Consider the following 282,018-nt stretch of genomic DNA (forward strand, 5'->3'; position numbering starts at 1 on the left):
CTCACTAGACCAGGAACTCCAAAAGGTAAAGTCTCTGTTTTGTTCACCACGGTATCTCTAGGATTTAGCACAGGCCTGGCCCATAATTGGATCTCAGTACATTTTAAAATTATCTGGACTTTCCTAGTGGTACAGTGGATAAGAATTTGCCTGCCAATACACAGGACAGGAGTCTGATCTCTGGACTGGGAGGATTCCACATGCCACGAAAGAACTACAAATCCCATGGGCCACAGCTACTGAGCCTGCGCTCTAGGGCCCATGAGCTGCAACTACTGAGTCCACGTGCTGAAACTACTGAAGTCCGGGTGCCCAGAACCTGTGCTCTGCCAAGAGAGGCCACTGAAATAAGAAGCCCAGGCACCGCAACTAGAGAGTAGCCCTGCTTGCCACAACTAGAGAAAGCCCATGCACGGCAACAAAGACCCAGCACAGCCAAGAAATAATAAATAAAATAAAGTAAAACTATTTAACTTACATTTAATAGGTGAAATTTTCTACCAGCACACCTGGTAGAAAACCCCAAAGGTGCAAAGGGATGTACAGTAAAAAATAAATCTCTTTTCACCCTGATTATCCAATCATCACTGTATCTATTTTCTTAAGGGTCCTTCCAAGATATTCTGTGCAAATCCAAGCATATATGTACATATACTGCAGGTGCGGTAGCATATTATATACAGTATTCTACACCTGGCTATTTTCCTTTCTTTCTTTCTTTTCTTTCGGCTACACTGTGTAGCTTTCAAGATCTTACTTCCCAGACCAGGCCACAGCAGTAAAAGCACTAGGTCCTAACCGCTGGACCACCAGGGAATTCCCTGTATTTTTTTCTTAACAATGTATCTTAAAAGAGATTCATTTTCAGCCTGTATAACTTTAAAAAATAATCTGCATGTTCCTTTGTAAAGATGTATCTTAAATTATCGAAGCAGTCCCCAGCCGCTAGGTATTCGTTTTCCATCTGTTGCTATTATAAACAAAGTTACCCTGAAGATCTTTGAACATATCACTCCACAGATAACTGAATCCATACCTTTCTCGAACTTAAAATGTGGTGATGTCCCTAGAAACCCAACATAAGTTGAAAATATTGTAAGTCAAAAGTGCCTTCACGGCTTCCCTGGTGGCTCAGTGGTAAAGAATCTGCCTGCCAACGCAGGAGACATGGGTTTGATCCCAGATCCTGGAAGACCCCACATGCGGAGAAGCAACTAAGCCCATGGGCCACAACTGCTGAACCCGCGTGCAGCTACTATGGAAACCTGTGTGCTTAGAGCCCCTGCTCTGCAGCGAGAGAAGCCACTGCAACGAGAAGCCTGCACGCTGCAACCACAGCGTGACCCCCACTTGCTGCAACTGCAGAAGGCCAAATGCAGCAACAAAGACCCAGCACAGCCATAAATAAGATAAATGAAATAAATACATCTTTACAAAAAATGCATTTAATACTCCTTACCTAAAGCACATCAAGCTTAGCCAAGCCAACCTTAAACATGCTCAGAACACTTACATTAGCCTTCAGCTGGGCAAAACTATCCAACACAAAGCCTATTTAATAACAGAGTGTTGACTATCTTATGTCATTTTTTGAATACGGTACTGAAAGTGAAAAAGAGAATGACTGGGTTCAGAATGTTTGTAGGCATATCGGTTGTTTACCCTGGTGATCACGTGGCTGGCTGGGAGCTCTGGCTGCTGCCCTGACCAGTATCCTGGGAGAATTTTCTCCCAAATACCGCTAGCCTGGGAAAAGATCCACATTCAAAGTTTGAAGCATGCTTTCTACTGAATGAATGTTGCTTTCACACCATCCTAAGGTTGAACCATCAGAAGTTGGGGACTGTCTGTATGTCATAGGATAAATTCCTAGAAAGGAAATGGCTGGAGTCAAACCACACCTGCATTCCACAGTGTGTCAGATGTGCCAAACTAGTCTAGAAGTTTGCTAGTTTACACGCCCGTGTGCAATGTACTGCTATATATCCTTCACATGCTTGTCAGCACAATATTACCAGACTCCTTGATCTCTGGCTAATCTGGTAATAGCAAAAAGAATGCCGTCATAGTTTTGTCATCTCTTTTTATAACTGAGGGTGAGCATCCCATTTGCAAAGTTAAAAGACAAATGACAACGTGGGAGATTACAAATCATCAGTCAAATAAAGACAAACAAACTGACAGGAAATTGAACGAAAACTTGAACTGGGGACTTCCCTGATGCTCTAGTGGTTAGGATTCCCACGCTTCTACTGTAGGGCATGGGTTCGTTCCCTGGTGGGGGAACTAGATCCCATATGCTGTGCAGAACAGCAAAAAAAAAAAAAAAGTGTAAAAAATAAACAAAACTTGAACTGGCACTTCATAAAAGAAGATATACAAATGGGCATTAAGGGAAATATGAATTAAAATCATACCAAGACTGCACTGTATACTCACCCGAGTAGCTCAAATTAAGAAGTCTGACAATACCAAATGTTCCCGATGATGTGGAGAATAGGAACGCTCATAGACTTCTGGCAGGAGTGTAAATTGATAAACTGCTCAGAAAAACTGAAGATATGAACGCTTTATATCCCAGAAATTCTACTCTCGGCATCTATGGTCCTTGAGAAAGTCTTGCCCATGTGTACCAGCTAAGTTATATAAAGGAATTTCAGGGCAAAACTGTTTCTACTAGAAAAAAAATGTAAAACCTTAACCATCCATTCTAGTAAAGTGGAAAATAAGTTGTTTACTCATTTTTATAATTCTTATAAAAATACTTTAATGTTTAATAATTAAAAATAAAATATATAATATTTTAGAAAAAATAAACTTCCACAACAATGGAAAACCATACAGTAACAGAATGAAGAAATCACAGCTTCATGCATCCACATAGCTGTGTTGCATAAAAATGCAAGCTAAATAAGTCACAAAAGAAGAACATGACTCACCTGATATAAAGGTCAAAAGCAGGTGGAGCTAAACTTCTGTACAGTGTCTGAGGATGCAAACACAGGAGGAAAAGCTACACTGAAAAGATAAAGAAGGGCTTCCACGGTTGCTCGGGAGTAGAGTCCACCTGCCAATACAGGAGACGTGGGTTGCATCCCTGATCTGGGAAGATCCCACATGCCACAAAGCAACGAAGCCGGTGAGCCACAACTACTGAGCCTGTGCTCCAGAGACCAAGTGCCACAGCTACTGAGTCCTCAGGCTCTAGAGACCGTGCTTTGCAGTAAGAGACGCCACTGCAACGAGAAGCCCAAGCACCATGACTAGAGCGTAGCCCCCACTCACCGCAAACAGAGAAAAGCCCTGCTAAGATGCTGGCTTTATTTTATTTCACTGTGTGGATGATGGCTCCGCAAGTGCTGGCTATGTCTTTAAAATGTACGTGTATGTTTCATACACTCCTCTGCTGGAATGATAAAAAAAAAAAAAAAAGTTCAGAATGACGTGTATAATACTACTTAAATAAAAAGAAAAAAGTTTTAAAAATATACAGAAATAGACATTTATTTCCTCATCTATGCACTGATCAGCTCTGGGAGCTTATGGAAGAAACTGGTAACAAAGATCATCACTGGAATGAGGCAATGGGTCACTGAAGGGCAAGAACAGAAAGAAAAAGACACTTTGGGGGACTTCCCTGGTGGTCCAGTGGCTAAGACCCCATGGTCCCAATGCAGGGGGCCCAGGTTTGATCCCTGATCAGGGAACTAGAACCCACATGCTTGAACTAAGACCCAGTACAGTCAAATAAATAAATATATTTTTTAAAAAAAGAAGAAGAAAAAGATACCTTTCACAGTGTTAAACCATGTTAATATACTACTCACTTAAAAATACATTTGCATCAAAGAAAACAAGTTCTGTTGATATTTTCTTTCTTGATCTATTGCTACATAACAAGTAGCAAATTTAGTGGCTCTATTATCTCACAGTTTAGGTGGGTCCATCATAAAGGAGATCAATCCTGAGTGTTCATTGGAAGGACTGATGTTGAAGCTGAAACTCCAATACTTTGGCCACCTGATGCAAAGAGCTGACTCATTTGAAAAGACCCTGATGCTGGGAAAGATCGAAGACAGGAGGAGAAGGGGACGACAGAGGATGAGATGGTTGGATGGCATCACTGACTCAGTGGACATGAGTTTGAGTAAACTCTGGGAGCTGGTGATGGACAGGGAGGCCTGGCGCGCTGCAGTCTGTGGGGTCGCAAAGAGTCGGACGTGACTGAGCGACTGAACTGAACTGAACTTAGGGGGGTCAGGAGTGCAGGCATAGCTTAGCTGAGTCCTTGACTCAGGGTCTCCCAGGGCTGCATAAGGACTGGGCAGTATTTTCATTGGGAGGCTCACATGGGGAAGAATCTATTTCCAAGCTCATTCAGATGGTTGGCAGAATTCATTTCTTAGTAGCTGTATGACTGAGGGCCCCAGATTTTTGTCCCAATTCCTTGAGACCACTTTGCCAGGTGGGCTTCCCAGCGGGGCTGCTCTAAATGCAGTCATAGGTAACACAGCATGTTTTGGGAGCGTCCTCCCATTATCTTTGCTGTATTCTACTGGTTACAAGTGAGTCACACATTCTGCCCACACTTAAGGGGAGGGAGTTACACCGAGGCATGGACACCAACCGGGAGGTGGGAATTACTGGGAGTCACCTTAGCGCTTGTCAGCCACAACTGTTTATTGTTTGGGAAGATTTTTTTCCCCCAATATTTTTCTATTTTATTTTTTTCCTTTATCTATTTGCAAGAGACCTGTGGATAAGTTAACCCTTTGTTTGCCGCATGAAGTGCCAATTGAAATAATTTCTGATAAATTAATAAATGACTTCATGAATCTTCTATTTAGCTGGTAAAGAATATGCCTGCAACATGGGAGACCTGGATTTGACTCCTGGGTTGGGACGATCCCCTGGAAAAGGGAAAGGCTACCCACTCCAGTATTCTGGCCTGGAGAATTCCATGGGGTCCCAAAGAAACGGAGAGGACTGAGCAACTTTCACTTTCACACACTTTTAGCTACAGCAACAGTGACTTCACTGGGCCTTTGTAGAGTCTGTTTCCCTTACCTGGAAAGCGGAACTGGGTCAAAGCACAGAAGTTAATTAAAATTCAAGGACAGGTGAGAAGATTGATTTGGACCTGACTTAAAGTTTCTCTGACTTTGATTTATGTGGAGATGAACCAAAGAAATAGTGCCAAGAGGAACTATCCTGGTGGTCCAGTGGCTAAGACTCTGTGCTCCAAAAGCAGGGGGCCTTGGTTCAATCCCTGGTCAGGGAATAAGATCCCCCACACTGCAGCTAAAGATCCCTTATGCCACAACTAAGACCCAGCATAGCCATAAATAAATACATTTTTAAAAAGAAAGGAGGTAAGGAGATACCCCTCGTCCAAGGTAAGGAGCAGCAGCTGTGCTTTGCTGGAGCAGCCGTGAAGAGATACTCCATGCCCAAGGTAAGAGAAACCCAAGTAAGATGGTAGGTGTTGCAAGAGGGCATCAGAGGGCAGACACACTGAAACCATACTCACAGAAAACTAGTCAATCTAATCACACTAGGACCACAGCCTTGTCTAACTCAATGAAACCAAGCCATGCCTGCAGGGCAACCCAAGATGGGAGGGTCGTGGTGGAGAGGTCTGACAGAATGTGGTCCACTGGAGAAGGGAATGGCAAGCCACTTCAGTATTCTTGCCTTGAGAACCCCATGAACAGTATGAAAAGGCAAAATAATAGGATACTGAAAGAGGAACTCCCCAGGTCATTAGGTGCCAAATATGCTACTGGAGATCAGTGGAGAAATAACTCCAGAAAGAATGAAGGGATGGAGCCAAAGCAAAAACAATACCCAGCTGTGGTTGTGACTGGTGACAGAAGCAAGATCTGATGCTGTAAAGAGCAATATTGCATAGAAACGTGGAATGTCAGGTCCATGAATCAAGGCAAATTGGAAGTGGTCAAACAAGAGATGGCAAGGGTGAACGTCGACATTCTAGGAATCAGCAAACTAGGTAGGAAGACACTAGGAAGACAAGGAGGGTATTCCGCCTGAGTCTTGTGGAATGAGATGTCTGTAGGTTGGCAGAGTGGGGAAAACAACAGGATTGCGATCTTATCCGTTTCTAATGTCCTCAGCACCTCAAAGCACTTTATGTCACCAGGTGGCATACATTCAGCTCCCCTGTAAGTTACTTTACCAGTGGGCCATTGTCCCGGCTTGAGCTTTATAATGTGTGCTGTGCCAGTTCTGGGCACTCTTCCCTTACCTGTGCCTGGACTACAGAGCCAAAAAGGAGTTGTTCAACTCTTTCACAAAGGCCTCTTCCTTTTTAAAAAACAAAAACAAGGATAACCACTCTGAATCATTCCAGATTTAGCTCCTAGGCTGTCTCCTAGAGGGACATCACAACTTCCAGGCCAGGGTGGTCATACCATCAACTTTGTGAACCTCTGTGTTAGCCTTCACTGCAGAGACTTGTAATCAGTCTATTATTAATATATTCACATTTCTGTTTCTTTCATTCCATAGCAAGACCCTCCAAGGCAAGGATGGAATTTGATTTTCCTCCAGCCCTGTATGTCCAGCTGTCCACTGGAGATCTCCATACAGGTGTCCCACAAGCAGATCACCCTGTCCAAAGCTGAACTCACTTGATGCACCCTACCCCCCAAGTGTCCAGATAGCACCCAAGCCTCTTTCATTGCATCTTTTTTCAAAATTTTTATGTATTTATTTTTGAATGCTCTGGGTCTTCGTTGCTGCTCGAGGGCTTTCTCTAGTTGCAGCGAGTGGAGGCCACTCTTCATGGTGGTGCCCAGGTTGCTCATGCGGTGATGTCTCTTGCTGCAGAGCATAGGCTCTAGGTGCTCGGGGTTCAGTAGTTGCAGGACAAAGGCTCAGTAGTTGCAACTTGGTGGCTCTAGGTGCTCGGGGTTCAGTAGTTGCAGGACAAAGGCTCAGTAGTTGCAACTTGGTGGCTCTAGGTGCTCGGGGTTCAGTAGTTGCAGCACAAAGGCTCAGTAGTTGCAACTTGGTGGCTCTATGGTGCACGGGCTTCAGTAGTTGCAGTACAAGGGCTCAGTAGTTGCAACTTGGTGGCTCTAGGTGCTCGGGGTTCAGTAGTTGCAGGACAAAGGCTCAGTAATTGCAACTTGGTGGCTCTATGGTGCACGGGCTTCAGTAGTTGCAGCACAAAGGCTCAGTAGTTGCAACTTGGTGGCTCTAGGGGCTCAGCCTTCGGTAGTTGTGGCTCCCTGGCTCTAGAGCTCAGGCTCAGTAGTTGTGGTGCATGGGCTTAGTTCCTCCATGGCACGTGGAATCTTCTCAGACCAAGGATCGAACCCGTGTCCCCTGCCTTGGCAGACAGATTCTTATCCACTGTACCACCAGGGAAGTCCTCTCATTGCATTTTGCATGTAGGTTGTAGTTTTCTGTTTACAAAACTATCTCTCCCATTAGATAGTGAGAAACTGGGGGCAGGAACCATATGAATTTTATTTATCTTTGTATCCCTGGAGCCCAGTCCAGCCCTCCAATGTAGGAGCTATTGAATAAATGGCCACTGAACTGAACTGGGTGTCTATATCTTCAGGCCCAGGTACCATACGGGTACCTGGGAAATGCTCAGGACACGTTTGTTCCATTAGATTCGAGGAAAGATGCTTCTTCCAGAGTCTTCTGCCCGCCCTCCTTCTCTAGCAGGCTTGGATTAACACTGAGAGCCAATAGTTTGTCACATAGCAACAATAGTAAAGAATGAGCTACTGCCGCAGAGAGCAGAAGCTTGCCTGCCGCAGAGAGCAGAGCTATTTTGAGATCCTTTAGGTAAAGTCACAGTCTGATAGGCCCACGCGTTGTGGCAAGTTACCCTCAGCTTAGAGGTACAAGGCACTGAAAACATCTTATTTGCATATCTGTCTCTTTTGCCATCCTCTGGAGCACCCTTTTAGAATATGAAGTACCACATTTTAGGTCATGGTTTTTCTTATTGTGCAGTCAATGAGCTTTTCATCTGCAATACTACTAACATATTTTAAAATTCCACTGAATTACTGTACAGATGTGCTAATTTAGAGATCAAATGGCCACAAAACCCAAACAAAAAAGCAGGACTTAGGTCTCAGCCCAAACTTCCCGGCATGACACATGGGCCCTTTGTGGCCTGGCCAGGCCCACTTTTTCGGGATCTTCTCCTCCTTGGCTGTTCTCATTAGCATATGTTCCAGCCTTGGTGAGCAGCATCGAGGCATCAATGTGACAAACGCTTTCGCTCATGAATTATCCATCTTTGTTTGCCTTGAGAGAGCCTCTATTGCTCTGTCCAGGAACTATTTACCTCCATGAGTTTCTTTCCAAATAGTGTGCCCAGAGGACAGGAAGAGCGGTTTTTGCCTTGTTGAAATCTCCAGTATCCAGCAAAGCACTGGGCACAGAGAAGATGCTCAGGAAAGGTTGGTTCAGGTATAAAGAATGCAAGTTCCTCAGGAACCCTTCAGGCTCTGCTAGTCCACTTCAGTCCTGGTGATGGGACACCATGCCTAATGATATGGACAATTATTACACAATCTATGGTTGTTTTTGTGGCCTTGGCAGTCTGTGTTCTTATTTTATAGAAAAGACGTTGTGACTGTGTGTTTATGTATACAACTGTCTTCTTCCTTTATTCATTCATTAATTCAACAAACACGCATTGGCACTGAATTCTGTGGCAGTTCCTAGAAGTGGTGCTTCCCGCTCCAAAGGTTCAGTGGTGAGAAGCCTGTATGTGGGGTTGGAAGACCTACAGTCAAGAAAGCCTTGCCTTTGCCTCAGTTTGGGGTCCTGCACAGGACATTTCACTTGCCTCAGAGTCCTAGTTTCCTAGATCATCAATGAATACAAACACTTATTCTTCTTCTGTCGTAATTGTAAATAATTTGGGTCAAGATATTCAAGATGCCAGGAGAGAGGAAAGTAGACTGGCATCTTGATGGACAGGAAAAAAGAAAGGAAAAAAGACCAAGTCCTTCTCAGCACCAGAAAGTCCTCCTTGCTGCATTAGAACAGATGAGGGTGGGAAGGGAGACCCGCCCACCCAGACCAGATTCACAAGCCAGTGATATCCGTTCATTTGTTCAAGAAATTAGAGTTGAGTTCTTGCTTTCCCTTTAGCTCAGTTGGTAAAAAAGTCTGCCTGCAATGCAGGAGACCCAGGTTCGATTTCTGGATCAGGAAGATCCCCTGGAGAAGGAAATGGCAACTCACTCCAGTATTCTGGCCTGGAGAATCCCATGGACAGAGGAGACTGGCAGGCTACAGTCCCTGGGGCCGCAAAAGTCGGACACGACTTAGCGACTAAACCATCACTTGAGTTAGGAGCTGGGGAGAGAGAAATGGACCATATGGTCACCCTTCTCACTATCACAGAGAAACACCAACAAGGACTGTAAGAGCGTGTAACGTGGGGCAATTCAGAAGTATAGGATGCTGGCCGTGGAGGCCCTGGGAGGAATCACTAACCTGGACTCAGGGACTGGGGAGGACTTTAGTGGAAACGGGCGTGTAAGCTGAGATCTGAAGGGTGAATTGGCAATTAGGTGGGGAAAAGGGCTGAGGGTGGTGAGTGTTTCAGACAGAAAGAATATTTGTATGACTGTCCCAGGCACAGAGAAACCACGGCATGAACAGAACAGAAATAATTCCATTTGGCTGCAAGGAGGGAAGTTGAAAGGAATAAGACAGGTGGGCAAGAGCCATTTCTTGAACATGAAACTTTGCCCTCACGATAAAGAGGAACTATTGAAGGGTTTTGAAAAAACACTTTGGGGCTCTGATGTCACACACCACAGAAATTCATATTGCAGAATGAAAGCTCTCTCTCCGACACTGGTAACAGTTGGGTGCATATTCACTCCCATTATTATCATTAATAACATTTGTAAACATAGAGCCATTCTTTACCTGCTGTCTTATCATTTTCTCCCTGTCCTTAGTAATACAGATATCTTTCTATGGTAGTACATATCTACCTACTAGTTTTTAAATGACCACATAATATCCCATCATTGTAAGGCTGTTTGATTGCTTTGTACTGTGGTTAAAAAAAAAAGTATATTCCCTGGTAGCTCAGTTGGTAAAGAATCTGCCTGCAATGCAGGAGACCCAGTTTGATTCCTGGGTCAGAAAAATCTGCTGGAGAAAGGATAGGCTACCCACTGCAGTATTCTTGGGCTTCACTTGTGGCTCAGCTGGTAAAGAATCCACCTGCAATGCAGGAGACCTGGGTTCAATCCCTGGGTTGGGAAGATCCCCTGGAGAAGGGAAGGGCTACCCACTCCAGTATTCTGGCCTGGAGAATTCCATGGACTGTATAGACCATGGGGTCGCAAAGAGCCGGACACAACTGAGTGATTTTCTCTTTTACTTTCCCCATCCCTCCTCCCCCCAACCCCTGGCAATCTCCATTCTGCTTTCTGTCTTTATGCATTTGACTGCTCCAGGTATTTTATATAAGTGGAAACATATCCATAGTGTTTTGTTTTGCTTTTTAAATCATTCACATAGAGATAGGCAATTGGTTTGTTTTCCCTTTTGGGTGAGGGACATTCTCATCTCTGTGTACTTGTATAATAGATCCTAGAGATACAGGAATTTTCAAAGTCTGTAAACATTTGGTATGAATCTAAATGTTTGTATCATGCTCTATCCCCACTAACGGTGTAAAAAAGCCACAATTCTCCATATCCTTGCCAATTGTTGTTATTTAGTTGTTAACTTGTTTCCGACTCTGTGACCCCCGTGGACTGTAGCCCACCAGGCTCCTCTGAAATTTCCCAGACAAGAATATAGAGTGGGTTGCCAGTTCCTCCTCCAGAGGAGCCTCCTGACCTAGGGATCAAACCGGCGTGTTCTGCGTCTCTTGCATTGCAGGCAGATTCTTTACCTCTGAGACAGGGAAGCCCATCCTTGCCAAAATCCGCTATCACTAAATTTAAGAACAGATCTTATTAAATGAGTGATATAAAAAATGTGTTCTTGCAAATGTGGACAACATTTTACATATAGCATATCAATCAATAATTCCTTGTAATGAGTGTACAGTCACTTTCACCTCCCCGTGCATGTTCACATTTGCATGAGCAACACAAGTTTGTGAACTGTTTTTCCCTTGATGACAAGTGCTTTGGAAAAAATTCTGTTGAGGCCACACCTGTAAGAGTTCGCTTTAATTTTTGTGAATAGGTGATACTTGCACGTGGTTCAACATCCTCAATTTGGAAGATAATTCAAGAAGTAGTATTCATAGGGCTTGATGACTTGGTGTGAGGAAGAAGGAACAGGGAAGAAGACTACGTGGATACATGGATGGTGCCCAGGTATCCATCCACAAATAGAGGGATAGTGGGGTTATTCGTAGGAATAAGAAACACAAAACAAAAGGTATAGATCCTGGGGGAAGGGGGCAGGGGTGAACTAAGCTCAGTGCCAGTGGGTCATAGGGGTAGCATCTTGACCAGATGCAACTGATGGATACACCCTGCGGCAATATCTATCTCCTCCTATTCTTGTGCCCGTTATCTAGTTTGTGCTCAGTCATGTCCAACTCTTTGCAACCCCACGGACCGTAGCCCACCAGGCTCCTCTGTCCATGGAATTCTCCAGGCAAGGATACTGGAGTGGGTTGCCATTTCCTCTTCAAGAAGATCTTCCCAACCCAAGGATTGAACCCTTGTCTCCTGAATCTCCTGCATTGGCAGGTGGATTCTTTGCCACTGAGCCACCTGGGAATCCCCAATATCTAGACATCTCTTTTGGCAATCAGGGCATCTGGAAAGCTGAATTAGTGATCGGAGGGTTTCAAGGTGAACCGAGAATGTCTTAAAAGAAGTTGGATGGCCCTGTGAGACATTTCCTTCTGACTATGGAGAAGTGAGGGTGGTGGCTCAGGAGCAACAGCCAGGCCTGACATGCAGGCCTCATCACCTCACATGCAGTGATCTCATTTGCATTCTCCCAGCAACTCTCTGAATTAGGTAAGACCTCTTCCCTTTCAGAAGGAATGACCAGAAACAACTAAGGTGTACTGAGTACTTGCTGTATGCCAGGCACTGTGTAAACATTATTCATAAGTTATCATGTTTCGTCTGCGAAACAGTAAAGTAAGTCTAATCAAGAAGTCCACTTTACCAACGAGGAACCAAGTCACACACCTGCCAAGTGACAGAGTCAGGATTTAAAGCCCGTCCTGACTGACATCTTACCTGCCCGTCTCTACTGTCTAGCGTGTGTCCCCCACTTTCCCACCACCCAGCTATCAGCAGGCAATTTCTTCTTTATGAATGTACTTCTCATTTACACGTGACACTCCACATTTGGTTAAATTTTCATTTGATTAGGCTACATATAATCCAAGCTGAAGATTCAATTCCGTGTTTTTGAAACCATGTGAAGTTTTCACCCTGATCACCTTTTGTGTGATAAAATTTCTTCAGTCACTCGCAACATGGCTGACTTCAGTGTCAGATTCAGGGTGAAGACCCAGAGGAGTCAATTGCCTGGAGAGAAGGGCGTCGAATCAGAATTCCTGGTTTACAGCAGAGCCTTCCCTTTGCCAGGTCCATGGCCCCTGACTACTCTCTGCAGAATTTTCCCATGAGATGTTTCACAAGATCTTCTCCATTAGGCGTTCCATACCTAGTCCCACGGTATTTGGGCTAGGTGGGCCAGGGATGTTTGAATGCTGTTTAGCCTCAGGCTGCACCGTCTGCAAACAAGGCAAATCTTTCCCCAAAAGTCATGAACTCTTCAAAAAAAAAAATCAGATGAGAAACCTCTCAGGAGGAAATGAAGGGCAAAATTTTCAGGTGTTGTGCATATTTTTTCCCTCTGTCCTCTTTACCGTGAACGCAGATATAAATCACTAAAGAGAACTGAATTATTCCTGAAGGCCAGTTCTGACTTTAGCCCAACAAGGTGAATCCATCCTATAACAACTTTAAGGTAAGTCGGTACTGCCCTTTTCAATTTGCCTGCCTTTCTACTGCAGTTTGGGGTAAATTAGGCCTGAAGTCACAGGACAGAATTCATCCCTGTTGGCAACCTGAGTTGCTTAAGATTTTCACTTCTAGGTTCTTATTTATCCTCCTAGTCATTCATTTAAAAGGCAATAGACAACATCTACAAAAATCAAAGTAAACTTGACAGTAAGGAAACATCAACTAAGAAGCATGAGATCTGAAACATGTGTAAAAGTTTTTAACTATCTCCATAGAAACTGGTTTAGGGGTTTCTTTGGGGAGACCTTGCCATCAATTTACCCAAGGCCAAACACAGAGAAATCCTGTAACATGTAGGTACCCGAAAGAATGCTGGTGAGGCCTTCCTCTGCAAAATTGATGTAATAAACACATTTTATTTATATTCAAGCATTTTCCTCCATCATTTTCCCCATAACTACATTATCTTTAAAGCACTGCCTAAACATGGCCTTTTTTTTTTTTTAAGCTGTTTTATCGAGAGCGGATTAAAAGAAACACCCTAAAATGTCATCAGGTTGAAAAAAAATTCAATGCTCCTTTGCTGAGAGTGCCGCCTGGTAGGGGCATGTGTACACGTGGTGGGCAAGAAACGAGTTTAGTAGATCTGGTCTTAAAACATCTTCCCACTGCTGTGATTTTTGTTTCCTGATTATCAAAATAAAATATGTTCACTGTCAAAAAAAACCCTAACATTAAAAGAAAAAGGAAACAACCCGTAGTTGGTGTGATTTTTGGATGGGAGCCCTGGGAAGGCGACCGAGAGGAACGCACGATCTGTGGCCTGGAATACTGGCCGGCGGGGTACCCCTGCCTAATAAATTAACAGTGCCATCCCCAGGGCGCTCCTCTTCGGCCACCTGTGTGGCGACTTGTCGCCTTCCCTGAGTAGCTGCGCGGCCCCGTCACCCCGCCACCCAGTTCCCACCGATCTCCTACGCAAAGACCCAACCCAGGCACCTTCCCCCGTAAATGTCCACCGACTGAAAATAGATCCCAAGCCCGCCCCTGACACCCCCCCCCCCCCAATCCTCCCCTTTAAAGGGAGCCACCGGGTGACGCCGGGGGAGTTTGCGGAAGCGCCAACCGCGTTGGGGCCTTGGGCGGATCCCGTGATTGACCCGGCCCCGCCCCCCGGCTCCTCTTCCCCCATTGTGTGAGCGGCTTGGGCCCAGGCCCCGCCCCCTGCCACCTCCCTCCGGAGGCCCAACCCCTCCCCTTTTTTTCACCCCCCCCCTTGGCTCATTTCCGGCCGCCGCTGCTACCGCTAGCCTGTAAGGAGGATTCGGCAGAGGGAAGAAACAACAGCCGCCATCTTGTTTGTGTGCTAGGCTGGGGGGGAGAGAGGGCGAGAGGGAGCGGGAGAGAGTGGGCAAGCGGGACGCCGGGCTGAGTGCGAACTGCGGGAGTGAGAGTGCGGAGGAGAGCTGGGCCGGAGAGAGGCGGCAGGGGGCCGAGACAGTGGCAGGGGGCCCGGGGCGCACGGGCTGAGGCGACCCCCAGCCCCCTCCCGCCCGCACACACCCCCACCGCGGCCCCGGAGCCGGGCCGGCGTCGACGCCTAAGGGGGGACCATTACATAACCCCGCGCCCCGCGGCGCCTTCGCCCGCCGTCGAGGGCGGCCCCGAGCGGAGCCCCGGGGGGCGGGCGCTCCAGGCACCTGGCCGCCGAGGGTGGGGGCCGTAGCGGCGGCCGTATTTATTTATTTTCCGCGGGAGGGGAGGGCGAAGGAGGAGAGAGCGCGGCTCGAGAGGAAGCCGCCTGCGCCGCTCGCCAGAAGCGGGGCCTCCTCGGTGGGCTCGGCGTCGGCGCGGGCAGGCGGCGCTGCTCAGCCCGGCCCCCCTCGGCCCTCTGGGCCGGCGAGCTCCGCGCCCGGCGTCCTCGCCGTGCCTCCGCCGCGCGATGTGAAGCGGCGGCGCCAGCCTGGCTCTCAGCTCGGGCGAGCTCTCTGCGGCCATTAGGGGCCGGTGCGGCGGCGGCGGCGCGGAGCGCGGCGGCAGGAGGAGGAGGAGGGTTCGGAGGGTGGGGGCTCAGGTCCGGGAGGGGGCACCGGGAGGAGGTGAGTGTCTCTTGTCGCCTCCTCCTCTCCCCGCTTTTCGCCCCCGCCTCCTTGTGGCGATGAGAAGGAGGAGGACAGCGCCGAGGAGGAAGAAGCTGATGGCGGCGGAGCTCCGAGAGACCTCGGCTGGGCAGGGGCCGGCCGTGGCGGGCCGGGGACTGCGCCTCTAGAGTCGCGAGTTCTCGGGGATTCGCCGCAGCGGACGCGCTCGGCGCATTTGTGTGCCTGTGCCCTCCTCCGGGCCTGGGCCCAGGCCCGGCCCCTCGCACTTGCCCCTACCTTTTCTATCGAGTCCACATCCCTCTTCAGCCACCGCGATCCGGCGGAGAGAAAAAGGAACTTCCCCCCACCCCCTTCGGGGGCCGGCGGAGCCCCCTAAGCCCACCCCCGGGATCCGGGCGGGGACCCCGGGCTGAAGAAGAGATTTCCCGAGGATTCTCCTTTTCCTCGCCCGTATCTCCGAAAGAATTAAAAATGGCCGAGAATGTCGTGGAACCGGGGCCGCCTTCAGCCAAGCGGCCTAAACTCTCATCTCCGGCCCTCTCGGCGTCCGCCAGCGATGGCACAGGTTAGTCTCGGGAGCCCTGGCCTTCCACCTCCTTCTCAATCTTTTCTGCTCGCAGCGCCTTTATTCGTCCATATTTTCTTTTCTCTTCCTAGTTCTCTGCCTCTTGATTGATTTTAAAGGTGTTTGAATGAGCTGATCGAAGGCGTCCAGTAGTCGAACCATTTTCTTTGCTTCCTAAACATTCGTTGCCACACTATGTCATATCGATGTGTGTTCTGGAATTAGGGCTCTTGAGTGGTGCTGTAAAAATGGGCTTTATTGTCGTTATCATGCAGTTTAATTTTGGAAATGCATTTGAGTGTAAGGGCTTTTTTTTTTTTTTTTTTGCACTTTTAGTTGTAATTTGTGGTTAAGTGAGGAATTGTGAATTCTTTCTTCCTGGTCGTTACTTGTTCTGTTTTCTCTACTTTCTACTACTCTTCAAGAATTCCTTTTTGCATAAGATTTTTTGTTGAGGATGAAGGTGTAAAAATTCTTGGTTTTACTTGTTTGTGTGTGTGTGAGATCCAGGATTTCAGGGTTGATGTGAAGTTAAACGTCAAACCTGAAATTTGGTATGAATTATTTTACTAACCATTCCTAGCTCCCTCCGCCCCCTTATTTGCTTTTTTTTTTTTCCCCCTTATTTGCTTTTAAAATCAATATGGAGCGCAGTTCATTTTATCTCTCTCATTTCTTTGGTGCCAGACCAAAATGTCTGAATTTCTGGGGTTTTAGGTTGGGAGAGAGCAGAGGCATTTTCTTTGCAATTTGTAGTTACTTTCTCTTTGGGATGAGTTGGGGGGTTAACTGATTCTGTGGAGTTATGTACTTGGAAATCAAGACTAGAAATTGAGAGAGTCCCAATCAAGAACTGCCCACATAAACTGATCATACAAGAATTTAAAATGTGTGTTAAGTTTTGCATTTGTAGGTTTTGTCATTTAAAACTTTAAACAATGTATGGGGATCCAGATTGCAGTTTAAAAAAACTTCAAATTTTTTACTTCACTCAGTTGTGGACCAGCCTTTTGTCAAGAGAAATGAGACTTGTATCATTACCTTGTCACAGTGAGTTTGGTGCTATCCTGATGGGCACCGACCTTCTCTTTGGCTGTCATAGTTGTTTGAGGTGCCAGGATAATGAAGACGAAGAATGGCTGGCCATCTGACAGTCTACAAGATGTTCCCCTTTACTACGGAGCATCTCTTTAACACCCTGAGAAAACAAGCTCAACGTCATCCCTCCATCTGCCAGTGATAGTGCATAATGGAGTTAAATGTACCCTTTGAGTTTGTAGAGAACTTCTAAAGCATGGTTCTAAGTAGGTTTCCTTTCAGTGGGTGAAAATGTAAGGATATGGCAATATGCTTTGGATTTTTTGCTTTTAAAAGATGTATCCTGAGTTTAAGATAACCTGCAAAGATTGAGGATTTTTGCAGAGTTCCTCTGCTTCAGGCTTGTAATGTTGACAGCACATGAACTTTGATCTGTCCTCATTACTTGAAGTTTCTGTAGTCTTAAGGGGTATTTTTTTTAACCTGTTTTTTCCCTCAGAATTCATACACGTATTGAGTGTGGTATTCCTTTGCGCTTATTAAAATGTCGCCCGGGAGGACTTTCAAATTACCTTTAGACTCCTTTTCCACCTGTGGATTTTAGTGTTGTGTCTTTAGTTTTTGTGTACTGTGGTAGTTTTTGCTGTTTAGTTTTTGTGTAATATGGTAATAGATTTGAGTTAGCCAGTGACTTGGGGATATTGTAAAGAAAACTTTTTACCTGTACTATTTTGCCAATTCCTCATTTAAGCAGTTTAGTCTTGGGGAGTACTGCAAAGCCTGAAAGGGAGACTGTGCTCTGTTGTTCAGATAGTTCTGTTCAGGTTGATCTGTGTACTTGGTAACTTTAACTTATTTTGGTAGTTTCCCCTGACTTATACACAGAAACTCTTTTGCTACTTGAAATACCTGTGAATAATTGTAAGAGTACTAAATGTATCAAGTAGGTTTTTATATTTAAAAAATTCCTCAACATTGAGATTTAACTCAGTCTTAGTGTTAAGAGTTTATGTTAGTTACTTTTCTCCAAATTTTGTAGTGAAGATTGTTTTTTGTACCCCCGCCCCGCCCCGCATAAGATTCTAATCCAGGAATTGGTTGGTGTCTAATTTTTAATCCTCACCAGTCTGGATTTTTTGATTGGGGCTGGAGGAAGGAGAATGAGCATTAAGAATATACTGTCCCCCTGTGAACTTCACATTGGGCATCATTGTATTTTGATCGATAGACTGTTTTTACATCCAGCATGATGTAGTTTTAAGTTTGCAGGTAACTTTAATAGAAACACTTCACTCTTTAAAACTTCACATTTTAAACTTGTAACTTTTGCATTTTTAGAGTTGCCACCCTAGGTAGTTTATAAATGTGAATGTAAATTATGCCTCCGTACTTACTGATTGATTTTATATAGAACCGTTCAAAATGATCCCCAAATTCTAGACTCCAGAAACTTTTTTTGAATGATTGAGGCTTGCAGTTTTAATAGTGTACGTGTACCTGCCAAGAGTGTTTGCGTGTGCCAGTTTTATAGGGAAGAAAGTTGGAACCCAATTGGGTTGACATGCTAAAACATTACAAAACAAAATTAGTGCTTGAATCTCCAAATTTGAACTTCTAAGGTTATCCACTGATGCAGAATGAAAATGACTTATTTAATTCTCAGAGATTCTTCTAAAAAATTTTCCAGGTTTATTGTAGTAGCTTAAATTAAGTTCAAGTTTTACATGTCAAAATGAGGAGAAAGAGAATTACAGTTTTTGCATCTTTATGTTGTCTCAATATTCGCACATGATCCGTTGAAATTTTTATGTAACTTGGTATGGTTAGATCAGAATTATTTGAGAAATCGAATGACTTTCTGTCCTACCACGTCTGTTACCGCCCTGCATCATAAAAGCATTTATTTTAAAAAAATTGTTTTGGTAAAATTATTGACCAGGATAGTTACTATGTAAGTCCTGCAAATATTTCTTGAAGCTGTTTGTCGTGATGCCTTGAGTGACGGGAAAGATGGGGATGATGCGTTGCCTTCATTGCTCACTGGACATGTTCTAGCACTGCTTTGTATACACTTGATGCTGTATGGACAGTCTGAAAAGAGGCATGACAGCATGATCTGGTATATTTAGTAGGCTCTTTCTGGTCTTGATACAGTTTTGTGGCTCTACAGTGTCCTCTGTGTCAGAATTAGCTTGGATTTTATGCCTGTTTTCATTTTGAAGGCAAAGGACAGCTATAGCTGCATTTGAACACTAGATTATGGTATGCAATGGATTTTTTGTGTGTATGGCAAGGATTTTTTAAATGTCTGTTTCTTTCTCAGGACACCATTGTGTCTTAGTGGTTTATCATCAAAGGAAATATTTTTGATTGGAGACTATTTCCTTCTTAGCTCTTACACCGGTGATATTATGTTTTAATTTTATTTGGGGGGCATGAAGGTTTGCTTGAGAGTTCTGGTTCTGAAGTTTTTCCAGCAAAGTATTGCTGACCTTGTGTTAAGTTAAATTACAAAACATTTTAAGTGCCTTAAACTCTGGCAATTGCTTATTCTTAAGACTTTGTAAGTTCACTTATAGTGCTCCCAGAAAGTTGTCTGTGGTTGATAGTAAGATAAGATGACGTTTGTTAAGTTGTAAATCTTGTGTGTGTCACAGTAGGGCTCCCTTTTCCAGCTAGAGTTCATATTATTTTGCAGAGGTAAGAAATGCATTGCCATGTCCAGCGATTGCATGAAGGGGAGGGAGGAAAGGGTTTCTGCCTTGGTTGCCTTTTGGCATTGTTTTCTGTTTTACTTTGCTTTTGAACCTTCTCCTTAGTCTGTTCTATAAAACGGAGGGGAATTAAAAGAAAAAGTTGAGTATTAGTGCATAGTGGGTTTGTAAGAACAGTAAGCGGTAAATAGGAAAGAAAAAAAGAGTAGGAAGAATGTTGCAGATGCAAGTGGGAGTGTAAAAAGCTTCTTCCTGGTATATTTACAAAAACAATTCAAGAGTTATTCTGCCAGTTCTTACACCCAACAATTAATGGAAAAATAAGACATCTTGTTTGGTGTGATTTAAATTTTAAGGTTTCCTCCTTTGAGAATTTCTGAAGTTGATTCCCCCCCCCCCAACTATGGCAGGCATTAAGAGAAATTAATGGGCAAGCTGAAATTTAAATTATGCCATGTGTAAAATATTTAAAACATTGGCTATTGTAGATGATTTTTTTAAATTAGGTGGATAGTAGTTTTCTTCTAAAATTTTAATGGGAAAATTTTTTATTACTGCCTCAGTTCTTGAAAAAGATTTAAGAGAATAAATATTGAGGTTTTAAGGCCTATTCTGAACAATTTGGATATCATTTGTTTTTGAATGTACATCTTTTAAAATAAATGCCCCCCAAGTCAATTAGGAGTAGTTTAGTTGAGAGTGTAAAATTTAAACTACTGGAAAAAAAGTAAAATGTACACTACTGGGAAAGTGAGTGGCTGAGAGAATGGGTTTTAGAGTCCAACTAGCAGAGTTCGAATCCCAGGCCTGCCTTTGTTAACTGTGAGCCTTAGGCTAGTTACTTAATCTTTCTGTCTCAGCTTCCTCACCTGTAGTGCCCAAAGTGTAGGATTGTGGTGAGGAATAAATGAGAGTTCTCCTTATTAAATGCTTAGAATAGAGACTTCCCTGGTGGGCCACTGGCTAAGACTGTGGTCCCAATGCAGGCAGCCTGGGTTCGATCCCTGGTTGGGGAACTAGATCCTACATGCTGCAACTGAGACCAGGCACAGCCAAATAACTAAATGAAATAAGTAAATATTAAAAATGCTTAGGATGGTGCTTGCTGTAACATAGTATGAGCTTTTTAAGTGTTAAGTGTTTTTAACCTTAGTGCTAAATATACCGCACAAAGCAGTGCTAGGTATATTTTTTAATGGATATACAGATAGGTTGGCTAAAGATAATGAGAGAGTAGTCTTAAAAGTAAGGCTTATGGTGCAGAGTTAGCCTATACATCAACTCAAATGTGAAGTTTTTTGAGAATATAAGAATATGGCAGCAGAGATCAAGAGTGTGTGTGTGTGTGTGTGTGTGTGTGTGTGTGTGTGTGTATACTGTCACATATTGAAGGCAATTAAGAAAGATTGTTCTTATTGGAGATGCTCAAGGTAAGAATGTCTTTTTTTCTAAAGAATCTTGTGGTTGAGCATTATTTTTTATTTATCTGGATCTTAAAACCTTCTTAAAGGAGGAGGAAGAAAAGTAGGAGGAGCAGGGTACAGCTTTTCAGTATTTTTGGCCACACCCAATAAGAACTACATTTTACATGGAGAACCAGAGACCCTGTCTCAGCAAGTGAACAATCAGTACTTATCCTGTTTACCCTTACTTCTTGTGATCTACTCTGATATTTTCTGTTGCATTTTATTTTTTCAAAAAGTGGTGGTTGTGGCCCACTACATTGATTTCATGAGCCACTATGGCTTGTGGCTCATGACTAGTATTTGAAAAATACTAGTTTAAAAGAGTTGACAGGCTGCCAGTTAGTTTTCCTGTGTTGGACCAACATTTTCTGTGTGCTAGGCATTTATGCTCAGAATGAGGAATATTGTGGTAATCCAGAAAGTCATGGACCCTTCCTTCCTGGGGTTTGCAGATAAGGAGAGGAGAACAACATTCAAGTCTGATGGTGCCAGTATTATATTTGGGAAGTACAGTGTACAGTGGGAGAAATGGGGATACCTAACCTGTAGCTACTGTTGCTCTAGTGGCTGTCTTTGAAGAAACTGGAATCTGATCTTGGGATTTGAAGGATAGACAGGGTTGCTAAGAGTGAGCCCAGGTTAAGGAGAAGAGTCTGGTCTGTCAGGGAATCTTTACATTTCATCTAGTTGTGAGACAGCAAGAAATATAACTGCATAGGTTAGTAAGGGGCCAGTCATACAGGACTTATTGGCGTTACTGCTTCCTAGAGTTTAGACTTTCCATTTTAGCTTTTTTAAATGTATAGACAGAATTGTACCTTAGAGTCTAAGGCTTAGATGATCGACAAATGAGGAATGGTTTGGAAAGGAAAAGGAGCAAATAGGGAGACCAACGAGATAACTGTTTCACAATTTGAGCTGTGATGAGAGAGGCCTGGATTAGTAGATGAAGTGAGGTTTGAGGGGGCATGGGTGGTCAGCCGAGCTTGGTGATTAATTACATGTCAGGATATTGCCAGAGAGGGAAATTCCCAGATTTCAAGTTTGGGCAGCAGGATTGATGAGGATGTCATTTACTGAGACAGCAAGCATAGGAAGAGATGTGTGTGGGTATGGATGGGGGAGGGGTTTTGATGAGTTAAGTTTTGCACATTTTGAAGTTGTGCAATTCTCCTGAATTGAGTAGTCACTGTTTTCATTTGGAAAACTTTTCATTTCAGCTAACAAACATTGACTACCTACCAAGTTATAAGTGTTCACACATAAAGATGAAGCAAGGTGCAGTCTCTGGTCTCAAAGCCTTTAGAATCTGCTGGAATTGGTATACATATCTACACAGTTTTTCCATAAGTTATACTCTGATACAAGTTGTTAAAATGGGTTAGATGAAGGCAGAGGATAGGGATTCTTTCTTTCTTGACATGTACAGCTGCTATATTTATTTATTTGTTTTTGGCCACGCTGGGTCTCTGTTGCTGCAGGAAGGCTTTCTCTCATTGCAGGGAGCGGGGGCTTCTCTGTCGGTGCACAGGCCTCTCTTGTTGGGAAACACAGGCTCTAGGTGCACGGGCTCAGTAGTCGGCTACTTGCTGGCTCTAGGTTGAGTGGGCTTCAGTAGTTGTGGCTCACAGGCTCAGTAATTGTGGCACGTGGGCTTAGTTGCTCCGAGGCACGTGGAATGTTCCTGGACCAGGGATTGAACTTGTGTCCCCTGCATTGGCAGGTGGATTCTTATCCACTGTGCCACCAGGTAAGTCCAGGGATTATTTTTGACAGAATGGGTTTGAAGTATTAGGGAAAAACTTCATAGAGGAAATGTATATTTGAATAAGGGTAGGAGAGCATGACCTGCCTTTTCTTAGAAGTAGGAAAAGTTGGGAATTTCCTAGCAGTCCAGTGGTCAGGACTCCCGCACTTCCACTGCCAAGGGCCTGGGTTCAGTCTTTTAGCAGGGAACTAAGATCCTGCAAACCTCATGGGGCAGTTTAAAAACAAAAAACAAGAAGTAGGGAAAGTTGGCATGGTATTTCAGGTGGAACAAACGTAAGTGATTTATATGTGACTGGAACACATAGGACTATATGGTGGAATGTTTTCGTAGGAGACAGATGGAAAAGGATATTAGGGTCCTATTTTGAAAAAGACAGAAATATGCTAAGGAATTTGACATTTATCTCACCATCAGAATAAACATTTTATGAGAATAGTGGCATGGTCAGGGGAAGAGTAGTTCCAGAAGCCTTGCACGGAATTGGTAACAGCGACAGAACCTAATGGCTGGAAGACTTAGGGTTTATTTATCTCTTGGACATGCCACATATCTTTTGTCTTTGAGGGCTTTGGTAAGTTGTCATTTTCAAAGTGAATTGTTTATTTTCTTAAGATCCAAGTTTTGTTACTAGCTGTTTGTCATACATGTAGAAAATAAGCCTATTAAAAAAAGTCATGCTCCTCTTTTTCTTTACAGATGTAGTTTCTAGGAGGCTTTTTTTTTTTTTTTTTTTTTAAAGAAAAGGGTATGATAGCTTCCCTAGGAGCCCCCTAGGCATTCCCTTGGAACAAACTCCAATTAGGCAAACAAATCCAGCCCTCAGAGCAAAGCTTCTCACAAGATGTTACTGTACTCAAAATCAAGAAATGATCAGTGGTAGTTAAGTTAGCATGCCGTTTAGGCTTAATATAAACATGTAATTGAGTTGATTGGTAAAGTGGGTATTTATTAAAATGAAAATAATAGTGTCTTCATCTTTTTAATTTCACACCAAGAAATATCATAAATGTGTTAGGGTAAAGAATAAAACTTTCAGTCAGCCGCTTCCCCAAGTATAGGTACACCTTTTGCTGTCATGGTTGCAAGACTGTTAAGAATGCATATTTTGAAAATTAATACGTGCTTTTGCCTGTTGGCTTTTGAAATACAGCACCAGCCAACATGCATACCTGTGTGATCCTATAAAACTTGATATTGATTATAAAACTTATATTGATCATTGTCTTTGATCAAACTTGTATAACTTAGAGATGTTTCGTAAAGTATTAGAAGTCTTACCTGTCTCTCCAGCGTGGATTTTTTTTAAAATATAATATACTTTTTGGCTGTGCTGGGTCTTTGTTGCTGCAGAGGCTTTTCTCCAGTTTCAGTGTGCGGGCTTCTCATTGCAGCGCCTTTTCTTACTGCAGTGTGCAGTCTCTGGGGCGCACACGCTGGGCTTCCGTAGTGGTGGCTCTTGGGCCCTTATGGCACAGGCTCAGTAGGTGCAGTGCCCGGGCTTAGTTCCCAGATCAGGGATTGAACCCCTGTCTCCTGTATTGGCAGGCAGGCTTTTTACCACTGAGCCCCCACGGAGCCCCCACTGTGGATATTTCATTACATTTTTTAGTGTTCCTTTAAGCTCAGTATTATAGTTTTGAATGTCTGTGATCTTTTCCTTGACAGGTGGGTTTTTATGGTTAGATTAATTCTGCTTCATCTACAGAGTATTAAAATACTTCTGAATTACAGTACTGAGTAGAAGTTATTTATCATGAAGTTTACAAAATTGCCTTGATTTTAAAGGCCAACATTGTGCTTTTTTAAGCACCCAAAACAGCTGAGTTAATTTAAGAATAGAAGTGCCCCAAACCATTAAGGAGAGGTCTTTGTGAGATTGATAGTTTCATATCTAGCCAAACCGTTTTCAGAATTATTAAAGTTCTGTAGATTTGACTTTCATCTCCAATCCTTATTTTTTTAAAACCTCAGATCTCTGCCCTGTCACTCACCTGGCTCCCCTTCAGTTTGCTTGACTCAGTTCCTCTCCACTCTTGTCCCATTCCTGCTCGTCCTCTTGCCCCACCACAGGGATTAAAGAAAGGTTTTGAGATCTGGATTGTACATTCATTTAAAGGCACTTTTAATATCACCAGGGAAGGCCTTTAATATCACAGAGAAAGCTAGCTTAAAGGAGTGGATGGATAGATTCTGTCTTTTAAGCAGATACTTGCAAATTGACTAGTTTTAGAATAATTTTTACAGGTATTTTGCTTAATGTACACAGTTACATTAAGAGAACTGAGTTTTTATTTGAATTCAGCTTACCTGAAGTACAAAAAGTAAGCCTGTTTATTCAGAAAATAAAGTTTGAACTTTATAAATGGGGAAAAAGTTAGTGCAAGAGATTCTCTTATGCAGTAGAATTAGATTTTGAGCCAAAATTATTTCAGTTTTGCATCCTAGTTTGTAGCTTTAAACTTTTCTTTATACTCAGACAATCCACTGTTTGGGGTTATATTGTTAGTAATCCTAATTTTGAAAGTTATACTTCAGTTATATATTTCACAGTAGTGAACGTTTGCCCAATTTCTCAGCTAAGTATTTCTTGTACAAGAGATGATACAGCTAAATCTGCCATGAGGACCACAGAAATATAGAAGACACCAAGGGTAACCTACAGAATCAGAATGTAAGAATGAAAGGGTGTTTTGACTCAACACTAGTTTCCTACATGTTCAGTCCAAGTTCATTTTTGTTTAAATAGTCACATTTCTTATCCACAGTCCATTGGATAAACCTAATGTATTATGCTGAACTTTTCAAACCAGATTAAAATCTGTCCTGGTAGCCTCATTTTGTGCCACCATGTTTGGACTGAATGTATACTCAGGTGAAGAAACATCATTTTTGACCACATCGCCTGGCATTTGGGATCTTACTTCCCCAACCCAGGGTTGAAGCGAGCCCGCTGCAATGGAAGTGTGGGGTCTGAACCGTGGACCTCCAGGGAAGTCCTGAAGAAGCATTTTAGTCAAAGTCCTTTTGTATTTGAGCATCTGAGAACTGTATATGGAAACCTGTCAATAAACTATTTGATAGAAGTAGCCTGCTGTTGATGTTGATCGGTTGATACTTTGGAAAGTAAGCAGAAAGGTCTTACTGCATAGTGTGAGTTCATTCGTTTCAGGTTGTTCGTGATACCGTTCTACGGTGTTTGTCATGGGATACTTTAAAGGTAATGGGATAAATTTCAGATTTGTACATTTCTAATCAAAGAGAAAGGGGAGTCAGCAAATTAAACATGTTAGAAGCTCACCTTAGTATCCAGAAAAAGTTCTCTCTGTCATTTACTATCTTAACCTCCTATTTCTCAGTCCACTGCAGTCTGGCTTATGTGCTTCACTGCTCTTAACTTAGACCGCCGACTATCTCCTGTTACCTATATTCAGTGAATTCTCTATCAAGCATGGAACACCACGAGCATTGCCTTCTTGGAACCTGGTTTCCAGGACAGTATTCCTGGTAGATGGGCTGCAGGAGGGTGTTGAATTTTAGCATTCTTTGCTGGTAAGATCATTGTCCCTTAAATATGGGCATGTCCAGGTTATCCAAGCCAGTAACTTCAGAGTCATCCCTCTTTTTCTCTCTGTAACCCCCAACCGTAGTTAGAGAGTTCTTCTGATAGACCTCTTTGATGCCCCTTTAGCAGCAGCCTCCTCACCAGTCTGCCTTACTCTAGACTTGTCTGTCGATTTATTCTTCATCTTCTTTGTCTGAGTGGGCTAGAGCATGCAGATTCATTCATATCCTGAAAAGTGAAAGTCGCTCAGTCTTCTCTGACTCTTTGCGACCCCATGGACTATATTAAGTCCATGAAATTCTTCAGGCCAGAATATTGGAGTGGGTAGCCGTTCCCTTCTCCAGGGATCTTCCGCACCCAGGGATCGAACCAAGGTCTCCCACATTGCAGGCAGATTCTTTAACAGCTGAGCCATCAGGAAAGCCCAAGAATACTGGAGTCGGTAGCCTATCCCTTCTCCAGTGGATCTTCCCAACCCAGAAATTGAACCAGGGTCTCCTGCATTGCAGGTGGATTCTTTACCAGCTGAGCTACCAGGGAAGCCCTTTGTTCATGTCATATTTTGCTTAAAACTCTTCAGTTGGGAAATTTTTCTCTTTGCAATAAAAATCGCAAGGTATTAACGTTAAGGGTCCTCTAGATTGTTGCTGTTATTTGCTGAACAGTAAATTTTATTCAGCTGATCTGAACTAATCCCTGTGAAGGGCAAGTTGAAATGGGGGCCTGGGAAGGTGATTTATTTAAACCTTTATATTTTTCCTTTCCTTGAAGGCAAAGGAAGAAGCTGAGGAGCTTAGTAAGAGTCATGGATTGAGGCTGGTCAGTATTGAAACACACTGTTCAGTGTTCGTTTAAATCCTGGCATTTAATTTTTTAATTATTTTTCCCTTGCATCTTCATACATAATACTTTTTGTTTGGGATTTGCTTTTCTACTAGTTTTAGACCATTGGGTTTTATTTCTGTTTATGACAAACTGGTTAAAGACATAATCTCTCATTTTTAGTAATCTTTTTCCTATATGCTGCTCATGAACTCACAACCAGGTTTTTTTCTTGGAAGCCCCTTGCAGAAGAACCTAATCGGGAAAGATTGGAAGTTTGATTGTTAAAATAAAACCCTCATGTTACATTTATTGAGCTTTAGTACTCTTAACCCTTTGGGGTTTCCCTGTTGGCTCAGCGGGTAAGCCTGCAATGTAGGAGAGACAGGTTTGATCCTTGGGTTGGGAGGATCCCTTGGAGAAGGAAATGGCAACCCACTCCAGTACTCTTACCTGAAAAATCCCATGGACAGAGGAGCCTGGCAGGCTGTAGTACAGAGGGTCTCGAAGAGACAGATGCGACTGAGCACACCTCTTAACTCTACCAACATAGAACTGATACAGTTTGGGTAATTTTTCTTAGTCTGTTAAGTATTTAAGTTTTGTTTAAAAATGTTTTCGCAGTTTAAAAATGTTCAGAAAAGTTATGCTTCTCATAAGATTCCCTACTACTCTAAAATAACTGCTAAAAATGAAGTCTATTTGCTTACTTACATAGAACATTCAGCTGGGATCCAGGGACTTTAACAGAGTCCCTATTCAGTAACAAAATAGTACAATCTCAGGGAAGCCAGTGATGGATCACCAACTGCACCTATAAAATGAGAGAATCAGTCATTTCTAATCTTGGGCTCTCCTTGGGAGGGGCAGTGTTCTCTCAGAGGCCTGAGGAAAATGCATCTTGGCTCTCCCGATTCCTCCCCACCTGGTGTGTGTTGGGCGCTCAGGCTCTTCATTTGTGTCTGACTCTGCGACCCCGTGGACTGTAGCTCACCAGGCTCCTCTGTCCATGGGCTTCTCCAGACAAGAACACTGGAGTGGGTTGCCATGCCCTCCTCCAGGGGATCTTCCCCACCCAGGGATTGAACCGTGTCTCTTGAGTCTCCTGCATTGGCAGGTGGGTTCTTTACCACTGGTGCCACCTGGGAAGCCCAATATGGTTCTGGTTTTATATTTTGTCTGTTTGCAAGTAAACACTACTAGGTGATCCTGAGGATCCTTTGCTCAGTCCTGCCTGGTATATAGCTTTAAAAAGAGGATTAATGAATTGGCACATTTTTTAATAGACACATACATTTATATACTTTGGAATTTTTCTCTGTTTTTAATATGTAAGGACCATCTTGTTCGTTCTTTTAAAAAAACTCCATTCATTCATGGGGGTAGAATAAGTAGCCTTTTGATAGAAGAGGTAACATGAGCTCAGTTGGAAAGTAATTGGTAAATTAAGTCAGCTTAAGAATTAGCTTTTAAACTCCAGATATTTGGACCCCTTGAACTGTGCTAAGTTAGGTACCAGTGATGGCTGATGGCATTGGGGAATCCTAAATGTGCAGAACTCTGAGGCACAATCAGACTAGCTCAGAACAGTCAGTGGTAATCAAATGAAATAGTAAGATCTGTTTAGTCATGGGTCACAGTAGATGCGACTCTTGAGTCTTCTTTGCTCTGCAGGCTTTTCTCTGACTGCGGTGAGCGGGGCTGTTCTCGCAGTGCGCAGGCTTCTCACTGCGATGGCTGCTCTTGTTGGGGAGCACGGGCTGTAGGTGCGTGGGCTTCCTTAGTTGTGGCCTAGGGGCTTAGTTACCCTGTAGCATGTGGGATCTTCCAGATTCAGGGATCAAACCTGTGTCTCCTGGATTGGCAGGCAGATTCTTTACCGCTGAGCCACCAGGGAAGCCTATGACACTCTGGCATAGTCTTCCAAATTTAATTTAATCATTGAAAATAACAAGTTTTAAGGAAAGGTTAAGAGAACTTTTATAAATTTGTAAATTACCCAATCAGATATAAATATAGTGTGCAGTTGCAGAATTGCTGGAACTGTTTATTATCATGTTCATTTATTGAGTATATGTGAGGTACTATGGGAAATGTAAATGTTAAATGAGACCCTTACCTTTCAATACTTAAAATTTGGTAAAGAAGATGTACACAAATATTTAGCTATAACAACAAGTAGAATAGGGAGTACACAATTGAGGTTGTAACAGTGAACCATCTTAGAAAATAGGAGTACTTGAATCAGACTTTGAGTTGAAACCTGAGTGGATCTTTTGTAGTGATCACTAAATTAGGTCTGTTGAAAATACAGGATTGCCATTAAAAGAACAACCCTATAACCATTGTCAAGGTCTACCAGTGTTAGCTTTCCTATCTGTTTCACAGTGGAGCCTAACTTTGTAATGAGATGTTGAATATTTTGAAACAGTAACCGAGTGCAGCAGATTTGGCTGTAGTACAGGTGAAGTTAAATCCTCAAGATGAGGGCCTAGAGTAAGGCTTCTGCATTACTGAAGTTGATTTCTCCTCAATGAACTCTCTATATGTGGCTTTTAACTACTTCTGAGATTCTTGGAGGATTAATGAGAATAATGTGTTTATTGAGGAAACACAATATGACACATTGGAAGTGCCTTATAAAAATTTGTTTTCGTTATTATAAGCTAGTCTTACCTCCTAACAGAGTGAGGATTCTATTGAATAATAATAGGTAACATTTTCATAGTTCTTAATATGTGCCAAGCACTGCTCTAAATACTTATATTAACTTGTCGAATTCTCACAAATAACCCATGAAGTGAGTACTTCTCCTGTTGTGGAAACTAGGTTCTTCTGTGTATACTTTAAAATAGTCTTGTCTGGTGGTTTGAAAAACTGTTAGGTTTTTTTTTGTGGGGGGTGGTATTGCTTGGCATTTGGGATCTTTAAAATAGTCTTGTCTGGTGGTTTGAAAAACTGTTAGGTTTTTTTTTTTGTGGGGGGTGGTATTGCTTGGCATTTGGGATCTTAGTTCCCCAATCAGGGGTGGAACCAGTGCCCCCCTGCAGTGGAAGCATAGTCTTAACCACTGGACTGCCAGGGAAGTCCCGTGTTAGGATTTTGATTGGCATTGCATTGAATCTATAGGTCTATATTGGGGAAGAATTGATGTCTTTATGTAATATTGAGGATTTCTACCCATATGTTTTGTGATGTTATTCTGTTTATTTAGATGGTCTTTAGTTTCATTGTTCATGTATATCTTCTAATACTAGAAGATTCCCCCCCATTTCTTAAAATTATGTCTTTATGTAATATTGAGGATTTGTACCCATATGTTTTGTGATGTTACTCTGTTTATTTAGATGGTCTTTAGTTTCATAGTTCACGTATATTTTCTAATACTAGAAGATCCCCCCCATTTCTTAAAATTATTTCTCATCATTTTTTGCTGATATGCAGAAATGCAATTTAATTTGCTAACCTCTTACTATTTCCACTTCTTGGCTTTGGAATTTCACTGTTGACAGGTGTATTGTTTGCATACAGTAAGTTACGTGTCTTCTTTTTCAGTTTTGACTCATGAATATTTCTTGTATTATTGCTTTGACTAGAGACTCCAGTTCAGCACTGAATAGAAATGGTTGTTTTGGATATCTTTGTCTTGTTCTGATGCTGAAGAGGCTGTTTTTAATGTTGGTGCATTATCCATAATCGCTGTCAGTTTTTAGGTTTTGGAAGACCCCTTTTTATCAATTTAAGGAAGTTCTTACCAGTTGTGTGTGTGTGTGTTTTATTGGAGTGTTACTGATTTACACAGGCTTCCCTGGTGACTAAAGAGTCACCTGCCAGCGCATGAGATGTGGGTTCAATACTTGGATGGGGAAGATAACACTGGAGAAGGAAATGGCAACCCACTCCAGTATTCTTGCCTGGAAAATCCCACAGAGGATCCTGGCAGGCTACAGCCGATGGGGTCGCAAAAAGTCAGACGCGACTGCAGATGAGAGCATAGTTGATCTACACTTGTGTTAGTTTCAAGTCTACAGCAAAGTGATTCAGTTATACGCATATCTTTTCTGTTTCCCATCAGGTTTTGGTTGCTGTAGTTTTGTTTTTAAAGTCGTGATTGGGTATTGACTTTTATCCAGTGCCTTTATTCCAGTCATTGAACCTAATGTTTTCTTTCTTCTCTGTTACTATGGTGAATATGCAAACCTCTCTTTCTTGGATTCCTGAGATGATCCCAACTTGGTCATGATAGTACACTTTTAAGACACTGATAAATTTGGTTTGCTCTTTTTGAAGGATTCTTGCTTCTGTGTTAATGATTTTCTTTTCTTGTACTGGCCATGTGTGGTTTTTAGAGTATTTCTGTTTTCTAGAAGTATTTGTGTGAGGTTGAATTGTCTTTTCCTTGAAAGTTCAGTAGGACATGCCTGCAAAAATACTTATATTTGGTCTTTATGGGAAAATTAAGCAATTGTTCTTTGATAGTAATAGGAATATTCAGGCTTTCTCTGTTTCCTTTTAAACTTTTTAAATGGAAGAATTCAATTTAATAGAAAAAAAGAATTCCCATGTGCCTGTTACTTCAGGTTACTAATAATTTTGTCCCCTCCTCCCCTCTTTTTTCTGCTGGAGTTTTTAAAAGTAAATCCAAGGCTTGTTTCACTAGAAATGCTTAAATATGTATCTCTTAGGCTTTATTTTAATAACTATTCTGTTGTCGTACCCCACAAAATTAATGATTTTCTTAATATTATCCATTAATCAGTATTTGTGTTATCTTGATTCTCTTCTTAAAATGTATTTCCACAGTTGGGTTTGAATCAGGTATTCAAACGAGGTATTGTTGAATCTCCTGAGAACGTCTATCATTGACTTGTTGGAGATGCAGGGATACGTATAATTGCCTTTTGATTGAGGTTTATTGAGTGCTTAACAGGAATTTATTAATTTTGTCTCTTTTCTGTTTTTTTTTTTTGGTATAAAATCGATTAGTAATGCCACTTTCTCTTTTTATTGTCTTTTCTCCTTAAGTTTCTCAGAAGTTTATCTTTTATTACTCTCATCGAAGAACCAACTTACGGTTTTGTTAGTAACCTCTCCATTTTTCTTTTTTATTGCATTGCTTTTGTATTTGATCATGTTTTTCTTTTTTTTTTCAAATATCTTAGATATTTGTTGATTTCTAGCTTTATTTCCTTTAAGTTTTGAAACGTATTCTTAATCGTTACTCAACCAGGGATTGAACCCAAGCAGTGAAAACCTGGAGTCCTAACCACTGGACTGCCAGGGAATTCCCCAAGTGTATATTTTAAATTTCTAAATAGGTAGAGATTATTTTTTCTTAAACACTAAAAATATGCTGATGTGGAATGTTTCCTTGTGTATTCCAGGGGGACAGTAGAATGGAAACTGCTTAAAAGTTTGTATGATTCCAGTGTTGTGAATTATGTAAATAGAAGGAAATGAAGGAAATATGTAATTATATTAAGCAGTTGTCTTGAGTAGTGATGTCAGGTAAATTTTATTTGAAACCTTATTTATATTCCAAAACTAATCATGAGATACTTTATTTTTATGATGGAGGGGCACATGATTTTTCAGAAGGAAAGAGAATAATTCTGTACTCTAAATCACGTCCTGAGATCCTGAGGTACAATTCAGTTCAACTAAAATATCACCCTTTGAGGAGTTGGTATGTAAATAAGTAACTCATGTCATTCCCAGAGCCACAGTCTGGGTGCATAGGTGGGGTGAGGGGTGGTGGAGGGGAAAAGATGGCAGGAGAGGAGGAAGAGAGACACATACGGAATTTCAGTGCCATGACAGAATGCAAAAGAACAGGAAGTTCACATAAAAGAATTGTACTTACGAACTGAGGGTAATTAGACTAAGAAGATAATTATTAAAGTGGTATCTTGTCTTTGGATGAATTATCTTTAATAGGATTATCAGTTGTAGATTCAACTATATTTACTTTTTAAATACCCAGTAGGGCCTTTTTTGTTTAAAATTAACTATTTTTGGCTGCACTGGTGTTTCTTTGCTGCGTGCAGTCTTTCTCTGGCTGTGGTGCTGGAGCTTCTCAGTGCAGTGGCCTCTCTCGCTGCCGAGCACAGGCTCTGGGACACGTGGGGTCACTGGCTGTGGCACTTGGGCTCGGAGTCGCAGCTCACAGGTTTACATGCCCCCGTGCCCAGTCGGGTGGAACTACCCTGCACTGACCGGCAGATTCTTAACCGCTGGACCACCGAGGAAGTTCAGCAGTGCCCTTTTAATGTTAAAACTACTTGGAGAATTAAAACTCGGAACACCTCAGTCCTTCTATTTACATAACACTGGATGGAGGAGCCTGGTGGGCTGCAGTCCATGGGGTTGCAAGGGTCGGACATGACTGAGCGCCTTCACTTTCACTTTTCACTTTCATCCATTGGAGAAGGAAATGGCATCCCACTCCAGTGTTCTTGACTGGAGAATCCCAGGGATGGGGGAGCCTGGTGGGCTGCCGTCTGTGGGGTCGCACAGAGTCGGACACGACTGAAGCGACTTAGCAGCAGCAATCATGTATACTTTTAAGCAGCTTTCATTCTACTGTCCCCCTGGAGTACACAAGGAAACATTCCACCATCAGCATATAATGAGTTAATACTGTCAACAACCAGGGACAGTTTTGCACTTCCAAGGCACATTTGGTGATATCTGGAGACATTTTTGATTGTCACAAATTGGTAGAGGTACTACTAGCATTAACAAGAGAGACCAGGGATTTGCTGAGCATAGTGCACGGGACAATTTTTCCTTCCTCCCAAGCAGAATTATCTAGCCTAGAATGTTCAATAGTGCCAAGGACAAGGAAACCTAGGTTAATCTATAATTTTCACATCTTCTTTTTGGCACAGGGGTAGGGCAGAGATGGAGTGGTAATGGTTTGTAGGTTGGTGAATAAACTAGACTCATGGTTTCGTATCTTAGTCAGCTAGATTTTGGTTAAGGAACACTAATCTGTGGTTTGAAGTCAGGTGAACACAACTTCATTCAGCTTTGTGGCAGGTGCTGTGTGATAGCAGTTAGAGGTAAGCAGCCCCCGTCTTCCCGGAGCTTACCCTGAGTGGTCTACAAAGAACAGATCTTTTCCTTTTTATCAGTTGTCTTTTTTATAACTATATATATATATATTTTTATTCTGAATTAAGTCTGTGTATAGATTCTGGATTTAGTCTGTGTACAGATTAGTTATTTTAACCTCTTGTAAGAAATTCTGGGTATCACACTAATATGTATTCTTTGGTTTTATTTTAGGTACAGTTTATAAATGTTTAAACTTGTTGGCATGATAGTACTCTTTTATGTATATTTTATTTGTACACACACACAAACGTGTAAGATAAAACTTTAGTGTAACATGAAAAACTAATACAAGCAGATAGTATTCCATGGGGTGAGGGTTAGAAATGACACTTAATGCTTATCAAGAGCAAGTGTAGAGAAATTTGTAATTTTGACTGTCATAGTTTAACCTTTATCTTCCCTCTTTGTTTTTAGATTTTGGCTCTCTGTTTGACTTGGAGCACGACTTACCAGATGAATTAATCAACTCTACAGAATTGGGACTAACCAATGGTGGTGATATTAGTCAGCTTCAGACAAGTCTTGGCATAGTACAAGATGCAGCCTCTAAACATAAACAACTGTCAGAATTGCTACGGTCTGGTAGTTCCCCTAACCTCAATATGGGGGTTGGTGGCCCAGGCCAAGGCATGGCCAGCCAAGCCCAACAGAACAGTCCTGGATTAGGTTTGATAAATAGCATGGTCAAAAGCCCAATGGCCCAGGCAGGCTTGACTTCTCCCAACATGGGGATGGGCACTAGTGGACCAAATCAGGGTCCCACGCCGTCTGCAACAGGTATGATGAGCAGTCCAGTCAATCAGCCTGCCATGGGAATGAACACGGGGATGAATGCTGGCATGAATCCTGGAATGTTGACTGCCGGCAGTGGCCAAGGGATGATGCCTAATCAAGTCATGAACGGTTCAATTGGAGCAGGCCGGGGGCGACCTAATATGCAGTACCCAAACCCAGGCATGGGAAATGCTGGCAACTTAATGACTGAGCCGCTGCAGCAAGGCTCTCCCCAGATGGGAGGACAGACGGGACTGAGAGGCCCCCAGCCTCTTAAGGTGAGTGCAGTTTCCGTTTGTGTGCCCTGTCTCTGTGTTTCTGAGTGTTCAGGGGTGGAGGAGGAGGGCCTGAGGTCAGTTACTCATGTATTCTTTACTGTTTATGTTTAATCTTCTTATATTATGTAGCATTTCCTACATATTCTATGCCAGGGATCTATTGTCACAAATTTTATAATGCTCTTACATTAAATGTTAAGTGATACATTTATTTTAACAGCTGTGAAGGTACCTTTACAGTTTGTTTCAAATTGATTGCCAGCTAATTCCTGTTCTCTGTGACACAAATATTAGAATATTTTCATCTCATTTTAGCCTTCATAGCCTCCCTTAAAACACAGTTTTGAGAGAGCTGGCATACTATCTTCAGATAGACTTCATTTGTTCCCATTGCTTGGAATGTCCCTGGTTTTTAACAGATGTGTTATTTTTTTTCCTTATTGGTTGATGGATATTAAGATGCGTTTTTGTTTAGTCACTTAAGTTGTGTCCAACTCTTGTGACCCATGGACTCCAACCTGCCAGGCTCCTCTGTGGATGGGATTTTCTAGGCAAGAATATGGGACTTGGTTGCCATTTCCTTCTCCAGGGGATCTTTGCAACCCAGGGATCTAACCCACGTCTCTTGTGTTGGCAGGCAGGTTCTTTAATCCTGAGCCACCTGGGAAACCCTAAGATGCGTTAGTTTGCCATTAGGCCCCAACCAACATTCCAGGTGTTCTAATTAACCTGATCTTGGCTGTTATTTGAAAGACTTTTCTTTTTAAAAAAGCCTACTTTCTTAGCCTTATCAAGTAGAGAATGTTAAATACATTTTAAAATACATTTAAATATGTTCTCTGTATAATTAAAATTTTATCAGCATACATTTGATGTTTATTCCTCCATATTCTTCCTACACATTTTATTTCTTTTTCTTGAAATGACATCACACTATAGTTGCCAGTCTCTGACATGTAATTATTCCTAAGTTCTTGTTGAATGAAAGAGATGGCTTCACTTGTAAGGTGATATTAGAGGTGGGAGAGATTTTTCACTTGGAGTTAGGAGCAAGCGTGCTCTGTAAGAATAATTTGAGCAACATTAGGACTTGTGTATTCCTGAGAATCATGATGGTGAGAGTTCTAGAATGAAAGTAAAACGTGGATGAATTGGGAGTGGGAACCCTGAGGTCACATAGATAAATGAAAGCCCTTAAATATGTGTGGTGTGTGTGTGTATATATATATTTTATAGCTACAGGGTGAAAAATATAGACAACTTAGGAAAAGATTCTGTTTGGTGTCAGCTACCTACTCTGTAGGTTCTCCCTTTCTGGCACTTTCATGTTGCTGTGTTGATGTTTACTTAAAATATTTGGACTGAGAAAGAAACAGGAAGGTAGGGTATTTATTAAGTACCTCTTCTAGATTCTAGGGATATGCCTATTAAGAGTCCCTGCCCTCCTGATGTTTATATGGGGGCAGGGATGACAAACATTACACCTTCACTGATTGAGCAAATATTTACTGAGTCGTAGCTTTGATGCTGAAGCTGGAGCAGTGAATAAGCTCACTTCATGGAACTTACTTTCTAGGGTACACATAAGATGTAAATTAATAGTATTCCAGGTAGTGCTGTGAAGAAAAATAAGAAAAGGCTCATTAGGAGAATGCCTAGGTTGAGAGTGGGTCACTGTTCTATTTATAATCTGAATCGCACATTTCTACATCAGCATTGTTTCAGGTTGGATATATAGCAGTAAATTAATCAGACAAAAAAATCCTTGGCTCTGTGGAGCCTATATTTTCATGGGGAGGCATAATTCAAATATAAAGACTTTATTACCTATATGAGTACTGAACCCATAAAGTTTAAAAGTAAGAGTATTAAGTATAAGGCAGAGAGGAAGAATCGATCCTGAGAGAGAAAAAGACAAGTCATTATGCCAAATCCTGATGGATTTTAAAGGAGACTCTTACTCCCAAATTTGCAGTCTTGATGGGTGTGGTTTTAGATGTGCTGTATCAGTTTGAATTAAGTCAGTAGTGTAAGAGTCAGGAATGAGTATGGAAAATGTTTAGGATTAGGTGTCTTCACTTCTGAAAGATGCCTCGTCGTCTTTGCTTATCGTTGTACATATCCCCCTGCCACCTCCTCTCCCACCCGCCACCAGTTCACACAGTGCCTGGGGAATGACTGGATATAGATGTGTTTATCAAATCCATTAGGTAGACCAGGTCAGGATGTAGTTTAATTTTGTTTTTATTATTTGGGGATTCATGGAGTCACATTTCCACGTTTCAGGTTTACTACTGGTGTGCATTACTGTTGATACATGCAAGTCTTACTAAGGGGATTCTGTCTCTTAGATATTCCTGGACTGTTCACACTGTTGTGTTTTGGGCACTGGTTTTTGTTTGTCAGTGTTTGTTACCATCGTGTGTCTTATGTGTTCCTGTGTTCCCTAAGTTTATGCATCGGACGGTAAGAAACAACCTGTAGAGTCAGACTTATTTTTAAAGAAAGATAAAATACTCCCCTGCAGCTCCTCTGGTTTTACTTGCCTAGAACTAACTGTGGCTTCCTGGTCCTCTGCCTTTCCAGTTGAGGTGGAGATGTGTATCGCTCTGGTCCAGGTAGGTGGCAGGTAGCTGGACACCTGGATCACATTAGCTGTAGAGAAGGGAACAAGATGGGATCACTAACTACAGTGTAGCAGAAGTTAAGTACAGTATATTCCCTTCCTATTATACTTAGAGAGTAGAGGGGGTTGAGTAGGTAGAAACGGTAAGGGTGAGGGGTTGATTGTGTTTATTTTCTAACACAGGCAGCAAAACTCTGAGGGAGATGGCACACACAAAGCCTGAGGGTCTTTGTTGGTCACAGTGACCAGAAGCGTTAGGAATGAATTACTGCCGTCTGATCAGCAGTTAGTGCAGTCTGTGTATTTGAGACCAGGGTCTGCTAGAGGGAACTTGGAGTTTCCAGGCTATGCATTGTGATTGAGGGAAGAAGCAGTGTCAGGAATTGTTGAAACTTGTTGTAGGCAGTCAAGGTGATGTCTATGTGAACAAATGTTTGAAGGACCAAACTCTACTAGGAGGTACTTGATAAAGACATTATGCGTCTTAACAAGAGACATGAAGGCATCTTACTAATTCCAATGTTTTATTTATATAAATTGTGGACTCTTAAATGGCTTTCGTTTTACATCTACCGTGAATTTCCATGCTAATAAGAAACACAAGTGAAATCCAACTCCCCCAAGTGTAGGTGATCACACTGTTGCAACTGTGTTAGTGTAAATATCAGTACTTTAAAAGCAGTATGGAGCAGCAGTGCTCCCAGCCCCATTTGGAACTACCAGAAGAAACTGGAACTTCACGTAAGCCTGTTTTTGTATTTGAGTATCCCTACATTTTCACTGGTCAGATTCACATAGGAAGTTCCAGTTATCGGAGACCAGATAAGTTTTTACTCTGGCTGCGTCCCACTGAGGCTGCCTTTTTTTTTTATGCTTTCACCAGAACGATGCCACTTCCCTTGGTCTCATTCCCTATCATCATCCCTGCCTCTTTGTGAATTTAGTGTTTTATTTCCTTTACAGGTTAGCATTCAGGAGCCAAAAAATAGGGAAGGAAGGTGTGCCACTCACTGCCTAGTTATAGGGAAAGGGAAAAGCTGAAGCAAATGTTGGAGATTCAAGAAACATGATGCTCAGGTTTGCAAGTAAATGAGTAAGGGAGATAAGTAGTACTTCTGCCATGGAGAAGTAGTCAAGTTCTCATGAAGATAATGAAAGGTCTGGTATACCATCGTTTTTTTCCCCCTTATGAGTAGAAAAAAGTGAGGACAGATGGCAAGAAAACCTGTTAGATGCAGTCTACGAAAGCTGTGATCAGGGACTTGAATTAAGACAGTGATAGTGGGCATGGATACATGGGACTCGGTGGCTAGAGATAGAATTTGAAGGACCCTTTGATAGGATTGGATCTGTCTGAGAAAGGTGAGAAATCTGGCGTGACTCGTTTAGCATCCTTAGTTTCTATCCTGAGTGCTTGCAAGTAGGCAGTAATTGACTTACACAGGGCTCTTAACGTGGAAGAATAGAGTTGTGAGTTGCATCATTGTTATCATTAAAACATTTGGCTTTTGAATAATTGATGCTGTGTTCTTTAAGCTACAGTATGATGGTTCCACATGGATTTAAATAAAGACAGGGAAATACTTTTTTTAAGCCATGCTCTGCGGCATATGGGATCTTAGTTCTTCGACCAGGGATCCAACCTGTGTCCCCTGCACTGGAGGTGCAGATTCCTAACCACTGGACTGCCAGGGAACTCCCCAAACTTCCTTTTTAAAGTACATAGGGATTGCAAATACACTCAGATTGCTTTATGAGCCAAGGAGGCAATTTAATAAAGCAGCTAGGTGTAAGATACCAAGAAATGCAGGCTTTAAAGTTTACACGCTGTATCTAGATAATTCAGATTCAAAAAAATTTTAAATCACTGTTCTGCTGTGTCCCTGAATTTAAAAAAAGACATATCCCACAAACTACCAGTTTTCTACCTTGTTTTGGTATTTGTTTGTTTTTTTAACCCAGCTGCTCCACACAGCATTTGGGATCGTAGTTCCCTGACTTCAAACCCAGGCCCCCTACACTGGAAGCAGAGTCTTAACCACTGGACAATAAGGGAAGTCCCCTCCCTTTTTTTTTTATTTTAATGCTGGAATAAGCATTCAAATGCTTTGATATATCAAGTTCTCTAATATATTTAAGGATTAGATAGTTTATTGAGTTGAATTGAATTTAAATGAAAATGATTTAGTACATTGAAAGTGGAGATGAATGGCAGAACCTGCTTAGTAGGTGTAGCTAAATGAAGACAAATTTTTAGTAACATCTCATATTTACAGGAAATACCTCTAAATTTACTGTACCTCAGGCCCCTAGTCTTTTTATATATGGAGAATTTCTTTTTAAACTGTCTTTGTAAATTAGGAAGCGGAAAAGGAAAGGAAATAGTATGTCCTGTTAGTGTGGGGAATAAGATGTGATTTCTTTTCTGTTTCTTCTTCTCAGATGGGAATGATGAACAACCCTAATCCTTACGGTTCACCATACACTCAGAATTCTGGACAGCAGATAGGAGCCAGTGGCCTTGGTCTCCAGATTCCGACAAAGTCTGTACTACCAAATAGCTTATCTCCATTTGCAATGGACAAAAAGGCAGTTCCTGGTGGAGGAATGCCCAATATGGTGGGTAGTAATCTATCTGCAGATTTGTTTTCCATCTGACACTTGAGCAAAAGAAATGTGTTTGGGACTTCCCTGGTGGTCCCGTGGTTAAGACTCTGTGCCTCCGATGCAGGGGGCGTGGGTTCCATCCCTGGCTGGGGAACTAAGATTCCACATGCCATGCATGCTTTGTGCAGCCAAAAGATTTTTTTTTTTTTTAAGAATTCTGTTAAACTTTTATGTTTTCTATTCTGCTGTAAAGCAGAACAGGGTTGTAATGGGATGGTCCCTGTGATCAAGGAAGCTTATGCCTGCCTTCCATTTCACATGGTGTTTTTTTACTTGGGTAAAAAAACTAACACCAGTAAGGGTGTTAGTCCAAACAAGTAAATGGGGCTGCCACAATGAAAGTTTTGGGGTCCTGCCATATTCAACTCCTTGTATACGCAATTCTTTCTATAGGATAAGAAAGTGGAACCATTTTCCTCTTCGGTCAGTCATCTGGATATCTATTGATTTATATCTGGTACTGTTAGAAGTAACTTCCCTCCCTCCCAAAGTTACACATTATTTTTAACAGTGACTGTTGTTATGGAAAAATCTCCAACTCTTCTAACAGTGTTGTTTTTCTAAAGTAAAACTATCTCTAGTTGTAAATGTGTCAAATAGTCCATGTTCATCTTCAAAAACTGTACTATAGAAATTTTATTTCCTTTTCAGATATTTTAGGTTTTTTGCTTTATGTCCCATAGTCACTGAATGCCTGTATTTCAGATGCTCTGCTAAGTACTGGAGACAAAAGATTAACACGTTTCTTAGTCTCCAGAAATGTCTACTTTTCTATAGGAAAAAACGAATTTTGTCCAGAGTTTACAAAAACTAGTTTTTCACCCACCTGAAAGGCCCCTGCCAGGTCTCCTGAGAAGCTCTTCACTACTTCAAGACCTAACTTGAACATGCCCTTCACAACAAATTCCTTTATTTACCCCCTTGCATTGGACTTTACCATGTCCTTCTCTTTCTTTTACTCTCTGTATGTTACACATCCTTGGATTATATTACTTGTTAATACAGTAATAGTAATTTATTTTCTTGTTAAATTAAGCTTCTTGATGGCAAAAGCCATCATTTATTTATCTTAGAATCCCCTGTGTTAAAAAATTGGGTCTGGCACCTGGTAGATGACATGTCGTTAAAGGTTTTCATTGAAAATCTCCAGGTCCGTATTTATTCAGTAGGTAGCACCCAGTGACACCTAACGTTGAATGTGTCTTTACTGTTGTATCCCTTAGGGCCAGCAGCAGGCCCCACAGGTCCAGCAGCCAGGCCTGGTGGCTCCGGTGGCCCAGGGGATGGGTTCTGGGGCACATACGGCTGATCCGGAGAAGCGCAAGCTCATCCAGCAGCAGCTTGTCCTCCTCCTGCACGCTCACAAGTGCCAGCGCAGGGAGCAGGCCAACGGGGAGGTGAGGCAGTGCAACCTTCCCCACTGTCGAACCATGAAGAACGTCCTTAACCACATGACACACTGCCAGTCGGGCAAGTCCTGCCAAGGTGAGTGGGCTCAGAGGTTTTTATGCTTCGCAGTCAATATTTATTTATAGTTAGAGCTGATCACATTTTCTCTCTCCTGAGATTCCTTACTGATAATACCTTACTCTATGTTATGATAAAATTCAGTATCATTTGGTGAGTGAGTATCTAGAGATATGGTAATAGAGGAAGTTTTAGAGACTTCTCTTTTGCAAGGAACTTTTATTTGCCCCAGCATAGCTTTAAATATTGAGAGTTTGCTGTCATGTAGGCAAACACTAAAAAGAATATTACCCATCTTAATATAATTATAGAGCCATTAGGAATCTGTATTTTTTATTGGAGCATAGTTGCTTTACGATGTGTGTCTGTTTCTGCTGTACAGCAAAGTGAATATTATACATATTAATATATCCACTCTCTATTCTTTTCACATGTAAGTCAAGTATTGAGTAAAGTTTCCTGTGCTAGATAGTAGATTCTTACTAGTTATCTGTTTTATAGAGTATAGTAGTATATATATGTCCTTCCCAATCTCCCAATTTTTCCACCTCCCCTGCCCAGTAACTAGAAGTTTTTTTTACACCTCTGATTCTGTTTCTGTTTTGTAAATAAGTTCGTTTGTACCCTTTTTTGTGGGGAAGGCTGCCCTGGCTCTTCATTGCTGCATGCAGGCCGCGGGGGCTCCTCCTGGTGGCGGCTTCTCTTGTTGCAGAGCACAGGCTCCAGGAGCTCAGGCTTCACCAGTTGCAGCTCTCGGGGCCTCGAGCTCGAGGGCTCAGAAGTTGTGGCCCACAGGCTTAGTTGCTCTGTGGCGTGTGGAGTCTTCCTGGACCAGGGTACCCTTGCATTGGCAGGCAGATTCCTATCCACTGAGCCGCCAGGGAAGCCCTGTACCCTTTTATTTTTTAAAGAGAAATCTATTTTTTAAATCTGTTTTTCTCACACAGTGTTGTGGTCAAAAATAGAGGCTCTGGAAATCAGACTGCTTGAGTTTGAATCCCACTTTGGGTGCTGTGTGACTTCGTTCAAATTACTTAACCAATTTTTGCCTATTTTCTCAACTATAAAATACAAGGATTAATAACTACCCTTTAGGGGGTGTTAGGAAGATGCATTAATAACATTTGTAGCACTCATTATATGGTTGATAAGTTAGCTAATACTAATGTAAAAAATCACTTTTCTTATTAGTGGCACACTGTGCATCTTCTCGACAAATCATTTCACACTGGAAGAATTGTACAAGGCATGATTGTCCTGTGTGTCTACCCCTTAAAAATGCTGGAGATAAGAGAAATCAACAGTGTAAGTGATGAAATCTTTGGAAACTTATATCAAAGTATTCTTAGACTCTTCACCAGTGCAGTTAGGTGAGATTTAATGTGCTTCTTGATTGTATGAAGTTGCTGTGACTGCCAGTGCTGCCATCCTAGATTATTTCCACTTATCACAGACTTCATGATGATAGGTTAGAACTGAAGTATTTATTACTTAAAATAAGATCCAGAAAGATCATTGCTTTGACATTGGGCAGATTCTTCTTCTTCTCTACCTGTGATCCTAATATTTAGATAATTTGAAATTAATGTTAAAGAAAAGTTTGAGGTTATTTTTAGAAGCCTGGGAGTGATGAGCTTTTCTTAGAGAAAAAAAAGTATCAAAAGTAGAAAGTGCAGCCACCACGTCTCATTTAGGATTTAAAAATTTAAATCCTGAATTTAGGATTTAGGATTGAAAGGTAGCATTTAGGATTGAAAGATAAATTTGGAACTGCATATAGCATATTTTTAAAAGGAATGCAATTCCATAAATTAGTAAATAAATCATAGATATCCTAGTAGAGAATTAGGACTAGGAAATAGTTCACTAGAAGGAGGAAATACCCAAAAGTTCCCTATTAAATTAAGTAATAAAATACCATTTCTTTCCTGTCAGGCTGTTGTGTATTCTTGGTGGGAACATTGATACAGCTTGTGGGGAGGCTTTTGGGTATTTTGGATCAAAAGTTTTTCATGCCAGTGATGCCCTTTGACCAATCAGTTCTATGCTTAGAAATTTAAGGAAATAATGGGAAACAAGGTGCATGTATTTGATAATCACACAACAGTATTTTTGTGTTTAAAACTCAGACATGATAGTATTTCCTGTCTCAGCATCTTTAATGTTGTAATACTCTCTCTTCTGTTTTCCCTAGCAATTTTGACTGGAGCACCAGTTGGACTTGGCAATACTAGCTCTCTAGGGGTGGGTCAGCAGTCCACTCCCAGCCTAAGCACTGTCAGTCAGATTGATCCCAGCTCTATAGAAAGAGCCTATGCAGCCCTTGGACTGCCCTATCAAGTAAATCAGATGCCGACCCAGCCCCAGGTGCAAGCGAAGAATCCGCAGAACCAGCAGTCTGGGCAGTCTCCCCAAGGGATGCGGCCCATGAGCAACATGAGTAAGTCTGTGTCCTCCTCGTCATGACAGAGGTGACACCAGCTGTGTGTGTGATTGCCGTGTAACGTGCAAGGGTAGCTCCTTGGTTCATTTTAGTCTACGTGTATGCGTATGTCTCTTTTACTCCGTCTCTGTTTGCTCCCCCATCTCCCCATCTTTTTTGTTGTTATGTGAATAAGTTTTTGAATTAACTTTTAAAAGATTATAGTGTAAAAATCACCTTGTAATCCATATACCAGAGACAACAGCTATTGATGTATATCCTTCTTAATCTTGTTGTACATATATTAGTTTCTGTTTCTAGGAATGGGATCCCATGAGTTTTAACAGACTGTTTCTTAGTACAGTGTGAACATCTTTCTGTTTCTGTACCTAATGTATCCTTTTTGATGTTTCTATAGTATTTTGTTGTATAGAACAGTCTTGTTACAGGTGGACATTTAAGTTTCCAAGTTTTTTGATATTTTAAAGTATAGAAAGAAATGGTTGTGTTTGGGCTGGAAGTTTTCTTTTGGTTTGAGGTGTTTGATTATGTTTATATAGATTGCAGTGTATCTGGTAGCTGGAGTGATTTGCCTTCAAAATAGTTTATCAGATACACTTGTTTGCCTAACCTCTCTCTATTATAGAACAGAGGGAAGGGAAGAGCGAGCTGTGTTCTTATACCCTAATTTGAGGGTGGTTTTTATTCTGTAATTATATGGGGAAAGAGATCGGCCCTAAGACTCTCTTTACTGTCAAGCAGTTAAACATCTATAAAGCAGTTTTGGTAAACCCATGCCTTAATACTTTGCTTCTTACTCTAAAACCGTTCTTGGTGATGAAGTTCTCTGTAACTAGACAGCAGTCTGATTTGAAGTAATCTACCATGCTTTTTTCTGTGAAACTCATTTTTGCTGTTCTATTGATAGGTGCAATAGGCTTTAGTTTTTGCACATTGTTGTTTGATTCTAAATGAGAAAGCAGAGTTGGGCACACTACTCATAAAAATATAAATCTTGTTGATTTTTATTTTAACTTAAGAAAGTATACACTCTCTTATAGCAAGGAATGCTAACCTGTTAAAGAGTTATTGAGAGAGGAGTTTAATTTATTTGCAATTGGATTTCTTTTACCTTTCTGAGTCTTTTTTTTAAATTTTGATCTCTTCTACTGTTTTGGGGGTGGGGGCGTTGCACTCAGTCTTCATTGCTGTATGTAGATTTCCTTTAGTTGCAGCAAGTAGGGGCTACTCTTCGTTGTGGTGGGCGGGCTTCTTGCAGTGACTTCTCTTTGTCACAAAGCACAGGCTTGCAAGCTCAGTAGTTGTGGCGCAGGGGCTCAGTAATTGGTTGTCCCTACTTTTGAGACATCTCTAGTGTGGATGAGCAGGTAAGTGAACAAATAGACAAAACAGCAGGATCTCTACTGCATATTTCAGGTAATACAAATTCTGTAGCAGAGAGGGCCAGGAGGGAGCCACTCCTGGAACTCTGCATTAGAACTTTTTACTGTAAGGCCCCCATGACCCTGTTTAACCACATTCTTAATCTTCTGATTACTGTTGGATTCACTTAATGTATAAAGATTTTGTCGGGGCTTAGAAAAAAATGTAGGTTCTCTCCTAAGGCTTAAGATTCTCCCTAGGGCTTAAAATATTACGTGTTTTCTTCTTGTTATTAGGTGCTTTGAATTTTTCTTTTGTTCATTTTTTTTTCTTTCTGACTTACTCTGTCAGTGCCAGTCGTGTTTTTATTCCTACATTTTTGTATCTCAAGTGAATGCTCACTCTTAGGGTCTTAAATACAAATCTGTGTAAAGGTGTCTTTCTCAAGTTAGATTGAGCCATTACTTGCAATCAGTGCCAAAGATTAAATGAACCTGGATACTTTGGAGGGATTGTCGATATCTTTTTTTATATGCCATCAGAAGGCAGTAAAATAAGCAAATTGGTAATAGTATAATCACTTTTTTCTTTACCTTCATTACTGTTGCCACCAGTGAAACAAATCTGTGTTAAGGATGTGTAATTCTCTTAAAAATGAATATTTCATAGTGACAGATAAGCCACTACCAGCAACAGCATTTCAGAGCCTGCCTTGATGCTGTTAGGAGAGTTCTGCCTAACCATTTGGGAAGTGTGGTGAAAGAAGGCAGTAGGATTTTTATTAGACACTGTTGAGAAATCCAGTCAATTATTTGCATTTTAGGGAGGAGTTTTGTTTTCTTATTTTTAACTAAATATCTTGAAGGATATATTAATAAAATGGTTAATCAAAAAATTTTAACCACATGAAAATCTGGTTTAGTATAAATACTGCCATTGATGGTTTTCTTTGTTTTAAAGAAGTAATATTCATTAAATCATTAATTAAACAAGTAATAGGAATACATAGAGCTATCCAAGCCAGTTTGAAGGAGTAGTCCATTTAAAATGTGTAATGCAAATACTGTCTTTCGTTCCCCTCCCTGGGGATCATCATCTTTAGGTTGCCTATGTTCTTATATAGATGGTGCTTATGAAAGTATGTGCATGTTTTAAGTTCGGTTCCCTAAACAATTGAAGTTCTAGTTTTTTGCTCCTTTTGACACCATCACTCTTATCTTTTTTTTTCTTTTTTTAAAATTTTTATTTTTACTTTATTTTACTTTACTGTATTGGTTTTGCCATACATTGACATGAATCCATCACAGGTGTACATGCGTTCCCAAACATGAACCCCCCTCCCACCTCCCTCCCCATGACATCTCTCTGGGTCATCACCGTGCACCAGCCCCAAGCATGCTGTATCCTGCGTCGGACATAGACTGGCGATTCGGTTCTTACATGATAGTATACACGTTACAATACCATTCTCCCAAATCATCCCACCCTCTCCCTCTCCCTCTTGAGTCCAAAAGTTCGTTATACACATCTTTGTCTTTTTTGCTGTCTTACAGGGTCGTCATTGCCATCTTTCTAAATTCCATATATATGTGTTAGTATACTGTATTGGTGTTTTTCTTTCTGGCTTACTTCACCCTGTATAATCGGCTCCAGTTTCATCCATCTCATCAGAACTGATTCAAATGTATTCTTTTTAACAGCTGAGTAATACTCCGTTGTATCACTCTTATCTTTATCCATACATATGTGAGTATAGCTGTAAGATGGAATAGCAAGTGGAAATCTAAGTTGGTAAAAATGTGTGTACATTTTTTTTTTCATTTGTTTAACAGTTACCAGATAGCTTTCCCAAGAGTGGATCAGTTTACACACCTATGAAGTTTCATAGTAAATGCTTCTTTTCCCAAACTTTTCTCAACATTTTATATTGTCAAACTTTAAGGGAATTCATAGGAATTCCCTGATGGTATAGTGATTAGGACTCCATGCTTCAGCTGCAGGAGGCACAGGTTCAACCCCTGGTTCAGGGAACTAAGGTCCCCAACAAGCCACTAAAATTCCACAAGCCCAGTGGCCCCCCCCAAAAAAAGTTTTTGGAATTTCATACATGAAAAAAAAATTGTTTTTCATGTATGTTTTTTAAGCTATTGTATTTCTTTTTTAATGTAAATTTTTTCCTCTTGTTCATGTTTTTCTTATTATGCTATAAAGGTACTTTGTGTAGTAGCCTTTATATATGTGTTGCTGATTATATTGCAAGTAATTATCATATATTATCATCTTCCCCCCCAGATTTGTCATCTGTCTCTTGACTTGGTTTATGGTGATTATTTTACTTATTACTAATTACTTTTACATTTCTAAATATCCTTAAAACTTCTGTTTTGGGTCTTTTGAAAGGACAAAAAATTCTTGTAATGTTTTATTCTAGTATTTTCATAGTTTTCCCTCTTCCTTTCTTTTTATCCTTAATTTTTGTTTTTGTTATCATTTTTTGGTATTTAAAATACCGTCTCTTGCTTTTTGTTTTGACGTAGGTGCTAGTCCTATGGGAGTAAATGGAGGTGTAGGGGTTCAACCGTCGAATCTTCTTTCTGACTCGATGTTGCATTCAGCCATAAATTCTCAAAAGTAAGTTTTAATCTTGGCTTGTGCCCTTTGTCAGATTTCAGATACTTGTTAGAGCTCCGTATTTGAGGTTTTTAAGTTTACTTGATTTCATAATATCCTTGATGAATGATAACAAATGTTGTGTTTTCTTTAGGCTCTGTATAACCTCTTTAGAAATTATGTCAATTATTTGGAGTAATTGACACCTTTACAAATACAATAGGAAGTTAACAAATGCAGCTACTTAAAAAGCAAGTTTGCTTTATCCCAATGCTAGCAATTAGTCCATTGCCCAGTGGATTCCTGGGTAAGCTGTGTCAAAATGATGGCTTAATCTTCTAACACAAGATATCTTGTGTCTTTTAAACATAAGATATCAGCCACCCCTCCACACAGTGAAATGTTGCGTGTTTTGTTTCCCCTCACAAATACAAATACATACATACCATTTCCCCCAGATTTATGTGTAAATAGACCTGTCATAGTGTATTGGCCCTATTGCAGTCATCACTGTTAGCTCTACTTAAATGAGAGCCTCTTTCTCCTACCCTTCTTTGCTAAAACCGTTTCACTCCTCTTTAAAGCCCAATGATGAGTGACAATGGCAGTGTGGCCTCTCTGGGTCCTATGCCAACAGCAGCTCAACCATCCAGTACTGGAATTCGGAAGCAATGGCATGAAGATATTACTCAGGATCTTCGAAATCATCTTGTCCACAAACTGTAAGCTTGTTGGCATGTCTTATTCATAAGGAGTTACAAGGTCAATCTGCCAGGCACTTAAACACGAGAAATTACTGATTTTTCTATAGCCTGGTTGCTGCTGATACTTCTCCTGTGGCTTTCCTGCTTCCTGTTCTCTGCTTCTCAACTTTTTCTCCATCATTTCTTAGGTGTCTTTTAGCTTTTAACCATGTGTGAGGATTCTGTCTAGTGACAATAATCAATATATATTAAAGATTATTCATTTTAATAATCATTTCCTTTATAAAGCTCATATTTTAAAAGAAAAACTAGGTTTTAACTTAGATCATTAGAATAGTAGTGGCAACACAGCCTTCTGTTATCCTTGGTAAAATTTTTATTATCTTGACAAATTGAATCTGTTTGGGTGGCCTCTGTGGTCTTCTGGTCTTCTAATGTGTACATAGCAATTACTTGTGAAATACCTGTGCACTGTTTTTTTGTGAAGTTAATGTATGCCAGGCACACTGCCTCACAAACACTGTCTTGTTGGTTGAAAGAGGCGTAAGGCATATAGAATGGTAAAATGTAATATACCCAATACCCTAAAAATAGAGCAGAGGGATCTCCACTTCATCCAGTTTTTTTTTTATTACCTTGAAACCAGGTAGTCTGTCTTAGCTTCTTAGTTTATTTTTATGTTACATTAGCTCATCAGTTATACTTGAGGTTCATTTAGGAATTCTCAAATGATAGCACCAGAAATGGAATTTGACACAAAGAGAAAACTGAGATTATTTTTAATACAATGAATTAATAAGGAATAACCAAAACAAACTTACCTTGTGATCAAATTGTTTAGAAACTTAATAGAAACAATAGGGTATTTGGGATTGATTATCTGACTTGATGTTAATAATATATGCTTGAGAACTTTTTACTAACTCGGATTTCCATTTATTTCTTCTCCACCTGGTTCCTTCAGGTGTAACACACAGCTGACCATGAGTTGTCCAGGTGATAAAATTCGTAGCTGAAATCACATTTGTCAGCCTTCAGGAAAGTTAGTGCCAAGCATTTTGGGAAATTGCTAGAGAGTAAAAGACATTGAATTTAGCAGAATTTTCTTTGCATTTTTGCTCCCTTCACTTCAAGTTTTTGATCTTTTAAGATTTTGTAGAGATTATTAGGTTTTATTTTACTAAGCTGAGTATGAGAGTAGAAGAATCTTAAGGCTTTTGCTACATGATGCTATAGGAGAGGTCAGGTTTTCTCACTTCCCTTTATGCAGATAGCACAGGTGTGGTTTTTTCCCCTACATTAGGGTAATAGGGACCAGAGAGTATTTCTATGGAGTTATTTCTTATATTCTGATCAGGAAAACCCTTTGATTTGATTAATACAGATACTTCTCTTGGTCGGTAATTTATATTTGAACACATCTCAAGCCTTATTTTAAAATTTTACCCCCCCCCAAAAAAAAAATAAAATAAAATTTTACCCAAAGTATTCATTGTATAAAAATGAGAAAATACTAACCAGGAAAATATTTAAAATACTGTGTGTTTCTATGATGAGAAAAAAAAAGCTGACGTGATATAATAGTGGTAGGATTTTATATTCCTAGTGTTCAAGCCATATTTCCCACTCCGGATCCTGCTGCTTTAAAAGACCGACGGATGGAAAACCTAGTTGCATATGCCCGGAAAGTGGAAGGGGACATGTATGAATCGGCAAACAATCGAGTGAGCATCTGTTTTTTCTATTTAAAGCAAAAGTGGACGTCTTCTGGTTGTTTATTTTTGTTCCTCTGTTGCACGTACACAGAACACTATACCTCAGAAGACACCCTTTAGCCTTTCTGTCCTGTAATGCACTGTGGAGTTGCGATAACAAAACACTTTTCTTAAAGTGTATGTCAAGAATCTTACATTTTTCCTCTTAATACAGCGCACTCATGTGGCACTTTATCTGGGTTGTCCTTCTGGCAGCTAAACAGTGGTTGAGCTGTTACCCTGCTCTGTGCTATTTTCATTGGAATATGGTGGTGAATCAGCTGCTTACTATCTTCATCTCAAGTAGTATTTTTGTATCAGTTGAACTTTCTTTAAATTCGCACTTCTTTAAGAAGTAGCATATTCTTTGCACATGTTGGGAATTGTACTTTGAGAAGTCATGCCTTACTATGTGGATCATTATATAGCAATTTTTTACTGATCATTTCAAATGTGAGCTCATATTTGGAATGATCTAAGAAAGTAGATTAGAATGCTTCCTTTCCCTTTTCATTTCTGCCTTTTTTAAATGAAGCGAATATTTGCTCTTAGTTCATTTTTTCTGTTACCTGATGGTAGTTCATCATTTTTCCTCATCTCTACTTAACAAAATTCAAAAAGGCGGAATACTACCACCTGCTAGCTGAGAAGATCTATAAGATTCAGAAGGAACTAGAAGAAAAGCGAAGGACTAGACTGCAGAAACAGAACATGCTACCAAGTGCTGCGAGCATGGTGCCAGTTATGAACACAGGGCCCAACATGGGGCAGCCACAACCAGGAATGACTTCTAGTAAGTGCTTTTTATGTATTTTTAGGAGAAGCTGAAATAAAATGGTTTCTAACCAAATTCACTAATTTGCATTAGCTTATGTTACTATTCTAGAGCTTTCAAATGACTATTGCCTTTTCAAAGAACTTGGTTCGTTCTCTAGTAAAAACAGTAAACAGTATATTGAAGATTCCTAGACTTGCTACTTGTCTTAACAATATGGCTTCATTTTTAGTGCCACATAGTGACACCTAGGAGCTGATAGCCCATGGGTTTTTACTGACTTGCATGTGGTAGGCAGCCAATTGATGTAGACTCAGCAGGCAAGCACCTCACTGGCTTCGATACATCCTAAACAGTATCAGATTACTTACCTTGTCACACTTTCTTCTTGACCCGGTATGTTCATAGGCTAAGAACTGTTTAAATGATGTGTGAACGGCTATGATGGGGAAAACCGGTATTTTTTGAGTCAGGAAAAGCTGGCTACCTATAAGTAGTGCCAACTGAGCCAGCAGGTACCAACTCTTAGGCCATTGGTGGATGGTGAATGGGCTGAGAAATTCATACCCCACAGGTCTTGAAGGAGTCAGGTGGAGAGCTTTCAGCAGCCTCATGTGTTAACTGTGGTGTGCTGGATGCATTTTCTCATTGGACCATGATGGTGAAAAGAATTGAGAACAGCATTTCTGTCAGAGAGAGCAACGTGCACTGAGGCCCCACTAGCAAGGGAAAATTGCAGGTGTGTGGGTTTGGGTGTTTTTTTTTTTTTCCTGAGTAGATAGGTAAAACGATTGTTCAGAAACAAAGTCAAGACTAGAGTTGAGGACGCTGCTTCAGTGCTGATAGTTTGAATTAGAGCAGTAACTACAACATAGAGACAAGTGGCTAAGTTTGAGATATTTGAATGTGGTACGATTTACTTGACTTCTTTAGAAATTTGAGCCAAGTTTAAAGCTTGTCAGGTATTAAATTGTGGTCTTTATTTTAAAATACAAACAATGGTTCTAGTGTGCTGCTGCTAAGTCGTTTCAGTTGTGTCCAACTCTGTGTGACCCCATAGACGGCAGCCCCACCAGGCTCCCCTGTCCCTAGGATTCTCCAGGCAAGAATACTGGAGTGGGTTGCCATTTCCTCCTCCAATGCATGAAAGTGAAAAGTGAAAGTGAAGTCGCTCAGTCGTGTGCGACTCTTAGCGACCTCATGGACTGCAGCCTACCAGGCTCCTGGGATTTTCCAGGCAGGAGTACTGGAGTGGGGTGCCATTGCCTTCTCCAGGTTCTAGTGTAGGCAGGAACAAATATTAGTGGAACTGAGTAGCCCTAAGTGCGTGTTTATAGAATGAAATCCCTCTCTTATCCCATACACAGAAATCAATTGTAGAAGAATCCAAAAATTTTTTTTAACCATAAACATAACTAGTGAGCAAACCAGGGAAACGAAGCAAACCACCTTTCATAAAAAGTGATTTTAGACTATATAGATTTTAATCATTCTTAATTATTTCTATTTTTGTATTTAAGAGGTACATGATATATAGTGCAATATAATATGTATATTATTTAAAGTCAGTGTTCACAGTGGACATGTATACATCAAAACACATTATCGGGGGGTACACAATCAAAATTGGTCACTGGACAAAATCCGTGGCTCTTGTCTATAGAGATATTCTTTTTACCAGTGAAATAATCAAGCTTAATCAAATGACAGCATATTAAATACTGCTGCTGCTAAGTTGCTTCAGTTGTATCCGACTCTGTGCAACCCCATAGACAGCAGCCCACCAGGCTCCTCCGTCCCTGGGATTCTCCAGGCAAGAACAATGGAGTGGGTTGCCATTTCCCTCTCCAATGCATGGAAATGAAAAGTGAAAGTGAAGTCGCTCAGTCGTTTCCGACTCTTGGCAACCCCATGGACTGCAGCCCACCAGGCCCTCTGTCCATGGGATTCTTCCAGGCAAGAGTACTGGAGTGGGGTGCCATTGCCTTCTCCGATGTTAGTCTTTTTGAATATAAGATCTTACATTATTTCCTATCAACACCAAAAGCACCCTGATTCATAAAGAAATGGACTAAAATCATTTCGAGATATTTTCTTGTATTGCAGAAAAGCATTTTCTTCAGATTCCTCTCTAGTTCAAACCTTTATTCTTTTGATAGACTGAATTCTGTAAGTTGCTACTCTTACTTAAACGGGAACAGCTGGCTGAAAGGTGCGTTTCTAACCATTTCTCTGTTCTGCTTTAGATGGCCCCCTCCCTGATCCATCTATGATCCGTGGCAATGTGCCAAACCAGATGATGCCTCGGGTAACTCCACAGCCTGGTAAGGTTTTTGTTTTTTAGCAGAATTCCTAGTGTATTACAAGGTTAAAATTGTCACCTTGATTCCTGCTGCCACTCAGCAGCAGGTATTACGATTATCTACTTGAGAAATCAGAAAGCCTTTGAGACTAGGAGCCCAGGGAGGGAGGAAGGGTGAAGAGCAGATTGGCTGGCAGGTCTAGGAGCAAAAGATACAAACGATCAAGCATTCATTTAAAAACAACTAGCCAAGATGAGATTTATTCCATCCAAATTTGGTTGAGACCATACATTAATTAACAGTGCCTTTCTGTAGCTGTTTGGAATGAAACAGAGATTCTTTCACAGTTGGAAGCAGGTTCCTTTAGTTGTCCTGATAAAATGACATAGAATTGTAAAGAGCTCTCTTATTCTCCAGTCACATGGTGTTCAGATTTAGTATTTTGTACTGATTACAGGTTTGAATCAATTTGGCCAGATGAATATGCCTCAGCCCCCTATCGGACCCCGGCAAACCTCTCCTCTTCAGCACCATGTACAGTTAACTCAAACTGGAACACTTAACCCGGTAAGTCTGACTTCTGGGTCATCTTTTTGGCCTTTACTTGACCTTTTTAAAGTTCCTTTTCTCTGAGACAACAAATTCTAACACTTGCTTAAACAGCTAACTATATGCAGTTAGTTCTTAATGCTTTTGTTTTTTGGTTTTTTTGTTTTGCGTAGAATTTTGTTGTATTTAGCCCTTAACACAGATCTGATTAAATGATTAAAACTAAACCATATACCACAATTAGGCAGTGAATACTAAAGTCCTTAATTTTCACTTACCTCTTTTTACCTATATTTGTTGTTTTTAGAAATTTATCCTATAGAAATAATTCCTGAGATACTGAAAGGATATAATTTGAAGAAAATTCATATTAAGGGTGGTATATTATATAATGTGTTTTAGAAAATGGCCATAGCCTGAATGTACATTAAGGGATTCATTATGGTTAAATTATGGTACATCTGTAAATTGGAATGCTTCATAAGTGGTAATTTCAGAACTTATATGATAGCATGAAAGCTGTTTACAGCTTTAATTGGGAAAAGCATGTGTCTAAAGTATATAGGATCCTGTACAGTTAAGAACTTTCTGGATTATAATTTATATAAAATAAACACTAAAAGAAAGATTTGCTTCCAAATACTGTTCATATCTAGTCACAGTACTAGAAAGCTTGTAACAGCACCCAGCCAGCACTGCCTAGAGTCTCACTCAGTGTTGAGTAGTCTGCACACTTTGGCAGAGTCCTCTCTTTTCCGTAATGCCTATCTTCCCCAAACACAGAGCCTGCCCAGGGAGGAAGCTGTCAAGGGTGGTGGAGGGGCAGTTGTCTGGTTCTCAAGTGGAGAAGAGGGACTCTGAGCATCTCATTGCTCCTTACGCAGATTCTAAACCTGTCATCCACCTTTCCATGTTGGCCCCCAGCCCTTAGCCTACCTCCCAGAGTTAGTACTGTCAGTCATTGGGCCTTTTTGGAGTTGTCTCGCCTCTGAGCTGCTGTGTTTAATGAGGGGTTTTATTTTTCATTTTAATCTATGAGACAAATGCCTTTCTTAGATTATGAAGTTTTGGGCCTTTGGTATCCATAATTACTCACTATGGAGTCTTACAGCTTGTGCTTTAATAATACCTACATAAGCAAAAACCTCATGAAACTGATTTGCTCTTCTCACTTATAAAACAGGCAGTGTATAAAGACTGTTACCTCTGTACCCCGGTCTAGATGTGTGTGTGTAAATTCCTTAGAGTGGGCTTTAGGTTAAGTAGTGAGGCTGTTCTCTGTTACCTTGGCATGAGTGTCTGCTGATCTCATGCCACTTTCTTCTTTTTCTTCTCCACCATCCCATAGCAGGGCCAGAGCAATTAATTGGTGGTTCCAGCTTTAGCAGAATAACTAAAATGAAGCAACTTGGTGCTCTGTGTTTTGTTTTGTTTTGTGTGTGTGTGTACAGCCTATGGGCTACGGGCCTCGCATGCAGCAGCCTTCCAGCCAGAGCCAGTTTCTTCCTCAGACTCAATTCTCAACACAGGGAATGAATGTAACAAATATGCCTTTGGCTCCGTCTGGCGGTCAAGCACCAGTGTCTCAAGTATGTCTCACAGATGGTTGTTCTAAATTTGTGCAATTCTTAAAGCTTCTCTTGATGTAGGTTTTTACAGAAAAGGGCAGCAAAATTAAGCTTTTAATTAAAATAGTTATAGACATAGTATTCTGAACATGAAGTGATGACTGTGTGATGCAGCAGTGGCATTCCTTGTTAATAAGTAAGAAAAAAGTGATTGTGGTTTATTTGCTCAGTTGTGTCCAATTCTTTGTGACCCCATAGACTATATCCCACCAGGTTTCTCTGTCTGGGATTTTCCAGCCAAGAATACTGGAGTGGGTTGCCATCACCTTATCCAGGGAATCTTTCCCACCCAGGGACTGAACCTGGGTCTCCTGGATTGCAGGTGGATTCTTTACCAGCTGAGCCACCAGGGAAGCCCAAGTAAGAAAGAGATTAGATTTTAAAGAAACCATTTTAGCCAGTTTTTAAAACAGTGAACTCTTTAAAAATGGTATCTTACTGAGCGCTATGAAGCACAAGAGAGAACTTTGGCTGAAGAGAGCATTGGACGGCTAGAAAACAAATAGGTTCACCTGTCCTGTGCCCCCACAGCCCGAGACATCCACTTAACTGAGTACTCTACTGGTTGGATTTCCCAAAGACAGGCCCCCAGTAATAGGGTTTTTGACACATTTTGAAATGGAGGCATTCATTGTTGATTTTTGTTAAATGTATATAGCCTGCCTATGTAAATACTTCTTTGATTCTGTTCTGAATTGCATCTTGTTATGTTTTTCCTTTTAACAGGCACAGATGTCCAGTTCTTCCTGTCCTGTGAACTCTCCTATAATGCCTCCCGGGTCTCAAGGGAGCCACATTCACTGTCCCCCTCTCCCTCAACCAGCTCTGCATCAGAACTCACCCTCACCCGTACCTAGTCGCACCCCCACCCCTCACCACACTCCCCCTAGCATAGGGGCTCAGCAGCCACCAGCAACAGCAATCCCAGCCCCTGTTCCTACGCCTCCAGCCATGCCACCTGGCCCACAGTCCCAGGTTCTCCATCCGCCTCCAAGACAGACGCCTACGCCGCCGCCAACGCAGCTTCCTCCCCAAGTGCAGCCTTCGCTTCCTGCTGCTCCCTCAGTCGACCAGGCGCAGCAGCAGCCTCTGTCCCAGCAAAGCACAGCAGCCTCTGTGCCCACCCCGACCGCACCCCTGCTGCCTCCGCAGCCGGCAACTCCAGTAAGCAGAGTCTGGGCTTTCGGCAGAACCATGTCAGCTGTACTGTAGTTTTACACGACTTCAGTGTGGTTTTTTTTTTGTTTCGTGGGAGGTGGGTAGGGGTGGTGAGCTTGCAGGACCTTAGTTCCCTGAGCAGGCGTCCACCCTGGCCCCATGGCAGTGAGAGTGCCGAGTCCCTATCTCTGGACCTCGGGGGAGCGTCCCTGTGCCATGCCTGTTCTCTGCCATTCTTCTCTCACTGTCGCCTCCTCAGACTGGAACCTCTTGTGTTCACGGACTTTTGCTGTCACACCTCACATAGAAGGACCTCAAAGATTTTCTTTAGATCTTACGTTGACCGCGGTCACGTTGTATTCAGAGGCTTGAAAGCATGTAAGGGGAGAAGAGCGACCAGACGTTTAATACTACACATGAATTTTACAGATACTTAAAGAATCTTTTCAAACAGCCTGAACTGCTGTTCTCAAGAGCAGATGAACAAAATCATTGATTTATGAATGTCTACGGTACTAGCCAAAGTTAGAAAATTCATGAGAAGGTGTTTCATAAGGGCCTGAAACACTCCTTGCGAAAGATTTGTTACCTGTGTAGCAGAGATCCAGATGTCCACCAGTTACATCCTTATTAACAGAACTCTGCGTGCCACTGTTGAAACTTCCTACATGATCACTGATAGTTCTCTGTCCTATTGGCAAACTGAGAAGTGCTGGGAGTCATCGCTACTTCTTAATACATTGTTCATGTGTGACTGGTTCATCTTAGCCTCTGATATGTAAGAAAAGGCAGGATGCAAAAAGGCATCTGTATTATACATAGGATAGATTCTGAAAATACTAACTTCCCATTAAGAAGTATGTTATTGGAAGACTTAGGAAGAATAGAGGTTGTTAGTTATCCATTAGAATGTGATGACTCAAAAGAGCTGCTCATTGTGGGAATTTATTATATTCTCCCAACTTGTACATATGAAACTTTTCCTAAGCAGAAGTTAAAACTAAAAGATTGCCCATCAGTCCTTATTTTCTTTCCATTTTTCTATAAACATGAGCTCCTCTGAGGCAGCCCTTTCTGAAGCCTCCCTCCCAGGTGCTGTCCCAGAATGTTACTGGAGAAACAGTGGCTGACTCTTGTGTCTACAACAAGCCAGCCAATATTTGTTAGTCCTCAGTCTCCTTTTCTTAAGCAAAATTTACTTTGGGGGGCCAACTAGGCAGAGTGAGTGAAAGCACCATGCGTGAACATGCGTGCTAGATCACTGCAGCCGTGTCTGACTCTCTGCGACCCTATGGACAGTAGCCTACCAGGCTCCCCTGTCCACGGGGATTCTCCAGGCGAGAATACTGGAGTGGGTTGCTATGCGCTCCTCCTCTAGGGCATCTTCCCGACCCAGGGATCGAATATGTTTCCTGCATCTCCTGCATTGCAGGCGAGTTTTTTACTAGCCCCAAAACACCATAAATGGGTGTAGTGACACTAGCTTAGAAATAGGTGGTTATTCTGCCATCTTGTCATATAGCCTAAATTCTGGTTTTGTAATAGACGGACTTTTTTTTTTCTTTGCCCTGCCCTTTTCTACCCAGCTTTCCCAGCCAGCTGTCAGCATCGAAGGGCAGGTATCAAACCCTCCGTCTACTAGTAGCACGGAAGTGAATTCTCAGACCATTCCTGAGAAGCAGCCTTCACAGGAAGTAAAAATAGAGCCTAAAATGGAAGTGGAGGCACCAGAACCAGCAGATACTCAGCCGGAGGATATTCCAGAGGTGAGAGGAGCGCAGTTACTGCCTTTTGGGGTTAGGAACATGTTACAGGAAAGGACTCTGATAATTAGGTCTCATTTTACTGATTTCCATATGAGAAAGGGTCTTGAGCTCCATCCACAGGGGAGAGTAAATAAGATAATGATGGTACTGCTACTGAGTTACATGTCTTTGGAATACCAAAAATTGCTACCATGCCTTCTAGCCTAAAGCAGAAGACTGTAAAGTAGAACCTACAGAAAGCGAAGAGCGAGGCACTGAATTAAAAACTGAGACGAAAGAGGAAGAAGACCAGCCAAGTACTTCAGCAACCCAGTCATCTCCAGCCCCGGGACAGTCAAAGAAGAAGAGTAAGTTTCTTAGGCTCTGGGTTCGTGGAGGCAGAGGGAAAACTAAAGACTTCAGTAGAGTGAGATTGGGCTTCTTGGGCCTTGGAATTGAACTTTCATGTGATTTCATTAAGCCTGGTGCCCTGGGCCTGGTCTTCATTATTACTAATGTTGGAGAAGGAGTTTTCTTTCCTTTAAGTGTATTTGTTTCCAGCAGTCACTGGGTGGCAAACAACTTCTCAGAATTCTTTCAGAGACAAAAATTATTAAATAATACTCTGGATCAAAATGCAGGAAATAACAGTAGTAATAATATTCTTTGTTTTCTTTGTTAACTGCTATGCACCAGGCACTGTACCACAAGCTGCCTTGTCTCATCTGAGAACCTCACAGCCCCTCTGTGAGGTCCCTGACCCCTGTTTCACAGGCGGGAAAACTGAGGCTCAGCAAGGTCCAGTAACTTAACCCAGCTCACTTAGTCCAGGCAGGCTGAACCATGCTACTGAATGGTAGTGAGGCAAGCAAGCATGCTTAAGCAGAGAGTGTTTAACAGGTCCCACGGAAGTTAATTTAATAGCTAGTTTAGGACTAGAACTTCTTATGGCTCTAGTGACCCCTTCAGTGTCACAGGTAGTAGGACCTACCTTAGAGGGGATCTGCTAGCTCCTGAGATGATATCTATGAAAGTGTTCCATGAATACAATGTACCTTAAAATGATGGGGCTAAAAAGTTACTTGAAAATAAGGTTGTTGGGACTTCTTGGTGGTCTACTGTCAGGACCCCATACTTCTACTGCAGGAGAGGTGGGGTTCGATCCCTTGTGGGGAACTAAGATCCTGCTAAAAAATAAATAAAAATAAAGTTTTATATATGGAGATGTGATTTTGATGTAGGCTGCAACACACCCAGTCTTACTATTAGGAATTTATATTTAAAACAGCTAATCTCACAAATTCGCTCAAATTCTGTTTATTTTGAACGCAGCAAAATATTAATATGAGACAGGCTTCTCCCATCTATTTGTTTGAATTTTTCATGGCAGCCCCCACCATGTGGTGAAAAAAATACTCAAGGTACTGACAGATATACCATCTTGAAGATGAAATTAATTTGTAAATAGAAGAAATAAGCCTCTGCTCAGAGTGATGGACCCTGAATGGCCAGCTTCTTAAACGGAGTGTAATTCCATTTGGCACACACCAGCAAATCTTCCTGACTTTTGGGAAACATACTGAGAACACATTTGAGCATAATTTGATAACTGAGTATATCGTTCTGGTGATAACAATTTAGTTTTGGTTTTTTTTTAGAATTAAAACTAACATTTGCCATTGAAACAGTAAATATGTCTACTGCTGAAGCTCTAAAACATCAAACATTTTAACGAAGGACTCTTGGCCTTCAGTGGTTCTGATTCCATTGGTGATAAGACAATACCAGGTCTAATTTCTGACTTGTTATACGCTGATATTGTGAAGAGGGGGCTGCTTTCTCTTCTTGCTTGACAGCATCCCCTGCCCATCGTATCGTTTGGAACATGCTGACAAAAGTCTTTTCATAAATTTTTGGAGCACTTAGGATTCTCTTGCTACTCGGTCAAGACTAAGTGGGTTTCTAAGAAATTTAACTAAATCATGAAGGGTATTTAAAGATGCCTAGACAGGGTGTTTTAAAGGATCTGTCTGAACCAGAAAATAGAAACACCCATAGTGATCTTTCATGGGGACCACATAAGGAATTTAGTGTTTTCTGGCTCTTGAGATATATAGTTTCGACTTGAACTTTTTCCCCTCTTTCTCTTAATTGGTAACTAATTTCTAATATACTCTTCTTCAGTTTTCAAACCTGAAGAGTTACGGCAGGCACTAATGCCAACATTGGAGGCACTTTACCGACAGGATCCGGAATCCCTTCCCTTTCGTCAGCCTGTGGACCCTCAGCTTCTAGGAATCCCTGTAAGTATGTGGGTGGTACTTCTTATTTCTCTTACAATTTGTTAACAGCTTTTTAAAGATAGAATTCACATATTATACAAACCACCCATTTAAGTGTACAATTTAATGGCTTTTTGTATTAACAGAATTGTGCGACTATCACCACAGTCAGTTTTGGATCATTTTGCATCATCCCAAAAAAGAAACTGTCCATAAGCAGTCACTTCCATTTCTGCCCACAGCCCCCCTACTCCCAACCAGCTGTTGGTCTGCCTTCAGTCTGTTCTGGACGTTTCATCAAATGGAGTCTTGTAGTATGTGGTTCTTTGTGACAGGGTTCTTTTCATTTAACGTAATGTTTTCAGAATTTGTCCATATTGTAGCACGAATCAGTACTTCATTCTTTCTTATGACCCACCGTTATTTGTATGGATATACATACATTCTCTTTACCCACTCATTAGTCAGTAGTTATTTGGGTTTTTTATACTTTTTGGCTGTTGAAGATAGCATGCCTATAAATGTTTATGTACAAATTTGTGTGTGTGTCTTTTTATTTCTCTTGGGTATATATCTAAAAATGGGGTTGCTGGCTCATATGCTTTATTTTTATCAGTTGAGCAGCAGTAGTTTCATGATAGAAAAGATAGACCCAAATTAGCTTCATCTGCTTTTAAAGTTGCCTTTATACACCAAACTACTGGCAAGTTTCATTTGAGGATTTTAAGTGGTGTTGGATAAGGCATTGGAGTGCTTCAAGGGGTAAAGATCTGTTGGAATCCTTTGTTTTTTTTCCCCTCTGTTTTTATAGATGGTCTTCGTTTCATCTGTAGGCCCCATCTAGTACTAAAATGCTAAGGGTCTTTGACTTCTTGGTCTTTAAGTTGATCACACACATACGATAATAAAGTGTCTGAAATCGCTCCCATAGACCATTAGCTTGCTACTAGAAAGTTTGGGACTGAAGGCAAAAGGAGAACAGGGCGACTGAAGATGGGATGGTTAGATAGCATCACTGACTCAATGGATATGAGTTTGAGCAAACTCCAGGAGATAGTGAAGGACAGAAGAGCCTGGCATGCTGCAATCCATGGGGTCGCAAAGAGTCAGATACAACCAAGCAGCTGAACAACAACCAGAAAGTCAGGAATAGTTGTTCTCTCTGTCCCTGTGTGCTTAATATGTCTATAGACTGATGATTTAAGGAAGTGTTGGGGGACTTCCCTGGTGGTCCAGTGACTTAAGAATCAACCTTGAGTGCAGGGGATTTGGGTTCAGTCCCTGGTTGGGGAACTAAAATCCCACATGCTGTGGCACAACCAGGCCTGAGTGCTCCAGAGCCCACACAATACAACTCGGGAGCCTGTGTGCCACGAGGACAGCTCCCGCATGCCACAGCTAAGACCCGATGCAGCCAAATAGACAAACATATACTTTAAATAATAAAGATGTGATGGGCATCAGTCATTTATTTGGACATTCAGACACATCAAAGATTCAGCATTACCTAGAAAATTTTAAATGGTTATGCTGTGGACCTTGAATATACTGAGACTTTTGGTAATGTTGTTTGGTGTCACTTGTCCTTCTAGGATTACTTTGATATTGTGAAGAGCCCTATGGATCTTTCTACCATCAAGAGGAAGTTAGACACTGGACAGTATCAGGAGCCCTGGCAGTATGTGGATGACATTTGGCTCATGTTCAACAATGCTTGGTTATATAATCGGAAAACATCACGGGTGTACAAATACTGCTCCAAGCTGTCTGAGGTCTTTGAACAAGAAATTGACCCTGTCATGCAAAGCCTTGGATACTGTTGTGGCAGAAAGGTAGGAAATTTTTGCACAGATAAGAATTACAGTGAAAACTTGACCAGTTTGAATCTTTGGATCATCAGGTTTTTAAGTTCATCTTGAATTAGGAACTTGGTCGTATTTGCCTGTGGGGCACTGTGCCTGGCATGTGCTAGTTTCCCTGTGCGTGCCAATTCACACTGCCCTCTTCAGTTCTTTGGCAACTGGTGGAGAAGTAACAACTATTAAGCTTACCTCAGAGTGGTGGAATAATAACAGCAGTAAACTAGTGTAGTTTTAGTTTGGTGAACTGTCTTGGAAACTGAAATTGCCCATCGTGAGAGACATAATGAGGACTAAGGCTTAAGTTCTCTTTCTGATTTGCCAGTGTAAATATTTTAGCTTGCCCTTCAAACCATATTCATTGAATGGTTTCTCTTGCAGTTGGAGTTCTCTCCACAGACACTCTGTTGCTATGGCAAACAGTTATGCACAATCCCTCGTGATGCCACTTACTACAGTTATCAGAACAGGTAAGCTCGACCTGTGTGGACCAAGGTCACAGTGTCCGCGTGTCCAGAGAGTGCATGCGGATGGACCAGCACACATACAGTCATGGTTCGTGTGTGGCTTGCTTGAAAACAGCTGTACAGCACAAGTCCTGGTCTTAGCATTCTGCCTTTGCGAAATTGCATGATTTTCTAGTAGAAAGGAGCCCTGGGTCAATTGTCTGTGCCTGTATTTTTATAAGGCAGGAACCCAAGGCATGAAGAAGTCAAGCAGCTTTATGAGTTGGTAGCATACATGGGATTATGTCCCAGGCCCCACATTCTTTTCCCACTGTATTTTTATAGCTTACCACAGCCTCTGGCAAAACAGAAAATTGTCAAACTAATTGGTCTATCTTTCCATGAAATTCCCAAAACTACCCAGAAAACTTTTAACCATAAATTTGTTAGCCAGCTGTATCTTTTAAGAAATAATTCCCTTTTTGTGTGCAATGGATTCCTCAGTTTTTCTTGGAGCATATAAAATCAGAGGATCCCAGGGTACTTGCTTTTTTCTCTGTTAAGTACATCAAAAGGAACACCTCCAAAAACAGCTCAGTACTGGACTGTTCCTTACAGGATGCACATGACAGTGGATGGTTATGCTTTTAGTAGGTTAGACACTTCTGCCTTCTTTTCTCCTGCTAAAGGATGGACCGTGATCATACAGAGTGCATTCATTAATCATGATTTGTCTGTTATTTTGTGAAATCAGTCAGCAGTGTGCCTGGCATAGGGTGCTGACTTGGGGCTCTAAGACAGTGTAAGAGCATGGCTGGACAGTCAGTACTTTGATAAAGCAGCCCCATGGTGGTGGCTTTTTGTTGAACTTGTGCACTACAGCTGTATTTCTGGCTTTGAAAAAGTCACTCAAACTTTTTGTTTTATTTACAAAAAGTTAGGTGCATTCTCCTAATGCTTTGTAGTTGTAAGAATCCACAGTTTTTTACTCATGAAAACCTAGGGAAAAATGGGTCTCAAGTTGTTAGTACCTTGTGTTCAAAAAAAGCAAGGGACAGCTGGCATGCTATAGTCTCATGCTATAATCTTGGCATTTATATACCATTTTTGGATTTTAAACACCAGTCTACAGCGCTTGCAGTCTTTGCACCAAGGAATATGTAATCGTGTGTCTGCACATACCACTGCCTTTAATTTACCTCTCAAGCTAGGTGGCTACAATCAGTATTTAACTGCTTGTGCAGACTTTTTATTGTACATTGTGGTTTCCTTGGGATCAAAGAGAAAGTGGTGTTTTTTGTTTTTTTCAGACCAAAATTGTTTCTAGATGATTATTTCCTAGTACTATGTTCATTGTGGATTTTTGACTATCCTATCTTTGATTATTTGCATCAAGTAGCATTAACTACTCAAGTGAAAGGGTATAGGTCTGTGTGAGACTTGTTTATTTGCTGTGATCATTTGCTACTTGTGATCCCATTGAGAGATTTAATGCTAATCTGTGCTTTGCCTTGGCTTTCTGCTTTGTGTTGTCTTGTCTTGCTTTTATGTTTTTTGTTGCCCTGCAATCCCTCATTTCTTCGTTTGTTTTGTGTTTTTTTTTTTCTCCCTCATGCTTGTCGTTGTCTGCACTTGGCTTTGATTGCAAAAACCAAAACCCAAACTGTGGTGCCCATAAATCTGCATCATTGAATGTCCTTGTCGCCGTTGATGACCTGCTCTCTGCTCCCGTCCCCCTCCTTGGCCTGCTGTGATTGGTGGCTTCGTTGCTTGGCTTGGGCTGTGTTGTGTGAACGGAACAGTTCACCCCAGTATGGCCTTCTTGCCGACAGGTATCATTTCTGTGAGAAGTGTTTCAATGAAATCCAAGGGGAGAGCGTTTCTTTGGGGGATGACCCTTCCCAACCTCAAACGTAAGTAACTATTATTTTAGAAAGTACTCTCTTTTCAGTTTGTTGTCAGATGATCGTGCTCAGGCTTCTAAGTGGTCTTAGATTTTGTTGTCCAGGATGGTATAGCCACAGGTAGCTATTTAAATACAAATTAAAATAAATAAGATTTAAAATTTCTAATTTCAGTTGCTCAGTAGACATTTGTGGCTCGTGGCTGCCATTTTGGTCAGCATAGATGGAGAACATTTTGATCATAGCAGAAGTTCTCTCGGTACTGATTTAGGGGGGTACAACAGTACTGGATGGTCATAGATTCCTTCTATAAGGAAATAGCTTCTCCCAAAAAGTGAAAGTGTGGAGTGCAAGGTAACTTCATCATTAATTGTTTTGAGTTTGAGGAGAATTGAACAAATAACCACCATACAGCCTTCTCATAGAAGTTAACAATACCAAAATCCTTAGAATCATGTGTATCATAATATCATTAGGGATTTAGGAGGTTGTGAGAATGACTTAAACATTGCCTAAACTGCCTCTAATCTCTATAAGATTCAAACTGTCAAATTTTAACTCTTTTAGGAAGAAACTATTTGGTATCCTTTAAATATTCTTCAGCTTCTCTTCCGATTTAACCTACAATAAACAAACAATTCAGAACATTTCCCATAGCAATTCAGAATTGTTATGTTACTAGTAAAAACAGGGCTTCTGAGAAAAGCTTGGTGTCTTCGAATTGGATTCTGAAGTTGTCCTTTTCCTTCAGTCACCACTGACATATAAAATGGTGGGCTCTGGTACTGGTACCGGTCCCCTTGAGCCTTGAGATTTTCTAACCCTTGGCTAACCAGGGAAGTCAGGTCTAGGTCGGTTTCCCTGATGCAAAAAAGGGAGGCACTGTTACCACAAGTTCTGTGCCTTAGGACTTTGAAGTGTGTAGGAACCCCTCTTGCAGTTCTACAGTTGGCAGTGAGCCTGAGAATGTGCGTTACTGACAAGTTCCCAGGTCCATCCAGGCTGATAGTCTTCCAAACACACTTCGGATAGCAATACCTTAGGGCATGTAGCAATGAATCTGGAGCCTGTAACTAGGAGAAAACAGTTTCAGTGGGGAAATTGCTTCATTTTTATGAGGAAGAATCACAGTGGTCAAAAGTTTGTTGTAGGTGGCCTCCTGTGTTTGTGAGACTATGAGCAGAGTAGGAGGCTAGATTTCAGGATAGGAGGCCATGTGAAAATTTTTTAATGAAAACCCCCCCCTTTTTTTTTTTTTTTACTAATCCTCTCAGTAACCTGAACTATGTATTCTTAATGCTAAAATTTTTTATTAATATGAAAAGTTGCTTGACTGGACTGTCCTAAATGCTGTGTTTTTTCTTTTAATAGTGGTTTAGCTCCCTCTGTACACACTGTCTTTCATACTGCTAGACTGAGCTGTCTAGAAACAGTAAACTAGTCAAAGGCATAAATACCTAACACTAAGAGTAGTAGGCAAGATTTTAAAAGGAAGAGGAAAAAGTACAAATTCATGCTTTCAGATCTTACTGGGTTCTCCTGTCAGTGGGAACAGAGGTACTATAAAGTCATTTCCCAAAACATAGGCATATTTACACGTGCGTTTTGCGGGAGCTAAGAATGTACCAGCTGTATCCTTGATATAGTCTTAGGTTTAAATAATCTTACAGGGTGGGGGTTTTTATCATTTGGTTATTAGAACAATAGTCAACTTGCTAATCTTCCTGTGTTGCTTTTTCTTATTGTGTCCTCTTCTTTCCTTAGTACAATAAATAAAGAACAATTTTCAAAGAGAAAAAATGACACTCTGGATCCTGAACTGTAAGTAGTTCCCCTTGAGTAGTACACTTTCATTTTCCGTCTTCCTTTCATTCTTTTGGGTTGTGCAGCCGGTGTGGTGATGCTATTATTCTTGGGCTAAGTCTGTAGCCTACATCTAGGAGACAAGGTAGAAATGTTAAAAATCGAGGCTATGGTTTACATTTGCATTTCACTAACCCTCCCTAGTGTTTTGGTGCTCATGTGAGGCACCAGGCTGTTTCTGCTCAGTGCCGTTATTCCAGCCTTGTCCTGTGTGTTTTCCAACCGTTTCATAATCGCCTCCTTTATTGTGACACCTTTCAGAGGTACAGAAGTGTACTGGTACTAGGCATTCCTGGAATGGACAGGATGGTGTCAGACTCGGAGGTTTAAACAGCGGTCATCTTTTCTATCACTTTTTACTCCATAAAATGACTGAATTTAACTGCGTTTGAGATTCGCTGTACCTGTTACACTAAAGAGCTTTTAAACACTGTTACTTCAATTCTTTGGACATGATCTTGGCCATCTTTTGAATTGTCCGAAAACAAGAAATACCGGCACTTTTGATTTGGTTCAAGTTTTGGATTTAACTCGACGTTTTGCCTTTGCAGGTTTGTTGAGTGTACCGAGTGTGGGAGAAAGATGCATCAGATCTGTGTCCTTCATCATGAGATCATCTGGCCATCGGGGTGAGGCATCAGTATTTTCCCCAGACTTCAGCAAGTTTTTGTCATCTTTGCAATGATTGTATTTTATTGTCATAATTACTGCCTCTTAGAATTATTCTCTGGATTGGGAAAAGGTCTTTAAAATTCAGTTTTGGAACAGTAATCAACCTGGAATCCAGAACAGGCCTTCTCTTACTACAATGTGTTAGTCCATGTAGAGACACTTCGCCCTGCTGGTTCACTGTTTCTAAATTCTTTGGTGGTTATTGTGCATCAAAAGTAAATACAGAGGATTTATCAATAGAGGTAACAGGAAATCTTTAGCACCTAGAAACTAGAAAGGAAATGTTAGACACAACTAAGTGTTAATCACTCGGTCATGTCCAACTCTGTGACCCCATGGACTGTAGCCCACTAGGCTCCCGTGTCCATGGGATTTTCCAGGCAAGGATACTGGAGTGGGTTGCCATTTCCTTCTCCAGAATATCTTCCCAACCCAGGGATAGCACACGGCTCTCCCACATTGCAGGCAGACTCTTTACTGACCGAGCCACAGGAAAGCCCTGAAAGTGTCAGTTGTGTCAGCTTAAACTTGACAGATGTTGAGTGTTGCTAATATCGCAGAGGACAGACTAGATGATATCAGTAATGGAGAACACCAAAACGACGACTTTGTTTCTGCCTCTGAGAGAACATTACAGTGAGATTGTATACTGAATGGTGGCCCTGGTTAGACTTGAATTATTTAAAGTCTTTTGGGCAGTTGGATAACAGGTAACACGGGTGTTCCCCACTGAGAGGCAGAGATGCGTGAAAATGATGAGATATAGACTTCAGTGAACTAGATACGCTTGGGCCTCATGTTTTGTTTCTTGAGTATTCCCCACATATCTACCCAGGCTGCATATCATCAGTGCCTTTCATGGAAATAAGTGGATTTTTGTCCATTGTGACACTGCCAAGTGTTTATTGCCACGGCTACCTCTCTCTCTACAGGAATGAGGCTGCTCCCAGCTCTGTTCAAGGGAAAGGTTGGGGAGGGGATGTCTGTCCATTAAGTGACTCTCATCAAGATGGGAGCTCTACTCTCTCCTCTGCTTTTCTCCTGGACTAACTTGATGCTAGTTTAGAGTTCATGGCGGAAAAGGAGGCTAAATAACAAAATTTCCAGAAAAAAAACACTAAGGAAAATTGTAGTAGATAAGCTTGTCTTTTGATAGGTTTCTCTTCTTAATTACAGAGTAGGCAAGGATCACGAGACTTGCAGTGATCCTTGCAACTGAAGGTCAGCGAGCTGGTTGATGAGTACTTATGTGATGTCCAGTTTTTCTCAAAATTCTACTTATGCACACATCCTTACGTAATTTCAGGAACAAAGAGAATGTACATATAAAATCTATTCATGCTGCTTTCAAAATGCCCCTTTTTATATTCCCACTGGTAACATATACACTTTTGCTAATGTGATTGACTAAAAAATAAAATTTCTGCTTTAATCTGTGATCTTCACCATCTTTGTACATGTAAGCTAGTTTATATGCTCTTTGTATCTTTTACCTATTTATCTTTTTTCTCTTAATGTTTTCTGAAAGCTCTTTGTATATTGGTTGTATTTCTCCCAGGTTGTTTTTTTGTTTATTTTCAACCTTATACATACATAAGATAGATTCTGTAGAGTGCGTTATTTGAAATACTCCTCTAAGTTGTTAAACAAAGTCTTGGTTTACATTTTAGATTTGTCTGTGATGGTTGTTTAAAGAAGACTGCACGAACTAGAAAAGAAAATAAATTTTCTGCTAAAAGTAAGTTCCTTTCTTACAGGTAAATTATGGGAAAACTTTGCTTGAAACATCGTTAAAAATTAACATCCAGAATGAATTATTTTGTTTCAACATTATTTAAAATATTTAACCAAACTAAATAACAGATAATTTTTCCATGATGTACTTGAAGTTGAACTGTAGTATCCTTTTTGGTGTGAAGTTACTTACACCTAATAATGTGTAAAAAAGCACAGATGTATTTTTCTTGTTCCAACACATTTCCTGACAGAGGCCAGCATTGCCATCCCGTGAATGATTCCCTCAGTTTTGTGGAGGGGCTGCATTTAGCCCTGTGTGATCTTTTCACTTGGTGGGTGGCAGTAGTTTTAGTTCTGGAGATAGATGCCTGTGCAGTTTTTTGCTGTTCTGTGTTGTTGTTTAGTCGCTAAGGTGAGTCCATCTCTTTGCGACCCCTTGGGCTGCAGCATGCCAGGCTCCCCTGTACTCCATCATCTCCAGAGTCTGCTCACATTGATGGCCATTGAGTCAGTGATAATCTTGCTAGTGTTGAAAAAGCAGAAGTGAGATAAGGTATTGAAATTTGACTGGTGCACCTTGGCTACTCCTGAACTTGTCACTTGTAAATCCTAGGACTGCCATCTACCAGACTTGGGACATTTCTGGAGAATCGTGTGAATGAGTTTCTGAGGCGACAAAATCACCCTGAGTCAGGAGAGGTCACTGTCCGAGTAGTTCATGCTTCTGACAAAACTGTGGAAGTCAAACCAGGCATGAAAGCAAGGTATGTAGTAGTTTCCCCCTTTCTTATCTGTGGATCCACAGTTGCTCACACATAGTTACTGTTGATGATTCTAATCTGAATGAAATGTTGTACTTCTTCCCTCCACTATGAATTGTATAGATTTGTAGATAGTGGAGAGATGGCAGAATCCTTTCCATATCGAACCAAAGCCCTCTTTGCCTTCGAAGAAATCGATGGTGTTGACTTGTGCTTCTTTGGTATGCATGTTCAAGAGTATGGCTCTGACTGCCCTCCGCCCAACCAGAGGTAGGACTTTATTGTGGCTACTTTCTAATTTGTGTGGAAGTTTGAAATTACAGTCAGGTGAACAAGCATAGTGGATAAGAAAATGTTTGATGTGCTTCCTTTGGAAATGTAAGTTCTCAAGTGTGTAGTGTAGAAGTGAAACAAAAAAAAATAGAAAATACTGCTCTTTTATGTTCATAATAACAGGGAAAGAGATATGAATGGCAGCTTAAAATATGACTTTTCAGAAAATGGACTTAAATCTAGGCTGAGTACCTTCTTGAGATGTAAAAGAATGTCACACAAATGAAGGAGAGTATGGTGTAGAATTTTCCACGTAGTATAAAGGCCAGAATAAGAGTCTGCCAGAATGGATCGCTCAGTAGTGACTAATTATGCTGTGTCTCAGGCCCTGCTAGGTGCTGAGATAGTAATAGAGCCACAGACCCACAAAACTCCCCTGATGAGCTCGTGATCTAGTCATTTACCTAAATAAATGTAATATTGTGTGATAAGCATTAAAAATGACAAGGTGAGCACAGGGCACAGAGAAGAGAGATGTCTTTAGCCACATCATTAGAAACTCATTATGCAACTTGACCTGGCTTCTTTCTCCTCGTTTGATACAGGAGAGTATACATATCATACCTCGATAGTGTTCACTTCTTCCGTCCTAAATGCTTGAGGACTGCAGTCTATCATGAAATCCTAATTGGATATTTGGAATATGTCAAGAAATTAGGGTAAGCATAAAAACAAATGCTAGTTTTAAAAACAACTTGTTTAAGCTGATTAGTTTTAAACTGATCACCACTGTGGTATTTTGGTGAGATACAGTACGTGCAAATGTGTAACTTTTTGGTTTTTTCTCCTCCACTTTGGTTTTCATCTGGCAGAACTATAATTTAGAGACCCTTTGAAATTGTTGGCTTTGCCATGGGAAAGAAATGGATGTTGTGATGCTAGTTGCACCCATCCCAAATTACTTTATTTTGTTCAATTAAGCTGTTTGATACAGTTTGATTTGAAGAGCCAGAACTTTAAACTGCACTTGGTCTTTTCACACCTCTGAGCATCAAAACCTTCGTACAGGTTCCTTACCTTCAAGGTATATATGTGCTTGAGAATGTTTAGCACCTCACCTTGCAGGTTATTCCTCCTGATATTTTGCATTTCATTAAACTCTCTTGTTGACATGGATTGACTTTTCTTTTGCATTGTAGCTTTTGTTTGGTCTTTAAATACAAATTGAGGATTTTTTTGATCCAGGGTTATGCCTAGTTCTGGCATAGATCACACACTTCATGTTATCTTGGGGAATTGTTAGTTTCTGTGCTGATTGCTCTTTGTGGTTTAAAGTGGAGCATTCTTTCTAGAATGGATGATCTTTCTCTTCAATGTTCCTTTTGTCTGTGTTGTTAGATACACAACAGGGCATATTTGGGCGTGTCCGCCAAGTGAAGGAGATGACTACATCTTCCATTGCCACCCCCCTGACCAGAAGATACCTAAGCCCAAGCGACTGCAGGAGTGGTACAAAAAGATGCTCGACAAAGCTGTGTCCGAGCGAATCGTCCATGATTATAAGGTCAGGACGAGGGATGACAGCACCGTGGCTTGACTAGTCCTGCTGCTCTGTATTTGGCTTGTTTTACTACCTTAACAGAAATCTTGTGTTTCTTCTCACTCTTCCATGTAATTTAAGATGAAGTAGACTTGGCAAAACATTTGACAACCATTTGTGACTGTAGGGTGTCTCATAATAAGAAACTTGAACTATTAAATGTCTCACCTGTTTTTACTCATGGGGAGGAAAACATGAACCGGCATTATCCTAATAAGCAGCCCGGAAAATCGTTCTTAGCTATATGGTTTCCAGTATCTGTAACTGGGATTTTTCTGAACATATTTCTCAGTAGAAACTGCCAGTATTTCTAGGATTTTTGCAAGGCCAGCGTGCCTCCCATCACACTGCATTCTGTCTCAGAAGTGTTGGAGGGATGGGTGTGAATGCTGCTGCCTCTGCCTTTGTTCCTGACAGAGGCATTTGTCACTTGGTTACATAAAGGCAGATAATCTCCCCACCCTCACGGCAAGAGGAAAGAGGAAGCCAGAAATACTGACTTCAGACCAGACCTTTCCCTGTTGGTGACGCTGTCTCCCCAGGCACCAGGCTTGGGCACAAAATCCCTGCTGTCTTCCAGAAGACACATCTGGTTCTTTGCGCTTGTTGTGTCCGTTAGCTGTGACTCTGATGCTATATAATAAATGCTTTTTTTTTTTTTCCCAAAAAATAGACATTGCTATTTGTTTTTGGATATTTTCACAGGATATTTTAAAACAAGCTACTGAAGATCGATTGACAAGCGCGAAGGAATTGCCTTACTTTGAGGGAGATTTCTGGCCCAATGTCCTGGAAGAGAGCATTAAGGAACTGGAGCAGGAGGAGGAGGAGCGGAAGCGGGAGGAGAACACCAGCAACGAGAGCACAGATGTGAGCGCTCCGCGTTTCCCTTTTCCACCTCTGCCTCCGCTCATATGACCCGGACGTGAGCTGAGGCTTCCAACGGGCCCTGAAGCTCTAGCTCTCTAAATTGGGCAGGCACGGAATATTGGTGTAGATAAGTTACTATGGTTCTAGCTTAGAGATTTTAAGCCCTTTTTGCACCAGACCTCATTTTTAAATGGAATCCTGGATTTCTAATAATGGAAACCCTGGAGAACAGAACATTACCTGTCTAGAACATGACATTGATAAACTGTTTCTGCAAAAGTCTGAATTACGAATGTTTCAGGCCTTGCAGGCCATATATTGTCTCCAGCACGTTCTTTTTTTCTTCTTTAAACCACTGTTTAAGTGTAAAAACCATCATTCTTAGCCGTACAAAAAACAAATTTGGGCCAGAATTTACCAGTCCCCCCTACAGAAGCTGCCTTATAGCAGGTCAAATGACAAGGTTTCCTTGTCATTTATTTCCCTGCAGTATGTGTCAGTTGCCCTTGCTGAGTCTGAACTACTGAAATCACCCTTAGTCTAAGAATTCTTTACAGCCTGCAGTTTAGACTCCTTGATTGAATGTTTTTCAAGGTTTGTTTGTTTTTTTTTAATAGTAAGTCCATGAAATTTTAGAAAGTGAGTCGAAGGAAATAGAGCCAGGGCCTTTGGCGCCCTACTCCCATGCACACTTCACTGCCTGCCGCTCACTCCTCTCCATCCTCAGATTTGGTTTGGCCTGGCTCCACCTGAGGTGTCTCCTGGTCCGCAGCTTCTGCTGGCCAAAGAGCTAAGCCTGCTGTTGTCTAATGAAGAGAGATCAGCAGAGAGATTTTTCAGTGGGAGAAAATTAATGCAAAAACATTAGTAAACCTTAGTTTACAGCTTTAAAAAGAAAGGAGCAATGAAGAGAGAGCAGCTGTTAGAAGGTTATGATCTGTTGCTCCATCAGAAACTTGTTCGTAACAGTTATTAACAAATAACTGTTCTAAACTTGTAAACAGTCTCTTAACAAAGAGTTACTAACGTTTCTTGTTCTCTCATGCTAACCTGCAGGTGACAAAGGGAGACAGCAAAAACGCTAAAAAGAAAAACAACAAGAAAACTAGCAAAAACAAGAGCAGCCTGAGTCGGGGCAATAAGAAGAAGCCAGGCATGCCCAACGTATCCAACGACCTCTCACAGAAGTTGTATGCCACCATGGAGAAGCACAAAGAGGTAAGAGAACAGCCCCCAGAGTAGGAAAACCAAGGCCAGGGTCCTCCAGAACTGCCCACCATAGTTGGTATTTATGATGTGAGCACCAGATCATTTGAAACTCAGAAGGAAGAAAATCATACTGGAGAAGGAAATGGCAACCCACTCCAGTACCCGGAAAATCCCATGGACGGAGGAGCCTGGTAGACTACAGTCCATGGGGTCCCAAAGAGTTGGACACAACTGAGCGACTTCACTTTCCCTTAGGAAAAAAAAAGAAAATCATTTGAGGGAGAAGAAAGCAAAAAGAGGGTAGTGAGAACATGAAATGGTAAGGTGTCTTACTTAGATCTGTAGCTGTTACAAAGCTATATGGTGTTGGGAGATGTGTAAGCAGTTTGTCTGACCCTATTGTTTGTAACCGTTTTATGTTTGTGTTTCTGTCCATTGTTCAGAAGATGGGCTTGTTGGATATCTTTTGGGTATCTTTGTGCTTTTGCTTTATACCAAAACCCCTTAGAACTCTTATTTGGCCATTCAAGTTTCTAATGGAACTTTGGCGAAACTAATGAATGTTTTGCCTTGCTGAAAGGGAATTGGCAAATGGAGAGGATTGAAGAAAAGTTAAACTTTGATATATGCATTCATGAATGCCTTCACAGCAAAGTTATTTCATTATTGGTTATTTGTTGTTTGGGAATAGAACTGAGTATGTTGGGGTTTTTTCCCCTTCAACATTATTGTTGGTAAGATGAGGCGTTTTGAAGGGTCATGTTGGTTTGTTTAAACATTTGTTTATCTCCATGTTCAGACATCAGGTTCTTACAGGAAGAGGCTATTAATGTGGAGAGGGAACTGATGGTTTGATTTTAGGTGTGGAACTCTGTCATAACAGCGACTGGGAAAGGCCCTTAGAGTATGTTGTAATAGGTATGACTTCAGTTGTAGATACATCATCTGAAGAATATGTGGGTAGTAGTCTCCTGTTAGGAGTTAGAATCTAATGTAATCATTTTATTAAATTTAGGTATTGTTTTAGCTCTAGGGTGACATTCAGCAGTCAGTCACGATGGCTGTTATTGGAGGTTGGCCATAGTTAAGGTTTCCTAGGGAGTCACCAGGTGGTTTGATCTGCCCCCACTTGTTAGATACAGGACTTCCCTGTGTGTGATCACATTTTCAGGACACTCCTCCTCACTCTGTGAGTGCTTGCTTTGAGCCACAGTAGCAAACCCAGTAATCACAGTCCCCCCTTGAGCTTTTAACTCTGGCTTTGAACGTCTTTACTCAGTGTGGATGCTCTTGTCCTGTGTTGTTCGTGGCGTGTGCAACCTTAGTCCCATGTCCCGTCCCCCACCCCCACCCGGGGCCGAACCCATGCCCCTGCAGTGGCAGGGCAGTGTTAACCACTGGACCACCAAGAAAGTCACTGTGTTCTTTTTCTAGACTCTTGTTCTATGCCAACATTGCTGCCCAGATATATAACAAATATTATTTCCAGTTTGCATAGATTTTCAGACTCAAAAAAATGGACAGGTTATAGTGGGCAATACAGCAGTTACAAGTTCTTGACCTCTTGAAGGTTCCCTTTTACATTTTATTATTACAGAAATAGCAGCTTCCTCTTGCAGCCTTTAAACCAGTGGTTATGGGAATCAGTGGTTGTGTTGTGTTTTTAAACAAAAAATTTTGTTTCTGTAGCAAGGAAAAAGATTTTGCTTTTTTATTCTTCCCACCCCTACCAATTTTTTTTCCTTCCAAACTTACAGGAAAGTTCTACAGAAGATGCCCTCCTGTTGCTTTCAGCTAGATTCATCAGTTAACGTTCTACTACATTTTATTTCAGTAAGCTCCTTCTAAGACAGAGGACACGCTCTGCATAAGCGTGCTGTGACTTCACACTCAGGAAACCTCTCCCCTGCCACCACCTCCCATCTGCTCCTCTGCTGCATGTTGAGTTGCCATGTCTCAGTTCCTGGCTTTATTTTCTTTAATGACACGGGCATTTTGTGAAGACTCCAGGCCAATTGCTTTGTAGAATATCTATCCGTTTGGGTTTTTCTGATTTATTTCCTTATAATTAGAGTCAGGTTAAACCATGGATTGCATCTTAAAAGTTGACCTCTTTGAAGTAGAATGTCCCCTGTATGGCCCTGTGTTTGACCATTCTTCTTTTGAAGAATTACTGAATGAGGTAGAAGACATAAGATGCAGGTGTTTTAGGCCCACTGTAGTCAGTTTCAAAAAAGAGAACAAATGCCTGAAGCAGGAGAATGCGGGCTCTGTTGTGTAGCCTTGCAGGGTGGCCACAGAAGGAAGCCAGGCCTCCCGGCCCCCGGGCGCAGAGCCCGGCCAGCTGCCTGCAGTGCTCAGTTCCAGAGTCCAGAGGGGACTGTCTGTGTTGCAGGTCTTCTTTGTGATCCGTCTCATCGCTGGCCCTGCCGCCAACTCCCTGCCTCCCATTGTTGACCCTGACCCCCTCATCCCCTGTGACCTGATGGATGGGCGGGATGCCTTTCTCACCCTCGCAAGGGACAAGCACCTGGAGTTCTCGTCACTGCGAAGAGCCCAGTGGTCCACCATGTGCATGCTGGTTGAGCTGCACACCCAGAGCCAGGACCGCTTTGTCTACACCTGCAATGAGTGCAAGCACCACGTGGAGACTCGCTGGCATTGCACCGTGTGCGAGGTGGGTCCCTTGGCAGGGAGGGCTGGGGGATTCCAGGTACCTGAGAGGCGGTTCAGAGGTGGTGCTGGCCTGAGGGCAGCCTCCGGGGCCAGTGTGAGGACCAGAACAGGCCAGGTGGGGCCTGGTGTCAGATTTGAATGGTTGGGCTAAAGAAGCTTTCTCTAAAATGGGGCTTTTCAGCCCAAGCAGGATATGTAAATGCTTTTGAGTGGCTTGAATCTTGGAGTGTTGACCTGCACCTGTTTTCCCCAGGATTATGACTTGTGTATCACCTGCTACAACACTAAAAACCACGACCACAAGATGGAGAAGCTCGGGCTGGGGCTTGATGACGAGAGCAACAACCAGCAGGCCGCCGCCACACAGAGCCCGGGAGACTCCCGCCGCCTGAGCATCCAGCGCTGCATCCAGTCGCTGGTGCACGCCTGTCAGTGCCGCAACGCCAACTGCTCGCTGCCGTCCTGCCAGAAGATGAAGCGGGTGGTACAGCACACCAAGGGCTGCAAGCGCAAGACCAACGGCGGCTGCCCCATCTGCAAACAGCTCATCGCCCTGTGCTGCTACCACGCCAAGCACTGCCAGGAGAACAAGTGCCCCGTGCCCTTCTGCCTCAACATCAAGCAGAAGCTCCGGCAGCAGCAGCTGCAGCACCGGCTCCAGCAGGCCCAGATGCTACGCCGGCGGATGGCCAGCATGCAGCGGACTGGCGTGGTGGGGCAGCAGCAGGGCCTGCCCTCCCCGACCCCTGCCACCCCAACCACGCCGACAGGCCAGCAGCCCACCACCCCGCAGACACCCCAGCCCCCGCCCCCCTCTCAGCCCCAGCCCACACCTCCCAACAACATGCCGCCCTACTTGCCCAGGACTCAAGCTGCTGGCCCGGTGTCCCAGGGCAAGGCAGCAGGCCAAGTGACCCCCCCGACCCCGCCTCAGACTGCTCAGCCCCCACTTCCGGGACCTCCACCTGCAGCAGTGGAAATGGCTATGCAGATTCAGAGGGCAGCCGAGACGCAACGCCAGATGGCCCACGTGCAGATCTTTCAGCGGCCAATCCAGCACCAGATGCCGCAGATGACTCCCATGGCCCCCATGGGTATGAACCCGCCCCCCATGGCCAGAGGGCCTGGTGGGCATTTGGAGCCAGGGATGGGGCCCACCGGCATGCAGCAGCAACCCCCGTGGGCCCAGGGAGGACTGCCCCCGCCCCAGCAGCTGCAGTCCGGGATGCCCCGGCCAGCCATGATGTCAGTGTCACAGCATGGGCAGCCCCTGAACATGCCTCCCCAGACGGGCCTGGGCCAGGTAGGTGTGAGCCCTCTCAAGCCAGGCACTGTGTCTCAACAAGCCTTACAGAACCTCCTGCGGACTCTCAGGTCTCCCAGCTCCCCCATGCAGCAGCAACAGGTGCTCAGTATCCTTCATGCCAACCCCCAGCTATTGGCTGCGTTCATCAAACAGCGGGCTGCCAAGTACGCCAACTCCAACCCGCAGCCGCTCCCCGGGCAGCCGGGCCTGCAGCCCCCTGCCATGCCAGGTCAGCAGGGGGTCCACTCCAGCCCCGCCATGCAGAACTTGAACCCCATGCAGGCAGGTGTCCCGAGGGCTGGCTTGCCCCAGCAGCCCACACAGCAGCAACAGCTCCCACCACCCATGGGTGGGATGAGCCCGCAGGCTCAGCAGATGAACATGAATCACAGCACCATGCCCTCGCAATTCCGAGACATCTTGAGGCGACAGCAGATGTTGCAGCAGCAGCAGCAGGGAGCGGGGCCAGGGATGGGCCCGGGGCTGGCCAACCACAACCAGTTCCAGCCTCCGCAGGGCGTGGGCTACCCTGCCCCACAGCAGCAGCCGCCGCCACGAATGCAGCACCACATGCAGCAGATGCCGCAAGGGAACATGGGACAGATGGGCCAGCTCCCGCAGGCCCTGGGAGCAGAGGCGGGAGCCAGTCTGCAGGCCTACCAGCAGCGGCTCCTTCAGCAACAGATGGGCTCGCCGGCCCAGCCCAACCCCATGAGCCCCCAGCAGCACATGCTCCCGAGTCAGGCTCAGTCCCCGCACCTCCAAGGCCAGCAGATCCCGTCTCTCTCCAATCAAGTGCGATCTCCCCAGCCTGTCCCTTCTCCGCGGCCACAGTCCCAGCCCCCCCACTCCAGCCCTTCCCCACGGATGCAGCCTCAGCCTTCTCCACACCACGTCTCCCCACAGACCAGTTCTCCACATCCTGGACTGGTCGCTGCCCAGGGCAACCCCATGGAACAAGGGCATTTTGCCAGCCCGGACCAGAATTCGATGCTCTCTCAGCTCGCTAGCAATCCAGGGATGGCAAACCTCCATGGTGCAAGCGCCACGGACCTGGGACTCGGCACCGACAACTCAGACTTGAATTCAAACCTCTCACAGAGTACACTAGACATACACTAGAGACACCTTGTAGTATTTTGGGAGCAAAAAAAAAAAATTATTTTCTCTTAAGACTTTTTGTACTGCAAACAATTTTTTTGAATCTTTCTTAGCCTGAGAGACAATTTTCCTTGGAACACATAAGAACTGTGCAGTAGCTGTTTGTGGTTTCGAGCAAACATGCGAGATGAACCTGAGGGGTGATAGAATACAAAGAATATATTTTTGTTATGGCTGGTTACCACCAGCCTGTTTTTTTCCCTTGTGTGTTTGGTTCAAGTGTGCACTGGGAGGAGGCTGAGGTCTGTGAAGCCAACCACACGCTCCTGCCTTGCACCTCCAATAGGTTTTATTATTTTTTTTAAATTAATGAAAATATGTAATATTAATAGTTATTATTTACTGGTGCAGATGGTTGACATTTTTCCCTATTTTCCTCACTTTATGAAAGAGTTAAAAAAGAACATTTCTAAAACCAGAGGACAAAAGGGGTTAATGTTACTTTAAAATTACATTCTATATATATATAAATATATATAAATATATATTAAAATACCAATTTTTTTTCTCTGGGTGCAAAGACGTTCATTCTTTTAAAAATGTTTTAAAAAAGAAAAAAAAAAAAAACAACCCCTTTGCTCCCCTCAAGTCAACTTTTGTGCTCCAGAAAATTTTCTATTCCGTAAGTCTGATCGTAAAAACTTCAAGTATTAAAGTAATTTGTACATGTAGAGAGAAAAATGACTTTTTCAAAATATACAGGGGCAGCTGCCAAATTGATGTATTATATATATTGTGGTTCTGTTTCTTGAAAGAATTTTTTTCGTTATTTTTACATCTAACAAAGGAAAAAATTAAAAAGAGGGTAAGAAACGATTCCAGTGGGATGATTTTAACATGCAGAATGTCCCTGGGGTTTCTTCTGTGCTTGCTTTCTTCCTCCTCACCCTGCCCCCAGCCCCCCCACACACACACACTTTTCTGTAAAACTTGAAAATAGAAAGCAAAAACCCTCAACTTGTAAATCATGCGATTAAAATTGATTACTTATAAATATGAACTTTGGATCACTGTATAGACTGTTAAATTTGATTTCTTATTACCTATTGTTAAATAAACCGTGTGAGACAGACACCTGATTTTGTTTCACTTCTTGCGGTTGCATCTTTGTGTTGGAATGCATTGGTTTAAATGCCTGACACCTAGGATTTCGGGCGGAAGGTGGAAGCCCTAGCTTAACAGCCCTCCCTAACTATTACATGAAGTGATTTTGTGATAAGATAGATTTTTATAAATTCATCCAAAATTCTGGAAAAAGACTTGCCAGGGAAAAAGACAAGTACCTGCTAAACGTTAATTTTATCCATTTGAATTGATACGAGCCTTCATCAGCCTGATAACAGCTCCTTCTCTGTGGTCCCCTATGTATGACTGCATGGTCTTCATTCAGTCACCCTCATCTTCCAGGAGTAAGACGGACCACCTAAGAGGAGTCACACCTGCTGAAGTCACAGGTAGCTCCACTGGAAGCTGAGGCAACAATACAGCCCTGTTCTCTTGTGATACACACTTTATTTTGCTGACTCCCAGCCAGGAAGTCCTAGGGGTACGAGGCTGTAGGAAAAGACACTCTAGAAATAAAACCCACAATGGGAAGGCTGAAAGAGGCTAGTCTGATACTGAGACGGTGTTGAAGAACAGAAAGGGAACCGGCCCTTCCTCTACAGAATATTACATCCGCTGCGGACAAGTCTGAAAAGTCAGAAGGACCCTGGAGTGAGCTGCTCTGGCAGCATTTGGCAGGTCTTCCTTGTTCCTCTAATGGAGCTTTAATTTACACTGACTCGATCATCTGCTAAAGGCTAAGGAAAGAAGACCCTCTTCAGGTACCTTAATTCAAACTCGTTTGGCCTTTGCACTAGTTTACTTGGTCTCAGCAAAAATAACCAGTCTGTCCATGTGAGGTGGACCAGCATACTCAGTGCCCACTCCAGAAAATGTTACCCAGCGTTCACCTGCCTCAGGTCAGTGGTCCAGCAGACATACACGCAGCGCCTGCATTCTGTGCCAGGCTGGACAACACATGTGGATGGGGTGCAGCCTTGCCCTCAGGCTGGCCAGCTAGTGATCTGGAAGAAAAGACAGAATGATGTTTAAACAAGATAAAGTGGAAAGTCTTAAGTGGTACAAGCAGGGAACAGAGGAAGTAGGGGTAAAAGCTGGCTATTGGGAAGTTTCTGGGGAGGACAGCACTTAACTTTCCTCTGTGGGGACTAACCACAGCTTTGTGGGGGAGATGGATGGGATCCAGAGGAGAGAGGTGAGGAGGGTCTCCGCCCCTGAAGAGAAGAGTCAGTTCCTACTGGGAAAAAAACAGCTTCAGGTCCACGTGACAGACCAGAGAGTAGACGTGAGTGCCTGTTAGAGAAAGGTCCCCACAGCTAGAGACCCAGGGTAGAGCTGAGGGCCCAGCAAGGAAGACACTTAGAATTCCATCTATCTCCAAGCAGTCCATTCCCAGCGTAGGTAACCCTAGCCTCTCTGGCCAAATACAGCTGGATTGAAGTGTTAACATTTGCAATTTTGCAAGGAGGAAGTAGGGACAGAAATAATTAAATGGGGAGGAGGACACAAGCTGTCCTCACCCAGGCCAGAGGCAGTGCTAGGGAGGGGAAAGATGTGAATTAATACACAGCCAGGGATACCAGAAAGCGATTCCAGTGTTTCTGTGTATTTGAAAATTATCACAATGAAAAGGTCTACACAGAAGAACTGTACAAAAAGGATCTTCACGACCAGGATAATCATGATGGTGCGATCACTCATCTAGAGCCAGACATCTTGGAATGTGAAGTCAAATGGGCCTTAGAAAGCATCTCTATGAACAAAGCTAGTGGAGGTATGGACTTCCAGTAGAGCTATTTCAAATCCTGAAAGATGATGCTGTGAAAGTGCTGCACTCAATATGTCAGCACATTTGGAAAACTCAGCAGTGGCCACAGGACTGGAAAAGGTCAGTGTTCATTCCAATCCCAAAGGCAATGTGAAAGAATGCTCAAACTACCACACAATTGCACTCATCTTACATGCTAGTAAAGTAATGCTCAAAATTCTCCAAGCCAGGCTTCAGCAATACATGAACCATGAACTCCCTGATGTTCAAGCTGGTTTTAGAAAAGGCAGAGGAACCAGAGATCAAATTGCCAAAATCCGCTGGATCATGGAAAAAGCAGGAGAGTTCCATAAAAACATCTATTTCTGCTTTATTGACTATGCCAAAGCCTTTGACTGTGTGGATCACAATAAGCTGTGGAAAATTCTGAAAGAGATGGGAATACCAGACCATCTGACCTGTCTCTTGCGAAACCTGTATGCAGGCCAGGAAGCAACAGTTGGAACTGGACATGGAACAACAGACTGGTTCCAAATAGGAAAAGGAGTACGTCAAGACTGTATATTGTCACCCTGCTTATTTAACTTATATGCGGAGTACATTATGAGAAACGCTGGACTGGAAGAAACACAAGCTGGAATCAAGATTGCCGGGAAAAATATCAATCACCTAAGATATGCAGATGACACCACCCTTATGGCAGAAAGTGAAGAAGAACTAAAAAGCCTCTTGATGAAAGTAAAAAAGGAGAGTGAAAAAGTTGGCTTAAAGTTCAACATTCAGAAAACTAAGATCATGGCATCCGGTCCCATCACTCCATGAGAAATAGATGGAGAAACAGTGGAAACAGTGTCAGACTTTATTTTTTTGGGCTCCAAAATCACTGCAGATGGTGACTGCAGCCATGAAATTAAAAGACACTTACTCCTTGGAAGAAAAGTTATGAGCAACCTAGATAGCATATTCAAAAGCACAGACATTACTTTGCCGACTAAGGTCCGTCTAGTCAAGGCTATGGTTTTTCCAGTGGTCATGTATGGATGTGAGAGTTGGACTGTGAAGAAGGCTGAGCGCCAAAGAATTGATGCTTTTGGATTGTGGTGTTGGAGAAGACTCTTGAGAGTCCCTTGGACTGCAAGGAGATCCAACCAGTCCATTCTGAAGGAGATAAGCCCTGGGATTTCTTTGGAGGGAATGATGCTGAAGCTGAAACTCCAGTACTTTGGCCACCTCATGCGAAGAGTTGACTCATTGGAAAAGACTCTGATGCTGGGAGGGATTGAGGGCAGGAGGAGAAGGGGACGACCGAGGATGAAGATGGCTGGATGGCATCACTGACTCAATGGACGCAACTCTGAGTGAACTCCGGGAGTTGGTGATGGACAGGGAGGCCTGGTGTGCTGCGATTCATGGGGTTGCAAAGAGTCGGACAAGACTGAGCGACTGAACTGAACTGAACTGATGAAGAAGCTGCAGCAAGTTGTCCAGAAGTTCTAGCTAAGATAATTAACAGCACTGGTTGCACCAAACATTTTCAATGCAGATAAAACAGCAAATGAAGATGTGAAGAACTGACTCATTAGAAAAGACCCTGATGCTGGAAAAGGCTGAAGGCTGGAGAAGGGAACAACAGAGGATGAGATGGTTGGATGGCATCGCCAACTCAATGGACATGAGTTTGAGTAAACTCCAGGAGGTGGTGAAGGACAGGGAAGCCTGACGTGCTGCAGTCCATGGGGTCGCAAACAGTTGGACACGACTGAGCAACTGAACAACAACAAATGAAGACACTATATAGGATTTTCATAACTAAAGAGAAGTCAGTGCAATGCCTGGCTTCACATCTTCAAAGGACAGGCTGATTCCCTCGTTAGGGAATAATAGAACTGATGACTTGAAGTTGAAGCCTGGGCTCGTTTGCCATTCTGAATATTCTAGGACACTTGATAATTAGGCTAAATCTACTCTGCTTGGGTTCTATAAATGGAAAAACAAAGCCTGGATGATAGTACATCTGTATAAATGTTGTTTACTGAATATTTTAAGCCCACTGTTGACATACTGCTCAGATACTGCTGCTTGTTGACAATGCACCTGGCCCCCAGAGCTCTGGCAGAGATGTAATGAGATTCCTGTTGTCCTCATGCCTGCTGACATCCCTTCTGCAGCCCGTGGGTCAAGAAGTAACTCCTACTTTCAAGTCTTATTTTTAGGAAACACATTTCATAAGGTTATAGCTTCCACAGACAGTGATATTCCTCTGATGGATCCAGGCAAAATCAGCTGAAAGCCTTCAGGAAAGGATTCACCACTCTAGCTGCCAACAGATTCAAGGCAAGAGGTCAAAATGTCAACATTAACAGGAGTCTGGAAGATGACTCCAACCCTCGTGCATGATTCTGAGGCATTCAAGACTTCAGTGGAGGGCTTCCCTGGAGACTCAGTGGTAAAGAATTTGCCTGCCAATGCAGGGGACATCGGTGCAATCCCTGATCCAGGAAGATCCCACAAGCCATGGAGCAATTAAGCCCGTGTGATACAGCTATTAAACCTGTGCTCTAGAACCCAGGAGCCACAACTACTGAAGCCTGAGCTCCCTAGAGCCTGTGCTCCACAACAGGAGAAGCCACGGCAATGAGAAGCCCGAGCACCACACGTGCAGAGTAGCCCCTGCTCACCGCAAGTAGAGAGAAGCCATGCAGCAACAAAGACCCAGCACAGCCAAAAAGAAGTAAGTTATTTTTTAATTTAAAAAAAAAGACTTCAGTGAGAGGAAGTAACTATAGAGGTGGTGCAAACAGCAAGAGAATGAGAAGTAGCACCTGAAGAATTGCTCCCACCTCATGATAAAATTTGGATGAGGAGTTGCTTCTCATGGATAAGCAAAGAAAGTGGTTTCTACTCTTAGTGAGGATGCTGTGAAGACTGTGGGCAACAATGGGGTAGACGATTACAGAAACCTAGGTGATAACAGTGGCAGGGCTTGAGAGGACTGACCCCAACTTTGAAGGAAATTCTACTGGGGGTAAAATGCTACCAAACAGCTGTGCATGCTACAGAGAAAGCATCTGGGAAAGGAAGAGTCACTTGATGTTTCAAGCTTCACTGTTGTCGATTTGAAGAAATAACCAGTCACCCCAACCACCCTGATCAACACTGAGGCAGGACTCTCCACCAGCAAAATGGTTACAACTCACTGAAGGCTTAGATGGTTAGCATTTTTAGCAATAGTATAATTTTATACAATAGAATAATCTAGCAATAGTATTTTTTAATTATTTACTTGTTTCTTTTTGGCTGCACTGGGTCTTTTTCCTGCTGTGCATGGGCTTTCTCTCGTCGTGAGCGCGGGCTACTCTTCATTGCAAAGCACAGGCTGTAGGTGAGCAGGCTTGAGCAGATGCACCGCGTGGGCTTTGCGCTCCAAGGCAATGTGGGGTCTTCCCAGATCCGGGATCGAACCCGTGTCTCCTGCATAAGCAGTCAAATTCTTAACCACTGGACCATGAGGGAAGCCTCACAATTTTAAAATTAAAAGATATGTACATTGTTTTTTAGCCATAATGCTATTGCACACGTAATAAACTATAGGACAGTAGAAACATAACTCTTATGTTTAAGAGTTAAGCACTAGGAAATAAAAAAAATTCATGTAACTCACTTTATGGCAATACTTGCTTTCTGCAATGGTCTGAAAATAAACTGTCACTATATCTGAGGTATGCCTATACTACCCTCCAACTAATCTACAGATTCAATGCAATCCCTATCAAGAATATGTACTTTTTTTTTCTTTTAGCAGAAATTGACATGCTGATCTTAAAATGCAAGTAGAAGTGCAAAGGAGTCAGGGACTCCCCTGTGGAGCCAGTGGCTAAGACTCTGTGCTCCCAATGCATGGGGCTGAAGTTCAACCCCTAGTCAGAGAACTAGACCCCACATGCTGCAACTAAGACCTGGGGCAGTGAAAGGAAATAATGAAAGAAACTGAGACCCACATATTCATGGACAACTGATGCACACCAAAGGTGCCAAGGTAATTTGACAGTGAAAGAATAATCTTTTAAGTAAATGATAGTGAAACAAGCAGTTATAAGCATAACACCAAAAAAAAAAATTGATTTACACATCAAACCATATACAAACTAAAGCCTATAACTGTGTGGATGACAATAAACTATGGAAAATTCTTAAAGAGATGGGAATACTGGACCACCTGACCTGCCTCTTGAGAAATCTGTATGCAGGTCGGGAAGCAACAGTTAGAACTGGACATGGAACAACAGACTGGTTCCAAATAGGAAAAGGAGTACGTCAAGGTGGTATATTGTCACCCTGCTTATTTAACTTATATGCAGAGTACATCATGAGAAACGCTGGGCTGGATGAAGCACAAGCTGGAATCAAGATTGCCGGGAGAAATATCAATAACCTCAGATATACAGGTGACACCACCCTTATGGCAGAAAGTGAAGAAGAACTAAAGAGGCTCTTGATGAAAGTGAAAGAGGAGAGTGAAAAAGTTGGCTTAAAGCTTAACATTCAGAAAACTAAGATCATGGTATCTGGTCCCATCACTTCATGGCAAATAGATGGGGAATCAGTGGAAACAGTGGCTGACTTTATATTTTTGGGCTCCAAAATCACTGCAGATGGTGATTGCAGCCATGAAATTATAAGACCCTTGCTCTTTGGAAGGAAAGTTATGGCCAACCTAGACAGCGTATTAAAAAGCAGAGACATTACTTTGCCAACAAAGGTCCATCTAGTCAAGGATATGGTTTTTCCAGTGGTCATGTATGGATGTGAGAGTTGGACTACAAAGAAAGCTGAGTCCCAAAGAATTGATGCTTTTGAACTGTGGTGTTGGAGAAGACTCTTGAGAGACCGTTGGACTACAAGGAGATCCAACCAGTCCATCCTAAAGGAGATGAGTCCTGAGTGTGCATTGGAAGGACTGATGTTGAAGCTAAAACTCCAATACTTTGGCCACCTGAGGCGAAAAGCTGACTCCTTTGAAAAGACCCTGATTCTGGGAAAGACTGAAGGTGGGAGGAGAAGGGGATGACAGAGGATGAGATGGTTGGATGGCATCACAGACTCAATGGACATGAGTTTGGTAGACTCCAGGAGTTGGTGATAGACAGGGAGACATGGCGTGCTGCGGTTCATGGAGTTGCAAAGAGTTGGACACGACTCAGTAACTGAACTGAACTGAAAAGTTAAAGCTATAACTACTGAATTTTCTGGAAGGAAACATACTAAAAAAAAAAAAATCTCTGCAAATGTGGAGAGGCAAAGATTTCTTAGGATGCAAAAATCAAGACTTATAAAAAAATTTTTTTTATTAACTTGAGTAAAACACAGTTTAATATGCATAAAACACCGTTAAGAAAATGTGAACAGCCCACAACCTGGGAAAATATTCACAATACATATATTTGATATACTAAAAAAAAGACCAGCATCTAGAATAAAGAACCCCTACAACTTAATAGTAAGAAGACAAATAACCCATTAAAAAATAGGCAAAGGATTTAAGCACACACTTCACACGATAAGATATGTGAATGACAATAAGCAAATGAAAAATGCTTAACATCATTAGTCTTCAGCTACTGCTAAGTCACTTCAGTCGTGTCCGACTCTGTGCGACACCATAGACGGCAGCCCACCAGGCTCCCCCGTCTCTGGGATTCTCCAGGCAAGAACACTGGAGTGGGTTGCCATTTCCTTCTCCAATGCATGAAAGTGAAAAGTGAAAGTGAAGTCGCTCAGTCATGTCCGACTCTTGGCGACCCCATGGACTGCAGCCTACCAGGCTCCTCCGTCCATGGGATTTTCCAGGCAAGAGTACTGCAGTGGGGTGCCATTGCCTTCTCCAGATTAGTCTTCAGAGAAATGCAAATTAAAACCACAAGATACCATTATACACCCACTAAAATGGCTCAAATTGAAAAGGCTGTCAATACCAAGTGTTGGTAAGAACACCGACGACTAAAATTCTCCCAGCGTGCCATTCAATGTGTAAAATGGCAAACTCTGGAAGACAGTTTGACAGTTTTTAATAAATTCAATCATACCAGTATTCTAAGATCCAGGAATTCTATGAAATTTCTAAGTACTTATCCCAAACATTTGTCCATGCAGAGAACTGCACATGCATGTTCCCAGGAGCTTTATTCATAACAGCCCCAAACTGAAAGCAACCTAATGTCTGTAGTACCAGGTGGATGGATGCTCAGCCACCAGGACACTGCCCGGCAAAGAAGCAACCTCATTCATGCAACAACGAGGATGAGTCTTGAAAGAGCGTGATGCTGAATGAAAAAAGCCAAATTTAAAAGCATATACTGTATTACATCTATGTGAAATTCTAGAAAAGGCAAAGCTAGTCCATTAGTGGCAAAAATCAGAACAGTGGTTGCCAAGGGCCAGGACGGGGGTAGAGTATGGCCCGACTGTGAAGTAAACTCCCTGGGATGGTGGCAATGCTTGGTTTCTTGTGTGGGAGTGAGGGTACTCATTGAACCAGACTCACCGCATCTCACCTCACCCCAGAGAAGACTCCCAGCCAGAGGCCGCATCTTTCCTAGCCTCCCCCACTGCCAGGCCACTGACGCCAGCACACACCAAACTTCACATTGTGCAGAGTGCGTGACACACAGCGTTTCACTGAACTCTCTGGTAAGGATGTTCTGCGATGGTGCAGACCTTGGCCCTAACCCTAAAATATAAAGTAAGCATCTGTCCTACACTGAGCCACTAGCCACACGTGGCGACTGAGCACTGGAAAGGCAGTTCTACAACCGGGGGACTGAATTGTTCTTTAATTTTAGTGAATTGAAAGGGAAATGGCTACTGTAGACAGCACAGCTCCAGCTCTCCCAGAAGTGAGGACCATAATCCTTATTTTACAAGTGAATAAAGTGGGATTCTTGCGAGATCCCTAATGTCAGTCTATGGGGAAAATATGACGCTTCTCCCACTCAGGTTAAAAAAGGAAACGTGAAATTGATTGTCCTCTAATGGATCAGCTCAAAGATACAAAATCATCACAAAGAAACAGCACAGTTGCCACGCCTACATTGACGTCCCCAGCATCGCTGCTACCCCATCAGAAGGGCCCATCAGCGATGGCTTTGAGAGAAGACAGGCTGTTACAGACACACGTCCCAGCTCCGGCAAAGGGTTGGCCCAGGGATATCCAGACTCTCCATGCCAACCACCTCCCAGGGTGCAGTCCCAGATGTGGGGCCACAGTCTGGGACTGCCTGTCTCCCTCCACCCCCGGCCCCTGGCCACGCGGCTGCAATAGTCCTCTACTTCTCCAGGCAAATACATTAACTAGCGTGTGTCCATCAGGCCCACACCCTTGCTGTGGCACCCGGGACGTGAGAACTGGAAGAGCTTCCTGGTGCTGAGGCAGGTTTCTGAGCCTGCAGGCGCAGATTCGCACGGACCAAGCTGGCTGGTGAAAGTGATGAGGAACCCTCACTGGACTCTGTCCAGGGGCAGCTGGCCTTTCCCAGGGGACTCCCCAGGTCTTCTGCAAGTCTCCTCTGTGGGGGACCACACCAGCCATGGGGCTCAGCATAGGGCCAGGGACACACTGTAAGTGCTTGATGGTGGCTCAAGGCCTCCTCCTCCAGGAAGCTGCCCTGATAACTGGCGCACAGACTCCTTCCTTCGAGGGACAGAGCACTTGCTGTCACAGCACGTTTGGGCTCTTGGCCACATGCTATCCCCACTGTGCAGCGCCATATTCCTTGCTGGCCTGCCTTCCAGCCGTGCACACGCTGCCAGCCCTGCCTCCGCCCCCAGCAGCGTGTGACGAGCACCTGCTGAGCACGCAGCTCTCGGGATGGCATCATCTCCTCAAAGAGGTCCTGTCCACTGCCCTCTGGCACACTGCCCTGTGTCGATGTGCTCCAGAGCCCTGTCTCTAACCGATACTTTTCCTGTTGATTATTTGTTTCAACCCCGTTGACCCGTTTAAGCCCTGGTTCCCACTGGCTGGGTGATTCTGGTCAATGGGAACAGTTGCAGCCAAAAGTTCTTGGGAACTTCACCTGCCAGGTACCGCTAAGCTTTCACATACATTGCCTCACCCAACACTCACAGAATCCCAGCAAGGTAAGTTCCGTTAGCACTCCAGTTTTCGCGTGAGAAAACTGAGATGCAGGAAGATTCAAGAACATGGACCTCCTTGGTGGCTCAGTGGGAAAGAATCCACTGTCTACAGGGGACCCAGGCTCAATCCCTGGCCTGGGAAGATCCCACATGCCAAGGGGCAGCTAAGCCCACACACTGCAACTACTGAGCCCACATGCCCTAGAGGCTGTGCTCCACAACAGGAGAAGTCACCAAAACGAGAAGCCCGTGCACCCCAGCTAGAGCGTAGCACCCATTCTGGGCAACTAAAGAGTAACCAAATGCAGCAACAAAGACCCAGCAGCCAAAAATAAATAATACATCTTTTTTGGAAAAAGACTCATGGAAGAAAACATAGAGAAAATCTTCATGACTTTGGGTTAGGCAATGAGTTCCCAGATATACCTCCTTAAAAATGATAAACCGGACTTTATCAAGATTTAAAACTTGCTTTGCAAAAATGATGAGAGAACAAGCTATATGAAGAGGATATCTGTAAATATCTGTAAATCATAAATACAACAAAAACTGGCATTCAAAAAACCAAACAAACACAGCAAAAATAAACACCCATCAAACTAAAAAGCTTCTACTCAGCAAAGGAAACAATCTGCAAAATGAAAAGGCAACCTACCAAATGGGAAAAAATATTTGCAAATCATATCTTTGATAAGATTTAATATCTAAAATATATAAAGAATTCATATAACTCAACAGCAAAGCAAACAGCCAACAATCCAATTAAACAATAGGCAGAGGATCTGAAAAGACATTTTTCCAAGACCACCAGATGGCCAACAGGCCCATGAACAGGTGTTCAAGACCACTAAACATCAGGGAGACACAGATAAAAACCATACTGAGAGACCACCTCACACTTATTATCAAAAAAGACAAGAAATAACAAGTGTCTGTGACGATGTGGAGAAAAGGGAGTCCTTCTACACCATTATGGAAATGTAAATTTGGTACAGCCACTATGGAAACAGTACGGAGTTTCCTAAAATAATTAAAAATAGAACTATATGAACCAGTCATTCTCCTTCTTGGCGTCTATCTGAAGGAATGAACCCTAAATCAAAAGGATATCTGCACCCTTGTGTTCATTGCAGCAATATTTACAATAGTGAAGATATATTAACAACCTAGGTATCCATTCACTGACGGATAAATGAATACAGACAATATGTTAAATGTATACAATTGAATAGGGGCTTCCCAGGTGGTGCAGTGGTCAAGAATGTGCTCGCCAACGCAGGAGACAAGAGAGACTCAGGTTGGATCCCTGGATCGGGAAGATCCCCTGGAGTAGGAAATGGCAACCCACTTCAGTATTCTTGCCTGAAAAATCCCATAGACAGAGGAGCCTGGCGGGCTATAGTCCATGAGGTCACAGAGTCAGACAGGACTGAGCACAGAAGATACAAGTGAATATGATCTAGTCACTAAAAAAAAAAAAAATCCTGCCATTTACAATATGGGTGGACCTTGAAGGCATTGTTGTTGTTGTTGCTGTTGTTCAGTCCCTAAGTCATGTCTGGCTCTTTGCAACCCCATGAACTGCAGCACCTGAGAAAATCTTACCTGCCTCCTGAGAAATCTGCGTGCGTGTCAAGAAGCAACAGTTAGAACCACATGGTTCCAAATCGGGAAAGGAGTACAAGAAGGCTGTATATTGTCACCCTGCTTATTTCACTCATATGCCGACTACATCATGCAAAATGCCTGGCTGGATGAAGCACAAGCTGGAATCAAGATTGCAGGGAGAAATATCAATAACCTCAGATATGCAGATGACACCACCCTGATGGCAGAAAGCAAAGAGGAACTAAAGAGCCTCTTGATGAAAGTGAAAGAGGAGTGGAGATTCCTTAAAAAATTGGAAACAGAACTAACTTATGACCCAGCAATCCCACTGCTGGGCATACACACCGAGGAAACCAGAATTGAAAGAGACACATGTACCCCAATGTTCATCGCAGCACTGTTTATAATAGCCAGGACATGGAAACAACCTAGATGTCCATCAGCAGATGAATGGATAAGAAAGCTGTGGTACATATACACAATGGAGTATTACTCAGCCGTTAAAAAGAATTCATTTGAATCAGTTCTGATGAGATGGATGAAACTGGAGCCGATTATACAGAGTGAAGTAAGCCAGAAAGAAAAACACCAATACAGTATACTAACACATATATATGGAATCTAGAAAGATGGCAATGACGACCCTGTATGCAAGACAGGAAAAAAGACACAGCTGTGTATAACGGACTTTTGGACTCAGAGGGAGAGGGAGAGGGTGGGATGATTTTGGAGAATGGCATTCTATCATGTATACTATCATGTAAGAATTGAATCGCCAGTCCATGTCTGATGCAGGATACAGCATGCTTGGGGTTGGTGCATGGGATGACCCACTGAGATGTTATGGGGAGGGAGGTGGGAGGGGGGTTCATGTTTGGGAACGCATGTAAGAATTAAAGATTTTAAAATTTAAAAAAAAAAAAAAAGAGGGAAGGAAATAAAAAAAATGTGAAAAAAAAAAAAAAAAGAAAGTGAAAGAGGAGAGTGAAAAAGCTGGCTTAAAACTCAACATTTAAAAAATTGAGATCAAGGCATCTGGTCCCATCACTTCATGGCAAATAGAAGGGAAACAATGGAAACAGTGTCAGACTTTATTTTGGGGGGCTCCAAAATCACTGCAGATGGTGAGTGCAGCCATGAAATTAAAAGACACTTGCTCCTTGGAAGGAAAGTTATGACCAACTGAGACAGCATATTAAAAAGCAGAGACATTACTTTGCCAACAGAGGTCCATCTAATCCAAGCTGTGGTTTTTCCAGTCGTCATGTATGGATGTTAGAGTTGGACCATAAAGAAAGCTGAATGCTGAAGAATTGATGCTTTTGGACTGTGGTGTTGGAGAAGACTCTTGCGAGTCCCCTGGACTGCAAGGAGATCCAACCAGTCCATCCTAATGGAAATCATTCCTGAATATTCATTGGAAGGACTGACGTTGAAGCTGAAGCTCCAATACTTTGGCCACCTGATGCGAAGAACTGACTCACTGAAAAAGACCCTGATGTTTGGAAAGACTGAAGGCAGGAGGAGAAGGGGATGACAGAGAATGAGATGGTGGGATGGCATCACCAACTCGATGGACATGAGTTTGAGCAAGCTCTGAGAGTTGATGATGGACAGGGAAGCTTGGCGTGCTGTAGTCCATGGGGTCACAAAGAGTCAGACACGACTGAGCAACCGAACTGAATTGGTCCAAGTGTCACACTAGTGGTTAGTCTCACTAATCACTATTGAGTGCACTTATCATAGGAAACCAGTGACATTTTCAGATTTAATTGTGGTCAGTGGAAGAATATGCTTCTGCTATTCAATTTGTTAGATAAGGCCCACGCCTGTTTTGCATCCCCCTTTTTGTAATGTCAGGATTGCATTAAAGGAATTACTTCATGTGTCCCCACAGCACCGCACCACATTTAGAAAGAGGGGCTAGAACATCACCATGGATTTATAAATGTTTATCCCCTTCCCTGCAGGAGGGATTGGGCTTTTTTTTTTTTTAAGGTTTCCTAGTTGATTTCAAGGTGATCAGCTGAAATGAGCAAAAAGCATGATGGGTTGTCATGAGGAATAAAATACTCAAAGGCACCAGGCCTAAGGAGCTGTTTATTATTCACAGACTCTGAACCTGAATTGATCAACAATGGGAAAAGTGTGGTTTAGTGAAAAGCTTTTTCAGCACCAACAAGGCTGATTTATTTAACTTTTCTAAGCTTCATTCTCCTCATTTCTAAAAAGGATAAAAACCCCTCCGGCCTTTTAAGTTTGTTGTGGGGGAAAACAAAATTACAGGATCGGTGAAAACAGGCAGCCTGGAAACACCTGACACACATCACAGTAGGAAACACTTGGCCTCCTTCCCTTTCACAGGCCAATGGGGACTGAGAAAAACACAGCATCTCTTAAGGTCCCGGGCAGTGTCTGTGATAATAAACTGCCACCTGCGTAGACCTTGCTACATGTATTAGTAAATACACCCCTCCAAAATGGGCATTTGATAAGCACCCATCAATTAACTGTACACCTAGAAATGGTGCCACCAAATTAACTGCCATTATTCTACAAATAAACTATTTCAGTTCCTTTAACTGATACTTCAAAATTCCTACTTACGTTTTCCATTTGCCTTCCAGTAATCTGCTAGGAGGTGAACCTGTCAATAGGAAGGACAAAAATTATCTATCGCCAACGCCCTCAAAAGAACACTCACTTAGAAAACCCAAAATACTCAGTTGGAATTTTCAGAATTCAATCAACCCCCACTTCACCTACCTCCCACTTTTGATTCTGCCTAAAGGACTCCTCATAGTTGGTTCAGCCCAAACCAAGAAACGTTTAAAAAACAGTAAGAGTCAAAACAGCCTGGTGATCTTGTTTGCTGGGACACAGTCGTTGAGACTTGGGAAGGAGCAAGCAGATTCCGCAAAAGAGCTGCTTTTAAACAAATAGCTAGGAGCTCAGATGAGATCACAGCATGTTTGAGCTTTTCAGAGCTCTATGCTCAGCCAGGCAGTTATCCTGCATACCTTTGATTTATTCAACATTAAGGCTCTGCCCCTGCTCCCTAATCTTATAAACGTCTCTAGGACACAATTTCTCCATCTATATAGGGAGGCTAATAAAACGCTTCCTCAGTGCGTTGTGAGGAATTATCTCTGACAACGTATCTGAAAGTGCTCTATTCTTTGCAAAGCACTCACTACTCACATACTAGTTATGCCTTCCTAAGTCCAGCCGTTTTCACGTCAGAGCAAAGTGCGGCTTACAGAGATCAAATGTCTTCCCAAGGTCTCACAGAGAACCAGGGCAGAGCTCGCTCGATTATCTGCAACCATCCAAACCTTCTCAACTTTCAAAGCCTGGTTCAAGTATGCGTTTTCCTCAGCCCAGCGCAGCGGGCAAGAGACCAAAACGGTCCCGGGTTCGCACCACAGCGCTGCCTCTCACGACCTCCTAGGACACACGTCTGCTTCGTGCGCCTAAGGGGAAGGAAGGGGTGGCGACCCCGCCTGGCCAGCCTGGGTACCTAACAATGGCAGTTGGCTTCTTGTCAGCCCAGCTGGCACTCCCTCTCCTGTTTTCTCCCCGCTCGGGTGGCTGCAGTCAAGGCCGGGACACTTTGAGGGCTCGCTGAGTGCCAGGCACTGTGCTCGTGGCTCTGGGCGACCGCGACCCCCTCCTCAGCCCAAGACAAATGGTGGTGGTGTGCGTGTGGGGGGTCGTGCCGCCCTATCCTCCCCAACACGGGCAGGCGGGCATCCAGCTCTGGCAGCCCTCGGTTCAGTAGTTCTATATCGCTGCCCCGCGACGACTCCAGCGCCCCTACCCTAAACGGCGGTCACTGACCCGCCCTGACTGGCCCCCGGCTGTTCAGCAGTCCGGTCGAGCCCGCGCAGCAGCTGCCCAGTCTGGCCGGGCTCGCACCAGCAGGTTCTGCAGCCTTCCCGCGGAGCGGCCGGGGGCGGGGCGCAGGCCGCGGCGGGGCGGGGCAGCCGGCGGTTGGCGCTGGCAACCCGCGCGCGCTGGCAGGCCACGTGACCCATGGGGCGGGGCGGGTATTGCGAGCAACTCCGCCCCAGGCTGGCATTCCTGCCCCGTAACCCCAGGGGGGCGCGCCAAGATCTTGGCCTAGCAATTATCATCCCATTTTGCAGATGAGGGGAACTGAGGCCAGCCCAGAGTCACGGGGCGGTGGGAGGCGGTGGAGGCCGGCCGGTGTCAAAGCGGTTAGCACCGTGCCGGCCCCTGCTTGGGGCGGGAAATCGTTGGTCTCCTCTCCTTTGGATTATGTTGGAATGGAAGCCCTAAGAGGGTAGGAACTGTGCGGTTCGGTGTTGTGCCCCGAGCACAGTGGGCACGCAGTAAATCATTTGACTTATGACTTACTCCGGCCCTGCCTACCTCTCTAACTTCAACTTTGAGTCACCTAGCCTTCTCCTCAAAAGCTTGTAAAAGAATCGGAGAAAGTCCACATAGGAGGGGTATGATATGGAAAAGAGCTCCCAGCCTGCACTTGTGCAGAGGAGTTAATCCAGTTTACAGAAGAGGTGAAGCGAGACCAGCTAGGAGGCTTCAGTGAAACCCAGAGCAGGATGATGGTGGAGTGGAGGTGGCAGTGGAGATAGAAGGGGAAATGTTTGAGATAGGTTTTGGAGAATTAAGGGGATTTGCTGATGGATTGAAAGTAAGGAACGGAGCAAGAGGAAATGAAGCAGTTCTTGAGTGGCTGATGGTGCTGGACAGTGAAATGGGGAAAACTAGGAGAGAAATAGGTTTAGGTTTAGGGAATAAAGTGTTTGTTTTTCTATTTCTAATGTAAGTTATCTCTACAGATATAAAAGCCTGGAACTCAGCGGACAAACACATGGACTGAAGGTGGGAATGCGGGTCATATAAATGGTATTTACAGCATTAAGAATGAAAGACATCACTTATGGTGAGAAGAGAAAAGAAACAAGCAGGACAGAGCCCTGAAGATCACCTGGACTTAGAGTTCTGGTATAAGAGGGAGGCCCTGCAAAGGAGAAGGGACTGGCCAGAGAAACAGGAGGAAAACCATGAGGGACCCAGAAAGAACAGTGTTTCAGGAAGCATGGAGGCATCAGTTTTGGCAAATGCCACTGAGAGAAGAGCCATGTGGATGTACATCAGAGAAATTGTACTTGAATTTGACAGCGCTTTTGGTGGAGTGTAGGGACAGATGGAGAATTGAGGAGAAGTAGAAGTGGAGGTAGGTAGTGTGCACAGACAATTCTTTCAAGACATCGAGGGGTGGAAGAGAAGAGAGCAATGGTCAGGGACAGAGGAGGTGATTTCAAGGGATTTATTTGTCTAGAATGGGTGACACATGAGCACATGTGTGCAGTTATTTGGGAATGATCCAACAGAGAGCAAGAGATTTAATGATCCCGGAGAGACAGGGGCAGTGACTCACAGAGGAAAGGTCTCAGAAAGAGGGGACTATATAAGATTGTATATAAAGGCATAGCTCAGACCAGCCAAAAAGCATACCTTTGTGACAGCTCAGACCAAAGATCCAGGAGCTCCACTGCAGAAGAAACAGCCACACTATTTCAGGGTAGCCACTGTTGGTTAGCAACCTGTGTTTAATAAGATGTTTCAACTGAATTCCTCATTAACTGCCATTTCAACTTAGGCTAACAGTTCACATCACTGGGACCTGCCTCAGCTTCCTTCCCTCCCCCAAAGCTGGGTACTTTTGTGGAAATGCCATGAAACTGGAAAGCTCAGGTTTTTGCTTTCTTCTACTGTTGATGATATATCCATTGAGAGGTGAAAAATAATACATCACAGAGAAGATGGATTTAGGGACTCTCATTCCATCTTAAAGGGAGGTTGTTGAAAACTGCAACAACAAAGTGTTGAGGAAACTACCCTGGTGGCTCAGTGATTAAGAAGACTCCTTCCAACGTGAGGGATGCAGGTTCGATCCCTAGTTGGGGAACTAAGATCCCACATGCCACAGAGCAACTAAGCCAGTGCGCCCGAACTACCGAACCTGTGCACTCTGGAGCCCATGTACCACAGTTACAGAGTCCATATGCCACAACGAAAGATCCCGCATGCTGCAACTAAAACTGAGTGCAGCCAAATAAATTTTTTTTTTTAATTTCAGGGTTTATATTTCTAACTCAGGACTCTCTGGTGAACTCCACTACCTTCTTGCCCTCTTGGAGGCATATCAGGCTAAGCAGAACTCCTAATTCCCTCTATTCAACCATCCAAACTCACTTATTCCTTGTACAGTTTTTACCCACTACAGAACATGGTCAACCCATCTGACTCATTTACCCAAAGTCATTCTGGATTCCACCATCTTCCAAACCTACTCCATACAATTAATTACTGCCTCCAAAATACTTCTCAAATTCTTCTACTTTTCTGCACATCCTCTAAGTCTGCCCTGGTCCAAGTCACCAGCATCCCTCCCCTGGATCAGCACAGGAGCCTTCTAAGTGGTCCCCCTGCTGCTCCCTTGATCTACCTCCAACACACTTTCCACGCAGCATCCAGAGAGTGAGCTCTTAAAACAAAATCTAAACAATCTACTTATTTCCTTAAAAATCTTTACAGGTTTGTGGTTACATTTTTCTGCCAACTAGGGCCCTTTACCTCCTCCTCTAAATTCTGTGTCTGGGAACTTCCCTGATTGTCTATTGGCTCAGACCCCACAATCTCAATGCAGGGGGCCCAGGACTGATCCCTAGTTCAGGAACTAGATCCCACATGCCACAGTTAAGAACTCAAATGCCTCAATTAAAGCTCCTTCATGCCACAACTAAAGATCCGCCATACCACAATTTAGACCTGGTGTAGTCAAATAAAAAAATACATAATTTTTAAAAATATAGGATACCTTTCAGTGGCAGAAGAACCAACAGTACTCGTGGACAGCGTGGGTATGTGGTTGGAGGTAGAAAGTCTTGAAGAAAGCAAATAAATTAAGAAAGACTTTCACATGTATCTAGTGGACCTCAAATTTAGAAATATATTTAACACATGTCAAGGCCTACTTATTATATTTAGATTCTCAATTAAGAGTATAGTATAGCATAGGCAAGAATTTGGAATAAATCTTGAATTCCAATCAAATGTGATCTTAAAAAGTGTCTAAATCCAAAGGGCCACTGTTTCCTCACTTGTGAAACAGTGACTGTCCCTGATTTAAGATGTTTGTAAAGCTCCATGATAGAATTTCCTTGATGGCTCAGTGGTAAAGAATCGCCTGCCAATGCAGGAAACAGGGTTCTGATCCCTGGTCCGGGAAGATTCCACATGCTGTGGAGCAATTAAGCCTGTGTGCCACAACTAATGACCTTGTGTCCTAGAGCAGTGCTCTGCACCAGAGAAGCCACAGCAATAAGAAGCCCACGAATTGCAAGGAAGAGTGGCCCCCACCCTACCCCCACCTCTCTGCAACTGAAGTCCACACAGCAAGGAAGACCCGGCACAGACAAACAAATGAATATATATTTTTTTAAAGCTCTACTACAGCACCTAAAACTGTGAGTAAGGACCGTTGTGGGTCCTTAAAGGACCGTTGTGGGTCCCAAAAGAATGAGGCAGAGAGCCTCATATCTGAGGTTTATTTCAGGAGATGGTGATGCAAGGTAGAGTGTTGCAGAATTTTAAGCATGTGGGACATTTATACCATTGGACCTAAGAGTGAGTATTCCAGTTTCTGCCTAAACAGGGAACAGTCTCTCTGCTAGGCATCCCCGCACTAGGGCACATTTAATTTCTCATCAGGGAGAGGGCAAGGTTTTTCCTAGAGAGTGCCTGAACAGTACCTTCTTAAGTGAAGTCGCTCAGTCGTGTCTGACTCTTTGCGACCCCATGGACTGTAGCATACCAGGCTCCTCCCTCCATAGGATTCTCCAGGCAAGAGTACTGGAGTGGGTTGCCATTTTCCTTCTGTAGGGGATCTTCCCGACCCAGAGATCGAACCCTGGTCTCCTGCATTCCAAGGCAGACGCTTTAACCTCTGAGCCACCAGGGAAGGTTGCTAGTACCTTCTTAGGTATTCAATAATTGTTTAATGAAGAACGGAATCGGTGTGATAGCAAGAGGTTACCGTGGAGTAACAAGAACTATCCTCCCGGGCCGGGCAGGTCTGGGGCGGGGAAATTTTCACGTCGCCATAGCAACGACCCCCTCCACGCACAGCCCAGAGGAAACTACAAGTCCCATAAGCACCCGCGGCTTCCCCGCCTTCCTTCCCCCTCCCCGCGGGGCTCAGGCGAGCGCGGAACCGGCTTTACTTCTTTCTTGCAGCGTGATTGGCCTTCGGCCCTGGGAGGCGGCCAATGAGTACGCTCAGGGAGAGCGGCGAGGCCAATATGGCTTCCTGCACCTGGTGACGGTTGAAGAAACTGTGTTAGGTCTCATGGAGAAGCCCCGGGGCGTCGAGGTGAGAGGGAGAGGACTTCTCGTGACTGGGAAAGGGAACCCCGAGAGCCTCGCTCGGTGGGCCTTTGAGCGACGCCTGGAGGGTGGAGGATGGAAGAATGGGTAAACAGGTAGTTAGGCTGAGCAAGGCCAGAGGCGATTGGCATCGCCTTTTGCTCCCGTTCTCCTGGGTCCGAGTGAGGTTGAGGGAAGAACAGCTTCACTGGCCTGGGGGAAGAGGAACTGGGTTCAGGATATGAGAGCTCCTGAATCTTCCTTCTCCCCCTTGTCTCATGGTGGCTTCTTTAGGGGCTGTGAGGCCTGTCACATCCTGGTGGGAAGTAAAGGAAAATTAGAGTTTAATAAACACTCCATATCTGGAGCGTTCTCGTGCGTTATCCCACAGTAACAAGTCCTGTGTTATTGTCTGTTTTTTTATGGATCATGCACCTGAGGCTTGGAGAGGGTAGTGCCACTCCCCAGGAGGGTCACACAGCTGTAAAGTGAAGGAGATGGGCACTAAGGCTGTCAAGTTCCAAAACTCTCCCTGTTTTGCTTTTCCCATTCTTCCCACCACCTGTAACCCATATATCTTTTCATCATTTGGCTTCTGGTTACCTTATATTTGAATGTCCTTTCTGGCACATTTGCGTATGTAGTGTAAATATAAAGTGGAATCGCTCACCAACTCTCCGAGAGTAAAGAAGAATCATCATCAGTGTAGAGTGTGAATGATAACTCCCAGTTTCAGAGCTGTCACTGACTGCTGGGAACAGAACTAGGCTTTACATAGCGCCTGGGTGCGCACAGCAGCCTCTAAAGAAGGCTTGTTACAGCCATTGTACTGATGGAGAAACCGAGAGCCCTAAGTAGGAGAGCCTGGATTCCAGCTCCGGCATATCCGATTTGAGTGCCTGTGCTTTTAACCAGTAATGATCACCAGCATTTACTGAGCACTTGCTGTGTGCATGTCACTAGTCTGAGTGCCTTTCCCATATTAACCCTTACTTCTCCCCCAAAGCCTATGAAATAGGTGGAATTGTCCTCATTTACAGATGGGGAAACCGAGGTACTGAGATTGAACTGCTGCAGGTCATATAGTAGGGATGGTTTTGGAGTCTTGGCCTAGAGCCCAAACGCTTCACACCTTTTCTGCTACATGCTACATAGATTCATATACAGTACCTCATTTCACATTGCACATCTTCTGAACCAAAATTTTTTTTTGTTTTATAGATGAGAAAATTGAGACCCAGACAGGTTAAACAACTTGCCCAAGGACCCACAGCTAGTTAGGATCAGGGCTAAGTCCAAAGCTATGGTATGTCCCACAGTGCTAGTATGTCATTTGCCTCAAATCCTCTTTAGGGCAGTCTGGGCCCCAAATTAACTTTCGTCTGACTTAAATTGTTTTTGAGTTGAAATTACTTTGGTGTATACCTGCTGAAGGGGGAAGAATGAGTTTCTGGAATACATCTTTTCCAGAATGTCTTCACGAAGCACCATGCTTAGTATATTTTCACATCACTCTGTTCTGTGTGAATTGTGGTAAAATGTCGTCATGTATAAATCCGCAGAGGACCCTGGTGAATTCCTAATACATGTTTCTGTCTGGCTAAGGTATTCTTTTGACTTGCAGTTGAGAAAGGTATAAACAAGAGTAATGATGCTGGTGTTTACGAAAGAGGTGTTTGATTGTACCTGCCACTCGGCCCAGAAGCATTGACTTGACCAGGACCTGGAAAGGGAGTTGATAGCAGACCTGTAGTTTCCCTTGTCTTACAGTAAGCCAACCACGATTGCTCCTGCCTGCTTTGTGTCATCCTTTTTCTAGGAGACTCCGTCTTCAGAACCGATGGAGGAGGAAGAGGAAGACGATGACCTGGAGCTCTTCGGCGGCTATGACAGCTTCCGGAGTTACAACAGCAGTGTGGGCAGTGAGAGCAGCTCCTATCTTGAGGAGTCAAGCGAAGCAGAACATGAGGATCGGGAAGCAGGGGAGCTGCCCACGTCCCCGCTGCATCTGCTCAGCCCTGGGACGCCCCGGTCCTTGGACGGCAGTGGTTCTGAGCCAGGTGCCTTCAAAGTGTCCCCCAAAGATAGGGAGGTTTCAGAGGCTATGGATGGAGAGGCAGATGTAGGCCAGGTGGGCGGAGCTGTCCAGGTGTAAAGGGCTCTTTGATCTGATGTCTAAGGACCTGTGAGAGAGACAGAGGCACCCCGAGTATCCCCAAGGGTCATTTCAGTCTGATTTCAAGTTGTGATTTCATTCTTTTCTCACAATTAATATTCATTCAGCACATATTAGATGCCGATCATTAACATGGTGGTGCTTTTGCGTTTGTGTAAATAATAATAGTTGGTGGATTTCTAAGCCTGGGTCTTGAGAATATACGACACCTAATGTGATCTGGTTACTCTCTGGGAAGGGACAAGAAATAGCTCGTGAGTCGGAAGTGAGAGGCAAGGAAATACAGAATTAAGTGACCTCCAGGTAAGAGGATGAGGGCAGATAAGAATCCCTGTGAATCATCTGGAAGCCAGTTGGCTTCAGAGGTGTGATGCTTGTACAGCTGCTGGACCTCGGTGTCAGGGCCTCCAGTGTGGGGACTGCCTGTGCAAAGAGGCAGGTTAGATGGTCTGTGATGACACTCCTGTTTCTTGGTCCCTTTACTCTTTAGAAGAGGAGCATCTAATACTCTTTGCCTCTCCATTCATCCTGTCTTCTTTTCCTCTCTCCCCTTTTATTTTTATTAAATTATTTATGTTACTGTTGGTTGCGCTGGGTCTTCATTGCTGCACGCAGGCTTTCTCTAGTTGAAGCAAATGGGGGTACTTCGTTGTGGTATGTGGGCTTCTTGTAGTGGCTTCTCTTATTACGGACCACAGGCTGTAGGTGCACCGGCTTCAGTAGTTGCAGTGCACGGGCTCAGTAGTTTTGGGGCACGGGCTTAGCTGCATTGTGGCACGTGTAATCTTCCCAGGCCAAGGATCAAGTCCGCCTCTCCTGCACTGGCAGGCAGATTCTTAGCCACTGTACCACCAGGGAAGTCCTGTCTCCCCTTTCTTTTATTTTTCTCCCTTCTATCTTCTTCCAGTCATTCTCTTAGAATCTTAGAACTAGAATGAACTATTAGAGACCATCTAGTCTGGGGATGCACTCGCCTGGCCACACATTAGAATCATCTGGGGAACTTCTCATAACCACTGATGTCTGTGTCCCACCGCAGAGCAGGTCATTCTAATCAGAGCATTTTTAAATGCTTTCCAGGTGATTCTAATGTGATATCAGGGATGAAACATTGATCTAGTTCAGCCTCTTTAGAGATGAGAAGAAAACAGGCCCACAGAAATTAAATGATATGGGTACATTTTTGTCTTCTCATTTTTCTCTTTGCAAACTTTCCCCAGTTGTCTGCAGGGATTCTCCTTGGCCCCATTTTGACACACAGAGCCAAGGGATGCCACACAGCTTCAGGGGTACACACCCAAATCGCTTCCTCCTATTCCAGTTCTGTCAGTCTTAGGGGGTTAATGCAGTGCCCCAGGTTTGAAGGGCCCATCATTTTGTTTGAACTGGGGTGATGATCAAGGGAGTCACGTGCTAAATTCTCTTCCCAGCTGTCTGTGAGATGTGTGGGATCGTGGGTACCAGGGAAGCCTTCTTCTCCAAGACCAAGAGATTCTGCAGTGTCTCCTGTTCCAGGAGCTACTCCTCCAACTCCAAGAAAGCCAGTATCTTGGCAAGATTGCAGGTGAGAGGCAGTCACTTGGAAGACCCTTCCTGGGGCCCTGGTTGCTGGGTCAGGAACCACTACCTGTGCTGGTGAGGGGGCCCACAGGGCTTGGGCAGGACGTTGCTTGTAGCCTTCTGAGGTTGTAAACAGCCTGGTATTTATTATGCACCCATTTCTGGAGCTCAGTAAGTTGCAGATTCCTGGAGCTTCCCTTCACCCCCAACCCTCACCCCTCAGGGTCTGATGTGTCCTCAGGAAGTTCTCTTTTTGGCTGTGCTGCATGGCATGCAGGAATCTCAGCTCCAGGGATGAGACCCATGCTCCCTGCAGTGGAAGTGCAGATTCCTAACCACTGGCCCGCCAGGGAACCGCTGCCCTCGATAAGTTGTAAACAACTCGGGGGGGAGTCTGGCACCCATGTCTTCCTGTTGCTCTTTTACAAAAGAGCTCTGAAAGGAAGCTGGAAATGGTCCACAAGCTTCTCCGGCCACAGGGGGTTTGAGAAGATGGTGCCTTGACTCTGACTCCATTCCACAGGCAGCTGCCTAGAAAGTCTTACCAACCTCTAGTTGGTATTACCAACTAGTCTTACCAGCCTCTACTATTCACATTTGTAGAACTCTGAGAAGGGGGAGCATTCTTGGAGATGTGTTGTCTAACCCACATACTAATTGACAAGTGTGCTGAGGTCTGGAGAGGGAGAATCATCTACCTGTGGGCTCTGTAGGAAGAGGACAGAGCTGAGACTGGAGCCTCATCTTAGGAGGCTGGCCTTGTGTCTTCACTACACTGATTTTCAAACTTGACTACACGTAGGGGTCACCTGGAAGGTTTCAAAAATCTCATGAAGATTCTGGTTTAATTGGGAGGGAGCACAGCCTAGACATAGGAGGCTTTAACGAGCACCCCAGGTAATTGTCCTGTGAAGCCTGATGTGGGCCTCAGCCCAGCTCTTCTAGTTAGAGCCTCATGCATGTTATCTCTCACTCATGAGACAGCTACTGTTGTCTCCCCCACTTTTCAGCTTTTAGTCAAGACATAAGAAAGTCCTTCCCAGTGAGCTAAGAATAACATCGTTATTAACTACAGTCTGGGGATACTTGCGGAGGGCTTGGCACCCTCAGTCTTACCAGTGATTCCTAAAAAATGAATTTTTTAAATGAATTTTTAAAGATTACTATTTCAAAGCCTCAAAAATTTTTGCTAACTTACTCAGATGTACACAAATAAAATTGAAGAGCCAGGATTTGGCGCCAGGTCTGTGTGGAACTTAAGTTCAATTCAGTCGCTCAGTCGTGTCCGACTCTTTGCGACGCCATGGACTGCGGCATGCCAGGCTCCCTGTCCATCGCTGACTCCCGGAGTTTACTCAAACTAATGTCCCTTGAGTCGGTGATGCCATCCAACCATCTCTTCCTCTCTTGTCCCCTTCTTCTCCCACCTTCAATCTTTCCCAGCATCAGGGTCTTTTCAAAGGAGTCAGTTCTTCACATCAGGAGGCCAAAGTATTGGAGTTTCAGCATCAGTCCTTCCAATGAACATTCAGGACTGATTTCCTTTAGGATAGACTGTTTGGATCTCCTTGAAGTCCAAGGGACTCTCAAGAGTCTTCTCCAACACCACAATTCAAAAGCATCAATTCTTCAGCACTCAGCTTTTTTTATAGTCCAACTCTCACATTCTTACATGACTACTGGAAAAATCATAGCCTTGACTAGACCTTTGTTGGCAAAGAGACATGTCTCTGCTTTTTAATATGCTGTCTAGGTTGGTCATAACTTTTCTTCCACGGAGTGTCTTTTTATTTCATGGCTGCAGTCACCATCTGCAGTGATTTTGGAACTTAAACCCACATTTTTTTATTTTAAATTTTGGCTGTGCCACTTGGCTTGCAGGATCTCAGTTCCCTGACCAGGGATTGAACCCTGTCCATGGCAGTGAAAGCACCAGATCCTAACCACTAGACAATCAGGGAACTCCCTAAACCCACATTTCTAGTTCATTGATCTCTCTCTCTCTTTTTTTTTTTTTTTTAACTTTTTACTTTGTATTACAGTAGCTTCCTTTGCAGCTTAGTGGTAAAGAATCTGCCTGCCAATGCAAGAGAGGTGGGTTTGATCCCTGGGTCAGGAAGATCCCCTGGAGAAGGAAATGGCAACCCACTCCAGTATTCTTGCCTGGGAAACCCATGGACAGAGGAGCCTGATTGGCTACAGTCCATGGGGTTGCAAATGAGTCAGACACAACTGAGTGACTAGACAACAACGTAGCTGATTAACAATGTTATGCTAGTTTCAGGTGAACAGCAAAGGGATTCAGCCATACATATGCGTCTGTCCATTCTCCCCCAATCATTGATCTCTTTAATAAATTCTCTCGGCCTCTCTGATCAGTGCTTAAGCTACAAATTACCGACCAGGTTTTCCTTATAGCTCAGATGGTAAAAAAATCTGCCTCTGATGCAGGAGACCTGGGCTCGACCCCTGGGTCTGGCAAATCCCCTGGGGAAGGAAATGGCAACCCACTCCAGTATACTTGCCTGAAGAAAAATCCCATGGACAGAGGAGCCTGGCGGGCTACAGTCCATGGGTCGCAAAGAGTCGGAAATGACTAAGCGACTAACACACACACAGGTCAGTGGCCTTTCACTCTGGGGTAGGACCCCTTTGAGCACCTCATAAACTCTGTTCAGTTCATGAGCCTTCTGAAGCCCCTTCTTTGCCATAAACCTATAGGAGCACCAGGGGAAGGAGATGGCGGAGAGCTTTGGCCACCAGCGAGAACTTCCTGGCAGTAGCAGAGCTTAAAAGATGGAAAAATGTATCCCTCCCTGCCCTCTGGCTCTGCCAACCCCCACCCCAGCAGGTGAACAATGGCTAAGTGCATTCTGAGTTCAGCACAATCTGTGACCCTCACCCTTGCAACTCCCCCCTGAGCTCAGCATTATAATTGTTATCATCTTGATTTACAAGTGAAGAAACTAGAGTCCCAGAGAGATTACCAGGGCAGTCCAAATCCAGAGCCTTGTTATCAGCCTTTAGGCTACCGACAGGCTCTCCTCCCTCCAGGGAAAACCACCTACCAAGAAGGCCAAAGTTCTGCACAAAGCTGCTTGGTCTGCCAAAATTGGAGCCTTCCTCCACTCCCAGGGGACAGGACAGCTTGCTGATGGGACCCCAACTGGGCAGGACGGTAAGTCAGTGGGGACTGGTGCTCAGGAAGCCGGTGGGGTGTGGTGCCAGGACTCAGCAGGTGAGGGGAAGGGTCGCTCCCTAGGAGCCAGGATTGGAGAAGGGCCAGCTAGAAAGGGCCAGCCCAGGCTCGCTTTAGATGGCATCTTCCTCACCTGGGAGTAACTGTGAGATGGCCCAGAAGATCCCTCAATCACTCTACTCTTGAGCACTGAAAAGCCAAGAGTTAGCTTCCTTTGTTTAGCAAGCTCTCTGGCTTTTGTTTTCCTGGGGCAGTGGAGACCTAGACCTGGTGTGAAGAAGGGTGATGGGATCAGGAACTTCTCTCTTTCTGAGCATGAGTAGCTGTTTCTAAATAAATGTAGACTGGCAGCTGTGTACCAGGTGGTCTGACACAGCTCCCAGATCAGGGCTGGAGGGACTGTGGTGTGTGTGCCTCCCACCCATCTAGATTGGCTGTGGCCAATGAGAGGTTGGGGGCGGTCTGAGGAATTTAAGCCTTGAGGGTCTTTGAATTTCCCTCTTTCTCTTGAGGGAGAAAGATCAGACATTTCCCTCTGAGTCTTTCCTCTACGGAGAGTCTGGCAACCTCTGGATGAGGTCCTCCCCGTCCCATCCTGATGGCCACTGCTGGGGCAGGTATGGGGGGGGCCTAGGCTGCGTGGTAGGAAGGGGCCTGTGCTCCCGGTCCCCAGGCCCGGGTTCCTGCAGTGGCCACTGCTGGGGCAGGTATGGGGTCAGCCCGGGCTGCTCCCAGTCCTCAGGCCCGCCTGGTTTCCTGGAGTGACTGCTGCGAGAGCTCCGCGCTTCAACTCCTGAACTCTGGTCCTCTTGGCTCTGCAGCGCTGGTCTTGGGTTTCGACTGGGGGAAGTTCCTGAAGGATCACAGTTACAAGGCTGCTCCTGTCAGCTGCTTTAAGCATGTGAGTGCCCTGGGCATGAGGGGAGGGAGGGCAGGGGCCCGGGCGCTGCTGCCGGCTCACCCACCTGCCTCACTGCTTCAGCACCGGGAGGGAACAGGATGAAGTCTGGGTGCTCAAAGCCCGGCTTTGCCACTCGCTCCAATTCACGTTTCTGCCCACTTGTTCTTCACTAAGTCCTCCCACAGACCCTCACTGAGGGCTTTGAGCACTCCCCTCGGAGGTCGCCCCCAGGCTGATTCACATAATGGCACTTTGTGCTTTGGTATCCAGAGCCAACTGTGAGAATCCCTTTCTCTTTTCCCCTATTTTTAGTGCTTTCCTGTTGACAACTTGGTGCCTGTGAACTGCCCCCAGCGCATTGGCTCCTGGGAGGCAGATATGGGTGCCTCCTGGAACCCCTTCTGCTAAAGGCTCCCGGACTCCCTGTCAATGCCTAAGTTGAATCTGACTCCTTGAGACCCCGTGGACTATAGCCCGCCAGGCTCCTCCATCCCTGGAGTTTTCCTGGCAAGAACACTAGAGTGGGTTGTCATCCCCTCCTCCAGGAGAGCTTCCCGACTCAGGGATCGAACCCTGCATTGGCAGGCAGATTCTTTACCACTGAGCCACCTGGGAAGCCCCAGGTGGCTGTCACTGAGAAGCGGCCGAGGCTGAGACTGGAGGGCTGGGCTTGGAGTGCAGGCCTGAGCAGTGGTCCCCCACAGGTGCAGAGAGAGGCCGAGGGGGCTCCTAAACCCCAGGAAATCTGGAGAAGGCCTATTTATTTTATCTTGGCTGCATTGGGTCTTTGTTGCGGAGCACAGGGGCTTCTTGTTACAATGCAAGGGCTTAGTTGCCCCTTGGCTTGTGGGTGCTTAGTCCCCAACCAGGGATTGAGCTCACGTCCTGCACTGACAGGCAGATTCTTACCCACTGTACCACGAGAGAAATCCAGCCACCCGGTATGACGATTGAAGGAGTACTGTTTGTGTCTTAGAAGCGCCTGTTACATAGTCAGAGTGGGAAACTGCTAGATGTCTGCTGGTACAGGTGTGATGTGCCAGAGGGTAACAGCTGGGAGCCGGTCCTGTAGAGATTAGCAGGGCTGTCTGACACTGCGACTCCCGTCCCCTGACTCGGCTCTTCACAGAGGCGGGTGCATCCGTTCATCGCTTCCTCCCTGGTGCTGGGCCCGGCCTTCCACACACAGTGAGGGGAAATACTGAGGGGCAGAGGATACAGCGCGTTTGTGAGGCCCTGCGGCCAGCCGCTCTCCTCTGCCCACCCAGGTGGCTCACTGTCCCCTTGAACCCTCTCACCCCCGCGCAGGTCCCACTCTATGACCAGTGGGAGGATGTGATGAAGGGAATGAAGGTAGAGGTTCTCAACAGCGACGCCGTGCTCCCCAGCCGGGTGTACTGGATCGCCTCGGTCATCCAGGCAGCAGGTGGGTGCTCCTCCGGCCAAGGCGGGGTCAGGGGCTGGGGGCGACATCTCCAGGTGGACAGGCAGTGCCGGAGCAGACATCAGCTCCATAAAACAAACAAACCTGCCCACTGGAGTTTGGTTCTCCCTCCTTGCTATGCTTTCGTGCTGCCTACCTTAGAGGGGGCCACAGAGCTTGGCGAGTTTGGAAACCCCCATTTTGAAGTTCATTCCGGGGTCGATCAGGCCGTAGAAAATTACTCCCCTGCTGTGCCATACTGCTTTCCAGGCACATGGCAGGGGTTTGTTTTCGCTCTGGCTGTTGTAGAAGGGGTTCTCGGAGTAGGCAGCCTGGTTTAGGCTGGAGAAGCAAGAAGGCCTAAGAGTTCATCTCCCCTTCCTCCTGCTCAGGGTACCGGGTGCTGCTCCGGTATGAAGGCTTTGAAAATGATGCCAGCCATGACTTCTGGTGCAACTTGGGGACTGTGGATGTCCACCCCATCGGCTGGTGTGCCATCAACAGCAAGATCCTGGTGCCCCCGCGGAGTGAGTTGATGAGAGTGCTCCCCGTCCTGGTTCCTGTGGCCCCCTGGGAGAAGTCAGACCAGCCCAGAGCCCTCCTGCCTCCTCGCTTCCTCTCCTCCCTCGTCCAGAGGCCCCAGGGCAGGTCCAGGTTGGGGAGTCCAGGACTGCCGGCCTGAGAAGGCAGAAATATGTCATTCAGGCCCTCTGCTGCTCTCTGGGGCAGACTGGCACCCGTCAGCAGAGTGGTGGCAGTCTGTATTCAGGATTCTGCTCTGTCTCCCCAGCCATCCATGCCAAGTTCACCGACTGGAAGGGCTACCTCATGAAACGCCTGGTGGGCTCCAGGACACTTCCTGTGGACTTCCATATCAAGGTCTGGCAGAGCACCCTGGGGTCTCCTGACTGGCCTGCTCCTGCCCTTTCCCCTTCTGTCGGTCCTTGGTGCTGCTCGCTGGAGTATTTTTTCTAAGACCCCCTTGGTTTAGCCATCAGAGCAGCTCCAGATTCCCTAAGCATGGGTGGTGGGCGTCTTCTGCCATTAGCTTGCTCCCTTCTCTGTTCCAGCCCCATCGGTCATGTTGCTCTGTCTGCTGGTGTGCTCTTCCAGATCCTTCCCTTTGCTCATAGCATTTTCAGGAGCGTTCATTCAACTGGGCTTCCCAGGTGGCACTAGTGGTAAAGAACCTGCCTGCAATGTAGGAGACCTCTATTCATTCAGTAGATTTGACTAAGTGCTTGTATACAAGGCACTGCCATCTGGCACGCTCCCCCTCCTGGTGGGATTTGGAATTGCACTGCTCAGTCCTCACCACCGCTAAGAAACTGGAATGGCTCTCCCTGAGTCCGCAGTGCCCCGGTGCTGGAAAAGCCACAGAACTTCAGTATCATCCTCTGTCCCAGGCAGGACAGCATGAGAATCTCAGCAGACATAACTGCCTGTCTCTTCACCCAGGCCCCACCACCGGGGCTGTAGAGCAGCTGTGGGATCTTGGTCACTATCCTTGGCTGTGTCCGAGAGGCAGGCATTACTCCTGAGGTGCTAGGAGAGCTGTTCAGAGCTGCAGCCCAGTGGAGCCAGGGCTGAAATTAGAGGTATCGAGGCAAAGGGTGCTCAGTTCTCTAAACACCAGGCTGGTTGAGTGAGTGCTGTCAGCAGGGGCCGGAAGGTAGAGAGCACTGGGAGGGACTCGTGTGTTCAGAGTGCAGATCCCTGAAGGAGCATAGAGCTGGACCCCAGGACGAGATTTGTGGCTCAGCTCTGGCACTAATGATCCGGTGTGACTCCAGGTGAGTCACACGACCTCCCTTGGGCACCTGTTTCCTTAATCTGCAAAGCAGTCTGTGATCCCCATCACAATGAGTTGCTGACATTCTGGTGCATACATTGTAAATATTCTATCATCCCAGGGACTTGGGAGCCAGGGGGGAACCTGGCGGGCAGGAGGGGCTCCTCTGCCGGCTTCCTCCCACCCCCCCGCCCCATCCCGTCCTCTGGTTACTCCCAAGGGACAGGACTGTGGGAGGGAGGGATCGCCCCCAGCAGGCCTGTGTTCTGATGTCATTGCAGATGGTGGAGAGCATGAAGTACCCCTTTCGGCAGGGCATGCGGCTGGAGGTGGTGGACAAGTCCCAGGTGTCCCGGACCCGCATGGCCGTGGTGGACACAGTCATCGGGGGTCGCCTGCGGCTCCTCTACGAGGATGGTGACAGCGACGACGACTTCTGGTGCCACATGTGGAGTCCCCTGATCCACCCTGTGGGCTGGTCCAGGCGAGTCGGCCACGGCATCAAGCTGTCAGGTTAGCCGAGTCCCTGGCCAGCATGGGCCTGGGTCAGAGGGGCACATCTCTGCACCCCACAACTACTCTGAGTAATGGGGGCAGTCATCTTTACCCTGAGGATGGCAGGACTGGACCAGGTGTCCCAAGGGGTTGAGTGACTTGACCAGTGACACTCAGCCTGAAGTGTGTTCTGTGTGTTAGTTGCTCAGTCATGTCCAGCTCTTTGTGACCCCATGGACTGTAGCGCACCAGGCTCCTCTGTCTGTGGAATTTTCCAAGCAAGAATATTGGAGTGGGTTGTCATTTCCTTCTCCAGCCTGAAATGGTAAAAGTTAATTCACAGCTAGAGGTTCCAGGCCACATCCTCTCCTTGCGACGTAGGAGGAGTCTGGGTTCTCAGCGCTGAATAGTTCCAACAGAGAGCTCCTCGGTGCGGGTGGGAGGTTGCTGAGCAGCCCCACATTCTGGGGGAGGCGTGGAGATGGTCGTGTTAGCAGCTTCAACTTCTCTCCCTTCCTCCCTCCACTATCTCCCTAAAAGAGAGGCGCAGTGACATGGCCCACCACCCCACCTTCCGGAAGATCTACTGTGACGCTGTTCCTTACTTGTTCAAGAAGGTGAGGCCCAGCCCTGGGCACTGCCCCTTGGCTGCAGGTCCACTCCAGACCTGAGGCCCCGGATCTCCCTTCCTCTCCCCTTTTCCTTACCAGGCCGTCGGCAGCTGAGGCCTCTTCCCCACCCCTCCCCGGGTCAGCCCAGAGATTGCCCAATTGCCCCATTCTTTTAAGGTTCGAGCTGTCTACACAGAAGGTGGCTGGTTTGAGGAAGGGATGAAACTGGAGGCCATTGACCCCCTGAATCTGGGCAACATCTGCGTGGCGACCATCTGCAAGGTGAGTCTGGGCACCCTGGGCCTTCAGCAGCGCTTCCTATGGGCAGGGCGGTGGCAGAGTGCCCCCTACTGGTTTTCGTGCACATAGACTTGGCTCCTGGTTCGGAATCTGCTTTCTCTTCGGGGGTCAGAGGCTTGCCAACCGTGTGGGCTGGTCCAGGCATGTCAGCCATGGCATCAAGCTGGCAGGTTAGCCGAGTCCCTGGCCAGCCACCCGTGGGTACTGTGGAACACCTGACCTGAGCCTGGTCCTGGGGCAAGTGTGGGCCTTCCCGCCACCGTCTGCTGTCTCCTTGGGGGCTGGCCTTGCCACGCCTTAGCCAAGCTGGCGTTGTTGCAAACCTCTGTTACTGCTGCAGCCTGTGGAGCCAGCCACCACCCCTTGGCCTTCCTGGGGACACGCTGATGTGTCTGTCTAGCAAACCTCCAGGCCGGGCCCCCGTGTTCACCCCTGAGAACACAGTGACAAACGGACAGACACAGTTCCTGCTGGCACAGCATGTGGTATCCATTGAGGGAGTCGGGAAGATCCCTTGGAAGAGAAATGGCAACCCACTCCAGTGTTCTTGCCTGGAGAATCCCATGGACAGAAGAGCCCGGCAGGCTGCAGTCCATGGGGTTGCAGAGTCTGACATGACTGACCACACGTGAGGAAGCTAGATGATTTTACCATTATGGGTTACATGAGTGCTGAGTGCTCTGAAAAGCAGCTTCGTCTCCTGTCCCTGTCCTGCCGCCTCACCCTGGAATGGGGGTGCAGTTTAGAGCACCAGGTTCTGTTTCCCTCTCCGCCTCCACTAGGTCCTCTTGGATGGCTACCTGATGATCTGTGTGGACGGAGGCCCCTCCACAGATGGCTCCGACTGGTTCTGTTACCATGCCTCCTCCCATGCCATCTTCCCAGCCAACTTCTGCCAGAAGAATGACATTGAGCTCACACCCCCAAAAGGTAAGACTGGCATACAGTTGGAGGGAGCAGGGTTGAGGCCACAGGCCAAGCCAGACCCCCGGAGTTGAAATCTGAGTGGACTGGAGAGGTGACAGCACTCCCCACGGTCACCACTAGCCCTTAGTCTGGGCTGGCTTGGCCCCACGGCCCCATGTGGCTTGGTGAGCAGAACTCCCACCTGTCCCTTTGGGCAGTGAACACCCTGTACTACAGGACCATGGTCCTAGAGCAGGTACCAGCCTGGGCAGGAGGGAAGAAGGTTGCTGGGGAGACTTTGGGCTGAGTCCTGATGGAGCTGCAGGAGCCCCTTTGGCGCTGTCCGGGACTCCCCCTCACCTCCCTCCCTCCCTCATCTCCACCTTCCACTGCAGGGTACGAGGCTCACACTTTCAGCTGGGAGGCCTACTTGGAGAAGACCAAGGCAAAGGCAGCTCCATCGAGACTCTTCAACATGGTGAGGAGACCAACCCTGCCCACTGCCACCCGAGGTGGCGGTTCCAACCCCTTCTCCTCTCGAGTCCCTGCTGCTAAGATCAGCTGTTTCGGGGACAAGTCCAAACTGATGTGGATGCATGCTGAACAGTCAGCCAGTCCCTTTCCCAGAGGGGCTGGTGCCTGGGATCACAGTGCAGAGGGGTTCCTGGTCTGAGACCCCCACCCCTGCTCCCACACCCAGGGCTGCCCTGCCAGCGTGGGGACTTAGCTGATTTGCTTGGCCTTCATCCCCATCCCAGGACTGCCCCAACCACGGCTTCAAGGTGGGCATGAAGCTGGAGGCCGTGGACCTGATGGAGCCCCGGCTCATCTGCGTGGCCACTGTGAAGCGGGTGGTGCACCGGCTCCTTAGCATCCACTTCGATGGCTGGGACAGCGAGTACGACCAGTGGGTGGACTGCGAGTCCCCGGACATCTACCCCGTCGGCTGGTGTGAGCTCACCGGCTACCAGCTCCAGCCACCTGTGGCCACAGGTCTGGGCTCTCTTGGCCCTGAGGGGCTCTTGACTTTCCTTTTCTTTTTCCTTCCTGCCAACCACCCTCCACCCCACCCCCCGTGCTGCATGCCCACCTTTGGCCCTCTGGCATGAGATCGAGCATCTCCTGGACCACTTCTAGGGAGAGAGTGGCCCTGGTCTCCCCCCTCCTGCTCCTGACTTCTCTGTCTCCCTCTCCCTCTGGCCTGCAGAGCTCCTTCCTTGACCTTGCCCACTCTGTCATATGCTCGTGCCCTTGTGCACCAGGTAAATCCCCCAGGCCCCTCTGAGCACCCTGGTGATGCGGGTGGGAAGGGACAGCTGTCATCCAGTCCCTCCCCGCAGCCCCTCCCTGTTCTCACGGCCCAGCTCTGGCTTTCCTTCAGGAGCGTCCCCTGTGTAAGGGAGGCCCGTGAGGGGTGGGCAGGGGTCTCGGGACGTGCCTGCAGCCTATGTCCTCTCAGAACTCTCTTCTCACCTCATGTCCGTGTCTTTCAACAACAGAGCCCACCACACCTCTGAAAGCCAAAGAGGCCACAAAGAAGAAAAAGAAACAGTTTGGGAAGAAACGTAAGTGGTGCTCTAAAGCTACCCAGCTGGGGTGGGACCTGGGATCATCTGAGCCTGTGTCCCTGGGCAGGGGATCACTACCCAGATCAGTCAACACTCTTCATGTTCCCACCTCTCCTTTGCCCCTTGTCCCATGAGCTCATCCATCACCCTGTATCTTAGGGGCCCAGAGCACAATGAGGGAGTCTTCTGGTCTCTGGCAGCGTTCAGGATGCTGAGGAAAAGACACAAGAGACTATATGGGTTGGAGCAGGGGTCAGGGGTGGCCTGGTCTCTGAGGCCTTGTGCAGCTGCAGTGTATGAAAGTAAAAATGTTAGAGCAAACAGATGGAAGTCATTCTCCCATGATCCCCAGGGGAAGGGAGCGAGGGTGACCACCAAGCTTAGGGACCTCTCACAGGCCGGCCCAACCTCAGCAGGCCCCAGGCTGAGCTGCAGTGAGCTGGGCTCCCTGACGTGGTCTCCGCAGAAGACAGGATGTCCCGAAAGGGAACAGAGGAAACAGATGCGGTCCCTGGGCAGGGTTAAGATCCTGTGAGGGTGTGGTGTGAATCGAGTGGCAGGACGCTGTGCCGTTCCGAATCAGGGCTGGCAAACTGACAGTGTAGAAGTGAAGAAAGGAGCAGAAACAGGAAGCTGAGCTACCGTGGCGGGGTGGGGGCACTGACCCCTTCCTGGGGAGAAGCTCTGCCCCGTGGACCCACAGCCCTGAGGGCTAAGGTCAGAGTTGGGCCTCGGTCCTCCCCAGCTGGCACCTACCCCTCTGCTGGGCTGCCTGGCCGCTATTGCATATGGATACAGCCCTCACCTGGGTTGAATTCTGTTTTTATTCCAAGGAAAAAGAATACCACCGGCCAAGACGCGGCCCCTCAGACAGGGGTCCAAAAAGGCCCTGCTGGAGGAGGACCTGCAGGCGGCAGCGAAGGCCCCATCGGAGCCTGCTCCTGAAGAGAGTAAGAGCCTCCTGGGCAGGCCCGGCGGGCGGCTCCCTGCTCAGAGGCTTGTCCTCTCCTTCCCCACCTGGCACAGAAGGGCAGAGGCAGGCTTGAAGGGCATTTTCTGGGCACCAAGAAATCTCTCAGACCACAGAGCCTGGAGGGCTTCCCAGACACCCGCCCCCAGCTCTGAATGGAGCCAAGCACCGGCCTGGCCCTCTGCACCCCCAGCCCTCAGCAGGGTGGGCTGCCTGCCAGGCTGGTGGGATGGGGCCCTAGGCCTTGGCTGCCCAGCACACCCAAGGGCCCCTGTCTGTAGGAAGCCCGGTTCCTTCTCCAGATCCTGAGCTCCGTGCCCCCTCCTCCTTGCCCCGTGCCTCTCTCCCTCTTCAGTCGTCGCCGTGCGTGTGAAGGAGGAGCACCTGGACGTGGCCACGGGCGACAAGGCCCCGAGTCCAGAGCTGCCGGTGCCCGTCGAGAACATCAAACAGGAGACGGGCGACTGAGCCTTCCTCGCTGCCAGCCGGAAGCCAGCCCAGGGCGCCTCTCTGGCCACCACGCCAACCTGCTTTACTTCGGAGACTGAGCCTTTCTGCATACATTTTGCCTGGTGCTGTGCGGGCCAGGCACCCAAGGAGCAGCCAGGGTCTCCTCTAGCCTCTGGCCTCTCCAGCAAGGCCATGTGACGGGGGCTGCCTGAGAGCAGCTCCCTCTCCAGCTCGAATTCCTGAAGCTCTTCCTCACTAGTCCCCTCCACTCCCCCCACACTGCTCCACTGCCAGGGTGGGGGCTCCACACGGGAGACAAGCTGGCTAGTGGTTAGGCCCGAGCAGGTCTCGAGGTGGGGACAGACGGTCACCCCACGGACGAGAGTGGTATGAGAGGTACAGCCTCTGCCCCAGACTCCATGCGGAGCGGCCCCTCCTGCCTCGGTTGGGGCTCTGCTCCTCCTGGCACCCCCAGGATGTTGGGGAGCCCTGTGCCAGCACCCACACCCAGCTCTGGCAGGCAGCTGAGCAGCAGTGACCAGCATGTAGGTCCTGGTGACTTGTGAAGTGGCCTTGATCTATTTTCCCTTGGCATAAATACTGACTCCATTTCCAAGAGGAGCAGAGATAAGGTCTGCTCCCTGGGAAAGGGAGCTTGCCAGGGCCTCAGGTGGGGGAGACCACACCAGTCCCTGTGCCACGGGAAAGGGGGGTGGGGGTGGGTGTGTGCACAGGCATGCAAGTATCCTGAGAGAGAAGGTGCCACCAGCGTTGAACTTAACCCACTCTGGAGCCCAGCTGGATGGGACCTGTGCTTTTCTTTCTCTGTTAACCAGGAACAGGTCTGGCCTTGCCAGAAGGTCTCCGGGCCTCCTCACGGGATGGTCTGCCCTGCTGGCTGACATGGCCCTGGAGGAGGTCCTGGAGATGGGGACATACTTCTTGGTCCTTTTCCTTGCTGTGCATGTCCTTAACTCCATAATATATTTTGATTCCGCTGCTCCTCTGAAAGTACAATCTAGAAGTTTCATCTAGCGTCTGCCCACATTTCAGCTGCTGCTTCTCTGCAGTTAAGTCTCCTTTGAAGCTGTCTTCTCCCTCGGACCCACCCTCTCTTGAGGAGACCTGGGGCCTAGGTGGTAACAGGCTGCTCTCCTCAGCCCTTCTTTCCTTCCACGTGTTTGAGTAGAGACAGCATGGCTGGGTGTGTCCCTGTGTTACCCTGTAATAGCTGCCGTGGTCCATGCTTGCCAGATGGGGTGCTGACCTTGCGTGTGTTGAGGACCCTGCTGTTGGGTGTCATTCCAGAGATGGGCGACCAGCCCAAGGGGAGCCAATTTCAGTTCAGAGAACCAGATCTTATGTCCTTTCCTGAAGGCACTGTGCAGGCTCACGTGGAAGAGAAACGAGGCTCTTGTAGCCTGAACTCCCCTAAATGTGACAGGGGCTGTGCCTCCCCTTACCCACCTCACGGTGACGGGTGGCTCAGTGGAGGAAGGTGGCTGACAGTGGCTTGCAGTTCCACAGCCTGCTTGCATCACCTGCCTTTATTGAGGGTGATTTGCCCAGCTGAGGAGAATCATTGTCCCCTATGCTCTTGCCCTTTAAGGGTCAAGTTCTGACTGAAGAGCTTCTGGGGAGATGGGACTTGTTTGGCCTTCAGTTTTGCTTTTTCCTGAGTGAAGAAGTTGATGCCCACAGTGCTTGGGCGCCGCAGGCAGGGCTAGAGGACAAGTTTAGCCACTGTTTCAGCCCCAGATGGGCTTCCCACACTTAAATCCTGTGAGACGATTAAATCCCTTTCTTGCTGCAGTCAGTGTCTGTTCCTTCTGTTCTGAGACGCCACCTCTCCAGGTCGGCTACAGACGGGGAGAGTTCACCCATGAAGAGTGCAAAATGACACGTGTCTCCACAGCAACACGCTATGTTCTTTGTCCCTGCCACTCCCCCCCCCCAGGACCCCGGGCTCCCCAAAGTCCCAGCCCGTGTCTTCATGCCCCTCATGCCCAGCACAAAGCTGCCCTCAGCGAGTATATGACCAAGTGTACATACATCCCTGGGACCTAGAGGTTAGCCAGTCACAGATGGCAGTGTTGACCTCCAGGACGTTTTAGCTCAAGGCACACGATGAACCTTGTCCCTCCGCTGCCCTTGCCCTGGGATGCGGGGGTCGAGGGGGTGGGGACACGTGAAGACTGGAAGACGTCCTGGGGAACAGAAACCTCTCCACTCCTTGCCCACTGCCTGACGACGGCCTGCGGTGAGCGGCGCTCTGGGGCCAACGCTGGTGGAACCCCCTGCACCTTCCTTTACTGTCACCCCGTCGGACTCAGCTGCTTGAGGGACGGGGAAGCAAGGGATTCCGCGTTTGTGACAGCCTCATGCCAGACACTAGTTTACAGGTGTTCACACTGCTTGCTTCATCTTTGATCCTGTGAGGATGTGCTGACTTTATTTTACATGTAAGAGAGAAGGCTCATTAAGGTTCAGTAACTTGGTGACCTAAGTTGACAAGAAATGGAAACAGTGGGATTAAACTCCAGCTCGTCGGCCAGGTCACAACCAAGACTCGGTGGCTTCAATCTGGAGAGCACCCCAGCGCAGAACATTCTGCTGGAGATCAGGGTCCGTGTCCTTCAAGGCCTTTGTATTCCTAGGAGGAACAGCTACTTTCAATAGAAGTAGAAACAAATCCTAGGGCTTCCCTGATGACTTAGTAAAGAATCCGCCTGCCAGTGCAGGAGATGCTGGCTTGGTCCCTGATCTGGGGAGATGCCACATGCAGAACAATTACTGAGCCTGTGTTCTAGAACCCAGGAGCTACAACTACTGAGCCCACATGCAGCTAACTGCTGAAGCCCGAGAGCCACCACAGTGAGAAGCCTGCGCACCACAATGAGGAGCCCCCACTTGCTGCGATTCGAGCAAAGCCCGTGCAGCCAACAAGACCCAGCCCAGCCAAAATAAAATAAACCCCTGGTGTGATCACTCACCTAGAGCCAGACATTGTGGAATGTGAAGTCAAGTGGGCCTTAGGAAGCATCACTATGAACAAAGCTAGTGGAGGTGATGGAATTCCAGTTGAGCTATTTCAAATCCTAAAAGATGATGCTGTGAAAATGCTGCACTCAATATGCCATCAAATTTGGAAAACTCAACAGTGGCCACAGGACTGGAAAAGGTCAGTTTTCATTCCAATCCCAAAGAAAGGCAATGCCAAAAAATGCCTAAACTATTGCACAATTGCACTCATCTCACACGCTAGTAAAGTAATGCTCAAAATTCTCCAAGCCAGGCTTCAATAGTATGTGAACAGTGAACTTTCAGATGTTCAAGCTGGTTTTAGAAAAGGCAGAGGAACCAGAGATCAAATTGCCAACATCCCCTGGATCACAGAAAAAGCAAGAGAGTTCCAGCAAAACATCTATTTCTGCTTTATTGACTATACCAAAGCCTTTCTGTGTGGATCACAACAAACTGTGGAAAATTCTGAAAGAGATGGGAGTATCAGACCACCTTACCTACCTTCTGAGAAATCTGTATGCAGGTCAAGAAGCAACAGTTAGAACTGGACATGGAACAACAGACTGGTTCCAAATCGGGAAAGGAGTATGTCAAGGCTGTATATTGTCACCCTGCTTATTTAACTTATATGCAGAGTATATCATGAGAAACGCTGGGCTGGATGAAGCACAAGCTGGAATCAAGCTTGTGGGGAGAAATATCAATAACCTCAGATATGCAAATGATACCACACTTATGGCAGAAAGCAAGGAAGAACTAAAGAGCCTTTTGATGAAAGTGAAAGAGTGAAAAAGTTGGCTTAAAGCTCAACATTTAGAAAACTAAGATCATGGCATCTGGTCCCATCACTTCATGACAAGTAGATGGGGAAACAGTGTCAGACTTTATTTTGGGGGGGCTCTAAAATCACTGCAGATGGTGACTGCATCCATGAAATTAAAAGACGCTTGCTCCTTGGAAGAAAAGTTATGACCAACCACGACTGAATAGCAGCAGCAGCAGACGGCATATTAAAAAGCAGCGACATTACTTTGCCGACAGAGGTTCATCTAGTCAAAGCTTTGGTTTTTCCAGTAGTCGTGTATGGATTTGAGAGTTGGACTATAAAGAAAGCTGAGCGCCAAAGAATTGATGCTTTTGAACTGTGGCATTGGAGAAGACTCTTGAGAGTCCCTTGGACTCCAAGGAGATCCAACCAGTCCATTCTAAGGGAAATCAATCCTGAATATTCATTGGAAGGACTGATGCTGAAGCTGAAACTCCAATACTTTGGCCTCCTGATGGGAAGAACTGAGTCATTTGAAAAGACCCTGATGCTGTGAATGATTGAAGGCGGGAGGAGAAGGGGACGACAGAGGGTGAGATGGTTGGATGGCATCACCGATTCAATGGACATGAGTTTGGGTAAACTCCAGGAGTTGGTGATGGACAGGGAGGCCTGGCATGCTGCAGTCCATGGGTGGCAGAGTCGGACACAACTGAATGACTGAACTGAATTATGATCCCAATTACTTTAAAAAGCAAAAAAGAAAACTATTATGTTTTGTCAAATGTAATGTCAAGGGGGTGATGGAGTCTGATCCATGGTGCCAACAACACACCTGTACCCTTGCTCTTCCCACCCCAGCAACAAGCGAGGCCCCAAGATTGGGTGGGAAAAGGCTGAATCGAAGCAAGCCAGCAGTGACCATCACTGTGGGATTCTTCTGGACACACACGGTCCCGGGAGGCTGCAGCTTAATCAGGCCACTGCCCAGGGGACAAAAGGTGTGCAGTCATTTCCTCATAAGCCCCTCTGAGCTTAGCCCAGAGCTGGAGAGGGTGGACATCACTCTCAGAAGCCACCCGAAGAAGATCTGGTCCCTGCCCAGATCTACAACCTCATGAAACTGGGACCAAGACAAGTCGGACTCCTACTATCATAACGGCCTTAAAACCTGACCCACCCACCAAGGCCTTCCCGCCCCCACCCCTCGGCCAGCCTTGTTTGCTCTCTGCCGTCTTGCCTTCATGGGGGTCCCCCGGGGCGCCAGGCCTGGGGGCCGGTGTCCGCTTGGCTTTCCTGGCAGCCCGGCCTGGGCAGGCTTCAAAGACAGCAGCTGCGGCCTTCACCCTCTGGCCACGGGCACTGGGAGGGGTGGCACAGGTGGCCCCCACGCGCAAGTTCAGCCCAGCCAGCCACCTGAGAGGAAAAGTGGGGGTGGGGAAGCGCCCGTGCCGAGCTTTCCTGAGGACAGCAAGGAGGGCCTCAGGGATTTGGGGACGGTGGGGCCTAGTGGGTGAGAGTGGACGCACCAGTTAAGTGATCCTGAGCAAGTCAAACCTCAATCCCCTTCCTGTAAAAGGGGGCCAGTAATAAACAGTGGCCGAGGACTGGTGAGCCAAACTGATCTAGACAAGCTGCTGAATTTAACATCACTTTACAGTCACCGTCATTCCCTTTACAGACAACGAAACAGCACAGAGAGGCCACGCTCCTCAAAAGGAGACAATCACAGAGGCGGGTTTGAGCCCCGGTCGCTGGGCTCCAGGGCCCTTGCTGCTTTCTTGGGCAATGATGTACAGCGCTCACACACTGACTAGGTCCACTCAGCCAGGCAGACTTCACCCCCACTTTATGGATGAGGGAATAGAGGCTCTGGGAAACCCACCCCAAGACCTGTGGGGTTGCTCCCCAGAGGGTAGCTGGCCCTGGCAGGATCCTCCCCCGTGAAAGGTGCTCAGATGGCACCGACTTGGTGCCCCCAGGGAGACCGTGGGGGCTTGAGAGCAGCTGGCCGGGTCCCTAGCTGGGGGGGGTTCAGGCGGGGGTGCTCACTTGTGAAGCGGAAGCAGCTGGCAGTCACAGTGGAACGGGTTGCCGCTGAGGTCAACGAGCTCCAGCTCACTGAGACCGGGCAGGGCGGGCAGCGTCTGCAGCTGGTTCTTCTGCAGGTGTAGGCTCCGGAGCTGGGGCCCCAGGCCCGAGAAGGCCCCAGGAGAAATCTGCAGGAAGGCGCCAGGCCCTGGTGTGAGCTCCTGCCTGCCTGGGGAGTGGCGAGCCCAAGGCGGGGGCAGGAAGGGCATGCTGGTGGAAGACTCAGGCTGGTCCTGTTGGGGCCTGACCTGAGCCATGACAGGCTCCATGGGCCACTCTAGGCCTAGGCCTCAAGCACTTGCCCTCTGCAAGTCACCCAGACCCCCCAGTTCATGGTTCTTTCTGCTAGGCCCTATCCCCCATATAATATAATTTATTTATAAATATTTGATTGTAAATATAAATATGACTTATAAATATTTACAATTATATATATATATATACCCCCCATATAATTATAACAAAAGCCCTGCCCACAACATGTGTAACAGAGGTAATCCCACAGACCCTGGGGAGCTCCCACCTTCAGGCCTCAGCAGCGTCCCTGCTCCCTGTGGCCCAGCATTCAGCCTGATCTGTGGCCCACACCTGAGCTTTTAGGGGCAGGCGCAGTGCCCGGCTCATCTCAGGGCCCCCATGCCCGCCTGCCTCCCCTCGCCCCTCCTCCCCTGCGCCCACCTGCTCCAGGCCACTGCTGTTCAGGAAGAGGTGCTGCAGTGAACGGCCCACGGGCCGGAAGGCGCCATCTCGTAGGGCCCGGAGCGGGTTCCCAGAGAGCTGCAGCTCCAGGAGGGCCGGCAGCCCCTCCAGGGCCTCAGTGGGCACCTCGCCCAGCCGGTTCCTGTCCAGGTGCAACTTCTCCAGCTCCGGAGCGGGGCCCAGCGCCCCAGGGGACACTCGGGCGAGGCGGTTTCCACTCAGGTAGAGCCAGCGCAGGGCCCGCCCACCTGCCAGGTCACCGGGCGCCAGGTGGTCCAGGGCGTTGTCCTGCAGGTGCAGGGAGAAGAGGCTGGGCAGAGCGAGCAGGGCGGCCCCTGGCACCCGCACAAAGCGGTTCCGCTCCAGGTACAGGTAGCCCAGGCGGGGGGCGCCCTCTAGAGCGGCAGCGCTGAGGCCGGAGAGCCGGTTGTCCGACAGGTAGAGGTAGACGAGGCTGTCCAGCCCCGCCAGGGCGCCCGCCTCCAGCTCCGTGAGGCCGCAGTGCTGCAGGTGCAGCGACACGAGGCGGCCCAGGCCCGGGAAGGCCGCCTGGGGCACCACGGGGAAGCGGTTCCGCCTGAGGTCCAGGAGCTGGGTGTCGTTGGGGAAGCCGCGGGGCACTGCCTGCAGGCCCCGGCCCTCACAGCTGCTGTGCCGCGACTCCGGGACGCACACGCAGGTGCGCGGGCAGGGCTCGGCCGCCCCGGCCTCCTCCCCAGGGGCGCCGTCAGGGGCGCGGGGCCGCGCGGGCTTCAGCTCTTCGGCCTCCTCCTCCTCCTCCGCCCCGGGCCGGGTGCAGCGCAGGTCCGAGGGCCGCAGGGCGTCCAGGGCCTCCCCGCGCAGGCGCCGCGGCCCCCAGCACGCGCCGTCCGAGCGCACGCGCGCCCGCGCCAGCCACTCCAGCAGCGGCCGGGCCCGGCAGCCGCACCAGAGCGGATTTCCCTGCAGCCGCAGCCGGCGCAGCTGCCCCGGGCCCTGCAGCGGCGGCAGGGCGTCCAGCTGGTTCCCGCGGAGATCCAGGGTATGCAAGCGGGGGCAGCGGGCGAAGGCCCGGGCATCCAGGGCCTGTAGGGCCCCGTGGTCCAGCCTCAGCTCCCGCAGGCCAGGGAGCGCCAGCTCATCCTCCTCGCCCATGTAGGTGAAGGGGTTGTGGCCCAGCTCGAGGCAGGCCAGGCCGCGGGCCTGGGACAAGGCCGCCCCGGGCAGGGCCTGAAGCTCGTTGTGGTGCAGGCTGAGCCGGCGCAGGGCAGGCAGGCCCGCCAGAGCCTCGGGGGCCAGCACGCTGAGCGCGTTGTGCGACAGCTGCAGCCAGCGGGCGCGCACCAGCCCCTGGAAGGCCATGGCGGGCAGGTAGACCAGGGCGTTGTGGGCCAGGTTCAGCGTGGTCACCGCGCCCAGCGCCCCAAACGTTCCTGGCCGCAGCTCCTCCAGCAGGTTCCCCGCCAGCTCCAGCCGCTGCAGCGAGCCTAGCCCGTCCAGCGCCTCCTGGGGCAGCGCGCGCAGGCGGTTGGAGGCCAGGTTGAGGAGGAGCAGGCGGCCCAGGCCTCGGAAGGCGCCCTCGGCCACCAGCCCCACCTGGCAGTGCCGCAGGTCCAGGTGCGTCAGGTGAGGCAGGTCCCGGAAGGCAGCCGGGGGGATCTCCTGCAGCACGTTGCCCTGCAGGTCCAGACGCTGGGTCAGCTGAGCAGGGAGAGGGAGGGGAAGCTGAGGGGCTCCCGGACCACAGCCTGTGCCCCTTGCTAATGCTGGCAGCTGCTCTTCCCTCACCGGGAACAGTCTCCTCCCCCTCATTCTCTCCATCCTGACGCCTCCTCCAGGAAGCCTTCCCCCACTCTGGCACTTTCCTCATTGAATCGTCACTGCCCCCTCTACTTTGATTCTCCAGCTCTTGACTCCGCAGGGCAGAGACCATACCTTATCCCAGTAGGTCCCCAGTTCGCTGCCCCAGGGCCTGTAATTAACTCAGTATTATACGTCACATAACTTGTTCCAATCACTTAGGATTTTAAATAGATCATCTCCGTTGTTGGCTGTTATCATTCCCATCTTACAGATGTGAAGACGGAGGCTCAGGGAGGAAAAGTGACTTGCTGGGGCCTTCCCCAGCCAGGTAGTGGCAGATCCTCCGGTGCCAGCCCAGGCTCCTCCCGCTGTCCTCTTCCACCCCACCTTGCCCTGCTGACCTCAGGGATGGCGGTTGGCACCTCGGTGAGGTTCTGGTGCCGGCAGGCGACATGCCTCCTGGGATTGTCGCAGACGCAGGCCTGCGGACAGCGCTGGGCCACCGCGCACCGGTTTGGCCCCAGCGGCAGGAGCAGTGGAATCAACAGCACCAGGGAGATGCTCTGGGGCCTGCCAGAGAGAAGGGCCAATTGTTCGCAGAACAAGAGACCCACACTGTCCACTTCCCTGAGCTCTGCTTCTTGTCCCAGAGCCCATCGGACGTTTTCCTCCTTTGGTGCTGGGGAAGCTCTCGTTATCCTGAGCCTCCAACTCCTCCACAGAGCTGGGATTCCCTGTTTTACACCAGAGGAGACGGGATCAGAGGGATGACCTGGCGAGTCTCTGACTATCTGCCCAGTGCCTTGGTGAGGCCTTGCCCAGTCAGTTCAGAGGAGTGAACAGGCAGTGCAGAGGCTCCTGGGTCCAGGGGAGGCCTGTCCTCCTGGGGTGAGGTTGGCAATGGAGAGTCAGCTGTTCCTCAGACCAACGTGGCATCGGCACCCTGGTGCCAGGGAGCACGACACCCACCTTGAGAAGATGACCTGGCAGCTGGAGGGGTGGACCCAGGCCTGGCCAGAGTGAGGCTAGACTTTGGGGGACCAGGTGTCATGGGATCCGAGAGCCTTGAGGAGCCTTGGTGGCTGGCCAGCGCCACTCTGACAGGCAGACTGGTGGGAGCTCTGACTTCTCTCCTGTTTATTCCTCTGCTCTCATCTCTCCATCTTAGCGCCACCCAGCTGGCCTGGCCTGGGGGAAACTGAGGGTATGGCCTTGGAGCTGTGCTTTGGGCCAGGTCTGTCCACTTATCCATCTGTCCTCCCACCATCTGTCCATTGCCCAGCAAGACCCCTTCACCTCCCAACTGCTATCTGCCTCTCCACGGGGCCCACCATGCCACGGTGGCACTCCTTGCTCCACCAGCCCTCTGCTCACCGCCAACACCCAGAGGGAACTTTCCGAAATACAGGTGGGCCCTGACACCCCAGCTGAAAACCCTCCAGCATCTCCTCACTGCCTTTGCTGGGAGGTCCTGAGTCCTGATTCCCTGACAGGTACCCACCTGCTCAGAGCCTTCAGCGTCCCCCTTAGCTCCCCTACCGTAAGTACGCAGAGCAGCTCCCTCTTGTCTGCCTGCCACGCGAACCTCACCAGCTGTTCCCATGTCTGTCCTTAGCTCTCTCTGAGCACCCCTTCCTGACCCCTGGGCTGGCTTCTACCCTGAGCTGCCCCCATTTCTGCTCACTGGCTTGTCACCATCTATTTTGCAGTCTCCTTGGAGTCCCAGGGTCCAGCCTGGCCTTGGGGCTGGTAGCATCCTCTAGAATCTGTAGTGAGGTTGAGGCTCAGGGCGGGCTGGAGTGGGGTGGGGGCTGCATGGGGACAGATCCCTGCAAGGTCAAGCGTCCAGGCCTTGGAGGGCTGCCAGGCTCTCAGCCGGGCTCCTGGAGGACTAGCCCAGCGGAGCTCCTGGGAGCAGCTGCACCCGCCATCTTCCTCGAAACCCTCTTTTGAGACCCTTGGAGAATCTCTGTCCGGGAAGATCCCAGAGCCCCTCTCCCCCATCCCTGAGAGGCCCAGAGAGGGACAGGGGCTTGCCTGCAGCCATGCAGCTTCTCTGACCCCCCCAGCAACTCTGGGGCCCCAAGACTCACCCCGCCATTCCGATCGCCCGGCCAGTCGACCTGGAGGCGCAGCACAGGGAAAGCCTGGACGCCGGGGGAGCCCCCCCTCCCAGCCCACAGACCTGGCAGCAGGGGCAGAGCTGAATGGGAGGCTTTGTGAGGTGAGGGAGAGACGGGCATGGCGGGAGCAGTGGCTGGAGTTACAGGGCTTCCTGCTCTGAATCCTGGCCCAGGCCTGAGACGCAAGTCCCTGGACCAGCCCAGCAAGGGGGGGCCTCGAGGCGCCGGGCAGCCCGTGGGTCCCAGACCTAGACTTCCTCCTGCTGTGGGTTCTTGGGCAGGGCTGCGCCTCTGTTAACGTGCTAACACACAGTAACTGGTCAGGGCTGCTGTGGGGTCACACTGTAGGGGCTCAAGAACAGTTAACTCTGCCTTGTTTGTGCTTACATTTACATACACTGTTCAACATTTTACACAAAATACTCTGCAGACTTGTTCTTTTTTCACTCAACATCATGGAACTAAGTTGATTAGTTAGTATTGGATAGTATTTCATTGTATAAATGTATCGACTTACCCACTAGATGTTATGGTTGCCTCCATTTTTTATTACAGTGTTGCACAGACTACTTAAATACTTATCTTCCTGGGGACATGTGCACTTAAAAAAAAGCTTATCTAGACCGTAGCAATTATGTATCCTATGATTTTCCACACCCTATACTTTAGATCTGTTTCTGGTGGAAATGCAGCTTTCATTGTTTTAACTTTTTTAAAAGCAAGAAACAGTGTCACACCACACACAGACTTCCACATGTGCTTTTTCTCACAGCAAATTCTAGCCACAGTATCCCACAGGGTGTATTCTTTTACGTCTGGGCTTTTTTTTTTTTTAATCAGTACTGTTTGTGAGATTCGCCTGTGAGGCATATTTTTAAATTTTGTTCATTTTCATTTTTATCCAGCATTCCCTTCTGTAAATAGTCCACAAGCAGCATGGGACAGCGGCAGGAGCATGATCCACCCCGGATGGAGGTAAGAAGGTGTGGCATCTCCTTGTCTCTCCTTTCTACCCAAAGGCAACGGCTTTCATGTAGTAGTATAGTTCTTAAATGTAGTAGTATAGTTCTTAAATGTATCAAACAGTGCCATATTATTTTGCAAACATGTTTCTTTCACTCAGTCATGTTTTTGAAGATTTAGTAGATACATGTAGCTTCTGCGTCTGGTTTATTCATTTTGAGTGCTACATATATCTCACTGCGTGTCTGTGATGCCATAGTTCAACTATTCTACTGATGGCTGTCTGGTTCATTTACTTTGGCTGTGCTGGGGCCTTAGTTGTGACATGTGAGATCTTCACTGTGGCATGCAGAATCTGTAGTTGTGGGATCTGGGAATCAAGTTCCCCGACTGGGAATTGAACCTAGGCCTCCTGCATTGAGAGCTTGGAGGCTCAGCTGCTGCACCACCAGGGGAGTCTCATTTGGTTATTTAATTTTCTGGCACTCCTCACCAAGCTGCTTGTCTCCTTGTGCCCGTGTGCAAGCTTCTCTCAAGTAGACCCTTAGATGTGGAACTTGGGCTCACAGGCTATGTGTGTTTTCAGCTTTCTCAGTATCTGCCAGATTACTCTGAAGTGGCCTTCTTTAGCTTGACATCCTTCCAGCAATGTGTAAAACGTGCCAGATTCATTTCTTTCCTGGTGTCACCTCTCAATCATATTCGCCAGCCTGGTCTATAATGGTATTACTTATATTTTTACTTCGCATTTCCTTCAAATTGGATACATATTCTCAGCACGAATCCTTGTTATCTGTGTTGCAGTGTCTTTTTCTACTCTCTCACCTTGTCTGTTAACTTGTACGGTATTTCTGGTCACTTGTTTTTCACTTTATTTTTTGAAATTTATTTGGCCATGTCCAGTCTTAATTGCGGCGCATGGGCCCTAGGGTGCAGCCTCAGTAGTTGCAGCCTGTGGACTTAGTTGCTCTGTGGCATGTGCTTAGTTCCCTGACCAAGGATCAAACCCACGTCCCCTGCATTGGCAGGCAGATTCTTACCCACTGTACCACCAGGGAAGTCCCCTCACTTTTAATTTTGATGAAGGCAAATTTCCTTATGGTTTGTGCTTTTTGTGTGTCAAAAATGCTCTCCAGTGTTTAATTTTATCCTTAAAAAAAGGCTATGGCTGTTAGGCAGATGGAGTTGGACCACTTTGAAGATTGGTGCACGAAGGCAGCCTGTGCCTCCACCCCGTCCTGACCCCCACCCTCCCCAGTCTAACTCCCGTCCTGAAAGCTGGGTTTGTCACACACACATTTATGCTGGCTTTGCCCTGGTGGCTCAGACGGTAAAGCGTCCGTCTACAATGCAGGAGACCCAAGTTCGAGCCCTGGGTTGGGAAGATCCCCTGGAGAAGGAAATGGCAATCCACTCCAGTACTATTGCCTGGAAAACCCCATGGACAGAGAAGCCTGGTAGGCTGCAGTCTGGGGTTGCGAAGAGTCGGACACGACTGAGCGACTACACTTCACTTCACTTGGAACCCAGGGTGCCGGGCTGAGATTGCCTTCATTCGAGGCCGCTGTTGATTCATTTGTGGGGGTCACGGTGTGCTTCGAGCCCACACCACGCTCTCACTGTTGTGAGACGTGGCCTTTGCTCCTGGCCCACTTTCCTGACGTGCCTGTGAGCCATTTCTAGTTTCCTGCTGTCGGAACAGTGCTGCTCCGGGCGTCCTTGACCACACTGCCTGGGGCTTCCAGGATGGAATCCATGGTTTGCAGCTGGTGGGGAGGTCACAGGCTGCCCCAGCAGAGGCATCCGTGATCTCGCAGACCCCAATTCAGGGTGTTCAGGGACCTGGAGCCTGTGTAATCCTAGGATTGGCTGTCGTTCTCAAACGTGGGCATTTGAGTCTGGGGAGGAGATTCCGAAGTCTGTGCTCAGTAGGCAGAGAAGGCCCTGGCCCTTTCCTGCATCTGGAGTTGCTCTGAAGGATGGGGCAGGGGTGGGCATCCTTCAGTGTGTAGGCGAGAAGCCGGGCACTTGTCAGCCACTAAGAGGTGAATTAGATAACATCTGTGCTCCTGCCTGAGCTGTGGCTCGACCCGCATCAGCCTGGGAGGAAGGGCCAGCTCCAGGTGGCCTGGAGGGAGGGACGCCCAGGCCAGAGAACCCCGGCAGGCTCCTGGAGGGCTCCGGGCTGCACTTTCTCCATCTCTCACGAATCACCTGTGAGAGGTCCTGCTTGGAGGTCAAGACTCAGCTCTTGAACCCGTAACTCGAGACGTCTTCTCTGACCTCACTGCCCACCATCCCCACACTGGGTATCCTGCACCAGACTGGAGCTCCCCAGAGGCTGTGTGTGCCGCCCAGGAGCTCAAAACGGCCAGACCCCCACTGGCCTCTGCCTGACACCCGGGATGGGGCGGGGGGAGGGCGAGGCCTGGGCATCGCTCTGCCACCCAGCCAAGAAGGATGTTGCCTGTCCCGTGCAGGCCCAGGGGCTCCTGCCTCGGCCGCCAGCAGGGACTGTGTTCCACTCAGCTGGGTCCGTAAACGGAATAACGAAAGGGCTGGTGGAGCCCAGGTTAGGTAAGGCGGGACGTGGGGCTAGGCAGGTGAACCAGGGCCCAACTCACCTGCCTAGAGCACAGCCCTCCCACCCTCCCCGAACTCCAGGAGTGGCTGCCCCTCCTGGGTACCAGCCACCCAGCTGTGCGAGGCGGGCAGGCAGGCCCACAGCAGAGGGAGGGGGCTACGAGGCTGCCCCCCTGTGATGATACAGACTGGCCTGGGAGCTCTTGGGCAAGGCGGACTGCCCCTTACAGACCTAGATGCGGCAGGGGTTGGGGGGGCGCATCACCATGGCCCTGTGAGGCAGGACCCCAGGAACCAAGGCCTGAGAACAGCCCGCTTTAGGGGAAACGCTTCTCAGTGTTCACTGCTGCCACACTTTATTTGTGAAGCCCTGGGCCCAGCCCAGACACACACACAGCACATGGGGAAAGCACGGAGTGCTGCAGGGCCCCTTCAGCCCGGCCCAGCCCCCACCTGGCCGCGGCGCCAGGCCCGCAGGCCCCAGCAGGCCCTGTCCCTGCCTGTGCCGCTGAACAGGTGTGGGCCTGCCCAGACCCCCACCCCTCCGCCGGGGCTCCTAGGCCGCGCCCAGACACTTCAGCGGCCCGCACGCGGCGCAGAGCCAGCACTGCCCAGGCGAGTCCAGCTCCCAGACCCTCGCGCGTGCCCCCGGCTTCCCTTCCCGCCCACGCGGTGTGGCCGGACCCCCACCCCGTGGCCCCAGAGCGGTCCCGGCCCCGCAGGCTGAGGGGCCGCACAGAGCAGGGTGGATGGGAGGGCAGGGTGGCCAGAGGAGCCAGGCCTGGCGACAGGAAGCAGAGCAGCCCTGAGCGAGCAGCCCCAGGCAGGACAGGACACACCTGGGCAGCAGTGCCCCAGGCCTGGTGTGGCCCGCACTGGGGGCAAGGAAGGCAGGCTGGGGGACAGCCGCTGGGGCCTGGCGCCTGCGCAGAGAGCAGAGCGTCCTGAGACGCGGCAGCTTTAATGGCACAGCAACCTGCAGCCCTGGCGCCTGGAGGCCATCAGCTCCGCTCCAGCGGGAACAGGGCGAGTCCGGCAAGGAGACATGAGAAACTCAAACCCCGACCAGAAGCACACGCCTGCACGTACGCCACACCGACACACACACTCGGGAGACACGACACGCGAGACAAAGCCCGTCCCTGCCGCCGGCCACAGTCCTTCAGCTGAGTCCCTTCCCGAGTCATGGTCCAGGCGAGGGGCGGGCAAGGCCAGCTGGGCATCTAGACCTTGTACAGCGTCTGCAGGAGATTGTGGCGGGCGAAGGAGCAGGATTCCAGGGCGCCGTTGGGCCTGCGGGGAGAGAAGGGTCAGCAGGCAGGCCCCTTTGGACCCAGGAAGCTCTGGCTACGAGGCGCCAGCTTCTCAGCTGTGACGCTACCCAGAACACACACCACACTTGGGTTTTCTAATTTTCACAATGACTCTGCAACGGGGACGTCAGCTCCTGCCTTTACAGGTAGGGGTAGGGGAGGCACCCGAGGCCACACGGCCCCGAGCTGGGAACCTGGCCTCCTCTCCACCAGACAGGCTCTCCCGAACTTCTCCAGTGGACACAGGGCCAGGGAGCCTCCCTCAGCCACTGGTCCCTGTGAGCGACTGGACCGTGAGAGTCCCAGCTGGGCCCCTGAGAGCCACAGGTAACCAGCGAGATCGTTAGTTCCACTGCCGAGAAAGAAACTAGTGAGGTGCTCAGGGGGACAGGGAACCTGGGGAGCAGCCAGGACCGAAAGCCACGGACGCCTTGCCTGGTGCAGGCTGGGCCTGGACCCCAGAGCCCTGGGCTGGAGCTGAGGGAAGGGAGCACACGTGTCCCCCACAGTCACCTGTCAGGCCCGAGCCCCCCTTTCTGATGTGGATACGTTAAGGCCTGTACTGGAGGGCAGGCAACAAGCCGGGAGGAGGCAGTCTGTCACTGACCAGCGGGCGAGGGTGTCTTCTAGGGGTTCGGGGTCCATGCCCAGCCCAAGGGCCAGAACAGAGCCAACAGTCCCAACCAAGGCCTGGAAGGACACGGGCAGCTGGGGGTGGCGGCTGGGGACACTCTGGACAGCCTGAGGCAGCGGCTCCTGCAGCGGGGACAGGTGCGGGGAGCGCACACCTTGGGCTGGCGGGGGGCCGGCTGCGGTCCGCACGAGACCACGCCCGGGGCTCGGAGTTGCCCTGGGCTTCGGCAGAGGAGCAGCTGCAGCGCAAGGGGAGGTCTGGGGTGGGGCAGGGGCTGGAGGGGCGGTGTGTGGTGGCAGGGGCAGGCAGACACAGCGAGGGCGTCAGGCCGGACCACGGAGGCGGCCGAGATGCCAAGCGGCAGGGGCCAAGGCACCAACTGGGTCCTGGGGGCTGGTGGGTGCTCCTCGCCCCACCCACGCAGGCCACCCCACATACTCCCTCACAAGCTCTCAGCACCCGACTGATGCCCGGGGGCCCACCGATGTCACGTGTCCCCTAAGGCGGGGGCCCCTCCTTTCTCCTTGGACCCTCCCACGTTCCCCCAAGGTCCTGGCTTCACCGGAAGTGTGGTGGTCAGAGCCTTGGAGACAGCCTCACCCACGCCTCAGTTTGGCAGATGGGGAGACTGAGGCCTGGGGAAGCAGGGGCTCGGCTAGGGGCCACACGGGGCCTCAGTGAGGGCAGGGACAGGCCTCCCCCCCCACCATACCCCTGCTGGGCCCTGAGGTCGGGAGGCTCCTTGTTCCTCAACTGTGACCAGCACCCTACCAGGCCCAGGACCTCCAGGACAAGGCCCCCTTGGCCTACGCTGCTGAGGAAACAAACACAGAACTGCTCCCCGGATGCTGCTGGGCACGGAGCTCGGGTTGGTAGCAAGACGTGGGCAGAGCCCCTCTGACCCGGTGTTCACTGCCTTGTCTACAAGACGGGGCCACTACCATGTCCCCACTCTCAGGGAAGATACTGTGCCTGAGCCGTGTCCTCAGCTGGCCAGGTCTAGTGAGATTCAAACACAGATGCCGAGAGCCTGGGAGGCCCGTGTGGCCAGGCCGGGGACACGGACACTGGCCGCGGGGGCACACTCACTTGGTCATGAACGCCAGCAGCAGGGGGGCGAGGGCCTTGGGGAAGTAGTCCTGCTGCACCACGTGGGTCAGCGCCATCAGGGGGCCGTACAGGTTGGCGACGGCCTTGATCTTGTCTTCACTCTGCGAGACAGACGCACAGCAGAAGGCTGGGTGAGTGTCAAGGTCACCTGGGGGACGCCAGGTCTCCCCCGACCCAGCCCCTGCTGAGAGAGCCCCACGGCCGAGGTCAAGCTGAATCCCACATCCCATCACGAAGGCCGAGCCTGCTTAAGCAGACCCAGGCCTGGGGACAGTGGGCGAGCGGCCCCAGCAGGACTCGAGGTGCCGGAAGTCGGGCTGCAACCCCCCGCCTGGGCCACGTTCCTTCTGGCGCACCTTGAGCAGCCCCATGTGGATGAGCAGCCGGGTGAGGAACGCATTGGAGTTGAAGGCAGACGAGCTGAAGGCCTTCTTCATCAAAGCATCTGCAAGGCAGAAGCAGTCAAGAGGACTCAGGTCATGTGGCCCCCGGGCACACAGGCTGGCCCTGCCTCCTGTCACATCAGGAGGTGGACATGGGGTGGACGTGGCCGCGGCAGCCAGACGGTGGGAACAGCCAGCACCAGGGGAAGGGCTCAACCCCCCTCCCGCCCCGACAGGGACGCCTGGGCCTGGCCTGGCCTCAGGTGGAATGGGTGTGGGCAGAGATGAGGTGAGGCAGGTCACCCTGGGGCGGTTTCAGCTGGTCTCTGGAGGTGGGGGGTTGGGGAATGGATGGGGGAGCAGGAGGAGGTGTGGCCAAGGCCCTGCAGGGACCCCATGAGCCCCTGCTTCTGTGCGAGGCTGTTCTGGGAAACAGAATTCTGGCAACTTGTCCCTACAAATGCCCCAGGAGGGGCGGGGCTGGGCCCTCAGGGAGCAGACACAGAGACCCCTGCCTGGCCCCTCCCAGCCTCCCCTCCACCAGCCCACCAAGCGTCACCCAGTTCTCCAATCGCTTCCAGCCTGTCCTCCCCTCCCTGCCTGGCCCAACCTGGCAGCTCAAACACTGGCAAGGTGGAAGGTGAGAGGTGCTGTGAGGAGAGGAACTGAGAGGCTGGGGTGGCGAGAGAGGGTCTCAACAGAACCAGAGACCCTCGGAAGCCTGGGGAAGGCCTGGGGACCTGCGGGTGGAGGGGACGGTGTGTGCAGCAGCTCGGAGGTGGGGACAGGGTTCAGCTCTCATCACCCCTCCTTGGAGAGGTCTGACCTTCCTGCAGAGGGCGCCACCTGGCCCGAGTTCTCACCGTATAGAACTGTATGGCTTTGGGAAGGGCCTCAGGCTCCCCATCTGCAAAAAACAGAGAGGCGAGCACCTGGCCCGAACTACGGCGAGAACCCGACGGAGAACAGATGGGAGGGCAGCGCTCTGAGCCAAGCCTGGGGCAGCAAAGAGGCCGCAGCTGTCCGGGCTGCCCCCGCACACACCTACTGCGTCCTGCACAGCTGTCCGCACCGAGGCTTCGTCCTTGAACACGGAGGACACTTTCAGGAAGGCGGAGACCACCTTCTCCGGGTCAGACGTGTCAGTCTGAGGACACAGGAGACAACGGCTGGTCACCAGGGAACTTGGCAGACGTGGGCACCTGCCTGTGGCTAGAGGAGGCCTTGGCAGGACACAGGCCTTTGCTTGGCAGGGACGCGCTGTCCCCCCAGAGCTGGCAGGGGCCCGGCCACCACAGGTGTGCAGCACCCACGGAGAGTGTACACGCTAAAAACCACTGTCTCCAGGGACCCCCTCTTGCAGTCTAACCAGCATGCAAACGACGTTCATACGAAAGGAAACCTGCCTCAGCTTAACCGACAACAGAGGAAAAGCGGAAATACTGGCAATCCACAGAAACTGCGGATGGTATAAGTGCTACATCTGTTCACTGACATAAAGGGCGTGAGAAGAGTTGTACTGACACAGAAAACAATGAATGGTGTTCAGTGAAAGTCTGGCCACATGAAGGTCTGCATCATATAAATCTCATCTACCACGGGGGAAAAACAGACTACAGGAAAAAAAAAATTACAGAAGAACATAAGAGGGCAATAAAAAGCCAGAATATCAAGCCAACTCTGCGAGTGGCCCCTTTTATTTCTTCTAGACACACCTCAGAGATACTGTGGGCTTGGTTCCAGACCACAGCAATAAAGCTAATACCGCAGGAAAGCCAGTCACGTGAACTTTGGGTCTCCCTGTGTGTTCGTCTATGAAGTGGGCAGTAGCATCACGTCTAAAAAAGCACGTGCATTAACTCAAAAACACGTTCTTACTAGAACATGCTGTTATCTGAGCCTTCAGAAAGTCATGATCTTTTGTCAGTGGAAGGTATGAAACACTGTGAGAAATACCAAAATGGGACAGAGACACCGAGCGAGCAAACGCGGCTGCAACCACAGCATCGAGAGACTTGCTCACCACAGCTGCCACGGACTTCCATTTGTGTAAAAAACACAAACATGCAGCCTCAGCTTTCTCATCTGTCAAATGACAGAAGAAGGGTCTACATTCCGAGGTGCCAAGAAGGTTGAATAAAATCATGTCAAGTGCTCAGAACAGGGGGGGCAGACAGGCACTGTGCGCTGCTGAGCCCAGGGGGCTTGGTAATCATCTCAGCAAGAACGAGTCACGCCCCAACAACGAACAAGTGAGCAGCCTGGGACCTGCTCGGGGGCCCGGGGCAGGAGAGCCGTTCCAGAAGCAGCTGGTCCTACAGGACGTGCAGAGGGAAGCCTAACCGTGTGCTCCTATGACAGTCCTGCGAAAATTCCCAAACCCCAGTTATCCCTGAGACGCCCCAGGCCTACCCTTCCTTGCGGCCCAAATTGTGTCCACAGTGTGCGCAGACCTGTGCCAGCGCTGGTCACACTCATTACACGAGTGTGCATTAGATACGGCGCTTGGCAGCCCCGCCCCCGCCCAAACCCCGAGCTGCGCCGGAACCTCTGCTCCGGCGGCTCTAGCAGCCGAGGCCCGAGCGGGCTGGCATCAGTGGTGCTATTACCTGCTGGGCTATCAGCACGGAGCTCTTGGGCCCGAGGCGCAGCAGCTTCTCCGGGGAGGGGAAGGCCAGGAAGGTGGAGACGTCTGCGGGAGGCGGGGAGGACAGGACAGGAGCTGGTTCCTGGGGGACAGGCAGCAGAGGTGGCTCTGGAGAGGCCCACGTCCAGACTCCTCGCCCAAAGGGTGCCCCTCCCTCGGGCCGCTCAAGGCTCAGAGTCCAGAATTTCCCCCAATTCCCCAAGGGCAAGGGGCCTGCAGAGGCTGCCCCTGGTCAGCTCTTCACGTAGGAGCCTCTGGGGTGTGGGCAAGCACTTCCTTCAGACTCCAAGAGCCTGGTGCGGCCAAGGGGATCCTTGGGATGACGAGATACTGCAGAAATGACTCCAGGGCTCAAGGGGCCCCGCCAGGAGCTACTGTCTTAGCTGGGATGACCACTGCCGGCGGGCACCAGAGGCGCCTGGCCATCACAATGGACAGTAAGCCGCACTCAACATAGCGTGGCCCTCTGTGCCCAGCCCAAAGTCCCCTAGAAGCTCTACCTGGGAAGCTGAGGGAACAGACATGCCTCCTGGCCGGGAAAGGGACACCAAGCATCCAAGCTGGGTCACAACCCGGCCACCATCTCCAGAATGGGGACCATCCCTAGTGGTCACCAAGATGGGGAGGAAAACGAATCTCCATTTTTGCCTGTTTTTTACCTTACTCTTTTAGAAACACTTCTATGCCTCCAGCACAACTGAAAACCCAGGTATGACTTTACAGCTGGCCTCTGTGTCTGAGGTTCTACACCCACAGATTCAACCAACGGCAGATCACGGAGCCACGCTGCAGTTCAGTTACCGCAGACATCCACACAGAAGTGGGCTCGTGCAGGGCACACCCATGCTGCTCAGCAGTCTACTGCACGCCACGCAGCAGCACTGTGCGTGTGGATAACTTATAAATGAACAGACACGTCCGTACTGGGGTTAAGGACAGACAAATGCAGCTGCACTGGGGTGATCTCCTCTTTTCCACATGGAAGCGCACAGGCAGAACGAGTCTGCAGTCCTGTGACCAAGACACCCCCACCCCCACCTCCCGGGGGAGCGGTCTCAGGACCCCAGGGCCCGGGCGGGGCTCTGGCCTGCAGGACTCACCCCACTGCTCGGGCCCTGGCCCTTCCTTGACGGCGTGTTCGACTCCTCGCCCTGCTCTTCCTGCTGCGGCTCCTCTTCCTCCTCCTCCTCTTCCTCCTCCTCCTCCTCCTCCTCTTCTCCTTCCTCCTCCTCCTCCTCCTCGTCATCCTCATCCTCGTCGTCCTCACCCTCATCATCACTGTAAAGGGAGGTCTGGCTGAAGCAGACCCCTCCCTACCCAGTAGCCCACGTTGGCCCCAAGAACCCACAGACCCCAGCCGGGCAGGAGCTGCGCAGGGAGGGCCGGGGAGCAGCTGTCCCGGACTGGGGACCCGGGAGTCACCTGGAGGCCCATCCCACAGGGACACCTGCGCTGCATCTTGTCCTGGTCCCAAAGAACCCGCAGTCTCACGGGGGAGAGGAGGAAAGGAAGCACTCTGTCACAGCTGGGGCCCAGGGCCGGGTGGGAACACTGCCCAGGCTGAGACGCCCAGGACGGTGCCACCCATGTCTTGCTGACCACGGCAAACTATGGTCAAGGCGGAGCGAGGGGGCCGCCCTGCCTCTGATGAGGCCTGTTCCACTTCGCCCGGACTGGGGGGCCCCTCATGGCCTAGGGCTTCTAGATCACTCGATTATCACGGTCTCATTCCTTGGTCCCTCGCCCACGGCAACAAGGCCTCCCGAGTCAGAAACCTTGACTGTCTCACTGTCGATCCCGTAATGCCCAGCACGGTGCCCGGCACATCACAGGGACTCCACCCATGTTTTCTGAATGAATAAAGGGAGGAACGAAGAATCCGGGGACCCTCAGGGCCCATCCCTTCCTGGCCTAGGTCTTGCAGCAGCGCGGGGCCTGGCCCTGGTGGGACGCGACGGAGGGCCTGACACAGGAATGATGCCGTCTAGAGATCAGAGAGGCAGGCGGAGACGGGTGCTGACTGCCGAGCCAGCTCCCGTCCAGACGGAGGAGGCAGCCCCCCGCCCCTCAAACCCAGAAGACCCCCGCTCCTGCATCAACCTCTGCCTTCTCCAGTCGACCTCCAAGACTGGTCTCAGGAACAACCTGGGCCCATCCCACGGCCACTGCGCCCCACATCACTGCTGCCCCGCGTAGCATCACCTCAGATCGAAGCACGTCCCTTGAGAGGCCTCCCCGACCCTCCTGCTCAACAGGTGACTACTCTCAGCCTCTCTATGTCCCTGTGATATTTACACGCGATCACTCAATTATCATTGTCTCATTCCTTGATCCCTCGCCCACGGCAACAAGGCCTCCCGAGTCAGAAACCTAGACTGTCTCGCTGTCAATCCCCTAATGCCCAGCATGGTGCCTGGCACACCACAGGGACTCCACCCATGTTTTCTGAATGAATAAAGGGAGGAACGAAGAATCCAGGGCCCCAGACCCCCCACCTGAGGGACGCCAGCACCGCGGCCATGTTGAAGCCTTCCAGCACTTCCTGCAGCTGCTCACAGCCTTCTTCTCCCAGCATGTTGCCTGCTCGCGGGGAGGGGCCGGGGGTCAGCACGGGGTGGGGCCCACCGAGCAGGCTGGGGCCGAGGCCACCCCCCTCCTACCATTGAGGTCCAGTTTCTCCAGTTCCGTCTTGTCTGCCACGGCCTCAACGACGGACAGAGCAGCCTCTCTCTTGATCTCACCGAATGACAAGTTCAGCTCCTAAAAGATAACGGGAAGGGGTAGAGGCAGGCAGACACAGGAGCCAGGAGACAGGGGGACCAGGAGACACGGGGGTCAGGAGCCTCCACTTCCCCAGGTGAGGGTTTGAGGCAGACTCTGTCCGGCCAGATAGAACATCGCCACAACAAAAGGAATGCTATCCACCCAACGACTCCCACTAAACCACAACGACCCGAGTCACTCTTTGAAAAGTCAGAAACCCTAGCTCGGAGGGGTGAAGAGACCTGCAGAGTCACCGGGGGAGGAGGAGGGGGAAGGGCCGGGCTGTGAAGCCAGGCCCACCTGCCTTGACAGGCCTGAACCCTGCTCCCCGCACAGCTGTCACCCTGAGCACGGGGGAGCCTGGACCCGGGAGGGAGGAGGCAGGGGGTCGGACAGCACCTTCAGCTTCGGCAGGCCCCCGCGGATGGCATCTGCGATGGCGACGGCGCCCTTGGAACGCACCAGGCAGTCCCCGAAGTTGATCACCTCCACCTGCCGCAAGGTCTTCAGCGTCTGGAGGAGGAGGTGGGGGACCAGGGTGAGGCCCTCGAGCCAGCGTCACACCCCATCGCAGCCTGTCGCTCCGCACCCAGCCCAGCTGCCTCATCAGCTCTTCCCGTGGCCCCCGGGAGGCCTCCCGGCCTCTGGCTAAGCCCCCTCCAGAGCTCCCTATTGCTCACGGGAAGTCTCAAGGAGTCAGCAAGGCCCCCTCCACCCCCTAGCCCTCAGACACACCTTGACCCCCGGCGTGTCACACCAGGCCCAATGGAGCAAGGGTCACTCCCGTCTCTGGCCTGCCCACAGGCTGCTGACCCCTTTGCCCGAAACACCCCTCCTGCCCTCCCTATCCATACAAAGTTCACTTGTCCTGGAGAACTTGACCACAAGGTGGCCTCTTTCAGGAAGCCTGCCCTGCGTCTGGCTGGAACTCCCTGTGTGCTCCCCAACGCTTGTGAGCGTCTTTAAGACCCCACAGCAGGCCTGCCAGACTCCTGTGGGGTCGTGCAGGCCTCTGAGGTTGACGGGAGCAGCGGAGTTCCCACCCAGCGGCCCCGACGCCTAGCAGCCACTGTGCTCGCGGCTGAGTGGCTCCTTCCTTCCCTCCTCGCCCTTGGGGCTCCTTGAAGGCAGAGTCTCGGACTCAGCTCTGTGTGGCCTGCACTTGGTGCAGCGCTGGGCACTAGACAGGGGCTCAATAAACAGCTGAGGAAAGAATCGACAAGAAGCAGCCTCTATGTGGCCTCTGAGAACAAAATCAGCACCAACAGCTGCGGCCGCATAGAGGCTGCTCAGGATGGGGCAGCGCAGACACACAGAGCTGCCCCCAGAGCCCAGGCCCCCTGGTGACAGTTGCCCCGTTCAGGACACGCGCATGTGGCTGAAGCCACAGGATACACGCGAGGTGGGTGGGCCGGGGGGAGAGCAGCCATCGCCGACGGGTGCACAGAAAAGACAGCCACCAGTCCTGGTTCCCGTGGCCCACTCCGGCCCTGCTGCACCCCTCTCACCTTGGCCATGGCCACGGCGCCCTTCTCGGTGAAGGTGTTGTCGTTCAGGTTGATGACTCGCAGCAAGGGGTTGATGGCGAAGGCTTGGGCCAGGGCAGTGACGCCGGGGTGGTTGATCCCGTTCTGGGGCATGTGGACCTCCTCCAGAGTCCCGATGATCTGCGGGGGGGCAGGAGGGAGAGCAGTGGGCCCCGAGGCGGGGGGCGGGGCCAGGGGACACCCCGCGGGCAAGAGGGCAGTACCACCCACCAGGCATGGGAGGGGCTTGTCCGTCGGGGCACGACCACACCTGATCCTCTCCAGTCTCACGAGGGAGACCTACCTGGGATTAGGACCGTCACCAGAGAGATGACTGAGATCAGAGGGGCTAAGTCACTGGCCCAGGGCCACACAGCTCTGAGCACTGGCGTCTCTGTCTGGCACCTCTGCACGGCAGGGACCCTGGGCTCTGGCCTGCAGTCAGCCCAGGCCCTGCTCTGTATAATGCAGCACCGCTTGGCCTTTCTTTATGGGGGTCCTGCTGCCTTATTTACAGAGTACGAGTGGCAGCCCATGTTCTGCATCCTTTTCTGGGAGTGAGGGGGCTTCCTGAACCTAGCGAACCCCCTCATTCCAGCCTTCCCTACCTCCTTTTCTCTGCCTGGAACACTCTGTCTCCTCCTTTTGCTGGCATTTTCTTGACAGGCTGATCCTCATGTGTTCAATAGCTCTCATTTTGGATGCCTCCTCCCCCAGGAAGAGTTCCTGGATTACCCTACCCCAACCCCCCCCAGCACAACCCAGCACTCTTCCTCTCTGCCCCCAGCGTGCCTCATCCTTGCCCTCTCACGGTGTTCATCCCTCTGAAGTGTCAAAGCCACCTTCCTGTCTGCATCCCAACAGCCCCCAAGATCTCAAGGAGAGGCCCACGTCCCAGTCTCCAACACCACCCTGGAGGGGCTGAGGACAGGCCTGGCCTAACTCTGTGCCCAGGCACCTTGTCGGCTCTGGGCGCCCAGCACAGCATGGGGATTCACAAATGAGCACAGGCAGCCCAACTGAGGCACATTCCAAGTCAGGGCTCTTAATATTTTCTGTGCCACGGACCATCAGGCAACCTGGTAAAGCCCCAGGGCTCCCCTTCTGGATGTTTTTAAATTTTAAGCTAAATTATACAGAATAACAAATCAATTCAACTGGAAGACAAGTATCAAAACATTTAGAAAACTGCCTAAATGTCTGCTGTAGTCATACACATACATCTTAAACCAACGGATAATAAGACCTTGGTGTACCATTAACCTTAATGTATGAGAAACAAATAACGGTCTATCCACAACTGCTATCATTTGACATGAAGATACCTGTGATTTCTCCTGGTAACAAAGCCACAAGAATTTCTAAAGCTGAAGTTTACTGTCCACATTCACCATGGAAGGTAAATGCTGCATTTTATTAGCTCTGGTAGTGAAACAATCATGCAATATCCCCCTGGCCGCGTTCAAAGCCTTCCTGAGCTCTATTCACAAACCAGTGGGGTCCCACAGCGTGCATGCTCGGTCATGTCCAACTCTATGCAACACCATGGACCGTAGCCCACCAGGCTCCTCTGTCCGTGGGATTTTCCAGGCAAGAATATTGGCGCAGGTTGCCATTTCCTACTCGAGGGGATCTTCCTGACCCAGGGATCGAACTCTGTCTCCCGCATTAGAAGGCAGACTCTCTACCACTGAGCCGCCGGGGAAGTCCACAGAGCTGAGCTAGGCGCCCTGCCCTGAAGGACGCCTGAGAGCGCCCGCTCCAGCTGCTGCTCCCGCCCTCCTCCTGGGCTCATGGGCCAGCTTCACGGGCTCCATCCCAGCACCCTCCTCACTGGAGCCAGACACTGCGACCCCACAGGCCGGGGCCAGCACTCACACTGCTCTGGCACTGCCGCTCGTTCCCCAGCCTGGCAGGTCACAAACAGCACTGATGATTCACCCCAGAAGGCGGATCACGCCACCTTTCAGACCTGAGTGATGAGGATCCTGTCCCGAGAGGGTGAGCTAGCAGCCTCGGAGGGGGAGGCGAGCCGCCGGAGGTCTCTTGGCCAAGTTCTAGCGTCTGCCGGCCATGCTCAGCCTGCCCCAGGGCAGGGAGGGCAGAAACCACTCACCCCGAAAGCTTCTGCCAAGGCGGTGGCTCCGTCATTCTCCAGACGGTTTCTGCCAGCCACGAAGACCTTCAGGGCCAGCGGCTTGCCTTGGGCACTGGACTTCCGATGGCACTCGGTCAGAGCTGCTGCCAGGATCTGGGGGAGGCAGGAGGCCCTGGTCTCCAACGTGCCGCACCAGCCACAGCCCGGGTGGATGCGGGACGAGGAACGGCCCAGCAGCAAGCCCCTCAGCTGGGCCCCCCAGTTTGCAGGAACACAGGCTGTGACATCCACCTCTGTGTCCGCCTGTCCCGTCAGCCTGTGGGGCTTAGCCCCATGGTAGGGACGGGGAGAGGGAGACACCAACACCGAGTGATGTGGTCAAGGGGCTTCATGGTCAGCCCACTTTAGCGCCAGGACCCTCTGTCAGGTGGGCACCATCACGACTCCCACACTCTGGCTGAAGAAACTCGGGCTCAGAAAGAGACAGAAACTTTCCCGCAGATACCACGCAAGCAGCACACCCTGGACAGAACCCGAACCTTCTGGCATCTCCTCCACGCTCCGCAAGGCCTCAGGGGAGCCAGCCAAGAGGGCAGGGCTCACCCCACCATGACCCAGCTGACACCTGCCCAGGCTCCGACCAGCCATACAGCGGGGGCTCAGCTGCTGGGGGTAAAAACCTAAAACCGGGTTTGCCCTGACCCTGGGGTGGTGCCAGGAGGTGGCCTCTATCTAGTGACACCAACAGAGCAAGAGGTCACAAATACCAGTCAGCTGGTGGGCTGGAAGTGGAGAGACCGCAGTATAGAGAATATTAATGGTTCTCGGGGAGCGCAGCAGCAGAGACACTTACACACACCTGCTAGGCCCTGAGCGCTCCCGGCCAAGATGCTTTCACACCTCATTCAACCTCAAAACCAGCCGGGAGACAGAAGGTATTAGCCTTGCTCTACAACGAGGCAGCTGGGTCAGTGTGGCTGCACACAGCTCTACTCTGGGGCACATACAGGACCCGGGACACCGCCAGCTTGACCCCGCGACGACGGGGGTCGGGCGTGTGCTCAGGTCAGAGCCCGGCGACTCTTGCTACAGGCCAGCCTGAGGGATCTACAGAGGCGGCTCTACCCTGCGTGGGGCTGGACTGGTCTCCTGTGGTGACGCAAACACTGCTATCTTAACACACAGCTTACTGCCCCTAGACCGGAGGCGTGCGGGCTGAGACAGCCCAGCATGAACTGCCCACCCTCCCATGGGGCAGGAGGCGATAGGCCATGTGCAGGGCAGGCCACTGTGGCTCCTCAGCCTGGGCCACCTCAAGCACACACAGGCGCCTCCTGCTGCTCTGACCGGCCACAGGGATGCTGGTTCAAATCCCACATCTGGCCCATGCTAGCTACATCATCTGAGGCGCTCAACCCAAGAGCTCTAAGCTCAAGTGCCGTTACCTGAAAAGGCAGGGACAGTGTCACCCACCTCTCAGTAAGCGGGGAGAATTACGGTGGCACACCTTCAGAGAGAAGACGTCCCTGTTTGCTGTCAGTTCCTAAGTCCTGGCGCCCTGTTCTTTTTGGTCAGACAGTGAGGGAAGGAGAATGGGAATGCAGACCGGCGCTTGGCCCTTCTAGAAGCTGGGCCAGAAGCAGCCAGAATGGGCCAAGGAGAGAATAATCAAGACTGGCCTCCCCGGCCCGTCTGCCCTGGCCAGCCTCGTTGCTGGCAGGACAGGGGAGGCACCCTGGGCAAGGCTCTGACCAGGGACAGAGGTGAGCTGTGCCCGGGCCTCCCTGAGTGGCCCCTCGCTCTGGGCTCTCTCCGCCACTCCACACGCCAGGCCTCACGTGGCTCTGGCAGCTGTTCCGAGGGCACAGCCGGTCTGGTGATGCCCAAACCCTGTGCTCTGCAGAGCCAGCAGGTTGGAGCACGTCTGCAATACTGCCTGTGGGTTGCCAAGGCAACACAGAACTGAGGATGGTTGCTTGGCAACCCCACCCTCACAGATCCATCTCCTCTCCCCACTGGCCATAGGCTGCTGCCTTTGAGGCCTTTGTCCTTTGAAGAGAAAAACAAGAGGCGAACCATCCCAGACGGTGGGTGGCCAAGGGCACATACTCCAGGCGGATGCAGACATAGCAGGGGACCAGGCAGCGAGGAAGGCGGAGGACACAGGGATGTGGGGGAGGGAGTGGCCGCACCCACCTTGCCGCCACCGATGCCCATGCCACAGTTGTTGAGCTTGAGTTCGTGCAGCGTGAAGCAGGCGGAGCTCTTGAGCAGGGCCTCGAAGCCTCGCACGCCGTCAGGCCCGAAGGCGTTGTCACTCAGGTCCAGCTCCACCAGCTGGGCCCCGGCCGTGATGAGTCCCTCCCCGAGAGAGATCTGGGCACAGAGGAGCTCGTGTTAGTTTCACAGACAGGGACCAGGTGCTGCTTCTGCGCCAGGCCCTTCCTGCCCTCGGGGGGCATCTGGCAGAGACACAGACCATTTCAGTACAGAGCTGACCATGTTACATCGGACTGAAAACCCTGCAGAGGACTCTCAATTCAGCTGCAGCCTGGGGCTCAGTCATTCGGGAAAGCTTCCTGCAGGAGGCCACATCTGAGCTCAGTCTGGACGAGCAGCAGCCAATCATGGAATATGAGGAAGTTCCAGCCAGCAGTAAACCCAGGAGCAGAGGGACACAGCACGAAGCAGCAAGCTGTGTGTCTGGGGACAAGCCTCCACGAGAGGTGGGGTCAACTCAGGCAGGCGCCAGGCCAAGAACTGTGAACTGGGGCCTGAGCACAGTGGGCTTGGAGGCACGTGAAGGGTACAGAAGACAGGGCCCCAGACCTGGGGACGGCAGACGGACAGGCGGAGGGAGGCTGGAGGCTGAGTCCCACCCGGGGTGTGAGACAGGGATCCAGGCAACAGGAGCGGCTGCGGGGGCCACTGTGATGACAGGTGGTGGAGAGGAAACTGAGTCTCGGCAGGGTTCTCGCAGAGGGAGGGGGGACCTGCAGAGACGGGTTCACTGGACAGGGAGGGGAGGAAGAACCACCAATGCCCCAGGGTTTCCAATGGTGACTGAGCACCCGGGGTGGGTGCCCCTTTCCCTGCCTCAGCTCAGGACCAGATGTGGCCAGAAGGCACTGAGCTCTCCCGGAACCTGCCAGGCTGGGACACCGAAGTTCCCCAGGACAAGTGGGTGGGGCGAGGTGGCTCTGCCAGGGCTGGGCATGGAGGGGGCAGGGGTTCAAGGTGGCAGGCATGGGGAAGACACTGCCCTTGATCCGGCGATGGACAGGGCAGCTGAGGCAGTTTCCACGGCCCCCAACCCCAGATCGACAATGAAGGGCCATTCTCTGGCTCCCCCACTACCCCGCTGAAGAAAGCCCAGCCCCAGTGATCGGGCTGCAACTGACCTCAGCCCTTAGGCAGTCAGAGGCTCAAGCCCTCCCTCTACACCACTCCACCCTTCCTGCATTTCACGCCACTCCCTGACCCCAAATTCGTATTCCTGTTTCTGAGACTTGCTCTCACTGTAAGTTTAATACGGAAATCATGCCTTCTGCAGAACTTGAGAAGATTAAAGGCTAAATGTAGGTAAGACAACAGCGCAGAGGCGCCCAGCCAGGATCTAGTCAGTCAGTCTCCTTCAACTTTTCTAACTCAAAATCCTTCTGCACACACTCACATCAATTCATTTAACCTGCGCTCTGAATCCTAGCCACCCCTGGTTCCTGTCCACCCTTGGGGGCTAGCATCCAGCTTGAGCAACTCTGCTGGGGCTCCATCAACCTCCCACCCAGGGAGCCCGCCCTCCAGCTTCCCCGTGGGGACAGCTGTCCCATCTTGGATGGCCCTTAACTGTCTATTGGACAGAAGTACTTTAGAGATGAAGCTAGTGCTGGCATCTTAGGAGGCCCGGTGCTGACTGATCAGAGGCCTGAGAAGATAGGACCGGAACCTTGCCGAGAGCACCCCGTGCTGGGAGGCCTCACTGGGAGGCTGCCAGCCCCGCCCCCTCCCCTTGAGCCCCAGGCAAGCCACGTTGGGTCCTGTGACCCTCCAGTGCCTCCCACACATGCACACAGGCTGGGAGCGCCACCCAAGCCAAGCTGAGCCCCAGGATTGGGGAAATGGAAAACAGGCAGAGAGAAGGCACCCATGATGAGAACCAAAGCAGAAAGAGTGGCATTGGAGAAAGGGAGGGGCCGGAGGAAGACAGGGCGGCCTATGTGCAGAGTCAAGTCGAGAGGGACCTCAGGATGCAGAGAAGGAGGGGCTGGGGTGAGGGGATAATCATCTGGGGAGGAGACCCACGCTGCTTGTAGGCGAAATCTCTGAGCTCAGGTCTCTGCTGCACTTCCTGTCACTGGGCCGCCCAGTCTCCCAGGGACCCTGAGTCCTCACTTCTGGCTCCCCATCACCACGTGCACTGCCACCTGCTTGTCAGGACACAGACAGCGACTGTGCTCGCCAGGTTGCCAGGGCACAATCTCGGCCACCCCCAGGGCACTCTCAGCCTCCACAAAGAGGAGGCTGTGAGGGAAAGCCCTGGGAGGCGCTAAAGGGGTCCCTGCGGCCCGGGTCGCAGGCAGAGGTCGCCTTCACTCACCAGGGCGGGAGGGATCTCCGACCGCAGCCTCCCCGTGAACATGTCGCTCCAGTGGCATCGCTTTGGAAGGAAAAAGAAAGTTAGCCGAAACCCTAAGAGGTGGCCTTCAGACAGCCCCTCACCCCCATGGACTTGGGACCAGCTGCGATGGACACTGACAGGACCTGGAAGCCCCAGAGGAAAGGACCATGGGGATCAGCAGCAGTGTCAGGAAAACCCTCCGGTTCTCAGAGAAAAAAGTAATCAGGCTGAGAGGGAGGGGACTGGCCCCTGGCCCCCCGGCAAGGCAAGCGGAAGGACCAGGACCAAGACACCAGACTCCTGGCCCAGTGCTCCTTCCCAGTCCAATTTTCCCCCATGGTGTGGGCCATAGCAACACGGGACATGATCTTGGAGAGTGGAGGAATGGAAACAAGATAATATAGAACCCAGCAGTGAAGAAATTACTCTTTTCAACCCTCCTTACCACCTCCAGAAGACAGGTTTGGTTTAGGGTTGGTGAGTCTCACCCATGCCCCCACTTCCAGCTCATCTGCCTTTTTAACAAAGGGAGAGAAGGCTTCAGGTTCAGACCCTTTACACGGCAGCGACCTCGAACTAGAATTTAATGACACTGATTTCCTTTGCAGTAAGGGATGTGATTTTCCAGTTAGAGAAGAGATAGCGTTTGCTTTTAAATTACTTCCAAGTGAGCTGATTTAAAGGCCATACCAGTTAAATATCACAAAAGCAGTGGCCACGTGGCTGGGTCACATACCATGCTGGGGAGCAGAGTTGAGGCTCCCAGCATACAGCCCTAACTCTAACGCTACCTCTGTGTCCACTTAAAATATCACCTCTGGCAGCTCTCGCCTTTCCTGGCCAACCCTCAGAAAAATGGACACAGGAGAAGCAACTCTCCCCTGAAACCCAGGCCTCAACACGTGTGAACCAGACCCAGCGTTAAGTACTAAAGAAGCTGATGTTGGCAAAACTCTCGCATCCTCCAATAAAGCAAATCACGGACACCTCTGCAGACATTCTACACATTCTACACCTGTATGCAGGTGTGTGGGGTCAGAACCGGCAGCTCCAGCCTAAGCACCTCCCTACAGACAGTGTTCTCATCCGGAAGCTTCCCCAACCCAGCTCTGACGGGCTGAGGCCAGGGGCTCTAGGGCATGCGGCTGCCTTCTAGTCCTGGCTCAGCTGACCCAGGCCTGCCACTCCCTGACTGAGCCCCAGCATCTTATCTCTGAAACAGGCTTCAGGCCTCACTCATCTCCACGTGGGCAGCGCAGCAGTTGAGAGGCTGGGGTACTGTCTGGGCTGGGTGAGCCTGGGTCACCCTTCGCTCACCTGGCAAGACCTAACGCGTGAGGCGCTACCGGAGTGGAGCTACCATCTTATCTCGCCTCAGCGCTATGCCCAGAAGGGCACCGGGCTCATGGGCACCTCTGCCCCGGCCGCTGCTCCAACACCCTCAGCTTCTTCCTGCAGAGGCAAGCTTGCGACTCTGCGGCAAGGTGAGTCAAGGCCCTGGGTCTGCACAGCGGGGTGCAGAACAGGCCCTGCTCCCACAGCGCAAGCGCTCTCGCTCTAGCCGGCCTGTGGTCACCATGGCAACCACCCACGGAGGAAAAACTCCTCTGCATCAAGGAGCCCAGACGCCACGCAAGGCCAGGCAGTGTAGCCTGCAGCCAATGGATGCCTAGGCTCAGCTGCAAGCACGTCTCCTCTGTTCCTGTCCTTCAGGGATCACCCGGGAGAGCAGAGTTCCTTCACAGAAAAACGTCCCAGCTCATGCGCAGGCAAAGGACAGGCCCTGGGCAGGAGAGCAGAAGCAGCCCTGCCTTGGCTGTCTGTTAACCTAACCGTGATCCTCCTGAGGACACGAACATCAGGGGCCACGCCGTTGACCAGCTCGGGGCCCTCCGCTTCCTCTCGCGGCCCTGGCCTTGTCTGCCTTCCCATTTAGAAAGCCCTCGGGGCCACGGAATGTGTGCTGGACTTGGAAATGTGAGCACAGCTCAGCCTCTGACCAGCAGCAGGTTCTAGGGAGGCTGACTCAGCCGCTCTGAGGCCTCAGTTCCCTTGACTCACGAGATGGAGACACAACTTTATGACGGCACTTCTCTCACAGAGCATGCTGAAGGACCAGCATTCAGAGGAACTCGCTGACAAACACCAAAACAGAAGAATCTCTGGGTTGGCTAAGGGAGGGCACCACTTGCGTCTAACCTTCAAGAAAGGACCAGCCATTCGGCTGTGAGAAGGGCAGCTAGAAGGCCCCCAGTGAGCAGCCTTCCAACCACCAGAACCTGAGCTGAAGGGTGGGCCATTTCTGCCCCAAACCTGCCTCCTCTGAGGGGCAGTCTTTGCTGAGGAGTCTTTGCCGAGGCTGGGCTGAGCACCTGTCAGAACAGCTCCCAGACCTGCGACACCAGCTGCAGGCTCTCTCCAGCTCTGCTCTTTCCTTTTTCCCTTTCTCACATGACCCGGTAAACCTCTTATCCTCCTGACACCTTCTCTGGGTCTGTGACCGCTGGGCTCTAGCAGACACATCACACGGGCAGAGGGGCCCCGGCCGGCGCTGTGCCCCGAGGTGACCACCCCAGGGCCCAGGAGGGACTGGACACAGGCACCTGTCCGGGGGGTGGTGTGTGAGCGGAGGCCTGTCCCCAACCAGGCTGGGCGGGCTCGCCCCCGACCTCACCTTCAGCTCCGACTTCTTCTCCAAGGCCTTGGCGATGACCCTGGCTGCCTCAACGCCCACCGTGTTGCCCTCCAGGCGCAGGGCCTCTAAGCCGTCAAAGTCTTCAATCTCCTTAATCACGTCTTTGGCTGCCCGGGGACCAAAAAAATCAGAATCTCAGACTTCTGGAGTCCTGGGCCACAGATGCAGGAGCTGAGGCCCAGCAACCACCCGGTCCCTCACGACTCCCAGGGCTACGGTGCGCCTCCTGGGTGCCAGGCCCGGCTCACCAGGGGCTCAGACAGGCTCACAGCACAGCAGGCACGTGGCTATGCGGGCAGTTCCTCTGTAGTAGTTAGCAGTTAGTCGCTCAGTCGTGTCTGACTCTTTGAGACCCCATGGACTGTGCCCCTCCAGGCTCCCCTGTCCATGGGATTCTCCAGGCAAAAATACTTGAGTGGGCAGCCATTCCCTTCTCCAGAGGATCTTCCCAACACAGGAATCGAACCCGGGTCTCCTGCATTGTAGGCAGATTCTTTACCATCTGAGTTACAATTCCTCTGTAATGAGTGTTAAAACAAGTAATGTATGCAAGGCTTGGGAACCAAGGGAAAAGAGGAACTGACCAGTGTGGGTGAAGAAGGTGCTCGGGGCACCCTGCTGGCAGTGTGGATGGAACCTGCCAAGAAGGGGAGAACCCCAGCAGGGCAGGGAGGCAGCACTCAGGCATCTAGGGTGAGGGACTCGGGCTGCCGTGTGCATCGGAGCACTGCTTTATTGTGATGAAAAATCCCATACACTCTAAATGCCAATCAACGGAGGGCAGGTTAATTCACTGGGGCGTGTGATATAAATAGCCACACTGATGTCACTATGAATGGCAACAGAGGTGCTTACCTGACTTGAAAAATAATCATCTTACAGTCATAAGTGGAAAATGAGGTTATCCAACGCTGTTTGGTCTTGTAAAATGTTGTATGAAAACACAGAGACACAGACACACACACACACAGAGACACACACACACACAGACACACACACATAGACACACACACACACATAGACACAGACACAGACACACACTGACACACACACGCACACACACGCATGTTAAAGCAGTTATCTCCAGGTGGTGGGATTCTGGCTCAATCTGTGTTTTCCCAGCATCTGTTCAATGTACTCTCAATGTGTCTGGTTAGAAAGCAGCTTTTTAAGTATCTGTCATTATGATCCCAATTACTTAAAAAAAAAAAAAGAGGAACTCAACTATACGTTTTGGGAAAAAAACACAAAACTTGAAAAAAAAATGCATCAAAATTAACAGTAGTTACGCCCCTGGGCTGTGTTACAATGAAGATAGCTTCCCCCCTTCTCTCAGTGCTTCTGTATGCCACAATGAGCATGTATTAATCTCACAATCTGAAAAAACCACACAGGTTACATGAAAGACAAACCTAGTCTGGCTGGCACAGGATGGATTGGGGTAACATGGTGGGGAGAGACGGAGAGGAATGTGAGAGAGAAGAGGGAACACGACCTTCTAGGCTACAACAACCACAGAAGGGTTGTCAGAAAGTCTGTGATATGCTAGGACTTCCCTAGTGGTCCAGTGGTTAAGAAATTCCCAATGCAGGGAGCCTGGGTTCGATCCCTGGTCGGGGAACTAGATCCCACAGGCTACAGCTACAACGAAGACCCGGTGCAGCCCAACAAACAAACAGTTTTAAAAGAGGAAGTTCGTGACCTGCAGCCTCTAAGGGGCTCCCTGAGAAGCTGTCAGAGTTGGGGGAGAGATGGGGGTCTCCCCGTGTGCCTGTCTTCCTCCTCTTTCCCCTCCCGCCCCCCACAACAGTAGCACCTCCTCAGAAACCCTTGCTACCTCCAGCCAGGTCAGTTTTTCCTTCGGCCCTGTTGTGCAGTATGCTGGATCTTAGCTGGGATGGACTGTGTGGAGTCTTATCCACTGGACCGCCAGGGAGGTCCCTGAATGGATACTTGATCATTATGCAGAGACGTTATTAATACCAGCTTCCTCACTGGGCCATCGGTTTGTGAAGAAAGGGCCTTTCCTCTTCTCACTTTGCCTCTGCTCACTGCCACCACATCTCCTAAGGTTGTCACTGACAGGTCTGGTCTCGTTGAGTGACCTGAGGTAAGGAAGTGCCTGCGGAGGTCACACAGCTACAGAGTAGTGACCAGCATTCATTTTATGACGAGAAAGGCTGGACAGGTACGAGCCTCCCATTTCCTAGGAAGGTACGCTGGGGCTTCAAAGAATGAAGCCACTCTGCCCAGGAGTTCAGGGGAAATGGCAACGCTGAGCTTCAGACTGGTTTTCCCAAAATGAACTTATGTGCTGCTCCCCAAAGCCTTGCTTCTGTGCATAAGCACAGACTTCACACAGGGGGACCTCGGCAGAGAAACCCCTGAACCCCTCTCCCCCTTTGGAGCTGCAACTCCAGAGCGCCAGGTGTCCAGGCCGCTTCTGCAGCTGGCACTCAGGGGCAGGGCTGGCGTGGCCTCTCAGCCCTTTGGAAGACCTCCTCCAACAGGGCGTCTCCCTAACATCCAGGGAACGGCCGGCTCACCAGGAGGGAAGATGGCTGCTCACGGGAATGTTTACACTGTCCTCAGAGTGAGGCGAGAGATGCCAGGGCCCCAGGGGGAGCCGAGTATGTGACACAGGTACAGAGACCGGAAAGTTCTGTGCTTGCCGTGAGCTTAGCCAGGGAGCCACAGAGTGAGCATGCAAGGACGAGCACCCAAATGGAAAGGGCAGGGATGGGAGAGGGTGGGCTCACAGCCGGGTCGCCTCTCACTTGACCGGCAACCCAGAGTTATTTTACGCAGAACTTAAAAACAGGCCAGGGGTGGGCCCCAGCTGGCCCTGACTAACCACCAACTGTCACCAGGCTGTGTGGAAGGGGTTTCTCTTTTCAGCCTCGACTGACTCACAAAGGAACAAGTCCTGGGGGCTCTGCTACATAAGGCAGCAAGGCCTTACTTTGGTCCTTACATGACTCAGTGAGGAGAGACAAGGACCTAGTTCTTTTGTTTTCCAATTTTTGGGGCCTAGTTCTAATCAATGGCCTCATGGCCTTCCCTGGACCTCACCTGCTCACTCCCAGCCAAGACAGAGGCCCTTTCTGGGCTCACGATCAGGCCACCAGGGCCCTTGATACAGCACTCAAGGGCCTCTGCCCGGGGCTCCTTCTGGGATTCTGACTTCTTTTCTCTCAAGCCCACCCTGTGTGTCCCAGCTCCTGACCCAATCACATGGTTCTCCTGCCTGCGGTGCCCACTCTCATTCAAGTGTCTGCTCATCCTCGGGGACTTTCGGAGCCCTCCTAAGCCTCTCCCTAAGTGGAAAACAAGTGATCCCTTCCCCAACCTTACTTCCCAGAGCTCTTCCATGTCTCTGAGAGTGTGTTTCATCCCTCTCCTGTTGGCTGTCTGAGGACCTCACTCCTACTCCAGGTCAGGAGCTCCTCAGAGGCTCGGGCTCTAAGCTGCCCATCCCTGGTGACCACCAAAGCAGGAGGCGGCACGTCCAGTCTGAGCCAATGAAGTGGTTATGTGCATCGATTTTGGGAGCAGACAAACCTGAATTTTCTTCCCAGCTCCACTGCTTAGAGCTGGGCCTTAGGAAAGTCCTATCACGACCCGCCCTAGGCCTCAACTTCCCAATTTTCAAAATGGGGTGAAACCTACCTCCAGACCTTTTCGGGGGGGATAAATGGAGACACTCTTTGTACAGCACTGAAGACTACCTGACCCAGTGTTAATGACCAGCATTTAATAGCAAATTCACGTTTACTAAGCTGGGCTGAATGTACACTGAGACACATCAGACCAGGGACTCCGCTGTACCTCTGACGGAATCCTGGCTCTGCTATTCAGGGCTACAGGAGCTTGAGTAAGTTACTGCAGACGAGTAAGTTACTGAAGGCTCCCGAGTCCTTTACTCTTTATTCATTAAATGGCAACATGTTTACCTCCCTTCCCCAGGGATGATGTAAGGATCAAAAGTGATAAAGCACAGGGAGGAACTCTAAAGGTTAAGGCCCTACAGAGATGTTAGGAATGTGCAAGGACTCAAGCGGTCTCTGACCTGGAGGACAGGAGCCAGCCTGCCTGTACACCAGGACAACCAGGCCAGTCCAGACCAGTTTCTCTGGTTGGGCCGGAACCTCAAGAGGCCCCGATGCAGGCGCCTTCACTTCCAGATGCCCGGGATTCGGGGTGGATCCGTGCCAGCCATACTCTGGCCACGGAAGCAAAGACAGGGTCTGCATTCTGCTTCTAGTTCTGTCCATTCCTGATGCCTGTTCACAGAGAGGCACATCCATCCCTCCCCCAGGGGCATTCACTGCATGGACTAGACTCCCAAGAGGGCCCAGAGTCTCTCTCTTTTTTTTGGCCTGCACTGCACAGCATGTAGGATCTTAGTTCCCTGACCAGGGATTGAACCTATGGCCCCTGCAGTGGAAGTGCAGAGTCTTAACCACTGGACCGCCAGGGAAACCCCTGGACTGTCCTTTCATGCAGCCTCACTGCTCTCGGGGGTGCAGTGCTCAGAAACTTCCCGCTCTCGGGAAGGCAATGACTATTCCCAGACCAGCTCTGGATCGTGTGGTGAACGTAGGGGTGGATCTAAAGCAAGAAATCAAGGCTGGATCCCGGGAATGCAGCTCACTATGGTCCCTCACTGCCGACCATTCCCCTAAAAAGGCCCTTCCCATCTGCCGGCCTGAAGCCACTGGCAGGGATGTCCACCACATGCTCGTGGACAAAACATCTTCAAGCCTCACTGGGCTAGGACGAGTGTGATCATGAAGCTAACTGGGCCTGACAAGTGGGACGAGGAGGCGCTCTCTCGCTTGTTCCCTGTCCCTCCAGGGCCAGTCCACACAGGGACTCACCATCATCCGCAGTGTTGAGTTTGAGGCTCTTGCCCTTGAAACTCAGCTGTCCCCCAGCCACCTGGGTCTTGGCAAGCGTCTCTGCTAGCTTGGCAATATCTTCAGAGGCCATGGTGGCTGTGTTGGTGGGCTCCCCTGGAAATCTGCAGACTGAAGAGGTCAAAGTGCATTAAGAGAGAGGATCTCTGGGCATCTCCAGGTTGGGGAGGGCCGGGGAGGACCATTTCAGCTGCCTGATCCCACCCCCCAGGATAAGGAAATCCCAAGCGCTAAACCATTGGGAGAAATAAAAACAACACTGAGCAAGAAAGAGTTCTAAAAGGGCAAAGGTTTCAACCTCTGCAGAGTTACTGTCCCACTACAAGCCCTCCTCTGCCCAACTGCCCCAGGCAGGGTACCAAGCAGAGCCATGTGAGTTGACCACTGGGTCCCCAGGGAACGGCAGTCAAGTCCCAGTCTGACGGCTATGAAGAGTCTCTCCAGAGCACACACCTGCCTGATCATGTTGGGCGCTCTCTGTTTGAGGGTCCCATTCCTCAAACAGGACATGGATGGCTATGGGATCCAGGTTATCCATCCCAAAGAATGCCCCACTGCCCTCACTGGCATGACTCTGGGGGTGGGGCACAGGGCACAGCCTACTGCACAGCTGGTTTCAACCGTGGCCAGGAGACTGGGCAGCCCATGGCGGCCAGACCTCAGGGGTTCCTAAGCGACCAGAGGTCTCTACATCACAATAGCCACCATCACAACAGACTGAGGACAGAGTTGTTGAGAAAAAGGAGCTTCCAGCCTGTAGTTCAGCAGACTGGCAGAAAGGATCACTACATTTCCCCAAAGAGGAATGGGTGATTAGGAAGAACAAGGTTATTTAGTGTCTCAGGCAGTGATAAGAAAAAAAATAAACAGGAAAAGGGGTAAGACGCTTTGCTGTTTTCCTTTTTTCTTGGGAGGGGGGAATGGATTTAATCTAAAATAGAGTGGTGGTTGTTGTTCAGGCGCTTAGTCGTGTCCAACTGTTTGCAACCCCATGGACTGGAGCACACCAGGGTTCCCTGTCCTTCACCGTCTCCTGCAGCTTGCTCAAACTCATGTCCATTGAGTCGGTGACGCCATCCAACCATCTTGTCCTCTGTCGTCCCCTTCTCCTGCCTTCAATATTTCCCAGTATCGGGGTCTTTTCCAAGGAGTCAGTTCTTCACATCAGGTGGCCAAAGTCCTGGGGCTTCAGCTTCAGCCCTTCCAAAGAATATTCAGGACTGATTTCCTTTAGGATTGACTAGTTTGATCTCCTTGCAATCCAAGGGGACTCTCAAGAGTCTTAGAGAAGGTATTATCAAGAAAGAAACAAAGACTTGAAAGATATTGGGGACTGACCCACGCAGATATCTGGGGGAAGAACATTCTTGCAAAGGCTCTCGTGGGGGAAGTGGGGGTCAGAGGAAGTGCAAGGAGGCCAGTGGGGCTGGAACACAGAGAGGGAAGGAGAAAAGAGGTAAGAGATAAAGAGAATTAACAAGAGGCCCCAGTCACAAATGCCAGTTTAAGAACTAAAGCTTTTACTCTGAATGACAAAGAGAGCCACTGGAGGGTTTCTAGCAGAAGAGGGACTGTGATGTGAGTTATGTTCTGACAGGATCACTCTATCTGCTGCGTGAGGCTGGGAATCTCAAAGCTGCTTCAAGAATGAATGAGGGGATGAAACTGAACATAAAATAGCCTGACAACACCACCACCCCACTCTTTGTAATTCTGGTTTGGGACAATTTAAGGCTAGAAAAACGGTGGTGAGGCGTCCAGATGAAATAGGAACACAGAACTTCTCAGCTGGAAGAGAAGTCCAGTACGTACGTGCACACACACACACACACACACACACCCCCATCCTATCCACTACAAAGACTAGGCAACACACACACACCACTCACTATATAAAGTCTAGGCAACTGGACCACAGAGAGATGAACTGACTAGTCCAAGGTCTGCAAAGGGCCCGCGGCGAAGTAAACGCAAAAATCTCCTCTCCCTCCCGAGCAGGAACCTGGCACATTTGCCTCTGTGCACATCCACCACTCCTGCCCAGCGTCGGCAGTGACTCACGCGGGTCCCCGGGGCTGCGGCGGCACCAGCCCATGTCCTCGGCGGGTGTGGGCCTCTTGCGAGGCGGCGGCGGGAGAGCGACGCGCGAGTTCGGGACGCCAATGACAGGCGGGGCCGCACCAGAGCCCCATCCGGGATCCCAGGCGGACGTTCACCGCCCTCGGATTGACACCGACGCGAACAGGAGACGCCGCTGCCGGCTGGGCGAGCCGGGTGGGTCTGACGCTCTCTCTTAAGCTTCAGCCTCGCCGCTTGGGAAAAGGGACAGCGCCCCAACTCCCACCCGGCTCGGCGCTCGGCGGTCGAGGGCACAGGGGATGAAAGCGGAGGGGGACACGCAGAAAGCGCCACACCTTCCTAGCCCGGTTCCAGGGCCGCGCCACCCCCGCCTGCATCCCCGGGCAGGTGACAAGGAAAGGAAAGGGATCCCCGACCCTACCGTACACAGGCTGCGCCGCCGCGTGGGGCGACCGGGGTGCGCGCGTGCGTCCGGCGGGCTCGGACGGATTTAGGGTCCGGGTCAGGTCAGGTCAGGTCAGATCGGGGTCGCCGCCTCCGGTCCGGCGCTCCCGATGCTCAGCCCCACCGGTAGACGTCCGTCAGCTTTGCCCAACCGCTTCTCTCCGCTCGCACCTCCGACACCACCTGCTCCCCGCACGGCGGCGGATGATGGCGGAGGGAGGTGGATTTTGAAAGCCGGCAGTTTCTTTCCTTCGATTTGATTTGCCGGAGGCCCGGCCCGGCTTCCCCTACCCCCGCGCGCGCGGCCTGTCGGGTATGGTAGTCCGCTTCTCCTGCGAGGGGAGCGGCTAGACACCGCAGAGTCGCGCCCACGAACTACCATTTCCATAATACCCGCGCGGCGTCTCCGCGCCTCCGCTAGGTCCCTCTGTGCCCTCCCTTTTGCGGCTTCTGGTTCTTTCTCCCGGAGGCCGCTGGGCGGCGTTGAACCGCGAACTCCCAGGAAGACTACAATTCCCTAAATGCCTTGAGGCCGGGCCGGCTCCGCCCTTCCGGAGATGTTCACGTTCACGTAACTTTATTGACAAAGGCTGGTGCTGACGGAGACTCGAAGCTCAATCTGTTCCGCAAGCTAAGAGGTGTCCATTTCCTAAAGGGAAAACCTCGCTTTCTTTTGTCCCATGAAATTGGAAGGACATTCGAGGACTTTCCCAAAAATAGCCACAAATTCCTTGATAATTAAAAGGACGGGGGGAAATAGTAACTCTGTAGCAAAGAAACTCTGCCACACCACCCTTAACCACATTAACGTTCACGTTAACGCTACACTGACACTGACATCCATCGCACACCTCCCGCAGTGCTGTGCTGAGAAGGACACAGTGTCACCGTCCAGTCCCCGCAACGCATAAAATTACTCTAATCGTGAGGAACCATCGTACCTACCCAACTGAGGAGCACGTTACGGAATAATGTGTCTGTACTCTTCCAAAAATGTCTGTGTCGTGAGACAGAAAAGCTAAGGAGCTGTTGCAGATTAAACGTGACTAAAAAGACACGATAATTAAATGCAACACGTGGTCCTGGATTGGATCTTGGGGTCGGGGTACAGAGAATCACTATAAAGGGCAATATTGAGACAGAAAAAATTTGTATGTTAGATAATCACGTTGTAAAAAAAAAAAGATAATAGCATTGTTTCCATGTTAAACCTGTTGTTCCTTTTAAATTGTACCTGATTATGTAAGAGACTGCCCTTGTTCTTGGGAAATACATGCTGAAATAATTACAGGCATGATGTTTGCAACCTACTCTGCTAAGTCGCTTCAGTAGTGTCCAACTCTGTGTGACCCCATAGACGGCAGCCCACTGGGGTTACCCCCATCCCTAGGATTGTGCAGGCAAGAACACTAGAGTGGGTTGCCATTTCCTTCTCCAATGCATGGAAGTGAAAAGTGAAAATGAAGTCGCTCAGTTGTGTCCGACTTAGTGATCCCATGAACTGCAGCCTACCAAGCTCCTCCATCCACGGGATTTTCCAGGCAAGAGTACTGGAGTGGGTTGCCATTGCCTTCACCGAACCTACTCTGGAATGGCTTAAAAAATGTATGCATCCATATGTAACGCTAGAGAGTACAAGTATAGCAAAATGTTAACAAGTGAATCTGGGTGAAGGGTCTGTGGGAGTTCTTTGAACATTTTTGCTACTTTTCTCTAGGTTCCAATTTTTAAGTAACAGAATACAAGTAGCTTTTTTTCCACAAAGAACTTTTTAACCATTATATAAATAAGGAGTTCATTATAAACACTTCAACCAACATGGAACAGGATAGTAACAGAAAAGTAAATGTTACCCAAGAAACTCTAGTTCCCAGAGATCAGCACTGTCAACACAGGCAGACTTCTCTTCCAAAGTTACCTCTCACAACTTGGCCCACACACCCACTTACGCTTTTGCTTTACCTGCAATGAGAAGGCAATGACACCACACTCCAGTACTCTTGCCTGGAAAATCCTGTGGACGGAGGAGCCTGGTAGCTGCAGTCCACGGGGTCGCTAAGAGTCGGACACTACTGAGCGACTTCACTTTCATTTTTCACTTTCATGCATTGGAGAAGGAAATGGCAACCCACTCCAGTGTTCTTGCCTGGAGAACCCCAGGGACGGGGGAGCCTGGAGGGCTGCCGTCTATGGGGTCGCACAGGGTCGGACACGACTGAAGCGACTTAGCAGCAGCAGCAGAGCAGAGTTAAATGTAGTATGTGCCATACAACTAAATTAATCTTTACCACCACAAAGAAAAAGGGCATCATTGCTACCCTTCCCAGCAGAGATGAGAAAACAGAAGCTCCAGACTCTAGTCCACACTACTACTGAGTTGTGGATCCTATATTCTCCCTTTCCTCTTCTGCCTGCAAAGTGAAGTGGAGTGAAGTTGCTCAGTCCTGTCTAACTCTCTGCGATCCCATGGACTGTAGTCGACCAGGCCTCTCTGCCCATGGGATTTTCCAGGCAAGAGTACTGGAGTGGGTTGCCATTTCCTTCTCCATGGGATCTTCCCGACCCAGGGATCGAACCCAGGCCTCCTGCATGGCAGGCAGACGCTTTACCCTCTGAGCCACCAGGGAAGCCAAAGCCCGTATTAAATGCCACCTCCTCCAGGAGGCTTTCCTTGCCCTGGTGACTCCAACCTGAATGAATCTGCTTCCTGTGGGCCCCCCAGCAAGCTTCAGACCCCACAGCGGTGGGTCTGAGAGCTTCTTCACAGAGTTAACATTCTACTTGGCAGCTTCCTCCTCCACCTGAAGAGCCTCTAGGCAGGTACTCTTTCTATCTGGGCAACATTCTCTGGGGTCCTGGCCTGTCATAGGTACCTCAGTTCTGTTCAGTTCAGTTGCTCAGTTGTGTCCAACTCTTTGCTACCCCATGAACCACAGCACGCCAGGCCTCCCTGTCCATCACCAACTCCTGAAGTTTACCCAAACTCATGTCCATTGAGTCGGTGATGCCATCCAACCATCTCATCCTCTGTTGTCCCCTTCTCCTCCTGCCCTCAATCTTTCCCAGCATCAGGGTCTTTTCCAATGAGTCAGTTCTTCGCATCAGGTGGCCAAAGTGCTGGAGTTTCAGCTTCAACATCAGTCCTTCCAATGAACACCCAGAACTCATCTCCTTTAGGATGGACTGGTTGGATCTCCTTGTAGTCCAAGGGACTCTCAAGAATCTTCTCTAACACCGCAGTTCAAAAGCATCGAATCTTCAGTGCTTTCTTTATAGTCCAACTCTCACATCCATACATGACTACTGGAAAAACCATAGCCTTGACTAGATGGACCTTTGTTGGCAAAGTAATGTCTCTGCTTTTTAATATGCTGTCTAGGTTGGCCATAACTTTCCTTCCAAGGATTAAGCGTCTTTTAATTTCATGGCTGCAATCACCATCTGCAGTGATTTTGGAGCCCCAGAAAATAAAGTCAGCCACTGTTTCCCCATCTATTTGCTGTGAAGTGATGGGACCAGATGCCATGATCTTAGTTTTCTGAATGTTGAGCTTTAAGTCAACTTTTTCACTCTCCTCTTTCACTTTCATCAAGAGGCTCTTTAGTTTTTCTTCACTTTCTACCATAAAGGTGGTGTCATCTGCATATCTGAGGTTATAGATATTTCTCCCGGCAATCTTGATTCCAGCTTGTGCTTCTTCCAGCCCACAGGTTTCCTCATTTGAACTGGATTTCAGTCAGGGTCACAGGATGTTTCCTTAAAATGAATCATCATCTGAAAAGGCTGAGAAGCTTCCAACTAGGCCTGATGTTATTCCTGAGCTGATTCTGGCTAGGACTGACCAAATCAGTCTGAATTTTCCTTAGGATGACCCTAAGCCTCCCTCTTCTAGTTTTACTTTCTGAGATTTTCTTCTGATGGGGACCTCCCGGAGAAAAGAGGGAAGTGGGTGGCAGAACATCCCTGCCTCCTTGTCTGGGTGACGGATCACAGGGTTTTTACAACTGCAAGTTTCTTAGCAGAAACTCAATGGCCTTCAAAGCCCAGGGTAGTAATGGGGTCCCACGGCGTCTGTTGGAGAACCAGTGGGTAGGTGTTCTGCTTGAAGGTGTTCACGTTCAAAGCTAAAAATCACAAATCCAGGCCCTTAGCAACACAGATTCTGTTTGTTACTCCTCAATCTAGATTCTATCTCAAACCCCTTTAAAATGCGGAGACTACAGTTTAAAAGGGAGGAGGGGGTTTGCACACTGAGTCCAAATGTTAGGGAAAGAACGCAGACTGAAATCGCCCACCCTGACCAAGTACCTGAGTAACCATTTGCATGAGTTGTTTTAAGACAGGAGTTCCTGGTAAGGAACACGGAACTAATAGGCCACCACCAATGGGAAGAGTTAGGGAAAGGTCAAAAGGAGACACCACGTGTTCGACCACCTTCCAGAATCCTTCTTGCTGGCATCCATCTTGGCTGAGCGATGTGATGAGTGTGCCATCAGGAAGGACTCTGAGTCAGAATCATTGGCTAAAGACAACCCAGAAACTAATCCCATCACCATAAAACCCAAGACTGCAAGCCACGTGGCAGAACAGCCCTCCTGAGTGACCTTACCCTATTGCTCTCTGCCTGGGTGCCCCTTCCCAATAAAATCTCTTGCTTTGTCAGCGCATTGTGTCTCCTTGGACAATTCATTTCCGAGTGTTAAAACAAGAGCCCATCCTCGGGCCCTGGAAGGGGTCCCACTTCCTGCAACACAGAGTCCTGAAACGTCAGTGTTTCCAAGCATCTTCTTTCTCTCTTCCCCTCACTTTCTCCAACTCGCTCTTTCAGAGAGACTAGTCTGTTTGCCTGACCCTGAGAAAAGAATGGAATGGACAGATGGAACCATCTTAGGCCATCCCTTGCCTCTTTCCTTTTGTTGTTGTTCTTCTTTTTTTTTTTAGTATTTATTTGGCTGCACTGGCTCTTAATTGCAGCATGCAAGATCTTTAGTTGTGGCAATGCGAACGTTTAGTTTCCACATGCAAACTCTCAGTTCGTTGACCAAGGCTGAACCTGGGCCCCCTGAATTGGGAGCACTGAGTCTTAGCAACTGAACAACCAGGGAAGCCCCTGTTCTCTTTTCAGCAAATGGAGAACTAAGCCCAGGGGTCAAATAACCTAAATTACACAGTAATTTAGACAAGAAATAGTGGAAGCCAGATCTCTGGGGTTCTTTTCATTACACATGCAAAACAAGTCACCTTTTGAGTGTGAGGTGGGAATGAGAGGAGAGTGGCTGTTCCAGGCCCCTTTGTCTGCTTTCTTTCTTTTTTTAATGTTTTGAAGAGAAAAGCAGACTGCCTCTGATTAGTTTGGTTTATTTGAACTGAATGTTTTAAATTCCATTCTGGTGCCTGAAAACAAACTTCATTGCCAATTTTGAATGGAATAAATAACAATATTTATTCTGGTTTCCTGAAGAGCTACCAAGGCTGCAGACTTGCCATTTAGTCAGATCAAACACAAATGCCTGAACTATGTCAGACACGTGAGGAATGCAGAGAGAATGTCCCAACAACCAACTGGGTGCTGGCCTTGGGTTCCTCCTGGAGAGAGGCGAGGGGGCCTGGTTTACCCACATTGCTGGAGAGTCTGCCCCCTCCCCCAGTGGGAGGGCATTGCTACATTATTTGTTAAGATAACTCAAACCAGGTTCCCCCCAGGTTCAAGCCCAGACTCCCTTAATGATTTCTTTTTAACCTCAATAAAAAACAATACTCAAAAGAACTCATTCACTCCACAAATAGTTATCTACTATGTGCAAGACATTATTCCAGAATCCAGTGTTGAGTAACATGGAAAACTGCCTGGGGAGGAGCTTAAATTTGGGTCTAATGTGTATGAAGGGTTTCCTGGTATCAAATCCTTTTAGTAGATTATATCCCCTTTTAATAGTTCTTTTGTTTCAAAATGGAAATGATTTCATTTTTAAAATGAAAACTGACAGCAAGTTTAAAAATTAGTATAAATGTAAAACAGCACAGAGAAGAAAGTCAAAAATTACCTATTTTGTTTTTAACAAAAATATTACATAGACTGATGACTGGATGGAGGGATGAATATATGATAAAGCAAATACAGAAAAAGTTTAACAGTCATAGCATAATATGGGCTTCCCTGGTCTCAGCAGTAAAGAATCTGCCTGCAATGCAGGAGATGTGGGTTGTATCCCTGAGTTGGGAAGATTCCCTGGAGCAGAGCATGGAAACCCACTCCAGTATTCTTGCTGGGAAAATCCCACGGATGGAGGGGCCTGGAAGATTACAGCCTAGGGGGGTGCCGAGTCCGAAACAGCCGAGCAACTGAAGCAACTGCGCATGAATAGCTTAACATAGGGCTATATAGTTCTTCCAGTTTTCCATATGCTTGACCATTTTCAAGCACCCTGGGGACAAACGTGAGCATGTTTCATCACCTGAATTCCATCCACTGTGTTATAACCTATCTGCTTCTAGGTTCACGGGTCCATCTTCACTTCTGATAATTGGAATTCTACGGACTGTTTCCCAGAAGAATGTGTTATTTATTTAATCACACAGTAGTTTGCATACAGGAACTCAATCTTCATAGTAACCCTATGGGGAATATACTCATTACCCTCAGCCTAAGCCTAAAATTTTCCACTTTATCTTCAAGGTCTTTCCCTAAACCCCAAGTTAAGATCCCTTTCTGGAGGGCTGGGACCGGGGACTGTGCTAGAGCTGTGGGGAAAGGGGTTTATTTACAGTCCCAAGAGTGAGGCCTGGCAAGGAATGTTTTTGAGTGAGTAAATGAACAGTGTATACATGGTTGCAATTAAGGCTGCCCTGTAGGAACTTCTCTGGTGATCTAGTGGTTAAGAATCTGCCTTCCATTGCAGGGGATGTGGGCTTAATCCCTGATTGGAGAACTAAGATCCCACATGCCACAGGGCAACTAAGCCCATGTGCCACAACTAGAGAAGCCAGTGGTGGTGGTGGTTTAGTTGCTAAGTCATGTCTGACTCTTGCGACCCCATGGACAGAGGAGCCTGGCAGGCTACAGTTCATGGGATTCTCCAGGCAAGAATATTGGAGTGGGTTGCCATTTCCTTTTCCAGCGGATCTTCCTGACCCAGGTATCGAACCCGGGTCTCCTGCATTGTAGGCGGATTCTTTACCAACTGAGCTACAAGGGAAGCCCTCAGAGAAGCCAGTGGGTGACTGCAAAGATCCAGCACAGTGTGGAAAAACAGAAAAAGACTGCCATGCACTCAGGCTCTTCCCAGGTGATAAGAAGGCATCCCTGAGGTCCAGCCCATGGCATGCCTAAGCTTGGAGCAGAAGGTGCTCACTGGAGAAGGGACAACTGAGTGATGTACCTGTCACTTCCTCAAAGGTCAAGTGTCCACTTCCTATTCTCCAGCTTCCCACTCCCATGACAGGCCCTTGGAGGTAATCAGGGATACGCATTCAGATTTAAGATAGTCACATCACGATATTCACATTCACATCTTCCAGGTAGACAGGCCTGGCGTTGAATTCTGTCTCTACCTCTTTCTTAGCTGTGTGACCTTAGTGAAGTGAAAGTGAAAGTCGTTCAGTCGTGTCCAACTCTTTGTGACCCCATGGACTATACACTCCAGGGAATTCTCCAGGCCAGGATACTGGAGTGGGTAGCCTTTCCCTTCTGCAGGGGATCTTCCCAACCTGGGGATCAAACTTAGGTCTCCCACATTGCAGGCAGATTCTTTACCAGCTGAACCTCAAGGGAAGCCTGTGTGACCTTAACCAAGTCAATTAACTGCTTTGTGTCCGTTTCTTTACTGTGAAACAGGCAAAAACTGCTTGATACCAAATTCTAGAGATGGCGGCAGCTGAGAGGAGGTCTGATGTCCAGTTGAATTGCACCTTGAATGATGAATAGTCCTCTTTTAAGGATATGTGTTTTTCCACTGGCAGCCTGGGATGGTGGAATCACCACGTCATTTACCAGCTGGTTCATTTGAGGCGAGATACAGTAGTCCAGCTGACCTCAACAGCTCCAGTCATAAAATGGGACTGATAGTAACAGTGGAACCTAATCTGATAAATCTGTCAAGAGTGTTTCACCATACATTGTACAGGAGACATGGGAACAAATGTGGATTCACCCCCGTGGGCTAGGCACTGTTCTATATATTTTACGTGTATTATTTAAATATAGTGCTTGAAACAAACTTTATGTTGATTGGGTTTTCTTATCTTTATATTACCACTGAGGAGCCGGATGCTTCAAGATTGCCTGGGGTCACATAACTAGCAAGCAGTGGAGCCGGGACTCCAACTGACCTTTGTCTACCTAAGGTTGCCTCAGTCACAGCTCCACTCTACCACTTAGCCTCCCTGAATTGCCAGGCTTGGCCTATGGGCGCCTTTTACCCATGATCTTGGGTTTCTTAAAGATGACCCAGCAGTGCTTGTCAGAAATATTAAATCAAAATCTCTGAGAGCTCCCTGGTAGCCTAGTGTTTAGGATTCTGGGCTTTCACTAACTGTGGCCCGGGTTGGGGAACTGAGATCCTGTAAGCCATCTAGCATGACCCCCCTCCTCCAAAAAAAGAATCTCTGAGATAGCGGTGAGGTAGGGGTGATTAGAGGTCTCCATTTTATTTCATTTAATTTTTTATTTTTGGCCACGAAGCTTGTGGGAATAAACTCGAGCCTCCTGCAGTGAAAGTGTGGAGTCCCAGCCACTGGACGGCCAGGGAATTCCCTAGAAGTCTTCATTTTAAACAAGCCACAACCCTCCTCTACCCCACCACAGTGAGCCTGCGTGCACTTGGCTTTTCCTTCCTGGACGTCCCCCTCATGCCAGAGACTGCCTTTCTATTGTTGTTGTTAATCTGAGAGGAGTGAGGGGACCGATGGCACCCGCAGAAGGAAGAGCTTGAGAGATTCTGATGGTGCAGGTGCACTTCCCCCACCCCTTTCCAAGGCTTCCTGAAGGTAGGCAGTGAAAAGCACAGGAGGCCATCTAGGCATACAGGCTCTGCAGTCAGACTTGCCGCCTTGGACAAGTCACTTAATCCTTAAGGGCCTAGATCTGATATACAGGGGCCTGATGAACTATGGACAGAGGTTCGTGACATTGTACAGGGGACAGGGATCAAGACCATCCCCAAGCAAAAGAAATGCAAAAAAGCAAAATGGCTGTCTGAGGAGGCCTTACAAATACCTGTGAAAAGAAGAGAAGCGAAAAGTAAAGGAGAAAAGGAAAGATACACCCATTTGAATGCAGAGTTCCAAAGAATAGCAAGGAGAGATAAGAAAACTTTCCTCAGCGATCAATGCAAAGAAATAGAGGAAAACAATAGAATGGGAAAGACTAGAGATCTCTTCAAGAAAATTAGAGATACCAAGGGAACAATTTCATGCAAAGATGGGCTCAATAAAGGACAGAAATGGTAGGGACCTAACAGAAGCCAAAGATATTAAGAAGAGGTGGCAAGAATACACAGAAGAATTGTACAAAAAAAATCTTCATGACCCCAATAATCATGATGGTGTGATCACTTACCTAGAGCCAGACATCCTGGAATGTGAAGTCAAGTGGGCCTTAGAAAGCATCACTACGAACAAAGCTGGTGGAGGTGATGGAATTCCAGTGGAGCTATTTCAAACCCTGAAAGATGATGCTGAGAAAGTGCTGCACTCAATATGTCAGCAAATTTGGAAAACTCAGCAGTGGCCATGGGACTGGAAAAAGGCCATGGAAAAGGTCAGTTTTCATTCCAATCCCAAAGAAAGGCAATGCCAAAGAATGCTCAAACTACCGCACAATTGCACTCATCTCACACACTAGTAAAGTAATGCTCAAAATTCTTCAAGCCAGGCTTCAGCAATACGTGAACCGTGAACTTCCAGATGTTCAAGCTGGTTTTAGAAAAGGCAGAGGAACCAGAGATCAAACTGACAACATCCACTGGATCATTGAAAAACCAAGAGAGCTCCAGAAAAACATCTATTTCTGCTTTACTGACTATGCCAAAGCCTTTGACTGTGTGGATCACAATAAACTGTGGAAAATTCAGAAAGAGATGTGAATACCAGACCACCTGACCTGCCTCTCGAGAAACCTATATACAGGTCAAGAAGCAACAGTTAGAACTGGACATGGAACAACAGACTGGTTCCAAATAGGAAAAGGAGTACATCAAGGCTTTATGTTGTCACCCTGCTTATTTAACTTCTATTCAGAGTACATCATGAGAAACGCTGGGCTGGATGAAGCACAAGCTGGAATCAAGATTGCAGGGAGAAATATCAGTAACTTCAGATATGCAGATGACACCACCCTTATGGCAGAAAGTGAAGAAAAACTAAAGAGCCTCTTGATGAAAGTGAAAGAGGAGAGTGACAAAGTTGGCTTAAAGCTCAACATTCAGAAAACGAAGATCATGGCATCTGGTCCCATGACTTCATGGGAAATAGATGGGGAAACAGTGGAAACAGTGGCTGACTTTATTTTTTGGGCTCCAAAATCACTGCAGATGGTGATTGCAGCCATGAAATTAAAAGACCCTTGCTCCTTGGAAGGAAAGTTATGGCCAACCTAGACAGCATATTAAAAAGCAGAGACATTACTTTGCCAACAAAGGTCCATCTAGTCAAGGATATGGTTTTTCCAGTAGTCATGTATGGATGTGAGAGCTGGACTATAAAGAAAGCTGAGCGCCGAAGAATTGATGCTTTTGAACTGTGGTGTTGGAGAAGACTCTTGAGAGTCCCTTGGACTACAAGGAGATCCAAGCAGTTCATCCTAAAGGAGATCAGTCCTGGGTGTTCATTGGAAGGACTGATGTTGAAGCTGAAACTCCAGCACTTTGGCCACCTGATGCGAAGAGCTGACTCATTGGAAAAGACCCTGATGCTGGGAAAGATTGAGGGCAGGAGGAGAAGGGGACGACAGAGGATGAGATGGTTGGATGGCATCACCGACTCAATGGACATGAGTTTGGGTAAACTTCAGGAGTTGGTGATGGACAGGGAGGCCTGGCATGCTGCAGTTCATGGGGTCTCAAAGAGTCAGACACGACTGAGCGACTGAACTGACTCAGTTTTCTATTTGTGAAATGAGCATGATAAACCCAATCTTCCAGGATTATGGTGAGAATTAGGTAAACTGTTTAAGTTTCTTGTGCCTCCCAACATTTGCCACATGTTTCAAATTCATCTCAGCGATGTACCTCCAGTTCATAAGACTGTATGGCACAAATGTGGAAACGATCACATTTACAAAGATAAAATCTTTTCAAATCTCACAGTTGATCCTCACTAAATAATTTTCTTTTTTTGACCACACTGCACAGCGTGTGAGACCTTAGTTTCCTGTGTGCCTGGATCTCAGTGGCCTCTGACTCTCTGAGACCCCATGGTCTGTAGCCCACCAGGCTCGTCTGTGCATGGGATTTTCCACAGGAATACTGGAGTGGGTTGCCATTTCCTTCTCTAGGGGATCTTCCCGACTAAGAGACAGTACCCCCGTCTCCTGTGTCTCCTGCACTGCAGGTGGATTTTTTACCACTGATCTGTTGGGACAAGTGCTCCATCGTGTCCGACTCTTTGTGACCCAGAAGACTGTAGCCCACTAGGCTCCTCTGCCTGTGGGATTTTCCAGGCAAGAACTGGAGTGGGGTGCCATTTCCTCCTCCAGGACATCTTCCTGCCCCCGGGATTGAATGCGCATCTCCTGCACTGCAGGTGGGTCCTTTACCTCTGAGTCGCAGAGGAAGCCCCTCGGTTTCCTAATCGAGGGTCAAACCTGCACTCCCTGCATTGAAAGTGCAGAGTCTTAACCACTGGGTTGCCAAGAAAGGCCCCCCTCAACAAAGAAGTTCATGTGCATATATATACATGTGTGTAAAACGAAGAGGGACGAGAACTCTAGGAATCAATGGTAGGGTGGGATGGATGACACGGTGTTTGGATCTGAAGCTCTGGATTCAAATCCAGCCTGGACCTGGCCAGCTCTGAGGCAGTGCCAGGGCCTCTGACAGCTGGTTTCTCCTTCGCGTGATCTCCCGTTAACTTTCGCATCTTCTTTGTTCAGTGGTCGAGTCGTGTCCCACTCTTTGCCACCCCATTCACTGGGTCTTCTAAGCGGCCTCACATCCTTTAGGGAAAGATCCTAGACAAACAACAACCTTGGGTCCCCACTCTTGAAAAGGGCACAAGGCTCCTAGGGTTTTGGGGGAGCCTACACTGGAAGCAGCTGGAAACTCAGGGGCGGGGGCGGGGGGGGGTTGCTCTTTTTACACGCATGAGGAAGGGCGGAGGCGCTCGGGGAGACCAGCACCCTCCCAGAAATGCAGAATCGCCAAGAGAAAAGCCCTAAGAGGGCAGGACACTTGCAAAGAAGATAAAGATTAATTCCAGGCATGAGCAGCCGGCGAGGAAGGGGGGCTTCCCCGCCCCCTGCGCCCCCAGGTGCGCGGTCCGCGCCGCCCACCCCCGGCGCCCGGCGAGGGAAGCCGCGCTCTAGGACCCGAGGAGGAGGGCCTGCAGGGAGACCGAGCCTCCAGCGGGTGCTGCCGCGAGCGGCCGGCCGGGGGGGCTGGAAATGAAAGTAAAGCGCTCCGGAGCCACATGGACGGAGCTGCCGGGGCGGCGGCGCCGGGAGCAGGATGCGGCTGCCCGTAATTAAATAGCATTTACTCTTATTATTACTAATAATAATAACGTAATCATACCTCTAGTCATAGCATACCATTTATCGGGCTCGGCGCAGGCCCGCGGGGAGCGCAGCCCGGCCGAGGTGAGTGCAGCGCGCGGCCCGAGCCCCGCGGGGCAGAGGCCGGGGGCCCGACCGCGGACGGGCGGCCGGCGCGGGAAGGGCTCGGGGAACCCGGGGGCCGCGCCGGGCCGGGCGAAGGCGCCGGGACCCCTGGCCTGGCCGGAGCTGCGCTGGGGACGCCCGGAGAGTGCATGTTGCAAAAATAAAGACACAGCTTCCTCCCCCTCCGCAATCCCCCTTTCCTTCTTTTTGGGGCTCCCCCTCCCGGCCCCCGCGCCCAGCCCCAAAGTTTCAAAGTTATTGTGCGGCTGGGGGCACCTGCCGCTGGGTGATTTGGCCGCCTCTGCAAGCCCCCGGGAGGTGTCTCGGAATTTCTTGCGTGGGGGCTCTCTCTTGGGCATCCGGAGCTTTGGGGTGCGCGGAGGCTTTGCGGATCCCCGCGATGGGGTTCGAGGGGATTGGCGATTGGCGGGGGCGTCGCTGGCAGCGCGCCCCTTCCTTTTGTGTGCGCCTTGGCCCCGCAGCGCCGGGAGTTGGAGGGACCGCAGCGCGGGCGGAGGACAGCGGCCGCCAACGGGCCGCCCCTGCGGGCTGCGGCGGCCACGCGAGCCCGGGGATCCGGGGCCTGCGGCCCGGCCCGGGGGAGAGGGCGGCAGGAAAGGGGGGCGCGGTCTGGGTAGGGGGGCATTTCCGGTCGCGGGATCGGTCCCAGGACTCCTAGGCCTGCGAGGATTCCGTCGTCTGACCAGGTGCGCGCAGGGGCTTCGGGGGACAGCTCTAGCGCCTGCGGGGCGCCCCCTGAATATGGGTCCCCGAGGGCCACCCACCACGGCGGCCTCGGACCCCTCTACTACCCTCCGCGGGCCTCAGGGCCTTTCCCGGGCCTGCCCCTTTCTTTCCCTGATTTCCCCTTAAAATCTGACCGGCTAGGACGTTTATAGGTGCCTGATTTGGGGGTCTTTCACAGAGACAAAGCAGTATTCCCAGGAGAAAAAAAAAAATCAGGATTCACTCTGATGGGCTCTGATGGGTGTAATGCCTACATGCCATCAGTGGGGAAAAGTAGGGGCTGGAGAAGGGGGCTGAGCCCAGAGTCGGGGACTGGGGGCCCCCAGCAGCTTTGTCAGGGATTTCATTTCCCTGGGGCTGCTTACTGGGACTTTGGTCCTGGATACAAGACTTTGAACCCCAACTTCTTAGCATTTTCCCTCAGAGCTTGCAGTTCATCAAGTTCCATGAAAATAGCAGAATGCAGATCCTTGAATCCTCACACAAATGGGATAATTATAGTATGTTTAGCAACTGTTGGACACAAAATTCCAGCAGAATCTTTCATTCTGTTACCAAGTCTTCCTCTTCCCCTCTCCGCAAATACAACCATACCCACCTTGGTTGTCTTTCCCCATTTTTACTTCCCTTGGAAATTGGACTGCAAGCTAGAAATGATGCTCAGCAGATCACAGTTAGAGCAGGTTTGAGGTGTGGGCTTCCTTAAGCTGGGAAGGAGAAACCTGTTCCAGAAGGGTTGAGATCTGAGGATGGGAGAGAACTTTTGTGATCCTTGAGCTGGGATGACGGCTTCCCCAGTGTCTCAGCAGTAAAGAATCTGCCTGCAATGCAGGAGTCTTGGGTTCAATCCCTGGATCAGAAAGATCTCCTGGAGAAGCCCATGGACAGAGGAGCCTGGCGGGCTGCAATCCACAGGGTCACGAAGGGTCGGACACGACTGAACATGCATGCACGTTTGTACTGGGATGAAGTTCCATGGATACTGTGAATGACTGCTGGCTTTTTGTTTAGGATGAACAATTAAGAATGTGGGTTTTGGTGGATTATTTGGGGCTAAGAAGCTCTGTGGGATGATCTGGGCTCTTGAATCTTAAGTATAGGTCAGTTGAGGCATCAGTAGGTTTGGGTTTGAGAATCCAAACATAATAATCCCTTAAATAGCACTTTTTAGTTTATAACGAAAGGGCTTCCACATATGTTCTCTCATCTGTCCTCCATAGCAACCATGTCAGCTCGACATTTTTCAATCTTAATTTTCCAGATGAGAGATCTGAAGCTTAGAGAGTTGAAGGTCTTCCTGGAAAGTCACACAACAGAGTTAGGATTCCTGCCTCATTTTCTGCCTCCAAATCTTCACCCTCTCCCAGAGCCCTGCCTACCTTAGCAAATTAGTCTTCAAGAGCTTCTTATGGTGTATAGTGTGATGCTGTGGAGTAGGCTTGGGTTGAGTTTGCCACTTAAAGGCTGGCTGGAAAGATAAAAGTTAACTCTAGTGAACCAATGAGAGAACAAGATGATCAATACTGGGGTCCAGGCGGTGAGAGCAGAGAGAAGAGAGAGCTCTCAGGGTAACCTGGGAACGTTAGGGAAGGTTTCCTCCAGCAGGTGGGTCTGGAGCTTGAAAGAAGGAGGAGGTGTGGCTGGGGTGGAGAAAAAGGAGGGCTCCGCACTGCTGCTTCTGCGCCGGGACGTTGATGTACATTTTCTCTGATTCTTCCAGCGGCTCCGAGAGGGGTAGGCACTATTATCTCCATTTCACAGATGAAGAAACTGAGGAACACAGGATTTATGTGGCTGGTCACCCAAGGCCACCTGGCTGGATTTGAAGCCAGTCCTGTGTGACAGTTGAGTGGGCTACATGGTGTCAGAATTGGACCACCTCCATCCCAAATACGGAGAGCAACAACAGGGACCCAGACAGTCTGAACTGGCAAAGACTCTAGGGGTGGGGTCCCAGGCTAACGGTCGACAAGGCTCCCCAGGGCCAGAGAGTTTCACTGAACCAGCCTTGTGTCCCATGGTCTTAGGGGGCTGGCCCAGTGCAAGTCCTCTCAGGCGGCTTCTGGAAGCCTGATTTTAGAAGGCAGACTGGTAATGGAAAGAGACTGGGTCCTGAGCGTGGAGATCCGAGCTCAGTTCCCGGTGCCTGCCAGCGCCTGATTTGATACCGCCGAGGAGCTTGTAGCTTGGAAAGGAGAAGGATACGGATGATTAACCCGAGTCTCCCAAGGACAGAAACTGGTTCTGATTCACCCTCTGTGTCCCAGGCCCCCGTGGAAGTGCCAGGAAGACACGATCAACTATTGTCTTGTCAAACTGAATAATGTCCCAGTGTAGAGGAAGATTTATTTTGCCCTGGGGGTTGGAAGGTCTTCCAAGAAGAAGTGCCATTTAAAACATCAGAAAGGAAAAAAAAAAAGAATAACGTGTTGGAAAGATGGGTTGAGAAAGGGCATTCTAAGGAGAGGCGCTGAGCTGGACAAAGGCAGGGCTGTGTAAAGTCAGAACGGGCAGGTTGTCTGGAACACCCCACAGTGCAGGTGGCAGGTGTGAGTTCAGGTTCAAGTCAGGCTCTGCCACGTGGTCCCTTGGGTTCTCTGGCCCCAAGTTTCCTTTTCTGAAAAGGAACTCTGAGAGTTGATGATGTTTTATGGTAACCTCTGGGATAAGCCTGGTGCCTGGGGATTGGGACAGGAGACTCATATGAGAGGAACTTTGTTGTTCAGTGGCCTAGTTGTGTCAGACTCTTTGGGACCCCATGGACTGCAGCACGCCAGGCTTCCCCATCCTTCACTATCTCCTGGAGTTTGCTCAAACTCATGTCCATAGAGTCACTGAAGCCATCCAACCATCTCATCCTCTGTCGCCCCCTTCTCCCCCTGCCCTGTCTTTCCCAGCATCAGGGTCTTCTCCAGTGAACTGACTCTTCGCATTAGGTGGCCAAAGTATTGGAGCTTCAGCATCAGTCCTTCCAATGGATATTCAGAATTGATTTCCTTTGGGATGGACTGGTTTGATCTCCTTGCTGTCCAAGGGACTCTCAAGAGTCTTCTCTAGCACCATAGTTCGAAAGCATCAGTTCTTCAGTGCTCAGCTTTCTCTATGAGAGGAACTAGGGGAGTTTAAAAATTTTTAGTAACTTCACAAACACCAATCCAGCAATTAGCTAGTGGCTAGCTGTTGTGAGTGCTTTCTCCTGGATGAGCTTATTGAATCTTTATGATAGCTGTATATAGGTGGGTGCTATAATTATCCCCTTTTTACAGATGGAGAAATTGTGGCACAGGAAGGTTAAATGTCATCCTGTAAGTGGCAGAGCTGGAGGGCAAACCAGGGCAGTCTGGCTCTTGAGTTGGCCCACTGGGGACCACATGAGGCTAGGCAGGAGGAAGGCAGGAGACTCGTGGGGCCGGTGGTGGTACAGTTGAGACAGCAGAGGGTGGAGGTGTCCTCTGAGGGAGTCTGACTGCAGCTTCAGCTGGGGTTGATGAAGTGACGGCTATGTGTCAGCTCCCTGGAGCCTCCACGGAAGCCAGCTCCTTTCATCACATTTAATGGTCCATAGAAAACGGGCTCGTTTTCCTTTTCTCTGTCAGCACCAGCTATGGGGCTCCTTCCCACCTTATTTATTTCTCCTAGTAAGTCTATTTCTTTGCAAGCGCCCTGATGGCTTCTGCAGGTGTGTTAACGCCATTTCACCATCAGGCCTTGGAGGCCCAGCGGGAAGGGGAGGCAGCCTTTCTGCATTCAGGAGCTGTCTAGAGGCGACTTCAGTTCAGCAGCAGTTCCTGAGCTCCAGATCAGAGCCTGAGATTCAAGCTTGATGGGCACAGCAGCTACAGCGCCAGCAACCACAGCTGGATGTGGCTGTGTGCCCATCCTGTGCTTGCACTTTCTGTGTGCTTTCTGTTACCAAATCTGCTAGCAGCCCCATTTTGCAGATGAGAAGACTAAGGTTCCCAGATCATACGACTGAAGTAGAGCAGGAGGGTCAGGGGCAGCCCAAGCCCGAGTCTGAGGTCCTAGCTGCCCGGTCAGAGAGATGCTGTCAAGCTGTTTCAGTTTCCAGGGAGCTCTTTGCTTTTTCTTTTTAAAATATTTATTTATCGATATGGCTGCATGGGGTTTTAGTCACAAGATCCTCATTGTGTCATGTGGAATCTTTCCTTGCAGCACGCAGACTCTCTAGTTGTGGCACACAGGCACCTGAGCGTGCGGTGTTGGTTGTCCCGCAGCACGTGGGATCTTAGTTCCCTGACCAGGGATCGAACCTGTGTCCCTTGCATTGCACAGTGGATTCTCAACCACTGGACCACCAGTAAAGTCTCTTGAGCTCTTTTCTTACCTGCCTGGAAACCTTAGTTATCTAACGTTTGTGTCTAGTCTCTCATTCACCCTCATGATAATCCTTCACGATAAGAGAAATCTCTGTTAGTCAAAAGAAACCAAGGGGTGACCCACCCACCCTCAAATTCTTCCTGCTCTGTCCACAGCATGACTCAGAGAGGGGACCAACCGAGTGTCAGATTCCCTGAGACCAAGAGCTGGGGTCAGCCAGTGAGTGTCTATCAAGCACTTCCCTGAGGGCTGCAGGCAAAGGCTGAGACTGTGACTCTTTTCAGAGGCTCCTCTAAGCTCTGGAGCATTCCGTGTCAAACCCTGTCCCTCTGCAGGCAGAGGGGTCCAAAGTCCTGGCTTTCCTTCCCCGCTGCAGCACACACTAGCTGCATGAGGAGGGCACTAGCATCTCCTCAGTCTTGGCCTCAGTCTTCTGGTCTGTGAAATGGCCTTGCTGATTCAGTCCCATCTGCCTCAGGTTTGCTCTGAAACTTAAATGAAGGAACTTTGAAAGTTATAAAGACCACCCAGTGTGATGGCCATGAATACTGAATAACCTCCAGAATGTTCCTGAATCTTCTCCATTGCCTGCCTTGATCTGGGCCTTGACCCCCACAGCAGGCAGCCTCCTAACTAACCTTCTACCTTCGCCTCTTAGGACCCACCCCCAAGGCAGCAGCTAAGGAGTCTTCTCAAGATTTAAAGGAGACCCTGTCAGGACTCCCCTGGTGCCCCAGTAGTTAAGACTTGCCCTCCCACTGCAGGGGCCATGGGTTCGATCCCTGGTCAGGGAACTAAGATCCTGTGTGCCACACAGCCAATATATAAAATAATAATAAAAATAGATAGTTTAAAAATAGATGCGATTGTCAGTCCTCTGCTGAAAACCTTTCAGTGGTTCCCCAGCACACGTGGAGCACAGAGCTGGCTCTCACACAGAGTGAGCTGCGTGTAGCTCTCTGACCAGGCCCAGCCTGTCCCCGGCCCCTTTTGCTTCCTGCTTGGCCTGCTCTCATTCCAGTCCTGCAGCCTCAACTGGCCTTCTGTCTCTTCCTTGAACATTCTAAGCTTGTTCCCACCTCAGGGCCATTCACCGAGTGGCACCCGGTGCCAGGTGCGCCCTTACCCACCTCCTGGGTCCCTGTGACTGGCTCCTTGTCTCTTAAACGCCACCTCCCAGGTCAGGCCTTCCCTAAGCTCCCAGCCACCCCCACCCCCATCATTCCCTGCCACGATCCCTGTTTTAGTTTCTGTGTAACTCTTATCTGTATCTCTGCTTGTCTTGTGCATTTAACACTGACCTTTTTATTTGTTTTTCCACGCCCGAACCACAAGCTCCCCAAGGCCAGGGACTTCATTAATCTCATTCCCTCGGCTCCGGCAGAGCCCAACTGCACACAGAGGTGTTCTGTGGTTATTTGCTGAGTAAATGAACAATAGTAGCAGAGTGGTCCAGAACAGCCCTTGCCCAGAAAGAGTGGCCTAGACAGAAAGTAGGGCTTCCCTGGGGGCTCAGTGGTGAGGAACCCGCCTGCCAATGCAGGAGACACGAGTTCGATCTGTGGGTTGGGAAGATCCCCTGGAGGAGGAAATGGCAACCCACTCCAGTATTCTTGCCTAGAGAATCCCACGGACAGAGAAGCCTGGCAGGCTCAGTCCATAGGCTCTAGGAGTCGGACACGACTGAACACACAGGTGTCGTCATTAGTCTTGCAAGATGGATATCATTAGCTCCATCCTGTAAAGGACAAAACAGAGGCTCAGACTGATTCCGTGAAAGCTAGCATGGGTCAGGGCTATGATGGGAACCCAGCTCGGGGCCCTTTGCACTGCTCTGGCCTCTCTTCAGCCCATGATGCAGGCAGAGCAGCTCATGAAACTCTTGGTGCTCAGGTGTTAGGACCACAGGATTTCTTCTCCTATGAACAGGAGCAGTGACTTCAAATTGCTCAAAAAATAAAAAAAGAATAGTAAGCAGTCAGTCGGAGCTCTGGGACCCTGGGTGAGTTCTGTTTTTTTTTTTTAAATGTGTACATGCCCATAACTCCCAAGTGTAAGCTTCTGTTACTTTTCTATTTAAAAAAAAAAAAAAAAAGTTATTGTTCAAATGTCTCACTTTAGCAGCATAGCAGGTGGGTCTTGATGGAGAAGCAGAAGTAGAGCGTTGGTCCCCTCGAGAGAGACGTAGGTGTGAACCCTTCTGTGCAACTGGGCCCTTAGGTTGCTAGGAAGGAGAAAGACAAGGTGAAGAAGGTATTGAGTCAAAGCCCTTTGGAGCCAGGGTGCTGCGGGAGGGTGGGGATTAGGCCTTGCTGCTGATGCTTGCTTTTACTTTGGCTTATGGTGGGGTGCCGGGGGAGGCCTGGGGCAAGTTTCTTGAACCTTGGTTTCTGTTCAAGGTGGCCAATTAAAAGCAACAAATTACAGGTTGCTGAGGCCTGTGGGTATCCATTGCATGTCCATTCCTGAACATACCTGCAGCCTGCTTCCCTGGGAGCAGTGTGGCCTTGGATAAGCCACGGAGCCCTCCGAGCCTCATTTTTTGTTTTTTGGCCACTCCATGCTGCAGGTGGGATCTTAGTTCCCCGGCCAAGGATCGAACCTGCACCCCCTGCATTGGAAGTACAGAGTCTTAACCACTGGACCACCAGGGAAGTCCCCAAGTCTCTCTATTTTTTTAATAAAAAGACTTCACTTTTGTAGGCCTCACTTTTGGGTGGAAAGTGGGGATAAGAGCACCTGTTTCTGAGATTACTGTAGGGATAAGTAACCTGATCCTGAGAGCAGGGCTTCTCAAGCCCCCTGTACCACAGACCTGTCAGGCAGCCTGGGGACACCCATGAATGCCTTCTCAGAATACTCTTTCTAGATTCATGCAGTGAAAACACACGGGATTACCAAGGAGATCAATGCTCTTGAACTACAGTTTGGCTCTTTTTTAAATCAAGGCACTAACAGATAAGAACTATCAGTGAGTCTATATAACTACCATAATTTCGAAGTTGGGGTGAGCGTGAACCACGATTTCGTTGTGTCTGCAGCAGCTGATATGTGACAGGGAGAAAGCTGTGATTTCTGGGCCTGGCGCTCTTGGGGTGTTTTGCCTGTGTTCCTACCTGTGGGGGGAATGCTCAGTATGAGGTAGAAGTTTGTGAAAAAAGTTGTGTTTTCCCAGACCCCTGGAAACCGGTTACAGACCCCTGAGTTCTCTCCTTGGGACCTGTGTTCAAAACTCCTGCCATAGAAGTGGCCGGACACCCAGCAGGTGGCCCCCAGAAGTGGCTTCCCTGGAGCAGAGGGTAGTCCAGTGGACGGATGGGGACGGATGAGGATGAGGATGAGGATGAGGGGAAGGGACAGATGCAGACCCGGAGAGCTGACGAGTGAGGTCAGAGACCGTGGAATCAAAGCCTTCCTGGGCTCTCTGGGTAGCCGTCGAGGGCCTGGTGAGTCGGGAGAGGCGCCAGGCGTGGAGGTGACGTAAGCTCAGATAGTGTTCGTGCGGTGTGTAACCTGTCCGCACCCTGCAGTGGGGCAGGTGAGTGCCGGGGGTGCGGGGGGTGGGAGGTGGAGTGCAGGTCCAGGCTAAAGGCAGCCTGCGGGGGTGGGGCAGCACTTTTGAGTTGGGACGTGACACTCTCTGAGCCCCAGAACCCAAGTGCCAGAGTTCAAAGCCCAGTTTCATCACTTAGTAACTAACCCTGGCAGGTCACTTCATCTCTTTGTGCCTTGGTTTCCTCATCTGTAAAATGAGGGTGATAGTGGTACTTTCCTAAGGAGTGTTATAAGGATTAAGCATTATACTTAATGTTATATATAGTATCTTGTTATATATAGTATCTTATAGTATGTTATATGTAGTATCTTATATAGTATCTTACTCTACTGGTATATAGTATCTTTTTAAAATTAACTTATTTTAATTGGATAGTATCTTAGTATAGCATTTTGGTTAAAGTTCACCACGGCTTCCCTGGTGGCTGAGTGGTAAAGAATCCCCCTGCCATACAGGAGATGCAGGTTTGATCCCTGGGTCGGGAAGATTCCATGGAGAAGGAAATGGCAACCCACTCCACTATTCTTGCCTGGGAAATCCCATGGACAGAGGAGCCTGGCTGGCTACAGCCCATGGGGTTTCCGAAGAGTCAGACAAGACTTAAACTGAACTAACAACTCAGAATAATATCCGGTAAGAGAAAGTGCTCAATAAATGACGACTGAACCCTGCATCTTCACTTTTACTCCAGGTTTCATGAGACTGTACTTACTCAGAGTGTATTTTTTTTCTGTGCTGCTGAGAGAGAAAGCAGATACAGCTTCTTCCTTCAAGGAGCACCTACTTTAGGGAGAGAATGGGGATATGAACACATACTTTCAGTTAACTAGGATCACTGCCATACTTGTGAGCTTGAGGGGCTGAGCTTGGGTGGACTTTGGGGCAGACAGCCTTCCTGGTAGAAAAGCCACCTCAGCTGAGCTTTAAGAAACAGGCATTAATGAGGGTTGTTCTAGAAAGAGCGGGCAGCTTGAACAGGAAGCTGCGTGGTCCAAAGTTGCTGGAATGTCACATTCCAGACCGGGCCACGGGCACTGTGTGCCCTGGATGAACAGCCTGGCCTTTGTCCTCCTGGTAGTGGGTGTCATGGAAGGTTTTGTTTGTTTTTAACTTTTTATTCACAGGAAGTTGCGAAAATGGTAACAAAGGGTTCCCTTTACTCTGCTTCCCTTGATGGTGATATCCAGCCAATATCAGAATCAGAAAAATGACATTGGTACATTACTGGACCACAGAGCTTATTCACTTTTCACCTTTTTTAAAAAATTGATTTCTTATTTGTTTGGCTGCGCTGGGTCTTGGTTGTACCGTGCTCAGTGCTCAGGAACTTCACTGTGACAGGCAAACTCTTAGCTGTGTCGTGTGGGATCTAGTTCCCTGACCAGGGGTTGAACCTGGATCCCCTGCATTGAGAGAGTCGAATCCTAGCCGCTGGGTCACCAGGGAGGTCCTCACATTTCTTTAGACCTACATTCATGTGGGTGTGCGCATGCATCTGGGAGGGTTCTGAGCAAGGGAGTGATGCTGACATGTGAATTGGACAGAGATCCCTGACCAGCAATTGGCAGCAGATTGCAGGGAGCCCAATGGTCGGAGGTGATGGAGGGCCTGCATGTGGAGGTGATGGGAGAAGTGTGGACAAGTGTTTCAGAGGTAAAGCTGGAACTGGAGATTGACTGAGAGAAGGATGATGGTTGGATCTATGACTAGAGTTGGAGAATGACGGAGGAGGAGCAGGATTAGGGGAGAAGCTGCTGAGTTAAGTCTGGAATGTATTGAGTCAGAAGAACACTCAGCTCAACTGGAATGGGCACCAAGGAGGACTTTCTGAACACAGAGGCATCCATGCTGGGTCTTAAAGGATGAGTAGGAGTTGGCTGGGGGTGCAGGTGGGGAAGGGGAGGGCATTCCAGGTAGAGGGTTCGGGATTAGGAAAGGCACAGAGGTCATAAGCAGCCTGGATATTGGGCATCTGGGTAGCATTTCCTACAAGGTAAAAGATGCAAATCTGAAATATTGGGGAGGGGGTGAGCCTGGTGGGAGGCATAGATTTGTGAGTCATCGACATGACTCATGAGATCATGAAATGCAAGAGCTCATCTAGGGGGAGCAGGTGGAGTGAGGAGACCAAGAGCACTGTCCCTGAAGCCGAAGACCTGGGTGGACGAGGACAAGGACCCACAGATGCAGCCAGCAGTCCCAGCAAAGGCCAATAAAACCCTGGCCCCTCCTGGGCTCAGCAGGTAGGAGGTCCCTGGGACGGGGAGGACCCTCGGCAGGCACCCTCAGTGGAGTGAGCGTGGGCTTGTCGTGAGTTGGGGAGTGGAGTGGGAGGTGTGGGGGTGGAGACAGCATAGACAACTCTTTCACAGAATGTGATCGAGAGAGGGAGTCAAGGTTGTGCTCGCCGGAAGGGGACTCGGGATCTGAGGAGGGAATTATTTTGAGGGATGGGGAAGACTTGAATGTGATGACAGATGGAGGTTCCTGGGGCTAGGCCTCTTTGCTTAATGGGCAACACTAAATGCGTGGGCTCCCATATGCATGGGCTCGGGGGCCAGGCTGCTAGGGTTTGAATCCCAGCTCTGCCTAGTTCCAGCTGTGTGACCTTGGGTAAGTCACTTAACTTCTCTGTGCCCTCTGCTCCTCCACAAATTGGGAATGATAGTAGTCCCGATGTCATAGGATTATGCAAGTCTTAAGAAAGGTATTATGTGGGTTGGGAGGTGGGCAAGTAAGTAAGTGTTAGTCGCTCAGTCGTGCCTGACTCTTTGCGACTCCATGGACTGCAGCCCACCAGGCTCCTCTGTCCATGAGATTTTCCAGGCAAGGATACTGGAGTGGGTTGCCATTTCCTTCTCCAGGGGATCTTCCCAGCCCAGGGATCGAACCCAGGTCTCCTGCACTGCAGGCAGATTCTTTACCGACTGAGTTACAGGGGAGGATGGGAGGGAGGCTCAAAATGGACGGGACATATATATACCTATGACTGATTCATGCTGATGGATGGCAGAAACCAACACAATTACCCTCTAATTAAAAATAAATATTAAAAAAAGAGAAAGGTATTATGTGTATAGGGATCATGACAGTCCCTGGAACATCATAATCACTGAGGAAATATTATTACCTGATTGTGAATTTATCTTGGTATCAGTTTTTTCATTCATTTATTCAACACTCATTCATTCTTATCTATGTCATGCTTGGGTTGAATGAATTGATACTCATTCATCCATTTCTTTTTCATCCAAACCACCATTTCCTGAACACTTGCTCTATGTCAAACATGGGCCAGACGTTGAGATTTTGGAGGACCTGGCATAGTCCCTGCCTGGTCTGATGAAGATCTGAGTCTCTAGATTCTGTCATCTTCAAACCCTTCTCCAAAGTGGGAAAAACATCGTGTTTCCTTCCTGGTTCCCAGGTCAATGGTTTGGTCTTTTTCTTAGGAAGGACAGTCCATGGACACTTGGCAGTCCCAGAGCACTGGCTTTAAAATCAGGCTACTGGTTCCCATTTGGCCCCTGTCCTACTGTTGGCCTCAAGTCAGTCATCTCATTTTGTATTTTAGATTGCAAGGCAAATACTTTCTCCTTGCAAAATGTCCAAACCCTGCTGAGGCATTTAAAGCAGAAGGGAACGTGGTCTGTGTGCTCTTGCCTCTTGGCAGATCCTAGTTCCCAGAAAGAACCAGTGAAACTGGAGAATATTCTCTCAAATGCCTTCTTTATATAAACACACATTACACACAGATGTAATCATACAAACCCAAATGTTCTGAAATCTGTTTCTTTTTTTCCTTTCTCAACCATGTACAGAGGCATCTCCATGACAGTACCTATAGATTAAATAGCTGCTTGTATTCCATAATGTAGTAGTTTGTTTGATGAAGCCAGTTCTTTACTGATGGACATTTAGGTTACTTCTAGTTTTTTACTCTTTAAAAAAGTATGTCCCTGTATAAATATAATTTGCGGGCTTTTACAAGGATTTTGGTAGGTTAAATTCTTGGAAGAGAAATTTCTGGGTGGAAAGGAAAGGACATTTTATCATTTGAAAGGGGTTTGGCTGCAAGTAACAATTCTTTGCTCAAAATGGAGTTTATTATTATCTCAAAAGACAAATGAGTTGGAGCAGTTCCAGGGTCAGTTAATTTATTGTCAGACATGTCATCAAACACCTTCAGCCTGTCTTTCTGCTCACTCATCTCTGTAACTACACTCTGGTACACAGTACCAGAAAAGGGGATTATCACTGCAGTCCCATTCTATTTATTATTTTTAAGTTTTCTTTTTTAATTGAAGGTTAATTGCTTTACAGAATTTTGTTGTTTTCTGTCAAACTTCAACATGAATCAGCCATAGATACACATATATCCCCTCCTTTTTGAACCCCCCCTCCCATTTCCCTCCCCATCCGACCCCTCTAGGTTCAGTCCCATTTTAAGTGTGAAGGAAATCTTGCCCAGAAGCCCCCTGGCTGATTTCCCCTCCTTCCTATTGGCGGGGATGATGTCACATGCCCTTGCCCAAGCCAATCACTGGTAAGGAAAAGGACCATTATGATTGGTTTAGCCCAGTGCAGGTTCACCTGTCCTGCTGTGTGCAGACGGAGGAAGTGATGCTGGCTGCTGGGTAGGCAGCTTGCTCATTTTGGTAGGTGTTGCTTCACAGAGACCTCACCAGTTCACAGGCTGAGTGCGTTGACAGTGTTGGAGAGTGCTCTTTCCTTCACCTCATTGACCAGGCTCTCTTCTTTCATTAGCCTCATAGGTGACAAGAGTTGTCTTGTTGTTTTAATGTGTCTTTTTCTTTAAATTATATTTGTTTATTTTGGCTGTGCTGAGTCTTCACTGCAGTGCATGGGCTTTCTCTAGTTGCCGAGAACAGGCTTCTCATTGCAGTGACTTCTCTTGTTGTGGAGCGCAGGGCTCTAGGGCTCAATAGTTATGGTGCATGGGCTTAGCTGCCCCGGGGCATGTGGGATTTTCTCAGACCAGGGATAGAACCCGCGTCCTTTGCACTGGCAGGTGGATTCTTAACCACTGAAGCACTGGGGAAGTCCTCTGAGTATCTTTTCTTAATGAGTTATGTTCCTGTGAATTTCCTGTTTATATTATTTGTGCATCTTATTTTTTTAATTATCTTTTAATAATCGTATTTATTTATTTATTTTTGATTGTGCTGGGTCTCTGTTGCTGCGAGGGCTTTTCTCTAGTCGTGACTCTGTAGTTGCAGTGTGCAGGCTTCTCATTGTGGTGGCTTCTCTTGTTGCTGAGCACCGGCGTTAGGGTGCACGGGTTTCTGTAGTTGTGGTTCCCTGACTCTAGAGCGCAGGCTCAATAGTTGTGGCACATGGGCTTAGCTGCCCCAAGGAATGTGGGACTTTGCCAGATCAGGGATCAAACCTGTGTCCCCTGAATCGGCCGATGGATTCTTAACCACTGGACCGCCAGGAAAGTCCCCTGAGTATCTTTCCTGAATGAATTGTGTTTCCTGTGAATTTCCTGTTTTATGTTCTTTGCTCCTCCTTTTAAGTAATCATAGTGATTATAGAATAAAAATAGTTGATAGTAAATGCGTATCTTGTGTCAAACATGTCATTGAACTTTCACAACAACTCCTGACAGTAGCTACTGCTTCTGTTTTAGAGGCGAGGGAAGTGAGACACTGAGAAATTAAGCAGCTCATATGCAGTTAATAGGGAGCCAAATCTTGGATTTGAACCAGCATGCCCCTGGGTGTGAGGTCACATACCATGCTGACATATTGATGGAATCATTTTCTGTTGGCTCTTTTAATTCACAGCTGTATTTCTGAGGCGAGCTTATTTGAGTCAGGTCCCACTTAGAATTCCTAAATTACAAGAATCTGGACCCAGAGCTGGGGGGAGGGGACCGCCCAGTCTGGTGATGGGATTCTGGGGAGACTGGAGCCTTGGTTTTCTCCTTGGACTTTTTTCTTTAGAAAGAAACAAGATTTATTTGGCTTACGTGCTCCTTGCCCTTCCACCAAGTGCCCTCTCCGAGTCATGCCTGACCCTCACCCTGGAGGAACTCACCTCCCTCTTTGGCTGAGAACCAGTGATCTTTTAACCACTGTCTTGGTCTGCTCTGGCTGCTCTAACAAAATATTATAGACTGGGTGGCTTAAACAACAGACATTTATTTTCTCACAGTTCTGGAGCGTAGATGACCCAGATCAAGGTGCTGGCAGATTTGGTTTCTACTGAGAGCTCTCTTCCTTCTCACAGATGGCTAGCTGCCTTCTCACTGGCCTCCTCTGGCCTTTTCTTGGTGATGTCTGCCTGTAGGGAGAGGGAGGGAGAACTCTGTGTTGTCTCTTCTAATAAAGAAATCAATCCTATCAGACCAGGACCCTACCCTTATAGCCTCATTTAACCTTAATCACCTCCTTCGAGGCCCTGTTTCCTAACAGTCACATTGGTGGTTAGGACTGCCAACATGTGGTTTGCGGGGGACACAAACATTCAGTCTCTAGATTCTACTCTTCCCACCTCCCCAAAATTCATGGTCTCATCACATGCAAAATGGATTCATTCCATCGCATTAACCCCCAAATTATCAACTCGTTCCTGCATCAACTCTCAAGTCCAGAGTCTCGTCTGAATCAGATATGGTTGAGACAAGAGGGACGATTCATTCTGAAGCAGAATTCCTCTCCAGCTGTGAACCTGTGAAACCAGGCAAGTCACAAGCTTTCAAAGCGCAGTGGTGGGACGGGCATGGGACACACATTCTCCTTCTCAAAGGGATTCATGGGAAAGAAGAAAGAGGTCACAGGTTCCGAGTGTGTGCAAAGCCCAGTGGGGTAAATTCCATTCGATTTTAAGGCTTGAGAAGCATCTTCTTTGGTTTGATGTTCCTCCTTCCTGGGCCCCTGGGGCGCAGCATCACCCCCACAGCTTTGCCAGCAGTTTGCACCCCAAGACTCTGGGCTTGTAGAAAAGGAAGCAGTGGCCCCACCCTTTGAGATGGAGCAGGCGGCCCTGATGATCCCTGAATCAACTTAGGGTTATATTTCCTTTTTCTTAAAGAACAGAGTGTGTTTGTAGCCACATAGCTCTGCTGTCCTGTCCTGTAGAATTTCAGAAGTCCTACAGCCTTCTCTTCACTCTTTTTTTTTTCTTTTAAGCTCAAGAAGAAAAATGATCTCTTTTTTCCTCCCAAACTTTAAGCTTTTTATTTTGTACTGGGGTATAGCCCGTGAACAATGTTGTGGTAGTTTCAGGTGAACGGTGAAGGCACTCAGCCACACACACACATGTATCCATTCTCCCCCAACCCCCCTCCCATCCAGGCTGGCACATAACATCGAGCAGAGTTCCATGTGCTCTACAGTAGGTCCTTGTTGGTGATCCGTTTTAAATATAGCAGTGTGTACATGACCTTCCCGAAGTCCCTAACTATCTGACAGCCATAGGTTGTTTTCTAAGTCCGTGAGTCTCTCTTATTTCGTATCATTTCTATTTCTATTTATTTTATTTTATTTTATTTTTGTATCATTTCTTTTTAGATTGCACATATAAGGGACATCATGCAATGTCTCTCCTTCTCTGTCTGACTCACTCCACTCAGTATGACAGTCTCTGGGTCCATCCATGTTGCTGAGATGGGATGATTTCATTCTGTTTAATGACAGCCTTCCTTCATTCTGTCATTCAGTTTCCTCTGTCCCCTTCAGTTCAGACTGGCATTATTTCTGCTGCTATAATCCCATCTCTGTTTCTGATTTCTGCTGATGGCTGGTTTGACCTGCACTCATCTCCTTACCAAACAGTTGTTCAGCCACACACCAAACAGTTGTTCTGGTGTGCTTTTCAGAACACTCCTCATTTTTTTTTTGCAATATGGATACATTATGGCTATAGATATGGATAGTTCTGGTTCTTTTTGTTAAACAATCCCTTCTTCAGTTCATCTCTCTTCTCTGCGTTTTAGCATAAGCAATAAGGAGAACCCGTGCCAACACTTCTAGACTTGGCTTAGACTTGGCTTAGACCCATGCTACTGCTTCTATACTCCTCTGCTAAACACCCAGTTTCATCACGTGCAAAGTCTACCCTCCACCAAACACAAGAACACAGTTCCGTGAAGTACTTTGTCACTTTTTAACAAGGATCACCTTTCTTTCAGTTTCAGGTAACCTATCCTTCATTTTCATCTGAGTTCTTACCAGAATTGCCTTTTGTGTCCATGTCTTTACCAACGGAGAGGCAGGAGACTACGGTTCGATCGCTGGGTCGGGAAGATCCGCTGGAGGAGGGCATGGCAACCCACTCCAGTATTCTTGCTTGGAGAATCGCATGGACAGAGGAGCCTGGCGGGCTGCAGTCCACGGGCTTGTAAAGGGTCGGACGCGCCTGAGCACACACACCTTTTGCCAGCAGTCCTTCTATGGCACTCTAGGGGTTTGGTAGCATGCACCTCAAAGCCTTTTCAGTCTCTACTCAGCATCCGGCTCCAGAGCCGCTTCCATATGCTTAGTGTTTGTTATAGCAACACACCACTTCTCAGTACCAAAATCTATATTCGTCTAGACAGTCTGCCAGAACAAAACACTGGATCAGAACCCTCTGCTCGTGACTACATGAAACCTGAATTCCATCCTCAGAGGCTGTGTCTGCAAGTACAGCCGGTCACACTTAGGGCTTCAACGCATGCATTTGGCCGGGGACACAAACATTTAATTCATAACAACCACCTGTAAAAATGTTCTTCCCAGGGGAGGGAAACTGAGGAAAGGGGAGGCATGTGGGGCGCATGTCTTTGCTCACGTGGGATTTGTTAAGGTGGCTATCTGAGGCCCATCTCTCCAGGCCTTTTGACCCAGGCCCCACCATCCCTACATGCTCATGAGCAACTTCCCTAGCCTCTTGGAAGCACTATTTTCCTGCCTGATGGGGTCGTAGTGAAATTTAAGTAAATCTCATTTGTTTAATGACAACACGTTTTCATGTAGGGCAGTCTTCCTACTCACCATGCTCCCAAGTACCCACCCACACTGGCCATCCACACTGGCCTCCCTGTTCCTCCTCAAATACGCCAACCAATTTCTACCTCAGAACCTTTGCACCCACTGTTCCTTTTGCCTCAATAACTTTCCCCCAAACATTCACAACGACTTGTACCCTCTGGTCACTGAGGTCTCTGTTCCCGAGTCCTGTATATAATTATAGCACCCTGTCACTCTATCTTCTTGTTTTCTCCTTTATTATTACAATTTAAATCTATTTGTTCCTTTGATTTTTAAAACATATTTATTTATTAACTTATTGGGGTGCACCAAGTCTTTCATTGCATACAGCACTCAGGATCTCTGATCTTCACTGTAGCATGTGGGATCTAGTTCCCTGACCAGAGATTGAACCAGGCCCCCTGCGTTGGAAGTCTTAGCCACTGGACCACCAAAGTCCCCTAAATCTAAATGTGGTGTCCCTCCTCCCCCAGAACATGTGCTCTATAAACAGGGGGAGACTTTGTCACCTTTGTTCATTGCTGAACCCTCAGCAGGCCCACAACGGGGCGGCTTTTCTCCAGCTGATCGCAGGCGGCTGGTGGCTCTTCTAAAGCTCCTCTTCTCATCTGCGTGTAATGGACATACTGCGAGTGTTGACTGGAATATTCAGCATAGGAATTCTGATCTAACGGCAGTCATTTATTGTCTGCTGTGTACCAGGCCCTGAAATGAGGGCCTTCTATGTATTAATCCTGTTGGTGGGCACTGGTTGTAATCTCCGATTTACACAGCAGGAGACTGCTGCTCAGAGGGGATCGGAACCCCTCTGCATAGCCCATGTGTGTGGCTGTGCTGCTGCTTTGGGATTTTGGTGGTCAGAGAAACGCATTCACGCCCACCGGCTGCGGAGCCTTCATACTGCCTGGGACAGAGAATAAAGAGAATGTTTATTCCCTGGTGTGAGGTTCAGATTTGTCAGGAATTACCACTAGGATGGTTACAGGCAGCATTTGTTTCTGTTAAGTCTGTTCAGACCTCAGGGCCTAGAGAACTGACGCAGAGACGTATCTGTGACCCCCAAGGTTTTCTGAGAAGACTGTGGGCTGAATGGGGCCCAGAGGGGTCGGAGTAGGGGAGAACAGGGCACGTGTTCCCACGAGGTGTGTGCTGGTGTGGGGAAGTTGACCAGCAAAGGTCAAGAGAGGCTCTCGGCTGGGGAGGACGGGGTCTGATCTGTGGTTTGAAAGACCCCTGTGATGGCATTGAGGAAGTGGGGGCAGGCACCACCCCAGGTGGTGGGGAGGGACGGATGGGGAGACCATGGGTGTGGTGGCCATGGGCATGGCAGCTTCGGGGGAAGTCACTCTGGCCACGCCCTGGGCTGCTGGTGGTCCAGGCCTTCATGGTCCTTCTTTCCTCCCACCCCCCCCACTCTCCCCCAGCTTCCTGGCCAGTGCTGGGCTGCGCTGTTGTCTTTCCACCCAGTGAGCCTCTCTTCCAGGGCAAGGGTTGGGTCTGACCCCTGGTTCCCAGGAAATGGGGTAACTGAGTGTGCGATGGTGCTGTTGGAGAGAGTAGGAGCAGCTCCATGGAGGAACTGGGCTTGAAAGGATGTATGGAGTTTCATTAACAAGGATGGATTGGAGGAGCATGGCAGCATAGGCGGAAGGAACAGCAAAGGCAAAAGCCTGGAGGTGGGAAACCCCCCAGGCCGTCTGGCTGGAGCCCTGATGTGGAGCATGGGTGTAAGGATGATGAGCGCTTGTATCACAGACAGGGACACCGAGGGCTAGGAGACCGACCAAGAGGCCGCCTCGGGGAGACGCGGGCAGCCTGGGGCCACTGCGGCCCGCCTCCTGCAGGAGAACAGGGTCTCAGCGGTTAGGTCCATCGCAGGAAACACTTGCAGCATCTTTGGCAAGAGGGAGTGGATGACACACACTCGCACGGTTGTTGGACTGTCGCTCCGAGCCAGGACTTCCGCACGTGTCATCTTCTGAACCCATGACAGCCAGCGCGTCGGGAACGCCATCAGCCCCATTTTCCCCATCCGTCAGGCACACGACCAAGATCCAGAGTCACGTGGTGTGCAAATGCTGGCCCTCACACCCGGGTCTGAGTCCAGAGTGCTGGCCCAAGGCCCTGGCAGGGCCGGCAGACACATAGTGAGTGCTTGCCAGTGGCCCCGGTCCTGCCTGGAGAGGGGAACGGGTGTGAACGGTGCTGCTCTGGGAGCCTGAAGACGCAGCATGGCTCCAGCCCTCCTCGGACGAACCGGCGGGGGGAGCAAGGTTCCCGTGGCCTGAGCCCCTCGCTCTTAATGCTCTCATCCCTCTCCTTGGAGCCTCAGGACCACCCTACCCGACCTGGGCCGCATGGCATCTCACAGCTTGGAGTGTTGGTAGGGCTGTGGCCTCTGACGAGCTGGGTTCCAGCCATGGGTTAAGTGACCTTGGGAAAGAGACTTCATTTCTTTGTGTCTCACTCTTCTCATCTGGAAAATGGGGATAGTGACCCCCTGCCTGCTTACCTTATGTGAGGACAAGGTGGTCGAACCCGGGGTGGGGAATAAAGAGCAAGGAAGCAGAGAATTTTTAGAAAGTATCAATTTGGTATACTTGCTGCCTCTCCAAAGTAGTTAGGTGTTTTTTATACTTTTTTAGACCTCTTTCCCAGTGAGGCAGTGAGGTTCCTCTGCCTGTGTCTGCATATCAGCCCTCTGAAGATGTTGTGCGGGGCAGAGATATGAAGCTGGAGGGGTCCTGCAGTCCCCGGCTATCCCATCCCCCAGCCTTGCCTGAATCCTCTCACAGTAATGGTTTGATGGGCAGAGCCTGGAAAGGGCCTGGAAGTGACTGGGGTAAAAAGTACTGGCCAGCCAGGCAGTGAGTGCCCCGGACTCAGTTTCTCCCCTGGGGTAGGCCTAGCCCCCTCGGGGCTGTCACTGGGCGGGATCAGCTGAGCTCCATGGCGGCATGGAGGAGGAGCCCAGCAGGCTGTTTGGATCTGGCCAGGAACTTCCAGCTCCCGGGGGTGAGGGGGCCCCTCGCCCTGGGGGTACCAGACCCCTAGCTGCTCTGCCTGCACCTCCTTTCTCCTGAAGCACCCCCGCCTTCCGTTTTGACTCTCTTCATCTCTGGAGCAGATCCCTGCACAAGTTCAGCACCATTCATTTGCTATGCTGCCTTGGGCCACCCTTCAGCCTCCCTGAGCCTCGGTCTTTCCTCATCCATAACATGGGGAATTCACACCACCTCACCGGAATGGTGTGGGTACCAGGCCACCACGGCCTGGTGTGGAGGCCAGCCAGCTTATGACGGGGGCTCCCTGAGCTTCAGTGTAGTGGTAAAATGGGGACAAAGTGACACTCACCTCGAGACTTCCCTAGTGGTCCGGTGGTTAAGACTCCGTACTTCCAGTGCAGGGGGCATGAGTTCAGTCCCTGGTCAGGGAACTAAGATTCCCATATGCCACATGATACCACACACACACACAAAATAGATACCCACCTCCTGGCAGATTCAGTGAGCCTGATACACAGTGTCTGGCCCACGTGTTATGCTACATTGTAGCTATAATCATGGCCATCGTGGCATTTTCTGTGTTTCTTCTCTCTAAACTGTGCTTACTGGTAAAGCAAGACTTTCCCCTTGAACTTGAGGGTGTCCTGTGCAGTTTGGCGGCCCCAGCCATGTGTGAGGAAGGGCGGGTGGCCTTCATGAACCCCCCTGTCTATTGAAAGTTCTGTACAAACTCAGGTGAGGGTGCAGGTGTGGATGGAGAGCTGTGTGTTGGAGGTCTGTGTGGTCCCCGAGATGGGTCACCGCCCTCAGGGACCCTGCGACACCCTGTGAGGTGGGGTGAGCAGGGAGTGAGGGGACACATGGTGGGGAGGTGGGGGTGGACGGTGACCAGCCCCACTGACTTCCTGATGGACGGCGTTCTCTCCGCAGAGACTGATGGAGAGGCAGAGACGGAAGGCGGACATCGAGAAGGGGCTGCAGTTCATTCAGTGAGTGTGTGTCTGGGGCGGGGGATGGGGCGGTCGGGGGGTGGCAGGGCGCGGTCCTCTGGGACATCCCAGAGCACATCTTCTCCAGGGCTCCCTTTTCTTGCTTATTGAGCTTTTGCTGTTCAGGCTGCCCTGTGTGTTGGGGAGTGAGGAGGTGGGACAGGTTGGGAAGGGGCTGGCGGGGCGGGGGCCGGGGGTGCTCCTAACCCTGAGTCATGATCTCGACACACACACACACGCTTCCTGACCCGACCCTGGCCACCCTGTGGTCTTGTCCAGCATATCATTTTACCCTCCCTGTCCACGCATGCTCCTACGCTCCCTGTTAATTCTCTTGCTTGTCTGTGCACATCCCGTAATAAGTCAGTAGTCTTTGCTGAGCACGTCTTTCCATTCCATGCTGGGCCCTTCACATCCATCGTCTCTCTCATCTTCACAACAGCTCAGTTCAGCAGGTGCTTTTATCTCCATTTTGCAGATGAGAAAGCTGAAGCTCAGAAAGGTTAAGAAACTGGTTTACAGTCACATAGCTAGTAAGCGACGGAATTCTAACCTGGGTCTTGTGGACTCCAAAGCCCAAATTTCTTTCCATTATTTGCCCCTGGTACCCATATGCCGTGTTGGTTTTTTTCATCTTTTTCTTTACACACAAAATATTTTTATTAACTCTTTTCTCTCTCTTAAATGGACCCTCAGAGGCACGTTTACTGTGACTCTGATGAAGTGTAAGCTCCCAGCCCCTCATTTGTAAGAGTTCTTTCCAAAGCCCTGAAAGACTGCCTAGAAATTCTTTGTTTCTCATTTTGTGTTCTTTATCTTAAATATGACTCCCTACAAAACTGGAGTTTGCACATATGAACCCTCGTTGTTGTTTAGTAATTCAGTTGTGTCCAACTCTTTCAACCCCTTGGACTGTTAGCCTGCCAGGTTCCTCTGTCCATGGAATTTTCCAGGCAAGAATACTGGAATGGGTTGCCATTTCCTCTTCCAGAGGGTCTTCCTGACCCCAGGATCAAACACGCATCTCCTGTGTCTTCTGCACTGAAGGCAGATTCTTTACTGCTGAGCCACCGGAAAAGCCCCACAAAGCCTCATATGCTCCCTGATTTTGTGCTCACGCAGACTTGCAAAATGCAACCTGCCTTTTCAGCACAAGCTGTGTCCTTTTCCACACACAGACACACACACACACACATGATCTGCTGTGTGTTTATATTCTCACAACACGCTCTCCTTCCTCAACTTGCAAAACGGCCAGTTTTCCTGGCTTCTGCCAGCTCAGAGCTGTGGCCTCACCCTTCTTCACAGGGGGCTCGTCTTCTATCTGGGAGAGAGCGTTGATCTTGGTCAAATGCCCGAGTTTTGCTCAGAGGCCATTCTGGAGAACAAGGCAGGCCTTGGGAATCGTGTTTGTCGTAAGAATTCTATCTTCAAGTAACTGATTTCTGCGTAACTGGACCTCCAAGCCCCAGACTTCAGCCCCCATCCTGGTGCCCCTGCTTCCTGTGGTCTCAGCATCTCCAAAACAGAGAGAATGTCCCTTCCTCCTCCAGATTGTTGCGCTTGGGGTCAATGTCAGCTCCGTGTCCTCCTTCCTCTTCCCAGAGGGGAACTCTGAGGGGGTATAGCAGTGGGACACCCTCCCAGAAACCCACGCATTGGTCTCCTGAGGGGCTACAGGCTATACAGTCAGGCCTGCTCCTTTAGAAATGGCTGCTTCCTTGCGTGCTGACCTCATGTGCTTAGCTGGGCACCTAGCACCGTAGGAGCCATGAAGTGATGCGGGCAGGTGGGTGAAGGGCTCGTGTAGAGCCTTAAACACCAGAATAAGGTGACCTTAAGGACACAGTGTGACCTACTGAAGATGAACCTGAGGCTGGAGGAAGAGAGGCTGGAAGTGGAAGATGAGTTGGGAGGAGAGCGGCGGGCGGCCACGGCTGAGCGAGGAGGGCCAGGCCCTGGTTTCTGATGGTGGGCGGCGAGTGAGAGGGTGGGTGGCCGGCCCCACTGTCACAGTCAGGGACATCTCCTCCTCCCCACAGGGGATCTCCGGGGTCTCTGCTCACCACTTGTCACTCACCAGCTTAGGCTGCCTTTAAAAAAATTTTTTGACTGCTCCATGACATATGAGATCTTACCTGCCCAACCAGGAATTGAACCCATGACCCCTGCGTTGGAAACAGAGTCTGAGCAACTGGACCACCAGGGAAGTCCCGTGTTAGTCGCTCAGTCGTGTCTTACTCTTTGCGACCCCATGGACTGTAGACTGCCAGGCTTCTCTGTCCACGGGATTTTCCAGGCAAGAAAACTGGAGTGGGTTGCCATTTCCTTCTCCAGGGGATCTTCCCAAACCAGGGTTTGAACCCATGTCTCCTGCATTGGCAGGCGAATTCCTTACCGTCTGAGCCACCAGGGAAGTCCCTAAGCTGTTCTTTTTTGCCCAGGCATTCGCAGTGGCTCCAGGCAGTAGGAGGAGCCCCAGCCCTGCTCTCTGGCCCTGGCTTGGACCTGCTGTGTGACCTTGGGCCTGTCACTGCCCCTCTCTGAATGTCTGATTTCCCCTCTGTAACATGAGAGACCAGAAGACAAACCCCAGCTTCCCTTCCAGTGCTGCCTTGTAGCCTCACAAATGTGCCTTGGGCTCATGCTTTCCTTCTCCTTTCTCCCTGAAGGCCCTTCCCCTCCCTTCCTTTCTTTCACACTTTCTCCTGGGCTCAGCTGTTCTGAGCTGGCATTGTTTTGGCAGCTCACAGACAGGAGAGGGTGCCTAGGGACCCACCTACTTTGCTGAGTCTGGCAGGAAGGGTTAGGTTCTATGTGCTGGGCATTGGCTGGGGTTGTGTGTGTCTTGTAGGCAGGGACAGAAAAAGTGCAGAGACTCCCAAATGAATGATCCCCGAGGTAGGTTTTGGGTGCTGCCTGCGAATCTGAAGTTGCAAGTTTGGTTTGTGGGGGGGGACATGGTTGTTCCCAGGGATTGGTTTCTTAGGCAGAGGACAGCCAGCCAGAGCTCCTTCTCAGCAATGTGCACCTGGAAAGGTCTATACAGTCAAAGCAATGGTTATTCCAGTGGTCATGTATGGATGTGAGAATTGGACCATAAAGAAGGCTGAGTGCCGAAGAACTGATGTTTTCAAATTGTGGTGTTGGAGAAGACTCTTGCGAGTCCCTTGGACTGCAAGGAGATCAAACCAGTCAATCATAAAGGAAATCAACCCTGAATATTCATTGGAAGGATGGATCCTGAAGCTGAAGCTCCAATACTTTGGCCACCTGATGTGAAGAGCCAACTCATTGGAAAAGACCCTGATCCTGAGAAAGACTGAAGGCAACAGGAGAAGGGGGTGTCAGAGGATGAGATGGTTAGATAGAATCATCGACTCAATGGACATGAATTTGAGCGAATGCTGGGAGATAGTGGAGGACAGAGGAGCCTGGCGTGCCACAGTCCATGGGGTCACCAGAGAGTCGGACATGACTTAGCAACTGAACAACAACAGCAGCACCTGGGAAAGCCTGGCTGCCAGGCCCTGGGGCAGAAGCAGGACCTTCCACCATCCTTTTGTAGGAAAGAGAGGGCCAGCGTGGTGTTGATTTAGGGGGAAAAAAAACAAGCTGCTGTCCCCTCATCTCAATCCACAAGGTGATGTCTGAGGTCTGAGCTGGGGGAACCAGCTCCCAGGCGCGGTCTCTAACCTATGGCTCTGGCTCCTGGGTCTCTGGGAGGCTAAGAACCCTGGGCCCCTGGGAGGCTGAGAACCCTGGGCCCATCCAGACCTTGTGTCCTTTTCCCATAGGTCGACCCTACCCTTAAAGCAAGAAGAATATGAGGTGAGCATCAGGGGCTGGGCTGGGGGAAGGCAACGGGCAGGATGTCCCTGGTGGGGGACATGGGGCTTGGGTGACGGCCAGAGCTGGGTGCAGAGGACCCCTGAACACCCCCATCCCCACACCCTGCCCCGGCAGGCCTTTCTGCTCAAGCTGGTGCAGAACCTGTTCGCTGAGGGCAATGACTTGTTCCGGGAGAAGGACTACAAGCAAGCACTGGTGCAGTACATGGAGGGGCTGAACGTGGCTGACTACGCCGCCTCCGACCAGGTGGCCCTGCCCCGGGAGCTGCTGTGTAAGCTCCATGTCAACCGGGCCGCCTGCTACTTCACCATGGTGAGCCCCTCCACGCCCCCCGGTCCCACCCCGACACCCCTAAGGCTGCTCCGCCCCCGTGCCCCTCGGCCCCGCCCTCTGGTCCCAGGGCTCTCAACCCCAGCGCACCATCGACTCACCTGGAGAGCTTTTAAAGGACTAATATATAATACAAAGTGTTGGCATGATATGGAGCCCAAGCCCTGCCCCAGATGAGTTAAGTTAGGTTCTCGGGACGGCCTGGGCCCTGGCAGGAGTCTGTGGGCCATCAGAGCTGAGGACTGCCTTTCCCTCGTTCTGGCAGCTCCAGCCTTCTCCTCTTCTCTGTCCTCGCTCAGGGCCTCAGTCACTCCCCAGATCCTACGGGGCACTGCAGTGGGCTCTGCCGAGGGTTAGGGTTAGGGGAGTCAGGGCTGGGTGAACGGGTCTACCAGATGCCTGTTCACGTTGTGTTCTGTGTGCTGAGCCACCTTCCTGATGTTGCCTCCTCTGGAGATGCCTATGTTACTCGCAGTCTTTGATCTGAGTGGCCGGGCTCATGACTGTAGAATTCGAAGGCCTGTCCCCTTCATGTCCTGCCAGTGCTCCCTGGCTGGACAACAAACACCCTTGATTGGGTCTGAACACCGGAGCCATCTCCTGGAGCCCTCGCCCCCACCCCGTCTGCGAGGAAGGGAGAAGGTTGGTCCTCTGTCCTGGTGGAGGCAGGAGGCTGGGGGTGGGAGGGTAACAGGCTGACGGGTGGCCCCCTGCTCCTCTCTGGCAGGGCCTGTACGAGAAGGCGCTGGAGGACAGCGAGAAGGCGCTGGGCTTGGACAGCGAGAACATCCGGGCGCTGTTCCGCAAGGCGCGGGCCCTGACCGAGCTGGGGCGCCACAAGGAGGCCTACGCGTGCAGCAGCCGCTGCTCCCTGGCCCTGCCCCACGTGAGTGCCGCCTTGCTCACCGAGGCTAGGCTCCCCGTCCTCTCTGGGCCCAGGCGCCTCACCTCTCTGAGCCTTGCTTTCCTCCGCTGAGATGCTGATATTAACACCAGGCACTGCTAAACATATACTTGTATATTAACTTACTTAATATTCAGGTTCTATATTAACTTACTTAACCCTTGAGAGAGTCCTGTGAGATAGACACTTTCATTATCCCCATTTTAACGATGAGACAGAGGGATGGAGAGGAGGGAACTTACTGAAGATCCCAGTGAGGGGTGGCAGGTCGAGACTTGAGCCCAATAGTCTGACTCCTTTTATGTATGTACATTATATATATAATTTTGGGGGGCTTCCCTCATGGCTCAGCTGTAAAGAATCTGCCTGCAACATCGGAGACCTGGGTTCAATCCCTGGGTTGGGAAGATCCCCTGGAGAAGAGCACGGCTACCCACTCCAGTATTCTGGCCTGGAGAATTCCAAGGACTGTAGAGTCCATGGAGTCGCGAAGAGTTGGACACGACTGAGCGACTTTCACTTTTGTTTGTGTTTGCCTGCGCTGGGTCTTCATTGCTGTGTAGGCTTTCTCTAGTTGTGGCGAGTGGGGGCTACCCAAGTTGGGAGCATGGACTCTAGAACACAGACTCAGTAGTCGTGGCTCACGGGCTCAGCTGCCCCGGGGCACATGGGATCTTTCCAAATCAGGGACTGAGCCCACACCTCCTGCATTGGCATTGAGCCACCAGGGAAGCCTGAGCAATCTGACTGTTTAATCTCCACCCCTCTCCGAGAGTCCAAGGTTGCAGTGAGCACCTAATGGGGTGTCGTGTGTGTGGGATCCTGACGTCCAGGGTGTCATTAGGTGGGGAAGGTCAATGGGGAAATCCAGTCAAAGGTCTTGCTTGCCCCAGTCCACGCACAGCTGGGCACATGTCCCCTCCCCATTTTTCCATCAACTTAACAAATGTTTACAAAGTGCCCACGGAGTGTCCAGATCTGTGCCTTCCAGGGACCCACAATCTGGAGGGAGACACGTGGAAACTGCCCTGAGGTCTAGGCCTGGCTGCATGGAGCCTGGCCCCTCCTACTCCATGTCTATAAAGTGCCCTTCCCACTTTGTCTCTGGAATTGTGGGTGTGAAAGGGCTTGGAGAAGGCTAAATGCTTCCCAGGAAGGACTAAGAGAGCTCTCACGAGTGGTCAGGATCCTGGAGGGCTCCCAGGAGGAGGCAGGGCTTGAGTGGGGCTGGAAGAAGCAAGAAAGATTTGAGTGGGCAGAGCAGAGACGAGGCTGGAGGCAGGGTGATCAGGAATGTCAGTGCCAGACTGTCTGCATTTGGGTTCTAATCTTGGGCCTGCTATCTACGAGCTCTGTGCCCTTGGACACAGGGCTTAGCCCCTCTGAGTCCTGGTTTGCACCCCTTTGAAGTAGGGGCGATGACATGAAGCGGGGGTGATGGTATACCATGCACCATAGGGCCGTGCTGAGGACTGAATCAGAAAGTCACACAGGGCAGTGGGCACAGTGGCTGGACACAGTAAGAGTCCAGCACACTCACTGTTGTTATACTTTCTGTTTATTGCTTTTCCAATTCCGTTTACTCTACCATTGAGAAGCTCTCTTATGACCTAGTCCCCGACCTCTACCGAGTTCTTCAGCATCTGCAGCAGGTCCGCATCTAGGTCCTGGGCCTGCCTTCTCATAGGAGGAGAGGGTGGCTCTCTCCTCGCTGTACAGGCCAGGGAGCCAGACCTGTGAGGGCTGGTAACTCCCCAGAGGGACGTAGCCACACAAGGACTTCTGCCTTGGAGTCAGAGAATTCCCCTGTTTTCCCGGGCAAATGTTGACCAGGCCCTGCTCTGTGCTGGGCATCAGGACCAGAGGTGACCCAGACCCTGGGCTCCAGGAGTTGTCAGTGAGGTGGAGAGGTGGATGAACGAACAGCGTCCCCAGTGCCCGTCTGAAGCCAGGACTGCAGCCGCCATTTCTCTGTTTACTGACTGGTCTCCCCACTGGACTGGAGCCTCGGGGAGGCCTGGGCCCCGCCTGCCCTGTGACTGCAGTGCCCCTGGCCTCCAGCTTGTGCCTGGGACACAGATGGTGGTACAGACTTGGAGGGTGGAAGAGGTGCTGGGTGCCATTACTGAGCACAGCCGTGGGCCGGGTGCCTTGTAGACCTCACCCGGCCTCGTTCCTCGGCGCCTGTGCTCCATCTGCTCGTCCTCACCTGCAGAGAGCTCCAAGACGTTATTTGATAAAAGACGCCCGTTGTAGAACGAGCAACAGGTATAATATAATCTCACTCACGTACAAAAAGAAAGAAAATCCCCGCAAAGCAAAACTAAACACCCTTTGTCATCCACGTGCGTGCGAGTCCCTAGCTGAGATCTGTAGGGACACACAGCACCCTTGTTGGCTAAGCTCCCCCTTTGGGGGTGGGAGTCTAGGGTGAGGGTCCAGGGGAGTCCTTGCTCCCTGTCTGACATTTCTGCCTTCTGCAGTGACTGTTACTTGAATTGTGGAAACAAAAAGATAATATTGAAATGAAACCACAAACGTATTCCTTTCTACTTCCCATAATAAAGGGAACAGGAGAAGCACGGGTTCCTGGCCCCAGCCCCCCACGCACCGGCCGTGTGACCTGGGCAGCTAGTGTCCCCTCCCAGGATCTCGCTTCCGTATCCATGACTTGGGGTAATGGGGACCCCGTCCCCCCTTGCTGGGCTGCACAAGCATTTGGAGCTCAGCTTCGCAGTCGGAGCAAACTAACCCACCTTACCCTGTGTCTTGCCTTCTCAGGATGAAAGTGTAACTCAGCTTGGTCAGGAGCTGGCTCAGAAGCTTGGGCTTCGAGTTCGGAAGGCATATAAGAGGCCCCAGGTAGGTGGGCCCTGGGAGCTGGGGCTTGGGTGGGGCTGGGGGTGGGGAGACGTGTAGAGGGGGGCCAGGCGCCTTTGAGAGACATAGGTGAGGGGGGCCAGGGCCAGGCCAGGACAGAGGGGGTGACAGCAGGTAATCTTCCCTGTCTGTTGGCTGAAAGCCCTGGAATGACTTTCAGAGCCTCTCGGAAGAAGAAAGAACAGCCAGAGCTCCCAGCTCACCTTAGACAGCAGCTGTTAAAGCCTGCTCAGTCCCCTGTCCTGGCCGACCTTAACATCCCAGAGATGGCCTCAGTTGACACTGGCGTCCTTAAGCCTCCTGTTCTCAAATAACCCCTGTGTGGTGCATGTTTGAATTGGTACCTGTTTGGCTCATTCACATCCACATGTATTCATTTGGCTCCAACTTTGGGCCAGGAAGCCACATGCAGGAGAGGGTATGGCTCTAGTCTCTGCTGTGACCTGGAGCAAGGTAGTTCCTCTCTCTCCCCCTTCTTTTCCACATCTGGGATGTGGGGATAATCGTGTCCCCTCTCAGAGGGCCCAGTGAATTGCTGAAGCTGAAGTTCCAGTACTTCGGCCACCTGATGTGAAGTGCCAGCTCCTTGGGAAAGACCCTGATGCTGGGAAAGATTGGGGGCAGGAGGAGAAGAGGGCAACAGAGGATGAGATGGTTGGATGGCATCACCAACTCAGTGGACTCAAGTTTGAGCAAACTCCAGGAGACAGTGAAGGACAGGGAAGCCTGGTGTGCCGCAGTCCATGGGGTCACAGAGTCGGACACACTTAGCAAGTAAACAGCAACAATAGAGGGCTCGAGGGAGGATCACAGGGAGAGAGTGTCTGAGTCTGCCAGGCACACACAGGAAGTGTGTACCTAGAAGTCCTCTGCCCTGGTCGTGGTTGTAGGAAGGAAACACCCAAATGGAACTCAGAGAGACAGGGCGGGTGACTCCCTGCAAGCCTAGGGCAGGAAGCTTGGGGGGCACCTCAGACCCCTCCCGCCTGGTTGGGGCTCTCTTGCAGCCCCAGCTGGTGGGAGCAGCTGAGCACCTTTGCAGAATCGCCATCTCTTCCTGTCTCTCTCCAATCTCTGGCAGGAATTGGAAACCTTTTCTCTGCTCAGTAACGGCACTGCGGCTGGTGTGGCAGATCAGGTAGGATGTGGCAGGACCCTGAGCCGGTCACCACAGTCTGTACCACCGCCCTGCACCCCACCCCCTGCCTGGGACCAGCCTATCTTGGTTCATCCGTCATGAGAGCTTTGGGTTTGTTCTTGGATATAAACAACCTCAAGCAGCAGAGCCAGGGGCAGCACACTGAAGGGCTGGGCTCAATCTGTCCCCATTCTCACCACTGCAGCCAGTCCCCTGCCTGGAGAAGAGGCATGATGACAGCTTGGGCCTGCACCAGGCTCTTGAGGCCAGCCCTGGGACCCAGAGCACCACCCCCCTCCCAGGAGGGGCCTCCTGGGACCACAGGGGCAGAGTCGGGGTATGGAGCGCGGCTGCCATGCTGGGAGTGGTCCCTACACATTAGAGTCAGGGTTAGGTCACTGCAGGGGGACCGTTGGGGGTACCCTCACTCGTGGACCCTGAGAAAGAAGCCAATGGCAACAGGAAGAGTGGGAGTAGGACTGAGAAAGAAAGGCGGTTGAGATCGGACCCCCAGGCCTTGTCTAGGGGGCGTGGTAGGGCCCTGCACATGTCAGACCCCCACCACCCACCACACAGGAACTGCTCAGGAGGACTTGGGGAGGGGGACGGGCTGTAGGAGCTGACCGTGGCTGGTGTCCCGCCTCCTTGTTGTACACAGGGGGAAACTGAGCTCAAGAGTGACAAGGGGACTTGGCCAGTGTCACACAGTAGGGCAGCTCATTCACTCGTTCACTCCACAGACTCCCAGGGACCCCTTCTTGGCTCTGGACTGCCGCTGGGCCAGAGCTGAGACAGGCGTGTCCTTGCCCTTGGAGGCCTGCCAGGCTGCAAGGGAGGCACATGCGGGCCTGCCTGTGTCGCGTTCAGGATGGTTTGCAACCAGAATTGCCAGGCCTGCCGCATACTGGGTCCTCAAAAAAAAACTAAATTAAGGGAAGGTCTTAGTCTGTTCTGGCCACTGTAACTGAATGCGAGGAATTTCCTGGTGGTCCGCTGGCTAGGACTTGGCACTCATTACTGGGGCCCCAGGTTCCATCCCTGGTCAGGGAACTAAGATCTTGGCCACGTGGTATGGCCCAAAAAAAAAACAAACAGTCATGTACTGGGTGACTTACAAATAAGAAATTTATTCCTCATAGTTCTGCAGACTGGAGGGTCTCCTGCTGTCACTGGTGGCATGACCTAAAGGAAATGACGTCATGTCCTGGCCTTAGGTTCCCTCTGTAAAATGGAGATGACACTGGCGCCCGGGTCCCTGGGTGGGTGTGTGGCTGGCATAAGGGAGTGCGGTGCCCGAGGCAGGGCTGGGCCTTTCAGGTCTTTCCAGGGCAGTGCTGGGGAGCCCCTGCAGGTCCTTGGGGCCCATGAGGGGGTGTGTCTGCTCATTACAGCGGGCAGAGTGGCACTGGGCAGGCACAGCGGCTGCTGAGAAGACATCTGTTGAATGACTGAATGATCATGGCCAAAGGGCCACAGCACATATGGGTGGGATGCTCAGCTCCACAAGGGCCAGCCCTCGGGGTGCACTAAGTCTGTAGCCAGGGGTGCCGTGCATGGCAGTGGGCATGCTGCCAAGAGAGCCACCCATCCCTGCAACCTTATGGATCCCCCACTACATGTTGGTCACAGAGATGGGAGTCTTTAAGAAGCCCAGGCAGAGAGGACTCCACGGTGGAGAGGACCGGGTCAGACCCTGCCTCCCTGTGCTAGCATGGTGCCATGTGTGCGTACACACGTGCACACGTGCGCACACACCCCCACATCCACCACACACTCCCACACCCACATACCACCCCCTACACAGAGTGGCCTGTGGACACACGTGGGATGGAAGGACGGGAGGGGCCCAGCCGGATCCCCTGACCTTCCAGAGGTCTCACTCAGATGCTGCATGTGAGCCTGGCCGCTGGGCTCCCCACCAGATTCTCCAGTGTGGAGGTGCCAGCCAGGCGGTCATTCCCTGCGAGCCCATGGGGCGCTCCCCGTGGTCTGGAGACAGCGAGGCCCCAGGGCACTCTTGGCAGCGTGGGGAGCCAGATGCAAGGAGGGCTGTGAGATCCAGGACCAGACAGAGCCTGAGGCAGCCTTGGCCTCCTGCTCACCTTGGACTTCACTGAGCAGCCAGGCTGCGGGCAGGTGCAGAGGAGGGCGCTGCTCACTTGAGGGCCTGGAGGCAGGTGGGGAAAGGCAGGCCACAGCCCAGTGCTGGACACAAGCCAGGCGAGTCCGCTTGGGCCAGGCGTGGAGGCCGGTGGACGAGAACGCCAGCTTCCCCAGGCCAACCTCCTGGTTGATGTTTCACATTCGACTGACACACGTAGCACTCCCTGTGTGTCGGGCACTGTTCTAAGCTCTGTACAAATGTCAAGTGATCTCATCCTTTTAACAGCCCGGGGAGGAGGATGACTGTCCTGTCCTCATTTTACAGATGAGGAAGGGGGCCCAGAGAGGATGGGGGACTTGGCCAGGCCCACAGGGCAGGCTTGGGCCCAGCTTTTCCTCCAGCGGGAGGTGGCAGGGAAGTCCCACCTGGGCCGGTTGGGCCTGGGGCTATAACTGGGCGAGGGGACACTGGTCAATCAGGAGACTGGTGTTTTAGGCTTTGATCTGTGACCTGTCCACGCCTGGCATGTATCTGTAGGGCTCAGTAAAACACCCCCTTGTGACAGGCAAGGAACCAGCTCAGAGGTTGTATCCCCTCCCTCCGAGGACACTCTGGTGAGAGGCAGACACAAGGCCCCTGCCCAGCCGGCCTGGTGGTTAACACAGCAGGTCACTCAGGGAGGGGGCCCTCCTAGCCTGTGTCTCTCTGTCTGACCCGCCCTGTCCCCCTTCTTTACAGGGAACTTCCAATGGATTGGGGTCCATAGATGACATCGAAACAGGTAGTGTCCCTGACTCCAGATGATGGGGTGGATTTGCGCCCTGGGGAGAACTCAGCCCCTCCCCCACCACGACCCCAGGAGGTCAGCTGGGTCAAGCCCCTGCAGATCCCTGGCCCTGCAGACAGGGCTCCTGGGGGCTCCCTGTCCTGGGGACTGCCTGAAGCATGAAAGAAAAGAGTGGTGCAGGAAAACAGACTCCCCTGCAGGGCGAGTCTCCAGCCTGGGAGGTACGGGGCCACCTCCATGGGACCCAGCTGGGGGTCCACCTCTCTCGAAGTCCTCCTCTCCTTTTATCTTCCTCACTGGCTTCCAGGAGGGGTCACAGTTACAAAGTGTCCTTGAGAGGGGGTGTTGCGTACCCCAGAGATGGGCACTGACCTGGCCCGTCTGGGAGATGCCGCAGGACTGAAGGCCCCTCCATCGGCTGAGCCTCCCCGTGGGGTCAGGCCACAGGGAAGGCAGGGCTCCAGGCTCCGGGGAGGCAGGGGAGGAGGGCAGGCGGTGGCTGAGGAGCCCAGGGCCCCGGGCCAGCTCCTGCATTCCCACCAGATGGGACCCCCTGCAGCTACTGAGTCCACCCCCATCCACAGACTGCTACGTGGACCTGCGAGGCTCCCCAGCCCCCCTCCCCTCCACCCCCACGATGCCCCTCTTCCCTCACGTTCTGGACCTGCTGGCCCCCCTGGACAGCAGCAGCAGGGCCCTCCCCGGCACTGAGAGCCTGGACGACTTCTCCGACGGGGACGTCTTCGGTCCGGAGCTGGATACCCTCCTGGACTCACTGGTGAGTGGGGCTGTCCCTTCCTGTTCCCGGAACCCCTCTCCCCCCTCCCCGCTGGGACCCCATCACATCCTCATATCCCAGGTGAGGTGGAGGGAAGGCCCTGCATTCGTGTCGCAGTGGGAAGACTGAGGCCTAGGGGAAGGCGGCTTGCGCTGGATGAAACACGAAAAGTACAGAACATGCATCCAGGAGGGACTGAAGGTCCACCCTGCAGAACAGGCCTGGGCACTCACATCTCACTGGTGTTCTCCTCCAACCCCTCCCTCTGTTCCCATCTCGCAGTCCCTGGTGCAGGGTGGCCTGCCTGGCGGTGGTGTGCCCAGCGAGCTGCCCCAGCTGATCCCCGTGTTCCCCGGTGGGACCCCGCTGCTGCCCCCTGTGGTGGGGGGCTCCATCCCCGTGTCCAGCCCGCTGCCCCCTGCCTCCTTCGGCCTCGTCGTGGACCCCTCCAAGAAGCTGGCGGCCTCTGTGCTGGATGCCCTGGAGCCCCCAGGCTCAGGGCTAGACTCCCTGGACCTGCTGCCATATTCGGAGACCCGATTGGACGCCCTTGACAGCTTCGGGTCATCCCGTGGTTCCCTGGACAAGCCCAGCTCCTACCTGGGTGAGGCCTTCTGCCACCACCTGAAAGTTGGCAAAATGCCATCTGTCTCTAGTCTCTGGAGAGCACAGCTGGGATGACAACTCTTTCCTGGTCTGGGGCCCCGGGCTTTGCGTCTCCTGTGATGCCCACCACAACGTGGGCCGAGACCTCAGGGACTGGGTGACTTGCTTAAGATCAAGAGCAGGGCTGGGATATAGTCTGGCGCTCTCTGCCCAGCCTCCCAGGACCCTGGGATTGCCAGACTGGTGGGAGGATGATCCTGGGGCTGGGGGCAGGATGCAAGGCCATGGGCTCCTCCAGCACCACTCTGACCTGGGACCCTGCAAGGAAGCAGAACTTCCTGGGCCTCTGTGGGACCAGTTTTCCGACAGACCTAGCCTAGAGTGCTCGCTGTTGATGGGAATTCCCGGGGGGCACAGGTGGGCTTCACGGAGACTTCCTGGAGGAGGTGACAGCTAGCAGGATCGCCTGCCAGCCGACGGAGCGATGCTGCACAGGCCTGGTGTTGGAGGGTCTAGTGGCTGAGCAGAGGCATTCCCCACAGGGTGGTTGGGCTGGGGGGCCTTGAAGGCCTGAGGCTGGTCTCGGAGGACGGGGAGCCAAGCTGAGGACCTCAGGCTTTCTCCCAGGGGCTGTCAGGGGATAGAAGGTGTAAGCGTGGGGTGGACGTGCCCGAGCTGGGAGGCTTCTCTGTCCCCGGGCGATGGCCCACATAGGAGAGCATGTGTGGCCTGAATGGCTTCTCCAAGTTGGAAATACAGAAGAGAAATACAGAAACACCGAGGGCCCCTTACACCCTTCAGGGCAGGTGACCCCTCTGTCTTCTCGCCCAGAGGACGCCAACTCACAGGACCATCGTCCCCCGAGCGGTACTCAGAAACCAGCCCCCTCGGTGAGTGACTTGGCGAGGATGGATGCCCAGGTACCTCGTGCTCTCCAGGGGGTGGAGGCAAGGCACTGTGGGCTCCAGAGTGGGGGTGAGCCCTCAGCTTGGGATGAGGTCCAGCATCCCTCAAGAGCAGGCGGGCCAGAGACGGTCTCTTCCCGGCCCTTCCAGACCCTTCCTGGCCTGGTGGCGTGCTGGAGCAAGCAGAGGGCTTGGCCCTCGCTTTTCTGACCAGAGAGGACACTGAGGCTCAGAGGGCTGAGTGATCTCTCCAGGGTCATTAACATCCCTGATCTCAGGATTCAGCCAGGTTTGAGTTGAGGAGAGCATCTGTCCAGGACTCAAGTGACCTAGACTCTGGCCTCAGCCAAGACAGTAGCTGTGTGGCCCTGGGAAAGCCACCAAACCTCTCTGAGTTTTGCCTCCTTCCCATCTAATGAGGCCGTGGGGGCTTGGGAGAGAGGATGGGTTGGGGGGTGGGGGCGGGCTGTGCTTAGGGCCCAGTCAGGGCCACTCCTGTTTCACTCCTTTGACATTAGACTTTGACTCAAGGAACGGTTCTCAGGCACCGAACCTCGACTAGGCTGAAGTAGCCCTGTTGGATTCTTGGATCATGTTACAAGAACCTCCCTGTCTGGGAGGCTGGGGGAAGAAGGAGGGTCCAGGCTGCGGTTTGGCCCTTGGGTGGGATTGGGGGGGAGTGTCACACTTCTGGTGCCCAGGCTGGCCCTGGTGGCTCCAGCCACTGTCCAGCACCTAAAGCCAGCCTCCTCCTGTTACAGCCAGAGCCTTCCATGCCCAACACCGCCTTGCTCATCAAGAACCCCTTGGCTGCCACCCACGAGTTTAAGCAGGCCTGTCAGCTCTGCTACCCCAAAACAGGTAAGGCCACACCTCCGTGCTCCACCCCTCTGCCCAGAGATGGCAGGGGTCTCAGGAGCATAGCATCCCAGAATGACAGAAGCCCAGTGCATCCGTCAGAGATAAGTCTGGGAAGACAGAAGCCCTGCTGCCTATTTAGAGCAGCTGGGGATGTCGGGGGGGCAGGGACTTTCAAAACTGCCAGAAAGGCTGGAGGAGTGGAAGCCAGCAGACACCATCGGGCTTGTAGGCTACTTCTCCACAAGCTGAGGCCCAGAAGTGGGGTACGCTGCTCACACAGAGCTCAGGGGGCTGCTGGCCAGTATCACGGCTATCCCACAGCCCAGAGGCTGGTTCCTGGCTGTGGAAGGCAGGGTCTAGCTAGCTGCCACAAACATATCTGCTGAGAAAGTGCAGCCTGCATCTCTGTCCACAGTCACCTCTCCATCCACCTCTCACTGGGTGAATTCAAACCTTGCCTAGAGTCCAGTGGACAGAGGAGCCTGAGAAAGGTTATTTCCTGGGCTCCCCGCCCCCAAACCCAAAGGAGACTATAGGAGCAATTCTGGCTAGGTGCCTGGTGTTGGTAAACAATTTTCAACACACCTAGAATTTCAGATATCTAGACTCACATCATTTCATCTGCCAGAATTCCACAGTCCTGATGTTTCAGAATAATATTCTCTGGGTATCTCAGGGTTACAAATCTTCCCAGTCTGGAATTCTCCATCTCAGAGGGGCTGGAGTTGACAGGACCTCAGAGGTCATCTATTGCTGTCGTCCACCCCCTCCCTGTCACATGCATGTCACACCTGCCAGAGTCATCCTACGAAGCCCATGGCCCTGCAGGGCCAGGGGGCAGAACGCCGTCTAGCTGGGTGTCGGTGCCCACGAGGAAGTCTTTTTCCTTGTACGGAGCGCATCCGCTCCCTGATCCGCAGCCCCCTGCTAGGGAAGCAGAGCTTTTGCCCACCAGGTGCTGGCCAGCCGCGTCGCGTGGGTCCCCGCGAGGGACCTTGGTCCTCCTGGTCTCTTTGGGGAGACTCACCCCACTCCATTGTTGGAAGAGAAGAGTCCCTTGGTCAGAAGACTGGGGAGGACCAGCGGAAAGAAGAAAAGGAGCATGGAAGGGAGGCTAAGGAAAGCTGGCCGCGCCTCCCTGGGCAGGAAAAGGAGGAGACGGAGCCTGCTCTCTGCCAGGCTGTCTTCACCATTTGTTCCAAGGAGACGCTGACATGGTCAGGCTCTCTGACTGCAGAGTCAGGGTGGTGGTGGAAAGGGGGTGGGTGCTGAGAAGGGGCTCCCCGGAAGGAATTTCCGGCCAGCCCCGACACCCTGTCCCCCTTCAGTTCTGCCTCGGGAACCACAGTCCCGGACCTCCCTTCCCCCACAGGCCCCAGGGCGGGCGACTACACCTACCGCGAGGGCCTCGAGCACAAATGCAAGAGGGACACGCTGCTCGGCCGGCTCAGGAGCTCCGAGGACCAGACGTGGAAGCGGATCCGGCCCCGGCCCACCAAGACCAGCTTCGTGGGCTCCTACTACCTGTGCAAAGGTGGGTGGGCCGCCGCAGGGGCGGGCGGCACGGCCAAGGGCCCAGCTGCCCACAGCCAGCCAGGGCTCTGCACCTCACCGCAGGCAGACAGGCAGGCAGACAGGGGTGGTCTGGAGAGGATGGAGTCCATGTAAGAACAAGCAGCTCCGGCCCTGACCAGCTCTGCAGGCCGACGAGAGCCTCCGGGTGTTACACTCGAGCTGGGGCCTCAGCAGCTCCTGGATGGGAGGGTCAGACAGTTCTGATACGCTGCTGGGCCCCAGAGGGCTGTATGGGAAGGATGTGGAGAGAATCTCTGTAAAGCACTGGAGACTGGACCGTAGTAAGGGCTTGACAGACACTAGCTTTTAAAACTTCGCGTGTTGCCATCATCCTCCCTTCTGGCTCATGTTGGGTTGACATGTCGTGGATATTCGGCAGGTACCTCATTTGCTTTCTTCTTCCCAGCCAAGCGTCTGGGTGCCGTCTGGGTGCAAGACCTGAACAGTCTTGATAGTGTTCAGAGCTTTAGAGTGTCACCCTTTTGTTCCCACTGTCACACGTCCTCATGACAACTCTGAGTGAGGAAACAGGCTTTGGGAGCCCGCCCCAGGCTCCGCCTTTGTCTCCCAACCCAGCCCGTGGCAGTAGCCCACCCAGGCTTCCTGAATCAGCTCATTGTCTTCCCGGCTGGCTCTTTTAAAAGCTAGCTTTATTTTTTAAATATTTGCTTGCTTAGCTTTGGCTGTGTTGGGTCTCGGTTGCGGGATCTTCCTTTGCAGCATGTGGGCTTTCCTCCCGAGTTGTAGCACATGGTTCAGTTGCTCCACCACGTGTGGGATCTTAAGTTCTCTGACCAGGGATTGAACCTGTGCCTCCTGCATTGAAAGGCGGATTCTTAACCACTGGGCCACCAGGGACGTCCCTCAGCTGGATCTTAAGGGCTAGTCATTTCTGAGCTTGAAGGTCTCCTCTGGTCACGCCCCAGCCAGTGTGGATGAAGTCCCGATTCCATGAGGCCTACAAGTCCCCCATCGGCCCTGAGCAGTCGCCACATACCCTGAACACTGACTCTTGCACATGTTTGTGCCCTGGGAACCTGGTCATCCTCTGCTCCTCCTTCAAGCAGTGCCCAGATCTTGGGAGCCCCCCCAGGGCTCCCCGATAAATGCAGAGTTGGTCACAGTGCAGAGCCCACTGACTGTGGGGTCTCTTGGCCACCGGCCTGCTCATCCCTGTGTGCCAGCAAGCCTGGCCAAGGGCCAGGGGCGACTTAGAGTGTGAGGGAGGGGGATGAAGAAAGAAAAGAAGTTCCCACTGCCAGGAAATGGCTGGTCTCCAGGTTATAAACCTGCTGCCTTCCCAGCTCCCTGGCCCCCAAGAGTTTTATTATTATTTTATTTACTATCATTACTTTTTATTTTATATATTATTTCACTTAATTCCTATAACAACCATGTTCTCGTTTCACGGACAGCTGAGGCTCAGGAATAACGGAATCCCCAGCCCATGTCTGCCAGACCCCAAGGCCCATGCTTTCCGTCACCAGTGGTATTTTCCTAGTGACTAATAGTAATAATAGTAAAACCTCCCATGTTTATTTAGAGGCTTATATATGTCTGGGCTTCCCTGGTGGCTCAGATGGTAAAGAATCTGCACACAATTCAAGAGACCCCAGTCCCTGGGGTGGGAAGATCCCTTGGAGGAAGGGCATGGTAACCCACTCCAGTGTTCTTGCCTGGAGAATTCCAAGGACAGAGGAGCCTGGTGGGCTACAGTCCATGGGGTTGCAAAGAGTAGGACACAACTGAGCGATTAACACTTTCACTTTCTATATGTCTACAAAGCCCATTTGTGCCTGCCATCTTGCCTGGTGCATACACAGCAGCTCTGTGCAGGGGAGGAGTGGGGATGACTGCATAATCCCCCAAGCCCCACTGGGTGGCTGCCTGTCCGTCCGGCCGCAGTAGTGGCCGCGAGGGTGCTGCGGTGCCGTCCGCCTGGCGGAACGTGTGTCCTGTTGCCTCTTTGCAGACATGATTAACAAGCAGGACTGTAAGTACGGGGATAACTGCACCTTCGCCTACCATCAGGAGGAGATCGACGTGTGGACGGAGGAGCGGAAGGGCACCCTTAACCGCGACCTGCTCTTTGACCCGCTGGGGGGCGTCAAGCGCGGCAGCCTCACCATCGCCAAGCTCCTCAAGGAGCACCAGGGCATCTTCACTTTCCTCTGTGAGGTACCAGCCCCTCCCCAGTCCATGCACAGACCGGGGTGGGCTCCATGGTGGGCGATGAGCCCAGGGACCCCAGGGTTTTGGAGGCCTGTCCTTACAATGAATATGTTCCTGGGACTATCAGAAAGTTAGGCCCATAGGACCCTATGGCACTAGAGCCCGGATCCTATCCAGTCTCCTCATTTTGTGAAGGTGGAAACTGAGGCCACAAAGAGAAGGAACCACATCTGGCTCTTGACTTCCGGCTACCAGAGGCCAGACTCAGGTGCCCTAGAAACTCATGCTAAGCCCCCTGCGCTTCCTCACTCAACTATGCTGGCTTCAATGCCCATGGCGCCTTCCAGCCCACTTCCCTGCCCATGTCCAGGCCAGGCCCTCTCCCCGGGGTGCCCTCCACATGTTTCTGCGTCTTGGACCCTCTGAGTCTCAAGGGTGATGCCAGCAGCCCCACCAAGCTGTTCATTTCCTCCCCAGAGCTGTCACAGGAGACCCTGCTGGCCCCTGCCTCCCTACCAGGCATCACGTGATGCGGGCAGGGACAGGCTCCTTCTATGGGAAGTGAGGGCGCTGGGTCTGGGTTGCCAGCAGGGTTTGGTGCTGCTCGGCAAGCCCCCATCCCTCACACAACCAAGCCTTTTCTCTGACTCTTAGAGCAGGTGGGCCTCCCGCTCCCTTCAGGGGACCACAGTCTGCAGCCTAGTGGTTGCGTAGACTTCACAAAGCACCTGCAGTTCCGTTAGATCCTTCTTCGGTTTCACAGTGAATCCATGGGACAGAGAAGGTGTGGTTTTCCCCTGGGTTACAGCTGAGGAAAGGAAGCCTCAGAGATAAGGAGTAACTCCTGCCCCAGGCATTTGGAGTGGTGGGATCAGAGAGGTGGGGGCCACAGACCCTGGGGTTTCCTTCCTTACCCCCCTGACTCAGGGCAGGGCTTGCAGGGACCCAGTCTGTCCCTCTGGGGTGGCCATGCTGGGTCCCAGCCCACCCCCTCCCCGGGCAGATCTGCTTTGACAGTAAACCCCGGATCATCAGCAAAGGCACCAAGGACTCTCCGTCTGTCTGCTCCAACCTGGCTGCCAAGCACAGCTTCTACAACAACAAGTGAGTGAGGCCCACAGCCAGACCCATGGCCTGGATCAGAGAAGGGGCAGGTGAAGAGGCCCTCTGGGGGAGCTTAGATGCCTAGGGAGCAGCTGTGGCCATAGGGTGGGCCTAAGGTGTCAAGGCAAGGGGCAGGATTTGAGACTCAGATCCAGCATCCACCTGGAAAGGACAGAACCACATGTGCTAAGCATCTACTATAGTCCAAGCATTTTCTCGCATATTTTAATGATCTCTGCAGTCATTAAAGTCCTCCGGTGTGGAGGAGTGAGTGTCTCTGATACATAGTTAACAAAGCTGAGGCTCAGAAGCCACTTACTTTACTCAGACAGCAGGTGAGGGCCACATCCCTGACTCCCATCCAGCGCCTTCCACTGTCCTGACACAGGCATCGGACAGTGAGTGTGAGAGGCTGGTGGGGTCCAGCACCCACCTATGCTCCCTCTGATTCCTCTTGGCTGTGCCCCAGCCTGGGTTGATGGAATCAGAGTTGGGTCCAAACCCCAGCTCAAACACTGGTCTGTTTTATATTCTCTGACCTCTGTGACCCTTGGTTTCCTCTTCTATAAAGTGGATGTTAATCCCCATCTCCCAGGGTTACTGGGAAGGTAGTTAAAATTCCCAGCCCGGAGGAGATGCTCAGGCATCATCCCTCCGGGTACAAGACCAACTCCGGGGCATCAAGCTGGGGAACCCAAGGGAGATGCCCTTTCTGGGGGTCTGGTGCAGCTCCTTCCTAAGCCGATTCCAGGGTGAGGCTGGGAGAGGGGCACACTGCTGGGGTTCGCAGCAGACCTGCCTGAGCATAGGACCCCCGCCCCTTCCCTCCTGTGCCAGTGGTGAATAGGGGGAGGCAGCCGGGTAGGAGACCCTCATCAAGTGTCTGGCACAGATACCAGGGAAGGGGCCTCGGCCAGGGATGGGGGGCTGCAGACTGCATCATGCCCGCCCCCGCCCACCAGGTGCCTGGTGCACATCGTCCGCTCCACCTCCCTCAAGTACTCCAAGGTTCGCCAGTTCCAGGAGCACTTCCAGTTCGACGTGTGCCGCCACGAGGTGCGATACGGCTGCCTGCGCGAGGACAGCTGCCACTTCGCCCACAGCTTCATCGAGCTCAAGGTCTGGCTCCTGCAGCAGTACTCAGGTGAGGGCTCAGGTGGGGGCTCAGGTGAGGGCTCAGGTGAGGATTCAGGTGGGGGCTCAGGTGAGGATTGAGGTGAGGGCTCAGGTGGGGGTTCAGATGAGGATTTAGGTGAGGGCTCAGGTAAGGGCTCAGGTTGGGGCTCAGGTGAGGACTCAGGTGAGGATTTATGTGGGGGCTCAGGTGGGGATTTAGGTGGGGGCTCAGGTGGGGATTTAGGTGGGGGCTCAGGTGGGGATTTAGGTGAGGGCTCAGGTAAGGGCTCAGGTTGGGGCTCAGGTGAGGACTCAGGTGAGGGCTCAGGTAAGGGCTCAGGTTGGGGCTCAGGTGAGGACTCAGGTGAGGATTTAGGTGGGGCTTAGGTGGGGCTTAGGTGAGGGTGAGAGGACTGTGGGGTTCAGAGGAGGGCAGTGATGTTGTGATGGGGGCTGTAGAGAAGCCAGTACTTCCTGGACATCCTAGGACTCAAAGGAGAGTCCGGGGCTTCCAGGCCCGGAAGACCCTGGGTTTACCCCTGTGTGGGCACTGCCAGGGGAGCCAGTGCAGAGGAGCCAGGAGGCAGGGCTCCACGGGCCACCTGGGTGGTCTGGTCACCAGCGGCCCCTCACCGAGCCCCACTGCTCCTCTGTGAGGTGGTGATGCCAGCTCCGCCTCAGCGATGAGGAGGTTAAGGGCCATTCACTTGTTCGTGGGCTCACCTGACGGGATTCCTTGAGCACCTACTCCGTCAGGGTCCTGAGTGAGCCTGTGGGGGCCCCTGGCCTCAGGGCCCTGGGATGTACACGAGAGCAAGGCAGACAGTCAGACGGGGAGGTAAGGGACCCTCCATCCTTCTGCTCCAGGAGGCACACTGTCCCCTGCTGCCTGTCATCGTTCACTTAACGGCATTTTTGTTGTGTGTGTGGAACAGAAAATAACAGTGCATCTAACAAGCCTTGTCTTCTGAGAGTTGATGGAATAGGGTGATAGAATTTCAGATGTACGTCAGTAACATGAGGAAAGGAAAGCAGAGCAGGAGGACGGAGAGGGACTCGGGATGGGGCATCTGGGATTAGGAAGTCTGGGAGGTGGCATTTGAGCAAGGAAGGGGAGAGAGAGCGTTCCAGGCAGAGGAACAGTAAGGCTGGCAGGCCTGAAGTAGGAGAAAGGTTGATACAGAAGGAAGGACGTCTGTGAGGGCAGAGCAGCTTTGTGCTGGGGGGAGGGGCAGTGCCAGAGATGAGGCCTAAGAGGTGAAAAAGTCTCGAGATCATAAACAGAAATAGAAATAGTTGCATGCATGTGTGCATGCTAAGTCGCTTCAGTCATTTCTGTAGCTATGGACTGTAGCCCTCCAGGCTCCTCTGTCCGTGGGATTCTCCCAGGCATGAATATTGGAGTGGTTGTCATGCCTTCCTCCTGTGGATCTTTCCCGACAGGGATTAAACACTGGTCTCTTATGTCTCCTGCATTGGCAGGCGGGTTCTTTACCACTAGCACCAGCTGAGATTGTTCTAAATACACTGTGCAGGGTTCGGGGGTCGGGGGTTGAGCGGGTAGAGTTGTATGACCTGATCAGTGTTTTTAAGAATTCGCTCTAGCTACTGGGTGAACAGAGGGGCCAAGGGCAGATGGAGGGGGGCCCGGGGGTGTGGCTGAGGCCCGGGTGGGAGCGGTGGAGGTTGTAGAAGTGATCAGATTGTGGGTGTTTTGATGGTGGAGCGAGTGGGAACTGATGAACCAGACATGGTGTATGAGACAAAGAAAGGGCATCAGGTTGACCCCAGTGGGGACTCTGTGCTGCGACGGGGAGGAGCAGGTCAGGGAATCACATCTAGGCTTGTGTGGGATGTGGGGCAGTCTGAGCTGCCTGTTGGACTTCAGGTGGAAAGGTCGAGCAGGCAAGCCAGATGTGGGGGTCTGGAAGGTCCCAGAAGAGCTCGGGCTGGAGATGCATCCATCAGCAAGAAGGTGGGTGCCAAGCAGATGCCTGGCCGAGTAAGCCCCTACTGGCGAGCCGCCGTGGGGGAGCGGTATCCACAGGGCCAGTCTGCAAATGAAGTGGGTCTGCAGAAGGAACTAGAAGGCCAGAGCGGGGTTGGGAGGAGGGCAGGCCTCGTGGAAGAGGTTGTGAGCTGCCCCTCGGAGGTGCGCTCAGTGTCCACAGTCAGATTGGGAGGGTCTGGGCCACCAGGCTTGGGTGTCTGCCCTTTGCCAACTGGCAGTGAAGTCCTGGCCCCTTGGTGAGCGGGGCAGCCGGGCTGGGCCAGACATGAAGCTCTAAGAACCTGCGGGCTGGAGGCCACTGAGAAGGGGTCAGACTTGAGGTCCCTTCTGAGGGAGGCAGGGGACAGGGGAGGGACAGAGACACTGGCGTGGGTACGGGGAGGCCCCTGTCATCCTGCAGAGCCCGCGTCTTACTCCTGCATCTCATTCTCTGTGGGGCCTGGAATCAGGCCTCTTGTCTCCAGCGGCAGATGAACCAATGGGCCTAGAGAGCGTGCAGGGTGTCCCTGCTCCCCTTGTCTTTCCCTGGCCTAACTGGGAAGTGGGGCTCCTCCCTGGGCCTGGGGTGGCACCAACACCTCTTGGACCCCCCACCTTTCTCCTCACTGAGCTCCAGGGACGCCATGTCTTTCCCCCCTTCCCTTCCCAGGCATGACCCACGAAGACATCGTCCAGGAATCCAAGAAATACTGGCAGCAGATGGAGGCTCACACAGGGAAGGCCAGCAGCAGCTTGGTAAGACCCTGGGCTGGGATAGGGGGTGGGGTCAGCCCCCACGAGGGGCATCCCCTGTTCCCCATCCCTTTGGTTTATCTCTGTGTAATGGAGAGTCCGACGGTTTGTAATCTCAGGGACTGTAGCCCGCCAGGCTCCTCTCTCCATGGAATTCTCCAGGCAAGAATACTGGAGTGGGTTGCCCTTCTCTTCTCCAGGGGATCTTCCTGACCAAGGGATCAAATCCGGGTCTCCTGCATTGCAGGCAGATTCTTTACCATCTGAGCCACCAGGGAAGCCCCCATCTCTTTACCTAGTCATCATTTATCTAACAGAAAATTTTAAGAAAAGCACACAGAATGTGTGTATAGCTTTTTCTAGATTCCCCTGATGTTAACATTTTACACCTGTCCGCACTCACTTTGTGCTGTGTGTGTGCGTATACATACACACATATACATTTATTTACAGAAACACACACTTTTCTGATCCACGAGAGAGTAAGTTGGAAACATGATGCCCCGTTACCCTAAAATACTTCAGTGTAAAAATGAGGACACTCTCTTCCATAATAGCCACAGGACAGTTGTCAACATCACCAAATTCATGTTGGGGTGATTATCTGATTGCGCTGTTCTGTACACATGTGCTTAGTCACTCAGTCGTGTCCGACTGTGACCCCATGGACTGTAGCCTGCCAGGCTCCTCTGTCCATGGGATTCTCCAGGCAAGAATGCTGGAGTGGCTTGCTGTTTCCTCCTCCAGTGATGTACTATTATTCAAATTTTTGTGACTCCTCCCCAGATCCCAGCAACACATTGTGTTCCTTTATTGTCTTGTGTGTCTGTGTGTGTCTGTGTGTGTGTGTGTGTGTCTGTGTGTGTCTTTGATTGCCTTTAATCTAGAGCAGTTCCTCAGTCTTTGTCTTTTATGACGTTGACTTTTTTTTTTAATATTTATTCTTTATCTATTTGGCTATGCCGGGACTTAGTTGTGGCACCTGGGGCTTTAGTTATAGGATCTAGTTCCCTGACCAGGGATCCAGGCCCCCTGCATTGGGAGCGCAGGGTCTTTAGCCACTGGACCACCAAGGAAGTCCTGACATTGACATTTTTGAAGAACCAGATGCTTTGTAAAAGGCCCATCTGTTTGGGATTGTCTGATTGGAGACATGTCACCTCCATTTGTCCCTTCCCTGGTAACTTGATTAAAGGTGCCTCCACTGGAAAGCTTTCTCTGTTGTGAAGTTAATCTCTCCTCCTTTGTAATGAATGACTGTCTTCCTGGGGGGCCTCTGAGACCATGTAAACGTCTCGGTGTCCCTCAACCTTTCCCCCCACCGCTCATATCACTTCCTATCCCTCTGGATCCTCACCTGGGTCCCCTGCTGTGAGCTGGGGCATGGTGGTGTTTTCGGGAGGGGAGGCTGAGGGTCAGGACCCTCTAGAGACTTGCCCGGGGCACTCGAGCAGAGCAGCAGAGGTGGTCTCGGGTTCTCTGACAGCTCCTCTAGAGTCCACTCTGCTCCCGCCCCAGCCGCTCCATCCTCATCAGCCTGAGGGCGCCTCATTCATAAACTGCCGATCAGAATCCTGCCTGCCATCTCCAGGGCCAGAGAGAGGCTCACAGGAGTCCCTGCTCCACGCAGGGACCCCATCACCCCTGAAGCTCACACTCTCCCCAAGAGGCAGGGGTCATTGTAACTATCTGATAGAGGGGAGAGAGGGGTAGTCACAGGGCCCAGGAGACAGTCACGTGGGGGACGACTCCCTCACCATGCCCAGACCACCCACTGGTCACCTAGGGAGGACCCTGGGCCTCAGGCCCCTCTTAAGGCCCGCCTGGGTATGGCTGGGAGCCAGGGAGCAGGGCAGGCTGGCCAGTAGGGTATGCCTGGGCCAGGCTGGCTGACCTTCTCGGCCTTCAGCCTCCTGGCCTACCCACTCCTTCCTGGTCCTTTTTCTTCCTCTCTCCTCTTACTAGTGGCTCCTGTCCTCCACCCCTCTCCCATTCAGTCCTCTTCCCCACCCGCCATGCGGTTTATTTTTGCTCCTGGCCAGGAGCCTGGCTGGGAAGCAGTGCAGGACTCAGGCTGGACCTGCAACGTCATCTGCTAGAGAGAGGACACCGACTCTGCACCACCGCCATTCCCCTGACCCCCCTGCATCCTACCCGCCCCGAGATGCCACTCGGGCCTGGCTCAGGAACAGGCCTTCTGTGCCAGGCCTGGCTATGGCCCAGGCATGAGGAGTCTTGCTTGCCATCAGAGGGTGGGGCCGATGGCAGCTTGAGGTCAAGGACAGGATGCCAGGGTAGAAGCTGCTCAGGCCTGGTGCCCCCGGTACAGCTGTGCCACCATACAGGGGAGCGGGAGCACCTGCCTCACACCAGATCTCTGTCCTCAGGCCACTTACCCGCAGCAGGGTTAGTGACCGCTCTGAGCCTCTGCTTCTGCTCAGTCCAGTGGGAATGACCCCTACCCCCAGGTCTGCTGCACGAAGATGCTGAGTCTGCAGTTCTGAAAAGGAGACTCTGTGGGCCAGTGTGGCTGTTCCTTAGAGCAGTGGCTAAGCCATGGGACTCCCTGGACTCCACTTACCTCACCTGTGAAATGGGCCCTCTCACACTTCTGTGAGGAATCAATGGGACGTCTTGAAATCACCGGTGACATGTAAACCTCCTGCCAGCTTTAGCCAGGCCGTGGGATCTGAACCACCTCATGTTGACTGACTTATCTAGTTATGAGGGCCAGGCCCGATGGAGAGCAGGGCCTAGAGGGTGGGGATAGAGGGGCCTGCCAGGTAGCTTTAGCCAGGTTACAAAGGTGGGATTTTACCTTGCTGTTGGGATGTATGTTAACCTGGGGCTGAGCCAGGCTGCATGTCTCCCAGCAAGAGGGTCATTCAACACCCAGGAGGGACTTTCCTGGCAACCTAGCACTTAAGACTCTGAGCTTCTGACATAGGAGACACAGGTTCAATCCCTCATCAGAGAACTAGGCTCCCAAATGCTGGGTGGCAAGGCCGAAAAAAAACATCCAACGAAGTGAGAGCCCCCTCCTGCTCAGGGGAGGCCCTGGTCTAGGCAGTGCCAGGGACAGAGGATCCTCCCATGGCAGGAGAGGAAGAGGAGAGGGCTGCCTGGAGGGGTGACCCCACATCTGAGGCCCCAGGGAGCTTGGGGAGGTCTAGCCAACAGGAGGGCCAGCAGGGTGGCCAGCACAGCTGGGCGAGGGGTTGCAAGTGGTAGGAGACAAGGCTGGTGGGCATTCCTTCCATCTCTCGCCCGCCCCAGGCAGGAGTGCAGAAGAGCAGGCCCTTCTGCCTGCAAAGGAAAGGCTGAGACAGAGAATGGAAAGGAGCCTGGTGGGGCTTCAGAGAGGCTGAGACTTCCCTAGTGCTCCAGTGGCTAAGACGCCATGCTCCCAATTCAGGGGGTCCCAGGTTCGATCCCTGGTTAGGGAACTTGATCCCCCATATGCTGTAACTAAAAGATCTCACAGGCCATAACGAAGATTGATGATCCTGCATGCTGCAACTAAGACCTGACACAAACGAATAAAAAATTAAAAAAAAAAAAAAGAGTCCAGGGCTGCTCAGAAGTCTGTCCGACAGACAGGCTGGCAGGCTTCTCCAGCCCCACCCTCTAGGCGCTGCTCTCCACCAGGCCTGGCCCTCATATCTAGATGAGGCAGTCAGTCAATGTGAGGTGGTTTAGGTACTATGGAAGCCCATAGGATGGCCAGCTGCCACCTAGGAGAACTTCAGGGAAGGCTTCCTGAAGGAGGTGGTGCTTAAGCTGAATTTCAAAAGTTTCCAGAACAAGCCTGATAGACAGGGGCATTCCAGGCATGTGCAAAAGCAGGGAGCTGAGAGGTCATAAGCCATGCCCAGGGACACTCCAGCAGCTCCACAGAGCAGGCCTGTGGGGACTAGCCAGATAAGGTGACAAGCACTCCTTCAGGAGACCAGAGCCCTGTCCCAGGCCTGGCCCCCACGCTGAGAGGCCGTGGGGCCCAGAGTTAGAGGGTCAGTTCAGTCCAGTCACTCAGTCATCATGTTTGACTCTTGGCGACCCCATGGACTGCAGCACACCAGGCCTCCCAGTCCATCACCAACTCCCGGAGTTTGCTCAAACTCACGTCCATCATGTCATTGATGCCATCCAGCCATCTCATCTTCTGTTGACCCCTTCTCCTCCTGCCCTCAATCTTTCCCAGCATCAGGGTCTTTTCCAATGAGTTAGTTCTTCACGTCAGGTGACCAAAGTATTGGAACTTCAGTTTCGGCATCAGTCCTTCCAACAAATATTCAGGACTGAATTCCTTTAGGATTGATTGGTTTGATCTCCTTGCAGTCCAAGTGACTCTCAAGAATCTTCTCCAACACCACAATTCAAAAGCATCAATTCTTCGGCACTCAGCTTTCCTTACGGTCCAACTCTCACACCGTACATGACTACTGGAAAAACCGTAGCTTTCAATAGATGGACCTTTGTCGGCAAAGTAATGTTTTTGCTTTTTAATATGCTGTCTAGGTTAGTCACAGCTTTTCTTCCAAGGAGCAAGTGTCTTTTAATTTCATGGCTTCAGTCACCATCTGCAGTGATTTTGGAGCCCCAAAAAATAAAATCTGTCACTGTTTCCATTGTTTCTCCATCTATTTGCCATGAAGTGATGAGACTGGATGCCATGATCTTAGTTTTTTGAATGTTTTAAGCCAGCTTTTTCACTCTCCTCTTTCACTTCCCACCAGTAAGTGGGAATGGACCTGCTGACTCCAAGGCTCCAGGCAGCTTGTGTGTCAGACCCCGGGGCCTCAGCCTGGTCCTGTGGCTTCACCAGCCCCTCTCGCCAGCAGGGTGCCCCGCGGACCCATGGGCCCAGCACCTTTGACCTGCAGATGAAGTTTGTGTGTGGCCAGTGCTGGAGGAACGGGCAGGTGGTGGAGCCCGACAAGGACCTCAAGTACTGCAGCGCCAAGGCACGGCACTGGTGAGCCAGGCTCCATGCAGGGGCATGGGCGGTCGGGGGGCGAGCGCCATGGGTGAGAAAGCTGAGCTCTCTGTGGAGGTCACACAGCCCGCTGTGTCCTGCAGCTGGACCAAGGAGCGGCGGGTCCTCCTGGTGATGTCCAAGGCCAAGAGGAAGTGGGTGTCGGTGCGGCCGCTGCCGTCCATTCGCAACTTCCCACAGCAATACGATGTGAGCACCAGGGCGGGATGCGGGGTGGCATCCGGGCTTTGGATGTGAGGCCTTGGGGCCCAGGAGGGCTTGGCTGCTGGCTGGGGCCGTGACATCATCCAGCAGGACTCAGCAGACTCTCCCCACGCCCCCCTTGTAGCTCTGCATCCACGCACAGAACGGCCGTAAGTGCCAGTACGTGGGGAACTGCTCCTTCGCACACAGCCCAGAGGAGAGAGACATGTGGACGTTCATGAAGGAGAACAAGAGTGAGTGGGCGGGCGAGGCGGGGCGGCCCTGACCCCCACCCGGCAGGCCCCGGGGCGGGGCGGGGCTGACCCTGACCCCCCACCCGGCAGGCCCCGGGGCACCCGCTGAACCTCACTTTGCTGCCAGGGCCCTGCCCCGGGCCATGCCCTCTCTGGGTCTCCAGTGGACCAGGCAGCCCTGCAGCTGGGGTCCCACTGGGGTCGTGGGACAGAGTGGAGGGAGGATCCATGCTCACCAGGCCCTCCGTCCCTTCTTGCCCACCAGTCCTGGACATGCAGCAGACCTATGACATGTGGCTGAAGAAACACAACCCTGGGAAGCCAGGGGAAGGGACGCCCGTCGGTTCACGGGAAGGGGAGAAGCAGATCCAGATGCCCACGGACTACGCCGACATCATGGTAACGCCCACCCACAGGCTGGTCCCAGCTTGACCCGGTGGGGCCGAGGGGAGGGCCTCAGTCTCCCGGGGGAGGCGGTGTGGGCAGAGGGGCAGGGAGTGGGCACCCACAGTGGCCATGTCCCCAGATGGGGTACCACTGCTGGCTCTGTGGCAAGAATAGCAACAGCAAGAAGCAATGGCAGCAGCACATCCAGTCTGAGAAGCATAAGGAGAAGGTGTTCACGTCCGACAGCGACGCCAGTGGCTGGGCCTACCGCTTCCCCATGGGCGAGTTCCGGCTCTGTGACAGGTGCCCCCAGGGAGGGCCGGGCCGGGGGGCCAGGGTGGCAGGGCCTGGGGGGCGGTGGGGTGGCCGCCTCTGGTTCTGCTTGGCCGGGAGGTGGCAGACGGGGTGGGGTGTCCAGAAACAGTCGCTCCTGGCGTGAGGACCACGGGGGCATTGGAGGCAGGGACCGCTCCTCCCAGTGTGAGATCCTCGGGGAAGGCTAGGCCAGGCTCGCTGTCCTGGGGCTGACGCTGCTTGGGAGAGGCTTGTTGCTGGGGGGAATGGGGACTTGCAGCCCCAGGCCGGGCAACCTGTGGAGGCCAGGGCACGGGGCTTGGGCAGTGAGCCTCCTGCTGCCCGCAGGCTCCAGAAGGGCAAGGCCTGCCCGGACGGGGACAAGTGCCGCTGCGCTCACGGGCAGGAGGAACTCAACGAGTGGCTGGACCGGCGTGAGGTTCTGAAGCAGAAGCTGGCCAAGGCCCGCAAGGACATGCTCCTGTGCCCGCGGGATGACGACTTTGGCAAATACAACTTCCTGCTGCAGGAGGATGGGAACGCCCCTGGTGCCGCCCCGGAGGCCCCTGCCACTGCCGCTGGCACCGGGGACTAGGCCAGCTCTCGGCCACAAGTGAAGTCCTAGGATCAGGGGCCGGGGTGGGAACAGAGCGCTGTTAGGAGGACTGGGGCCAGCCAGGGCTGGGGGCGGGGGGCATTGGGCAGCCCCCCACCCCGGGGCCCCATCCATCCTTTCTGCCCCCACCCCCACCACCGCCCCCGTGCATACCCAGGTGCACGAGCTGCAGCCCGCCCCCATACCCCTTGGTCCCAGGGTTCTTATCCTACCGAAACCCTGGGCAGTGCCTCCCCTCTCTGACCCCAGCTCTCCTGGTTGTGGAGGGAGGGGTCTGGCTGACCCCTCCAGCTTCAGCCTACAGCTTTAACTTCTGTCTGCTCTTCAAGGGGGCCCGATGCTCAGGTCTGGGGAGCCTGGGGTCCCCCACTTGAATCTGCAGCAGGAGGGTCCTTCTCCCTGCCCCACTCCCACCCCACCCTCCCCACCCCTGGGGGCAGATCAGGACACAACAAGGGCAGAAGGCCCCCAACTAGCTTTAAAAAACAGCCCCAGGACAGGACTGGAGACACTGCACAGGTCACTTAACCCTCTGAGGCCTCAGTTTCCCCTCTGGTTGGAAGAATGGGAGCTGCTGGACTTCATGGTCTCTGCAGCCTGACTGGGAAGCCTGGCTCTCTGCTGAGGCCATCTGCCCAGGCCTTCTTCTCTGTGGGCCACCGATTGTAGATTGTAAATCATTGGAGCCCTCAGAGATAATACATCCCCAACCCCCATTTTGCGGATAGAAAAACAGGCCTAGGAGAGGGGAGTGATCTGCCCAGCATCCCCAGCACACAGCATGGCACAACTGGGACGCACATATGGTCACAAGACTCAGGGCCAGTTACCAGCTGGAGCCTCCAGGCTCTCAGCAAGGATGTGACAGTCTCTGAGTCAGCAGCTGGCATCCCAGGCAGCCCCACCCAGGGGTGGGTTATGTCCACACCTTGTAGAGGGACGGTTCCCTCTGAGGATGGTCGGAAGGAGTGTAGCAGTGAAGATCACTTTCCTATGGCCTGCTCCCGAGAGGAGGAAGCTGGTAGGGCTCTCGTGGGCTCAGGTTCTGCACAGGGTCCTGGGGGGAAGGGACTGGGAGGGTGGGCAGTCATGGGACGTGGGGAGAAGGGAGACTTAACCGTGGGCTCCAGGATCGGACACAGCCCCTCTTTCTTAGGGACTCAGCAGAGTCCTTCCACCTTCTCCCCTCAACCCAGACATACAGTTAGGACTATCCTTCCCAGCCCCTCCCTGATCCGGCCCTACCAGCTGCCTGGGACCCCAGCTGAGCACCAACTCCCACCCGCACCCCCCCAGCCAAGCCCTCTCCTGTCCCTCCTGTCTGATGTGTCTGCGTGCACCCCCTCCTCTCCATCCCACCCGCTGTGGGCAGACCCAGCCTCCCCCGGTTCCCTAGACATTCCAGAATGCCCCACACCACTGGCACAAGAGGTGGGGTCCCCCGAAGGAGCCAAGGACCAAGGCTGGAGTCAGTGGTGGGGGTTGGGGGGTGAGACAGAATGGAATACCCGTTATTTCTCCTCAAACAAGAATTTCGAGTGTGCGATGATATGATGACGGGCACCCTGGGCCACAGAGAACCCCGTTCTCGCCGCCACTGCCCGACCTCTCCCTGATAATTGTGGCATGCATCTTTCTTCTCCCCACCCCTCCACCTGGCAGGCCAGCACTGAGGAGTCTGGGTGCTGGTGGCGCGGCTGGAGGGGGGAGGAGAGACCCGCGGTGGGGGCCGTGGCCGTGAATGCTGATGACACTTGTTTTCCCTGATCCGTGCCGTCACAGTCTGTCGTCACCAGCCTTGTTTTTAGTGTGTATATATGTCGCCCCCGTGATGCATATATACACAGGTATTAAATATATCGCTCTATATAATATTATATATGTGTGTGGTATCTGAGGAATCACTTCTAATGATAAAGAATGAGGGCTAAAGATAAAGCATTTGGCCAGAAAACGCAGCCATCCTGGCATAATGAGGACTTTTTGGAGTCAGCAAGCCTTTTGCAAGGATTGAGGGACTGAAGCGGGGTGCGGGGGGCAGGTAATTTGGGCAGCAGGGGCAGAAGTGGTCCCTGCCTGGGCTCAGCTCTGCCTCAGAGCTTCCAGACCACCCCAGCTGAGTGGGGAGGGAGCACGTGTGCTCAGGGAAAGAAAAGGACTTGGTGTCTGTCTACCACCTGAAGGAATAGGGTGAGAATCCAGATTTTTCTTCTTCTCCAACCTGTTATCCATGCAGAGGCCCCTGGGATGTTGGGGGCACCCTGGGCTGGCCAGAGCTGTATCCCCCCATGGGGTTGGAAGCGAGCTAGAGGAAGCAGGGAGCAGGAGGTGGGTGGGAGACAGGCGTGTACTCTGAATGATGAGTGTGTTTATTTCCATTGTAAACCTGACCGAGAGCCTCAGAGAGTTGGAGTGGGCCTGTGTTCCCCCCGCCGGCAGGCAGGGTCTAGACATCACGGCAGATATGGCAAAGGGGGGACAGGCACCCCTGATGTGAGGGTCCCTTAGGCATGGGGCCAGGAAGGAGGCTGCGTTTGTCAGGTGGGCAGTAATTTCAACTTAATGGTCCTTTAAAAATGTCTGTGTATTAAAAATTTAAGAATACCACACTTTAATATGAAATATTCATAAGGTCTAGTATCTTGATAATAATGTAGATGTTTTAATAACAATTTTTGTCCTTCTTAAAATAAAATGAAAGAAACTTGCTTCTTTTAGCCTTTGTTCTAGAAAATAAACACATGCACTTTGACCTTTGTCCCCGAGGTGTCACTCCTGTTCCTCCCTTCCTAGCTCTTGTGCTGGGGGGCCATGCGGGGTGGAGCTGGCCGGCTGGCTGGCACAGGGCATGCCCCAAGGCAGACATTCCGAGGGGTGAGGGGCAGAAGGTCTGTGTCCTCGTGCAAACAAGGCAGCCTGGCTGACCCTGGCTCACACAGAGCCTCGCTGGCGGGGACAAACTATGCTTGGCTTAAGTGGCCCCATGGGCCACCCTTTGCTGGCTCTTCTGCAGCCTGTCTGCTCGCGGCCTCTGTGTGGGGACTCCAGCGGTACCCACACTTCCCTGCTTTTACCCTGTGCCATCTCCGTGCCCTTTCTGAGGGTGGCTTATTCCAGAAAGGTAAGGGGCTCTGACGCACTTTGGAACGTGAGCCTGTGTGCAGCCTGGACTCCTCGGTGCCTGAGGGAGGTCTGAGTCACACGGGACCAGCTTCCTTATCTTTAAGAGACAGCAAACTGGATCAAGGATTCTCAGTTGGGGACCCCTGTATCTGCCGGAGGCCCTTTTGCATATCTCCTGGGTTGTGTGTGGCTACAGGTGACGGAAGGGGTCCTGAAGGGAGCAGCTGTAATTGAGAGTAAGCTCTCTCCAGGCAGTTTCAAAGTACAGGGTGCAGTGGCTGCAGGGACAGAGGTCGAAGGTCTGTGAATCCTCTGAGGACAGGGAATCATCTGGGCTGGGTACTCAGTAGGGGCTCAGATGCTTGATAAATGACCAGATGAATAACAGGAGCAGCTGACTTGATGGAGCACCTTCTGCACACCAGGCACTGTGGATATAGCAAGTCTGTCTCTGTTAGCAACCTGAACATTTGGAGTCCACATCTCAGCTCACAGAGGTTCCGTGAAGGGTTCCAAGGACCCTCAGAAAAGAGACAAAAAAGATGGAGGACCAGTGGCAACTGGGTGATCAGCAAGGTCCCTTCAGCACTGGTGTTCTGGGGTTCTCAGCACCCCTGGCTGCACTGTGAAAAACCAGAGGGGTATGGAAAGGTCCAGCTCCCAGGAGAAAATGCAGACCCATCCTCAGGCTGAAGAGATCGTTAATGTGTATCAGAACCTCCGTTAAACTTAGAAAGTCAAAGATAAGCAGTACTTCAGTGAACCAAGCGGACTATATTCTCAAAACTTCCCCTAAATTCTCATCCAGTTTTCTCTTAGCTCAGGTTGGTAGGCATTAGCTGAACACTCATCCCATCTCAGATCTTACAGATACAAGACGATAGACAGAACGTGGCCTTCCGGGAATCCAGTCTGTGAGGTGGAGATGGGCCTGTAGGAAGAGTGTAGGATGATGTGATAGACACAGTGGTGGGAGACACGGAAGTTCCCACACCCACGCTGGGGAGCTGGGGAGGGCTTCCTGGGGGGAGGTGAGCCTGGACTTGAGCCTTAAAAAGATTGGATCATCGTGCTCAATGTGTACTTATTACTCTGCATCTTCCCTTTTCTTGGTTGCATTTCACACATGCATCTCCACGTGTGACATGTAACCTAAAAATGCCCAATGTAACCTAGATATTTACGGTCAGTGGCTTCATCCATCAAGGTGCCCAAGCTGGCTTGAGCTAACTAATCCAGATATTGAATGTAGGCCCATTTCTGGCCTTTGGTCCTGTGATTAGGGGCCGCCGTGCGTACCACCATCACCATGGTTCCCCAGCTCCTCCTTCCTGCCTCTGGGGAGGCTGCTTGTGAGAGGCTCCCTGGGGCACCTAGGGGACTCTGCCCAAACTGCATGCACATAGAGCCCCCACTGGCACAGCCACCAGACCTCTGAGCCAGGAGACCCAAGGCGTGCGGACGATCCCAGCACGCCTGCCATGTGGGCCCCTCTGGGCGTGTCCAGGTTTCCGTGTGCCGCCTCTCCCCTGCCTCTGCCCCCTACCCCAGCCGCCTGACCCAGCGTCCTGCTGATGTGGCCCCTGTGTGAGCTGTGGGTGATGCTGCCAGCTGGACACGCTGACTGTGAGTGGGGGTGCCACGTAGACTGACCTTCCATGGCATGAAAATTCCCTAATGGCAGGGCCTTGCCTGGCCCGGTCTGTTATTTAGCTTTGAATTCCTTACAAGGTCTAGGCTGGTGCCAGGTATGCAGTGAGCAATCATTCACAGTGTTAGAGGCTTCGTATATTCGTGCACTGGAAGGGGTCTGACAGGAGCGAACTTCCGAGAATGAAATACCACGCGGCAGGCAGGCACATCTGAGACATGTAGGGACTTCCTGCTGCCTCCCAAATCACACTCTGTGGGCACCTGCCCATTCACCGTTGGGGTAAAGCCAGTCTGGCACATGAAAGTGGGCCAAGAGATGGTTAATGCATCGACTTAGCCCTAGCCCCAGCCTGCGAGTCACAGGTCAAGCTGAGGCAACCTGCACACCAGGTCCTCCACACTCTTCGCCCCCACCCCTCCAGGGTCACAGAGGCAAAGGGAACTGGGAGGATAAATAAATTAAATCTGTTCCGAGGAAAGGGAACAGGGAGGGAAACGAGATTCCTGAAGTGCACCTTTATCAAAAGCTTTGAGCTTTGAGCCACATACTGTCTTTTGTATTCAATAATGGAAATTAATTTTTAATTTGGGGAAAGAACAAATGGGTTGGGGAGGGCTATTAGGGTGGAAAGGGCTTCCCAGGTGGCTCAATGGTAAAGAATCTGCCAGCACAGGAGATGTGTGGGTTCAATCTCTGGATCAGGAAGATCCCCTGGCGGAGGAAATGGCAACCCAATCCAGTTTTCTTGCCTGGGAAATCCCATGGACAGAGAAGCCTGGTGGACTACAGTCCATGGAGTCACATGAGTTGAACACAACTGAGTACCAGGCATGCACACACATGTTGGGGTGGAAAAGAGGATAACTAGGGAACAAGCTGGGGACTGTTGGGAAAAGGAGAAGCTCGAAGGCATCCTGACGTATCTGCTGTTTGGGCAAAACGGGATTTTGGAAAGTGGGGAAGGATGACATAGAAATCAGCTACAAGTGCAGGGAACCAAAGGCTTATTGCACCCAAACCAGAGTGTCAGAGACAGAACCAGAGCTGAAAGGAGCCATGAAGGTCGCCACATTTGGTGGTTTTGGAGCTGAGACTCCAAAGAGCAGCACAGCTTGTTCAAGATGCTACATCAGTGTGTGGAGGGGAGGAGCCTGATGACCCCACCCACCAACCTCCCCCACTCGGGCAAGGCTGGCATCGGTCTTTGTGGAGACTGCCATACGGAATCATGGCTTCAACCTCACGTTCAAGTAAGTGGCCCAGGGACCACAGAGGCCAGTGTCCTGGTGAGAGGGCCAGGGAGGGGACTGTTGCAAACAGCCAATTGCTGCCCAGGCCCCCAGGCTGGGGCAGAGGCTGAGAAGAAGGACGGTGTTCCAGAAAGAGTCTCAGCCAATCTGCGGGGCCGCTCCCCTTCAGTGGCGCCTACTCTGCCTGCCTGCCAGTACCTGTGCGCTGGGCACCTGCCTCATCTCCCCCTCCCCTACGTCCCTGAAGGCCAAAGGGATCTCAGGCTGCAGGTTTGTCTCTCCCCTTAGAAGAGCAGGCTTCAGGCTCTGCAGATAGCTTAAAGCCCCAGTTACCCATGCCACACGCACACCGTGTGCCTTGCAGGGCACATGTGCATGTACACAGCCTATAGACCAGCATCAAAACACACCAACACACCCTCAAGACTCACAGACTCGCAGGAAAGTGCGTGACGCCCACTTGTGGGCCTGTGCTCACCAACACAGTACATCCTCTGTGCCCAGCTGCCTGCGGCCAGGGTCGCGGGTCCCCGCGGGGCCTGGTCTCTGGAGCTTCTCTGCCGAGTGGGCCTGAGTGTGCGGTGCACGCTCGCTGTGGGCGGGCAGCCAGCTCACTGTTCTTACCTGGCAGGCCCGGCTCTGGCTCTCAGCCTGGGGGAGAACTTCCCTTTGCAAAGTTAGATAACACCAGGCTCTCTGTCAGAGGATTGGCGCTGTGGCTCCACGTGCTGATGCTGGCGCCGGGCCAGGCCCGCCCTGCCAGGCAGCGGGAAGGGAAGGCCTGGCTGCAGCCAGAGCTGGCAGGTGGCCGAGCCGGGGGTGTACGGGCGGGCCGGGGCCCGTGCTGCCCATTGGCTGCCTCGGGCTCCCGCCCCGCCTGCCTCCAGAGCCTGCGGCTCTCCCTGGACCAGAGCCTGCCTCTCCAGCTGCTTCTAAACTCCCCCAGCAAGCACATCCCGCCGGGCCATGTCGAGCTGTGACCGGATCGGAGTAGCCCCTGCCATGGACATGCCGGAGGTCCTCAAGTCCCTGCTCGAGCACTCTTTGCCTTGGCCAGAGAAGAGGACAGGTAGGAGCGGAGGTGGTCTGCAATGGCCGGCCACCCAGGTGCCCGAGGGGTGGGGGCTGCCGCGGGCACCGTAGCCAGACAGGCATCTCCAGGCTAGGGAGGGTCCTTAGCAGGGGTCTGCCCTTGGCTTCTTCCCTGGGCGAGGAAGGCCCGGGGTGCAGAGAGGGTCACGGTGGGAGGGCCTCTGCCTCTCCGGGGATGCCCCCCCAGGCCTGCTGGCCCTGGGAAGCTGTGGCCAGCATGCGGCCACTGACAGGTGCGGGGCTCACGCGGGACCAGGACAGGACCAGAGGGCCCTGCTGAAGGAACACACCGGATGCTGACGGCTTATTACGTCCACCCTCTGCGTGTTCGGGTGCAGGGGACCAGCAGAAGCTGTGGCTTCGGGCGGCCGGCCGCCTGTGTCCTGCAGGAGAGGCTGGCCTCTGGGCGCCTTCTTCAGCTCCTGCTCGCTGGAGGTGCTGGACCCAGTGATGGGATGGAGGCTGTTATGTAACAGGACCACAGGCTGGAAGCCCTGGTTCCTAGGATACCACAGACAAAAACACGGGGCGAGGGAGCCTGTGGAGCAGGGTGTGGACGAGGGGCAGAGCCGGCAGCCAGCACCAGGTGTCTCCCGAGTCCCGCCTGAGAAACCCCGGAGCCACGAGAACTCTGGGGGCCAGCCTGCTCGGGGCACTCCCTCCCGACAAATATTTCCCCTCATCTCTTCTGTTCTGAGACGTCAGGTCCTCATCGCTCAAACCCCAGGGGTGCCTTTAATGGAGCCCAGCTCCCCCCGGCTGCCAGAGCCTGACCTGAGTGCCAGGTGGCCCCTCAGGGGACCTTTCTCAGGCCTCTCCCTCCCCTGCTCACACCTCACTTCCCCTGCGGGCACCCCATCACCAGGCAGCCCCGGCTGGGCCGCAGGCCCCCCTTCCGCGGGACCCTTAGCCCACTCCAAAATTCTGGGGCCCAAGGATGCATACCACAGCCCCTGCCTGGACATGCCTCTCAGGGAGCCAGGCTCAGGAAAGGAGGGTGGCAGGCTCTGAGCATGGAGACGCCGCCTGAGGGAGGAAGGCAGTGCCTAAAGCCCGTGGCAGGATCCCCTGTGGGCTCTCTCCCATGGAGCTCTGGGCCCCTTGGACCTCACCTTCCTGGCACTTAGTGTCCTGGCTGCTCGCTGGAAAGCCCATCCCCTCCAGAAACTCACAGCTTGGCCTGGAAAAGAACCATGGCTGACTTGTTCTTGCCATCCCTAAATGTCCCGCGTGGGGAGGTGAGGCGGGACGTCTGGATGTGAAGGGCTCCCTTCTTGGTCTGAGCGCTAGAGAAGGCAGAGTGGGCCTGTGGCCCAGGGCGGGCACAGGGGGAAGCTGGGCTGCTGGTGGGTCTGCGGGGACAGCTCCCACCTGGGCAGGGAAGGGTTCTTGGGGGCGACTCAGGGTGCAGCTCCTCAGACCAGGGCAACAAGGCTTATGAAGTATGGCAGCAGCTGCTGGTTGCTGGATCCCACCGGGTCCCCAGAGCCCTGGGGAATGTCCCTGTCAGTCACTGTGGATGGCAAAGTCCAGGCCCAGAAACCCATCCCCCCTCGCCAGGGTCTCAGGCAGAGCTTTGTCAAGAGCTGGCAAACTGATGGAGGACGGTGGGTCTGGTACAGCTGGGCTGGTCCATGGGAGACGGATCAGTCTCAGACCACCTCCTGTCTCTACGTGGCCTCTCACTGAGGGTCCGGCATGAGACCCTGACAGATTGAGAGATGCCGACGGGTGGATAAAACGACAGAGTGAGGGTTGGAGACTCAGGGGAGCCAGTACACCCCACAAAGACCTCACTCTTAATACTGCCCTCCATCTGCTGTCGCCACTTTCCAAAGCTCCCAGACTCCCCAAATCTTTCATGAAAGTATCCACCTGAAGACAGTGTACCTTGGTGAAGACAGGGCACAGGTCATCAAAGCTGGAATTCCCAGCCAGCATGGAAAAAGTGTACTTGACCCTGACACAACTCGGGGGTTAGGGCCCAAGTTGAAAACCTGCTTGTAACTTTATGGTCACCCCCAGATCCATGGTTCCACATCCTCATATTCAACCAACCGCATATTGGGTAGTACTGTATATATTTAGTGAAAAAAATTCACATATAAGTGGAACCCGTGTAGTTCAAACCCGAGTTGTTTGAGGAACAACCTGTGCTTTAAAAGTTCTTGACGAAGGGGCTTCTCTCCCTGTGTGCGTTCCTCATGCTGACTTCAATCCCCCGGGGAGGAGGATGACAGAGGTCTGGTTGCCTCCTGTTCTTCAGCTCACATGGGGATCATGGGTCACGTGCAGAGCACACCTGGGGTCCAGAGGGAGGAGACATCCAAGGAGAGTCCTGGGGATGGTGAGACCATGCCCTCATAAGACCCTGCTTGCCCTGCAGACTGTGTTCAACGATGCTCCTTGAACCCCGACCGTGGGGCCTCTGGCTATTGCTGTCCCTGGGCCTCCCTTCCCCCTCCCCAACTTCCTGGGGGAGCAGACTTTCTCCAACAGAGCTGACCAGGCTCCAGTCTCCTTGTCTTCAGGCTACAACCACCACCTCATGGCCTGTCACTCTGGGCCACCCAGGCAACCAGCCTTCTTGTGGGCAGAGAAATCTCTGCCCAGCAAGAGAGTAGATCTGTGCCCCAAGCCTTGACTCACTTTCCCCTCTGTCTGTGGGCCCTGATCCCTAAGGACTGTTCTTCCTGCTCCCCTGCTTGCCTTTTCTCCTGTGGATCCTCTCCCAGGAGGCATTCCATTCCAGACTGCTCACCCTCCACTTTCTTCTCCAGTTTACAGAAAGACACAGCTTCTCAAACCACATGGTTAGCACTTTTACTCCCCAACTCCTTGGCTGTGCTCAGAGGCCGGCACTTCATCTTTCTGCCAGCTTTGGTCACTCAGGCCTCCTTCTCAGGAAACCACAGAGCATGAAAGCACACCAGAGGTGGAACAAGGCCTTCACTTTGAGCTGGGAAGGCGGGGTCCCCAGGTCAGGAGCTCCTAACTGGAATCACTGTGGGCTACCTAGCAGTTATCCCTGACATGCCTCTCTCCATCCCCAATCTGTGAAAAGAATACCTGCTTCACAGGCTTGTGGCCAGGATTAAATGACATATCCCAGATGAAAGCGTTTGCAAACTGTGAAGTGCTGCTCTATTTTCTCTGCAAAAGACAAACAGCAGCTGGGCCTGGTTGGGCTCTTTCCACGGACATCACATCTGCTGTCTGACCCTCACTCCCTCCTTTCCGTGGATATTCTCCTGGAAAGAAGTGGATGTGGCAAGGCTGTGGGCATACATGCAGGGCTGTCTCCATGGCAACATGTGCTGAGGTTCCTAGGGTCACGGTGCCATCAGCTCTGTGCCAAGCAGGACAGCCCAGCTGAGCTGGCTCGATGGGAGCTGCTGGGGCAGAAGCAGGGGTCTGGGTAACCTCCCTTTGGGGAATTGAGGTGAGCAGGGGAGAGGGTGGACTCAGAGCAGCCTGGGCTGTCCTGGGCTTGGCCTCAGTGATAGTCTATGTGGTCGCCTCCACTCCCAGCCTGGGCGAACCAGAGCAAGAAATCATGAAATGTGCTTCCATGGAAAAGGAGCCTGGAGAAGTGGCCTTACATGTGCTGCACGTGTTATCTCTAATCCTGGTTGTGCTGTGCTGTGCTGTCCTCAGTTGCTCAGGGTGTCTGACTCTTGGCGACCCGATGGACTGTGGCCCAACAGGCTCCTCTGTCCATGGAATTTTCCAGGCAAGAATGCCGGGATGGGTTGCCGTTTCTTTCCTCAGGGGATCTTCCCAACCCAGGGATCAAACCCGTGTCCCTTGTATCTTCCACATTGGCAGGCAGATTCTTTACCACCACGCCACTTGGGAAGCCCCTAACCCTCGCTACCATCTCCTAATGGTAAGGAAACACACTCAGAGGACTGGCTACCCACAGGGCCAGTACGCAGGCCAGCTTTTTCTCCACCTCCCGTGTCAGGGGCTTACCTTTCTTCTCTACCTGTCCCCCTACCCAACACCCAACACCAATCAGAGAAATGTGAGAAACTCATTCTCACCTAGTGCCAGACACTGACAGCAGTGTCCAGCAATCCAGATGACTTTTGCATCCTAATGGGCCTGTCCCAAGGCTAGGTTGTTAAGGGAATGAATCCTGGTTCTAACAGCCCCTGTTTCCCAGGTGTGGCTGGGAACTATACTCAGTGCTTTTATATTACCATCTGTGAAACGGCTTTGCAAGAGAGGTGTGATTATCCATTCGACAGACCAGGAGACTGACGCTCAGAGACGGGAAGGCCACACAGTTGTCGAGGGGCTCCAACCCAGCTTGGCCTGCTTCCAGGCTCCTCCCTACCCGCAGGCTTCCCTGGGGTCTCCGGAACCACGTCTCAGGGCAGCACCTCCCCAGTCATCCAAACATTCATTATGCTGAGCGCTTGCTAACGTGTGGCATGGGAGTGAGTGAGACAAACACTCCCCTGCTCGCCGCTGTTTGCATTCCAGTGGGGAGAGAGACAGCAATCAGGAGGGTCAGGGCCAACCTCTCTGAGGGGGGGACATTTGAGCCAAGGCCTGGAGGGTGAGGAACGGCCAGTTACACCAAGAACTTTCAGGCTGGGGGAACAGCACCTGCAAAGGCCCTGTTTGGGTCAAGAACGACACGTGTCTGAGGAATAAAAGGCCACTGTGGCTGCAGAAGGTGAATCAGGAGAGAACGAAGAGTGAGGTTAGAGAGACCCGCAAGGGGAAAGACTGCAGGGCCTTGAAGGTCATAAAGAAGAGTGAGACCATCTTCTCCCTGACTACAAGGTCCCACCCTCCCCCCAACTATTCTTGGGGAAAGGGCTGGTTGGGGGGAATGGGGTGTTGCCAGGACAACCCAACATGGGATTGTAGTCAGAGATAAACTTCAGGTGAGTGAGTGTTATGCTCCCAAGTGCTATTCTCAGCAGTGTGCCTGAACTGCTCCTTTCCGTCTCAGGCTCAGAGAGGTTAAGTAACTTGCCCAAGGTCACACAGGAAGTAGTTCAAGCAGGAATCAGACCTACACGTTCCAGCTCCAGAGTCTACTCCCTACCAACACCGCCTCCACTGGAGAACCCTTAGCTGTCAGAAAGTAGCTGTTGGGATGTGGCAGAGCCTGGAGGTAAGGGCTTCTCTTTGGAAATAGAACTCTTAGGGTGGATATCATTCTATATTTCTAAGCTGGGCAGTGGACAAAATGCAAGCCAAACAGGAAATTAAGTACTCTTGAGAGTACTGAGAGATGGGCAAGAGTTGGTGAAGGGCCTCCACCCATCACCTCTCCCCTAAAACACACTGAGACCACGGTACAAACCGCGGCCCAGAACTATGCAGCCACAGGTATGTGGGCTGAAGAGGAGGCAGTCGTTGGCAAGGCCAGTGGTGAAGGACTCGCTGTAAGGGTGGGTTTTATTTACTATTCTAGGTTTGATTGTGAATTAAACACAACGAGTGTTATTTAGTGTTAATAATGTTCCAAATGTGTATGACCTAGCTCTGGAAAGATTTGTTAGCCCTCTTACTGGCACCAACAGCAAAGTGAGCCAACAAATATTTATTGGGTGACTACCCTGAACAAAGATTTGTGCTCTCCTGCATTTGGGATCGCAAAGCACACAGATAACTGGCCTTTGTTAGTGCTCAGTGGAAGCCTTCTCATCGTCCTGCTCTTGCAGACACCAGGCTGTCACATTTTGCAGTAAGTCAGGAGAGAGGGTCATACTGTCCTGCAAGACGCTGACTATGAGGCCAAAGAGGTCATTATGGGGTATCTGGCCAAAGGCTCTCATGCTGGAGTTTTAGCTCCTCTGAGCTTCAAGTTTGACCCAAATTGGCATAATGGTTTCATGTGAGGCCCTTGTTCTGCATATGTTCAATTGAATTAAATTTTTAACTTGGGTTGGTTAGCAAGAGTAGAATTTAAAGCCAGACCAGCTCTGGAAAATGGACATTTCACATCCCTCTTGACTCTAGAACCCACCTTGTCCCCCAGCTCAAAGAATCCTGCTCCTCACCCAACACAACCTGAATGAAGCGGAAGGGTGGAGGCCCACACAATCCATGCCATACACCATTCAGGCTGGCACTTGACATTGCTTCCCACACGTAATCCTCATGGCCACCCTGTGAGGTAGGCAGATTCATTTCTGTTTCCAAGAGAAAAATACGTGAGACTTAGGCAGCAGAAGTCACTTGTTCGGACAGGAGGTCAGGCAGCCACTGAGGAGGGTCTCTACCCAGGCCTGCATCTCATCCCCACAAAGTCAGCGCTGCCCCAGGAACCCCACCTTCCTCAAGAAGCTGCTGCACTGAAACCCTAATACTTTAGAATACAAAGGTGCTACTTCACAGTTTTAACATCTTAATCATGTAACAACATGTTCTTTTCATAGAGTTTATTTCTTTGTCAGGGCTCTCTATGGAAATTACACTATGGAACACTATGAAACACTGTGGAAATTAGCTAACTGCTTCTCACACGTTTTCCTCCTCTAAGAGGAGGGGCTGCAGTGTTACTCCCACTTTACTGATAAGAGACAAGGCGGAGAGAGGATGCTGTGGGTCTTCTCGGATCCGCTGGAGAATGAAGACATGAACATAATGGCGCCCGCCTCCTGGATGGTGCTGTTGAATCCTGCCAGTCGGCAGCGTGGCTAACCCCCCAGCCTGCAAGTAAGCACGAGAGAGAACATGTTTATGACGTTCCTGCGGTGTTTGTGACACACCATTTACCCTGTGGTTATCCAGGGGAAAAAACCTCTTTGGGGAGTGTCAGTAAATGAACAGAGGACTAAATCAGAACAAAGTTTTAAAGCCCTAACCTGTTTACCCAGCTTCTTAACCTGCTTACCAGTGCCACTTGCCTGTTAGATCAGTTGCTCCAGGCTGGGTGGTAAATGAAGTGGGTATTATCCCTTTTGAATAACTGAGGATTTAAAAAAATGTTTTAAACTTTTTTTAATCTTAAAAAAACCCTAAATCTAAAATCTCATACTACATACCACCTTTGTCATAAACAAATGTTACAGCTTGCTACTGTTTTGTTACTATAAATCCTCCTCTAATACCTTTAGAATTTTTTCCCCTTCAGTAGTGTCATATTAGCTATGAAAATATACATTTAACAGTAATCCAGTAAGTCTCTCCCTGGCCAAACTAGCCATTGTCTTTTTTAAACTCATACTTTTTTCCCCATACTTTAATCGATTTCCCTAGACTGTCCTTTGAAATTTGTTTCTAAAAACCTCTAGGTCAGTTTATCCTAAAGATATCTTAGTTTAGCCACAAAGAGAATTCCCACTAATAACAACTCTGCAACACAACAGATGTTCTGTACATAATTTAGTACTTTCAGTAAACAGAGAGTGACATGAGCACTGTACCTGCCTCTAGGATAATGGATACATCAAGCAGTGGATTTGTACCCATCAAGGGTAGCAAAGCTATGAAAACGACTTGTTTACTGCATGTTTGCAATTGTGCATTTTAGGATTTCCCTAGTGGCTCAGTGGTAAAGAATCCACCTGCCAATGTAGGAGACATGGGTTCAATCCCCGGGTCGGGAAGATCCCCTGGAGAAGGATTCTTGCCTGGGAAACCCCATGGACAGAGGAGCCTGGCTTGCTACAGTCCATGGGGTCACAAAAGTCGGACACCACTTAGCCACTAAACAACAAAACAAATACAATTGTGTATTTTACATGAACTGGCTTACAGTAGCCTCACAAGGTCAGTCCTTCCCCATCTCTCTCAGACAAAGAATAGGAAAGGTGGCCTGGAGAGATGGAGCAACAGGCTGGAGCTATCAGACTCAGAAAGTGATTATAGTCTTAAGTAGTGAGGCTATGAGAACTTGAATTTTGGAGTCAGGCTCCATCACCTGTCCTCCGCGACCATCAGGAGTTCCTTCAAATCTTTTGCTTTCCAGGCTTGCTCAGGCACCCAGCCTCTTTCCTCAACTCCCAGTACTGATTGTATCAGGCTGACAACTTTCAGCTAGCTGGTTGTCGCGGTCACATACCTACTCTATGAATCAAGGACTGTGCCCTGCATCTCGCAGCCTCGCTCCTGGAAGGCAAGAGTCACTGGTCTCACAGGAACAAATAAAGTCACTGGTCTCATAGGGACAAATTAGCCAAAGTCCCTGCCCTCTCAGGCAGGGAGTACCTAGTATTGTTTGGGTTCAAAGCAGGGTATGATTCCTGCTATCAAGAGGTACAAAGTTTGGGTGACCTGTAGGAGCAGATTCCTAGAAGGACTCAGCATGTGTCCACCACCCAACCTCACGTTTGACATTTGTACGCGTTTCCTGATGAACTCCTAGGAAGTATTTGCATATATTTTGAGAGGGAGGAATTTTGTGGGATTTTTTTTTTTCCCTAGGAAAAAGAAAGGAATGTTCTAGAGAGGAACAGAATTTCAGAGCTGTTTAGGACTTGAGATTTATCCAGCCCAACCCCTACATTTTACGGACGAGAAAACAGGCTCGGGTGAAGCAACTGGATTTTCCCAAGGTCACAGGCTAGTTAAGCGCGAGGACGGAAGCGCGTACTCCCGCCCTGGCTCAGGGCCCAGGGCCCTCTCTCTCCACCCGCGGCCTCAAGAATGCGCCCTCCACGCTAGTGTTTATCTGGCCGCCACGCCCGCACCAGAAACCCGGGATCAGGGGGTAGAATCTGATACCATCTTCAGCGGCAGCCAAGCCTGCTACGTCCGTCCCTACGTCCCTACGGGCGGGCAGATCGCCGTCCCCGGCCCTGCCCTCGGCCAACCTCTAGGTCGCGGGCTGGGGGAGAGGCAGGGTAAACGCTGCGCTGTGAGCCCCGGTACCACGACCCTGGGCAGAGTCCCCAGAACAGAAAGGCCCACCCCTTCTCTCCCCGCCGCAGCCCCGCACGTGCTGCGCCTCGTGCACCGCCCCGGGCCCCGCCCCTCGCCCTCCATTGGCTGCTCCGCGCCTTCCTCCTCTTCCCCGCGCTCCCCACGCCGCGGGACTCGGCTGCAGCTCCACGTGACCCGCGGAGGGGAGGGGGGCGAGGAGGGGGAAACGGCCGCGGGGACCCCAGGGGTCTCTCTGATAGGCTACCCCCCACCAGCATGGCCGCTGCCAGCCCCGCCTCCTCTGGGTCGTGCGTCCGGAAGGTGGCGAGACTGGGATGCGAGGGAAGGGGGAGCGGTTACAGTGGTCCGAGAGAAGGGCAGGGGTTACGGCGAAGGCGAAAGCACAGGTTGAGGGGCAGTGGCTGTCGCCGGAAAGGGCCCCCTAGACCCAGACTTCGGCAGGCGCCAATCAGGTGACAGCGAGGAGGACGGGGCGGGGCCTGCGGCCCTGCTTCTCACCTGGCCCCGCACGTGTGGCGTTTACCCTAGGGGCGGCCTAGCCAATCACGATCTGGAAGGCCGCGCCTGCTCCCGCCCCCTCTCGCGGGATGGGCCAATCCAAGACCGCCATCCGGGGACGCTGGCCTGGCCTTATGAATAATTAATAAGCCAGAGCCTGTCCGCCTGCGGTGTAGGGATGGATGGGGACGGGGGGGGTGGGGGGGCCTCTGCGCGCCTGCGCAGTAGCTGCCTGTGTCGGCAGCTGCGGCGGGTCGCACGGCCCCGTCCCATCTTGGGGGGCGGGCAGGCGGGCGGGGGAGGCGAGGCGAGGCGAGGCGCGCGCGAGCCGAGCGCGGGGCACGATGTCCGACGCGGGCGGTGGAAAGAAGCCGCCTGTAGAGCCGCAGGCGGGGCCGGGCCCGGGGCCGGGGCGCGCAGCCGGGGAAAGGGGCCTGCCAGGCTCCTTCCCTCTGGTCCTCAAGAAGCTGATGGAGAACCCCCCACGCGAGACGCGCCTCGGTGAGGGGAGGCGGCGGTGGGTGAGGTGGGGTGGGGGTCCGCGCGCTTCTGGGGGCGGGGTTTCTGCAAGGGCGGGGCCTTGTGAGGGCGGGGCCGGTGAGGTCGGAGGTCCGGGTGAAGTGGTCCAGCCTGGGGGATGGGGCCAGGAAGGATTTGTGGACGGGAGGGCGAGGCGAAAGGGGGTAGGAAGGGGTCGCGGATGAGCTGAGAGAGGAGGAGTCACATGGGGGTTAGTGGGGAAGGGTTGGGGAGGGAGGCAGTCGGGTGGGGTCGTGGGGAGGAGGTTCATTGGGGAGGGTCCGGAGCACGCGCGACGTGAAGGGGTTACCGAGGAGGTTGATGGGGGTCGCAGCAGCTACTTCAGTGACGCTCCAGGGCGCCTGCCCTGGGGACCCCTGCATCAGAATCACTTGGGATGCTTGTTTAAAATGCCCATTTCTGGGCCCCACCCTTCACCCTTCACTGGATCTGCGGCTTCAGAGACAGGACTCTGCATTTTAAGGGGCACCACCCCACTTCCGTGATTCCACAGTCCGCTAAAGTTTGAGATGCCCTGATATACCGTAGCGAACTGCTTTCGTTTATGGCCGTCCTCCTCCCCGCTGGGAGAAGGACCTGCCTTCTTCCCTGCGTGTGAGTATCCCCAGGTTCTGGGTCCTCACTGGAATTTCTTGGAAATGAGTTTCAGGGCTGCTGCTGAGGTGGAGGGGGGTGTCAGGAGAAGAGACGGGAGGTGCCTTCTGAGGGGCAGATTGGGATGAAGGGAGAGGGATGAGGGTCAGAAAAAGGCCACTGAGGCCCTTTCCCTGGTTGTTTGGGACTGACCCTGGACTTGGAGGCCGCAGGGCTGGTCTTTGTCCTGTTTGCTGCTCTGTGTGCTCAGTCAAGCCCCCACTCTTTGGAACCACATGGACTGTAGCCCACGAGGCTCCTCTGTCCATGGGATTTTCCAGGCAAGAATACTGGAATGGGTTGCCATTTCCTCCTCCAGAGTATCTTCCCAACCCAGGGATCGAACTGGGTCTCCAGTGTCTCCTGCACTGGCAGGCAGATTCTTACCACTGGGCCACCTGGGAAGCCCTTGTCTTGTTTCCTAGGCCGCAGAGGTCCCTGGGGCCTTTGTGGAAAGCAAGTTTGGCCTTGTTTTTGGTCTGAGAGCATGGGGTTCAGGGAGCAGCAGCAATAGCACCTATAGTGGAGGTTCGTGTGCACTGAGGTATGCTTTCAATCTTCTGAGATTTGAATTTCCGAGAACCACTGGTGTCGTTCAGGGATTTGGGAAGGAATGGGCCTTCTGTGAATTACCAGTCTTGGGGAATTCATTTTCTTTTTAAAAATGCCATTTCTCTTCCTTTCTTGGGTGTGTTCTGAGATTCCCATCCCTATGGCTATCACGGTCGGGTTATAAATAGCTTCAGCACATTAGGTGAGGCCAGACTCTCTCCTTCTGCTTCAGGACCTCATATGCACAGACCCTTCTGTTTATTTTTAAGGCAATGCTTTGTTCCAAATCTGGTGCTGAGGCAAGCTGCCCCAGGACAGGTGTGCACATCTGTCAGGTTCTGTCAGATTACCGAATAATAACCATCCATAATAATAACTACATTTGCAGAATTCTTCCAGAGCACTGACATAATCTTACTTAGTCTTCTGCAGCCATCATATATGGTATTACCCCATTTCTCAGATGAAGAAAGCAGAGGCTCAGAGCGGTGAGGATGTTTCCTTAAGGTCACATCACCAGCCCTTATGTTGTATCACTGGTAACCACTGCTGAACATCTCCTACAATTAAAATTCCATCTTATAGAAACACTGTTTAACAGTGTGCTTAATTGCTTTGGCCAGACAAACCTTGGAACTTGGTACTAGTCTTCCAGTATGGCTGTCTTTCTGTCTCCTGTCTTCTGCCTCTTTTAATCCCCACGACCCCCACCCAGCAGGAATCTCAGTCATTTCTGAACAGAATGTCGAGTCAGTGTCTCAGGGAAGGAGAACAGGGAGGCCATCTGGCCCACCCAGCCCACCAAAGCTTGGCTTCTTACTTCCCGTTTGGTTTTAAACCAAAGCCTGGTACAGAAGGCAGTTGCAAGAATTCAAGTTACTTTGTATTAGTAGCCATGACCAAATTCTGTTTGTCACAACCTCCACCTTTTCACTGGGTGTGTCCATTTTTATTGAACCAACAAGCTGCTTTTTGGCTGTCTGAGGTCTAGGAGTCCATGCATGACTGGTTTACTTCCAACATAATCGTATTTGATTTCTGTTTCATTTCAGAAACCAGAGTTCAAAGTTGTCGCCCTCAATTTGAAAACCTATTATGAGCTTGTCATGATCTTATCTCCCACTTCTCTCATTTGCGTCCCTGTCACTCTGATTTTCCTCCAACCTTGTCACATTTTTCTCTTTTTTTCTCAATTTGCCCTTTCTTGGATATCCATCCACATGTATAACTTTCGAGCTGAGACAGTTAGGTGGGTTCATGTCCCCACTGATTGATTAGTTTTGCTTTGAATGGGAGCATGCTTTCTTCTACAGCTCCATGCGTCTCTTTCTTCACAAAAAACCTGGCTTAAGTCTTTGCTCATTCAGGGATAAGCAAATGGTCTCTGGAAATGGTTGCTTTGAAAAAGGTCCTGAAAAGACAGCTCCAGGCCCTCTCTATTTACAAACCCAGCCTTCTTCATTCAGTATACTCATCTTCCTGGGGTCTGCTGTCTTGCCTGCTCCTGTATTGGTCCCCACAATCTAGAAATGAATCAAACACAATCCCTTCCCTGAGCAAGCTCACTGTAATAATGAATGCCTGGGGTGTGCCAGGAGCTCTACAAGACACTTTCAAATGTTACCTCTAGTCTTCACCAAAGAGGGAGCTTTATCCTTACTTACAGTGGAGGACACTGAAGTGGAGAGGGGTTAAATAACATGGCTAAGGTCACACATCACTGCAGTGGGTGGCAGGCAGGGTGGGGACAGGACAGAAGAACAAGCAAGTTCTTGGCTTGAGGAGTCATCCCTTTCCTAAGATAGAAGGAAGGGTCAGAAACCCCGTTCCTGACCCCCGCCGGTAGCCTCTCTCCAGCAGATGCTAATCCCACAGCCCATTCTGAATTAACGCTGGGACTACATCAGGCCTCAGAGCTGATGCAAGCATCCTAGGAAGCCCAGGCATGGATGTGCAGCACATGAGGGTTTGCTGCTATCTCTAAAGAAGACCAGTGGTCCTGGTTCGAGGACCAGGTTATAACTGGAGAATAGTGTGGGCTCTTGAAATGCATGCATGGATGGATCAGGACTCCGAGAGAGTTGGCTCTGCCCTGTGAGGCTCACCACGTGCCTCCTGGGGTTGAGTTACTCTCTCAAGAGATGTCTCATCACAGATTTTGTGTCTGCAGATAAGGAAAAGGGGAAGGAAAAGCTGGAGGAAGACGAGGCTGCAGCAGCCAGCACCATGGCCGTCTCAGCCTCCCTCATGCCGCCCATCTGGGACAAAACCATCCCGTACGATGGCGAGTCTTTCCACCTGGAGTACATGGACCTGGATGAGTTCCTGCTGGAGAATGGCATCCCCGCCAGCCCCACCCACCTGGTGCAGAACCTGCTGCTGCCGGTGGCTGAGCTAGAAGGGAAGGAGTCAGCCAGCTCCTCCACGGCGTCCCCACCATCCTCCTCCACCGCCGTCTTTCAGCCCTCGGAAACCGTGTCCAGCACAGGTTGGTGATGAGCCTTCGGGCAGGGCCACCTGCCTCATCCAAGGAGATCCACTTCCCAGGGGGCTGCGTGGTCCCATTGGACCTACCGTGAGCAGAAGCCCTCTGTTCCCCCACCCTTCAGCACAGTCCCCCACGGCTGGAGATAAAAATAGCCATCCCCTCAGCGGCAGCCAGAGCCTTCCTGTCTTTGGTTGCTGCAGATGGTCAGCCCAGTGGAGTGAGCAGTCCCAGTCGGAGGCTTCTCAGGTTAGCAGTGCCATCCTGCCTCTCCACAGTACTGCTCTCTGCTGCTGTGTGCACTTTGCCTCAGATTCTTAGGAAGCTCAGGCAATAATAATGACAACAGCAGATATTTATTTAGCATTTATTCTGTGCCAGGCACTAACACATAATCCTCACAAAACCTCCTTATGAGACTGATACTTTTATCCCCATCTTATTTTATTCATTTAGCTGCACTGGGTCTTGGTTGCGGCACGTGAACTCTTAATTGCAGCATGTGGGATCTAGTTCCTTGACCAGGGATCAAACCCATGCATTGGCAGTATAGAGTCTTAGCCACTGGACCACCAGGGAAGTCCCCTGTTATCCTCATTTTATAGGTGAGGAGACTCAGACGTTAGGTCACTTGGCCAGGGTAACACAGCTGATGGGAAGTGGAGGCAGCACTTGAACCCAGGATGTCTGACTTTTTAGGAAGGCATTGCCACTGCCAGGACCAATACCGTCTTTGGGATTCCTGCTTCATCCTCTTGTCCTTTTTCTGTTTTACCTCCAGTTGGTTGGTTTTCATGCCCCTGAGTCATGAACCCATCAGAGCGGACGTGGTCCCTGTTTCAGGGGCTCTGCGAAGCTTTCCACAGGCTCAGTTCAAGGCGTATAGGCTGATGTCTCCTGGGAAAGACCCCAGGAGCTGGTGTGCAACCCAGGAAACCTGCACCCAAGGAATTCTCATGCTCTATTTTTTTCTTTTTATAATGGAAAAGTGTTCAAATATGAAAATGAAGGGCTGCTATAATGAACCTCCAGTAACCATCACTCAGCTTCTGTAGTAATTAGCTCATAACCAGTCTTGTTTTCTATAACCTCCTTCATTCCCCTAACTCTGATTATTTTCAATCAAATGTATATGTAAAGTATAAGGATTTTTTTAAGAACAGAAATACCAGTTTTACATCTGAAATTGACAGTAAATCCACCAGCACTCAAATTTCCAAAAAGTTGTCTCATTAACGTTACTGTTTTACAGTTTGCTTGAATCAGGAGCCAAACGAGACCCACACATTTCAGTTAGTTACGTGTCTTAAATCTCTTGTAGTCTGTGGGGTCTCCTTTCCTTTTTATTTCTCTGCGGTTTGTTTGTTGAGAAAGCTGAATTGTTTGTCCTGTAGAGTTTCACACATGCTGGATTTTCTGGTTATATCCCTCTACTGCGTTTTAACATGCTCCTCTGTCCCTTGTTTCTTTGCTATAAACCATTCAGCTTCAGAGGCTTCAGCTGATTCCAGCCGAATTCTTGTTTGAAGGCAGCTCATTTTTGTGCTGGTCAGGTTGTCCTGAAAGGCTGGTTCCGTGTGTGGGTAGGGGACAGAGCTGGAAATGAGCCCTCTTACACCTGAGGCCACCTAGGTGGAATTTCCCTCTGATTTTTAGGTGCCCATATCATAAGTGTACTGCTTGATGAATCTTCAGAGTGAGCCCACCTATGTAACTACCACCCAATCAGAGCAGAGAATACTGTCAGTATTCTGGAAGTTCCTCCTGACCCCACTCAGTCCTCACTCCCCAGAGGTAATCACCATCCTCATTTCCATCACCAGAGATTCATTTTGTTTATAGATGAACGTTCTGTAAATGGAACTGTATATTATGTTCTCTTCTTTTTTAAGTAATTATAAATTAATTACATTTACACGTTCACATTTATAGCTTCCTATAGCTAGCTTTATAGTAACATATAAATCATGTGGGCATCAGTGACTAAAAATAGATTTATAGAACATATTTATGGACTACTCCTGTGGCAGAAAAACCGTGATACAAATAAAGTAAGACTTATACTGAAGAGTTATACATGTGGTAGAAATGAAACAGTTCATTTTTCAGTTCCTCTGTAGAAAGGACATAAGTAGTATGTATTCTTTTGTGACTAGCTTCTTTCCTCAGCTCCGTTTGTGAAAATCATCCATGTTATTACCTGTAGCAGAGCTGTATTCACTTTTTGTTGCTGAATGGTATTCCATGTTTTATTTTGCCTCACTATGCGGCATTTGGGATCTTAGTTCCCACACCAGGGATCGAATGTGTGCCCCCTGCAGTGGAAGCACAGAGTCTTAACTGCTGGACAGCCAAGGAAGTCCCTCCAAGTTGTATTGCATGACCACACCACAGTTTTTACCCACTCTTTAGTGGATGGACACAAGAGATGTTTCCAGGTCGGGGTTATGTCTAATAGCACTGCCATGAATATTTGTGTGTGAGTCTTCTTTTTTTTAATTCTTATTTTGTGAGTCTGTATGCATTTTCTGTTGGGCATTTTCCGAGGAGTAGAGCAGCTGAGTCATCGGATACCCAGTGTTCGATGGGAAGGATTCTGACTTGCACCTAGACTCACTCTAGATTGTTTCAGCCACCTGCCTCTCTGTCTTTCAGAATACTCCTTGGAAGGGAAGCTGAGTTGCACCCAGTCAGCTTTTTGTAGATGTTGCCAAATAGGATACAAAGTGGCTGTTGCCATTTATACTGCCACCAGCAGTACAGGGGAGGTCTAGTTGCCAGGCTTTGGTACCTCGCCGTTGGTTGTTTATTCCTATAGTTACCATGTTGGTCCCTGGCCGTTCACTCCTCTGACACTCAGCCCTGTTTGTAATTAACCTGTCTGATAGGATACAAGTAGTTTCAGTTAAAGCCTATGTCTGATTATGTCACACCTCTGCTCAGAACCCTCCAGTGACTTCTTTCACCTCAGGGGAGAGTCAGAATCAGTGGCACTGCTGACGTCCAGGCCAGATAGCTTTTGCTGGGGTTGGGGAAGGGCCGTCCTTGCATTGCAGCGTGTTTAGCAGCATCCATTGCCTCTACCCACCAGATGCCAGTGGAACACACCCCTCCACCCTAACAGGGTCACATGTCCCCTGCAGAACAAGCTTGTTCCCAACTGAGAACCACTGCTTTACTGGGATTAAAGGTCCTACGCTTTCTGTCCCCATCCTGTTACTCCTCCCTCTTAGTCACCCAGCCACAATGGCCTCTGCTCTTCTCAAGCCTCCCAGTACTTGCCTGTGCGCAGACCATGCACTTGCTGTTCACTCTTTCCGAAGTGTTCTCCCAGACACCCACATGGCATCCAACACTCCTGTATGGATGTTTGTAATTTATCTTATGTGACGTCATCCTTTCCCATAGGATAACATTCCATGAAGGCAAGGATTTTTGTTTTGTTCACTGCTTTGTATTTGCCAGGACAGTCCTTGGCATATAGTAGATGTTTAATAACATATCTATTGACTGAATAATTATTTGTGTCCTCTTATAAATAGCATTGAGCAAGTAGGCCAAAAGTATAGATTTTTAAAAAATAACTTATCCCTAATAACACATAAGATTTGAATAGGGTTTTGCTTTTTGTTTTTTTTTTTGGCCAGACTTAAATTTTAGTTTATTTACCATGCATGTGACCCTAGGAAAACCTTGTCATTTCTCCAAGCCTTGGTTTCCTCATCTATAAAATAAGGTTAACAGCTATCTCCCTTTCAGAGTTGTCAAGAGACTGAAAGAGCACAGCCACTGATTCGTCTCAAGGGATTCAGAAATGGAAGCCATTTCAGTATTCAGTCTGTGTCCCTAAACCATTATAGTTCCTGGTGAGATTCAGCTGTTTCTCATTACTTGAGAACTTGAAACCACAGGAAGTTAAGGGGGTATAATGATTTAATGTTTCGCTTAACATTTCTGGGGGGGGAAAACAATTGGAAAATCTTGTCTTTTTCGAAGGCCCCTGTTTCCTTTTGAGCATTTTGTTCCTAAAGGGAAGAATTCTTCCCGTGTTTGTGTTGTTGAATTGAATCACATATGCCAGTCTGGCTTTGGGGGGGCCAGTGCTCTTAGAGTATTTCTTCCTTCCAAGCAGCAGTAGCTTCTGTGACCTTGAGATTCAAGTAGGTGTCTGGGTGTGTGATGTGAGCCTTGGCTGTTCAGTGAGTCTAGGCTTTTTCAGGACCACCTGCCTCTCTGTCTTTCAGAATCCTCCCTGGAAAAGGAGAGGGAGACCCCCAGTCCCATCGACCCCAACTGCGTGGAGGTAGATGTGAACTTCAACCCTGACCCTGCCGACCTGGTCCTGTCCAGCGTGCCCGGCGGGGAGCTCTTCAACCCTCGGAAGCACAAGTTTGCCGAGGAGGACCTGAAGCCCCAGCCCATGATCAAAAAGGCCAAGAAGGTCTTTGTCCCTGATGAGCAGAAGGTAACTTGGTACATCTGCAGTAGTGAAGGTGCCGCATGGGCTCAGGGGTCAAGGGGCTTTCCCCAATTTCCATTCAGTTTCCCCGGGAGGACCCACCCTCCTTGGGGACACATCGAGAAAGGCGTGCATTCAGAGCTTTGGGCCACATCCTGCACCAATTGAGAGAAAGGCATTTGGGTGGCGTTTGGCCCCAGCTTGACTCCCTGCAACGTCTCTCTCCATTCTGGTTGCCGGCTATGCCCGTGCTCCCACTTCCCTGGCTTCAGCCCAGCCCTTGGACAAGAGCTCAGTCGGCCACAGAAACCGGGACTGAACAAGCCCTCACTTTGAAGGACGAAAGATAGCTGTACATTGCCATGCCAGGGATGAGCCAGCAGCCTTCAAGCTGATGGTTTTATAGGAGCTGGGATGGGAGTTGTTGTTCAGTCACTAAGTCGTGTCCAACTCTTTGCGACCCCATGGACTGCAGCACACCAGGCTTCCCTGTCCTTCACCAACTCCCGGTGCTTGCTCAAACTCGGGTCCATTGAGTCGATGATGTGATCCAACCATCTCATCCTCTGTTGTCCCCTTCTCCTGTTGCCCTCGACCTTTCCCATCATCAGGGTCTTTTCCATTGAGTCGGCTCTTTGCAATGGGACTGGGAGGAGAGGAGGATTTTGTCGTTTTTCCCTTCCCCACTATGAAAAACTCAGAAAAGGGACTTTTCACCTAAGCTATAGAGTCAGGCAGACCTCAGGTTCCTCACCTGTAAAATGGGAATAACCATACCTGCCTCTTGAGAGGTTTCTGAGGCTTTTACAATAATAACAATGAAAATGGAAAACCTTTATGGGGCCCTTACTATAAGCCAGGCATTGGTATAAGCACCTTGTACATATTAACTCTTCTAATTCTCAGCCAACTCTGTGAGGTAGTTAACTGTAATTACCCCCCATTGTAAAGACGAAGTGGGGAGACATCGTGAGGTTAAGGAACTTGCTCGGTTCCACTGCTAGAGAGTGGCAGAACCAAGATGTGAACTCCGGGAACTGGAGCCAGGGCACAGACCCTCAGCCACAGCCTGAGTGAGGCAGGAGTGCAGACAGCGCTGTGTATCGGAGCAGAGAGAGACCACTGGAGAGAGGAAGGCCCGCCCTTCCGCCAGTGGTCCCACTTGGGCTCTGTGGGGTCTGTGGGTAACGCTCCCTGGGTGTAAGGGCTGGGCCCCTGGGAGTCCCCAGGTCCCAGCTGCACCATGTGGGTTAAAAGAGGAATCAGTGTGGGTGGGGTGGAGTGCTGGCCGGAGGGGAGGGATGGGTTCTCTCTTGGGAAAGAGGAGAGACCCACCAAAGACCCTTCCCCACAGGACGAGAAGTACTGGACGAGGCGCAAGAAGAACAATGTGGCGGCTAAGCGGTCCCGGGACGCCCGGCGCCTGAAGGAGAATCAGATCACCATCCGGGCGGCCTTCCTGGAGAAGGAGAACACGGCCCTGCGGACGGAGGTGGCCGAGCTGCGCAAGGAGGTGGGCAAGTGCAAGACCATCGTGTCCAAGTATGAGACCAAGTACGGGCCCTTGTAACACGCACCCCCGCCGGGGCGCTGCCTCACTTCGGACCTCTGCCTGGGGCCCCTGAAACCCACCCCCGCGTGGAGACTTATGACTCGTCGTGGGCGCATGGTGCCGCACCTGCCCCGGAGCCTTCACGTTCAAGCTTCATTATCACACACAACCAGTGCGGCGACTTCCCTGGGGGCCGGCCTCCTCCCTGGCGGGACTCAAGAGCATCTGTGAGGCGGTGAATCAGCCTTCGTCTCTGTCCTTGGCTGTCACAGCTGGCCCAGAAGGGGACCTCGGAGCACGGGCTCTCCTCTCCCAGGGGGCCCAGGCTTCCGTGACTTTCCCTCTCCATCCTGGGCCGGACCAGGCCTATATCTGCAGAGTGAGTGGTGATGGCTGTCGCCCTTACATCTTCTCAGGTAGCTGGGCGCATTTCCAGGAAGGGCGGGTCTGTCATCCTCCCCAGAAAGTCTTAGAGAGAGAAGCCTCTGTTCCCATCTTCCTCAGAGGTAGAAAGACATGCCAGCTCCTCTGTAGCGCCCGTGTGGGCACCAGGCCATGGGGGCGTGGTCTCTACGCAGCCGGGGATGACCTTTGCATCTGGGCCTACAGCAGAAGGTCACCCAGCCGTTCCTGGTTCCCTCACCCCTTTTCTCTGTGGCTCGAGGCCTGGGAGGAGGAGGCCCTGGTGAAGGGCTCCCTGTGTGTTCCATCCACTGCTGGGAGAGACTCCCAGGGTGGTGGTCTCTGCACCCTGGTCACCGTGCTCATCTACTCTTCTCCGGGGCGCTCATGGAGGCTGCCTGAGTCTCCTTTGTCCCACCAGACTGGGCCTCTGGGCCTGCTGTTTTTCTTCACCCAGTGACCAAGCTCAGATCTTGGATTTTAATGGAAAAGTCCCCTCATCTGGGAAGCTTAACTTCCTGGAGCGGGGACGCACCTTCTGCATGGTGTTCAGATAACTGGCCTCCACGGCCCCCTCCCACCCTCCCCCAACACCGCAGGTGGAGAGCCGGGCATGTTTCTCTAGAAGCTCCCGTTCTTTCTTGCTCTGCTTTCTCATGCGGGCCATGCCTGAGCCTGCTCTCCCCGAAAAGCAGAAGAGGGCTTCCCGGTTCTCACTTCAGGATCCACCCATGTGTGAGCAGCCTAGAGGGCGTCCCTGGGCAGGGCCCCGATCACCGGGTCCCACCCAGCTCATACGGAAGAACAGGCTCCTGGGACTTGGACATAGGCTAGAAACCCCTCCATCCGGGTCCTAGGAGACGGCCAGCTGTGCAGGCCTGGCCAAGACGTGGGTGGAGGGGCCCACCTTGCAGCTGCTCCTTCCTCTCATGTCCGGCTGGACTCATCCTTCGGTTCTGCCCGGAAGACTCGTTACGGACATCCGCGGAACCCTCTGCTCGCTGTGGTCAGCCGGGCACCTGGAGATGGGTGTATTTATTTGCTCAGGGCGGGCAGCCTGTGGTAAGGAGGGGTCAGAGGTGACAGGCACACTTTTGTCACGTTCACCACTGGTTTTATTTAAAGTGGTGGCTCCGAGTCCTGGGCCTTGACCCCTAAAGACTTTTTATAACAGATGTTAAGAGCAGGGGAAGCCATCCACTGGCCGTGGACCACACACCAGGTGAACACATGGCCCTCCAGGGACCTGCACCCCCCCCTCTCCGGGGGACTTGACAAGGGTCCCCAAGGCTGAGGGACGTCGGTGCCCCTCCCTCCCCGACTTTGACTTCGTGGTTCTATGAAAATCATGTTAACACTTTTCACTCTTACAACCACAGCAGGGCAGTTGCGTCCAGCATGTCCGTGTCCTGCCCTGGGCAGCTCGCCCGCCCGGGCACTCTCACTCTGGTCTGGCCGCCCACCCAGAGGGCACTTCTCATTTTGTTATTGAGAGAAGAGCCACCAGCTTAAAAGCTCTTCATTTTCTTTGGCCAGAAAGTGTATGGTTTGTGTTTTCTTGGGCTTTTCCCTCCCTCTAAGGGATGGACATTTAGTTTCTGGGTGGTGTACACTCTCCAACCCCAGCAGGTGGGGTGATGGCCTGCTGTCTCTTCTCTCTGTCCCACCTTCTGCCTGTCTGGGTGCCCTCCCCTTGCACCTCCCCCAACCCCCCTGGCCCCACCCCGACCCCAGGCAGTGGGTGTCTGGTTCCTTCCCAAAGTGCTCACTTGGAAAGAGCGTGGCTGCTGGCCTCTTCTAGAAGAGCCCCTTTGAGTCAGGAGTCCAGCGGGGACAGGAAGGAGAGGTCCATGGAGATTGACATTGCTGGGGAAAAGGGTGCTCAGGTAAGCGTGTCCTCTTAGTCCTTGGGGGAGAGGTGGTGCCTCCTCAGTTTCCTTTGTGAAGTTGGGAGTCTCCTTGACTCCCTGCCGGGCCCTCTCCATCTTAGGGCTGACGGCCAAGAACTGAGGCTCCTGTCCTCACGTCTTTGACATCCTCTGCAACGCACCAGAGACAGAGATGCCAGTGCGAGTGGCTTTCCCTGGGCTTGCAGTGAGCTGGGATGGGCCATCCCTTCCTGAGCGCCCCCTTTCGCCTCAGTTGCAACCTCCAAACAGACAAATCATGAATGAGCTGGAATGTTGCAAGAATATGCATATAATAAATGTATATCTAGACATAGAATATATATATATTTAGGAAGAGCTTTCATAGTGGCCAGCAGTCTTGTGCAGGACCCAGGTACCTCTTACCCTTGGCCCAAGGCGAAAGGTTTGCCTGTCTGGGGCCTGAGGTTGGGGAAGGCACGTAGCAGTGACCCTTGACTCTGGGTAAGCATCATCCTGGTCAGGGGGGACCTGCTGTGGCCCTGGCAGGCAGCGTCTGCAGTCCTCCAGGCAGAGGTGGGGTAGCAGGCGAGGGGGCCAGCTGACAAGGGCCGCTCTGTGCTGGGCAGCTGTCCATCCGGGACCTTGGGAGCAAAGGGCTCAAAGCCCCCTGGTTTTCATGGCAAAGCCCCACCACCCCAGAGCTCCTTTAACATCTGTTAATTAAGTGCAATAAATTTTTCTAGAAAATGGCAAAGATGACTTCCAGGTGGATATTGCTGTCTTACAGTGTCGGGGACGCCAGAGCACCACTTGGTTTTATTTTTCTAAGTGCATGTGATGTGACAGTGTGTGGGGCTCTGCGCCCTCCCCCGGGAGCTGGCATTCCAGCAGGCCCCTCTCTCCTTCACCCGTGTCGGGGAAGGAAGCACGGCGCAACCCCTTCTTCCCAGCCGGCGGGGGGGGGCAGATGCGGAGCGTAGCCCACTGGCCTTATGTGCGTGTGTGCGTGCGAGTGTGCCACTGCTGGTGGGCCCGAGTGACGTGGCGGGAGGGAAGCCGGGAATGTATCCTTTTCAAACAAAATTAAATATTTTGAGACGAGACTCGCGGGGGTGTCTTCTGTCCTTCCCACGTCAAGGCCGAGCCGCCCTAGCCAGTCTGTGCCTGTTTCCTCATGTGTCAGGTGGAAGTAATTCCTGCCCCCTTAGCCACACAGTTCACTGAGAAGGGACAAGTACTGGGCCCCAGTATCGTCCTCAGCAGATGGGACGAATGGAAGTGCAGCACAGCTGGTTGGAACGCCAGGGAACGGTTCATGAGAGGTGTCCCCAGACGGGGAATCCTCAACGGCCATGTGCAAATGGCCATGTGCTCGTAGGGGGATTCTCGAGGTTTTCCTCATTTCCCTTTGCCAAGTTTTCTGTCTACACCATGAGACCGTCACAGTTAAAAGACAAGGTTAAACACGGTGCAGCTGTCTGCTGGGCACCGGAACTGTCAGGCCGAGCCACTCAGCATTGGCGTCCCCAGGTCCCCTGCTCAGGACAGTCCCAGGCTCCTGGGCTGGGGGCAGAATAGGGTGTCCCACCCTTGGCTGTGCTCACTGCTAACTCCACCCCCCCTTCCCGCATCTCTGCCCACTCTTGATGCTGCGTCTGCTCTGTCCGTGTGTACGTGCCTGGAGCTGGTGCTGCCTGTGTGCGGCCGAGGCCGTTCTCCCCTGCTTCCCATGCTGCGTGCCGTTCGTGCTCCTGTGGTTTGATGGACCAGTAATCATTTCATTTCTAAGAGGGAAAAACCTGCGTTTGGAGTTTGAAGATGGGCCGGCAAGGTGAACTTTTTTTAAATGGCCATTTTACAAGAAACACTGAAGCTCAGAAAAGCAAAGTGATATGCCCCCAAACCAAAGCAGCAGGGCTAAAGTTCAAGCCCAGAGTGGGTCTCAACTTTTCAGATTCAGCTTCCTAGACTGTCCTTGGCCTTGGGCTCAGGGCAGTGTCACTTACTCCCATCTTTCCACCAGCTCCTCAGGTCTTCCGGTTCCTGACGACTTACAGAGCCTTTCAGCTCAGCCTTCCCCTCCTCCCTGCTCCCAGGACTGTGAGCCTGGGCTGGGTGCTTTGAGGCACTATCTTATTTAAACTTCACAGCGGGAATGTTGTTCCCCCACCACAACCCCGCACAGATGTGGAAACCAAAGTTTAGAGAGACGTCATTCAGCAAATATTTATTAAATGTCTATTTTGTGTCAGCCCTGCCTCCAGCCTTCACAATCTGCTTGGAAAGACAAACATTACACAGAAAAAAGAGAATGACGGATTGCAGTAAGTGGTGTGGCTGAGGAGACTGGGGAGTCTGGGAGAGACCATTTATATTGGAGGGTCAGGGAAGATGTCTTTGTGGGTGGCGTTTAAGCTGAGACCAGAGAATAAAGGGATGTGACCTGCCCCCAAGGCTGCCACACAAGTTGGTCACAGAGCCAAGTCCATGGGCAGCTTCTGACCCCATCTACACACCTCAGTTCCCCAGATAGATGTGACCCAACCAGCTGGCCAAAGGGGTGGACACAGGAAAGCAGTTACAAGAGGGCCCAGGGTGCGTGAAAGCCTGACACCCCAGCCTCCTGTCGCTGAGGTTGGGAATAAGATCCCAAGAGGCCCAGGGAGGCAGATGTAACTCAAACAGATCCTTTGACCCAGGGGTCATATCTTCAGGCAAAGGCCTTGTGCAGGCCTGCCCCACCCCTGAGCCACCTTGTGGCATCCAGGGGCTGCCCACATGGTTAGCTGACCCAGGTGGTGCTAGTGGTAAAGAATCCACCTGCCAATGCAGGAGACAGACCTAAGACACACGGGTCAGATCCCTGGGTGGAGAAGATTCCCTGGAGGAGAGCATGGCAACCCACTCCAGTATTCTTGCCTGGAGAATCCCATGGACAGAGGAGCCTGGTGGGTTACGGCCCATAGGGTTGCAAAGAGTCAGACACAACTTAGCAACTTAGTACACATGCAGCCCTGGGCACAGCTGATTGGTCAAGGAATGAACATGGGACCCAGCTGGGCCTATGAGGCCCTTCCCTGAGATTTGTGCCCTTGAGGTCTCTGGAGATCTGTTGTCATCACTGTTTTCTGCTCTGGGTGCAAATGCTCTCACCCAGAGTGGAGATTTTTGTGGTCTCAGGAAGCACGGGGGCTGTGGTCTGGCGAGCATGTGGCAGGTAAGAACACAGGCTTGGAGTTAGTCCCAGGTTCAAGTCTGCCTCCATCACCAATTTGGGGTGTGACCTTGGGCAAGTCACTTTCCCTGTCTGGGCTTCTGGGTTTTTATCTATAGAATGGGCCCCAGCCTCACAGGCAGCTCGCACAGTGCGGGTGCTCCCCACGTGGCAGCTGCCACTGTGGCAATGCTGCAGAGGGTGCTGACCTACAGGGACGTGAGCCTTCGGGGCCTGGCGGCCGTCAGCCGTGAGCAGCGGGCAGGGTGGGGATGAGGGGGTGTCCACCGGGTGATGTGGGATCCAGCCAGGGTTCCCAGGCCCCAACCCATGAGCTAGTTCCCTCTCTGTACAGCAGGGATGTGCCACATAGATAATGTTCGAGTGCCTAACACAGGCCTCCCACCTGCCTCCCTGGAGAACAAATCCCCCAAAGCTGGACACTTGCCCCCTTCCTTGATTATACCCAGCGACCAGACAGCTCCACACGCCTCCCAGCAGCTGCGCCACAGCGGCCCAGTTGGCAGCTCCTGATGTCAGCACCTAATCCAGGAAAGCTGCCAGCCAGAGGTGGGGCTGAGCAGCAGAGGAAATGGAAGACAGGTTTGAAGGTGGGTGCCCACAGCCCCCCAGCCAGCCCTCTCTGCGCCCTCCTCGGCGTCTCGCTTCAGCATAGCGTCCCAGCCAAGCTGGCCGATGCCTGGACCCAGAGGGGCAGGGACTGCTGCGTGGCGCCCCAGGCTCAGCCTCCTTCAGCTCCCAGGCTGCAGGGGCCTCCAGGCTGGGGAGGGGCAGCCACTCCCATCTATACTCCAGGCTGAGTCCCACCCAGTCCCAGTGGGGTGGGGGCTTGGGGGCTGTGGGGAACAGAATGGGCTGGAAGTCAGCAGGGCCGTGTTGCTTGGGGCTGAAGAGCATGGCTGTTTTCCTGGGGTCTGACCCAGGTCTGTTGAAGGCTGGAGCATGCCCCCGAGTCCAGGTCTCTGAAGAACTGGACCAAGCTCAGATCACCCTAGGAGCCCACCCTAGAGCCTTCCAAGGCCTCTGGGATGTGGCTAGAGCAAGTGGTGATGCCCAAAGCTGGGATCAGAGTTTTGAGTTGGTAGCCAGTGCCAAACCCACCAGACTTGCTAGGCTCCTCCTTGCTCGGGGCCTCAGTTTCCCCATCTGCCCAGAACACCAGACTTGTGGATCTCAGTACTGATTTCCAGACTGGGGAACACCACAGGCCTTTGCCTGGGGTGTTTGGGCAAGCCAAGCCTTACTTTTCCTCTCTTCTCTGCCTCACAAATTCCTATCCATTCCTCCAGGCCCCAGTCAGCTGTCACCTCCACCAGGAAGGCTTCACCAGCACTTCTGAGAACCAGTTGCTCCTCCTGCATGGTCCCACACCACACCTTCTTTGGCAGGTCCCCTCAGCTAGGCCCAGTCCCTCCCTTAACCTGAGGTGAAGATACTATGAGTTAAAACTTGCGAAATGCTTAAAACAGTGCCTGGCACGGAGCAAGCAGCCATGAAAAGTGAAGTGAAAGTCGCTCAGTCATGTCCAACTCTTTGTGACCCCATGGACTATACAGTGCATGGAATTCTCCAGGCCAGAATACTGGAGTGGGTAGCCTTTCCCTTCTCCAGGAGATCTTCGCAAGCCAGGGAATGAACCCAGGTGTCCCACACTGCAGGCAGATTCTTTACCAGCTGAGCCACCAGGGGAGCAAGCCGCCGTAGGTGCCAGCTAGCACTCTCATCAGCACCTGTATTTTACAGGTGAGGAAGCCGAGGTTCAGAGAGCAGAAACTACTTGTTCTAATTCCACTTCTTGTCAGTGGTAGAACCAAGATTTGGACCCAGACAGCCCAACTCCAGGGCCCTCTCTCTCAGCCTCCCTGCCTCCAGTAACCCAATCCCTCCCCGAGGGTACCCATCCTATCCCCATGCACCTGGCAAATGCCCCTGAGATTCTCTCTCTCCTGGGTCATTGTCCCTCTCCACAAGATCATTCTGTCAGCCCAAAACACACTATAAGATCTCCCATCCTAAAAATTAAATAACTGAGTCCTCATGGCTCCCCAGCTACCACCCTTCATCTGCTCCCTGTATACTGAACTTTCACAGGCCCCCTCGGACTTCCACCGTCCACTGAAGCCACCTTCGAAGGGTCACCCTGGAGACTCCCTTGGTGTAGCCACATCAACCTAGGTCAGTCTCAAGCTCATCTTTCTTGACTTCTGAGCAGCGTTCGGCCCAGTTGCCCACTCCGGCCTCCTTGAAACCTTCTCCCCACCAGCTCCAGGTTCGCCTTCCTCTCTGGCTGTTCCTCCTGTCCCCTGGAACTCTAAATATCAGAAGCCCCAGGGTCAGCAGGTGGCCAGGTCCACACCTGGAGCTCCATCCATACCCCAGCAACTTCCTCTGGTGTCTTCGGCCTCACCCTCTGCCCGGAGCTGCAGACTCAGTGCCTCCTCCCGCTCCCTCGCCAGCTCTGCCTTGACCTGCCCAGAGGCTCCTGGTCTCCCTACACCTGTCTCTCCTCAGTCTTCCCTTCAAAAGAAAGGACCCCACCATCCCCCGGGCGCTCATAACAGAGCCCTGGGGTCATCCTAGATTACCTGCTTTATCTTACAGCCCCATCCAATCTGTCCATGGTTCTTGTCAGTTCTAGAATCCAGCCACGTCTCCCCGCCCCCAAACACACCCCATGGTGAATGAACCATCATATGTCCTGCCTGGGTTCCAGCAGCCTCCTCCGGCTTCCTGTTTTCACCTGCAGCCTGTCCTCCTCACAGCTGCCTACAACCACGTCATATCCCATGGTTCCCAGCACGCTCAGAAACAAACTCAAACTTGTCGACACGGCCTAAAAGGCCCTTTGAGACCTGGCCACCTACCCCATGCACTTCCCCTCCCTCTCCACCCCTTTTGACCCTTTTGCTCCTCCTGGGTCACAGCCAAACCCTTCCCATCTCAGAGCTTTTGCACTTTCCATTCCATCTGCGTGGAGTGCTGTCCCCTAGATCTTCTGAGCCCAACCCCATCCTCAGTGCCTGGCCTGCCTGGTGCTTGGTACATAGTTGTTCCGATGCTAAGTCGTGTCCGACTCTTCGTGACCCCATGGACTGCAGCACGCCAGGCTTCCCTGTCCTTCACTGTCTCCTGGCATTCGCTCAGACTCATGCCCATTGAGTTGGTGGTGCCATCCATACATCATAATTACCGGCTCACTAAGTTCGTCCGCTGAACCTAAAGGGAAAGGATGACTTCACCAGGGGCAGTGTAGCAGGAGTGCCTTTGCCACCACAAGGTGGCGCTACAGACACGTCCCTGGGCTGTGACCTCTGGTCCAGCCTCCAGATTCGTCCTCTCAGCAAACCTAGCACGGCCTCCCGTGCCAGGCGGTGCTGAGAGGCACCAGCTGCCCTGGCCCCGCCCAGCCTGCCCCAGCTGCTACTGGCAGACACCGTCTAGGGGTATCCAAAGAGCCTTGGGAGGAAGGGAAAGCTGTCTGCCTCTGAGGGCCTGGATTCTAGGCTCTCTCTGGGGAGGGAGTGGATATGTAAGCCTGAGACAGTGGGGTGGGGAGAATGGGGGCTCAGCAAATGGGAGCAAGGCATCTGGGATGAGGAGTTCTGGGGAGTCTGCCCATCGGGCCGGGGTTTGCATCCCACCTTCCTCTGTCTTCTGTATGACAAGCCCCAAAGAGGACATCAGCCCTTGCCCAGCCTTCCAGGGCAGCTGTAAGGAGTCAGTTCAGTTCAGTCACTCAGTTGTGTCCAGCTCTGTGACCCCATGGACTGCAGCATGCCAGGCTTCCCTGTCCATCACCACTGGAGACGGGAATGGCAAACCACTTCAGTATTCTTGCCTGCAGAACCCCATGAACAGTGTGAGGAATTAAGGCTGCCATTTTCAAATGGACTTTTCAAGTAGAATCTTGTTTTCAGCCAAAGTCTTCTCCAGAAGGCCAGCATATGAAACTGATAAAAGAGGTGTTTCATCAGCATATGTTTCCAAGCTCAGGGTACTGACAGGTTCTCAGTGTAAAGTCACTTGAGAGGGTAAGTGTGTGACAACTGTGACAGACACGCACCCTGCTCAGGGTGAGGGCGAGGGCCGTGGTGCCTCTGGGAGCTGCCCCAGCACCCAGTCTATTTCTGCAGCTTGCCTGAGTTGCACGGCATTCAGAAAGCCTCGAGGCCCACAGGCAACAAGCTGTTTTTAAAAATGAATCCAAATCAATCCTCAGTGACAACCCCAAGGCCCAGTCAAGGATTTCAGGTGTCTATAGAGCCTGATCGGAGAAGGCAATGGAACCCCACTCCAGTACTCTTGCCTGGAGAATACCATGGATGGAGGAGCCTGGTAGGCTGCAGTCCATGGGGTCGCTAAGAGTCGGACACGACTGAGCGACTTCACTTTCACTTTTCACTTTCATGCATTGGAGAAGGAAATGGCAACCCACTCCAATGTTCTTGCCTGGAGAATCCCAGGGATGGGGGAGCCTGGTGGGCTGCCATCTGTGGGGTCACACAGAGTTGGACACGACTGAAGCGACTTAGCAGCAGCAGCATAGAGCCTGATGACCCTCCAGCCCTGGCAGTGGGACTCTGGCAAGCCCCTTACCTTCTCTGGGCTCCAGGAGGCACAGGGGGCTGTGATCCACCTCCAGGGGCCCATCTGTTTACTCTGGCAGGTCTGGATTTGGTGGTCAGATATATTTGGCCAATGGCCTGGCTCCCTGTGGCCCTCAGAAGCCTGGTGGATGCGGTCAGACAGCAGAACATGTGTGGAGAGAACTTTCAAGGAAGGGCTGGGGACTCAGCAGGGCTGTGTGAGACAGGGTAGGCAGGGTGAGGTGGGGTGGGGTCAGAGGGGGCAGGAGCTGACTAAGCCCTGAGAGTTTAAAAATAAACCCTGAGTGCTGTCAGCCACAGCCAGCCACGGCTCCCAGGCCCTGGTGACATCACCAGGGCACAGGATGTCCCTGGCAGCGCTGGAGAGGGGGACACGGCAGAGTGGAGGGGTTCTCTTCTGCCCTTTCTGCAGCTGGGTGCTGTTTGCATTTGGAGAGAGCCAGCCTAGGTTGTCACCGTCCAGAGGGGCTGCCGGGGGCCCCTACTCCCCCAACACTCAGGAGTATTTCATTTTGCATTTGAGAAAACTGAGGCCCAGGGAACTTGTGACTTGCCTGAGGCCCCCTTCTTTGAGGGATTTGGCAGCTCCAGAACTGGAAGCTAGCAGTGCTGGCCCTCAAGTAGTGACTCTTGAAGTCTAGTGGGCATGGGACGGGGAACCATTTGGGGAAAAGGCTCACTTGGACGAGGGCAGAGGGAGGCACCAAGTAAGCAAACGCCAAGGACCAGGACCGTGCTCAACACTGTTCAGAACAAACACAGTCTGATCTGGAGGAGGGACTGGCAGGGCTCGGTGCTGCCCCCATTTTCCAGATGAGGAAACTGAAACGCAGGAGCACAGAATCACCTACTCCGGGCCTCACAGCACATCACGCCTGGTGCGGACGGGGTCCCATCTCTCCTGGCAGTCCCCAGTTTGAGCATCTGGAGACGGGTGGGGACGGTATGGATGGCTGCCATGGGGATACAGGGGAGAGGCGGGAGGGAAGCCCTGCCACCTCTGCTGTCAGGGTGTCCTGTTCGGCCTCCCTTCCATCCCTCCTCCATGGGCTCCAAGCGCCCACTCAGGACCATGTCTGTCCTCTTGGCCTGGCCAAGAGTCTCCCTGAACATCCAGCCTCATCTCTCACCATGTTCCTGACACTCAGACCTGCTGAACTGCTTATAGATTCCTTCAGAGACTGCTATTTCAGGCCACTGAGCAGTTGAACAAGATGTTCCCGCTGCTGGAATGCCCCCTCCTGTATCGTATCTTCACGGGGAACTCCTATTCATCCTTCACAATTCCACTGTGAGCCATCATTGCTCCATCAGATCACAGTTATCATTGTGACGGTAATTGCTGTTTGCTGCCTGTCTCTCTTCCTGGACTGGCAAGTCTCAAGGCCGAGCACTACTCCAAACCCACCTTGGATGAACGAATTAGATTGAGCCTTATAATGTGGGGGCAAGGCCCATTTTGCAGGAGAATGGTGGGATCTGTTGTATCCCTTAGCTGGCTTTTCTGATGGGGTTGGGAATGTTGCATGAAGGCCACAATTCATTTACTGGCCAAGTCCCCCAGTCTACCCTCCCCCCAGGCCCTTAATTGCTCTGCCCTAACCTCTCTGATGGATCATCGAAAAAGCAAGAGAGTTCCAGAAAAACATCTATTTCTGCTTTATTGACTATGCCAAAGCCTTTGACTGTGTGGATTACAATAAACTGTGGAAAATTCTGAAAGAGATGGGAATACCAGACCACCTGACCTGCCTCTCGAGAAACCTATATGCCAGTCAGGAAGCAACAGTTAGAACTGGACATGGAACAACAGACTAGTCTCAAATAGGAAAAGGAGTACGTCAAGGCTGTATATTGTCACCCTGCTTATTTAACTTACATGCAGAATACATCATGAGAAACACTCGGCTGGAGGAAGCACAAGCTGGAATCAAGATTGCTGGGAGAAATATCAGTAACCTCAGATATGCAGATGATACCACCCTCATGGCAGAAAGTGAAGAAGAACTAAAGAGCCCTTGATGAAAGTGAAAGAGGAGAGTGAAAAAGTTGGCTTAAAACTCAACATTCAGAAAATGAAGATCATGGCATCTGGTCCCATCACTTCATGGGAATAGATGGGGAAACAGTGGAAACAGTGACAGACTTCATTTTGGGGGGGCTCCAAAACCACTGCAGATGGTGATTGCAGCCATGAAATTAAAAGACGCTTACTCCTTGGAAGAAAAGTTATGACCAATCTAGACAGCATATTGAAAAGCAGAGACATTACTTTGCCAAAAAAAGTCCATCTAGTCAAGGCTATGGTTTTTCCAGTAGTCATGTATGGATGTGAGTTGGACTATAAAGAAAGCTGAGTGCCGAAGAACTGATGCTTTTGAACTGTGGTGTTGGAGAAGACTCTTGAGAGTCCCTTGGACTGCAAGGAGATCCAACCAGTCCATCCTAAAGGAGATCAGTCCTGGGTGTTCACTGGAAGGACGGATGTTAAAGCTGAAACTCCAATACTTTAGCCACCTCATGCAAAGAGCTGACTCACTGGAAAAGACCCTGATGCTGGGAAGGATTGAGGGCAGGAGAAGGGGACAACAGAGGATGAGGTGGTTGGATGGCATCACTGACTCAATGGACATGGGTTTGGGTGGACTCCGGGAGTTGGTGATGGACAGGGAGGCCTGGTGAGCCGCGGTTCATGGAGTCCCCAAGAGTCTGACACCACTGAGCGACTGAACTGAACTGAACCTCTCCTTTCCATCCTGCTCCATCAAACCAAACAAGGGGTAGTTCCAACCTGCCACCCTCCTGCTGTCTGCTTTCTCCCTTCCCCCAAAGCAACCTCAGGACAGATCGTTCCCAAATCTTAGAAAGCTCAGAATTCTCCTAGGGAACGTGCTTCAAATTCAGAATCCCAGGCGTCATTCCCGGGAGGCCCACACAAAGGGACGTGGAGCGGAACCCCGGAATCCACATTGCAAGAAGCCTTCCAGTGGCCCCAGGATCCTACTTTAGGAGCTTTCTGGGATGCCATGACCACCAGGGAGGGAGAGCCAGTGCCGTCCAGGAGGGACCTGGGGCTGGGGATGACCTCGGATGGTAGTTGCCACGCGTAGGCGCAGGGCTTCCTCGGTCTATGCGCCAAAGGTGGGCCCAGAGGCCCGCATTTGCTGCACCAGCTGCGTGTGCAGGCCTCAGCGCCGGGCTTGCAGCCGCCTCCCCTCGGTGCTGGGGAGACAGACGCGGTTATAAATAACAGCGAGGCCGGGTGGATGAAGTAAGTGCGAGCAGGGAGGCAGGAACCGCCGCCGGCGAGCGGGGGAGGCAGAGGCGCTCCAGAGGGCCGGGAGCTCCCTCGGGTCCCGGGTGACCTTAGGGACGGTGGGGAGGGGCGGGGTGCGGGGGAACTTCCAGGCCTCGAGACGGGGGCGAGTCGCTGCCGAGCTTCCAAGCCAGGCCCAAGCGGGAGGAGTGACCAGGCCGGGTCAGGCTCTGGAGAGGAGGCTGCGCGGCGCCGAGGCCGGGCACTGGGGAGCCAGTGAAGGGCTGAGTACAGGGCTCCCCCACGCCCCGGGGAGCGGCCTCGGCCCCTCCGCACGCCCAGGCCCGGCCTCGGCGACTTCGCCGATTCTGCTTTAGGCCTTGGTCTCCCCAGTGTCAGGCCCCCCTGGTACGTCAGCTCTCGGGGGCCGAGAACGGGGTTGCGGGAGGTGGAGGGATGGAGGGGCGCGGAGGGGGCTGCCCTGCTGTCGAGAGGACGGAACAGCCGGGCTCTTCCCGGGAACTGCTCTTCCCCCAGCGGTTCCCCTCTCCTTCCCCGCCTGCACTGACGCTCGCTCCGCCCCGTCCTGACGCTCGCCCCGCCCCACCCCGCCCTGACGTTCGCCCCGCCCCGCCCCGCCCTGGCGCTTGCCTCACCCTGCAGGGGCGCTCGCCCAGTCCCGCGCCACCGGTTACGTAACCCCGCCCCTGCCCCGCGCCTTCCCTATTGCTCTCTGCTGGTGTCTAGCAAGGGATCGGCCTGGGCCCTGTCTCTCGGCGTCAGTTTTCCTCTCCCAGCACTTTCCCCTTCTACTTAACGCCAGAGGGGAAACTGAGGCAGCTGTCCAGCAGAGCACAGCGAGGGGGGCGGTGCACGGGGGGATGGGAGTGACCGCTCTCGCCCGGATCTTGGGGCCCCCGGGGGAGCCTAGATTGCGGTGAGAGCCCCAGCTCCGGTGGGGCCCGCGGCTTCCTCCTCTGAACAAAAGTTCCCTCCCTGGACCTGACCCTGGGGGCTCTGGAGCTCCCCTGCTGAGGAATCTTCCGCACTGTGCGTGGGCCACCGGTATCTTGAATTCTAAAGTCAGGCAGTGAGGCCCAGTGGTGACTGATCCCTCCGCCCACCCTCTGAGTGACCTTGGGTAAATTGCCTCTGAGTCTCAGTGTCCTCACCTAGGATATGGGGCTGCTCACGGGCCCTCCTTCTCATGTCATAGGGAAGAACCCTGCATGTCAGCACCTGCTGGGTACTTAACAAGGTAACTATGAACTATCCTCCACTCACCCCTCCCAGAACCTGACACAGTGCAGGACCTGGGCCTGGCGCTGGGCTGGTAGGCGGTGCCCCCGCCCGGCCAGTCAGCTTCCAGTGGACCTTGGCTTTTGCCCAGGGAGCACGTGGTCCCGGTCTGCCCTGTGGCCTGGCTGGCAGCTGCAGGTGGGGCTGATCCTGCAGGGGCCGCTGGTGACACACAGCAGACCCTGCCCAATTGCCCTCCCACAAGACCCCTGGAAGCACCTGGGGGTTCCCTGCAGGGCCACCCTTGTTTGCACTCTGAAGTAGCCCACCCAACATGGTTTGAGGACCTTTTACAAGCAGGCTTTGGGATGAGAGAGATATCTGTCCAGACCTTTGTGGTGCTTAGACACATTGGGAGCCTCAGTCTCTCATCTGCAACATGGGGATAATCACATCTCCCTTCCCTCTTGCTTAGCTTCTGCCAGGATGAGATGAAATGCCTCTAGCCCTGCTCCCCTTTATCAGGCCTGGAGTGTGAGCGCAAGGCTGTATATGTTCATTTTACCTTCAAACAGCAGGTTGAGGTGAGAACTGGTGCCCTTTTACAGCTGACAGCAAGCGGTGGAGTAACTCCTCCAGGCAGGTGATCAAAAGTCCTGGTCTGCCCAGGCGCAAAGGCACTTTCAGTGGGAAAACCAGGAGTCCCCAGGCCACGCGCATCTCACAGGTGACAGTGTCTGAGTGCAAAATCTGGCAGTCCAGCTCTGGAGGCCGCATGCGACAGCACCAGACTGTCTTTCCCTCCATCCATATTTGCTGGATGAGTGAAAACATCTCTTCCCTGACCTGCCCCCAAACCTTGCTGAGCACCTTGGCTCACAGTCTAGTCTGCTCTCCGCCAAGAGAGTCCTAAGGGAAGCAGTTGTGGTCTCTGGGTTCTGCTGCTGAGTGTCTAGGACCCCCTTGCCCTCTCCCTCATTCTGCTCTGCAGAGGGAACCCCCAGGGTCCACCCGTCAGGCTCCTCCCTGTTGGGGGAAGCTGGGTTCCCTTGGTGGGGGGGGCCCACTGCTCTTTGATATCATCTGTGTCCCTTTGTTCTACATCTCAGTTTCCTTACCTGTAAAAGGAAGGTGATAAAGCCTGCTTTCCTGGCACCCAGGAGGCCTTTAATATATTGATATAAATGTTGTTATAATGTGACTATAGCAAACTGTTCCATCAGTGGTTCCCTCTGTGATGGTGACTACCCTGAATGCTTTCCATCCGCGCCTGCATGTGTGTGTGTGTGTGTGTGTGTGTGTGTGTGTGCGCGTGTGTGTGTGTGCGCACTCGTGTACCCACTCACTCAGCTGTGTCTGACTCATTGTGACCCCATTGACCATAGCCCATCAGACTCCTCTGTCCATGGGATTTTTCAAGCAAGAATACTGGAGTGGGTTGCCATTCCCCACCCCTGCCAGGGGATCTTCCCCACCCAGGGATCGAACCCTTGTCTCCTGCGTTTCCAGCATTACCCAATTATAACAAACTATTCCATCAAGGGCTTCCTCTGTGAGGGTAAGTATCCTAAATGCTTTCAAGTACTAAAGCCCAAGGAAGGCGATGCCATTTTCCAAGTGGAGCTCTGTGTCTCAGGGAGGTTGTGAACTGCCTCAGGCCACAGCAGTGAGGGACAGGACCTTGGTTTTCAGGGTTCTATATTCTTGGCGAACTTAGCTCCAGTGACAGCGGCTGGGGGTGACATGCAGCCACTAAGGCCCAGTGTAGGGAGGGATTGCTGAGGTCCCCACAGGGCGCCAGGCCCCCTGCCTGCCTCCCGGATAAGCTGGTCCGCTCCTTGCCCAAGGTGGCAGGACAGGTTGTAAGAACCAGCCTTTGCTCGGGCCAGGCTGCTCCCCCACACTGGGCTGGCTGCCAGAAGCCTCTGCCAGCCACTGTTCCCTGTCTGCCAGCCAAGCTGTGGAGTAGTCCAGGACATTGTGTCCAGAGAGAGGGCCAAGTGGGCCCCTCGCCCCTGGCCAATGACCTCCTGCTCCACCCCTCTGGGCCTCAGGCCAGCCTTCCCTGTCCCCGGGCCTGGCACGCCTTGGCCCCTCCTGCCTCTCTGTGAGCCCTGCTGAGGAGGGGTGCCCGCTGCTCCACACCATGCCCTCTCCCCAGCAGATGACCCCAGTCCAGAGAGACAGGCTCCCTGGTGTGCCTTTTCCACGAGGCCAGCTGGGTTCCTGAGAAGCATGTTTCCCTGCCCCTGGCAGTTTTGCTCTGCCTGTCCCTGTCCCCAAATCCAGCCAGGCCCAGGTGAGAGGCCCCCTTGGGCACAGAACCAAGACGGGAGAGGCCACGGCCTTGTCTCCCCGCCCCTCGCGGCCCAGGGCTAAGAAAGCTGAGCTGCAGAGACAGGCAGGGGTTTGGGCAAAGCCCCACAGTGGCTGAGAGCTGAGTTCACGGAGAGTGGGGCAGGCAGGGGGCTGCCTTGAGGAGTGGGGGCACAGAGAGGGGAGGAGCACCGAGGCTCCGTCCCCCACGGCTCCCTGCTGCCCCCTCTGCCAAGTTCTCGCCATGTGGTTTTGATACTCTGAGGGTATTTTCTCATTTGTTTATCAGGATTACTATCTATCTTGCCCACTGGAACATGAGCCCAGTGCGGGCAGGGACTATGACTTGTCTCACAGCTTTATCGAGGAATAATTGATAAACAGTGATGATGGTTTCATAGTATATAATATGTCAAAACATGAAATTTTCAGTCATCCCCCCAAAATTTCTATGTTCCCCTCTTTAATCCCCCCTTCTGCCCCTTCCCCTCCTCCTCCTGTCCCCAAGCAACCACTTATCTGCTTTCTTTTGCAACCTGATTAGTTTACATTTTCTAGAATTTTCCATAAGCAGATCCAAACAGTATTTTTTTTTTTTTTGCTCTTTCACTCAGGATTAATATTTTGAGCTTCATTCATGCATCAGTACTTTTTTTTTTTTTAATTGCTGAGTAGTTTTCCATAGTGTGGATTACTAGGGTTTGTTCAGCCATTCACCTCCTGAAGGACATTTGGGTTGCTTACAGTTTAGGGCTAACACATAAAGCTGCTATGAACATTTGTATACAAGTCTTTGTATGGACATTTATTTCCTTTTCTTCTTGGTGAATAGAATGGAATGGGGGGGATCATGTTGTAGATAAATGCTTAACTTTTAAAGAATCTTCTAAATTATTTTCCAAAGTGGCTGTGCCATTTTCCATTTCCACGAGCAGTGTATAATAGTTACTAATTCCTGGAACCTATGTCTCCTGGCATTGGCAGGCGGATTCTTAACCACTGGACCACCAGGGCAGTCGGAAACTGCCCTGATAACTGACTTGTAACATTGTATTAGTTTCAGGTGTGCAACATAATGATTTGATACTTGTATATACTGTGACATAGTATAGTTGAGTCTTGAAAGTTCCTCATGGATTCTCTAGGAAAACTCTTACAAAGACTTTGTTTCGCAAATGTCTTCTTCCAGTCTGTAGCTTATCTTTTTATTCTCTTAATAGTATCTAAGGGAAGTTTTTAATTTTGATCAAGTCCAACTTATCAGTCTTTTATGGATCATTCTTCTGGAGTCCTAAGAAATCTCTGTATAACTTAAGATCACAAAGATTTTCTCTTCTCTTTCCTTAAAATTTTTATTGCGCGGGGTCTTCGTTTTGGTGCTGCGGGCCGTAGGCTTTAGGGCCAGTGGGCTCAGTACTTGTGGTGCATGGGCTTAGCTGTCCTGCAGCAGATGGATCTTAGTTCTCCGACCAGGGATGGAACCTGAGTCTCCTGCAGGAATGCGGATTCTCAACCACTGGACAGCCAAGAAAGTTTCTCTTCTGTTTTCGTTTAGACGTCTTATAATTTTAGTTTTGCTTTTCCACCATCTGGATATCTCTGTCGCTTCGTGAAGGAGGTCATCTGCACTTACTGTGCCCACAGCTGTACTCCCTCGTGTCTCTGCTTTTGAATCTTGTTCCTTTTCCTGCCTCTCTACCCACTGCAGGGAGCCCCTCAGTGCTGAGTCTAGGTGCCATTGTACTTGCCTTGTGTGCTGGGCTGTGGCTACTCCCCCATGACCCTCTATCAACCCTCTGAAGAGCCTTTAGGCTGGATAGGAGGCTCCTCTGGGGCACTTAGGCTTCCCTGGTGGCTCAGATGGTAAAGTGTCTGCTTGTAGTGTGGGAGACCTGGGTTTGATCCCTGGGTTGGGAAGTTCCCTTGGAGAAGGAAATGGCAACCCACTCTAGTACTCTTACCTGGAAAATTCCATGGATGGAGGAGTCTGGTGGGCTACAGTCCGTGGGATCGCAAAGAGTCGGACACTTTCACCTTCATTGGGGCATGTATGGCTCCCTGAGCATCCTTCTGCCCTGGAGCTGAGCCTGCAATGGAAGCGCGGAGTCTTAATCACTGGACCACCGGGGAAGTGCCTTCATTCCCCCAGTAGTTCCCCTGTCCTCCAGCAGGCCCATGACCAGAGCCCAGGCCAGGACCTGCCACCGAGAAGGGGCTCTGGGAAGGTTTGTTGATTGAAGGTGTGAGAGAACTCTTTCTCTCTGCTCCCAGCCTGAGCAGATGGGGAAACCTGGGGATGAGTGACAGCACTCACACTGGAGATTAGACCCCAGCTCGCCATCTGGGCTGGGGGCCCATGATGTTGCCCTGAGAACTTCCTCAACCTCATCTCGTGCTGCTTGCCTGTCTCTTGTTCTTGTTTAGTCACTAAGTCGTGTCTGACTCTTTGCAACCCCATGGACTGTAGCCCACCAGGCTCCTCTGTCCATGGGATTTTCCAGGCGAGAATACCAGAGTGGGTTGCCATTGCCTTCTCCAGTCCCTTGTTTATGGCTGGTCTTTCCATTCCCTGGGCACACCGTGCTTGGTCCTGCCTCACCCGTGGATGTGGCTGACTCTTCTGTTCTCTCTGCTAGCACTCTTGTAATTCAGGCCGCAGGTTGAAAGCTCCCTCTTTGGGATGGTTTGCCTTTCCCCGACCAGCCAATCTCAAGGGATTACTTGGTCACTGGCTGCCGTCCCCAGTTTTGATTGTCTTAGTGGAGCATCCTCACCATCTGATATAGCCATCACTTTTTGTGTGTGTGTGGTTCATAGAAAATAGCTTCATGAAGACACCTGGGGGCCTTCCCCGGTGGTCCAGAGGTTACAACTCCATGTTCCCAATGCAGAAAGTACGAGTTCCATCCCTGGTTGGGAAACTACCCGGATGCTGCATGCCTGGAACCGTGTCCAGGACTAATGGGGGCTCCGTATAGTATAGAATGGTAAACCTTGAATGTTGGGTGATTTCCTACTGCAGGTGAGGGCAGAGCCGGCCTCAGGAGCCAGATGTCCAGGTGGCTGGGCCAGGCATCTTCTCCTCCCTGGACTCACCCAGCCCTGCCACAGCCCAGCAGGATTCTGTGCGAGTCCTCATGCCTGCGGGGCTCTCAGCCCATCGCTTTTTGCTCCCCTCTCTGGGGAAGGAGCCACAGCCCATGGTCCAGGGCCCTTACCAGGGCTTGGGACCCAGTGGGGCAGGAAGAGGTGCTGGCCAAGGGTCCAGCCCCAGTGGCCTAGCTGGACAGGGGCCGAGACTCACTGCCTCTTGTACAAATGGGACAGAAGTCAAGGGGAGAGACAGATATTTGAGGTTACACAGAGTCGGCAGCTATGAGGACCCATTTCTTTCGCTGGCAGTTGAAATTCCCCAAATTAAAACCGAGCAAATCAGCAGGTTCCTGTTGCCCGGGCGGGTCCCAGCCTGCCCTTAGGCCCTGCCCACTCAGAACTTGGCCAGAGTGGCCAGATCCAGGGAAGGGAGGATGGAGCACAGGCATGTGGCCCTCCACCCCATGACTCACTGGGGGGCGGTGGCAGTGAGGGGCCCAGACAGCGGCATCCCCTTGGCCTCGGGACTGGCACTGATTCAGGCAGGCGGTGGCGAATGGAGCCGGGTTCTCCCGCCACCATGACTCACCCCTCCCCGCCCACCTGCTCTCCAGGGAGAAACTCCCAGGCGGTTTCGGGGCTCACATCCGGAGTGACCGGCATCCTTCCCAGGACACTGCCTTGCTGGGCGACAGCAGCTTCCCACCCCTGCGGAGGGCAGGCTGGGGGCCAGCCTAGCATCTGCCCTGAGAATGGAGTCTCTTTTTTCCACCCCAGCAGCCTAGTCTTGCTGTTGGCAGGGTTGGGTTTCTGCTTGTGTGCTGAATCAAGGAAGCCTCCTGGACTTGTTGGCTGGTGGTGTTTGAGGATGGATGATTATGGCCTTGATGATGAAATGATACTTGTCATTCATTTACTCTGGGCCAGCAACCGTGCTCAGCATTTCCCACTCACTATTGTAGTTAATTTTCACAAGTAGGTGTAATTATTATCCCCATTTTAGAGGTGAGGGAACTGAGGCCCCTGAGTAGGTGGAATGGTTGCTTGAGGTCACCCAGCTTGGGAGTGGCAGGGTTGGGACTGGAAACCTCATTTTTCTCAGGGAGCAGAGTCCAGACGCCTCCCTGCTGGGTGCCCTCTTGACACATTCCCTGGGGAGGGGCCATGGCCTTGCTCTGCCCCTTCCTGGCTCTTCTTCGCCTCCCGATTCCTGGGCTCCCAGGCCCCCTGTACACACCTATCCTGTCACTGCTGTCCCCCTGCGCCCAGGGCAGTGGGTGCTCACGGAGCGTTTGTGAATAAATGAGCCTTTTCCCCAAGGAATTCTGGGTCTACCCGAACATTCTTTCTCCCCTGACGCCCAGGTCTCCCCCTGCCCCACTTCAGAGCCAGCCGTTGAAGATTAAATGGACGCATGGACCCGTGAACCAGTTGCGTCTGTGCCTGAGCTGCGGAGAATTTGGAGGTGTGCTCACATCTGGAGTCCCTGGTCAGCTCTCTCGTTGCAGCGCGTGAGCTTCTCTTTGCAGTGGCTTCTCGTGTGAAGCATGCGCTCTAGGCTCCTGAGCTATAGCAGTTGCAGCCCACGGGCTCAGCAGTTGCAGCTCCCGGCTCTCAAGCACAGGCTCAGTAGTTGTGGCACATGGGCTTAGTTGCTCCGTGGCGTGTGGGATCTTCCCGGATCAGGGGCCAAACTGGTGTCTCCTGCACTGGCAAGTGGATCCTTTGCCACTGAGCCACCAGAAGCCCTGGCGTTTGTTCTTGCAGCTGGAGGGCTGGCTGGGGAGGCGATCTTGGCACCTGAACTGGGCCTCCAGGTGCCTCCCCCAGGCCTGTCAGCTCCCTGGCACATGCCCAGGAAGTGGGACTGAATAGCTGGGGGCCCCAGCTCTAGCAGGGTCTGTGCTAGGTGTTTTATTTATATTAACATAAATAGGGGTGAACATGTGAGGGGCCCTGGGGCCCACAGGCAATGGGCTGCCTGAGCCCAGGGACACGGAGACAGGCTGGGCTTCTCCCTGCCAGGGCTGGGGAAAAGGAGACCTCTGCCAGGCCTGGCACCCTGGACTGGGGCCTCACTCTTCAACAGGCTCTGTTGGGGGAAGTGGCCCATGGAGGGGCTGGACATCAAGGGCTCCTGGGACCTTGTGCAGATGTGGTGCCTGGCTTGAGAGCTTCTAGGTCCAGTCCACACACTTGGGTGGGCAGGGATTGGTGGTGTCCTGTTTGTGGGGAGCGGTTAGGGGCCTGAGGAAACCCCCATCCTGCTGATGCCCCAGAAGAGCGGCTTGTCCCCTGCCCCAGCCTGGATGGAGGGGGCAAGATCAGACCTCCCATGCCCACCCCGTGTCACTCTTCCATGACAGTTACCATAGTTTTATAAAAAGGCCACACATGGGTCAAAAAATCGACTTCCCCATTTATCAGTTTTATGAATTAGCAGATAGTCTAACATGGAGGCCATTTCTCAGTTGTACTGTGGAGATCATACCTGTTATCATCAGGTTGTTGTGAGGGTAAAACAAAATTCAACAAACACAGCCGCCCTCTTCATCCCATGGGCCTTGCGGGGCTGGTGTACATCCCCGCTGGGGAGGAGGTGCCAGGTCCCACGGTAGAGATGGTGGAGGGTAGAGGAGATGGCTGAGTTCCTAACAAAATCAGCAGATGGCAAGGCAGGGGGCCGGCTCCTCCCCAGGCCCAAGCTCAGGTAGGCCGCTTCACCCCTGAAGCATCTCGGGAATCGTCCGGCCAAGAAGCACCAGGTTTTTGGACGGAACCTGACCTAGGTAGGCGCTTCTCCTCCTCACCCACTCCTAAGGGTCTAGCAGCCTGAGCTGGAGAGCAGGCTGGAGGCTGAGCCCTCCCTGGGCTGCTGTTCCACAAGCAGGTGTGTCCTGTTCTCACCACTATAGGCAGAGGAAGCGGGGCAGTTCCCCACCTCATGGAACCGGTTTCCAGCGTGGGAGTGGGCACCCCAAAGTGTCCTGTGCTGATGGGCTAGGTGATAAAAAGAGGCCCGCAACACCGTGACCCTCCAGGGACTCACGTGAGGATGTCCAATCATTTCTCAAAGCTGACAGTCGTCACTTCCAACTCTCCCTCTCCCTAAAGGGGCCCCAGAAACAAAACAAGCAGGGAGCCAGCAGGTTATTATATATCATGCTTTTAATACAAACTTAAAAAAATCTGGAACAATATAAACTGTACAGATTTGATCAATCTTGTTTTGTTTTTAAACTAAATCTCTAAACACACCAATGTTCCATTCCAAAATATTGCACAACATTCTGAATACAAAATGCTTGATTGTATTCCTCCTTCACTAAAGAAAACAAGTTCATTACCCTGCTCCCCCAAGCTCCTCTGCGTGTTGCCTCAATGCCCCCCTTCCCATCCCTAGGGTCACACTAGAGAATCTACAGCTCACTGCATTGAGAAAAAGACATCATTCTGGACTAAAAATTTTACATTCTTTACAAGACAATCCACCTTTTGATTTGTTCCTGGGAAAGAGGGGTAGACAGAGAGAGGATGGGGAAAGGGGAGAAATAGGTTTTATTCTCCTCTTTTTTTATTTTAAAGTTTGTTTTTCCTGAAAAAATATCTTTCTCTCCTCTTTTTAAGAAAAAATCTTGAAAAGAAAAAAATTACGTTTTTTACGTTAGAAATATACATATATTATATATACCTCTTACATTTTACAAATGTAGCAAATTATTCAATACAAACGGACACCAAAAAATGTAAAAAATAAAAAAAAAAGTCTTCCTACGAAACCAGGTAAATTAGTGCAGATTTCGGTTTTGTTTTCTTAAGAAAAATAAAATTGAAGCAAAAATGCCTAGATTTGAGACAGACACACTGAAGTGGGCCCAAGAGCCCAGCCCAGGAGTCATGCCCCTGAACACACATTTTTTCTTCTTATTTCAAAAGACACTAAGGGGTTGGTCTCCCCCTCCCTGTATGTGGTGAGAAACGAGCCGACCGGGTGTGGCGGGTGCCTGTGTGCGTGAGTGTGGGGGGAAGGGCTGGGAGGGGGATAAGGCAGCATCCAACCTTTCCCAGAGAACAGCCTGGGCCTGTCACCTGTGCAGGAGCTGAGGGCTAGGGAGAGGGTGGCCCAGATTGGACTGGCCCCTGAGAAGTCTAGGGGGACAGATGGTGCTGGGCTGAGGAGCCAGGGCATTGCCCTGCTCAGGGAGGTAGAGCTGGTGCCCACTGCAGGGAGAGGAGGCTGGCAGTGTCTGTCTGGGTGGGACCCACTGCTGCAGCAGTTGCCCACTTGGGGTCACTGGGGTGTGCCAAGGGCTTTGGGACTTTCTGGGGATGGGGCCCCTGGTGCCCACACCCACTTGCCAAAGTGTCATGGTGTGGAAGGCTAGCCCGTTGGGGTCGGGTCGAAAAAAACAACTTCTCTCCAGCAGAGGTGGGGGTTGGGTGGGGGCCACGCGCCTGTCCAGCCCATCACGTCCTCAGAGCATCAGGGCCCAGGGGGACTGGGTTGGGCAGTGAGGGGAGGGCAGGAGGTTCCCCAGCAGGCAGAGGAAGAAATGTACTAAAACAACAGCAGCCCAAAGATCAGTCTCAATTCAAGGCTTAGGACTGCCCACCGCAGGTGCTGACCCCAAACTCCCATCCCCTCCACCCCAGGTCCTCAGGGGAACAGTTCCTACCCTGGGCTGAGGTCACACAATAGGAAGGTCCGAGTCCAGGGACTTCTCCTCTTAGGTATCAGAGACTGGATGTCTCCTTAGCCCCTCACTGCTAACCTTTTTTTTCTTTTTTTTTGGTCAAAAACAATCAAAAGTGCAGATCCCTCCGCAGCTGGGAAACCAGTGGTTTCTGCACTGCTTTGCCCTGGGGGTGTCAGGCTCAGCCAGACTCACCTTCCACGTGAACCACGGAAGGACCAACAGCACCCCCTCAGCCCTTTCCCCAACCTCACACATAAATAAGCACTTGCTGCAACCCAGAGTCACACCTAGAGACCAAGTTTCACATGGCTTGGAATCCCATACAACAGGACAGCAAACCACGCACGCATACCACCGACACTCACCCCACCTCCCTGCCCACCAGCCCAGGAAAGAGGGGGCTGTAGGAGAGGCCGCCTGTGCCAATGGCTGGGGCTCCAGGGCCTCGGTGACTGTCTGGGCCAGGTGGGAATGGTGGCGTGGGGCCACAGGGCAGAGATGAAAGGGACACCAGACAGACTGCTAACCTCCCTGGAGTCACAGACATCAGCTCAAGGGGGGAGGGTGTCAGGCGGCCAGCTGGCAGCTCCCTAAGGCCCAGGCCGGAGAGGGGGCAGGGGCTGGAGTCAGACCTATTTGGGTGGTAGGGCCCGAGAAGGCCTGATGAGGTTGGATGGCTTTGAGTCAGAGGACAGCTGGGTGATGGAGGCAGTGACACGGGGCAGTCTCTCCCTGTTCTGAGGAGGGCTGGGCCCCAGCTGCAGTTCTTCCTTCCCTGTGAGCTTGGACAAACCAGCTTTAAACCAGGCGAGTGAAGGAGGGAGGGAGGGAGGGAGCAGGGAGCAGCAATTCACATCTGGACCATTCTTAGCACAGGAAGCCACTAATTAAAGATGTTATATAGAAAACTACATGTAAAAAAGAAAAAAAAAAAAAAAGAAATATAAAACCCAAACCAACCAAATAAATCAAGAGGCAGGCAGGAAAACAGCAGGGGGGGCCGAGTTAAACCCAATTCGCTGCTTCGGAAGCCCCCTCCCACTCCATGCCTGGGCTGGATCTTGTTTCTAGAAGTTAGAGTGAGAAGACTGGAAATCTTGTGTTATCTTGCTTTTCCTCTCCTTTTTTGGCCTTTCCTTTCCTTTCTCTTTCCTGTGGTCTTGGGTGCTCCTGGCCCCGTGGGCAGGTAGGTGGTCAGTTGGCCAGCACGACGGGCTGGAATGGCTGGCTGGGATACTGCATGGTGTTCAGGTTGTAGCTGAGGCCTTCCACGAAGGGTGTCTTCTCCAGAAAGAGGCTGTTGGCACCACCACCAAACACCTGGGCCACGTCGAAGCTGCTGCTGTTGCAGGTGCCAGCGCCGCTGCCCCCAAAGGAGGCTGGGGAGCCGCTGCCTGGGCCATCGGCCCCGTCAAAGAAGAGGCTGGGCGAGCCACCGCCGTTGTACACGAACTCCTTGGCATTGGGTGAGAGCTGGGACTGAGGGGCTGGGTTGGCGGTGATGAAGTTCAGTGAATGCAGGGACAGAGAGAGGCTCTTCTGCTTCAGCAGGTTGTTGGTGGGAGAGCGGGCCAGGCGAGGCTGCTGCTGTGGGGGCTGCGGGCCGCCTGCACCCCCGCTGGCCACCCCACCCCCACCTGTGGCCCCACCCCCCTTCTTCATCTTGGTGGAACCAAACTTGGTGGCTGCAAAGGAGGCGGTGGTAAAAGTGATGGGCTGGGCCGAGCGGGGGATGAAGGTCGGGCTGGGTGACTGGCCAAAGGACGGGGATGGGGAGTTGGACAGGGAGCTGTCCTGGCTGCCGATGGGCACGAAGACCTGGGCGTCGGGGTTGAAGCTGCTCTTGATCTCCTTGTCCAGCTCGGGGGCAACACAGCCCTCGCTGTCATCCACGTACAGCACTTTCACAGCCCCCTTCTCACCAATCTGGTAGGACACCTCAAAAGGGTCAATCCAGACGCTCAGCTCCTCGGGCACATTGGCCCGCACGTCCTCCACCGCCAGGCCACTCCGCTTGGCAGCCAGCTCCACCACGGGGTCCACTATCTCCCCGATGTGGACACAGCGGAAGCCAGAGCCCTTCAGCGGCTTGTCGGGGTACCAGTGGCCTTCATATTTCTTTTTCAAGAGTCGCTCGAGCTCCTCGCCAAACAGGTCTGCCCGGCGCCGGGGCAGCTTGTTGTACAGGTAGGAGATGATGAAATTCAGGGCTACTTTGATCTCCAGCTGCATGGTCCTCTCCTAGGCAGAGAATCAGCGCAGGTGTGTGCACAAGTCGAGGCGAGAGGTAGGAAACGTACGGTGAGCAGCCCTGGGTTCCAGACAACTCTGAGAAATGAAAAAGAAAGGCTTCATGAGTGGACATGCAGAAAGCTGGGGGGTGGGGGGTGGATGACACCGAAAAGGCAGAAACCCGGAGGCCCAGGGTCCCATTTCTGCCCCACTAGTGGCAGGCTCGTATGTGAGGCTGTGGGTAGGCCACTTTCTTCTCAGCCTTCCTTTCATCAGTGACATGATATTTCAGGAGGCACTTGATAAATATTTTAAGTAATTCTAAAGAAATAGGGGTGCTGTGGTTTCCACTATTTTGAGAATTCAGGTCACTGTGAGTGACACCAAAAAAAAAAAAAAACCACCAAAAAACTGAGCTCCTAAATCAGGAGAGGGGACAGTTCTTACTAACTGGTTCCCGCAATGTCGCAGGGAACTTGTACTCCCAAACTGTCACAGGTTAAGACAGGAGTTTAGACTCTTCATTTCTCCCCCTTAAATGAAAAGTGATACGGGTCCCTGAACAGGGAGTAGCACCACCAGCATTTCATGGGAGGCTGATATCCAGTCATACCCCATTTGCTATCCTGGGCTCCCTGGGTGTGTATGTGCTCTGGTTCACTCGGCATTTGCAGAACTGATTTTTTTTTTTTTTTTTTTGGCAGAACATATAACCAAGGTGTGCATTTCCATCCAGATAAATCTCCAAGAACAGAGACTGGAGCACAATTCCCCCCAAAAAAGCCAAGACCTATCACAGTCAAACACACAGACCAACAAGGGAACTGCTGACTAGGGGCTGCCCCAGAGAAGCAGAGGAAAGGAGAGGGGAGCAAGCCTTTTAGGCAAACAAAGCCTCAGGAGCAGTACTGGTGTGGCCTCAGGGAAATCTCTGCAGTTTCTGGCTGTGATGGGGGGGGGGGGGGGCAGAGAGAAGAAATTTTCCATTACCCTACAGCCTCCAGCTGGGGACCCATCATCACTCAGACTCCCAGGGACTGCCTGACCACCTGTCCTTGGCACTGGACCAGATTTATCAAGTGTTTGGAGATCCCTGGAGAGGAGGCAGCCCAACAGAAACACTCAGCTTGTTATTTTGGGATTCTCTCACAGCCAGATCCACAGAGGTCAGAAAGGTTTATTCCTGAGGTCTGGGCCAGCCTCATTTCTCAGGAAGACGATCTGTGAGGTCCTGAGAGCAGTGATCCTAATCGGCTCGCTTTCTCCACAAGGGCAGACCCAGGCCCCTACCGTGGGAGACCTGAACTGAAAAGGGCCATCTTTGAGGCTGACAGAGTCAGAACATGTGCCCTGCCAGACCCCTGGGTGCGACTGTGCTGCTGAGCTCAGCCCAGAAGCAAGACTCATTCACCACCTAGGACAGGCATCTTCTGTCCCTGGAGCTGGATTTTTGACTAAAATCCCTTTAGGGTCCAGCACAGAGTATCCAGGTGCTCACTCTAGGCTTGAGGATCTCAAGCTTTCTGAACACTTGCCCCAGCTCACTACACTGCAATTGCATGGTTCCCTGGGGGCACTTTAAGGAATGAACTCTCAGGCAAAGCTCTCTGAGGTGAGTATCAGAGAAAATGCACTGGGTCAGTATGGAGTATCTGATGACACTGGCCAAGTCTAGTGCCACCCTCATCTCAGGTCTGAGAGGTCACGGGCAGCATCAAAATAAATGCTACGAGCGTGGCCTCTCCAGAGCCCTCCACAGGGAGGCTCAGGGCTCAGGAGACCTTTGTCTTCTCCTCTGTTCCGGCCTCCAATACAGACTTACTCTCCATATGTCTTCAAATGCCTATTCATGGTCACCAAAGATTAATTCCAGTGTCCCTCTAGGTTTAAAGAGAAGAATGGTAAAGATAAGCAGCCTTCTGTTTATGAGGACTGACTTCACCACCAGATGCAAAGCTAGCCACTGGGACTATGCCCCCCACTCCCCCAAGAATGGAGGTCTGTAAGGGCCACAGTGACCCACTAGGAGAGTCCAACACACAGGAAACTAAAAAGCTGTGCAGAAAGTTGGCACTGATTCCCAAGAGTGGGCCTGGATTTAAGGAGACCTTGAACATGACATATGACACTTCTCCCAAGGCACCATATGCCCTCTTGGTATGCCACATGGTCCAAAAGGGCTCCTGTACCCATATATGCCTTCTCAAACTCTACTGCCTAACTGCCTTCCAAGTCACCTCCTCTGAACAGTTCAGTATCAAAATGGGAGCGTTTTAAATGCAGGCCAAAGTCATTGGGAAATAAGCCTCCCACCTCAAAATACAATAGAATCACTGTCATCAGCCCTGCCTAGCTAGCCATTTTCTGCAGCATAAGCAACTAACGCTGCACACCAATTTATACCTCTGTGATGCTGCTGCACAAATAAGGAAGTATATAATGCCACCTTCACTTCTTTAATTGGAGAACAGGCCAGTCCAGATGGCTGTGGGGTGGAACCTTAGAAAAATGCCGGACAACCAGAATAAGCTTTTTTGCTTTATCAGCTCAGGCGCTAATTTTGACTTCAAGAAGCTTATGGAACAGAGGATTAAAGCACTACTGCTGTCTTTAACTAAAGACAGGAGTGACCGCTCAGATCAGTTTGTTCATTTTTTCAAGGCTATTGTACAAATTCTAACGCTTATCTACTAAATATTCATACAATGTGGTAAAATTAGAAAGCTTAAAAATAAGGACCTTTCAATAAAAGGAACAAGTAGATTTAAGGTAAACCACAGGAGAGGACTCAAAGACTTTCTACAACTCTGACTCAGGTGCAAAAGGCAAAAGTGACAAAAAGGAAAAAAAGACTAAGTGCTTAACAATAGCAAAATTGACCTTTTGTCATTAAAAAACAGTTGAAATAGGAGATAAAAATTCTGTCTGCTTTTACTTTTTTAATATTTATTTTTATTCATTTGGCAGCATCAGGTCTTAGTCCTGTCATGTGGCATCTAGTTCCCTGGCCAGGGATCAAACCTATGCCTCCGGTATCGGGCGTGCACAGTCCTAGCCACTAGACCACCAGGGAACTCCCTGTCAGATTTTATTTAGGATTTCATCCTCTTTCACTTGCTTTACTTCCAGCAATAAAGTTAATCCTGGATTCAGATCCCTGTGTTGGCTTGTGTTTTAAAAGAGTAAGTGCTCAAGAGAATGTCAAAAAGCGGGGGAAGAAAGAAGCTGAAAGGTGGCTGCAAGTCAACGATATGGTAATGGAGACGCCAGAGAAGTGACAAAAACGTGAAGGACAGTTTTCAGAAGAAAAAGTTATCTTTTAAAGGCGAAAAAGAGGGATGGTGAGGGAACCCACTGGGCCCCTAAACTCTGAGTACGTGTAAATTCAGACACCACAAGCCTTAACATCCAAATCGTCCTACTGGATTCAAGTGAGTGTTGAAGGAGGACTCAGCGATCTCAGTTTTGACAAGGCCAGTCGATGTCATTAACCGGGTGCTGGGCAGTGGGGGCCTTGGCTCTCGCGGGACAGGGGGTGGCCCCACCTCACTGGTCTGGAAGGCGGTGGCCCAGACGGCGGGTGTGGTTGAAAGGCTTCCAGGACTTGCGGCGACCGACCGCAATACCCCGCCCAGTGTCTCACACTACGTCCCTCAAACATGGACCGTGCAAGCCCAAGCCAGCATGCAAGGCTCCTTCCAACTAAGGGGGTTCGTCCTATGCAGACCAGGTTTCTCTGAATCCAGGAAGACCTGACTGCGCCCCAACGTAAGACGGGCGGGCTCTTCATTCTGGGAATTGTAGTCTTTAGAAACCTCACGCTCAGGTTGGAGCAAATGACCTACTTTTTCTGCACACTACATTTCCCTGCGTACTTTGCGAAGACTCAGACAGGGAACTACGCATGCCCGACGGAGGGTGGGAGAATCCAGGAAAAGTTTCCGCTGCACATGCGCGCTGTGGCAGGCTGGCGCTCCCACCCCTTCCCCGCCCACGGCCTAATACATTTTATATAAATTCTATTCTTTAAGCCTACTCTTCGTATTGTATCACCCCACCATATCCAAGTCTCGGCTTCTCAAGAAACTAAACTTTTCCTCCTTCTGTCTCTTCACTGCCTCGCATGAATGCTGAATTAAGGATCAGCTTCTACTGAGTTTTTTGTTGTTTTTTTTCCTGGGTGAAGGTGGTAGGCTGGGATAGGGTCACATTCCTACCCCGCCTCAAACCCCCGCCACTTTAATCTGTATTCTTTGGGCTCGGTGGCTTCCTTTTGGAGTTGCTATAGAGCTGGTGGGTTCGAAGAGAAAAGAGCCTTTTCCCCTTAATGCTCAGCGGGCTCCGCTGCAGCACCCTCACAGCCAGGAACGGACAGGCAGGAATTCAACCAGTTCTCCCGTCCTCTCGGCCAAAGAAATTCCCAGTTTTGAGCTGCGGGGAGGCGCTGGGCTGACAATCAAAAGGCCCGACGCCAGCAGGGCCCAAGCCTCACTCCTCTCCTAATCCAAGTCCGAGTAACCGGAGCCGGCTAGGTAATGGGAAAGAGTTCCCGGGCAGGGAAGGAAAAACGGTACATCTGACACCTGAACAACATCTTTTAATACTTAAAATTGTTGATGAGTCTCCTCCCACTGAAAGACCTGCGCTATGGACCAGACTTACCGGATCCTAGGCAAAGCTCCCCTACAGGGTGTTAAACCTCCCTAATCCTTCCTCCCACACAAGCTTCTTTCCCCCCTCTGCTTAAGAGGGGGATGGGGGCAGGAATCCAAGAAAGCAACAGGGGTGTTTTTCTGCTGTTAAATCAAAGATGAGGGACCCTTTCCCAGGGTAGGGTGGGTAGGAAGGCGGGGGAAAAAAAGGTTAAGATACTGAGCAGACATCCGGGAACCCCCTCGGCTAGCCGCTAAATTGTCGCCTGATGTGTGGCGTTCTGGCTCTTCTAGGGGGTGAGAAAGGGCTGCCAGCTGTCGCTCGTCTCTCTGCTCCCTCCTCCCCCTCCGTTTCTGGTCAAGGGCACAGTCCATCCTCTGGACAGGAGCTTAGGAGTAGGGCTCTTCCTCTGAAGCACCTCACCAGGGTCAACCAGTATCCACTGATACTGCTAGAAGGGTACTTTTTTTCCGCCCAGTTTTCCCTTGAAACACT

At 50.4% G+C, this 282,018-nt stretch overlaps 7 protein-coding genes and 2 non-coding genes across 14 annotated transcripts in view; 4 read left to right on the forward strand and 5 right to left on the reverse strand.

Annotated features, from left to right (window-relative positions):
• The first annotated feature begins 15,547 nt into the window (after positions 1-15,547).
• EP300 (E1A binding protein p300) lies at positions 15,548-79,929 on the forward strand. 2 transcript variants are annotated; one of them, XM_068970264.1, is made up of 31 exons: positions 15,548-15,641; positions 34,548-35,185; positions 40,254-40,430; positions 41,702-41,963; positions 43,137-43,250; positions 44,140-44,385; positions 48,288-48,381; positions 48,945-49,082; positions 50,671-50,788; positions 51,440-51,611; positions 53,840-53,917; positions 54,354-54,463; positions 55,897-56,034; positions 56,800-57,237; positions 58,818-58,997; positions 59,200-59,344; positions 61,161-61,279; positions 62,851-63,090; positions 63,499-63,587; positions 65,396-65,476; positions 67,232-67,288; positions 67,882-67,959; positions 69,673-69,740; positions 70,353-70,503; positions 70,624-70,770; positions 71,379-71,492; positions 72,172-72,337; positions 73,079-73,243; positions 74,300-74,461; positions 76,848-77,129; positions 77,382-79,929. In XM_068970264.1, exons 1-31 carry the CDS (start codon positions 15,548-15,550, stop codon positions 79,554-79,556), a joined length of 7,236 nt encoding a protein of 2,411 aa, XP_068826365.1. In that variant the 3' UTR covers positions 79,557-79,929. The 2 variants fall into 2 exon arrangements, with proteins under 2 accessions (XP_068826365.1, XP_068826366.1); XM_068970265.1 differs by lacking the exon at positions 53,840-53,917.
• A 20,587-nt stretch (positions 79,930-100,516) lies between these two features.
• On the forward strand, positions 100,517-118,706 carry L3MBTL2 (L3MBTL histone methyl-lysine binding protein 2). The gene is made up of 17 exons (XM_068970660.1): positions 100,517-100,594; positions 102,407-102,647; positions 104,194-104,327; positions 107,378-107,501; positions 108,344-108,423; positions 109,732-109,849; positions 110,239-110,373; positions 110,637-110,725; positions 111,920-112,151; positions 112,674-112,750; positions 112,922-113,026; positions 113,827-113,974; positions 114,346-114,428; positions 114,709-114,943; positions 115,450-115,515; positions 116,352-116,468; positions 116,844-118,706. Exons 1-17 carry the CDS (start codon positions 100,571-100,573, stop codon positions 116,954-116,956), a joined length of 2,121 nt encoding a protein of 706 aa, XP_068826761.1. The 5' UTR covers positions 100,517-100,570; the 3' UTR covers positions 116,957-118,706.
• CHADL (chondroadherin like) lies at positions 118,518-127,401 on the reverse strand. The gene is made up of 6 exons (XM_068971548.1): positions 127,394-127,401; positions 125,702-125,870; positions 123,498-125,198; positions 122,781-122,947; positions 121,913-122,144; positions 118,518-118,661 (listed from the first exon to the last, which is right to left on the reverse strand). Exons 1-6 carry the CDS (start codon positions 127,399-127,401, stop codon positions 118,518-118,520), a joined length of 2,421 nt encoding a protein of 806 aa, XP_068827649.1.
• Positions 127,402-131,390: 3,989 nt separating this feature from the next.
• Positions 131,391-158,404, reverse strand: RANGAP1 (Ran GTPase activating protein 1). 2 transcript variants are annotated; one of them, XM_068970899.1, is made up of 16 exons: positions 158,176-158,404; positions 155,637-155,786; positions 150,736-150,863; positions 148,041-148,100; positions 145,640-145,819; positions 143,462-143,596; positions 141,328-141,486; positions 140,219-140,332; positions 139,717-139,816; positions 139,552-139,636; positions 138,157-138,334; positions 137,019-137,138; positions 135,454-135,556; positions 134,383-134,471; positions 134,006-134,127; positions 131,391-132,262 (listed from the first exon to the last, which is right to left on the reverse strand). In XM_068970899.1, exons 2-16 carry the CDS (start codon positions 155,746-155,748, stop codon positions 132,193-132,195), a joined length of 1,755 nt encoding a protein of 584 aa, XP_068827000.1. In that variant the 5' UTR covers positions 155,749-155,786; positions 158,176-158,404; the 3' UTR covers positions 131,391-132,192. The 2 variants fall into 2 exon arrangements, with proteins under 2 accessions (XP_068827000.1, XP_068827002.1); XM_068970901.1 differs by lacking the exons at positions 155,637-155,786; positions 158,176-158,404 and adding an exon at positions 151,005-151,315.
• Positions 155,164-155,236, reverse strand: TRNAG-UCC (transfer RNA glycine (anticodon UCC)). Its single transcript has one exon. It is a non-coding gene; the product is annotated as a tRNA-Gly (tRNA).
• A 12,240-nt stretch (positions 158,405-170,644) lies between the features above and the next one.
• Positions 170,645-225,824, forward strand: ZC3H7B (zinc finger CCCH-type containing 7B). Of its 3 annotated transcripts, none has more exons than XM_068969737.1 (23): positions 170,645-170,663; positions 192,588-192,646; positions 196,444-196,477; positions 196,613-196,810; positions 197,556-197,714; positions 200,514-200,594; positions 201,694-201,750; positions 204,593-204,635; positions 205,226-205,419; positions 205,702-206,023; positions 206,857-206,915; positions 207,692-207,791; positions 209,164-209,325; positions 211,339-211,544; positions 212,542-212,642; positions 213,605-213,786; positions 216,419-216,504; positions 221,340-221,476; positions 221,581-221,686; positions 221,826-221,934; positions 222,200-222,333; positions 222,461-222,624; positions 222,964-225,824. In XM_068969737.1, exons 2-23 carry the CDS (start codon positions 192,594-192,596, stop codon positions 223,208-223,210), a joined length of 2,934 nt encoding a protein of 977 aa, XP_068825838.1. In that variant the 5' UTR covers positions 170,645-170,663; positions 192,588-192,593; the 3' UTR covers positions 223,211-225,824. The 3 variants fall into 3 exon arrangements, with proteins under 3 accessions (XP_068825838.1, XP_068825837.1, XP_068825839.1); XM_068969736.1 differs by lacking the exon at positions 170,645-170,663 and adding an exon at positions 170,796-170,991; XM_068969738.1 differs by lacking the exon at positions 170,645-170,663 and adding an exon at positions 170,796-170,991 and having other exon boundaries at positions 221,343-221,476.
• On the reverse strand, positions 178,679-178,751 carry TRNAG-UCC (transfer RNA glycine (anticodon UCC)). Its single transcript has one exon. It is a non-coding gene; the product is annotated as a tRNA-Gly (tRNA).
• Positions 225,825-230,224: 4,400 nt separating the features above from the next.
• Positions 230,225-253,242, forward strand: TEF (TEF transcription factor, PAR bZIP family member). Of its 2 annotated transcripts, none has more exons than XM_068970432.1 (4): positions 230,225-230,327; positions 243,597-243,914; positions 248,156-248,376; positions 249,725-253,242. In XM_068970432.1, the coding sequence occupies exons 1-4, from the start codon at positions 230,225-230,227 to the stop codon at positions 249,938-249,940; spliced, it is 858 nt and encodes a 285-aa protein (XP_068826533.1). In that variant the 3' UTR covers positions 249,941-253,242. The 2 variants fall into 2 exon arrangements, with proteins under 2 accessions (XP_068826533.1, XP_068826532.1); XM_068970431.1 differs by lacking the exon at positions 230,225-230,327 and adding an exon at positions 240,046-240,202.
• Positions 253,243-273,117: 19,875 nt separating this feature from the next.
• TOB2 (transducer of ERBB2, 2) overlaps positions 273,118-282,018 on the reverse strand; it is a 9,888-nt gene continuing 987 nt past the window's right edge. The window contains exon 2 of the mRNA XM_068970253.1: positions 273,118-276,966. Coding sequence (XP_068826354.1) covers positions 275,833-276,870 — 1,038 coding nt within the window. The 5' untranslated portion in view covers positions 276,871-276,966 and the 3' untranslated portion in view covers positions 273,118-275,832. The remainder of the gene's footprint in view (positions 276,967-282,018) is intronic.

The sequence above is a fragment of the Capricornis sumatraensis genome, chromosome 4 (assembly GCF_032405125.1).
Source record: "Capricornis sumatraensis isolate serow.1 chromosome 4, serow.2, whole genome shotgun sequence".
NCBI lineage: Eukaryota > Metazoa > Chordata > Mammalia > Artiodactyla > Bovidae > Capricornis > Capricornis sumatraensis.

Excerpts from the sequence above, each read along its gene's own strand:
- EP300 (XM_068970264.1), top strand. The coding sequence starts at position 15,548 with ATGGCCGAGAATGTCGTGGAACCGGGGCCGCCTTCAGCCAAGCGGCCT. Across the intron at positions 50,789-51,439 it reads ATGAATCGGCAAACAATCGA|GCGGAATACTACCACCTGCT; the intron begins GTGAGCATCTGT and ends AAATTCAAAAAG. Across the intron at positions 67,289-67,881 it reads GACACTCTGGATCCTGAACT|GTTTGTTGAGTGTACCGAGT; the intron begins GTAAGTAGTTCC and ends TTGCCTTTGCAG.
- L3MBTL2 (XM_068970660.1), top strand. The coding sequence starts at position 100,571 with ATGGAGAAGCCCCGGGGCGTCGAG. Across the intron at positions 109,850-110,238 it reads CTCGGTCATCCAGGCAGCAG|GGTACCGGGTGCTGCTCCGG; the intron begins GTGGGTGCTCCT and ends CCTCCTGCTCAG. Across the intron at positions 116,469-116,843 it reads GGAGCCTGCTCCTGAAGAGA|TCGTCGCCGTGCGTGTGAAG; the intron begins GTAAGAGCCTCC and ends CTCCCTCTTCAG.
- CHADL (XM_068971548.1), bottom strand. Across the intron at positions 125,199-125,701 it reads TGCCAACCGCCATCCCTGAG|CTGACCCAGCGTCTGGACCT; the intron begins GTCAGCAGGGCA and ends CTCCCTGCTCAG. Across the intron at positions 122,948-123,497 it reads ACAGCAGTGGCCTGGAGCAG|ATTTCTCCTGGGGCCTTCTC; the intron begins GTGGGCGCAGGG and ends GCCTTCCTGCAG.
- RANGAP1 (XM_068970899.1), bottom strand. The coding sequence starts at position 155,748 with ATGGCCTCTGAAGATATTGCCAAGCTAGCAGAGACGCTTGCCAAGACC. Across the intron at positions 139,817-140,218 it reads GGGGCCTGCCGAAGCTGAAG|GAGCTGAACTTGTCATTCGG; the intron begins GTGCTGTCCGAC and ends GTTATCTTTTAG. Across the intron at positions 135,557-137,018 it reads CCGTGCTGATAGCCCAGCAG|ACTGACACGTCTGACCCGGA; the intron begins GTAATAGCACCA and ends CTGTGTCCTCAG.
- ZC3H7B (XM_068969737.1), top strand. The coding sequence starts at position 192,594 with ATGGAGAGGCAGAGACGGAAGGCGGACATCGAGAAGGGGCTGCAGTTC. Across the intron at positions 206,024-206,856 it reads CAAGCCCAGCTCCTACCTGG|AGGACGCCAACTCACAGGAC; the intron begins GTGAGGCCTTCT and ends CTTCTCGCCCAG. Across the intron at positions 206,916-207,691 it reads CTCAGAAACCAGCCCCCTCG|CCAGAGCCTTCCATGCCCAA; the intron begins GTGAGTGACTTG and ends CTCCTGTTACAG.
- TEF (XM_068970431.1), top strand. The coding sequence starts at position 240,046 with ATGTCCGACGCGGGCGGTGGAAAGAAGCCGCCTGTAGAGCCGCAGGCG. Across the intron at positions 240,203-243,596 it reads CCCACGCGAGACGCGCCTCG|ATAAGGAAAAGGGGAAGGAA; the intron begins GTGAGGGGAGGC and ends TTGTGTCTGCAG. Across the intron at positions 243,915-248,155 it reads GGAAACCGTGTCCAGCACAG|AATCCTCCCTGGAAAAGGAG; the intron begins GTTGGTGATGAG and ends TCTGTCTTTCAG.